Below are 276,189 nucleotides of genomic sequence, written 5' to 3' on the forward strand. Positions count from 1 at the left end.
ATGCGAAATATAGGTCACGAAGCTGAAATAATGCAATATGACCAAATTGAAAATATTTTTGTAAGAAAGGTTGGAACACCCAAGAAAAAGGATAATTCACTAAAAAATGAAAATATTAGGCTAAAAAAAGAAAATTCAGTTTTAAAGAAACAGATTCAGTTCTGGAAAAATAGGTCAAGACGTCTCGGCCTAGAGAATGCTTCATTAAAAGAGTATTTTCCAAGAACATTGCCTGTGGAAGAAGAACGAAAGATGAAATCGAAGAAATGCTTAAATGTAAAGCATTTCAAGAAGCCCTAAATCATAAAATAGCCTTACTAAAATTTAAAATTACTGAATTTAACGAGAAAAATGCTCTGAAAATGAAACAAAAAATGATCTAACTCCAATGATCTGACTCCGAATGATCTAACTCCAGGCTTTAAGGGCACTAATTTTATTCGGCTGAAAAATTTAGCAAGCAGTATAAATAAATCAGATAGGAACTGCGTATCGATATTTGACGAATCCCTTTTAAAGACTGAAGTTTCTTATCAGTCTGGGGCCGATAGAGCTGTTGGTTTTAGAGACCTCGGAGATGGTATGTCAGACCAAGATCTGTATTCCTCTCCAGCTACTGGCTATTTAGCATTTATGGCTCGTGGTTTGTGTTCCGACTTCAAGGCGCTGGTAGGCGTAGCATTTGTCGCAAGACACATCCATTGGAGAATAATTGCCGGTGTGATAGAAAGAGCACTCGAAGCCTGCCAAAAAGCTGAACTAAAAGTGCGTGCTATTGTCTGTGATCAAAATCACAGCAATTTAAGAGCACTTTGATTGGTTAAGGATAACCATGTTCAATATCGGTTGACATCTCGAATAAATATTATTCATGATTATGTACATCTGTTTATAAATATAGTTAAAAATTTTAAGCTTCACGACTTCCAAATTGGCACAGACATTGTGTCCTGGGATATTATTGAACAGTTTAATAAGGACGATGAGATGCATACTATTCGGTTGGCCCCGAATCTTAATTGTTCGTTGTATTTCACAGAAGAACCCATTTACTCGGCGAGTATTGAACCGCATGTATTTACTGAGGCGCTTAGTAGTGGCATACAAATTACTGCTGATAGTAATTTTAATAATGTTTTGATGGCAAAAAATACTGCCATATTTATACAAAAAATGAGTGAGGGCTTTAAATTATTAGAGCAGGGATGAGGAAGTTAGTGTAGGGTTAACTAATTTTTAAACCTGTAAAACAAATAAAGAAAACGGGAAGCTCTTCAAAGAACATTTATATCAAAGGTCTCATTAATACCTGTCAAAAAATAAATTTTATTTGTGATGATATAATCAAAAAAGGGGTCTCACAACTAATACCTACAAATAGATTTAGTTAACAACCCCTTGAAAACTATTTTATTTTCCAGAGAAACAGAGCGGGATATATAAAGCCAACTGTTTCTCAGTTAATAAAGGAAAACTACCGAAGCCAAAATAGTTCTGTCGCGAGAATGTAGCATCTAACTCCACGAAATTTTTAGAAATAGACAAAAAAGAAGGCGATATTAAATTAATGAACCCTTCGAATGCACTGTTTGAAGTAGCAATGCTTCATGCAGAGATATTTAAAAAAGAATTTAACAGATGCCCCAATCAAATAAATATTCTTAAAAATATTATTAATATATGTGTTGAAGAAAATAATAAAAGTCCCTACTGGTTTGACTCAAAAAGCCCGTGCGCAATTCATAGGAGAAAAATCCTTAAACTGTTTCTGGAATCTTTGCTGAAAGATTTTTTTAAAAGATATACAATCGCCAATAAACTAGGAAAATTGACATACAAATTGAAATAAATAAGCGTAATAAATCTAAAAAATTAGGTTAGATACTTAAAAAAAATATTAATTAATATAGTCCATAAAATAGAAACAAGGCCAAGCCGAAACAAAAACTGTCCGGTCTACCGTACTTTCCTATGGGATTGTCGAAACAAGAATGGGAGTTGCCTACAATATACACGGACCTTCCACACTCCATGACTTTCAACGAGTGCGCCATATTCGGGCTTTCTAGTGTGCCCAATTGCTCCATCAGGGCACAATACCTATTCCTATCGATTAAATACTAACTTAACTATCGGGCTTAAATTCGACCCGCGACAGGGATGTAAAAAATATCGCTGATGAGGGAGTTGGTGTCTCCCGAAACAGTTGTTGCTTAGTTACTTTCTTAGAGAGAGTAGAGAGAGAAAATTCTCATTCGGCGCTTGTCTCGTAAAAGTACCAGAATTTCGCTCACTCTCGCGCTCTGAGCACAAAGCACGCCTATTCATCGGTGTATTCAAGCGGGTCACACTAAAATTGAACTGGTATATATTGGTGAACTGGTATTTTAGGAGCAACAAGAAGCGGTCACGCTTCTGCAGCAACAATTTTTTTGTTTGGCGTTTGAGAAAAATTTTTAAAACACGACGACTTGCGGTGACAGCACGATTTCCCCTGCTGCTGACGAGATCGAGCCAGTCCCAACATGTCGCAACAACGCGCCACGGAGCAAAATGCAGCCAGCAGCAACAACAACGGCGATGTGATTATGCTGGACGACGACGACGAGGACGAGGATGTGCAGTTCGTGGGAATTGTGCGACCCAGCACCACCATCATCGATCTCTGCCTGTCGCCCTCCACTTCCGCGGCGGCGGCTGCCGCCCGTTCCGGAAACGGAAGTGCAGATGATGCGGGAACAGGATCCGGATCAGGAGCTGCTGCAGCGACTTCCGCTCCCAACTCCCCTGTTTCATCAGCGGGAGATGCGGCGAAATCAATCGACGTAGATGCAGGTGAGAAAAACGGGGCTGGCCAGGATCAGAAACTAACACTGTCACGCCTTAAGAAAGTCCATCGTTGTAAAGAATCGGTTTAGTATGGCCTTCCAAAAATAAAATTGTTATAGAAACAACATATACTTTTACAATTGTTGGTAAAACCAAAGCTAAATTTAGGAAAATCATTGATTTATTGGCAAATGTTACTAAACTACAAAGTTTTTATGAACGCGGTTTCCACTTCATTTTTGCATTCTGTACTTTACTCTTGCTATAGAATTGGCAGAAATGTATATTTGTTGAAATGTTATCAACAATTAAGAAGTTGTAGAAAGGTTCATAATTGTAAAAACCTTTAACTTGCTTTAGGAGTTTAATTTTAAAGTCAAACTTGGGCAGTCAAAAAACATATCCAAGTACTTTCCAAACGCTTTTCATTAAAAAAATAATTTATTGAAGAACAAAAATGTATTTATTATTGAAAACTATTAATAACATACCTATCAAGATAAAAAAAAAAACTATGTTGAGAACCTTCAAAACTGTAAACACTTTTTTTCATTTATTTTCAGCTATAGCAATAAGTAGCGGGGATTCCCCTTCCACAGCGGCTGCTGCCTTGGAGTGTCCAATCTGCCTGCAAACCTGCATCCATCCAGCTCGTCTCCCCTGCGGCCACATCTTTTGCTTCTTGTGCGTTAAGGTGCGTAGTTTATAAAACCAATAGCGGAAGCTTTTCGCAGTCAATTAGCAATGCAATTCACATCGTCAAATTTTCGAATATCTTTTTCGACCGGCGCCAAAACCTGCGAGCACGTAGTGAAGTTCAAGGCTGCTTTTAACCCTTTGGTGCTGGTCTGATTGACTGATTAGCATGCCGGCTGAACCCGGGACACTCGCCATTATGGCATTAGGTTGGCTTCCGGTTGGCGACTTGTCAATTGGTTTCCGTCCCCTGTAAACTTCAACCAGTTTAAGCCTAGGACAAGTATTCCAATTAGCACTCGAGTGCACTTACCAGTTCTGAAACTTGTTTGGGCGTGAATTAATGTCAACTTGGTGGCAACATTTACAGTTTAACTTCTTAAACCTAACTTCCTAAGTCAAATGATCTGATAATTATACATTTTGTTCTCAGCTTAAACTGTTGAACAGGAAATTTTTACTTTTCTTCAATGTTATGAAAAATATGAATATTTTTAAAATGTAATACTCAAATATGTATGTTTACTAATTTTATTCTATTTTTTTTTTTTTACAACTTTGGTATACCAAACTTCTTTATAACTTATTAAAATAATTTTCCGATCTTCAGGGCGTTGCTTACAAAAACCGACGATGTGCTATGTGCCGCCGCGAAATTCCCGCCGAGTTCCTGGACCATCCCCAGCTTGTGAATGGCATTGAGGACATCTGCACTACTCGTGCGACCGAAGATGGCTACCAGTGGTATTACGAAGGCAGAAATGGTGAGTACGATTATGGTTTTGGTGTCGGCCGCCCCTTATTTCCCATAAACCCCACCGAAAACATCGTGCACCATGCACATCTAGGGGGCTGGTGGGCCTACGATTCTCGGACCAATGAAGACATCGAGATCGCGTATGCGGACTATGAAAAATCCAAGAGGGAAACTGAAACAGAGGCTGCCACCAACCCCATCGTCAATGCAGACCCTCCAACCGTGTCCGAAAACGATACCACTGATCAAGATGACGATATGTTACATCCATTCCGTGATCGGGAACGGGACTCACAAGTTCCTGAGACTCGTCCAGCTCCAGAGGTTGTCACTAATCCAATAGTCAATTCAGACCATCCAACCTCTTTCGAAAACGATACTGTTGATGAAGATCATAATACATTGCATCCCCCCGTTTATCGACTTTTAAGTCTGGATGTTCTAAGACCAGTTAATTACGATGACAATTCAGCCTATTTCGAAAACCATACAATTGATGAAGATGATAACATGTTGCATGTCTTAAGTGCGAACACTTATAGATCACATGATTTCGAAGTCGATAGTGCGCATTCTTCCTTTTACGGAAGTGAAGATTATGAGATGAATTCAGTGGGTTGGCTAAGCTCCAACTCCGGGGATCTGAACGACACTCAACCGCATCCGGGCAGGCTGTTAATACAGATCTGCGGGGTTATGTACACTATCGACTTTATGCAGATGAAGCAATATCCCCGCTCGAGTCCCGAAAAGCGTCGCAATATCCTGCGATGCAAGACCACAGAAGCCCTTCCAGACCGAACTAAAGGAGTCGCCGGGCTCAGCAAGCACCAAAAACATAATTAAACTTAGAATTAACCATATAACTCACCCTCATCCCAATCTGTCCGCACTCCCATACCCATTACTAAAACCGATTCAGAAAACGATACTGTGATTCGAAATCATCAAAAAAAAAGACTAGATCCAATCCCATTCCGAGTATTTTTCTTGAAAAATGTGTAACTTCAGGTTGGTGGCAATACGATGACCGCACAAGTCAGGATATCGAAGACGCCTTTAAGAAGGGCGACAAATCCTGCACCATTCTGGTAGCGGGCTACGTCTACATTGTGGACTTGGAGCAGCTGGTCCAACAGCGTCAAAACGAGCCCACTCGCTGCCGGCGGGTTAAAAGAGACCTGGCCACCATACCCAAAAAAGGCGTGGCCGGTCTTCGGATCGAAGGCAACCAGGTGACCAGTGACACCATTTTTAGCAGACCAGCCACCACAGCCAATTCAGCCACCGTGGCGGCAGCTGCCTCCAGTTTTATATCCACCATTGCGGCGACGGATGCTGCAATCAGGATTGCTAGCGACATAATTGGCTCCACGCTGGCCCATGCGGACGAGCTCACACGGGGATTTGCAGCTAGTAACATCAGCGACGATCCGAGCAGCAGCAGCAGCGGTGAGCAAACCAACTCCACAAACCCACAGGAAACAGGGCGCTCGCCTGCCTCCTCACCTGCCTCGAGTTCCATGCAAGACCTGATCACGCGGGACCTGAGGAACACCCAACAGGTGATCGCCCACAATCAACACACCATTGATCTCTTCGAGCAGGCCTTGAACGACTTCCAGGCGCTTGCTATGCGCAACTATGTGGACTCCAGCGATGAGGAGGAGAACGACCAGGATCAGGAGCAGGACCTGCGAGAACGGGAGCAGCTGGGGGCGGGCGAGCAGCCACAGTCCGGCGATAATCCACAGGGATTCTAGAAGTTACCCACTTTACAGAAAGCTTACACTATTGCTAGCTCAGCCCATAAACTTAAAAGCAGATCAATGTTCCTTTTAGCAGAATTCACTAAACGGAAAGGGGAATGTTAACTAGAGAAATGCAGCGCGTACCTGAGAATATATCAACTAATATATATATCTATAGGCTCCGAGCGTTGGACGTTAAACAGAAATAATCAAGAACAGAAGGTCTACAGGGTAAACCAACACATATTCCTTAAAACTTTAAATCAGATATTGGACCATAGCGGTTACAACGGACATAGAAAGAACTAATCTATGTAACATGATATTCAACTTTTCTCAAGAAACTTAATCCAATTATAGCAAAAGAAATGTGTTCTTAGTCGGAGATGGAACGGACAATTCTTGATTAAAGGCAACATATAAGAAATAAAGCTTAACATTATTGCCTTTTTTATATGGTCTGCCAAACTACAAATTTCTGTAACACCTCCGAGTATTATCTTGCAGTATCCCACTGTACATAAAGTCTTAACCAATAATTAATATTATAATGACAAAGAGCTGCATATGCAGTTCTAGAGATCATAACATAAAAGTATCTTCTCGCAGGCTGGTAAAGGCATAAGTAAATTTAATCACCAAGAAAGAGTAGTGTGAAAACGACAATATTTGTGAATTGGGAAATACTTGACATAAGTGCGATTCTTGGGAGGTCAATTAGGACGATATCTCCATTTACATAATTGATATTCAGTGCGTTTCTTAAATTGGAATGCCTTACATCTTTAAAATCTTAGTTCTCACATCACAAAGTTTTTTGATTAAGCGTCTCAAAATGTATTTCTTACATCTCCATGTTTTCGAAACGCACTGTGGTCAGGGGAATCAGGTCCAGTATTAATTATTAAGTCGCCCCTAAGTGCGTTAAGCGAAAACAGTTCTGTGACAGTTAAATATATTGATATTTTTATTGTATAAGTTACTATAACAAAAATATTAGGAAGAAAATTATTAGTCAGAATACAAATGACTACTTGAAGACCTAATGTTAATTTGTGCTACAAAGGATATACGCCTGATTTAATAATCTCAATTTTGTGACTACTATTTATAGATTCGTTTTCGATATGTACTCCACCATTACTTCTAACAGCGAAATGCGTATTCGTTGCTTCCCTAATATCTACGATATACCTAAAGCTCTACTGAACCCGACTCCCGACCTCGAAAAACCCCTCCCGGTAATATCAACAATTTTTAAATTACACATAATGCTCTCACGTAGAGACCCAACCATCCGCTGTTCTCATTTGGAAAATCATCCTTACTTGCATTTTTTATTTCTTTGATCTTTGATAACACTTCGCTGTCGCATAACTGACAAAGAATGAAATGTCATTAATTAGTATAATTTGCATTGCATATCTGGAATACAGAATCTTATCTATATCATTTCCTTATCTAACGGTGGCAGCTCTAAACAACCAATTCGTACTTATTAACCAATAAGCTTTTCAACAATTAAATCAAAACCAAATGTGCCAAGCAACATTTTTTGAACAGCACTCGCTCCGGTATTTTTGACAGCACTGATAAGGGTAAATCTAATTAACAGCACGAAGCATTGTCTGTCATTTAATATAATTACATTTAATTATTGAATTAAGCATTTACAACTTAGTTGATACAAAATGTTAAGAAATAGATCTTTGCTGAAACCGATATATGTATGTCATTTAAAGATCTAGTTCCTGTGCAAAATCACATTTGTCATAGATTAGATCCTAAAATATGTAATTAAGTTTGGCAATAAAGAAAATTTAAAAAAGTTATTACTTAATTTTTTTATATGATTATTATTCTTTGTTGAAAGAAGTAATAAACTTCAGCATGTTCTATAAAAAATATTTTGTATTAGTTTATACCGAATTTTGCTATGGATGGCAGAAACAGTTTGGTGGCCTGAAACTGAGTGGAGGCCCACTACTACTAGCCGCTAAAATAAAAACTGCTTTGCCGTATTAAGTGATACCCCGATCAAACGGCTTTGTTATTGTGATTAGAAAACTGAAGCTAGAGTGGTGGTGAATGTTCCCTTTTTTTAAGAATTCATATTATTTTTTTGACCAAATTCATCACACTCTATTCCTAAGAAATGTGTAGTAGTTTTTAAAAAGGGTTTCATGTCATATTTAAGCTAACGTCTAAATTTTACTATTGATCTGATTAAAGGTTCTTGTATAATTTTTTTTAAATCATATTTGGTGACATTATTATACCCGTTACTCGTAGAGTTAAATGGTATACTAGATTCGTTCGGAAGTATGTAACAGGCAGAAGAAAGGGTTTCCGACCCCATAAAGTATATATATTCTTGATCAGGATCACTAGCCGAGTCGATCTAGCCATGTCCGTCTGTCTGTCCGTCTGGATGAACGCTGAGAACTCGGAAACTATAGGAGCTAGGCTATTGAGATTTGGCATGCAGATTCCTGAGCTTCCTTACTCAACGCAAGATTGTGTCAGCTATGTGCCACGCCCACAAACCGCCCAAAACTGTGGCTCTTACAGTTTTGATGCTAGAATAAAAATTGTAACTGAAATGCATTGTTCTCATCAATACCTATCGATTGACCCAAAAGTTTGCCACGCCCACTTTAACGCCCACAAACTTCAAAAAATCGTAAATATGAACTTGAATATCTCGGAAGCTATCAAAGATAGAGAATTGGGATCTCAGATTTCAATTCCGTAGCCTTGTACGCAGCGCAAGTTTGTTATCTGTCTACCACCGGAAGGTGGCGCATTTCAATCTCGCTTTGCTGCTTGCATATCTCCATTTTCCTTTGGTCCCTTTAGCTGAGTTACGGGTATCTGACAGTCGAGGTACTCTACTATAGCATTCTTCCTTGTTTTTTATCGAATATTTAGGAAGTTAAAGGTGGATCCATTATCAAACATTTGAACAAAAAAAAGTAATAAAAAGAATCATGATAGCTACACCAACAATTATTCAATTAATGTTGAAAGATATAGTTCTGAAAGACATCGCAGGAAAAACTATTTTATCTAAAGATCCCCGCAAAGATAAATAAATGGTAAGTATAATAAATTCCAAATCATCCCTAACTTCGATTGCTAGACTATAAAGGTGAGAACAGCCACTACAAAAGGCAATCTCAATGATCCTCATCCACCCTTAACTTGGACTTGTTAAGGGCAACTAGTATGCCGAAATTTTTATCCACTCCCTTCTTTGTGTGGCACTGATTGGCGGGAATGGAACCTGTAACCTGGACTCTGGGACTGGGACACTGTCCGTCTACAAAGACCTGAAATCCTATGACTCATGCGCAATGGACCAAAAGAAAACGCCTGAGAAGCACGCATGCAGCATAACAATTTATTGGACAAAACAAACAAGAAAAGGTATTGGAAAAAGAGTGTGAGGAAAAAGGTTGCTCTAACGAGGGAAAAGTATATTGTGTTATTGGTAAGAAGTCCACTGAGAGAAATCAGAAAAATTGCAACGTGCAAAATGTAGCCTAATTTATTCAAACTCTATTTGGGGTTTCTCTGGCCTAGCACGCGTTTAAATATTTATACCCTTGCAGAGGGTATTATGATTTCAGTCAGAAGTTTTCAACGCAGTATGGGAGATGTTTATATAAAGTATATATATTCTTGATCAGCATCACTAGACGAGTCGATCTAGCCATGTCCGTCTGTCCGTCCGCTTCTACGCAAACTAGTCTCTCAGTTTTAAAGCTATCGAGCTGAAACTTTCCGAAAAGTCTTCTTCCTTTTGCAGGTAGTATATAAGTCGGAACCAGCCGGATCGGACAACTATATCTTACAGCTCCCATAGGAATAATCGGAAAAACAATTTAAAAAAAATTATATCTTTGATGTTGTTTAACATATAACCTCCTACGCTTGGAAATAACATTTTTAAATTAGTTTTGAATTTCGTATTTAATTTTATCATTAGCTGCCATAGGAACGATCGAAAAATTGGTATGAAAATAATATGAAACAAGTCATAGCTTCGGTGTTTTTTGGAAATAACATTTTTTGTATTTTTAAGAATTTCGACTCTAACATATAGCTGTCAAAGAAACGGTCAGAGAATTAATAAAATAATTATTTTTCAGAAAATTGTGCTATGTTGATTTTGATCGTATTTTCTTTTACTCTGGGATATAGAATATTTTAACTTTTCAGCAATACGAATTTAATTTTACACAAATATCACGGAAGCTAGCAACAATCCTTAAAAATCTAACATGGTGTTACTAACATTGATTATTTCTTATAACTACAAGGGAATATAAACATCGGCTTGCCGAAGCTAACTTTCTTTCTTGTTTTTAATTTATTTATCTTTTTTATTTACAATAGGTCAACTTTTTGATATTTTTTATGTTTTTCTTTTCATACCTACTTTTATGTTAAAGAGATAAATATAAAATTTCAACTGACTCTTAAGATATAGGCAAATCTGTGTAATCTGTTGCTATACCATCTCTTCGCGAATTTTACCAGACATACCCATATGGGTTTTAACTAGTCCCATTGCGTACCTCTATATTTCGAAGTCAAAGTTGTGGCGGTATCAGAAATATTATCATTTTAAAATAAAATGGAAAAAAATATCACCAAGTTTTTAAACTTTTATTAATTTCTTCGGGTGCACATTTTTGTTCCAGTAAGTATTATTGTAAGTAATTTAAAAATGTCACCTTTTGGAGAACCATATTTAATCACAAATCTCTTTTTACTATTATTTTAAAAGTAAAAGTAAGATCATTGTAGTATCGATTTTTTTCCAGTATTTAGGGGGCACTAATACCAATCATGTCCCACAAAACATGGTCTCCAAAGAATTCCCTCCTCCACTGTAGGTATGAGTCATCTTTGTTTACGTAGAAATTATGCTACCTGCTGCACTTATTTTTTCAGTTTTCTGGTTCTACCTGTTGCTCAAACATGAAGGAGAAGGGCAAGGGAATTGACATAATTCAGAGTCGCCGTTTTCACAGCTCTACGCTTGTATATCAATTCTTCAATGACGTGCCGAGTTCTATGACATACTGATTCTATGACGTACCGACTTTTATCAAACGGGTTTGTTTACGCTTTAATTTAAGTATAATTGCTTAAACCAAAATAATCTTAAAATGTGAGTTCAAACCGAAAATTCATCTCGGGATATGCACGAAATGCTTAGTAACTAGCTGCGATAATATAGTTTTAGAAAAATTTGAAGACTGAAATACATACATTGCTATAATGCTCAGAAAATTAACGTCCTATGAGAAATTTGTACCAAAGCTTTGAAGTTTCAGAACTCTAAGCGATCGACCTCTTTCGTGAACCCTTTTTATTTTTGTAAAAAATCTAAAATAGTGGGTAAAATGAGCATTAACATAATCCTCGAGCCAAATTGCAAAAAATCGGAGTAAAAATTGTGTATTTCTGACATATTTTTCAAACAATTTTTGCACTTTATCTAGTAACTTGTCAACTGTCGCTGTTCATAATTTTCTAGGATATATGTATGTAAGTATGTATCGTTACTCCTACTATAACCTATAGTTAAAAAACACACTAGGCACTCATCCCAAACATGAACATTAACTTTATGTATAGTTTTTGTAAAAACACTTTTTGTCAGTCTTATAAAAAGTGGTTTTTGATGTAAGTATTTTTACTAAATAGGTTTTGCCACTTTTTGTATATGTTATAAACAAACCAAATTTAAAAAAAAGCATGGAGTAATTTTTGCATCAAAAGTGCAAATTGCACTGAATGTACTTTAATGGGAAATAGCAATCTAATTAGACACTTCAAAAGCCGAAATTGATGTATTACTATCATACGCATTCTCTCCACAAAAGCTCAGCGGCCAGATGCCAAAAGTTTTTTAGGAAACCGGACACGATCGTGCACGTTGCGGACCAGAGCTTTTAAACTTGTAAGCCAGTTTCGTTGGCAATAATAAGAGGGGGAGGGGAGGGCAAGAGAAGGAGAAAAGCAGGGGGCGATGCGAACGAAGCAACAACAACAAGAGCGGAGTGCCTTGCAAGTGCTGCTTTTTTTTGTGGTTGGCCATGGCTCTCTCGCGCTCCTCTCCTCTCCCGCACACATGCGCAATGCAACCTGCGCTCCAAACTGGTTTCGAGGGAGGAAATCCGCGAGAGAGCGGATTGGGTTTCGGCCCAAAGCCAGCAGCCAGTTTTTTTCTGCTTTTTGATTTGTATCTACCTTTGGTGCGGACGGTTGGTCGGAATAAACGCGTTTCGCTGCGGAACCCAAAGACAACCAGAAAACCAGTCTTTAATTGTTCCATTTCAATCTGAAATCAATTAAAAGTTCTTCGCCAATAACCGAATCAAAGTAGGAATTAGAGCAATCGATGCAATTTCCCCTGGAAAATTGCTGGAAAAGTGTGCAAAGTGTGTGAAAAATGTGCAAATACAAGAATTTTTATATTGATTTTCTTGGCCAAAAGAGCGAAAGAGCGAGCAAAAGGCAGCAGCAGATGAAGAAGAAGCAGCAGCAACAGCACAAAGCTGCGCTGTAAGGCTTCCGCCGTTGGTGCGAGCGAGAGGACAGACTTGGCGGGAGCGAACAGGACAGCGATAGCGAATAAGTGCGCTAGTGTGCTTCTGGCAGCATTTCAGCGTGTTGTTTTTGTTATGTTCTAGCTTTGGCCAAGTTAAATACGAAAAAGAACAACGAAGAAGTCGAGCTGTGCACAGAAAGAAAAGTTGATTTCGTGTGATTTATTTACAAGTTTGTTTATATACACAATTTTTGAAATTAAATTTTTAATAGTGTTTTTAACACCAATATTATGTTTATTTAAAATATAAAAATTCATCAGAGAGCAGTGTGAAATGAACACCGGCTTTTTGAACAAAAACACTTAATCTTATAAAGAGTTGAATCCCCCTCGATTTGACTTTTTTTAACAATAGAAATTGAAATTGAATTTTAAAACCTATTTGATCTCAATCTTTTTTTTTGTGTACAGACATGAAAGAACACCTGTGTTAGTTTGTATCTGTGAGCTTATTCTTTGTGCAATTCGCCTTTTAAAGGCATCATAAAAATAGCTCGGCCTGCAGTTTGAAAGTGAAAGAAAAACAACATTTACGTGGAATGCAAAGTGAATAATTGTCAAGTGCAATCGACCCTTCTTCATTCGTTTGTGTGTGTGTGTTGTTTTGCGTGGGCGCTACTGCTATCTCGCTTGCGCATATCCTGCGCCCTTTGACGTCGTTCGCCTCTTATTGATTTTCGCCATTCATTGATAAAAGATTACAAGTATATGTGCGTGTGTGTGTGAACTGAAAAGGGAATCCCCTGACCAACAAAATTGATTAATTTCCGCGATGTCTACATGTAGCACCCCGTTTTGACCAGGATGTCGTAAGGACCGAATAGAGAACCCACCATACGAATCCCAATCCTGGACAATGCAACCGTTCAGCGACAGTCTGAGCAAAAGTCGCGATGATCTGGTCAATGTCGCCGCTGCCGCATCCCGGCAACAACAACAACTCTACGGCCGGAGGAGACACCACGGCAGCAGTCCCAATCTCTCCCTGGATCAAACGGACAACCTGCGAAGGAGGTGAGCACTTATTTTCTATTACTCGATACATTTATGTATTAGTTTCTCGAAAAAAGACATCTAAACTATTTGTCAATAAAACTTTTAAGAACCGTATCCAGTATAGTACTATACTAATATCATTTTTACGATCCCACTTCTTTGAGTCGTGTTACTACAGCTTCTTCCTCTGTTGGCCAAGTAGCAATCTTCCTTGCGTTGACATTTAAGCCGCTTCCCTGAAAAAGGCGATTCCATTATATGTAGGTAGCTGAGTTCTGAACACTAAAGACCTTAAAAACGATACGTGATTGAGTACGGTAAATTCTACTTTACTTTTCAATTAATATTTCAAGAATACGCCGAAAAATCGTGCTTAATTAAGAGGGGTAATCGACCTTCAAGGCCCACTGTAAACAACTTTTTATGTAATTCTCAAGTTACCAGAACGCTCGAAAGTATTTAACAGGTTGAACGATCAGCAACCTTAAAAATGCTTAATTGAGTAACCTCTACAAATCGAACGCCTTATCTGATAGATAAAGGACTCTAGTTTCCCTATTCGGGAGCGTCAACTTCAAACAGTTTCCTACTTGTGACTAGGTGTTTAATTAGAAGTCGGTGCAAAAAACCCCCAAAGCGCTAAAAACGTTAACAAACACGTGCAAAGCAAAAAGCTGGTGGTGAAATGATAAAAAGTAATCACAGTAGTTATTAAACTAGGTGCCGAGTACATATTTAATTAATGTATGTATGTCTTAGATGATATAAAAAAATTCTCCAGATACTTTTGTTTTAAACTTAAAGACAAATTCAAGTTTGGGACGCAGCTGCAGATCTGCGCTTTATAAGAAAAAAAACCTTAAAATTGTGTTTTATAATTTACAGCTATGTATGTTTAGTTCAGCTTAAACTACATATTTATAAAATTTATTTTTAAAATGTCTTATCGAAAGCTATACATTTATATGGTCTTGTTCTAGCCGATAAGCAAGGGAAAACCCCTCGAATTATTGAAGGTTTCGTAAGAACATACGCGCTGCTTGGGGCCTTTCCCATAGGCAGTATCCACTGTACGTGGAGTGGGGAAATAAATTGCGGGGGGTGCAGCTGAGAAACTTCCTAGTCGCTCGCTCACCTGTCAGAGTGTGTGTGTGTGCGCTTTGATCATGTGGCCCCCGCCATGGAGACTGGTTTTGAGTGTGACCAGACGACAGCCTGGCTTGGGGAGCCCGCGCGTGGCTGGTCATTAGATACAGGCGCTGGAGAATGCGGTCAGTCTGACAACAACAATGCCCAGTGATAACGGCAGATGGAGAGCAGAGTGGGAGCGCGGGCGAGAGGAGAGAGCACCATCCGCAAACGAAAGCTGCGCTGATAGTGATAATGGGGAGCTTTACCGCTATGCTGCCGCTCGCGAGTCGCGATTTAGTTGGCGAAAATCAATCGTATCTGACGGATCGCTCTTCGCGCGTGGAATTCGCGAGCCTGCCTTAAATAACGCTTGTGTATTTGTGCCACAAGAACAACAAAAACACGGCTTATCGCCAAATCAGTTTGTAGTCGCCTGTCTGTGTGTTGGAGTGACGCAGTTGTGCGAAATACGTGAAATTATTACACTTTTTTCCCAGCCAATAACCAACACTCTTGAAAAAACGCCAACGAAAGTGTTACGCGCTCCGCTCGTCTCTTCTTTCTTGTAATAAACAACAAAAAACCATACCAACTTACCTTGACGTCATTTTCTTTTTTTATTATACGTACATCGGACGACAAAAAGCGCTTGATATTGTTGTTTTTTTATTGGTGGCTGCTGGTGCTTGGCACGAACTTAAAATCAAAAGTTAGCCAACTTTTGTTGTTGGCTCGGTGCGTAAACAAAAATAAAAAAAGTGTTTACCGAAAAGCGAGCGTAAAAATTTGCATTAATGCAGTCGCGCCGCATGAATGAATGAAATTCTTAGTGCGCGACAACTAATTACGAAAGCAAACAAAAGAAAGAAAATAAACCATGGTCTACACCATACCGTTTTTTAGCCACAATGATCCGCCCGACATGATCATCACCAAAGAAAAAAGGTAAATTGCATACATACCTCAAAGCACCGAAAGTATCTCAAGATGCACTGAGTCACAGAATCTCACAGATTCACCGCTGACCTATGCAGAATGAGAAATGCGAAATGGGAAGACGCCGCCAAATATCCGCGTTCTATGAACCGCATGCCGAAGGTCAAAACGTGCTTGGCCGGCAGCTCACAAATTAATATTTAGCGACGGAAATTAATGCTTTTTCACAAATTCATAAATAAACGAAAGGTTTTTGACATTTGCGCGACTGTCGCTAACAGGGTGTGAGCGGTACGACTATATGGTTGTCAAAAAATAATCAGCAAAGAACGGTACTTGGCGCGAATGTGTGTTTGTGTGAATGATGCTCAACAGGTAGAGGTGGTGATCTCGACTTCGTGACACGAAATGGCAGGATCAGTGCAACGTGGTTAAATAAGAATGATTTTTTAAAATTATCTATATTTCAAGATTATTGACATAAATAAATAGGTACTTTTTTAGGAACTTACATGTCTGCTTCTCTACGAAGTTTTAATACTATGACCAAAATTAACAAGAGAAAACGCTATAGTCGACGGTCTCGACTTTCGGATCGGGTGTTTACGAGATTTCACTAACCTAAACTAAACCTAGGAGGCGCTAGTAAAATTTCAAATCGTCCGATTTTCTGCATGAATATATCTTCATCCCTTTCGCACTCTATTGAGTTCGCTAATTATATATAATTGTTTGACAATAACTATTTAATGAATGGACCTATTTGAATAATTTTTGGCATGCAGATAGGTATTGAGAATAAGAACAAAATCTAATTTTTACAAAATCTTAAAAAATGTGGTCGCTATACGGGTTTTAGCGTTATGGGCGTTTGTTTGGGCGTGGCAACCTGCTGAAAAAACTTGCATTTGCCCAATAATCTACATGCCAAGTCCCAACATTCTAGCTCTTATAGTTTCCGAGATCTCCGCGTTAATACGAACAGACGGACATGGCTAGATCGACTCGGATCAAGAATGTATATACTTTATGGGGTCGGAAACGCTTCGTTCTACCTGTTACATACTATAAAAATATCCTTCGACAAAATAAATATTTATTTTTAATGTTAGATTTGATATTAAAAAAAAACAGTTATTTGGTCAGACTGCGGCTAATGTCTCATCAGTGTTTTTATTAATTTCGATAGAAATGAATTCTAAAGCTTGTAACAATAATTTTTGCACGTCTTGACTTGGAACAAGCTAAATTTAAAATATATTATAATATAAATATATTATTATGTGAATAATTTTTTAAATTATAAAGTGTTATTTTTGACGTTTAATATCAAAAATCGCTGTTGTCCTTTTAAAACAAAAATCACAAATAACTCTTATTTACGGTCCCTGGTTTTACGTATTTACAATTGCGAGGACAATAATGATATTTTTGTCGTATTCAAAAGTACATTTTTATATTATGCATTTTGAATCGTAAAGATATGTTTATAAGAATTAAACAGAGAATGGAATACCCAAAATTAGTCAAAACGAAAAAAAAAATTATTTTAGAGGCTGAATTGGTTCGTTTTAACTGGGGAAGAATTCGACCAAAGGTATCATCTCCAATTTCAATACTAATCCAACCAAACCTATAAATAACGGTGGATGGCTCTATATGTAAGCGCAGGCGCATCAGTGTAAGTGAGCAGCAGGTGATTTCGCCTATTGGACTTTCTACTCGGAGTTGTTGAGGTTTCTATGGCCATTCTGGCAGTGATAAATGATAAATGTTTTTTCACCTGCTGCCACATTTGCACTCCACCCCCTCCAAACGCCCATTGTCCTGTGTTTGTTTATCTTATCGGACGAAAAGCAAACACGAATTCCAACAGGAAGGCTTTTTTCGTCCGTATGTGTACGTGAAGAACTGAAATTCGAGCGATCGCTTCTAATATTTATTTGCACGGGCTTGTTTTTTTTATCAAAGTTCGGTTTTTGTGCCCGTTCACTGTGTCAGCACAAAAAATGATTATTATGGCGTGTGTAAACATTGAAATCGCGAAAAGCACTTTGATTATCATGAACGATTTACCAGCAATAAACTATGGCTTTTGCAACGTTCTCTTTCGATTGATGATGCTGGGTGTAGGTCGATTTTTTTATCACCTACGTAAGTATTTCGATAAGAAAATACTATTTAAAGTTATGCGATATCGCCATATTTATAGCAACATTTTTTCTAATGATAGAGAAAACCTGAGCAAATCAGTTTAGTTGATTATAATGGCGCCAACCAATATTTATAATTGATTGATAAGGTTTGGAGACTTGGAAGTTTGAAATTGACTGTTTTTGGAAATGAGGAAAGGCAAACCTCTTCCAAGCAATTTGTGATAGACTAACCCTGTTGTGTTAATGAAATGCGTAATTTCCCATACAAGATACACAGAAAAAATTGATAGGACAATTATGTTACAATATGTTTTATTATTTAACATTATTTAGGATTAAAATATTGTCATGATATGAAAAAAACGAATTAACAACAAAATAACATTTCTGAAGTATTAAAATTATATTTTAAGAGTAATATTCTATGCAGATAGTACCACCAGGTTACGCAACTCATATCACCATCTGCCACAAATTAAATTTCAGTTATGGATAATATGAACCAAGCACTCCGAAACGAAATTTTTATTAGAGGACACAACAATTTTTCTGCTAGAAAATTACAGGAGGCAGCCAACTTCCCCCATAAACAAAAAAATGTAAACCATTATGATTTAATTTTAGAAGACCATTTTATGAAGCCTATTGATTTAGTTACAGAGTCCAGTAACACTTGTATAATCCCGAACACACCTAATAAATGTTCCTTAACTCAGTTGTTTTAAAGATACTTTACTTTTGCCCGTCCTATCCGATTGAACAAATACAATTTAATTTTTTCAACATTCTAAATACCATAAATTGTTTTAATCTGCAAAGGTGGATACAGTTTTGTTTAATAGAAGTTAAGTTCCTGTGCTGTTGTACTCTATGGTTTGACGACATTTTACCGATTACTGGAAAACTATATATATGTAGCTTTAAAAAACAATTTACAAAACTTTTTTTGCTGTTACAAGGAAGATAAGGAAGTTGTAAATGAAATTTGGTTGCTAAGTTTCTTGGTTACTTTGGTTACTTAAAAAACATTTAATTTCTTGTGATCGCGAACTACTACCCAGACTATCAAAAATTTCTATTAATCAACAACGTATTTTCATTTCTTCATAGCATGGCTTGCCTGCAAGATGAGTTCGGTCACCTAGGCCTCTCCGCCACAGACCTGCCCTTCAAGTCCCCCGATCTGGACTCCTCGCCCCGGCTGCAGCACCACAACAACTATGCGGAGATCACTGACAGCAGTGCGGAGAACACGTGCCAACAGCGGTGGCCACCTCACGTGGGAGGAGCGGGGGCGGCCTTTGGGCATCCGGACAAGCCGATAGGCTGGATGTACGGACTCCTAGGGTGCATGAAGCCCGTGCTCTCGTTTATCGGGAAGTCGGGTGTGATCGAGGTGAAGAGTCAGCGGAGCGAGGACTGGCAGATCCCCTTTGAGTCCATCACGGACCTGGAGTGGCTCGGGAGCGGAGCCCAGGGAGCCGTCTTTAGTGGCAAGCTTAAAAACGAGATTGTGGCTGTCAAGAAGGTGAAGGAACTCAAGGAAACAGACATCAAGCATCTAAGGAAGCTCGATCATGAGAACATTATTAAGTTTAAGTGAGTATGAGAGTTAAACATGTACATTCTTTTATTGAGAGTCAAAATTAAACGTCGTTAAAATGTATTTATATAACCAAAAATGCTTTTATAAAACCAAACAGAAGGTACCTTTTTAAAATGTACACATACCAAGTAATAATCATATTGTTGTTGGTACTCGCAAAAATGTAGTATAACAAACAATATTAAATGAAAAACAAATCTAATTATTAAGAACCAGCATTTTGTTGACGAGATTAATTCTGAGAACGGTCTTATCAAATAATTATTTTTTTAAGGAGGGGTCTAAAAATATCTCAAGCTTCTGTTTAGATATTTTGCAGAAAGCCTTATAGAATATTTAATAAAACAGATATTTCCATACGAAATTCTATCTAAATAATGTTTACCTTTGCAGAGGAGTTTGCACGCAATCGCCCGTGTTCTGCATCATCATGGAGTTCTGTCCATATGGACCACTGCAGAACATATTGAAGGAGGAGCAAGTCATGTTACCGTCCCGCTTGGTCTCTTGGTCCAAGCAAATCGCCCTAGGCATGCAGTATCTGCACTCCCACAAGATCATACACAGAGATCTGAAAAGTCCCAAGTAAGTCATATAAATATCGGCAAAGAAACATAATATTAATAATATATTATTATTTAACAACCAGCATACTGATTAGTACAAATGAGGTGGTCAAGATCAGCGACTTTGGCACGAGTCGCGAGTTCAACGAGATCAGCACCAAGATGAGTTTCGCCGGCACAGTGGCATGGATGGCACCGGAGGTGATTCGGAATGAACCGTGCTCCGAGAAGGTGGACATCTGGTCGTATGGCGTAGTGCTCTGGGAGATGCTTACCTGCGAAATACCCTACAAGGATGTCGACTCATCCGCCATTATCTGGGGTGTGGGCAACAACTCGCTCAAGCTGTTGGTTCCGAGCACCTGCCCGGAGGGATTCAAGCTACTCGTCAAGCTCTGTTGGAAGAGCAAGCCCCGCAACCGCCCTTCGTTCCGGCAGATTCTCTCGCACTTGGACATCGCCGGCCCGGAACTCCTACGAAAAACAGAAAAGCAATATTTCGAGACCCAAAAGTCTTGGAAGGAGGAGGTCAGATCGCATCTGAAGGAGATTACCCAAAACGGCACTAGCATACACAAGTACGAGCAAGATCTGATTAAGCGGCGCACGGCAGAGTGGCGACATGCCCAGGACATCCGAATGGTGTACGAGGAGAAGCTGCAGAAGACTAACCAGCTGTTCTTCGAGCTTAGCGAGTGCATGTCCCAGTTGCAGGAGAAGGAGAAGGAAATCGCAGAGTAAGTGCGGCGATGTGCCCCTCAAAGAAGTTTAATTTAACAACCCCCCGAATTTTTGACCAGGCGTGAACGGAAGCTACCTGGCAGTGGCTACAAACCGACGAGACGTTTGGGGAATACACTCAGAAAAATGCAGCACTACCGCCGACGACTGAACGCCGCACCGGCGGCCATTCAACAACAATCCACGACGCCCGATCCAGAGACCACTCCGGAGGTATAAATCACAAGCTATATAACCCATTTTGTTGCCTTTAACTGCTACAATTCCCGAGAAAAACACGTAAAGCTTATCTATAGCACATTATACTGTAGTCAAAATCAACATAAGTTGATTTTAATGGATGCACTATAGCTTTCATTCATTCGTTTTTATTCCGATAAAAATATAAAACATAGTGTAACGGGTCAGTGTACTTTCTTCGGGTGGGATTGTTAAAATTTTTTGGCATCTACACTTCTCAAGTACACTTCTTCTTTTCAGTAGAGTTAACTTTTGGTTGTTTTTGATTACGATCTTAAAATGTAGCTTAGCATATATCATTTAAGGTCAGTGTACTTGATTGTAGCTTTTTTTCGTATTTTGTTTTAAATTAACACCCATGCTAAATAATAATCGTTACTTATTAGTCATAGTTTCTTCGTTTGAAAGATATGGAATATTGTTTAAACAATTATCGTCTTTTTTATCAGTCTCCTGTAAAGTGCATGCTATATGCACAACTGGACAGCAATTGCCAGCCCAAATCGTATCTGGCCAACATCATCCCGGGCAGCGGGATGGGTGGCACAATGCCGAACAAAAACAAGAAGAACTTCCGGCATCGACGCAATGGCTCCGGATCCTTTGGCGCCCCACCCAAATACAGTCCGACGCGAGATCGCCGCTACCAGAGCGAGCCGGAGAACCGAAAGGTGCAGCTGGTGGAGCGGCAAACACAAACGGATGCCATGGATGTCAGTGAAACGGACATCAGTCCCAGCGCAGAAGCTCCCCGATCTCAGCCCATCGACGTGCCAGCTCTGAACCATCGCCAACTGCCGCTGCAACTGCAGAGGGTGCAGAAAATTGCTCAAGCCCAGGCGAGGGCTCGAAGCGGAAGCACATCCTCCGCCGCTGGCGCCCTGAACCCCGCCTGTCCGTCGAACGGCAACTCGCTGAGCACCAGCGAGCTGACCTACCAGGATGCCTGCTCTAGTCCTGACCAGCTCATCGACGATGTCATGAATAGCAACGAGCGACTGGATATAACCGAGTGCTGCAGCGACAACGAAAACCTGGAGCGCCTGGGCCGCAAAGTCATCGAATTCATCAATGAGAACCGCCTATCCATTCAGTCAAACACGAACTCCAACTGCAACACCGAGAACGGAAATGGAGGAGGAGGAGCCTCGCCTGTGGAGCTGCGGGAGAGCGGCAATAGTCCGTGTTTGAGTCGGTGCAGCAGCACGCACAGCAAGCGGCGGAAACAACCACTGGGGGATAATCCCAACGGCAGTTCTATAGGCAATGCCAACGGAGAGTCCCACGAGCAGGACAGCTGGTCGGATGAGGAGGGTGAAACCACGGACTGCAAGTACGCCCTGAGGAGAAAGAGGTGAGTTCAGGAGATTTGTACATTAAGTTCGAATCGTAGTGCTTATGTAAATTATCCCTCATTCCAGCTTTGGCCGCCTGCCCATTGCTCGTGGTATGCGACCCCGCCGCAGCTACAAAGCTCCACTCTCCCAGAAGATTGCAATTCACAAGCGCAATGTTGTCATAGTCTCCGACGAGGAGGAGAACACCTCGGAGTACAGCCACTCGCCCTCCAGTCAGCACTCGACGTTGGAGAGCAACACGGACATTGCGGACATGAAGAAAACTCAGGCCACATCCACCTCAACCAACAGCTACAGCGAGCCCGAAGACGATTCGAGTGATTCCAGCGATGACGAGCAGGGGAATCGGGCCGCGAAAACCACGGTTGAGGGCCAAGCATTGCCGATGGGCGCCGTGCGAAGCAGCGATATTATATCCATACCTACTTTCGAGGCTGATGGCGCCGTCAATATGGTCTAACCTAGTACGATATCTAGCCTAAGTGAGAACTCCTAAACAAACCCCGATGCTAGAGTTGTACACGTTAGGCAGCAAAAACTATCTCTTATATACTCAACGAGAAATCGCCCCAAATTGTATGGTATTATCTATGTTCATGTCCAGATCTATAACTCCTCCAATTTATATGTACCCGTGTAAGTGAAAGACCGTCTCCAAGCGTTGACCGTTTCGGAGGATTTGATTTCAGATAGACAAAGCCTTTTGGGTTAGGGGCAATCTTTATTCGTGTCGTACTCGTATCACATGCATTTCCTATTTTGCTGAATATAATTTTGCATTAGACTTAGTTAATATTACCATTATTCTTGTCCTTAGAGAGCTGCCTTTGTAATATACTTAAAGAATGTCCTAATTGTATATGTAGTTAAGCCATTAAGTATAATTTTTGTTTCGATAATAAGAGCTTGAACCACAACACAAAAAAATCAAACGCCCCCACAAAAATCGAACTACAAAGCAACAAAATAATAGAATTGGCCTCAGGCATTAAATAGTAACGAAAGGGAGGAGAAAAAATAGTCAGGGATATTTTTTATAAAACAAAATTTGCTAAGAACTTGATAGAGAAGTGTTTTTTAAGATGCGCATTGTACGTATTATTTCGTAGACGCATTCGAATACAAGTTCCCAATTATTCTGGGAGCTAGGCATTCGATAAACCAAAATCTTACTTTCTATATGCACAAAATTCCAAGCTTCAGTGCCTTAACGCAAACACAAAAAGAGAAATGAAAATATGTTTTGGAGAATCTAAATAATATAAACTGGTAGATCTAACCGCGGCTATGACGTGGCCATGAGCGCTTTCTAGACGTTATAGACAACTTATGGAGCAAATAACTATATATTTGGTCAAATACGTTTCGCCCTTCTGGAAATCGTTCATCTGCTGCAAAACGAATTACAAATAAAATAATTCTATATACACTCAATATATATACATATATATTCTATATATTTACACACTAGTTGGATGTTTAGCTTCGTAAGATGTGTCGTTTCTGCGAGTGCGACTTTTCTCTATATTATGTAAAAGTACTCCATATTAAGTTTAATTTTAACGACTCATACGAATTAGACATAATAATAAAATACAAATATTTAAGAACGCTGAAAACCTTGGTATAGTCTTTTTATTTCGGACAACATACATACACTTGTGGGCATAAGTATTTTGACAAAACAAAAGATAAATATATTCATATTTAGAAACTTGAATTAGAAAACAAGAAAAGAGCAGTCCCATGCATCGATGATTCTGTCTATAAAGCAACTATTTTGGAAACTAGGTTCTCTGTAACCATGACTAGTAACTTCAAATAATTAACTAGTAATTTCAAATATTTCATTTAAAAGCCTATTGAACGAGTTAAATGTAAGTTTGCACCTGACTTATAATATCATTTTAATGTAATATGCCTGCTTAAATTTACTTTGTCTAAAACAGTTTATGTATGTCGTTTTTATGGAAAGTTTAGCTCACTTAAAATTTTATTTATATGGCCAATTTAATTTTGAAAAATATCTTTCCGAGTGTCAACGAACCAACAGCTTTTTCATCCTTTTATGGGGAGGATCCTCCAGCTGGTTGCGCAGCGTATTAAGGGCCTTCTCCTCCCGCGAATCGATGATGTGACACACCACCTCCGACTGCTTGCGGAATGCGATCAAACCGGCCGTGCCCGTGGAGAGGTCCAAGTGCCGAAATCGATCAATGTCGCAGGTACAGCCATCGAACAAGTAGAACCACGAGGCCGCCGACTCCGACTCCGACCTGTGGGTGGGGTGATGCCTGAAGACCACGTAGTTGCCCCACGGTGTCATCGTAAGCACCCGATTGGCCACCTTGAAAGCGGAGCCCAGCACCCGGTTAAGGCTCTCTATGGTTCCACTCTCGGATCCAGCGACGGCCAGGAGCTGCGGCACCCGATTAAAACCGGGGTATTTGGGCAGCGAAGCTTGGCATTCGCTTCTCTCCGTGGTATTCTCTGCACCACCACGGCAACAGCACCCTTCAGGATGTTCGTTGGATTCCCCAGCTGTTTGAAAACCTGGCGCCGGAAGCGAAATTGTCTCCATTTGGTCTAGTTGGCGGACAAAATCCGAGACAGCGGGTGTATTAAGGTGGGCGTTGGCCACAGGAGCCACGCCAAGACCATTGGACTTATCCACGGACTGCTTCAGTATGTGACCCTGAGCTAAGACCATCTTCGCTGATTCGTTAAGGGTTGCCCGTTCTCTGGGTTCCTCTCTATGATGCATTTCGCCTTTGTGGGGTGTTCGGTCATTTGTGGCTGCTTCTGTAATATTTGATCTATGCGGAGGCACAGGTTTGGTATAGGGACTTTTAGTGATTGCAGGGTGGGGCAGTAATAGTTTGGGGGCACCATCTGAAATATTTGGTTCTTTGGCATTAGGAACTTTGGCACCTGGCCCATTTGAAGTGTTTCCCCTTGAAGAGCGTTTGAGAGCAGTCTTGCCAGGAGGTGGCCTGTGTCTAGACTTGGAACGTACAGGAGAATTGGAGGGAGTATGGTTGTATGACCTGCCGCCACTTTCCCTGGCGGTCTTTACATTTTTTTTCATAATCCTTCCAGGAGAAGACCCTTCTCTAGATCTAGACCACTCTGCGGTAGGACTGGAAGTCGTTGCGCCAGTTTTTCTAGAGGTTTTTGTAATGGGTGAATCTCTAAAAGACATGCCGCCAGTTTGCCTGGAGATCTTTTTCATAATCCTTACAGGAGATGACCCATCTCTAGACCTGGAACGTACAGGAGACCTGCCACCCATTTTCCTGGCGGTTTTTATACTTTTTTTTAGAATTTTACCAGGGGATGACACTTCTGGAGATGTGGAAACTACGGGGAACCTTTCGGAAGAAGGTTTCAAACCCCTATTGCCAGTTTGCCTAGGCGCTATCACATTATCTTTCATAATCCTGCCAGGAGATAAACCGTCTTTAGGTCTGACACGTTCAGGGGACTTGGCAGAAAGATAGCTACAACCCGTGCCGCCAGTTTGTCTGGAGGTTTTCATATTTCGTTTTATACACCTTCCAGGAGATGTCACTGCTTTAGATGTGAAACGTACAGGGGACTTTTCGGGTGATTGAATAGAAGACCTTCCGCCAGTCTGCCTATAGGAATTTACAAATTGTCCGTTAATTGGTGAAGGCCTGGCCAGTTCCACGCTTCTCTTAGAGGTTTTCTTTTCGAAATTTCCCTGGATTCCCCTTTTCTCCAGATTGGGCATCCTGGTTCTTGTACAGGCGCTGGGACTATTATTTTTGCAGGGCGTAATGCGACATTCGGTCTGAAACTCACACTCCTCCTCGCACATTTCACACTCTGCCCCTGCATCCTGGGGCTCATCCAAAAATCGAAATTTCTCGATGTCGAATTTATCCCCTATGCGACTGATAACATCCTCCTCGTAGTCGCTGATATCGGCGAGGGACTTATCACAGACACTTACCCCTTGCTGCTCATTAAACAGGATGGGTTCGTTCAGGGACTTCACGTCGTGATTGTCCACGTCCTCGGACAACGGAGCCAAGGCGTATCCTTCGGGACACTCGGCGAGATTACGGATACGCACCACATGCAGATAGTAGGCCGACTGCCGGTTGGACTCCTTCAGCAGCTGGTGGAACACGCTGAGCATGGTCAGCTGGTCGCGGAACATGCGCACCGTGGCCCACTTGGCGCCCTCTCCCTTGTCCTCCGCCACATGGGTGCCCACGATCGTGTGGCGATAGGGATCGAGCAGGTAGTAGAACTCATCCTTGACCCAAATGGCGTACATCTGATTGTTGATCTGGAACACCACGTTGCCGAACTCCTTGAGAGCCTCCGAGACGTGCGCTTCGAAGTCGGTGCCAATGATACGGACGCCGCACTTCCAGTGGCCTGTCCTCACATTCGGGATCAGCTTCAGCTCGAGTACATACTGGCCCATCCTGAGCTGCGTGGGAAAGGTGTCCAGGTCAATGGGTCGCCGATCCCTCAAGCAATCCGACCAGCAGTTCCGACAAAGCTCCACTCCGTAGCAGATTAAACGATCCAGCATGTTGGTGTCCCAGTTGGCTGGGTGATCGATTTTGCTGGCCAGGATTGAGCCCACGGCCACCATCAGGCTGCTCCGGTTTCTGACCGGTTCATCTTCGTTTAGCGAGAGGTGCAGAGTGCCCTTCAGGTAGGCATAGCTTTTGTTTACCACCTTAAATTCGATGGATCGGTGGCTAGTGTCGCGCATATAGATGCGTCCATCTGGGGTCTCCAAACGCACAACCACCAGTTCCCGAATGGTGAACTCGTCTTGGGGCGAAATGCCACTCAAGTTGCTGGCCAGATGGACTACATTGTCTATGGTTTTTAGACACACCAGCATGGCCACCCCGTTATCCTGGACGGTCTCAAGGTCTTCCTTCCTTCTGCCCTTCACATCCAGGACAAAGAACACCTTTCTGCGCCGCCAGACAAGCAGGTGACCAACTCGGGTGAGCAGGAGACAGTAGCGACTAGATTTGAAGAAATTGAGTAGAACGGGCCTTAAATTATCAATGGTATGCGGGGGCTGCTGCTCCAGGGGCTTCGATCCCGCCCCCAGATATCGAGGTTCCAATGCCAAAGTAAAGGTGTGCCCTTCAAGGTTAAAGTTCCTCTTAATCCGCTTTTCCTCGTTGGTGTAGATCTCCGGCTCGAGCAGCTTGTGTTCCTCCTGGACGTCCTTCCCCTGATCCACTTCGGAGCTGGCTCGGAATAAATCAGTGCCCTCCTCCAGCAGCATGTCGATCTTCTCTGCCGTCCAATCCACTTCCGGCAGGACATAAATCAAGGCAAAAGCCTTCAGGTAGGTGGCGAAATTAAGGACATTCGCCTCCTGCTGCATCGGAGAACTTCCGCAGGGATTGTTCAAGGTGGCGTTCGAGCAGACCAGACCAACGGGACTGCCCAAGGAGTCGGCCTCCACTTCCGAGCGATTAGGCACCTTCTCGCAGAACTGCCAGTGATCGCAGCTGGGTTCCCCCCTGGAAGATCCTCCGCCGTATAACTTGCTGCCCAGACCCATGTCAGTATAGCTGATATACCTAAGATTAAGAAGGAAGACGGATTAGATTTTGACGATCGCCCAGTTTAGGAGCACTCCTCACGTGTTGCTCGTCTGGCTTTTGGTGAACCGAGGACCGCAGCTGGGAGTGCTGGCCAAACGGCGCAGATCCTGTCGGCTGATCGCCATTTTCGAATGTCTGGAATTCTAATTTAACACAACGAAATTTTCCTTTTTTAATTTTTGTTCAACTTGAAATTTAGCTGAGTATTTCAGATAGGAAGTATTGATACCTAGGCTAATCACAAAACAATAATTATAATATGTACTTTGAATTTTTATAAAATTGGGCTAAACTAAATAATGCATTAAAAGGTTTATTTACACGTATTGTTTTTACCATTGAAGAATGTAAAATACAATTTAGAAATTGTATATATATAGGGATAGAAATCCCTCCTCCAAATTAATATCATGAAGGAAAAGAAAAATAACTAAGAAAACTAGTGCCTCGACTACAGTAAACATCAAATTAACAAATTAAAATATAAATAAGCCTGCAGATGGCCACCACAGACCGCGATTTTGTAAGTTATCTTCTTAAAAAATTATGTGTTGGTCATCATATACGTATGTATATATGAATATGCGAATTCTTAAAAAATCGCTTTTCATTGATGAAATTTGCATACCAAAATTTAAAATTCGATTAGAGACAAACGCGCTAAGTTGTTAAAAATAATACGTCAAGATAAAAAGCATAAATTGTGCATATGTTCATTCGAAATTGAACTGTCCTTTTACCTAAAAACCTTATAGTGCCTTAAAACAAAGTCAAAAACTGCTCTAGAGTCCATTCAGCCGGTAAAGTAATCAAAGATAAAGAATGTTTATGGTTTAGGAATTAATTTAATGTATACATATATATTTAACTTGTCGCTTTAATAATTAGTTACTTAAATAGAGGGACGAGGAGTACTACGAGTGTCCGAGTCGGGTATTCCCTCAAGTCGTCGACCATAGCAGCGTGTGTTTGTGTGAGTGAGAGGCTGTGTGTGTTGATGTGGTCATAGTTTGGACTGCCGGCAGCTCTCAACATTCCATGGCCAGTGAGTTGGAGTTCTCGTTCAGGGCCTTGATTCCGTTTTCAATGGGCATGGCCAGGCTGTTGTCGTCCTCCGGCTGGACAACAACTGACGCCACCTCCGATGTGGACGGACCATCGGTGACCATCTCCTCGTCGTGGCCGTTCTCCACGCCGTTTCCGTTCCCGTTGATATGCCCGTAGTCCCAGTTGATCTTGAAGCGGGTGACACGCGGCTTGCTGGCCAGGATGTTGCGCGTCAGCTTGTCGAAGAGGGGCTTCGGCGGCGGGTTCTCGCGCATCTCTGGATCCGCATAGTCGTTGTTCACATAGTAGCCCACGCGGACAAACTCCTGGCCGCGATAGGAGCAGGTGAGCAGGACAATGGTGACGCCCACTGCATCAGGTTCGGGGATCTTGCTGACATCCGGCGGGTCCGCCTGGAAAACGAAGATGTGACGTCCCTCGGGCACCGGACCCACGTATATGGTGTCCAGGACCTGGTCGTGCTCCTCAGACTCCGCGGAGCCCACGTAGATCATCTTCCACTCGAGGTCCTCCTTCAGCTCCTCGATGCACTCGAAGGTCAGCTCGAACTGGAAGGGGTTGAAGAAGCTGCTGGGGTTGTCCAGCACCACCACATTGGTGATGTGCACCTTGGCCATGGCTGTAACTGTACCTCGCGGATTGAAAAACGTAGGCGGAGTTTTTCCAGACGCCTTCAACGGCGCGCTTTTTTCAGCAGGTTCTGCTTTTGTTCCGTGCCGAAATTGCGCTCCCTGTCGAAATTAACCTGCAGAACACTCGACAAACACTTGTTTTTTGTGATGCAATGCTAGCTGATTGTTGGTTTACTATTTTTTCTAAGGTTTGTGCACTTTTTATGGGGTAATGTCCGCTTATATCGCAATTTGTCCGCTTTCTTTGCTCGCAAAATTTGTGATGACAGCTGATGGCTTTCCCGCGCTTCAGTGTGCCCGTTTTGCGAGGCAAGTGGTGGAGAAAAACTCACCACGCTAAGTGATGGAATGTCAAAATGCAACGATAGTCTACGGCGATAGTTTATTGACGGTGGTGGAACCACAAATAATTCGCTTTTACATTTTGGCGGCTATAGTAAACTGTCATTTATGATTTGTTTTTTAGAGCCAACTTTATGATACACTGTAAATCTTGTGCTAATAACAGAGATCCATCCACCACCTACCATCCATTGAACGGATGGTCCATAAGGTTTTGGCGTTCCGAAAATTTTCCAGTTCCGCATCCAAATTTGACGGACTCTTTTATGCGATAGTTAGGCGATGTCTTTTCGGTGCAACTCGGAGTTCTTCTTCTTGACATTCACTACGAGAAACTGAACAATGATGACAGGGAACAATCGAAAATGGAAGGCGCAGAAGCAACAGGTTTGGTTAGATTAGCCAGACCAGCTGTTATCGGATGGCGTATGGTGGATGTGCTCTGTGGGAATCGGAGATTCACATTTGTCAAAAATCCCAATCGTTTCGAACGGATGGACTCTTTGGGAAGTGGGTATAAGTTTCTCTTTTTGACAATGGAAATTGGAACATTCATTACGAAAACGTACACAATAATAACAGGGAAAAATCGAAAATGGAAGGCGCAGAAGCAACAGGTTTGGTTAGATTAGCCAGATCGGCTGTTATACGATGGCAATGAAACAATCGATAGAATTTTCATTAGGGTTGTTGGATTTTGAAAAAATATCGTATCGATGATATTTGCTGTTTGAAAAATATCACACGATGATATTTGCTGTTTGAAAAATATCACACGATGATATTAAGAAATATCATAGAAAAATATCGATATATCGATTTTTTTTGATATTTTTAATGTTCAGCAAAATTTGAAAAATGGTGTCCTGTTGCTGTACATTTGGGTCTTTTATAAAAAATAATAAGAAAATAATAGCCAATCCCTGAAACTCAAGCTCCCGCAACATCGTTAAGTTCCTAAAAAGTTCAAAAACAATGCACAAAATATAAATAAACATCAATGTAAATACAATTAGAATCTTAGGATTCCATAAATAGTATAATCTTGTAAATATGTATATAATCTCACAGTAAACCCACAACCAAAAAAAAACCACTGTTAGCGCTTAGTTTAATACTATTTGTTAGCACTAGATAAATAAATAAATAAAATAACAAAATTTTTAAGGGTTTGGCACAGCCCATTGTTTTCAATTTTATTTATAAAGATACTGATTACATACATTTGAACTTATTGTTTTTAATTATAATTCATGAAATTACATACATTTGAACTTATTGTTTTTAATTATAATTCATGAAATTACATACATTTGTACTTGTTTTTAATTATAAATTTATGAAATTGCATACGTTTGTACTTGTTTTTAATTAATTCGCAAACAAATCTGTTTTTAATGATTTAAGAAAAACTCGTTCGGTTCGCTGGTCTGTCATACGACTACGGGAGTCACAAACAACACACTTTATGGCAGACGCCAACCGTAGCATGGGCATAGTTGATTTTTGTGATATCCAGAAATCCAAAGGATTTGTCTCCCAACTACAAAATGGCATACTAAAGAAAAGCTGCATTTCCTTTCTTTCGGAACTCTGGACTACAGAGTCTCCGAGCTCTCTGGTCCTGTTGTGCAGATCTAGAAAAGATTCCTGTATGCTTAAAGCGACCATGTCCTGTTCTCCGCAATCCATTTCTTCTACAGACGAAGGCAATATTTCTGATTGCTTTTTTTCAACCATCTGCTTTATGATTTCATCAGTGACATTTTTTACGTGAAGAGGCATATCGAAATACATTTTTTAAAATCGAGGATCAAGCATTGTGGCTTTCATGAGTATGTTATTCTGCAGCAAACCACTCAATCGCTTATGTGATATTTGTAGAAGGGTATCTTTTGTTAGAATGCCCTCAGCGGTAACCATATTAGCTTCTCTTAATTTTGTATTAATCATAGAAATCATAGGAATCACTAAGCTGACGGTCACGTAAGAATCGCCGCTCACATTATCAGTGGCTTCTTTAAAAGGTTGGATAACATGGCAAAAATCGCGACAAATATTAAGCTCCTCCACTGAGAGCATTTCTGGTGAGTTGCCTGAGGTTCGTCTACTCAAAATAACGAATGCCACTTCGGCAGCTAGTGCAACGAACGCGTTTAGCATATCCAAGCACGAGTTCCACCGAGTGTCCACGCTTTGAACAATGTGCATTTCGCAGAAGTAACATTTGATTCTGTATAAAAATCTTTAGACGCACTCATTTTCACATACACTTCTCACTTTGCTTTCTGGCTTAAGAGTGACCATACATAAAAAATCGGAAATATCATAAAAAAATATCGTCAAAATCGTCTTTTTTTGCCCAAAAAATATCGCGATGATAATATTTTTTTAAGAGAAAATATCGATATATCGATATTTTGATATTTTTCCGGCATCCCTAATTTTCATGCTGTCTGATATCTGGAACTATCGATTGCATCGATATTAATTCGTTATAGTTCCACCTCTAGTTGCTCCCCCCAGTTTGAGGTGTAAATTTCTTTGTAAATAGTTAAAGTAATGCTGCACCTGACGGGCCAGAACTACAATGCGCGCGACATAATCCGGAACATCTTCTCGCCGCTGATCGGCGTGCTGTCCAGTCCGCAGGCGGATGAGATCTGCCACCGGAACAACCTGTCTTTCGTGGAGCTCCTGCAGCCGTTCGCAAAGTTGCCAAATGACGGTGGGTGAAGTGGGGTGGGGAATGGGTGGATGTGAGGTGAGGTAAACAAGGCACAGCTGGGGCCAAAGAAATAGCTCATATGCCCCACGGATTCGTCTCGGTTATCCAACAATTTGCATGGCTTAGAAAACAAAGAAAAGCCCCTTGTTTAAATGGTTGATACGATCTTGTATTCTATAACAGAGGCTGTAATTAAGCGGCTGAGAATATCATTATCACAAAATTTGATCCTATCCTATGGTGTAGTTCATGTACATATTTAATCATCATGACAAAATCAATTAAAAAGGAACTCCACCGCAGCTGTGTTAAAAATGTTATAATGTATTTATACCACCCACTTCCAGCACACTTTCGGGACGTTTCCGGGACGAGCGTATCTGTTCGTGGACTACGCCTCAACTTCTGTGATGTGGACTGGCGGCCGCCGCAGACCATTTTGGCCAGGAAGATGCTTAATGAGTCGGTGACCAACGCCCACAATGACAAAACCAGGCTGGCCACTATAGGTAAGCCATATATTAACACAAAACTGCTTGGTGCTTATCTAGTCCTGCCTTCTCTAGCTGACATAGACCTCGACTTGCCCACCTCGGAACCTTGGTTTGAACAATGGCGGGAGACCTTCTTGACTGTGCAATTCCCGGCGGATCATGAGTTCACCCGTCATCTTCTGAGCTGCTTGCTGGTGCTTTCCAGCGCGGATCCGCAGATCGTGGAGACAGCCCATAAACTGGGACAACGTGTGCAGCAGATGCAGAGCATCACGCCTCAGAAGCTGCCCAAGTGGTTCCATCCCACCGAGGTCCTAAATAGCTATGTGGTGTTGCACGAGGCCAACCAGGGGGATTTATCCAAGGCGCAGCAGGGATTCGAGCTGCTCAAATCCACCTTTGGAGACAGCAAGTGCTTCCTGGTGTCCATCAACTCGCTAGATGGCCAGAGTGCAGCAGAGGTTCCAGATCACTGGGCAACATTTATCAAAAGGCAGCCTAAAAGCGATGCAAACCTTCCCTCTACCGATCTAAGTGCACCAAAATCGCCGCAGGAAGCTGTTTCTGTCATCAGTATGCCTGCCATGCAGATGTCGCAGCTACTGGACGGAGCCAATGCTCAGGATAGCGATTTGGCCATGCTGCATCCGCTGAGTCCGATGCAGGAGAGCGCAACAGAGGCGATCAATTCGAAATTCAGCATTAGCAGCGAGAGCATCGCCTCTCAAACCATCAATCCCAATGTGTGGGCGAATGAATTGGAGGCGGATGCTCCGCACGGCGGATGTCTCACCAATCGGGACATCGACAACCTCCGACACTTTGTTCAGGACTATGCTGTACGTGCGTTGATACCCTATATTGAGCATCTGGTGGCCATTCTGGCCGAGGGAGTGACCAACAAAAAGGGCGTCAGCAAGTCCCTATTGAGCGCCACAAAACGGTGGTTCGTCACCAGCAAGCCGGGAGCGGGAGCAAACAATCAAAATGCAGTCATGTAAGATGTCTCTTAGCAAAATTTTAAATTGCCCATTATTTTTAAAACTCTATTTTACAGCTACACAAACGAATCTGCGGAGCTGCAAACTCGAAAGTTGGGCGATCTTTATTTCATGTTTGGCCATTACAATTTGGCTTTCCAAGCCTACCATCAAGCCAAGCGAGACTTTAATGCGGACTCGGCCTGGCAATACTACGCGGGGGCCTTGGAAATGGCGGCTCTGTCCGCATTCATGTTGGGTACTGCTCAACGGAAAACCTATGACTATATGGAGGATGCAATTGTGTGTTATCTCACAGTGTGCAAGTATGTTATTTAAGAGATTTGTTGAAGCTCCCAAGTAGTTCCTGATAATTTCCTTCTTTCAGATTGCAGCAATTTGCCACCAGAGCAACGCTCTTAAGCATGGAATGTCTAAAAACAGCGCGGCTGTACAGCGAGGTTGCCAAGCAATTGATTCGCATGACCAATGAGGAGTCAGATCTTCGCTCAGCTCTGTTGCTGGAACAGGCAGCATACTGTTTCCTGGTGACCCAGCCCCCCATGCACAGAAAGTATGCCTTTCATATTGTCCTGGCCGGGAATCGTTATTCCCGCGCAGGCCAAAGAAAGCATGCATATCGTTGCTATCGCCAGGCCTACCAGGTCTTCCAGAAGCGCGAGTGGAGCTTGGCTGAAGATCACATTCAGTATACGGTGGCTAAGCAGGCCTATATGCTAAAACAACTTGAGGAGGCCAGTCGCTCCTTTGCCCATTTACTGAGACCTGGAAGCCTTCAAAGTGCGCAGCAGCAGACCAGCTTCCTAAAAGAGTATATTCAGACGCAAAACGTAAGAAAATCTGGCATAATTTGTTGAAATCCTAATATTTTTGTAAATATCTATATTTACTTATTGTTATTGAACTCAAGAACTTGAAAAATTTTATTTGTATTTAAGCTGATTTTTTTAAGCCATCTTTGACCTTAATTTAATTATATTACATTTTCAGGAACTCGTGAAGCGAAGTCCTGAGCTGGGCTTGTTACCACATGCCTTACCCCAAGTAGTGCAATCTTCCGTTCGTGTTCTTACCCTAGTGCAATCACCATCGGCTGTGACACCTCAGGTGCCAGCCACCAACATAGACATCAACTCTAATTTGACAGCAGATGAGTCCATTTGGAACAAGATTGAGGAGATGCTCGTCATCACGGCTGCCAATAATAAGCCGTTCGTGTTTAAGCCCTCAAGATATTTGTACACCAAGCAGCAACCTGCACTGGAAACTCCTGTTGCAGTGCAGGGTGAACCCATCGAGCTGGCTGTGACCCTCTCAAATAGCGTTCGATGTGGCATAGCCCTTTCCGAGATAGACCTTCTTTGGAAACTCACTCTGGACAATGAGGAGGTGCTGTCCAACGCTTGCATTTATGAGGAATCATCGGATAGTGCCAGCAAAATAGCGGTTGGTGCAGCAATTAAAACGAGTTGCGTGGCTTCCATTAAACTGGCCGAACAAGCTGAAGAAACTTTGCACTTCAAGCTGACTCCAAAGTTGACTGGACGCCTGAACGTTCTGGGAGTAGTGTGCCGAGTAGCAGCCAGTGCGGATCCTGCAGCCAGTCTCCTGGGAACGCTGCAGTTCGAAACGCAAAAGATCAGACCTCACAACGCCAAGCAATCCTCGCAGACTGTTTTGGACAATAGACTAACAATCAAATTGGTCCCCCAACTGCCTGCCATGAGTGTAAGCTTCACTCCTGTCCCCAGTCGGCTATTGGCTGGTGAAATTATACCAGTTCATGTCACGCTTCGGAATCTGGGAATTGCTCCGATTGAGGAGATCTACTTGGGATGCGATAATCCGCGCTGTGTTTCCCTCTTGGATCAGCACAGCCAAATGCCACTAGCTATGATGACTTGTGAGTAAATAAAAAATCATAATTATGCATGTTGTTTTAACTGTTACATTGCTTCGTAGCCCTTCGCAATCTGTCCAATGACAAGCTCGTAAAAGACAAGGAAATACGTGGACAACGAGTTTTCCGCTTGCTTCAGCGCCCCGGCCTAGCTGCCTTAGATGCCCAGCAGGCGCAAACCATCTCCATGTGGCTGCAAGCTCCACACCAAGCTGGACCCTTTACCCTACGCCTGCTCTTTTATTACTCCTTGCCAGCAGGAGCTAATTCACACATAAAATATCGTTTGGTTCGGCATATTTGGCAGCTGCAGGTTGAGAGTTGCCTGCAGGTCGACGCCACTTGTGTGGTTAGCAACGCGGTGACGAATGAACTGGGTCTAGATATGAACGTTAAGAATCAGCATGCGTCAGAAGGAACGGAGGTGTATGTCAACTCGATTTCCTTGTACTCCAAGGAATTTAATTTAAATCCAGATAAGCTATACAGTAAGTACGGAATGCTTAATTAAATAATATGGTTTTTAACTTCGATATCCTTTCTTTATAGTTATGAACAGTATGGGAGTCAGTCAGGGACAGGCGGGAGCGCAGTGCCTCAAGTCTTCCATTTGCTGCAATTTCCAGTGTCGCCTGCAGGAAAGGGACAAAAAAGAAGAATTCCAAGACATTCCATCTATCAAATCTTTATTGCAAACGCGTCTTTCCCATTTGAAGATCCTGCCTGCCCAGCACGCTCAGCAAGTTGATCAGTACATGCCGACGATACATGAACCGCAAAGTTTCCTTTCTAACGAGGAGACGGTCTATTTCAATACAAATATCTCTACAGAGGAGTTCAACGCAAGCATCGCTGGCTATGTGCCACATGCCACTCTGGCCCTAAGTTGGAGTGCACTGGTGGCCAGGGAGGAGGGTCAGCGAGTGGCCTGTGGCCAGCACTTCATTAAGCTTTATAAACTCTATGAGACGGGTCACTGTCCGGCGGCTCCAACAGGAGCTTTTCAACGAAGAAGACAATCGCCTGACGACTCTATAGACAACGGACGGGAATTCCCACTTCCAGAAGGAGCAGTTAACAATGAGGAGGCATGGCAACCCCTGGCTAACGCTGAAGAAGAGGACTATTGGGAGCCTAACGATAATTATGTGGGCCAACGGTGTCTTCTAGAGGATGAGAGCTTTGTGATGGCAGTTAAAGCTTAAAATATTTGTCACCTTGTGTTTGTAAATCTTTATATGTTGTCTGTCGATCAGTTATGAGATGCTAAAATGTTTTTAAATCTTTTCGTTAATTTGAAGTTGCTGAAATCGATCAAATAATCTTTTCTTGAAAGATGATGATTTGTATATTTTCTTGATCAGAAACCAGCCTGGACAAAATTTAGATCTCACCAACTAAAAACTAATGGCACGATATTTATGAATGTTTTTCGGTCAGTTCTATGCCTTATATTGTTGATAGTAGCGAATGACAGATATTAAACCATTTAAAACTGCTGATAATATTAGGGCTAAAACTTCAAAGAAATAAAATGGCATACTTATATTTATATTCAAAAAGTGTAATATGTTATATTTACCCACTTAAAAGTGGCTTCATCCGAGCATATGTAGTAGTGCAAAAGGTGTCTTGGATTCTCGGAAGTGTCTTTAGCGCTTTGTGGTTAAATTCATAATTTGTTAGTTAATTATTTGATTGATTTAAAAAGAATTTATTAATAATACACTCTAGTAAAATGCTTAAACATGTAACATTAATGTGTTAATTGCTTTTTGGTAGTTCCTAAGCTGCTGACTAGACGAGATGACGTGGTTCTTAGTGGATGAGTGTGTGGATTTCAGAGGCAGCGCAACGTAATAATCTTGGTGGCAGGATTAATAGCATTTATTGTTAGATTTAAGTGCGTTTCTTGCTCATGTAAACACGGGCCGTGGCATATAGGACATGCGTACAGGCGTATATATTGCCAAGAGCGCTGCCCAAGAGTGCTCCAATCACGTTCGGAATGGGGTATGCCTGCCAATCTCGTCCCCAGTCTAGAGGCGCCACCACACTCCCGGCCCAGGCGCCCAGAATCCCGCCCAGCGCATTGTACTTGAACAGGTTCAGCGCCGTATCCTCGCACTTGGTCACAAAGTCCGGCTTCTCACAGAAGCAAACCTGGAGAGCTCCGCCGCCCCCGAGCAGGAAAACAGTGGGCGACACCGTCAGCAGGGTCATAAGTAAGGCCAGGACGAAAGTCTGCTCGTAGTTGCCCAGCACCGGGGCTCCCAAAATGATGCAGATGAAGGCGTACAACAGCGTGCACAGGAACTGCAGGGTGAATCCCCCGAGGAGCTCGCGCGGCGTAAAGTACGAGGCCTTTTTCTGGCGCTGTTTGACGGTCAGGACGCCGTCCTCAACTTTCCCGTAGAACCGGGCCAGTATAACTTTTAGCAGCTCGCCGAGAAATACAATCGGGACCACCAAAGAATCCCAGAAGCTGCCGAGATGCGCCCAGTTCCGGCGATACTGCATGTACGCCATGCAGATCAGGATGGTGGCCAGGCTGAGGGACACGTGGAAGAGCTGGTGCTTGGTCTTCTGTTGGTCAAATCGGGAAACCATGGTTAAATGCAGTTAAATAGCCTTTTCTAAAATAGTCAATGCCGTCTTCCTGTCCTCCGTTTGTTTTTCGCCGTTATCAACACTGGTTATACAGTGGAGTTAAAAGTCCAGACATCGGCAAAAATGTTACAAATTATATTAGACTTGACAAGAATATAATAAGATTAGAAAATTAGGTAATTTTTTGACTCATCAAATGAAAATATAGAGTAGAGGGGCAAAAATTACTTTGTTAAAATTTATTCTTAAGAATAAAAGTAAAATGTTCAGGGTACTGAGCTTTATTATGAAAAAATATATATATCAATTTATTTCCATTTTAGGTATGGGGTATATTTGCCTATTTGTGCCGTTTTAAACTCTCTTAAGCTTCAGAGGTAATATTAATAAAAAGCAGCCAAAAGACTCCTGAAACCCATATACTGGAATGTATTCTTCTGTAGTTTAACTTAAATGTTGACCTAATGGTGAGCTTATCCTGCCCTGTGACGTTTTTTTTAACATTAAGAGAATCAAATATGAATTTAACTAGTTCCACTGTGCAACAACGCCGGAATAGTTTTGCAGCACTGATAGCATCGAAAATCAAGACATCGATAATATCGATGGTTTTTAGGTATATATTCTGTACTATTAAATTGTTTTCTCAATTTTTGTAAAAAAATCTTTAAAAAATTATAAAGAATCTGAATAAAAAAGGATTCTTTGAAATAGCTCTATCATATACTTTCGAACATAAAAAACGATAGTTACTCGCAAAACACCAATATTCGATAGTATCGTGACCAGTTCCCCAGCTCTATTTCACCAGCCGTTCCGTCACATAATCACTCCACACATTTGGACTGCAAATTGTTTTTATACTATTTCTAGTTATTTCTAAGTAAATTGCGAGTTGGAATTGCCATCGAGATGCTAGCCCGCGCTATCCGAGTGCGTCCCATGATGCGGGGCATCGCCTCGTCGTCGGTGTGGACCCGGAACCGTCCCGCCCAGAGTTCCCTGGTGCAATGCTGCCGGGATCGGGCGACGCACCTCCAGCGATTTCATGGAGCTAACATGATGGTCCAACGTTTCTACAGCCGCAAGCGGGACGACTCCGACGAGGATGTCATGTCGGAGGGTCATGGTCCCGAGCTCATGTCCGATCGGGATCCCCAGTTGCCGGCCACTGTAGCGGTGCCCGATGTATGGCCACATGTCCCGCTGCTGGCCATGCGCAAGAATCCCCTCTTTCCGCGCTTCATGAAGATTGTAGAGGTAACGTTATCACGTCTCAAGTTACAGTTTCTTGTTCAAGTATCTATTAATGCAAACAACTAAAGAACTATCAGCTTATAGGCAGGGTATGTAGGGTTAACCAAACAAAAATTAATGCTGTCAAATAAGGAAACATTTAAGAAACATGTTTTAATTTTGATAATATGGTATACATATGAATGCCAAGAGTAGTTTAAACTTTATCCACAATGAGAGAATAGGCCAAAACGTCTCGGATATCAATGTTCTGAAAAGGTACTGCAAATAGTAATCCATAAAGCTAGCCTTCCTAGCATAAAGTAACTTTTTAAAGAAAACTTTTGCTAATCTACTTCTAATGTTACTAGGTTTCCAATCCCATCATCATGGATCTGCTGCGTCGCAAAGTCAAGCTAAATCAACCTTATGTAGGCGTCTTTCTTAAGAAATCAGACGGCGAAGAGGAACTCATCCACAATTTGGATGATGTCTACAGTATGGGTACATTTGCGCAAATTCAAGAGCTGCAGGATCTGGGTGACAAGCTGCGTATGGTTGTGGTGGCCCACCGACGTATTCGGATCACCGGTCAGGTCGTCGAGGATGTCCCACCTCCCAAGCCCGGTAAGCATATTGACTAGACCACACACTAAGCGCCCAAATATGTGACATATGTTTCTGCTCTTAGTGAAAATGACAACTTTGCATTATCCACTATTTAATATAAAATTACAAATCCCAGCTGAAGATCAAACGACTGATCAAGCGGAGACGGCACCAATAAAATCAAGAGCCGACCCATCTCGTAAGTCCCGTGGCCGACTACCCAGAAGTCGGCCTGGAAAATCGCGCGAATCGGCGGCCGCTGAGGAAATGGTACAAAACCAGACGCTGGAGCCGCCACTCAAATCAGGTCAAGTTGAGTCTGAGAGTTCGCCTAAGCCTCCTACAGAAGGAAAGAAAGTGGAATCCCAGGCAGGCGCCCAAGGGGATGCCACACAATCCGCGCCCAGCGCACCACCTGTACTCATTGTGGAAGTGGAAAATATTAAGCAACCGGCTTACAAACAAACTGAAGAGGTCAAAGCGTTGACTCAGGAAATAATCAAGACCCTCCGAGATATTATCACAATGAACCCCTTGTATAGGTAGGTCTAGTAATAGAATATATTTCATGTTTATTCAAGTCAATGCTATCTTCTAGGGAGAGTCTTCAGCAGATGCTGCATCAAAACCAACGAGTTGTCGACAATCCCATTTACCTGTGTGATTTGGGTGCATCCCTTTCCGCTGGAGAACCGGCTGAACTGCAGAAAATCCTTGAGGAAACAGATGTAGTTTGAACTATACATTTACTCTAGTGAATATTTTAATAAGTACACATTTTCCAGATCCCAGAACGTCTGCAGCTGGCCCTGACTCTACTCAAAAAGGAACTGGAGCTCTCGAGACTACAACAAAAAATTGGACGCGAAGTAGAGGAAAAAGTTAAGCAGCAGCATCGTAAATATATACTCCAAGAACAACTGAAGGTTATTAAAAAAGAACTTGGAATCGAAAAAGATGACAAAGATGCCATAGGCGAAAAGTATCGAGAAAAACTTAAGGATAAAATCGTTCCTGAAAGCATAATGACGGTTATCGACGAAGAGCTGACCAAACTGAACTTCCTTGAAAGCCACAGCTCTGAGTTTAAGTAAGCTCTGCTATTCCACATGAATTTTACATCACTAACATCCCCTTTAATTTCAAGTGTAACCCGCAACTACCTCGACTGGCTCACTTCCTTACCTTGGGGAGTTATAAGCACCGAAAACCTCTGCCTAGATAAGGCCACCGAGATACTAAACAACGATCACTATGGCATGGAAGACATCAAGAAGCGTATTTTGGAGTTTATTGCCGTCAGTTCTCTGAAGGGCTCTACGCAGGGAAAGATCTTGTGCTTCCATGGACCACCTGGTGTGGGCAAGACAAGCATAGCCAAGTCTATTGCTCGCGCCTTGAATCGCGAGTACTTCCGTTTCAGTGTGGGCGGAATGACAGACGTGGCCGAAATCAAGGGACATCGTCGCACCTATGTGGGCGCCATGCCGGGCAAGTTAATTCAGTGTCTAAAGAAGACCAAGATTGAGAATCCTCTGGTGCTTATCGATGAGGTAGACAAGATTGGCAAGTAAGTGGCAGGTTACATTTTCAACTAGAACGTAGTTAAATAAAGTATTTATTGTGATTTTCAGAGGCTATCAGGGAGATCCCAGCTCGGCCTTGCTTGAGCTCCTTGATCCCGAGCAGAATGCCAATTTCCTGGATCACTATCTGGACGTGCCAGTAGATCTCTCTCGAGTGCTCTTTATTTGCACAGCAAATGTGATTGACACCATCCCTGAGCCCTTGAGGGATCGCATGGAGTTGATTGAGATGTCTGGTTATGTGGCTGAGGAAAAGATCGCCATCGCTCGTCAGTACCTCATGCCTCAGGCTATGAAGGACTGCGGATTGACGGATAAGCAGATTAATATTACCGAGGATGCCTTAAATATGCTGATCCGCAGCTATTGCCGGGAATCCGGTGTGCGAAACCTGCAAAAACACATCGAGAAGGTTATACGAAAGGTGGCCTTCCGTCTGGTCAAGAAAGAGGGCGAGCACTTCCCGGTGAACGCTGATAACCTGACCACATTCCTGGGCAAGCAGATCTTCAGTTCAGATCGCATGTACGCCACCACACCGGTGGGCGTGGTCATGGGTCTGGCCTGGACGGCCATGGGCGGATCATCGCTTTACATCGAGACCTCCAGGCGCCACATACGCCATGCGGAAAAAACCGATTCGACTGCTGCTGGAGGAACTCTCCACATCACTGGAAATTTGGGGGATGTCATGAAGGAATCGGCCCAAATAGCCTTGACAGTGGCGCGCAACTTTTTGCACTCGCTGGAACCTAAGAATTTGTTCCTGGAGCAGGAGTAAGTAAACATTTGTACATTACATTTTCAAATTTTAGATAGAAGTTTTAAAATCATTATATAATTAAAAAGCATGCATTTTGTATTTAAGTTTACAACTCGAATAATTCGTAATTCATTACATTTTTAAGTTATTTTTCCTTATTGTTTGGGGTGCCTTTTATGACCTACTAAATTAAATTGAATATTTATTTCTTGTGGTTCAAATGACAAATGACATTTGACAAGATTTTAAAAATTAGTTTTTCCACTTTTGGGGCATGTAATTTAGTTATATATTTTAAAAGTCAGTCTCTTAACAACGGTTTGACTTATTTAAACATTCATTTTTAGACACATCCACCTCCATGTTCCTGAAGGAGCCACACCGAAAGATGGTCCCAGTGCTGGAATCACTATCATCACAGCCCTGGTTTCGTTGGCCACTGGAAAGAAGGTGCGTCAAGATGTTGCTATGACTGGCGAAGTGTCCCTGAAGGGAAAGGTGCTGACTGTGGGTGGAATCAAGGAGAAGACCATTGCAGTATGTTAAAGGGAAAACTATCAAACGACTCTTCTTAAAATGTTAAATCTCTTTTATGCAGGCACGTCGTAGTGGCGTCAATTGTCTAATCCTACCGGTGGATAACAAGAAAGACTTCGAAGAGTTACCTACGTACATTACCGAAGGCCTGGAGGTACACTTTGCCGAGACCTACGAGGATGTCTACAAGATAGCCTTTTCCGATGCCGAAACGACGAACAACAACGTAGTGGAGCAGGAGCCGCTGCAGAAGGTTTCCAGCGCGGCCGCCGCCAAGTCGGCGACATGGCCTTAATTGTAGCTTAAGCTTGGGGGTGTACCGGGTGTTCATAGTTTTTATTGATATCGATCGTTATCAGGCTAATTAGTGTATTTAGACCATAGCATTTGTTAAACCTAATGCCAAGTAAATTGAATGTACTGACGAACTAAAGACAGTACTGCGTATATTTTAGACATCTGCGTTGGCCAGAATCCAGTCCAGGTAGCGATCCACGCGTGTGTAAATTCCCGGACGACCACGCTGTCCGCAGCCCACGCCCCAGGACACTATGCCGATGGTCACCCATCGTTGATTGGGTAGTTGGACCAGCAGTGGACCGCCGCTATCGCCCTGACAGGAGTCCATACCTCCTTCTGGAAATCCCGCGCACATGGCGCTGTCCGGAACGTGTTGTACAAAGGAGGCCCGGCAGTCAGACTGCTTCCACACCGGCAGGTTGACCTGAAGTCGTTAAGTTATTTTTGTAATAAAATGAATCAATGTTTGCTGGCAAAATGTCTTATTTCTGCCTCATGATAACATTAAAATTTTGAATTACTATTTAACGAACAATATGTCTATAAGCTTCGTTATATAAAAGTTGAGTTAGAGCGCTGCTTAAAAATGTATTTTATGTTAAGAGTCGGAAGTCAGATATTCAGGAATCCAATATATGTACAACATATTAATAAACAGTGTATATAACATGAATAATGAAATGTAGATTAACTCACCTCCATTAGGATGTTGGAATGGGGTCCCCCAAATTTCTGGGTGCCCCAACCGGTGACAATGGCGTTCCTTTCCGACCAATCCTCGTTGACGGGCGGCATGCAAACTGGCCAGATATAGGTGTTGAACAGAGTGGCTCTGTCGATCCTGACAATGGCGATGTCGTTGTCGTAGTTCTGTGGGTTGTAATCGATGTGAAGCACCATGTTGGCGATACGGAAATCCCTCGCCCTAGTCTCGTTCAGCATGTGAGTGTTGTACTCGCCCAGACGCACGAAGATATCCTCCTTACTTTTCTTGTGGATGCAGTGGGCGGCAGTGAGGACATGGCGATCGGTGATCAGGACCCCACCGCACCAGACGAAGGGCAAGCCCTCCTGCAGCAGGGCCGCCATCCAAGGCCACTCGTCCGGCTCGGCTGGTCGTCCGCCGGTGAGCCGTGGGAACTGCCTGGTGGTAATCCCGCACCCTCGCTGCTCCGGCTTATTGACGATGCGCGATTCATCCTGGTCCGGATTGGTTACGATCTGCGGACTAAATCGGTTGCTCGTCGACTGGTCAGTGCAGCAAATGCCTATGGAACTGAGGTAAAGAACTTATTTTAACTGCAACTTTGAAGATTTAGAAAAAGTGTGTGCTTCTTTTGCATTCCGCATTGGTAAAATTTTTTACAAATCAACGATAAATCCACGAAAGCTTATAAAAATGCCATAATTTTGAGTTATTTTTGCCAATTCAGTAGGATTTTCGTTGACAGTTCTGCTTTGTGCAAACCTCGGACAAGCTACTTCTTCGATATGGAAAGCTGAACATTTTACACTAATTTAGTTATAGTTATTTTTTAAAGTAAAACTAAGCAAAAAAAATATTATATTAATATACCTACTATAAAAAAATAAATGTTATATAATTAAAATAACATTTTCTCAAAATTAACTTATGTACTGATAAAAACTTGGAAAATCCAAGGATTTCATATTCAATTAAACTGTTTGATGTTTTCATCCATTGCAGTTATAATTAATTTTAGATATAGAATTTAAAATTTAACGAGTATCGAAGATTGCCTTCTTGAAATTTGATATTTCTTCGTTTTTAAAATCTGTTAAATAAATATATATGCGTTTAATGTCATATAGGGTTCTATTTTTGAAAGAGTTATTTACATACGTGGTTAGGAAGAGTTTGTATTAAATCGTATAAATGACTTTCTGACGGTTTCTGAGACACCGAGATATTCATTTAGTTGGAAATTAATTACAATGAGAAACGGCAATAAAATTAAGATACCATAACTTGGAATAGTTTACCACCTTGCACTTCGACGAATATGTTTACCGAGCTTTACGAAAAACTTTACAAAACCCTCATACCTTTTCTCAATGATGCAAAGCTGAGATACCAGGCGCCAAACATCGTTCTTAAGTTCCGGCATGCGACAGTATATAATATGACGACATCGACCAGATTCACCCAAAGGAGTGCTGCATGGGCCGTAATCCTTGTTCTCCTGCGATTGTATATTTAAATAATTTTAAAGTCATGATAAATAAGTACATATAGTAAATGACTCACCAGCAGTTGTGAGGTAGGAGCCTGCCGCTTGTTTAGACGATGTCGTGACAAAAAGTTCCCGGCATTGTTTTCCCCAGTGCGATTTTCATATACCCGGTTTTCGGACTCCCCCCATTGAAACTCGTCATTATCGCTGAAGTCGAGGAGGTCTAAGTAGTGAATGGATTTATTTTCATTTGCTGTTTTAAGGTATAAGGTATCTGAACTTTTCTTTCGAGCTTGGAAAACATGCAGAGCAAACGGCTTTGATTGAAATAGATATAATCGATACTTAGAAAAATCTAAATCAATTATGTTAAATAATTGGAATTAATTTAAAACTTTTTTAAGAGCCCACTAAACATAGATTTATTTTTTTTAAAACAAGAAAAGATATAAACATTCGGTAACATTTTTCTACGAAAGCTGAAAGATTATGTTTCTGTTTTAGGTGCAAAAACAGGACTTCAACGTTTTAAAAATTAAAAATTAAAAAAGCCTTTTGACCCTATATATGCACTCAATACCTCGAATTTTAAGAATAATTTTGTCAGACGAAAAACTGTATTCAGAGTATCAAAACTACCAATACAACTACTTTTTTAGTTTCCGAAATTATATATTTCTCGGAGGTGCCACAAAAATAGCTTAGCTCTGAATTGGGCTTGGTTTCTTATGTGCATTCAAGAGATACACACGCTTTTACGATAGTTTTGTTTTAGATCGAAACCTTTTTTTGATGTGAAATTCCTTTTCATTGATTGATATTCATCAAGATAACTCACCTATATAATCACTGGCTAATGTTTTGGCGAGTGTATGCTGCGAGCTAAAGCCCAATAAAAGCCCGATAGCCCAAAAAAAGGCCTTCATCTTGAGATATTTTTGCAAATGCACTGGGTATTTATCGCGAGCCGCTTCCGTCGCCAGCTAAATCGGTTCTGCCTTGTGCAAGTCTCCGTCAATCACTGCTCCGATATGGAAGCCGATCTCAGATCGGCTTGACTTACGATTTACCTTGGACACTGCTTTTGAACTTGTTCGATGCGTTGACACTTTTGGGTTTTCCTGGCTAATGAAGCGGCTCTCAGGCAAGTCGCGTATTTCTAAGCTCAGTTCACAGACAAAAGCTTTCTAGGATGGGAACCGCACTTAAATAGTAAATATGATGAACGCCTGAATAATCCGAGTAGTTTCTGCTCTTGGCTTATCGCTAGGGTGAAAAGCGAGGCACTGAAATGCCGGTCCCCTTTAATGCTTATGAGCTTGGACCTAATTTTGTGTATTATCTCAATGTTGCTAACAACAGTTTGGCAACATGTTCTCGATGATCCACTCGGATTCTCCGAGGAAAACGTGATGTGCATCGCAAATGATCCGGTTCGGTGGGTTTTGATTCCATAGAAGTAACATCTCCGAAATACTAAGGAAGGTTTTATAAGTATACATCTTTATTCTCTATTTAATTGCCTTTTGACGCTTGCACATCAAAACAATAATAAATCAACTGCATGAAAAAAACCGGAATTAGAATAAAAAAGTTGTGTGATGTAAGATTGATTCTTTCTGCAGAGACTTCAAATACGAATAATCAGAAGTTGTTTGAGCTCCTTACAAGCCCAAATCAATAAAACCACCCTGGCTTATGGACACAAGCTTAATAGATATCCAATTAAGCAGTGCCAAAAAATCAACTACCAACAAAGATATTTACCTGAAAAAGTTCCTGTTATAAAGAAGAAATTTTCCTTCTTATATACCGATGGGTCCAAAAACAAAGAAATAATAGGGCTAGCAGTTACTACAGAAGAGGAAATTATCAAGCAAGCTGTCCTACCAACTTACTCCTCAGTATACACAGCAGAGGCAATCGCGATTCTGGAAGCTGTTAAAATAGCCGAGAAGAAAAGAGGTAAAACCTGCATTTGTTCCGATTCACTGTCAACCTTGGAAGCTGTCCTTAATTGTAACAACGTGTCATTTTACACTACATCGATCCGGTACTTAATCATAAAACTCGCCCCAAAAATCATGTTGCTATGGGTCCCTAGCCACATTGGGATCAAAGGTAACGAATGCGCCGACACAGCAGCGAAAGATGCAACAAGATCACCCCTAATTTCCATCCCAAATCTAAACCGCACGGACATTAACAATCTCAAAAACGAATATACTTCAAAAAAATACAAACTTACAATAGAAAGCATCCCCTTGGTACCAAGCCATTAACCCAGAGATGATAAGCATCAACAACTACGCCAAAAACACACAACTTTGCAGCTTGCCAAGGAAAGAAATTACCAAGATCATCAGGCTTCGACTAGGACACACAAAACTGACACACGAATACCGATTCTCCCAGCCAATAAACAGCCAATGTCGATTCTGCACCACAGACGCCATATAGATCTCACATACCCTCAACGACTGCACCGCATTTCAAACACATAGACCTAGTAACTCAAATATAAAACTATCTGATCTCTTAATTAACCCTTCATATGAAAATCTCCAGCAAATCCTTAACTTTCTCAAATCAGCTAACCTACTTCAACTCATTTAAATTGTTAATCTCCTTCTCTTCCCACTCAAATGTAAAATTCTTGTTATTAAGTAAACCTGTTAAAACAATTTAGTCCGGCCGAAAGTCTTAGCAACTATGGCCGATTCCTCCCTGTACCTTAAGTTTTAAACTTTTGGCAACAGAGTACAATAAATAAATAAGTAGTTTGAGTTTTATTGAAATTTTATATCTAAAGGAATTTTTTAGTCTAATATGTAAAACATATGGGGGATATTATAATTTCATATTTTGCTCCAGTAGAAGGAAATAACAATATTATTTTCTAATAAAAATTCAGCAAAATACTACAAATGTTAGAGGGAATTTTGACTAAAATGTTTGTATGTTTTCTAACATAATTAAGAGAAGCTCTGGTTTTCCTTATGCACTCAAAGGTGTTTTGAGAGCGGTTTAGCTTCTAAAAATAAGTTGAATGTATTACATATTATGTTCATTACTCCGGCATTTAATTAATCTGAAAGTTAAGATTGCTCTCAAAATTATTTACTATCATTACACTAAGAAATATTACTTCCTTAAAAATTAATGCATAGTTTCGGTTATCGGTTAGTTATTAGGTGAAAATGGCGTGCAAGTGCATTGTTTAATTACTGGACCTCCGAACGTAATTGCCACCTGTCGTCCAGCCCACTATGGCAGCCTATAAAGGCCTCCGCCTCGTTGGCTAGTCGACGTATTTTATTCCCGCCACCATGATGCACTGGAGACAACGCTCATCCTCCGTTTTGGCCATCGTCCTGGAAGTTTTGGCACTCCTATTGCCCGATCCTGGAACAGCCATGACGATGGACCAGTTCTTATCCTCGCTAGACATGATTCGGAGTGGCTGTGCGCCAAAGTTTAAACTCAATATAGAAGACCTCGATAGGCTTCGAGTGGGGGATTTTAGTTTTCCGCCATCGCAGGATCTCATGGTGAGTATGAAAGAAATGTGTATGTCCATCGTGGTCGAATCTTAGACAGCCTAGAATATGTATTAGTTTTTTGATCTGAGACGACGTTATTAAATTTAACTACTTCTCCCTGTAGTGCTATACAAAGTGTGTGTCCTTAATGGCGGGCACCGTTAATAAAAAGGGAGAGTTCAACGCTGCAAAGGCCCTGGCGCAGCTTCCACATCTGGTACCAACCGAATTTATGGAGGCCTCCAAGAGATCCGTTGAGGCTTGCAGGGATGCGCGTAAGTACAGTCAACTATTTAAGGCTCTAAGTAGGGTTCTTTATATAGTTCAATGGTTGCAGATAAAGCTTTCAAGGAATCGTGCGAGAGGGTCTTCCAAACAGCCAAGTGCTTGGCTGAAAACGGCGAAGGGAAGTTCATGTGGCCTTAGAACAATTGAACACAAGTACCTTTCAGGAAATCTTAAAAAAAAATCAGTTGTTTGTATATTTATGTTTAAAAAATTAAATAAAAAGAAGAAAGAAACGTATAATTTGAATATGAATTATATTAGTTTTGAGCAATCGAAAAGTTTTAATTAAAATAAATGCTTTGTATTCATATCCATAGACTTTTAAGATCCTTTACAACATGATAAGGTAATTAGACCCCATTTTGATTTCAAACATTGTTACACTTTATTGCTGATATTGTTAACTAAATACAACAGTTTTATATTCGCATTATGCACACTTATACATTTTGTAATTTATAAATACTCAATTGGCTTAGCAACGCATTCAAACTTAGGGAGATCTTTGAGTTCTAAAGGTTACAAAATAAATGCAAAACCTTATACAAAATGGTTGCCTTGCAAATGTGTGTACAAAGTTCTCTCGTTAGCAATGTATTCATCGTATTCGATTTCATAAAATTGGGACTTGGTATAGAATAGTGTCTTTATAGATCTCTCAAAAAGGGCCTCACAAAAATATATCCGATTAGAGCGTGTGTTGTGGATTTAGTTGGTGACATTGATGAGGATGTTTGAGGAAACCTGTGCTGCGTTTAGAAAGTGTTTGTGTAAACAACTAAGATTCTAGGACTGTCCACACGTATATAGTAGTTAGTACATTGTATATAAAATCAGTACACATTGATGCTTGTATATTGAACCTTTTGTTAGCTGGTTTGGAAATATTTTGTAACTACTACACACACATCTAAATAGGTTGGTGGTACACACCTAGGTATACACGAATAGGTATATAATTTGATATATCGTAGTTATAATTAGGTGGAGATTGACAGGCCAGTTGTTAAGCTTGGCATTGGTTCCGCTTGGGATTGTGTAATGCCGTTGATTGTGTTGTGCGTGGGATGGCATCGAATGTATGAGAGTGTATATCCTATACGATTTTCCTTCCGTTCTCCTTCTCTAACTAGTCTATAAGTTCTTTGTGCTTAGAGTTCTTTTGCTTACATTTCCGTCTGGGATCACATTTAGGTTTATGAAATCATAGAGTACAGAGCTAAGTCTTTCCTATCCGCCCTATTTTCGCTTGCCGGAGAAAGAATTTTAAAAACTTTTTACAAGTCTTTATCAAAAGTTAAATATTTTTCCAAAAAAAAATGTGTCATACTTATACCTCGGATCTTAGTGTATTATCGAGTTCAACACATTCGTTTATAAGCGGGGAACACGATTTTATGCCTGTTATAATAACATATCCTAAAATTTTCAGAACTTTTCAACATTTTATGACTCCGCAAAACGAATACAAAAGGTCAGACACAGCTCGTTATCTTAAACGATTATTTTTGGTCTTCAGAGGAAGACTTGGAGTTTGGTTTAGTGCTTTAGACGTTTGAGCAAAGAAAATGCTTTTAGGATGACAGAAAACGATTGCTGATGTAAGTTCTGTGTTTGGGGATGGATTGGTAAAGATTTTGATTATGTTTTCCCATTGCAGGATCAACCATCATGTTGTATTGCTTCCTTAGTCCATCAGTCGAACGCCGGCTTGCACATCGTCGGCCATGCTAACGCCTTTCTTTTTTTTTCCCTCGCCGGCTGGCTTCTTCTTGGTCAAAACCAGGGTTTCCGGCTCGTCCTGGGACTGCTGTCGTTTTCCGTTTCCGCTGGCTCCTCCTCCGCCGCTGTTGCTCCTCAGTTTAAATCGCGTCGTGGCCGCCGCCGCATTGTTGTTGGCACAATTGCATATGGCATCGAAGATCCGCACCACAAATCCTCTGGCCCGGTTCACCACCTTGCCGTTCTTAAAATCTGGTATGGCGAAACCTGAGTGATTAGTGCATGCGAAGCGCAGAAAGTACAAAAATACGAAAATAAAGATCAGTGAGAGGCAAAATACAAGTTAAGTGCAACAAAAGATGGACATGCAATCGAGCTGGAATATCTACAATGGGTGAAAATGGCGTGCGAGTGCGTTTAATTATAGCTTATCCAACTTCTTGTTAATTAATTGCCACCTGCCAACAACCACTGGGGCTGCCTATAAAGGTCTCCATGCCATCGGTTAGTCAGGCCATTTTGTTTCCGCCATCGTAAACGTTATACAGCCATATTGGCCTTTAGGCTAGGCGAGGATGGACCATGGATCATCTCTTGTTATATCTGACGTTCTAAGTTTAAAAAGTCCGGATCCTTGTGTGTGGATGGAAAATATGAACAAAAACCATGTAGCTTTTGAACAATTTTAAAAATTGAATTTGAATTGCTTACTACTTAAAAACTGAAGCAACATTTTCAAGCTGAAAACTATGGATCCTTAAAATAGAAGCATTAATGTAAACACATCATTTTAAAATTCTAATTTGCTAAATCCTATGGCAATAAAATATGTAAGTATCTTAGGTATCCGATCTTAAGGGAAAAGTTAAAAATAAAATATTTTGAATTTTAGTAGTAGTAGTTATTTAATTCGCATCCACACACTTCAGGAACCGCCAACTTTGATCCTTTGTTCCCGATAGGAAGGGCAATTTCAATGGCGGAAAAGCCCTAGGCACTGACACATACTTATCATCATCCTTGATTGCTGGTATTCATCCATCGCACACAAAACCCTTATCTCAGCTGCGATTTTCACAGACAAAGGAATTGTGCACAAGGATCTATAAAGCCACCAAGTGCCTGACGAAGGGTTGATGAAGTGGCCATAAGTAAAAGCTATAAACTATCCAAAGTAGCCAAAAAGCGATAAGTACTGGACCACACTGCGTGTACTTACTCTGGCGCTTTTCCTTGCCCTGGAAAGTAGTTACAAGTGTTTCAGTTATATAGAAAAGGAAGTTAAATTTGTGTAGTCAACCTGTTGCGATTTCTGGTTCTCAACTGCTCGCCTATTGGCCTCCGTCTCAGCCCGCAGGACCACATCGTCAAGCACCTCCCGCAGAGCAGCCATGTTCTGGGGACTCTGCTTAAACGCCTCGATTCTGGCCTCCAGCGACTCCGTTGCGATTCCATCTTCACTGTCCGAAGACGCGGGCTCGGGATCTGCAAATCTGGCGTGCATTTTTCCTGTGATTTTGAGAGAATTCCAATTTATCCTTTAAAAATTCCGACAGAGCTGCTCCGAGCTTTGCCTTCGTCCTGCGATGGGTATCTACAAGGAGTGTTGAGCTCTTTGTGCGTTTACCAAGGAACTGATGGAAAAATCAATAGCCAGCCACTTGGGGGCCCATACCCGCACATGCGTGCTGACTGCGTGGCCAAGCTTTCGATTTTGGGTGGGGGGATTGGTTTCCACAGAAACAAATTAATCTTTACATTCTCGACTTTTCAAAAATTTATAAGACATTTTTAAAATACTGTTCAACAAAACTCTATTGTTTGCCATAGAATAAAATTGATTAAAAAATGGAATTGATTTGTAACGTTATTAAAAACTTTAACATTTTTAACACATTTTTTTGAAAAACAGTACTGCTTTTTGGCGACAAACACAAATCGCTTAAGACAAAAACAAATCTTTCTGAAAATTAATTTATGAATATATTTTTTTTCTCTGTGTGGTGAAATATTTTTGGGGTAGGTTCCTACTTCCTTTGTTTTATTGCATACAAAATGATTATGTAGACTACGAACTAAGCTGGCTACTCCAGATGCGAGAGATCGTCCAGCTCGGGTGGTGCGCGTACGATCTCCGTCTCAATGATCAGTGAGTTGGCATCTAGGGTGCTCTGAAAGATTCAACTGTTATACCATCAACTGCTGGCGCTTCGCTACCGGCACTAACACACACATTCTCGCTGCTCCGCTGTGCGGCCGAAAGCAGGCTGCCGCCGTTCCCGCTTCCGCTGGCGCTCGAATTTGAGTTCGAGTTGGAGGCATTGGCCCCGTTGGAGGCTGCGGAGAGGACTACGCTGTGCGGGGAGCTGCCCCGCCGCACCACCTTTGTCTGGCCCGGCTGCGGCGAGTTCTGGGTGACTATCACAAACTTTTGCGGCGGCTGATTGGCCTGGATGGCTCTTATCTGAGGCAGGGCCGACACCCCCACCCCAGGGCTTCTGCAAATAAAAGAAGTCACCAGGTTAAAAGGTTGTTATACTAAATAAATATATAACAAAATATATGCTTAAGAATTAAAACGAAATAAAAACTTTCAGCAAGGGTATTAACACTGAATAAATATAAAAAAAGGTTATTTACCCCTGTCTTTGTGTGCTGGGCATGGACACGCGCCCGATGGTGGTTGCCGTTTGGGCTGCACTCGTGATGGGTGCCGTGTTGATGGTGCTCGACGACAGGGTCACAATGCTGCTGGCGGGCGCATTTCTTACTTTGACCACCGCCTGACACAGCGATGGTCCCAGAAAGCCAAAGTCGTTCTTGTAGTCCTCCGCCGTGTCTGGTGCAGAGCGCATTTGCTTGAGAATCGGGGGACAGCACTTCTGCAGCATGGCGCGAATGTGACCGGCGGCCGTCTTGTCTGTGTTGCTCATAGAGGTACCGAGCAGGTGAGGTTCAATTCGCTCCGATATGAACTTTAAGCGGGGTATAATAAAAACTTTGATGACTTCGCCTCCCAGCTCTGAGAGTCCTGCTATAGAGCCGTACAGCGAGGATAGGTGGGTCTTATCGTTCTGCAAGGCCTTACTGAAGATTCTGGAGGGTAAGGAAATGTAAGTAAAGGAGTTCAGCTTGAAGTGGTCGAGATTTACCGGGTGACACGGGTTTGCAGATTGTTGGTCAGGGTGTTGAAGTTCTTGCAGATCTGCGCCATCAGGCGAGAGGCAAAATCTCGGAGGGCCCAGTGATTGTCCAGTTCAGGGCGCATGCACAGCTGCTTTGACACAATACATGTCATCACCGAGGGTATCAGTTCGTGTAGCTGTGTAAGGTAATTTGTTAGAAAAAGCCCGAAACATTAAAATGAAAAGAATTTCTTACGTATTTCTCGAGAAACAGCGATGGGTTATCCAGCAACGCTCGCACCATTCGCATGAGGTAAATGAGCAGCGCCAAATTGTTTTGCACTACATTGACCTTAACACCCTCGGCGATGAAGGTACACATGCGGGGCAGCATTTCGTGCAGGCCTGGATCGGAGCCCAGTGACTGCAGCGCCTCACCGCGGCGCGGTTCGTCCGATCCCACGCAGGCCTCCGTGATTTCTTTGTAGTACAACTGCTGCTCCACGGACAACTCGTGCGTGGCCAGCTGCTTGACATGAATGGTCTCCACGTTCTTAAGCTTGTGGATCTTGCCGGTGGTTGGTTTGCCGGCCGCATCTTTGTTGAGACCTTGATCGAGTTTAATAACTGGATTGACGGAGTCCAGGAACTGAGAATCCTTCGAGAGCGGCGGTGGGTTTTCTGGTACAGTGGGTTGGACTCCCTCCACCACAAACCAGTGGGAACGCAGGGTGAGGTCCAGGGGAATCTTAACAGAGTTGCTGGAGGTGATCTCACTCAGGTCAATCTCCTTGTCCTCGGTGAAATGCAGCTCCCGACCTCCACCGGACGCGAAGCGGAAGGGTATGAAGTCCTTGGAAACGAAGCCATACTGCGGCTCCACATTGCGTACCTTAAGGGCCATGTCGATGTCCCGCACTGAGAGCTTCTGCCTCTTCGCGTGGTGCATGAACTTGGCAGCGTCCTGGACAATCCTCTTCAGCTTGATGGACACATCCTCCGCCAGCTCTTTGGCGGCGTCATCCGAAAGGGAGCCCACACCGATGCTCTCCGCGATCACTTTCATGGACTCCGCCGAGATACTGGAGCCGTAGAGCATGCTGCTCGAGGCACTGTTCGATTTCGACGGTTTTCCACTCATTTTCCGAGTTTTCACAAATAAACAAAAAGTTATTGCCTTGCCGAGCAGATCGGCCAGTGTTCACACACCGTTAATTCGACAACAGAGTTGTCGGATTCAGTGGGAAATTTAGCTTTTTTTTTATACTGCCTTTTTAAGTCATATATCTTTTATTTAAGTTGATTTGAGTGTGTAGGTAAATGTTGACTTCCATTTCATAATAAGAATAATAGTTAAATAGTCTAGATAACGCTAGATATTAAAAGTCACAAAGTTTGTTGAATATATAGCTAGATTCAGATAAATATCTTCACTGGTAAACAATAGTTTCGATCGATAGTTGGCAGCGATATTTCAGCTGGCCACACAAAAATTAGTGATGAAATTTAAATTTTGACTTTATTTTCATCTTAAAAGGAACACATATCTAAGGATAAATATTAATTAAAGATAATTAAAAATACTTAATATTAAGTTTGATTACGCAGGAGCTTTTTTTTTATTTTTTGTCTAACAATAATTCCAATCTGTAATATATATTTCTATTTATTTTATAATAGACACCATTCATTTGAACAGTAGGTCCTCTCTTTCTAACGTCCTTAATTAATATGCCGATTTGTCAAAAAATCGATGCTTCGCCCAACATCGATATCATCGAAATATCGAGAAACATCGATACCCGATGCATCGATGTTTTTTGCATCACTAACTAAAACGCAGTGTCTTTTTCTTTATTTATGTTCGTACATTTTTGGTTGCCTGGCTTTTTGTTGTTGCGCCACATTAACAATAACAATAAAAGTGCGCCCCACCGCCGCCCGCGTTGAAAAAGTGAAAAATCGGGAGCGCGGATTAATGTGCCACACGCGAAAAGCGTTGCAACGTTGCGTCGTCGTCGGGCGTCGAACAAAGCAGTTTTTGGAAAAGTGAAAACGGCGCCATTTTAGAAGCAGGCAAGCCACGGCCAAAGGCGCAAGAAAGTGCAAATGCAATGTGTGGACCAATAGACAGTCCATGCGCTAAGAACTCAACTCCCCATTAAAGCCGCGAGTGTAGGTGCTAGCCAAGAAAACAATCAAGCGTAAGTGTGGAGGGGGAAAAGTTTTTTTTGGACGTCGTCGCCGCGGTTTGACCTACTTTAAATGAGATTAAAAGAGTCACCAAAACCCTCTTGGCTAACAAAAACGAATATCTTGCAGCTCCCCAGCGACTCCAAAATATGAGCAGTGGCCAAAATGAGACGGCAGCAGCAAAGGTTCTGGAAACGCAACGCGCACAAGAGTCCGGCAGTGAAAATGAGGCAAGTCTGTCAAATGGCACCTGGCGAATTATGTATGTAAATTGTGTTGTTCGCCCACAGGAAACCGACTGCATTACGGATCAATCGAGCCAGTCGAAGTCGACCAAGTCAGCCACCCAGTTCAGCGTGCAGCGTTCGGACACCGATGGCCTGCGAATGAGAATCTCGGCCATCCGCCCCCCGTTAGGAGTCCCAGCAACCAAGAAACCCCTGAAGCCCAGAAAAATGTCTACCCAGGACACCGAGTCCGGCTGCTCGGAGGCCAGGAACAGAGCGGCCAGCAAGAAAGTCAAGATCAAGCGCAAGAAGCTGGCCAGCACCAGTGGGACTAGCAAATCGGATAAGGTATCCAAGTCTAAGAAGCCACAGATCTCGGCCTTTTCCTCGGACTCAGAGGATGATCTGCCCCTAAAGGTTCACCAGCAGAGAGCTCCGCGACTGCTGCTCACTGCAATCTCCCAGGCGGCTCAGTCCGCCGGCAAACCCCCGCTGGACATCGGAATCTCCTCCAGCGACAACGAGTTGCCCAACCTCGTGCAGGCGGCCATCAAGCGAGTGGAGAGTGATACGGAGGACACCACTGTGGAGGGCAGCTTCCGCAAGGCGGCCAAGGACAAGAATCTACCCCAGTACCAGTCCACTTTGCTGCAGGACTTCATGGAGAAGACTCAGATGCTGGGACAGAGCGCCAACTCCAAGCTTCCGGAAGAGAAAGTTATAAAAGCTAAGGAGGAGACCCTGGTGCAAACCACTATTCCTCGAAAGCGCAGAGGTAGACCCAAAAAAGTGATCGCAGCTCCCGCCTCGGGAAACTCTGGACCTGCTATAAATGAATCCGCCGATTCGGGTGTTATTAGTACCACTAGCACTACGCAAAGTACGACTCCCTCACCGAAAATGCAAAGTGAAAACGTTGTGCCCACGGGAGCAGTCCCAATCGCCTCCAGCAGCAAGCCCAAGATCGATATGGCCTATCTGGACAAGCGTATGTATGCCACCGAGCGGGTGCTCTATCCCCCGCCAAGGAGCAAGCGGCGTCAGAACAATAAAAAGACCGCCTCCAGCTCATCTAATAAAGAGGAACTGCAATTGGATCCTGTGTGGCGAGAGATCGACGTAAATAAGAAGTTCAGGCTAAGGAGCATGAGTGTGGGCGCAGCTAGTGGAACTGGAGCTGGCACCACCATTTGCAGCAAGGTCCTGGCCGCCAAGAGCGGTTACGTCTCGGATTACGGAAGCGTAAGGCACCAAAGGAGCAGCCACAACCACAACTCCGGCTATAAGTCCGATGCCAGTTGCAAGAGTCGATACAGTACCAAGAGCTGTATGAGTCGCAGGAGCAGGGCCAAAAGTTGCGGCTACCGGAGTGATTGCAAGGAATCAGGAAAGTCTGGGCTTAGGATGAGGCGGAAGCGGAGGGCTTCCATGCTTTTAAAGAGCGCTGCAGACGATCCCGTCGAGGATCAGGACATCCTTCAGCTGGCGGGGCTATCCCTGGGCCAGAGCAGCGAGGAAAGCAACGAGTACATCAGCAAGCCAAGTCTCCAGAGTCTGCCCACTACAAGTGCCAGCAAGAAGTACGGCGAGATCAACCGCTATGTGACCACGGGGCAGTATTTCGGTCGTGGCGGCAGTTTGGCTGCCACTAACCCAGAGAACTTTATCAGTAAAATGATGAATCAGCGGAAAGAGACCCCGGCTCCCAGTAAATCCTCGTGCAAGATTAAGTCCCGTCGCTCCTCGGCAGCCAGTATGTGCAGTAGCTATGTATCTGGGGTGTCTAGAATGCGTCGTAGGCATCGCCGGAAGAGTTTTAGTCACAACAAGTCCTTGAACATTGATTCCAAGCTGCTCACCGAAATCGAGATTATCACAAGCACCTTTCACTCCAGGTGTCGCATTCAGGAGGATCGGCTGACCGGGAGCAGCGGCAAGGAGAAGCTACTGGCCGATGCTAACAAACTGCAAGCCACTTTAGCAGCCCCAAGTCCTGCCCAGCAGTTGGTTCTGAACGGTGGAGGAACAGCTTCAACGCTTCCCAAACCTTTGAAACGGGCCTTAAAAAAGCGAAAGCTCAGTGAGCCCCTGGTGGACTTCGCTATGCTATCAGCCAGCGCTAGTGGAACTCCCAATGGCAGTGGAAGCAGCAACGGCAATGCTAAGAGACGACACAAGAAATCCCAGAGCAATGACAGCTCCAGTCCCGACGACCACAAGTTGCCGCTGAAGAAGCGTCACTACCTGTTGACTCCAGGAGAGCGTCCGCCTGCGGAAGTGGCCTTCGCCAATGGAAAACTAAATGCGGAGGCGTGGGCCGCAGCAGCGGCGACTGCTAAGAGCACTGCGTCTACTAAATCGCAGGCTCAATTTAATGCCAGGAGCGGAAAATCCGCGCTTACGCCTAAAAAGAGGCACCTCCTAGAGCAACCGAACGCTGTCAGCGGAGCTGCCTCATCAGCCAGCAATTCTCCCTTAAGGATTGTTGTAGATAACAACTCCATAAGTGGTGGGAAATTGCTCGACATCAGTCCCAGCTCGCTGTGCTCCCTCAAGCAGCAAAGGAGAGGTGGAGCAGCTAAGCAGAAGGTGGCGGCTGCAAAGGACTTGGTTCAGGTTCAATCCCCAGCTGGTAGCTATCCTCCCCCCGGGGTGTTTGAGCCATCTGTAGAGTTAGAAATCCAAATACCTCTTGGTAAACTTAACGAATCAGTCATAACAAAAGCAGAGGTCGAATCTCCCCTGCTCTCGGCATTGGATATCAAGGAGGATACCAAAAAGGAGATTGGTCACCGAGTTGTGGAAACGTTGCTACACAAAACGGGAGGCAATCTCCTTCTAAAACGAAAGCGAAAAAAGATCAATCGAACTGGATTTCCCACTGTGCGCAGGAAGAAGCGTAAAATTAGTGTGGAACAGCAGCCAACAGCCGTGATGGAAGATCCCGAGCCGGAGATCGATCCCGATGATGAACCTCTGCAATCCTTAAGAGAAACCAGAAGCAGCAGCAGTGCCCAGGTCCAGGGACCTGCTAATCCTCCAATGGATTGTGAACGCGTGCCCCAGGCAGGCGAAGCCAGGGAAACCTTTGTGGCGAGGAGCAATCAGAGAGCTCCGCGCCTATCGGTTGTGGCCCTGGAGCGTCTACAGCGACCCCAAACCCCCGCTAGAGGAAGACCTCGAGGTAGAAAACCTAAGAATAAGGACCAACCTGAAGTAGCACCTTTGCCGCCGCCCAAAACTGAACCCGAGGTAAAGCCTGCCAAGAAACGTGGCCGGCAACCCAAACAACCGGTCTTAGAAGAGCCACCTCCCGCACCTATTCCTCAACAGAAAAAAACCAAACTGGAACCCAATATTAAACTCCCAGCTGGCATCGATCCTAACACGAATTTTAGCTGCAAGATTCGCTTGAAGCGGCGAAAGAACCTGGAAAATGCAACCCACCAAAGCAAAAAGGAAAATCCAGTTAAACCAGCGACAGTGGAACCTGTTGCTCCAGAAGTTCCCGTCAGCCAGGAGGAGATAGATGCCGAAGCGGCGGCTAAACGGCTAGACACTATCCCTGTTGAACACGATCCTTTGCCCGCCAGTGAGTCCCAGAACCCTGGTCCCCCAGACTACGCTAGCTGCAGTGAATCCAGCGAGGACAAAGCGTCCACCACCTCCTTGCGGAAACTATCCAAAGTAAAGAAGACCTATCTGGTAGCAGGACTCTTCTCCAATCACTACAAACAATCGCTGATGCCGCCACCAGCGAAGGTGAATAAGAAACCAGCTTTGGAAGAGCATCAAGTGAATTCTGGGAGCCTTCTCCCACCTCCTCCCTATTGCGAAAAGTACTTAAGAAGGAGTGAAATTGACTTTGAGCTTCCCTATGATATATGGTGGGCTTATACCAACTCCAAACTACCCACTCGACATATTGTGCCATCCTGGAATTATCGAAAGATTCGCACGAATGTATACGCCGAGTCAGTGCGTCCGAATCTGGCTGGATTCGATCATCCCACGTGTAACTGTAAGAACCAGGGGGAGAAAGCGTGTTTGGACAATTGTCTAAATCGCATGGTTTATACGGAGTGCTCGCCCAGCAATTGTCCAGCTGGAGAGAAGTGCCGGAATCAAATGATCCAGCGACATGCAGTTGCACCCGGAGTGGAGCGCTTTATGACGACGGATAAAGGGTGGGGAGTTAGAACTAAACTGCCCATTTCTAAGGGTACCTACATACTGGAGTACGTGGGGGAGGTGGTCACCGAAAGGGAGTTCAAGCAGCGGATGGCCAGTATATACCTGAATGACACTCACCACTACTGTTTGCACTTGGATGGAGGACTGGTCATCGATGGCCAGCGCATGGGCAGCGATTGTAGGTTTGTCAACCACTCCTGCGAGCCCAACTGCGAAATGCAGAAATGGAGCGTCAATGGCCTGTCAAGAATGGTCCTTTTTGCTAAAAGGGCCATTGAACAGGGAGAGGAGCTGACCTACGATTACAATTTTTCGCTGTTTAACCCGTCAGAGGGTCAACCCTGCAGATGCAACACGCCCCAGTGTCGAGGTGTCATCGGGGGTAAGTCGCAGAGGGTTAAACCCCTTCCCGTCGTGGAGGCAAAGCCTGCTTTAGAGGGTCCTCCGGGCCGAAACGGTCGCCAACGGAAGCACAAGGCCAAAAAGCACGCTCAACGGCAGACGGGCAAGGATACTGCATCAGCGGTGGCGGTGGCAAAGCTTCAACCTTTGTCCGAAAAGGAAAGGAAACTGGTCAAACAATTTAATACGTTCCTTATCAGGAACTTCGAAAAGGTTAGTTGGTGCTTTATAACACTTTTAATCATTATTTGTATCATTCTTTTTTTAATACTTTTATTTAATTTATAAGCATCTATAAGAATATTTCATCAAAATAGTTTCTAATCATACTTTTATCTATTAGATACGAAGATGCAAGGCAAAGCGAGCAGCTGTCCTGGCAGCTGCATCCGCTACTGCGTCTTCTCCAGCGCCTGGCGTCACCAATGGAGACATCCCCGGTCGACGACCCTCCACCCCATCTTCCACTTCCCTGGCTGCCCAAATCTCCGCACTCTGCTCACCCCGCAACATGAAAACTCGTGGATTGGCACAGACAGTACATGATCCCGAACTGGAGAAGATGGCGAAAATGGCTGTGATTCTGAGGGATATTTGTAGTGCCGTTGAGTCCCTTAAGATGTCTGATCTGTTAACCACGGTGTCCAGCAAGAAGAAGAAAGCTATAAAGAACTCTTTGAGTGGTAAATTGGGTGCGACAGCTGGAACTTCTCGAGTGGAGTTCAGATCGATTCAAGCCCAAGTTGAACAGGGACACTACAAAACGCCCCAGGAATACGATGACCACATGCAGCAACTGTTTATGGAGGCCAAGCAGCAGCACGGCGATGACGAGGGCAAGGCCAAAGCTCTACAGTCTCTTAAGGATTGCTATGAGCAACAGAAAGCCGCCAGCTATGTTCAGCTTGTCGAGATACTTGGCGATTCAGAGTCATTGCAGAGCTTCAAACCAAAGGAGGTTATTTTACCAGTGGAGGAAGCATCAAAAGTTGCGGTGAAAAAATCACCAGGAGCAAAGGATAGGGATTCACCACTGGTGCCATCGAAAACCACGCCTCTATTGCTTCCCGTTGGAGGCTCTCCTGAAGAGGATGTGATCCGTTGCATTTGCGGGTTGTATAAGGATGAGGGATTGATGATTCAGTGCGCCAAGTGCATGGTGTGGCAGCACACAGAGTGCACCAAAGCAGACATCGATGCGGATAACTATCAATGCGAACGATGCGAGCCAAGGGAAGTGGATCGGGAGATTCCCCTGGACGAATACACCGAGGAGGGCCACCGCTACTATCTTTCCTTGATGCGTGGCGATCTGCAAGTGCGTCAGGGAGATGCCGTCTATGTGCTACGGGATATTCCCATCAAGGACGAGGCGGGCAAGGTGTTGCCGACACAGAAGCACACCTACGAAACGATCGGAGCAATTGATTACCAAGAATGCGACATCTTTCGGGTAGAGCACTTGTGGAAAAACGAAATGGGGAAGCGTTTCATATTCGGGCACCATTTCCTTCGCCCCCATGAAACTTTCCATGAACCTTCGCGTCGTTTTTACCCCAATGAAGTGGTAAGAGTTTCCCTTTATGAGGTGGTACCCATCGAGTTGGTCATTGGGCGCTGCTGGGTTTTGGATCGCACCACTTTTTGTAAAGGGCGCCCTATGGAATGCAACGACGAGGATCATTGCTTTATCTGTGAGCTGCGTGTGGACAAGACGGCGAGGTTCTTCTCCAAGGCAAAGGCCAATCATCCGGCCTGCACGAAGAGCTATGCTTTCCGAAAGTTCCCCGAGAAGCTAAAAATCTCCAAGAGCTATGCTGTAAGTTCAAATAGCAAAAAATAAATAAGTAGAGTAATAACACACTGTTTATGTATAGCCCCATGATGTGGATCCTTCGTTGCTAAAAACGAGGAAGCAAAAGACTGAATTAGAAGTAGGAGCCGGGCCAGCAACGATGCGAAAGACACTCGGCTCGCAGGAACAGCAGCAGCCGAAGACGGTTGGGAGAAAGCCGCGTGGAATTAGTGCCGCCCCAGTGGAAACCACAGCTGTCCATGTCGTAGCACCAATGGTGCCCAACAAACAGGTCAGTGTGGAAATAGGCTTTATCAAATACATTAATAACAAACTTACACTTTTTTTCCTTCACCTAAAGATGGTTAAGAAGAGAAGATCGCGTTTAGAGAACGTTTTGATAACTATGAAGCTTAAGTGTCTGGATGCACAAACAGCCCAGGAGCAGCCCATTGATTTGTCATACCTGCTGTCTGGACGCGGAGCACGGCAGCGGAAGACGCAGCAGTCGAGTAGCAGCTCCACGGCCAGTTCGACCTAACAGATTTAGCCAGCGAATAGGTTAAGCCGTGTATATAAGCCTACAGTTAGAGGCATTGATTAATATTTATGGAACTTTAATTAACAATTAGCATGTAGCCATGTAAGATGTAACGGTGATAGTAGTAATTCTAGAATGTACATTGTTATGAACAAATTTCGCGAAAAGGCCTCCGGACCCGTATAAGATGGAACAGATTATGAATTATGGTTAATATAAGGATTTATTTAAATACTAGTATTTACGCCACCACATGAAGCCCCCATTTAGATGAATTTCTTTTGTTTTTAATTGTTTACCGCATTTCCATATTGATTTTGTTTTACGGAACTATCATCTTTTCGTCCTTGCGATCGAAGGCGTTTGAATTTTGCATTGTTATTTTAAATTATTGTATTATGTTATGGCTGCTTAACTACGTAACACCCAGTAGGACTACTTATTGCGCTATTAGTTTTTAATTAATTTCAAATTGTTATTAACTGCTAACACAAATTTTAAAAGTGAAATAAAAAATATATTTTCATTAAATTACACGGAAAGTTTGAATCTGCCGCTCACTTAGCAAAAGTGTTGTAGGTGCATTCATTGGATGCGTTATTCAACACTGCTTACATGGGCGTAGAGGGGTGCGAGTTGGGGTATAAGTCTTCAAAATTATGATCCAGTTGTTATTTGTTTACTTAAAATCACGGGATATATTAACGGAAGCAGTTTTAATTTGATTTTAAAAAATGGTGTTTTAACTTTGAAAACAGATTTTTCCTTAAAAAAGTTGTACCCCCGATAACGGCTTTTCACCACACCACTGACTATTTAAACATCTGTTCAACTTCACCGACCATGTTTTGTAATATTCTGAAACGCTCCTTTCAATCGAATATCAGGAATGTAAATAACCTGAATGTGCTGCGGTTGAGCAGCTCCAATGGACCCCAAAGCGACATCCAGGATGCACTGGACATAGAGGCCAATCTCTTCGGGAACTCAAGTTTGAAGCACGAACCGGTAAACACGCGGGAAGCTTTACGCAAGAACAGAACAAAATCGTTTGTGCCGAAGAAAAGCAAGGAACCCAGTGTTCCAGTTGCACCTCGCAAGTTCGCGGCTCCCGTACAACCCGCTCCTCGGACAGCTCCAAGTCCTGCTCCCGTGATCAAGGACAGTGACCTGAATCTGGAGTTTGTGCGTCTCACCTTGCAGGATCCCTTGACCAGCACTCTGTTGACTGCAGTGCGTTCCCGCAAGCGACGGGACAAGAATCGACAGATCATCGTCGAGGGCAGGCGGCTCATCCAGGAAGCCCTGCAATGTGGACTCAAAATGGAGGCTCTCCTCTTCAGCCAGAAGGATCAGTTGGCTTTGGTGAAGGAGGAAGTGGGCAGGGCGCAGATTGAGACCCATGCCAAGATCTACAAGGTTCCGCAGCACGACCTCAAAACATGGTCCTCACTGGTAACCCCTCCTGGTCTAATGGCCATTTTTGAGAGGCCTTCAGACAAAGGCTTGGAGAAGAACCTAGCCGAGCAACAGCGTCTGGGCACTCATGCCTTGCCAATTACAGTCGTGTGCGATAACATAAGGGAACCGAATAACTTGGGCAGCATCATAAGGACCTGTGCCGCTCTGCCCTGCAGCCAGGTTGTGGTCACCCATGGCTGCTGCGATCCCTGGGAGTCGAAGGCCCTAAGAGGAGGCTGTGGCGGTCAGTTTCGAGTGCCGATACGGGATGATGTCCCGTGGGAAGAGGTCCCATTGACCATTCCCCCAGAGGCAGCAGACAACTGCCACGTTTTCATTGCGGAGAGCAACCAACAGAAGCGGGAGAACAACCAGACCATCGATTATGCAGAGATCAAGGATATCGGAGCCCATAACATGCTCATCATTGGCGGCGAGAGTCATGGGGTCAGTGAGGAAGCTTACAGGTAAGGTGTGATACAAACATATGAATTAGAAAACGGCTAACTAATAATTTTCGGCAGTTTCTTGAACTTGGTCGGACGCAAGGGAAAGTGCGTATACATACCCCTGGCAGCTGGCATCGATAGCTTGAACGTTGTTGCTGCTCTGACATTGTTGCTCTTTGAGCTCCGACGAAATCTAAATATCCAGACGGCGGATAAGAAATAAGATTTGAACCCAGAGCCTAAGATAAAAGTATTTCATTAAAAAACAGATTGCTTAAAAAAACTTATTTTTTTTACTTTGCGCTATGGAAAAGGCTTAGGCAATTTTATGGAAACATTTATGATTGCATCCTTTCACAAAGATAATTTTCTTTCTGTTTGTGTCATAGACATAATATAAATTTATTGCTAGGCTGTTTCACAAATAGAGTAATTTTAAATACATTGAATTCAACTATTAGCTTCGATTTCCTTGTAAACCTCCCGCTTATACTCGTCGAGACCACCTTCGATTGCTCTGACTGTGCGATTGCCACACACCCAGAGTTCCTTGCAGACGACCTTGATGAGGCGTTCGTCGTGGGAAACCAAGATGACGCCGCCCTACAGAAGAAAGTTATGAATTCTTCATTGGGAATTATCAATAAAGGTTATTTACCTTGAAGGCGTTAATGGCCCGGCCTAAAGCATCAATAGTTTCAATATCCAAGTGATTTGTCGGCTCATCAAGTACCAGGAAATTGGGTTCCGCTATCAAATATAGTTCATAGTTGTTAATAAAAGTTTTATTAAAAGCATTGTCATGATCTTACCCATGCACATCTTCGCTAAGGCCACGCGGGACTTCTGTCCTCCAGATAAACTGGCAATGCTCTGCAGTGCCAGTGGTCCGGACAGGCCAAAACTACCCAACTGCCGTCGATACTCCTCATCCGGTCGACCGGGAAACAGTTCAGCCAGTACTCCCACACACGTCACATTCATGTTCAGGTGGTCCACATGGTGCTGGGCGAAATATCCAATACGAAGACCACGATGCAGGACAATATTTCCGTAAATAGTGCTCAGCTGACCGACAATGATCTTTAGCAACGTCGACTTTCCCGCTCCATTTTCTCCGACTATGCATATTCGCGAGTCCGATGTGGCTGAGAGATTTACACCCTTAAAGATGGGCAGCGGATCTTCGGGGTTGTAACGGAACGATACCTCCGAAATGGCCAGCACGGGAGGATTAAGGGGCTCAACTTCGGGGAACTTCAGCGTAACCACAGTTTCCTTTTCCACTGGCTTAAGTTCGGGCCTGTTTGATAATATAAGAAATCATATTTTTAGAAGGTACACAATATATACCTTTTGATAATTTATAACGCAACGGGCATTATCAAACTTACAGCTTTTCGAGCATTTTAATTTTGGACTGCACAGATGAGGCACGGTTTGCGTTGTATCGGAAGCGATCGATGAAATCCTGGACGTGCGATCTGTGTGCCATCTGAGCCTCGTACTCGCGCCGCTGGGACTTCAGTTTTTCCGTCTTGGTCTTCTCAAACTGCTCATAGTTTCCCCTTAAAAATAATTAAATAAATTTTATATCTCATTTGAGCTTGTTTCAAACGAAGTTACTTGTATGCCTCGAGTTCCTGGGAATGTAGATGTATAATGTCCGTCGGCACTGTGTCCAGGAAGTTGCGATCGTGGGATACGACGAGGATGGTGGTTGGCCACGTCTGCAGATAGTTCTCCAGCCAGATAATGGCTTTGATGTCCAACATGTTCGTCGGCTCATCGAGCAGCAGCAGATCAGGCTTTGAGAAGAGTGCCCTGGCCAAAGCTAGACGCATGCGCCAGCCGCCTGAGAAGGATTTGGTCGGACGCAGCTGCATGTCTGCATCGAAACCCAATCCCTTGAGTATCACAGATGCACGGGCCACGGCCTTGTCCGCCTCGATGTTCTGCAGAGCAGCATAGGTGTCGCTCAACTCGTTGGACAGCGCCGCATCCTGCACGCCGTTGTTCAGCGCAGCCAGGATCTCCTTCTCCCGGGTCAGTAGCCTCGTTCGCTCCGTATCGCACTCCAGCACGCTTTCCACAGCGGGTGTGTCGTCGCCCACCACCTCCTGCTCCACGTGCAGCACCGAGATGTGCGAGGGGATCTGCAGCTGGCGCTCGGCAATCATCCGGAGAAGAGTGGTCTTGCCCAGGCCATTGCGTCCGACCAGACCGTAACGGCGACCAAAAGAGAGCAACAGATTCGCATTCTGCAGGAGAACTCTGGTGGGGATTAACAACATTTTATGGTTGGTCAACTGCTCAGCTACATTGTCTTACTTTTCGCCAAAGGCCAGGTCAAAGTTTTCGATTTTGATGTCCATGGAGCGGTTGAGGCCCTTCTGGTCCAACTTGGTGTTCTTCTTGTTGGTCACCTGGGAGGCTGTGGCCGTCTGCAGTTTTACCGCCACGGGAATCATTCCATGTTTGTTCACCTCCTGCCGCTTCTCCTGTTTCTGCTGCAGCTTGGCCTCCGCCTTCCCTAGCTTCTTCGAGTCTACTTTCTGGAAGAATAAGAGGGTTTCAATCGGTTTGTTGGATTCTACCTGTGCTTATGTGTTAGTCTCTGGAATGAATGTTTCCCGAAATTCTATTTTAGCTGGTCTGCAGTATGCATTTTCTGCCTGATATGGTACAGTCCTATCCCCAACTGGGTCACACTCACATTTGCGCCGTCCTTGTTCACCACCCAGATGCTCTGCATGTCCTTGTCGAGTCGCTCCATGTTCTTGGCCATCTCCTCGATGTTGACCGGCGCATTCAGCACCTTGCGCTCCACGTTGACCCCACTGTTTTTCATGATGTTGAGGAACTGCTCGCACAGCTCCCGGACGCTCTCCTCCGACCTGTCGCAGTCGACGCTCTGCAGGATGTCGCCCACCGCATCGAAGATGTCATCGCCACTGTCGAAGTCCTCCTCGCCTGCGAAAGTGAGTGCGGGGTTAAGGATGAAATATAAGAGGTTGAGGGGCCAGAAGGCACTTACTTCCGGTGAGTACACCCACGACATAGGTAAGCAGCTCGTGGTCGATTTTGGGAAACTCGCGCTGGAGGATGCTCGTGTACTCGCTCATTCTGACCTTGATCGCAAAATTGGTTTATGAACGTGTGGCAGTCGGATTTAATTGACTTTTCCGACTTTTACACTTTTACTCCAAAAACTAAAGGGGTGCAGAGGGACCGTCGCTCAATCGGTCAAACATATTTTCCCCGCGGTCACACTGCCTCTGGAGCGTTTCACTTCCGTTTCGTTCTTAAAAACGATTTATAATGTTAATATTTTAATATTTAATTTATTTTAAAATAATTATAATTTAAAAATTAATTTTATGGTAGAACTTATTTAAATGTGAAAAGTTTACCAGAAGTAAAAAAGTTGAGCTCTAAAAGCATCGATGGCGCCAACGATACTATCAATATTGTTTAACATACAAGTTTTTTAAATATCGAAACCGGCAAAAAATATTTTCTCTATATTTTGGCCGAACTATTTACAGGCTATCAAAATTGCGTTGTCCTACTGTTAATCACCTGTGCTTGCTGACAATTAGGGTGAACCAAAAATTTTAAATGCATGATTGCAAATTGTGCATTTATCCTATCAACTTGCCACGATGTCCATCTAATTTTAGTCAGCACGAGCCCTTTCGCGTTCTTTCTATTAATTATAACAACCTATATCATTTAATATGTTCCTCAACTTCTATCCCTGTATTAAAAACTAAAATCCTAGCTCAATTGCTTTAGTCTTGTTGATCTATGTTTTGTCCTGTCTTTATTTGTTCTATGTACCTTCCTCGCGAACCTTAATTGCCCGAAATAAAAATGGCCCTGCGCGTAACAAGCACGTGCTTGGTGTCGTTTGGGCCACTTGTTTGTACTGCTCTTAGTGCATCAACGTTCAACAACATATAACAAAAGCTTTGCTTTTTAGGGGGAGCACTGTAGTTGTAATTATTCTTTCTCGGATTCAGCTGCTTTTGTAACAACGGTGGCCTATGGTAACAGCTGCTACAACTGTGCGCAGAGGATTTAAGGGTGACCATACAAATGTCGCTGCTATCGATATACTTTCGATGGTTTGCATCTCTGTAATGTTAGCACTCACTGTTAAACGAATTGCATAAAATTCCGGATTTCTTTCGACAGATTAGATGTTAAAAGCTTGATTCAAACCACATAATATGCTGAACAAGACTGCTTTAATTGGTGCCATGGTGCGGAGGACCTTTGGAACCAGCCAGATAATGCGGGAGACGATCAAAAACCACGAGCCCAACAACCTGGAGCGCAAAATGTTGGTCTGGACCGGTAAATACAAGACAGCTGCCGAAGTTCCCAATTTTGTTAGGTGAGTGGGGACTCAAAGGGGAATGGGGAAATGCAACAGGTTTCTGATTTGTATTATGCCATTTTGCAGTCAGGATGTCATGGAGCGCTGTCGCAACAAAATGCGCATCCGACTGGCCAACATTATGATCGCACTCACCGCTGTTGGCTGTGCCATAATGGTATACAGTGGCAAGCAGGCCGCCAAACGAGGAGAATCCGTTACCAAGATGAACCTCGAGTGGCACAAGCAATTCAAGGATCCCCAGGGGAGCGAAGGAACTGCCCCGGCCGCCAAGTAGATCCCACACCAAAGTCGCACCACTCGCCCAGAATCCCTACAATTGGCCGTGTTTTCATTTCTAATTTCTATAAAAATAGGTGACAGCAACCTTTTTAAATCATATAAATTATTTAGGTTACTAAGTAGACCCTGCCTTCTTTTTAGTTCCTCAAGAGATTTTTTTGAATTTCGGTTATAAGCCCTCTTAGCGGATTCGAAATTATTTTATGTATTCCTTGCTTTAAATTTATATTATTTTGTTTGTTTACTATTTGTTGAAAATGTGTTGCCTTAATACCCCTAATATGGCCAATATTATTTGAAATTGAAATCGCTTTGGACTGGAAAACTCTTTCCCCTAAGCATCCGCACATGGTAGATAGATATTCAGTGATATTTGCAAACTTAAAGTTAGTTGTATTACAAAAATAAATAAATATTTTACGAGAAAGTTATTTTGGCATAAAATTCAGTGATATTTGCAAACTTAAAGTTAGTTGTATTACAAAAATGAATAAATATTTTACGAGAAAGTTATTTTGGCATAAATGTTATGAAACCATATTATCCATAGTATTTCTTAGAAGCAACAATTTTTTAATAACTAACAAAACATGATATCACGATTTCTATGACTTAAACACATTCATCTTAATATGGGTTATTCCAAGCGGTTATTTTTAAATTTGTTGCCACGTTTGATATACATATAAAAAAAGTTGTTTTATTAAAACATATTTAAAAAGAACTGCATTACATAGAATTTGGTTAAAAATCTTAATATGTTTTTGAAAAGCAACATTAACATTTAAAAAAATATTTTATTCTTGTGATTATATATTTACTTCAAGTAGATATCAACTAAAAAGTGATTTAATTTAACAGTTTTCAAAGATTATTGAGGATCTTATCAACGATCATTACCAATTTTTAAGGACCGTTTAAGACACATCCGATAGATGATAGGACAAAAGGCTAATCAAAATATGTCAAATGCATTTTACCGATACTGAATTCGCTGAATTACCACATCCTTGATGGGAACTCGGTGATATGTGTATTACCCATTAATATTTTATCATAGTTCATTCGAAAGGCAACATCAACATCTGTTCCGATTCTGTTTCGCTTTTCAGTGCCCACCACTTGCTCTATGAAGTGCGCCGACTCCGTGAGTGTGTTTCTGCTGTCCCGGATTCTGGTTCGGAATCGGATTCGGATGGTACGGCCGTCGGTCGGAGGCGCTGGCGCTTTTTGCCTTTACTTTTCACTTTCAGTTTGTCGAGAACTGTTTGTCTGAACGCCCCCAAGAAAAAGCCGAGCGGAGCAAACAGCGGGACGCAGTTTGGGCCAAGTTTTTGTGGCCACCGTGCGTGCAGGAAGAGCTGAGAAAATTTTCAAAGAAAAATAGTTTTTCCAAAAGAAAAGGCCAGAAAAGAATTTAGCGCAGCGCAAGCGGGGAAAATGTACACGAAATAGTGCGGAAAAATGTGCGGCTAACGGAAAGAAACGGAGGAGGTGGGAAGAGTGTAAGAGGCGACAAGTGTAAATGTAACAAACCGAAAGGTGTGCGTATGTATGTAAAGACGTGTAAACAATTTCGCAGATTCCCCGGAGAAAGGCGGAGGAGATAATGGGAGAAAGTCAACAGAAGTATTAAAAAACCATAAAGCAATTGTTTAATCAAACATCAGCGAAAGCAGATTGCCTGCCCAGAAAATCCATAAAAAAAGAGAGATTTTCCTGTCTGTCTCTCTTGTCCGTGTGCGTGTGTGTGGGAGTGTGTCTCGGTGTGTGTGGGTGTCTGTGTGGCAATATTCGTTTGCTTTTTTGATTTGTGAAAATGTGTGTATCCGCGAATGTTGCTGTTGTTGCTGTTGTTGCTTTTGTTGTTGCGGTCGTTCTCTCCGCAACAACAACAGCCGTAAAAAATAACAGAGAAAAGCTAGAAAAAAATAGAAAATAGAAAAGTCCCATCCAGTTTTAACCGTCCATGTCCTTGCCAAGTGGTTAAGGCATTTATAAAAAACGGTTTTTAATTGCACCCCATGGCGTGCGTGCAACACAACAACAAGTAGTTGCTAGCATAGTTGGCCTATTTAAGAGCCCCCCACCCCCCCACACCCCGCGCCACTCCACCCACGGTATTAATTTATCCAGCAGCAGGCTAACAAAAATAAAAACAACAACCTAACATGTTAAAAAAGCGTCGAGCAAACAAAATATATAACGGTCGGCCGTATGAAAGTGAAGGTCGTCTGTAGGAGAGAAAGAGAGAATGAGGCAGCCAGGAGCAACAGGACACTGGGAAAAAAGCAGAGCATGATGTTTCAATTAAAAACACTACTTTTAATAACTTCCTTTAATCTGATAGGGTGCTAAAACATCTTTTCTGTACCTATATTTGTGCTAATTCGGGCTTTAAATATTATAACCATCTCTATACAATAGCTTTCCGGCCAAATAGAATTTCAAAAAATAAAAAGCTAACCAGATAGGACATTTCAATTATATCGAAACTCCGATATAGGTGGGCCGAAGTTGGTTTTATTTTTTGAATTAGGTTGTCACCCTCCCAAATTACTTTCAAAACGTTAACCAATTGAAAAACTTCATTGTACTTATATCTGATAATATAAAATTTAAAATATATTCCCAAAATCATGTTACTACTATTAATTTCTCTCTATTTAAAAAACGTGTTCTCTGATATGGTCATCTATGAAATTACCATTTAGAATTATTAAAAGTCGTATACCATTTTGATATCCAACTCAAATTCGTTACCAAGCATAAGTTGTCCTTGTCTCAATTTCTAAAACAAGTAAAGTTTCTTGTTCTGTCTTAAAAAATGTTGAGAATGTAACATAATCTCTTGTTTTATTTTATTAACTAAAATAAATAGTCTTAGGCAACATAGGCTTAGGCTTAAAGGATACGTGAAGGATCAGCTATATTAATTTTAACAGATCTTCTTAGCCAAATTAAAAACACGAATTTCATGAAAATTGATTAGTAATGGATATTAGACAAACATGGGAAGGCTTAAACATGTCCTTTTGCTCAGTGCAGCAGCTGCAGTCCATTTGCTGTCGTAAATGTGCGAAAAATCCTTGGCTTGGTTTTTGGCGCAACAACAAAGCCGCACTAATACCAGCATCACGGATGCACACACACAGGCTTTGTCTCCGTGCGTGAGTGGGTGTGCGTGTGTGTGTTCCTGTGATGACGCGTTTAATGCAGCAGAAGCAGTTGTTGTTTTGTTATCATTGGATAAGAATTACGGTTTTATTACAGCTTAATGCACCTGGGCACAGAGTGCGAATATTTTATCAATTCATCTTGATTTATAGTGGTTAAATGCATTAAAATTAATGTTCCCGATGGCTTGTGCTTTAAAACACCTGGGAATAAGGTATCAAATAATATAATACTATACCCATGGTTAGCAAATTATATAATATAACTCCTGGTTATCAAATAATATAATATAACCCCTTCATAACAAATAATATTACATACATATTACATACACAGAGAAAATTCTGACGTCCTCATCTGAGTTGAAAATGTTCTTAAAAATAGAACGACATTTTTAAATTGAAAATGTTTTTATTTTGCTCGAATCAAGTTAAATTGGCGGTATTTAAGTACATAGTATGTACAAATAAACTATTAGTTCAGTTCTTAGTGTATACTTATCATAAAGTTGTTAAATAAACTCAATTTAACTTTTCTCTTCTCACCATTTCGTTCTTATATTGATACCAAAATGTACTTACACGGTTTTTAAGAACAATGTTCTCAATTCAAGAACGAATGTTCTCAATTCAAGAACAATGTTCTTAATTCAAGAACAATGTTCTTAGATAGTTTTCTCTGTATACATATTAAGGAGCTCTGTAATATTGCTATATGTAATTTTCCTTGGTACTTTTTTAGTTAAGCTCTTATTTTAATTTACAAGTTTTTGGCAGCCCTAGTAATCTCCCACACCATATATACTTCACACACCCCAGTAGGCACATATAGTACACAATCCCGTACGTGGTCACAGTTGTATGCGTATTTATACGCAGATATAATCACATTTTACGCATGGAAAGGCTTAGCGCGCCTACATAAATTACGCCATTGGCCTTAACCACCATCCCACCGTGCGCCTAGGATTTGGCTCTCTGGGTCACTTGCACGTCCGTCCGGAGGACCCCACCCCGCATCCCACATCCCCTAAGCCGCTCCTGATTTTCCGCCTGTCAGGGCCACCGGGACAAAAGTTTTCGGGGTGGTGGATTCGGTGCATTGCAGCCGTTCCAGCTGACGATGCTGGCCAACTGATAAGGCCGACTCTATAAAGTTTTTATGAGTTTGGCAATTAATTTGAATAGCGGACTGAAATTCTCGAGCTAGATTTTCTCAACATCCAGCGGCCCAATGTCTCTTTATTATGTAAGCCGTGAAGTTGGACACTTAGAAAAAGTTATTCGAGAAGCGGTTCCAAAAGTTTGAGTTGATTTACAGAGAAACTTTGTTTACTTTTTATCTAGTAAATTATTGTAAAAATTCACTTAAAGTACCATTTCATTACCCAACATTCATCCAATTTTATTTTTCGAGCATTACTATGACATAAATGCTTAAAAACACTTCGGCACCAATAAATCTTAGTTTAAAAATATTAATATAACATATTAGCGTAAAAAACCTTTTAAAAGAAATCATTATTTTACAGTTTAAAATGTAATGACTTATATAACAAACTTCTCTACCTTTTTCGTTATGTGAATTCTTTAACTAGCACACTCCATTGAGATCCTCAGTTTCCAACAGACCTAGCTCTTCGACTTCGCAGCATTCCAGTGTCCCTGTTGCTGCCAATATTCGGTTCCATACACGGAATTTAAATAATAAATCAACTTGTAATCGAATTGTTCGGCCTTTTCTTGTTTTGTCCTCTGGGCAACATGACGTATGGGCAATGCTTTAAATTAATAATAAGCATACGCAGTGTGTTGCCGCTCCACAAAATGAATATGCGAATAATTCTGAAAATCTGCTCCATATTTTTTTTGCCAAAGCAAACAAATATTGGTGAATTAATTTTATTTCGATTCCAGATTGAGATGATTTTAATTGGCCATGCATCAGTTGACCGAATAATTATATGCATTTAATGAAAGCTTTTGTGCTTATTTACAACCAATAAAGCATGGTTTATGATTCAATTAACAATTCATTTATTCTTTAAGTTTATAATTTATTTGCTTAAATACGTTAAAGGCTTTACATCGGACTCTTATTGAAATGATTTTTCTAGCTTATCAGCCCCAAACTGAAACCTTTTCACAGTGTCTCAGTTTTGAAAAAGTCATTGTCAAAGTATAAAGTATTAGATTATTGAAACATTTTATGAAATGGTTATTTAATCTCTCTTGTATTTAAGTAACACACATTTTATGGCCGACAAATGAAGGACAGAGCTAAATGCTACTGATTCCAAAGGATGTGACGTGTAGAAAATAGAAACGTAACATCCAGTCACAGTTTTAATATATTCCCTTCATGGCTTAGAGAAGAATATAGCTTAAATGGCATTTTAAACATAGAACTTCACTCTTATGCATTTTTATTTTAACCACGATAGGGATAGATCCCCCACTCTGGTTAAAAAGAATATGTAATATGTATTTTATTCCAAATTTTTGATTTCTACTCAACAAATTTTTTTTTATATCCCCCCCACAACCAAATTATGGATCCGCCACAATTTCTATCTAACACAAAAACAATCAAATGTCATTAGCATAAATGCATTCCCCAACACATTGTGACTGTTCAATAACGGCGAAAATTATCATCATCATTGTATTTATGAAAATATAATTCCTGCTCGTTTCAAATGAATTAAACATAATTAGCCTGCCCGGAGGAAAACATAATTCAGTGGAATCGACTGCACTGCACCATATTCACGGATCAATATTGCAGCAGAGATATTTATAGAGCTCCGGTGATTGAAAATAAATCGTGTATGAAACTGAATTAGTTCTCACAAGGGAAAAGGCGGCACTAGCAAATTAGTTTCTTTGAAATGCTTGCCAAATAGACACCTTATCCAAGGAGACACCTTCAATTGGGTTCTTAGTGGGAGGATACATAAGCCCCTACTTAAGCGTAGCGACGGGCTCACGAGCAAAGTAAAAGGCACAAGGAAAATTATAAAATCTTCATAAGGCCCAGAGACAAATGGCGAAATGTTTTCTGATGTTGAGCCGACGGCGAGGGCAAGGGCGAGCCCGAACCAATCCCAATCCGGATCCCAAAGCCGAGCCCGAAACCCAGGCCCACATCCTCATCCTCATCCAAAACCCAGACCAGCCCCCCAAGGGGCCCATGAGCAGGCGCAGAGAAAGCGAGACTCTCTCCCACTCTCTCGCTTCTCGGTCCTCTCAACTCAATTGTACATATTTCTCATTTTTCATTAAACCGATGAAACTAAATTAAAAAGCACAAAAAACTACTTGTAAACAAAAGAAAAGCCACGCGGGGAAATGTAGGAAACTCGAAGCAGTGGGGAAAACTCTGGGTATTTTTGGTCTGGTTGGGAGGTTGCTGTGATTGTTTAAAAATAGCCAGCAACACACATCTAAAAGTAAACATTGTTAACTTATTGTCAATAAAAATACAAAATTGAAATGCCCCCAGGCCATAAAATCGCGTTTATGATCTGGAAACGCTTCCATTTCTTTTCGTTTCGCTTTCTGCCTCAAAGTTGCATTTGGTTTCAACCTGGCGATGGTTGCCTCTATTTTCGCAAAAATGGCTTCCGCTTTGAGAGGGCTAAAAAGAGAAAGTAAAAGTAGAGCCATCATAATAACACAGGCCCACGCAATGGCTGCGAAGGAAAATTCACAGGATTTCCGTAGATTTCTCGTGTGCTTCGTACATTAATGCCTAACTAGCATTATGGGGCTCCAAGTTGAATGGAACGGTCTCGAGGGCCGGGTGGTCCGCACTGCCTGTTTGTACTTTATAATAAACAAAAACAAAAACATAAAAAACGGGCCGTCAGGAAACACAAACAAGAGTGGAAAAACCGAATGAGATGGCGGCGAAGTTGATATGCCCTGAAAGCAACATTAATAGATAATGCTTATGTCGGCTCCGAGGTGTAAATTGATATGGTTATTCCACGGCTGAAGGTCAGAAAAGTATGCTATATTTATGCTGAATACTGTGTTTGCTTATGGTATTTTGTTTAGGCAGAGGGCGATTCTTTCCTATTTTAGATATAGACAAAATATAATTATATACTGTTTAGTAATTGCACACTTATTTCCCATTTTAAACCATTTTTGAAAATGGTGGTGATATTGTAATTCAAAAACCTTTTCAACATACTATAAATTTGTGTTCTTTAAATATCTAAATGGCTTCCCGTTGCTCGTTTTTAATATCAAAAAAATTTTTTTTTAATTTCAAAGTTCATTCACTCAAGTAAACGGATCTTGAATTAGATTTATTAAACAACAAACTTTTTAAAATCAATAAACAATCGTAAATATCCAAAATGATATTTCAAACAAAGAAGTTTACGCACAAAATGTATTGGTATGTTCAGTACGGTTTTCATTCCCTAATTATACCATAAATCTCAATTTTAGACCGAAACATATCTATGGAAATTGAATTGAAAAATATCATTAATTATTTAAGTTGACCTTTCCAACAAAGAAGTTCGTTCACCGAAATTGATTGATGGACGAAATTCTTATGGGATTTCATTCCGCTCACCTTCCCATTCATTGCAAATCCGAATGTTGATTGAAATGTTTATAATGCCTGTCACAGTCCCCAAGACCAAGTCCGAGAACTCCCACTCGAAAGGCAACTGAATAAAAATTCTAGACAATGTTGGTTGAAGGGAACACGGTGCGAATGGATGGACAGCTGGATGAATGGATGGATGGATCCACATCATTATGATGAGGGATGAGAGATGCACGTTCTTAGTTGTCGTAGTTGCTGTTGTGTTTTCGGGGCATTTCCCCCAACAAACCGTAACCTTGAGACCGAATGTAACTAAAAGCAGCCAGCTAACTGGCAAATAATTAGGCAGCCCTCGCCACGCTAATCTAAAAAATCTATGCAAATAATTAATGGAAGCCCAGAGCGGGACGAAAAAATATATAATGGGGACATGTGGCGCCTTTGTTTCGGAGTCCAGTTTGGCGCCAAGGTGTTTTTCATCACCCCTTCCCGCCCCCCGTACGACCTTGTTCCCTCGCTTGCTGTTTGACAATTTATTTTGATGGCACACACCACGCACCGAAAACGTTGATCCTGCCGCTGCGTTGCCTCCTGATGGCGATGTTGAAGTTATCCTTGGATTGCCTAACGACACCCAGACGTCAACATCAACGTCAGCACTGGGTGGTGGGTGGTGGGTGTGGGTGGTGCCTGGTGTTCGATGTGGGGGTGGGGCAGGAGAGCAAAGCAAACGGCATTGATTAATTTCCATTTCGTCCACAACGCCCAACAAAAGCAAGGTCAACGACTATAGGTACACAGGGGGAAAAATTAAAAATATTTGAAGTTCAAATAAATCTTTTAAAATTTAAGGATATACTATTTGACTTTAGAATTTTAAATAAAATTGATTTTGGGAATAAGAGAAGCCGAAGTCAAAATTGTCATTTTTAAATATTTTAACTATTTTATTTTATGCAATGAACATAACTCTTAAGAGAGGTATTTCCCTTTTAATAAGTTTAGTATTCATATAGAAGTGTTATTGAAGAATACTCCGCATAATTCCGTTTAATTGAATATATCTTTAATGAAATTAAACAATCCTGTTTTCAATCTTTTCCTTCTCCTGTACTTATGCTTTCTCTGTAGGTCTCTGAACACGAATAACGTCAATCTATAGAGGAAAATTGTTGATAGGATAATGTGGCATTAAAACATTAAGGCCTGACACTCTGCGAGTCCGCGGCCCATTGTCTGGGTTCGAATGGTGCCGAGGGTGTGGGTGATGGTGGGTGGTTATGGGTCATATACGGAGTGTCAAAGAAGGTCGAAACTGTCGGTTTGTTTGAATGTTCAAAGCTTAATGGATGCAAAATTTGTTTGCATAATGTGTGATATGATGTACTGGCCAAACAGAGCTTACTTGCTATGTAACTGGATCTTTTATAAAATATTTTATAACATTGGTGTTAGGGCATTTATAAAGGAGCAGAATTTTCATTTTTTCTTTGACCAAACTTAGTGAATTTTCTGTTTAGAAAAATATTGAGTATCACTAAATTAGCAAATTAATTATTTTAAAAAGTGAATTATAGGTACAATAACATATTTTTATAATAACAGTTTTCCAAAGTTGCGAATTTTCCAACTACTCAAATAAATCGTCGTAAGAAAACAGCGATAAAGTCATCAATCAAATTGGAGCCTTGATACCTGTTTTGCATGTATCACATGCAACTATCTATTCATTAAATAAGCCAAAGCCAGCCATCCAAACCCCATTCCCATCTATCACCTGAGCTAACCTTGTCTAACCTTAGCCTTCAACTATCGACAACCTTTTTGTGACCGTGTCGTGTCTTACTGCTTTCCATTCAGCAAACTAATAACTCCTAATGGCTATTGTTATGGAAACGCCAAATGACAAACGCATCATCAACCTCTTCGCCCCAAAACACCTCTTTTCACTTCCCAAGAGAGGCCTCTTTAAGGCATACTGCCACTTGGAGAAAAAGTTTTGATAATCATGATTCAATTAATCGATAATTTAATATATTTTTTTTAATTGTGAAACATGTTAGGATTTAAAATTGATATGCTATGGTACCTTTTTTTAATGTTGGTCTATGGCTAGTAAAAAAATCGGCATATTTTATTTAAAGTTTTGTGTTACATATGTATTACAAAAAAATTATGTATCAAGGTAGAAAATATTACTAACAATGTTAAAAATATTTAAAAATGTATAAAATTGTTGCATTTAATGCGTTTTGTTATTCAGTGAAACTATTCAGATGCTGTAACACCTCTATGTTTAGTGAAAATTGTTTATTAGAGTGGTGTACAAAACGGAATCTCCCTTGATTGATTTTCGAATGCAACAAATTTGTTCAAAAACTTTAAAATAATAGGAAACTTTCTTTTAAAATTAATCATTCGACTTTTTCCTGCGTGTACGACCCAATAGGCATTTGTCAGGTGTCCATTCGGAGCAATTGAAGTAGCCATTTGTGGCAGTGCAATCGATGTGCTCTTGGCCAGAATAACGGAGCAGTGCCAGTGGCACAACAAGAGACAGCGCCATAAATATTATATAAATCAAAGGCACACATTATATAGACTTCAAGAGGCATGCCAAGCCATGACATTTATGGAAACAAATGACTCTTTGTCACTGTGCCCAGCTGGGTGGGTGGTTGCCGGCCAAGGGGTGGGCGCAAGGCCGAAGGACAGACACAAAAACTTTTTGCGTTCTAATTGTTGTTTGGAAAATGACTTGTGGCCAAGGAAGATTTGCAGGGTGTTTACTGTCTATAGAATTGCACATAAATTTGTTGTGCGACTGGCAATACTGAGACCAAAGGCACGCAAAGACACCCACGCATTCCGCCCAATGGTTCCCATACACTCGGAAAAGAATGCATCGATTACTAATAGTCCAATGGAAAATTCTCAAACAGATAAAAATTCCAAAATGTCTTAAATAAATCACACTGGCAAAAAATATTGCTAATTTGTATATCACATTTTAGACTTTGGATGATAATAACTATCAGATTCCCTTATTAATAACAGCATTACATATTTTTGTATGGCTACGATTTCGTTAGAAGCATATGTTTCCTATAGACCCGCATTAATATGGCATTCCAACTCAGTATCGCTATGTATTTTAAAAGCTACGGAGGGGTTAGTCGTTAGAAAAATAAATTGTTATTTTCTAAAGATAGGCTTATTATTGTCTACATTCCACTTAGTAAGGATCAGTTTTTCCATCTCGAGGTCATAACAATTGATAAAAAAATGGAGTATAATTTGATCAGCTTGGAATGGAATTTTCTCTCACTGTATCCATCCTGAGCCAGAACTACGGAGCCAAACCAGATCCATCCAGACGTGGACAGATGGAAGACCGTCCGATGGTCGTTCACTACGATGGCTCGAAACATTGAAATGGTCTCAGCTGCTGGACCCGGACCCTCGGGGGCATACTCATACCCGGTCAGAACATATCCCTCTCTGCTCCAGTTGGCTCGGTTCTGTTTGCCTCGTTTAAATATTTAGACAGAGCGCTGCTCGAAAACGCATTGAATGGCGTTGTCTGTCGATTGCCGCTGCTGTGAATCATTTTATATGTGCAGAGGCGTCGGGAGGGGATAAATTGATAATATAAACAAGTGAAGCGAGAAATTGAAGAGTGGGTCGATGTGTGTGTGTGGTTTGGGCTAGCGGGCTGTTCCCACAGATTTATGATAATATTTATGCTTTGAGAAAGTCGGAAAATCCACCGGACGGGTGTGGGGAAACAATACTATTTGGGATTCCCCATAAACTTTAGAATTCGATTGAAGTGAATTTCAAACAATTGCTTGCATCTGTATTAAATGTGGGTGGTTTTAATTTGGATGAGCGTATCCCAAACGAATACTATTCACATGGTCTCTGGGAATTTGCGGGGGATTTAAGTGTAATCGTGGGATTGCTCTAAACTTTTAAGGAATTCGTTTAAAAAAATGTTTAAAATATATGGTTAAACAGTCGTAATTGAAGTTGAAAAATCATTTCGGAAATCTTTGTGAAAATGCTACCGATAAATACATTTTTATGCGTTTCTGAAATAATATTTCCTGTTTTTTTGAAACTATTCTGATGGATCTTGTTATAACTCAAATATTTTTAAGTTTAGAATTTATTATTTATTTTTTAGTTTAAGGTCAAACATTTGAGGGAATCTAAATTCGCGAATTCAGCTTAAAATGCGCTGCTCTCTGATTTGTGTGTGCTTGCTGCGCGCGTGTCTCAAAAACTTTTTGTGGAATTAAAACTCTCATACCAAGCGCCTTGCCCTCACAAAACTTGTACTTACGCCCCGCCAACTTTTCCACTTTCTTGCAGCGCTGCACATCAACACAACTGGAGTACACAGGAAACTTTTCATATCCCCGCAGTGAACAATAAAAGCAAACGTAGCAGCAGCCACAGCAAAATGACAGCAATAAGTTTAAGCAATAAAACACAGCTAGCGAGAAGTTGCAAACATGCACTCGCAGCACAATAAGGACGGGCAGCGGACGAAAGCTTTAACATAGGAGTTCATCACCGGACTCCCCATCCCGAAGAGATTTCGGGAATCCCCCACACAACTGCCAAATAATATAGGAACTAGCCAAGCCACAGAGGGCGGAACCCAGCGAGGAGCGGAGGAAAGGAGCGTCCCACAGTCAGCCGGACACTGAAACATTCCACCCCATAGCATGGCCTCGGTCGCCGCTTGGCTGCCCTTCGCCCGGGCGGCGGCCATCGGGTGGGTTCCGATAGCCACCCACCCACTGCCACCGCCCCCGATGCCCAAGGACCGCCGCAAAACGGACGACGAGAAGCTCCTGATCAACGTCTCCGGCCGGCGCTTCGAAACGTGGCGGAATACCTTGGAGAAGTATCCAGATACTCTTTTAGGTAGGTCTCTCGAAAGTACTTAAATGTTAGTAGTCCCACCTCCAGCACTCGATTTACCTACCTATTCAATCACAACACTCTGTAGAGTAACGTTAGACTGTAATCTACCAACTGTTATATTCAACATAAAATGGATAACTTGATTGGACCCAACACAAATTAGTTAAAGTAACCTAAACTATCTTCCTGCGCATCAATTAGAGCTAATCCAAATCGGTGGTACCTGGAGCAGTAGCTTCTATTTTTAAAATAAAATGAAATTACCTACAAGCAACTTTGACCTTTAAGAGTTCACCAAGTACAAAACTTCTGCACACCACAATGCTGCCTTCATTTAGTTAAAGAGGTATCCTAAAGCTGTTGTTTATTTATTTACTTAAAGACTGAGAATGCATACTTTGTAATAAAATCATTCCTGCGTATACGCCATTTCCTGGAACGTTTTAATATACCATGAATTCAGACAAGATTTCTTAGGAAACTCACTCGTTGGTCTAATCATAAAATTTATAAATTGACTGATAAACTTGTTCATGTATTCACTCCCAGTTAAAGGAAACCAACTCGTTCGATGCCTATAATATCAAATATCTAGGGAACGTTCTTTTACCCATCATCTCTATAGTTTAATATTACATTTTGTTAATATATTAAGTAAAATATTAAATATAATTGCATCACCCATTCAGGTTCGAATGAGAGGGAGTTTTTCTACGACGAGGACTGCAAAGAGTACTTCTTCGACCGGGACCCGGACATCTTCCGGCACATACTCAACTACTACCGGACAGGCAAACTGCATTATCCGAAGCACGAATGCCTCACCAGCTACGACGAGGAGCTGGCCTTCTTCGGCATAATGCCGGACGTTATAGGGGACTGTTGTTACGAGGACTACCGGGACCGGAAGCGGGAGAACGCGGAGCGGCTAATGGACGACAAGCTGTCGGAGAACGGGGATCAGAATCTGCAGCAGCTGACCAACATGCGGCAGAAGATGTGGCGGGCCTTCGAGAACCCGCACACGTCGACGAGTGCCCTGGTCTTCTACTACGTGACGGGCTTCTTCATCGCCGTGTCCGTCATGGCCAACGTGGTGGAGACGGTGCCGTGTGGCCACCGGCCGGGCAGAGCGGGAACCCTGCCCTGCGGAGAGCGCTACAAGATCGTGTTCTTCTGCCTGGACACCGCCTGCGTGATGATCTTTACGGCGGAGTACCTGCTCCGTCTCTTCGCCGCCCCCGACCGCTGCAAGTTCATGCGGTCGGTGATGAGCATCATCGACGTGGTGGCCATCATGCCGTACTACATCGGACTCGGGATCACCGACAACGACGACGTGAGCGGGGCCTTCGTCACGCTGCGCGTGTTCCGCGTCTTCCGCATCTTCAAGTTCTCGCGCCACTCGCAGGGACTGCGGATCCTCGGCTACACGCTCAAGTCCTGCGCCAGCGAGCTGGGCTTCCTCGTCTTCTCGCTGGCCATGGCCATCATCATCTTCGCCACCGTCATGTTCTACGCCGAGAAGAACGTCAACGGCACCAACTTCACATCGATTCCGGCGGCCTTCTGGTACACCATCGTCACAATGACGACGCTGGGGTGAGTTTCGCTTGTGCAATTTTTACTGACTAGAAATAGCGAAAACAATTAGAATAAAATATATATTAGTTTTAATCACACATGGTCACATTTCTTTAAAGTACTTTCTACGTTTGGTATATGAATATGACATTCTGGGTTATATTTTTCTATCCTGGTAATTAATAAATACTTTAATTTTCATGTTCTCCAGAAGATATTTTTCATCTTACGTTTTACTTAATCTTTCTGTTACCATTTCTTGCCGTAATGGGTTTATCCATTCTTATATTTCAATCCTTTCTTCCGTTGCAGATATGGCGACATGGTGCCAGAGACAATAGCTGGCAAAATTGTGGGCGGCGTATGCTCGCTCAGCGGTGTGTTGGTCATCGCCTTACCTGTACCTGTTATCGTATCGAACTTTAGTAGAATCTATCACCAGAACCAGCGAGCGGACAAGCGCAAGGCGCAGCGGGTAAGCCACGTCTACACAGAACAAAAAATGTAGAATCTCATTTAAAATTCAAAACATTAAAATGATTTCTAAATGGTTAGGTTAATTTTACTAGCGCATATCAAATTTTTTAAAAATCAAACAAATATTGAAAGCATTAACTCAAATCCAAGTCTTGAAAGTAGAGGTGTTTCAAACCATATAACATATTTGTTTAAAATTTATCAGGTTGTAAAGATATTTGCGGAATATGATCCATAGAGATTGATCAAAATTATAAATATTTAAAATTGGCTTAACCCAGGGGATAAATCCCGCATTTTAAGTTGTTAGCATAGCAATGTTCTATAGTATTCCAAATTTTTCTGAGTGCACCCGCTGGGGTGCCCCTCCCTCAATTACTCATCATGTGTTATGGCCTTGCAGAAAGCTCGCCTGGCGCGCATCCGCATTGCCAAGGCCTCGTCCGGAGCCGCCTTTGTCAGCAAGAAGAAGGCCGCCGAGGCCCGGTGGGCTGCCCAGGAGTCTGGCATCGAGCTGGATGACAACTACCGGGACGAGGACATCTTCGAGCTGCAGCACCACCACTTGCTGCGATGTCTGGAGAAGACAACGGTGCGTATACGCGATGTGCGAGGCAGCTCTGTCCTTCGCCTTGCAGCTATCTCTTTCTCTATCTCTTTATACATGTGATATACGTATTACTGTCACTCGACTGCGCGCTCAGTGTTTGAACTTATGATTTAACTTATGATTTACCTATCAAGTCACACTCTCTATACGTTTTTCGTTTTTACTCCGTGACAGATGTAGCAACATTTGAACATCTCAGTTGTAGTCAGAAATTGTAAGGTTCGCCACGAGCTCATTAGGCAGGCAATGACAGCGGAAACATCGAGAGCGACCACCCCAGCCAAAAAAACATCTGCAGCGGCGACAGCAAAATCAGCCGGTGGCAAAAGGAAGGAGTATTTGCTGTCGAGCGTTTTAGTACTTTCGCGTCTTCTCATTAATCTAAACCAAAATCGAAAATCGCAAAAAACCAAGAGAAAAATAAACTGAACTGAAATGCGAATATTAAGCATCTTTTGTATGTGCATTTTATGTTATCCAATTTTAGTTTCCTTCTGGTTATTGTTTTAATTTCGATCTGTTTTCTGTACATTATGGTCTTTCGTATATGTGTGTCGGATCTGTTGTATTTCGTCCTAAGTTGTATGTTCTAAGTTCACCATTTGTGTCATGTTTTTCACACGATCTGAAGCCAAACTGGCTTTGAAATCAAGCAAATATAAAACATAGAAATAAAAAGCAATGAATATCAATGTCTATGCTCTGAAAAACGAATATAAGTTCGCCAAAGTAAGTGCCTTCGGTTTGTATTTAAGTTCCGTTCTTTCTTCAATATTTCTCTTCCCTCTCTCTCTAACTCTCTATCTATCTATCTCGTTCATGTTTACGCGTTGCAATTAATTTTTATGATTTCCAATTTCGAATTAAAAATTTTTTCTTTGATTGTCGGTTGTTTTTTGTTGATTTTCAATACCCTCTGTTGAAAGAAATCGATTCGTGTTGAATGCTATGCGCTCTGTTCTGTTTTAAGTTCCTCGAATAGGTCATTACCGAACAGAATCGGTTCGAACGATATGCGAATGCTCCCCCACATGCTATCAAGAAATTTTTGAAACGTCCATTTAGCCATATGCAATCGATTGCTGTCAACATAAAACCCAAAACGAACATAAAAGTCCAACAATATCAAAATCTAAACAATTTAAATAGCCGAGGGTGCTCATCAAGTGAGGAGAAGTATCAGCAGAAACAATGCAAAATCTCTAAAGTGGATATATAAAGCCCATTAGGCCGCACAATTTGTAATTTTTAATTTATAGAGAGCAAATTCCCATTTCCATCTCATTTAATGGCATACCATTTACCATTTTTTTATAAGCCAATTCATTTTCGATTTTAAATACTTCTTGCTCAGCAGCAGTGCTATTTAAAGAGATCACTACTTGATTAAAATTTAGTAAGCACTTCACGATAATAAACTTGTAGTAAGTTGAGTTTAGTAATGCTTTGGATGAAAACGTAAAATATTATCGACAGAAATTTAAGCAAGTAATGAAAGTAAAGACTAATTTTTGTGGGTTAAATATATGTAAGTTGATTTTCCTTATTGATACGCCTTGAAGTAACTTAAATGAAACCAAAATAAAACAACAATGATTAAAAATCTTAATAACCGTTGAATAAAAGCCTTTTTAACAGGAAAGAAAGTGTCCAAATGCAGGATGCCTTAAACAAAAAGTGAGTTAGAAGGGGACTTTACACATAAAAACGATATTTATGTTTTCTAGCCGTAAACAATAAGCTGTTCCACTTGATGAGCCCTTAAAATCTTCATCGAAAACCACAAATCAATAAAATAACAATTCGTCATAAATCGAGAATCGAGCTATAAACGTGGCCGCGTATTAACCAAAAGTCGCACTCGAATGCCGCTCGCTGGCGCTTGCTTTCCACTCGAACCGCTCTGCCCCGCCCCCGCCCCCCGCCAGCCCACGCCCCCAACCCGCCCCGCATTTACCGCTCTCGTTCCGCTAAGTGATCGCCCGCCCGCTGCCCGCCCCTTAGACCGCCCCCTGGCTGTTTCAATGAAAAATTGTTCTCATAGTGATTTTGTACAATTGTCATTGCTTAGGAGCCGCAACTAATATTACGAAAAACTCACCTAATTTCCTAATCATAAATTGTAGCGTTCAAATGTTTATAACTTGTCCCACTTCCCACTAGACCAGCTTAATGTTTTAATTGTTGTTAAATCGAAAGAGCCAAAAACGCTCGCTCTTTCTCCTTCTCTCTCGCTCCAAGTATTTGTTTATGCGTATGTACCTAACCCTATATCCTCTGTTTTGTGTGTGTAAACCCCCTCCCTCCCGAATTTCTATAATGTAAAATTGTTGAAAAAGAAAAAAAACATTGTACTCTATGTATTCTTCGTTTCTCTTTGTAAAATTCTTCTCTGGCTGTACCTCTCAATGCTCAAAAACCGCAGGATCGAGAATTTGTCGAGTTAGATATTCCGTATAACGGCCAGCCCAAAAGGCCGGGCTCTCCGTCGCCGATGGCCAGTCCCGCCCACTCGACAAACAGCGCCGCCGGTCTGCTGCAGTCCTGCTGCGGCCGCTGCTGCTCGCAGCGCTACCAGGTAAGCTATACGCCCCAGATACACCCTGTACATAGAGTAGAGGACCCGCCCCCTCGCAGAGGCGGGGGACTGCGAATGAGCCCCATTGTCCGGCCCTCGAGGGGGTTGAGTGCGATTGCAGGTGGGTCCAAAACCGCTTTCCGTAACCCCTCTCTTGTTAAGTGTAAGCCGTTTGTGTGTGTTGACTTTGTTATCTCTGTTGGTCTTGTATTCTTGTATATTCCCCATCTCACCTTCAGAAGTACAAAAGCATCCTCGAGGTTAACACTTAAAAGCATCTCAAGCTGAATTAAAAGCTGTTCGGTGCTCTTAATGATGCCTTTTTGATCCAACTTTCGGTTAACATCATAATTATGTTCCATTAATACTTTTACATTTTTGCAAATGCAGAAATATAAACAATAAAATTCATTTCATCATTACTGCCTTATTAGGAATTTCACTATGTATTTTTAAACCTTTGTCCTAACATCTTATACAAAATTAAAACAAGCATCTAATTTGAGTTGTTGATAATATTTTAAAATATCGATACCAAAATTTTTTTAATATGATATATTTCCATCGTGATAAGGTTTTTAGACATATATAAAAAATACGATACTTTGTTGCGATTTTTTTGATGTTTTTAAGTTGGTCACATTTAATATATATATATATATACATATATAATATATATTTTATATTAATAAATTAGCATTATTATACCTGGTTACCCAAGGTAGCTCTGTACCTTCGAAGCTGCTGCCGTCCGCTATTAAATGCGTTTGTGTGCGTCCCGTAGTCGGATGACCGACAATCACATAACACAACGGGTATTTTTAAAATCAATGCAACAAAAATATTAAAAGCTTTACCAGAAAATCACTGTTTTTAATCTACTTAATGTAGATTTGTTTTGTAAAAAAAATAAAAGAGTTAAAAATGCTTTTACAGCACTAACTCAACTCTTTATTGAAATAAAAAATATTAAAAACATCGAGTATTGTATGTATATTTACTTGATATTCTAAATATCATTGATACGATATTTATAAAAATATTCGACAGCCCCACATCTAATACAATCTATAGTTTTACATCTACTAATCAACCACCCACCATAAAAGTATGCTTTAAATTTTGATTGTCAAATGTAGTGACGGTGTAGATAACATGTACACCGTGCGGTAAAATGATGACAAGACTGTAAGATATTTGATTCGAAGTTATTTATTTTTAGGCAATTAGTTTTAGATTAAAACATTTTACACAATTCGATATACAAATTAAGAACTAGTTTAAAAGGCATTAAAGAAAAGGAAATACAACAAATGAATATACCCTTATTAAATATATATTTCAAAACCTTATACAATATAGGGAGTACATTTCCATATACATGCTTTTACAATTTTTCAATCTTTTTAATGCAGTTTATGCATACTAAATTTAAAATATGATGTTTGCCTTATCAAATAGGAGTTCTTTAAAAATCATTGATGATTTAGAAGACCAACTTGCTACCCCGCATCCAAGCTTCTTCTTTTCGGTTTTAGGCATATCTACGCCGTCCGAAGCCATCATTAATCATGTGAAACATGACCTCCAACGGTAAAAGCCCTAATGCATTTTCTTCTCTGTTCTCGTTTCTGTTTAGGCCTGCGGCAAGTACATGCCAGCTGCTAGCAATGCTCAAAACAGCCAAAACAATCAGCCCATGGACGGCACCTACCTGGTGGAAGCCTCGTTCTGAGCCGGCAGCAGGTTTGCATCCACATCCTCAGCCACGGACGCAGCCTCATCCCAATCTAGATCGAGATGATTTATGTTTACGTTTAGTCTAACTTGAAAAGTTTTTAAACTAAATTGCATTCGTTTGTAGACCTTGTCGTGTGTGTGTAGTCGCCAAAAAAAATTGAAAATTGATAAACCGCAGGAAAAACTGATGACGAAATACAAGTGTAATCTCTAAAATCTGATTTTCGAGTTTAACGAACACGATATTTGATTAAATGTAAACAATTGCAGACTCAAATGAAAGCATCTCTGAATGTGTACATTGTAAAGAGCACATTTTAAATGAAACAAGTAACAAATGAAATAAAAGTGCCGAACCCAGATTCTGCGGCGGAAAAGTCGGATTTGATTAGCGAAGACCCGTTAATGAAAAAAACAAATATTAATTATAATAATATGCAACACTATTTACTTTATTTAGGTGACAAGACAACAACAGCAAACAACAGAAACCGAAGCATTTTAGAGGAATTTACTGTGTATGTTTTAATAAAGTGAACATAAAGTAGCATAGAAGGCAAAATAGTTTGAAGAAAGTACTACCCAGAAGAAAGATCCAGCAGATCTATAACCGAGGAAGGGCAGGGGTCCAAAAACCAAAAGAACAAAAACCGAACACAATAAGGAAATTTTAACAGCAAACGATTTGTGTAGCCAGGAAACGAAGAAAAGAGAGCACATCTATGAGAAAATTATGAAATTATTAATACGAATTCTTGTATTTTTTAAATGGTCCGTAGTTTAGTAGGTATGATCATCATCGTCTAGTCCCTCTATTGTTTCTCATCAGCAAGAATCTCTCGCTAGCATTTATGTGAAAACTTCATTTCCTCCAAAATAAATTATATAGCAAAGAGGTTTCAGTTTGTCATTCATTCACCCTCTCCGAAGTACTCCAAAATGAACTAATCAAAATCTATTGAAAAACAAAAATTACAACTTTCTTCCAAGAACTAAGTTAGCAAGGAAACCTATTTAAATGTATATGTGTGTGTAGGAAAGGCTTTAACGAATTGGAACATTAACTAACTAAATGAACTCTTAGCAAATTCTAACAGAAACTTAAAGTATATTAATTAATTCTAAATTAAAAATCAAACATTTAAAATTAGTTCGAGTAAACAACTTAAAAACAAAATAAATATGGAGCTTGTATGTATGTATGATAAATTTATTATGATTACTCTAATTATTATTATGTCGGCGATGAATTCGATGCTGACTGTTTGTTTCTAACTCTCTAAGTTGCCTACTAATTTCCCAAGAGAACAAGCGAAACTTACAAAAATCACTAACTTTTGTTTAGCAAAACGAAGTTGTGAATAAAACGCAACAAAAGCGGTTATGATTAGATCGAAAATTTATAAAAACCACATCAAGAAGACAAACAACAATTTGGTTACTTAGGCCAACTCTTGTAGCGATATTCTAAAAGAAAACCAATCTATCAAGTTATAGAAAGTCGGAGTCGAGATCCGATGGAGGAAGACGACATTTCTGTTTTGATTTTTAGTGATATGTAATTCGAATTGAGGAACAGCAAAAACAAATACTCTGCCACGGGTCTCTGAGAATGAAAAAGCTAAAGATTAATAATGAATAAAATAAAGAAATCTGTTTACTTCCACCAAACAAAACTACTATTCTTAAAGTAACACCTGGAGGGCGCACTAGGGTGGACCTGAATGGTAATGTATTCACTTGGCTTAGAATGTTACCTCACAAATATTACGCGTTCATAGGACAGTAACTACTATAAAGTAGGATCCAAATTATTTTTTTCAGGAATTTATTATTGGGTGTTTTTCAAAGTAAATCTTGAGTCACCCTAATGCCAACACATCCACACGGGTTTACTATACTAAAACGCTCTCTCCGAGACAACCTCTAGATTTTACTTGGTGGAGAGATCAGACAGCAACCAATCGAAAGGCAAAAGTAACGGAAATTCCCACCATACATCATCGACTATATATGAAACGCCAGCCCAGCGCCAGAGATCGCCCCTATATCTGTTCTAACTAGCGATACGTGAGTGTTCGTGGATGCTCAGCCGGTATAATGCCTTGCGATCCGATACTAAACGGTCGTCCAAGCCGCCGGGGCAATTTGCTTTTAGCCCCAGTCCGAACAGATGTTGAGTTTTGTTTTTGGTTTTTTTGTGCCTGCGATAACCGGGCATATGGCCCAAACTAATTTGCATAGTCGTCGTTAGTCATATGCCTATAAGTTGTCGAGATCTGTGAACTTCAACTTGACAGCGAAGCCAAGATCGCTGGAAGCTAAACCTTCACACGTTTAAGCCGAACAAGAATATGTAATCTAAGGCTTTCTAGTTGTCCGTATGATTTTTATTTTAATTTTGTATCATTATAAAATCTACAATATATTTTTTAATATACTACATATATGTATTTTGCTTTGTGAGATCCTAATTTGTACCGACTGAATATTAATTTGCATAAATGTTTATTAAATTATTAATAGGTATTTAATTAATAATGTAATTTAATTAGTAATTAGTAACAAAATTTGTTAATCCGGCTTTTTAAAATAAGGTGATTTATAGATGTTATGAATGTTTTCAGGATTGGTATTTCAGTTAACGCTCTACCAAAAAAGGTATAATTAATCATTACTTTTATTCTAAAACTCGAAAAATTCGTTCAGCGAACATTATCAATTTCCGACGGCTTTAGCATGGATTTCCTATTTTTAATTTCCTCACTCATTAGGTTGCTATATGTGTTTTTCCAGCCGGCAAACGATCTTCCATATCGATTTCAATGAATCAGTGTTCATTAGCAACGTCATTGAGTGCGTTTTGTGGGGTCAGTTCCTCCTCCTCTGTATTTCCACCTCTCAATTACGGTTGGAGGGGAAAAATAACTCCACGCAAAGGTCGTTGCTATAATTCAAGGCAAAACAAAAGAAGAGTGTGGAGATACAATACAAAACTTAAGTACTATAACTTACTCGTTTGTACGCGATTGTTTTTTGCTTGGCAAAGCAGTTGGTCATAAAACCAAACTGCCAAATCATAAACGTGCATGTGTAACGACATATGGGCTTATATTAATAGTACGTTTATTTTGGTTTTAAACGTTCAGTATACGCAATGTTGGTTTCTTTTTCGGTTGTTTCGCTGGACAGACGCTAATATTAACTTCGGTAAGCTAGCTTTATGACGTTATTTATCACTCATACAGCTAGATAACCAAAGACAACATAGCACCCTGTATAGAGTCGGTTATATAACACTGGGATTCGTTGAAAGGGAAAGGAAAGTGGCCTCCTCTTTTGTTAAATTTGATGAACGCTTGTTTCTTGTCGAATTTTTCGCCTTACTTTTTTGGCCATTCAATTAGTCGCGGGCCTGGTTTTTTTGTATTATTTCTTTTAAATGTTCATAAGCCCCATGGACATTCACTCGATTTCTCGAATTCGTTTCTCCGACTTGTCGCCCACTCACGCACACAGGCATTTTCACACAGTCATGTCTGTCGTCATCGTCGACTTTGGTTTCATTTCTTATACGAACGGCTTTTGCGCAGGCGTAGCCGCCTTGAATGCATTGAGAAATGCTACGTGGAATTTTTATGCATTTTGCATAGACAGGGCAACGAGATAATGGTCGGAAAAAGGTCAAAGTTGGACGAGCGCGCGTTCGTCCAGAACCAGAACCTCGATGCCATGGGAAGAAGTGAGGAGCTGCAATGATTTTCCTTCGCTTGGAGAAATATTCCCATAAATATGCACGCTACGACGATCAACAATTATGCCCACCAAAACGAGACCCGTCTTATTCTTATTTTTACTCTTACTCCCATTCGCTCGTGTATTCGCTTTCGTATTCCCAATGTTTCGGTTGGTCAAGTGACTGTAACTGGAACGACGGAACACCAAGTCGAAGACGAGGGCCAAGACGTTGGGTGGTGGTGGGTATGGTTTGGGCCTGGGTTTGGCCTGGGCTCGGGTTCGGGTTCGGACCTGCATTGGCATTATAGCGCCGGGCCGAGTCAGTAAGTGAGTAAGCCAAGTGAACGGCTGACTGGCCTTAGCCAGGTCCACAAGTCTACAAGTCCACCAGTCTACGGCCTGCTAGACGAGCGTTCCGTAACGTAAGTTCCCACAATTATGCGCCTCGCTCGACTCCACAACTCCTCGAGTCACACACACACCACACTCCGCTGGTAATAATCGCTGAAACATAAAGCGGCGGAAAATGTTGAAAAGCAGCCAGCCAGCCAGGCGAATTTTCTGAATGTCTTACTTCACTTTACTTCACTTCACTTCACCATTTTGTTCGCCTGCCTCAAATTGTGCAATGGATATTGTGTGACGACAGTAGCCAGCCAGCCACTTACGATCTGCGATCCATTCCGGGGGCCATAGGCCCAAGTACCCGTACTCGGTGGGTAGGCGAAAAACTTTTGAAAGCATTCAAAGTCTGTGGGCCGCAGGTCTAGATCCAGATGAAAGGCTAACTGGCTAATGGAGGGTTCTTGAGGAGGCTTACACAAGGCCCTAGCTAAGCCTATATTAGTTAGCTAAGCTCCACGGTTCTTGGGAAAGATACCTGTTTGCAAATAATCAATAATACATTACAGTTATCTGAAATGTTGGGTGACTATTAGTGCAGTTATACTATATTTGTTTGAATATCTTGGAACATTACGAACCCAATACCCTATAGATATCTGTGATTAATGCAAACTACCCTGCTATTTTCCGCTGTCTAAGCAAGTCTTGAATTAATCTAATCATCTACTTGGCTGCTGTTTCTATGTGGATTCAAGCAGCAGGGGACTTTTATTGAAATTTCTTTAAATACGCTTTTAAGGTTAATTTGCACTTGCAGTCAACACACCTTTGAGATAGGCCCCCCTATATTATACACCCAACCCAGACCCGAACGAACCCCTCGACTTAGGCCGATGACGTGAATTACAGAATCAACATAAACCCATACCAAATATAGAGACATACTCGGTTCGAGTTGACGCCTAGTCGCTGACCGCAAGTCATACTCAAATAGTTCCAAGAACAAATCACACATCACGCGAAATGGAGGGGATACATCAGCATATTCAAATGGGCTGGGGCTGCGGCTGGGGCTGAATGAGATGCCGCCGCTGATTGGGCCCATAAAAGAGCCGAAAGAGGGGACTTCGCCTAGGCCTAGATCGCAGATCTGCGCATATATAGGAAACTGATTACCAAATCGATTTCGAGTAGCCCCGAAACACGTTTTCTTCGGCCGAAGCCAGAAAATCAAGAGTTGTCTGTGCATATGAGATGAGGTAGATGACGATAACGCTATTGAAAATTCTGGAAGCGTGTGTCGCTCTTATAGAGCCGGATGTCTAAAGAATTTGCTCACGATCTACAATACGTACCTTCTATATACGATCGGTGGTGTGTGTGCGAGTGAGTGTGCCTGTGGGGTTATATCAAACAGCTGCGAATGCAAATGACATACCCAGATATATTGAAGTTGGAAAATACGGCGAACTAAAACTTGAACATTGAGTTGTGTTGGATGGTGGCGCGATCTCCGAGGATTTCACACTGAATCGGGCACTAAAACTGCACTAGTTTTTGATATTATTTCGGCCAAGTGTGACTCTGGTCTCCAAAGATTTTTGATTTTTCAAGATTTTGGCTCTGGCCCCGGATTGCTTTAGCACACACCTTCAACGCCGCCAAACGCTTCTAAACTAAATTCAGTTTTGGTAAAAATGCGACAAACGAGCTCCAGATCAGCTTCTTGAGACGTCCGACGTCGACGTCGGCGCAGGTATATTGTATATAAGACCTCGACCAGGTATCTCGTCGGTGTGAGCCGCCCCTGCGTTGGTGTGCCGATGATCCGATCGCTTACCTGTAGCGCCGACTGCGACGCCGGCAGCGTAGTTACCTGATTTTCGGGTTTTTGTTTTTGCCCTGCGAGTGGCGAGCGACCCATGATTTCCCGCCAAATGAGAGGCATACAGGTAACACAGGTAAGAGACAAGTACAAAGCCTGCCCAGGTGCCGCTGTGTGCGTGAGTGGGCCTCTCTTCGCGCGGCTGTGTGCGTGTGGCAAGGTGTATGTACCGCACACACATGGACTACGGTCTATAAGCTAGAGATGGCTGAAAGACGTTGCCTAACGATTGTCTAGGTGGCTGAGGCTATTGATTTTAGATTTCAACAATGCGGGTGAAAAATGCTCAAAATTATATTGCACGAAAGTTGAAATTATAAAGGCTGGCATTACGATGGGTCCGTACAGGGTGAGCTATTTGGAATGCCTATTGTTTTCAACGAATGTGTGTTTTAAATGGGCTCAAAGTTATATGAAGAAGAACGTAAAGATGAGATCAAAATTTTGAAAATGTTTCAACTATGCGCGGATCCACGGGGGGAATATAGGGGATCTTATCTCCCCCACTCGGGCTTAAAAGTATATTTAATACGCATTTTAATACAAATTTTTGATTTCTCCTTGTACTTCTACCTTATATTTCAACATCTTATTGGCCTTTTCAATCGGAGTTGTCTTTATAAGAAGAGGGTATGAGGAACCCTATTAAAAATGCATCCCAAAACCTACACTGATCTTTGAATTTCAAATGTCTGCATCTATTCACTTGTTTTATTATACACTAACTTAATTACCCACCCTGTATTCCACGATATCCCATCAAAAAACCCAAACTGAAACCCTGTTGAACACATAAAAGTGGACGATTTCTGGTTGTGTTTTTTGTTGGTCCTCGGCAAATTTGTTGTCTGGTAAGTTAACTTTTGCCAAAAATATACAAAAAGACTAAATAATGCGCGAAAAAGCCACAAAAAATAAAACACGACAAAAACCCAAAAATAAAATGAAAGAAGCCCGCAAATATCAAGAGAAACTTGATCAAGAGTTAAGAGGTCGGCCGAAAGTTGCCCATCTGACTTAGCCGGGCATCATACTCCTCTATAAAGAGGAGTGTGAAAATTAACAGCTGATCTTAGATGTGGATAACGCCAAGGGATCCATTTATGGAATGATATGATCTGGTGGGAATAAAGTTAAAAAATGAAAATTATTATGGGCGAGAAATGAATGTAAAACTTAACTATAACAATATAATGAATTTCATACGTAAGTTAATGTACGACCTTATAATACAATAATTACTAACAAATAACTAATAATAAATAAGCAATCATAAAATCAGTAAAAACAATAAATACACATTTTGGCCAGTCCTCTTCAATCAACCGCATAAAATTCCATTTAAAATTTTTATATAAATAAGAAAACATAAGATCAATAGGTGAAATGATTAAATAATAAATATGTACATGTTCCAAGGTTGTTACTAGATTTCCACAATGTTCTTTAAAACACTCAACGAATTTTTAAATCCTTATACTTTAATTCTAAGAATTGTGTGACAGCTGTTCATAAGCATTTCAAATCCCCATAAGATCAAAGCCGAGCAAGATTATTTTTATTCATTGCATGAACTATCCCAATGGAAAAATCCCGGAACGGATCATCCCTCGTTCCTGGCAAATCCTTCTTGTTTCAAAGACCCAACCTGAACCTACCCATTTCAAACAACTGCTGCTGGGAACCCACGTACCGCACGCAATCAACTGTAGCGCAATGGCCACGCAACAACCAGCAAAGAATAAAAAAATCACTTTTATGGCAAAGATCAAACTGGCAGAAAAACAACAGCGACGACGAAAAATACGTTACCAAGGTAGGCCGACGACGATCACTTCAACTGACGATGTTGCTTTTGCACGGAGAAAAATGTAGTCTTTGTAATCTCAATCTTTATCATTTCGCCTGGTATTTGCTTTAATCACGACGCCTTCTTATTAAAACCATTTCAACAAAAACCAAATATTAGAGACCGATTAGAACCCTAAATCTAAAAACAATAATAAATATTGAATCTCCTAACATCATATCTAAAACAAATTAAAAACCCAAGGGTTCCTTATAAAGTATCTAATATCCTAATAATGGTTTTAATAATTGTAACTTACTAATTAAATAAGTTAATATATATGGTTGATTTTAATTTGACTGTTATATGTATAGTAAATATGCTCTATTCGAAATACCTTGTGGACAACAGTTTCGTGGTACCTTTTCGCTCAGTGCACTGCTGCTGCGTGGCAGCGACAACAACAGCAACGTCAACATCAACAGCAGCGGCAACAACAACAGCAGCGACAGCGAACAGCAAAGAAATGGCCGTTAAAGTTGCCAGGCAAATGGCAAAAGTCAGGGGCGTAGCTCGATCCAGGGTTTGCCCCACTGTTCCAGAAGAAAAGACGGAGCTTTAGCTCCCCTTTCGAGTGCGACGTGAGCAGTTCCCTGGGCACGTTTTTCGGTTTTTTCTCCTTGTTTAATTTTATTTTTTCTTGATTTCTTCTTGTATTTTTTTGGCGTGGCCGACGACGCCCGTTTGCCATCATAAAAGAAGTCAATTGAATTTAAATTTAAAGTACATAATGGCCAAGTGAAGGAGGTGAGTTGCCCGAACCAAGAGGGGGGAGGGGGTGGAGAGTGGCGAAGGCAACGCTGCCGCCTTTCGAATTTCACAAAGTCATCCGTGTGGTTTTTGTTGCTGGAGCTGGCTTTTTGCTGTTGGGGCCTCAAACTCTTGTTGTTGTTGTTGTTGGCTGTGTGGGATTGAAGACTATGTATAGGCATATATATATAGGTATACGTATTTCATGTACAAGGCCCGGGCACGCAAGGCTTTTGGCTTTCGAGCGAGAGATATATCCATGTGTAGTTGTGTCCGTTGCTCTTTTGATTTAAACGTGCTTAAATTTAAAGATCAAATTGCCTGAGTTGCGTTTACTTTTTCGTTATCGGGGACTTTTTCGGGGGAGGGCTATTTGTCGGTAGGCCCAGGAATTTTGAATCGTAGACGGGCAAAACCGCAGTAATCGGGCAGAAATTGTATAGAAATAAGCAAACGCTGCCATGACTCACAGATTGAAATGTCGCTTTTTGTTGGCGGATATGGTTAGCAATTTATTTAGAAAGCCAGAGACTCGAGTGCCCCCACAGATTCGGAGGCTGACACACATATTTCAGCTTTATTCACATTTCGCCCACCGCTCGGACAATTTCGCTGGAAGAGATGATTAAGTGATTAGGGGCTTTTGCGGCTGACTAACGTTCAGAAACGAAAGACTTAGGCAACGAACTTGCCCATAACCTATTGACATTATGACGCGGCGAGCAGAAGGTTGTCCCCCTCGCACCCGTCTCCCCTCTCTTTCTCGCCCCCTCTGTCTTTCACTTGCATCTCGCTGGTTTCGGCTTGGAAATTTGCATTGTTTGCCAACGTTGCGACCTCCCGATTTGTCTGCCTGCCAAGCAAACGTGAGATGAGTTGGGGTTTGCTCATTTACCGCCTTTCTGCCTCCGCCGCTGGGAACGTGCAGAGAAAATATTTGACTTTTTGCGCACACAGTTATGGATATATAAATATGTCAAAAGTTTTGTTTGCCTTTCTGTAGCGGGCATTGTGGGAAAGTGTGAGGTTCTGGGCCCGAAGCTCTCTGACGACAGTTTGCCAGAGATCTTATCGGGTCTACAGTTCTGGCAGATATCGAATTTGGAAATTAACAATATTAGTTGATGTCTTAAGGGTAGTTGCTTACTTTTGAATATAAAATTTTAGTATCAAATATGATTTAATTAGTATTATATTTAATGTTTTAGTTTTATTTATTACCCAATACAAGTAACAGCGTTACTTTTCGACTTCGTAACACCCAGTTATGTTCCTTGAGAGCCCAAACTAGTTCCCCTGCATAACCATAGAATCCATTCACTTCGGGCTCTATCGGTTTCCAGATCATTTCACAATTCAAAGACCCGGCCTGGCCATTGTCCGCGATCTCCAAATGACCAGGTTAATAAGCATATTCCAATGGAAACCAGTTGGCCCCACTAGCGGAGCCAAGCCCCTGGGGTGGGAGCCGTTTACCCTCCTCTAACACTATACGCGTAGCCGATGACCGGCCATATTTACCCTCTCCGTGCGGAAACCCTAGTGAGCCGGAGCCAGAACTAATAAAACTCATTAAACCCAACATGTTTGGGCCCAGACAAAGGCCTCTGTCTATGCCCAATTTGAATAATCTCCTACACAGAGAGCTATACTATGCCCAGAACGAATGGGGAAGACGTAGACCCGAAAAGAGTCAATAATCTGATTGGGGGGCGAACGAGAACGACGTTCAATTAAAGGCAAAACTCAAATTAATGAAACGAAAATAAAAATAAATTAACCAAAGCCTCAGCTTGAATCCAAATCTGAGCCGAACCCGAAAGAAAGCGACCGCGCGGCAAAACCCACCAAACCAGCAGCCTCTGAAAAAAGAGAGAATCAAAATGATAACTTTTCAGTTCGGAGCGAAACTGTACCCCCCTGTTCGGCATCGGCATCGGCATTATAATGATCACCGAGATCATGATGATGCTGTGCGGAGGGGGAGGGGCAGAGCAGGCGAGCGGGCCAGAAACAGAACACAAAAGGTGGCTCTGGCTGGAACCCGAACCCGAACTTCCACCGGCAAATGGCCAAGATCGATACAATTTTCGAGCACCAGTCTGGTTTTCGGGCATTAAAGAGTCAGAGAACAGTAACAATGCGGAGTCACAGATACAAAGATACCCAGATACCCGGCTACATGGCCACATAGCTGTGTGGCGGGGACCGAGACAAAGTCACCTTTTCGGCTATGCGGGGGGAGACAAAAGACGTGGAATGGGAACAAGATCATTGCATTTTTGCTGGCTGCTGTCGCTGCTGTTTTTGTTTTTGTTGCAGCCTCGAAGCCAGTTTCGCCCCAGCTTGGTAACAAGTTTGGCTGAAAAATTCTAAAAATAATGCCGGCCGGTTTGTCGTTTCGAAAAAATCAAAAACAAAAAGGGGACTACGAAAAGAAAGAGTGGGCCCAACTCCAGGGATGTTGCATCCGTGTGTGAGTGTGAGTGAGTGGAGGGAGGGCATGGAAAAATAACCAAAAAGAGTAACATTTCAAGGGAAGGCACAAAGGATGCCAGCAAGGGCCAAGTGCCAAGTCACTCGGTTCGCCTTACAGGCAGCTGCAATTGGTCCAGGGATGGGCACAAATCACAAAAGATTCTTGGAAAATTCGAGATCTATCATTATATATATATTGTTTCAAAGTATATTGAGAGAGATTACTTTAAAGACCGACGATCATAATAAATAACTCTCTTAAAATTTTTATTTAAAACTGTTACAATTATTTTATTCTTATATAACGCTTGAGATCAATGTTTTATTTATTATATTTTTTAAACAGCTTTTTACAATTATATACATCAATGATATGTTTCTTATATGTTCGGAGTTAAAATACATAAATAAATAGTTCAAATTGCAAGAATTAAAAACTAATTGGATTACAAAATTCTCAAAACATTTTCCACTCTACCGCTTGAAAAGCAGAAACCCTTATAAGCGAGGCACCGAAAATAATCACTGTTGGTTAGTTTTATTTTTAAAAGAAGTCTATACTAGAGCCTTGCATAAGTAAACTGACTTGTATTTCAAATTTGGTTTAGGTACCCAAATGACCCAATTTGCAGGGCTTAAGTCTATGTAATATCAAAATAACACAGTTATTATTCCTGTCCGTTAGACTTGTCTAAGAATCAAACAGAAGTAGGGCATTAACAATTAAAATCACAAGTAAAGTTTATTTTCGATCTTTGCTAGAACTGAATTTAAAAGACGTTCTTATATGACTTTTCCCATTAATTGCCTAAATGTTTTAATTAGATAAGTATAAATATATTTTTTATTGTGTCGGCATTTTGTTATAGATAATGTTTCAGAAAGTCTTAAAACAAATATTAAAATAAGCCCAAACTCAAGGTTTTAAAAAGGTATGCTGTCCTAAAAATCTGCAGTCACCGTGATTGAGCCTGGGAGTGCATCCCTGATGTTGCACCTTAGACCTTCAGAGCATCACCAATCTCGGGCCCAATCCCTGGCCGGTCCGGTCCGGTCCGGTTGGCTCTGGTCCCGAATCCCAGTCCCTAGTGCCTGGCCCTGATGATCATGACGCTGCTAAATGTGGCCGGTGGTGCCCAGCATGGGGCAGGGGCAGCCAGTTTGTGGTGCTGTTCCCTCATCTCTTAGCGTTTGTTTGCAACAAGTAACGCGCATCTGCATCTGTATCTGTGGAGGTATCTGCGGCAGTATTTGCCGGGCCAAAGAGTTGGTTACCTGTGCTGGCCGTGCTACCTGCGCACAGGTAGGCGTATGCATGTACCCCGGGCATGTGTGTCTGAGCCCATGTCCTTCGTCTTTGCCACGGATGCAGCAGCCAGCGGTCAGCAGAGGCAGCGCAGCATCGGCTGCAAACCATCATTATGTTCAGGTATACATGTCTATATACTTATACCCACTCTCTACACGCTTTATATAAGGGCCGGCAGATTGTGATTGTGTCTCCTGGTATGACTTGGCAACTTGCTTTTGGTTATGGGGTAGCTAGGCGTTGGGCTCTTCTGCCTTTGCTTAATGGTTTTAGGAAATCGAAAATTAAATAATTTATCTCGATTTTATGACGTTACAAGCAGGTTTTTATACCTCTCTTCTCCCATCCAGCACGCGATAAATCTTCGGCTTACAATCAGGAGAAATGCTGCAAGAACAAAAAGCACACATGCCTTCGAGTCGACCGTAATTTGAATAGCCGCAGTTCTAATGCCATAAAAAAACGATGCTGCCAGTGGCCCCTGACCCTCGTCGTAATCAAAATCCCCGAGTGAATCAACCGTGGAGGGGAGCTATTTTTAAAAGCCCCATCTTGACTTGCTCATTATTTTCCTCGTTTTTTGGCTGGTCATCGCTCTCAAGTGGTTCGTTCGCGTCGAGATTGATTCGAAAGAAAGGTGCAGAGAAAGTGCTAAGGGGGCAGTGGACTTGGTCCAAGTGGTTGTCACTGGGCCTTCGCCTTTACACAGAAATAAATCACGACTGGGTCGATAAAAACATAATTTTATTCAATATCAAAACTACGGAAATTATGTAATGCTCATAATAAGTTTAATCAATATGCCATTGCACCATTTTGTTAATAACAAATTCAAACGATTACAAAAAAATTATCATATATTTTCTGATTTCTATATTTATCCAAACCTAAATTTTGTAAAATAATTTTAGGAACAGAATTGATTCAAAGCAAAATTATCATCTGCAAGAATGAAGAAGGCCAATATAACCATTTTGTTTTCCAGGACACTCCTTTGCGTTCCTTTTGAACTTTTATTCAAAAATCGGCACAGCTTTCCTGTGCCCAAGTGTTTTTCAAAATGAGTTTTATTTTGATCAAAAAAATAAAAATCAGAAATAATCATTATTTTTACTTTTATTTTTTTGCTCAGAAATAATGGGTATTTTTATTTTTTTCTATAAAACTCAAAAATAATGATTATTTCTGACTTTTATTTTTTTTATCGAAAGTAATGAATTTTTTTGGAGTTTTAAAATAAATCTTTTAATGATTGCGGTCTCTGGTATTGAACAATTCCTATACTGCATCTTTATGATGATTCTTACCATACTTTTTTAAAAAAAAAATCAGATCCCATTTCAAATTTATAATTTTTTTAGTTAGTCATTTCATAATCGAACTATTTTTTTTTGATTATAATCAATAAATAAATTTTTATAATTTTAAAAGGAGATACGATTCTCACTCTATAAGGTTAAAATATTCTCCAGCAAAGTCGATACACACATATTATATTAGTATATTATAACTGCGATAGGAACGAACAGCTGAAATAAGTTGAGTATATTCCATTTTAAATTTGTATTTTTATGTATGTAATACTTTGTACATATTCAACGAGTTTTAGGAGTTGTAACGAACAAATTGAGAGATGCCAATATGTTTTCACGTGTGTAATGATTTGCTGACTGCGGACAGGAGCGACTTGTCGCTCTGGTCGCATGTGCTCGTATCGTTAGCGATTGATGGCAGCTGGTACAGTTTTGATAATGGCCAAGAAACTTACTTTGTGGTCACTTTGATGTGGTTTTCACGAGCTTAAAGCGGACATTGCATATGTATAATCTGCAAGTCTTAAAAATGATATTATCCAACTTAGCTTGACATTAAATCTTTTATACCGCCGATTTAAATTTCAGTTCACTGTTTCTTTAGAAAAGTGTAAGGTCACTTCATCGCAATAGCAATGTAACAATTGCATCACGATTTATGGACAGATTTCTTTTGAACAAATTTGTAAAATAATAACGATAAATAATATGCATGTTGTTTAAGGTTGTTTACTTCTTAAACTTCTGAGTATAAATTAGAAATCTTAAAAAAAATCCGATTTTAATTATTGAACTATCTAGATATTTAAAGACAACAATATTAATATTTTTATGAAAATATGAGAACAAAGAGAGATCGCTTTAGTCGATGCCATCGACTATCAGATACCCGTTACTCAGCTACGGGGAATGCAAGGGAGATAGAGATATACAACTATTTGCTTGTCTTTTTAATGAATGGTCCGAATTGAACAATTTTTGCCATGTAGATGGACATATATAATCAAAACAAGATCTCTCTCTTAAGGGCGTAAGAGTGAGCGTGGCGCCCTACTGAAAGAAACTGAACAAGAAGCTCAAGAATCTACACGCCAAGTCCCAACTTTGTAGCTTTTATAGTTTCCGAGATCTTAGCGTTCATACGGACAGACTGACGGACATGGCTAGATGGACTCGACTAGTAATCCTGATCAAGAATATATTATATAAACTTTATAGGGTCGGAAACGCTTCCTTCTCATTGTTACAAACTTTCCGACGAATCCCTTTAACTCAACGAGTACCGGGTATAACAAGGGGTTTCTTGAGCCCAAAATAAAACATTCTTTTTCTTAAAGTCAGAATCGTAAAACTAACATACACGCGAACCAACATGGCTAGATGTTATTCAAAAAAATTCGTCTGCCTGCTAAGTTTTGTATCAAACTGAAAAATGAATTTATTGCTAGTCTCGATGCAATGTTTTAACAATCTTTTTCATACAGCCAATTTCTCGAAATAGCATTAGATACATTTTGTGCTGGTATTTTATATCCCCAATAGGCTTCAAATATTGTCCATGAACGCTATCTTTTGGGATTAAATATAGCTGGTCGTGGTGTACTATAGAAAACTGCTCCTGTTGACAATTGCTAAAACACACATATTTAAAGCTTACTTTCTGAAATTTTCAATTTTAGGAATACTGAAATCTAGTGCCTGAAGCAGTGGCGTAAGGCGTCTTCAAAACAAATTTGTATAGCATACTTTATACCACCGACCATGTCAGTCAATATTTGTTATTTACAATCCTGATAAAAAGTGTAGAAAAAAAAACAAGTTTAAGTAAATTCTAGCTTTATTTGGCTTAAAATGTAAGAAAAGAACTCAAGGGAAACTCTTTTTAATAGAGCACCACCTCCTCGATGCCATACCACGTAGTAGAGTACTTGGGTTTCATCTCACGCTTCTCCACAATATTTGAGAGCAGCGGCACCAAATTAGCTAGATCGAGTAGACTGTCCTCGTAGAAGGAGAGGATATTGGCCCACTTTGTGAGTGTCTCGAGCAGCGCCTCGTCCTTGGAGATGCTAAGCAGGGTGAAGTGGGAGGTCAAGAGGCAGCCGAACCATTGCAGGGCTTGAACTTCCGTCTGAACGAGCGAGGAATCCCGGTTGGGTCGCTCCTCTAGCTGGACACTGGGTTCATTGACTAGTTCGTACAGGTGGTTCATCAGATGCTGGACATGGGAAAGCTCCAGCCTCTGACGAAGATGCTCCTCGATGCCGCTTGCGTCAAAACTGCAGGCTAGCACTGCATTTACCAACTCGTCGTTGGACCGAATTTTCTTCAATGGTTTATCTTTTGCATCGCCATTAACGAGAAAGCGACTTGTGCTTTGATCTAAAGCAAAACGCAGCGACCAGGCTAGCATTCTCTCAGAAATATTACTGTAGCGACGCAGGCACATTAGCACATGCTCTGTGTTCTCGGTCTTGATAAAAAGTGTGAGAATTTTCTCTATGATCTCCTCTTCGCCGGCTCCACTTCTTTCCAGTTGCCGGACCAAGGCCTGCACAGCAATATTCTTTGGACCCGTATCAAAGAAGTTCGTCATAAGAGTGACACTCAAGTCCTCCAACCCGTTCTCGCAGCTGGCGATCTCTCCATGGACGTGCTGCTTGATAATTTCATCCATCTCCTGGTACACTAGCTCGGGAGGATCGTAGGCCAACTCCCTGCCATCTGCCTTTTGGATATCCAGTGTAGGCAGCTGATTATTTATCTTAGATTTTAAAGATGCGTAGTTGAATGGCTTTTTACAGCCATCAAACTTGATTACGGACTCCAGGTACTCCTCCTCGTTTATGTGATCCAGTTCAATGGGGGTAAGGTGGGTGTCACTAAACTGGGATCCCAGCATATCCACCAAAACCTCTCGATTCATTCGGTACCGCACGGCGGCTATATTCTGTCCCATAGCCAGCAGGATGTGCTCATCGCCAGCCCAAAGGCGAGAGAAGTCCAGGTACACCTTAAAGTACTGCTTGGCATTCACGACTTTAAACTGGGTGTTGTAGACCAACAGCGAGGCGCCCTCCTGACCGTAGTTTGCGCCGTAGATGGCAGCAAAGTTCCGCGAGACTCCATGCACAGATAACTTGCTCTCCACGTTCAGCTCTGCCAGCATGGACACGAATTGTCCGGGCGACCGATCCGATTTACTCTCCGCCAGATTCAGCATAAAGATACGCTTGTCGGACCCTAGAAATAAAGTATTTTATGAACCAGGGCTTTTATGGTAGTTATCATTGAAGAGACTGTGGGCTCCCCATTTATCTAAGTAAAATGGTTCGGTGGATGATATGCTTAATTTTTGATTGGGCCTAAAAAGTGTTTTTATAGACATGCCATTCCGGTTTTCTCATTTTTTTCAATACAGATTTTATAAATGCACTGTACAATATATATAACTTGTATGGTAATAAACAAATATCTATGATGATGTAATCGCTTAAGCGAAAGACTTCTTTTTTATAACATGTTTGTGATAAACGTGTAAACTATTTTATGGAAGCTTAGGGAGATCTTTGAAATTTTAAAAGACTAGTCAGTAACATTCATTTGTTTGATGGATACTGCACTGATACGAATTGAAAAAGTTGATAGCTAGCTAATGAACAATCTCCCAACCCAGCATGTACAAGGGGGTTTATAGTGCACACTACTCACAGATAGTTAGTAGTTGGGGAGCCTCGTCGCCTTCCACGACGGCATAGCCTGTGGGGCGGACCTCCTCCCGTTTGATGAGATACTGCCGCCGACTGGCGGTGGTCAAGGAGAGCCGGATGAGCTGCAGTTCGCCAGTTGCCTTCGTTTCCTCAAAATAGGTTAGCACCTGCTGACCCTGGGCCAAGGTGAAAACCGAGGGCTGGCTGATGACCTTGCTGTTGGCAAGAGTAAGTTGCTCAGCCGTGTCCTCCTTTTGATCCTTGCGAGAGGCTATCGCCTTTGAGAGCGTTTGGCAACGCCCATCGCTGTAGAGGATCAAGGCCTCCTGCTTGGTTTCCACCAGATGGGCAATGCTTTTTTGGAACTGCAAGGTAGGGTAAGGTAGTGAGTACCATAGTTAGGCAATTATTGTGTATCCATACCTTCAGCTTCTTGCATTTGGTCACATCACTGGTGTCCACATCCCACAGACGCAGCGAGTGGTTTCCGAAGACGCCCACATATTTCTGGCTGCTGCGGTCGAAAATAACCTTGGAGGATAGCTTCTCCGGCAGGGACCAACTGAGCAACTGTTTTTGTGTGCTGATCTGCGGGGGACGGCATTTATTGTTTGGGAACCATGTATTTCTTTGAGCCCAGAACTTACATTCAAAACTACCACAACATTGCGCGCGAGTGTTGTAACTACATTACCCTTCTTCCTGTCCGCGGCTAGACCCAAGAACTCCTTGGGGTCCGGTATGGGAAAAAGGTTGTAATATGACAGGAACTTGGACATTATTTAAGCTAAGTAAAATAAAAACAATTGCAACACGTGCAAACTAGTGACGATATTTATCGAAGCGATATCGAAGTTATCGATGGTTTAGCGAGCACACCAGCGGATACACCAACCTGGCATATCGTATACACACACCAAATCAAGCAAATAAATCCAGCCTGGGCCCAAACCATATCATAAAAAAATTTCAGAATTTAAATTAAGTTTATAAGTATCCTTTTAGCAGAACCACCAGTAATACAATCTACGACGAGCTCTCCATTGGAGAAACGCAGGACTCCACCTCCACCAGCTACTTTGCAGCTAATGCGAACTGGAGGACGTTTGTCAACAACTTTGAAAACTTCCTCACACCTACAGAGAATACGATTTTTCGACTAGTGAACTTCTTAGCCGATCTGAGTACTAGGCTTACGGAGGAAGAAGTAGGGTATATAGCGTTTTTGATTGTTATACCCGTTACTCGTAGATAAAAGGGTGTACAAGATTCGTCGGAAAGTATGTAACGGGTAGAAGGAAGCGTCTCCGATCCAATAAAGTTCAAATAGTCATGATCAGGATCACTAGCCGAGTCGATCTAGCCATGTCCGTCTGTCCGTATAAACGCTGAGATCTCGAAAACTATAAAAGCTAGAAATTTGGGATTGGGCATGCAGATTCTTGAGCTTATTGCGCAGCGCAATCAGCAGGGTGCCATGACCGCTCTAACGCCCATAACGCCAAAACCCGTCTAGCACCCACATTAACAAATTTATTTTTTTTAATTTTTATTGGGATCTTGCTTTGATTATAAATGTTCAGCTACATTCCAAATACTGTTCAATTCGGGCTTTTCATTAAACAGTTATAAGCAGATACTACTTGTATATCTCTAGCTCCCTCGCACTCTCCTAAGTTGCGTAACGGGTATATCTTATTCTTGTTTTTTATTAAATTTATTTGAAGACATTTGCTTTTTTTTCGCAATCCTCTTCAATATCAAGATCATTACTAATTTTTCTTACTGAAATTTAATTTTAAGATCCAACTTATCTCATTAAATGAAATCGTGATGGGGTGGTAAAGCCCCCAAACCTCATGTCTACGCCCCTGTCGTGACGTATTATGATTGTGTCCCTCCGCAGTGCCAGAACAGCTGTTTTTATTTATGTCCCTGTTGATAAACCGTTAACAATTGCCAAAACTGTTGAAAAATACCTACAAATACCAAACACCCGAAAAATACCGAACATTAACCCCATAACTCCACCCTAGTGTAAACAGGCTCTAAAATACCAACAGAAAAGAGGCTGCCAGACAGCTAACAAAAATACGAGCAACAAGGGTTGCCGGACCTGCCACGTGCTATCGACAAGAAGAAGAGCCAGAAATGGGTGGAAAGACAAAACAAGCGCCGCGCACCAAAAATAATGCAAAGGTAAGACGTAATTAATCATAATTATAGTACTTACACATGGAATGATCACCCCACCACCTAGCCCTCAAGCAGCAGCCGCACTGCCGAGCTGTTGGGCAGTTCCACGCCCATTTTTGTGGGCTTCTCAGCGCAGACGGATGGCGGTGGCCTAGTGCCATTTGCCCCGGGATTCGCCAGTGCCGAACAAATGCCAGATAGCTTCGATGCAGCGATCAGTCCACAGACGCAGATTATCCTGCGCAAGCTGTCCAAGAAGGACCCAATGACCAAGAAGAAGGCGCTGCAGGAGCTTCACGAACTGATCGAACAGTCGGACTTGGAGGGCCTTAAGAACATCCTCCCGCTGTGGCCCAAGTACTACCTGAATCTGGCGAGCGATCCGGAGCACAATGTCCGGGAGTTGACGCAGACGGTGCTGCAGTTGCTCATGGCCAAGTGCAAGAAGGCGATGGCCCCGTATTTAAAATTGCTCGTTCCCGTTTGGCTCGGCAGCCGTTTCGATACCTACGCTCCTGCCGCCAGCATCGCGGGGCAATCCTTTCGAGACACTTTCGCGGGAAACGCCAACCGCACCAGGGAGGTGTGCCTGCATTGTCAGGTGGAGATCCTGGAGTACGCCACCCGCAACCTGACCTTCCACACAGCCGCCACTCTGTCGATCGGAAAAAGTCTTACTGCGGAGGATGCGGAACAAAAGTACCAGCGCGTGGTCATCAGCAGTCTCAAGTTGTTGTCCTTCTTCATGGAGCAAACGTCGCAGACGGAGGAGCTCAGCCAGGTCAAGGAGGGGTTCGTCAATCTGGTGACGCACCATAAGTTTTGGAGCTTTGCCAAGCACAAAGTGCCGCCCATAAAGTAAGTATACTTAGAAGTGGACAATCCAATCCTTACATATTTACTAAAAACTCATTTTAACCTTAAGGGCCGCCTGGTTTGAGTGCATCTATCACGTCCTGCAATCGGTTGCCCTGTTGGAGGTAATCTCGCCTCAAAGGGCGCAGTTGACCACCCTATGTTTCCAGTTTATAGACGATGCTGATCCCGTGGTGGCTCCTCACATATGGGGATGCGTTTTGCTCCTACAAAGCAACTACGAAGATTGGTAAGTTATCAGCCCTTCAATATTATTCTTCAGCTTTTACTACTTTAATTTTGCAGGTTTGTTCCGCTCAACATTCGAAAGGCTCTCCTGCCTAAACTTTCCTCTCTTCTCCGCAACGGTTTCAATCGGAACGCTCAGGCCATCTGTCCGAATCTACTACCATTCCTGTCTAAGATTACCCCAGCCTCCCTCCAAGATCTGGATATCTATGATTTCTATCAGCGTTTCTTTGACGACATGAAGATGGCAGTCACGGAAAAATTCGATCCCCCGCTACCCAAATCCGATTGTACTGTAATTCACAATGCCTATTTCGAGTGTCTACGTTTTCTGCTGCAGCAGATTAACAACAACAAAGAGCGAGAGCAGAAGGATGAGGAATTCGCAACAAGCTTACTGCAAAACAACGTACTGGAACCCATTGGCTGGTTGCTGAAGAGCGACAGTGCGCATGTGAAGATCTTTTTCCAGCATAGTTCTGCACTGGTGGCCTTTTGGGATCGGCAGATTAACAATAGATTGGATAATGGTGGCCTCTATGCCAAGTTGCTGAACCAGTTCTGGACACGTATTTTCGAGCTGGTCACCCAAGATCTGGCTGCCGAGGAGGTGAACGAGCAGCTGCTATCACATGTTCTGCTCTTAGTTCAGGATCTGCATGTGGCGAACCCTAGCCTGGACACCCCGAGTGTAAAGTTTGCGGAGGTGCAAGATGAAAAGGTGGAGAAAAGCGAACCCACCACGCCAGTCAAAAAGGCTCAAGAAGCTGCGGCTTTTATACAGAAGGAGCTGAAGCAGTTGGTGGTGAAGTTGGTGAGAATCTGTCTTGATAAGGCTAAGAATAGTGGAAGTGGTACTTCATCCTCGCGTTACATAGAGCAAATTCGCACCCTTACCAAAATGTTTACCGATGCCGCCTTTTACAAGAGTTTAACTGACGTCGGAGATCTAGAAGGAGCACTCAATAAATTTGTTTCATTGCTGGAACAGCTGGATAATGACGCTTGCGAATCTGTGGTTGAAATCGTATTTGAGATTTTGCCGTTGGTAGGGTCGGATAAACGCTTTGAATATATTGAAAACACGCTCATGAAGGTAAGTATTGATTAGAAAAACGTGATTGTATTCTAAGTTTTATTTTCCCTACAGCTACCACAACATCGCGTGCAAAACCTTTTGCTCCACCGTCTACTATCTTATCCGCTGTGTATTGAGCCGGCCGTGAGGCAGATGCTCAGTGGTTCGGAAGTTTGTGAGGTGATTGCGCGGATTGCAGGGGAAGTTGTGGTGGACAATGATCGAGAAAAGCTGAACTTGCTTCACAAATGTTTCTTCCAAACGGACACGGGAGACATACTCATCAATGCTGAAACTGTGGATAAAATACTGCTGGCCATGTGCGGGCCCCTCGAGCAGCCCCTTGTCGACGACATGGTGGAAGTGTGTGGCAGCTTTATTGCCCAGATAATGCCTGTGATTTGCAGCAACGACAACTCTTCGTTGCGCGTGCGCCAACAGATCTTTCTTAGCCTGTTTAAATTTAGTTTAGAGCATCGGTCGGAGGATTATTTGTCGGAGGATACTCTGTGGGAAATTACCACCTGCTGGCAAGATGCACTTTCAAGTAAAGACATAGAGATCAGTGATGACATGTTGAAGTCTTGTGCGGAAATTGTTGAGAATTTGGCAAATTCAGTTGAACTGAAGGCGGATAATCTGGACGGAATGGCAGAGGCAATGGCCAAGTTTGTCATTTGCTCCACGGAAAATATTGACGACGAAAAGAAACGCTTGGAACGAATTGACACAACAATAGCGGCTCTTCTGGAATCCCCCCTGAAAACATTTGAAAAGATTCACATGTTTGAGAACCATTGCGTGCTTCTGGAAGCCCTCCAAGGATCTGTTAGTGCGGGAGTTCCCTTTGAAAGCGCTTCCTTTGCCAAGGATGAAATATTACCATTACTTCAACGTTCCACCCTTAACTTTTCAACCATCTACAAACTTGTGTATCAATACCCACCAACTCAAGACACAATCGATCCTGAAGACGAGTTGACCGAGGATTACTGTGATCCAAATGCCGATGTGCTTAAGAACTGGAACGAACCCTTGATTGCTGAACTTGTTCAGTGTATTCGAGTAGCAGGAACGGCAGAGAGCTGGCTGGAAGTTTCAGAGTTGCAACCGTCTGCGGAGGAACTAGTGCTGATCCTGTCGGAGAAGGTTCATAGCTTTATGGGCAACAGCAGCGATTTGGTTGGAATAGTCAAAGAGCGTCTTCAGCAGGATGCAGTGCAGCAGTCCAGTGTGATAGGATGTCGTCTGCTGAGTTACTTTACATTTTGTCCTCAGTATGCGGCTTTCGAAGAAAGTGCCTCCATTTTGCTGCACGAGGATCTCTCCGAATCCTTGGTGACGCAGGGAGCACTTAAGACCTATGTGATGGCACTACAGGTATAACTTTTAAAATGAATCCAAGAATGCTTTTCAATCCTCTTTGTTTTGCAGTTTCTTCTGCCTAAGCTTTCTCAAAAAGCAATTACTCTTAATTCGGCCATAATGAGAACGGAACCACCTGAGATTTGGGTAAAGGCAGCCGTTTTCCATGCCCTACTATTAAACAACTTTGAAGCCGAGGTCAACGAACAAACAGATCGTAATATTATTGTATCAGCCGTGCAGTTTATGACCAGCATAGGGGAGAAGCAAGCCACACAAAAGGATTTACTCCATTACAATGTGTAAGAGAATACATATTTTTATAAATGGATAGTTTCGCTTTAATTTTGAAGCTTACCAAATGTTTTTCAGGGAAATACACAAACAACCCTATGAGTCTGTTATAAATACCGTGGAGTTTATCAAACTTTTAACACAAGTTTTGAAACGGTTTCCGTACGAGCTGAGCATAAAAAACTGGGATGCTATTCGCATAGGTCTCAGTTCTTGGATTCTCTCCGTTTCTAAATCCATAGCTCATTTCAAAGATCCAAAGGTGGGTTTAAAAAATTATTTATTTTCCGAAATTCTAAGCAAGTGGTTTTCCATTTACAGACTTCTCTGTTCGTTGTGGCTGTTTATCAATTGTTTGCCTCTTTGATTGAATTTGTGCGTTCGGAAAAGCAGAAGAGTTCGACGGAATTACTCAAAAACATGATCGATGAATGGGACTCTCTGTTTGCCAAGGAAGTCAATGTAGTGCTCTTCAAGTCATTTTATCAGTTGACCCACGAAACGAGTGTAGAGCCAGGATTTCAGGCGTGCTATGAAGCCTTGCTGGAACGTCTTACGCCGACCCTAGAGCTTCTTGATTACAGTTTTGTTTATTCAGTAAGTAGAGGGGAAATTGTAATATTCACATTGCACATTTGGGCAGCACGACTTAAAGCATCTTAAACCCAATATACCTTTTAACTTTTCAGTTCTGCAAGTCGAATAGCAACATCAGTCTGGACCACCTGTGCAATTTCCTGTTCAAGCAGCTGTATAGTTACCAACACTCGGTTCGATTAAGTGCCGTACACTCCCTGCGCCAATTAACCCCACACTTTGTGGCCGACGACATCGAGTTAAACGAGAAGCAGAGCGAGAGTCTGGACGCCTCAAGCACGATCTCCAAATGGCACTTCCTCAATCGTTTTGAGGACTACCTGACCCGCTACGATATCCTGATACGAAAATACCTGGAAGAGTTTACATTCAAGCTGGCGGAGTTGGAAGATCTGGAACCCATAGACAGACATGATGCACTAAGCTACCTTTTCTTATGGGATTGCATCATTAATGCTTGCGCCAAATCTCCGGTTGCATTGCGAGCTGTCTACACCAATTGGCTGAATGATAACAAATACGAAGAGGTTGGAAAACAATACATAAAATTTACTTTTGATTTCGGGCTTGCACTTTAAATTTTCTTATACGCTTTACAGAATTTTCTACATTTCCTCTTCCGCGCGATGCCAGTGGACATACTTAAAAATCACGGGGCCAAGGTGCACAGCAACGGCGTTTACAAGGAGCTCAGTTGGTCTCAGCTGAAGGGTAAGCTGAACCTTAATTAATTATTGTTTCCTCCGACAAATCGGTATTAAGCACGTCGGGTAAATAGTCCTCCCCATATCCATAATCATATTCGGCGGCTCCATGCTCAACATCCTCCATCATTTCCTCTGCACCTGGTTCATCAGATACAGAAATGAAGTCCGACAAGGGCACAAATTGCTCGGGATCGTTCTCTGCCATCATTTGTCGTTGGACTGGTATCTGTTGAGGCGCCAAGTAAATGTTCAAGTTCGATATAAATTTGTTGATCCAAACAGTCAGGTTGTTGGCCAATATTCGCTGATACTCGCGTAGATTACTGGTCGTGTAGAACTCTTGATCTGTCGAAGGATTGTTGTTTAATTAACAACAAAATCTGCCAGCTAGCTTTGTTAGCACTCACCTGTAAACTCTCGAAGTCTCTCAAGAATTACACAACATAGGGGCGAGTTTTCGTCCACAATAAACTGGTCATTGAGAAGGAAGTCCTTCATTTCCTCGAACAGAACGCAAATGATCTTCTGCATCTGTTTGCGCTGGCGCAAAAGAATGCGCTTCTTCAGGCCCTTGCATCTGCGCTTGTGGACGCGCTTTGCCGCCCTTCGCTGACGCATCTCCTCCTCCATGTACTCCAGCGCCTTCTCCATTGACATGGCTTCCACCGGTGGCTTGGGTTTCATCTGATTCTCTAGAGCGGCTATATGGCGAGGCGAGAGGTACTCCTTGAAGAAATTGTAGGTGTCACTCACTCGCATTGGATGCGGATCGGCCAGGCGCTCCACACGGGCTGTGCATTGGTTCACAAAGATCTTCTTGGTGTAGTAGCGCGACTGCTTGGCCAACTGGGGAGAGGAGAAGTCCTTCTTGGGGGTAGCCAAAAAACATATGTGCTCCTCCCGGGACAACACGTCACGGTCGATGATGATCTGCCCCGTGTGCTGGCAGGGCACATAGCAAGGATGGTAGCGAGGACAGACGCAAATGAATCTGTAGGTCAATAGGTAGATATAGATTTATCTGCGAGTCCTGCAAAAAAGCAACTTGAAACCAAGCAGTCAACGCATTTGCATTAGTTGCTAGATCTTGGATGATCCGTGCTTATTGTAAATAAATTAGTCATGTACTTGCCTGTACAATGCCTGGGTCTCGTTGGTGGGATACTTGACTAGGCGACGAATGCGCTTGGCGCGAGCCTCGCGCACATGCACCATTGCTAGGCGGGCGTTGAGCTCGTCCGCCACGGTGGGTCCCTCTTGAAGGGCGTCCTCCGGCTTGTGCTCCTTGCGTGTGTCGCACTGGGTCTTCAGGAAGTTTATGGCCTCGGCCACCGTAACCTCGCCCTCGAGCTTGATCCGCTTGGCCGGAGGCATCTCGGAGGGCATTTCCTTGAAATTTATTGGCTTGGCCATATTTTCGAATAAATCGTTAATCCAAAAAAAAAGAAATGTTCAATACACTAAACGACTGGAGACAATGAAACTAAGCGAAGTGTTCTGTATATAAACATAATTTGACTTCTCACTGCCTGGCTTGCCTTGATCAATATACATTTATTTTATTTTACAGATCGCAAGCTGCCACTGGAGCGATATGTTTGCCACCTGTACACGGAGGTGCTCCGGAAGCTGCCGGCCGTGGTGCGCAGATGGTGGAACACCACCCAGTCCAGGCAGAAGAACTTCGTGGACAACCTCACCACCAACTACGTGAGCTCGCTGATTTGCAGCGAGGAGCTCAAGGCGATCGCCAATCGCAAAGAGAAGCACGAGAACATGCAGGTGAGCCGGTTGCTACCGATTGATTCCTATTCTTGCTCTTGAGAGCTAAGGCGCAGGGAAAAAACCACGATTATGCTAATCAGGAGTATTATAATGACGATAACACGGAAGATCTCGAGGGTCACCATGTCTCTTTTAAGAAGGATATATTCTACCGCTATGTAAATCCCTTTAGACAGAAAAGCCCTGGGCTAGCTCTGTATCCTATAGAAGCACAGACTACTGATATTGTAATTTAAACGATTTATTTGAGTACTCTATATCGCACTCTTCGAATTTTTAGGTCACTGTCCACTCCTCCACTCGCGAAGTGCTGGCGGTCTATGCCATCGATGAGGCCCGCATGGAGCTGGTCATAACACTGGCCCCCAACTATCCGCTGGGAGCTGTAAAGGTCGAGTGCGGCAAGCAGATTGGTGGACGGGCTTCCTCCCGGAATGTGGGCATGCAGTTGACCATCTTCCTAACCCATCAGGTATTTATATACAATTTTGCATAACCCAATTCCTGAGAATATGTAAATAGCTTGTAAATACACCAGTCAAATAAAATTCTAAGTTTATAAATAGAAGTGTTCATAACAATAATGTCATAACTTCATTACAGAACGGCACCATATACGATGGCCTGACCATGTGGAAAAACAACCTGGACAAAAAGTTTGAGGGCGTGGAAGAGTGCTATGTTTGCTATACCGTCATCCACCAGGACACTTGTCAGCTGCCAAAGCTCACGTGCAAAACCTGCAAGAAGAAATTCCACGGACCTTGTTTGGTAAAACTCCTTGAACTTGTTTTGATTTCCCCGGGACTAACACTGTCAATTCTTCCAGTACAAATGGTTCACCACAAGCAGCAAGTCCACCTGTCCCATATGCCGCAACGTTTTCTAGATATGTGTATATACATATAGATACCAGCTAAATAATTAGTTGACAACACGTATTAAGCAAAAGGCACAACCAAACCATTCAATGTAGGCAATAGTTTCTGGTCTCTCAAGTTGTAAATCGGCAATAATAATAAATCGTACATGTTTAAATGTTCTTTATGAGATGTTAAGTGCATGGATTAAATTTATTTAATTGTAAATAACATATTTGCGCATTAAAGATTTAAGAGAAATAATAAATCGAAAACTTGGTGAACGCTATGTGGTGAAAGGCAGTCTCAATAAAAATGATCAAGTGAGCTTGTATAAAAACTTCTTCAATCATGTCAGTACTTTCTTTAGAACTACACAGTTAACACTAGACTAGTAGACTAATACAATATTTTGTGAACTATGGGGACAAAGGTAGAAGTTATAGCCACATGTCCATTTTGCGATCGCCATGTTTCCCGAGACCTAAGACCAATTAACATGCTATCCGCCAGTGATGCCAAAAGGATATCTCAACTGATAAACAAGGAACCACCTTCGATTCAGTTGGACTGCCCGGAGAAAGTGGTTGACGGATTGAAAAAATGTGAAGATTCTAGATGCAGAAACGGGCGAGTCTTGAAGAGGAAGGTGGAAAGTCGAGAGAGTTCGGGATCTGAAGATAGCATTGAAGAAGGTCCAAGTTTACAGCAGAAATTGGGAGGAAATTCTTGTTCACAGGAGAAACTGGAAGAAGACTCTTGTTCACAGGAGAAATTGGATGGAAATAGTTCACAGTCGGAGACGGGTTCTGCAGAGGACGATACATCAGAAAATTCTGTAGACGCGATAACTGAAAACATTTTGGCTTTGGTCGAGAAGGAGTTCGAACGTGATCCGGCATGCGGGGGATCGTCTAAGATTTTGAGAGGAAATGCCGAAGTAATCATGACCATGTTGACAGAAGAGCAGGTTATTATTGACAAGATTGAGAAGCAGGCAGCGCGGGCTTGTCAGCGGGACACTGAAGAGCCCCCGGCTAAGCGGAGAAAGTGTTGATTGATAGAGAGATTTAACAACATTACATTATATTAGACATTGGTTAAATAAAACAGTAAAATTGTGAGGCCGCCCACGTGCTGACCTTTTCATTTAGACCACCACCCGCCCGAATTAAACCTCCCTTCTTGCGCCTGCGCCTTAGTGAACTGACTTCCTGGGGTGGGGCCCTCAGCACATGATGACTCGCTTTCGCATCGGTTTTGCTCAGTGCTGCAGTTTTGCAAGCTGCTAACTGGGATTACACACGCCATCGACTCATCCAACTGGACTACCAAGTCCACAAGATGACGTAAGCCCAACGCTTATATGATGAGCCCCCGGGAACTGAAACTTGGCCAGCGCGTTGAGGTAACGGGTAAAAATCTGCAGGGCACGGTTGCCTATGTGGGACGCACTAATTTCGCCGCCGGACTCTGGTACGGCGTGGTTCTGGACGCACCGCTGGGCAAAAACAATGGGAGTATCCACGGCAGCATCTACTTCAAGTGCCCCACCAATTGCGGACTCTTCGTGCGTGTCCAGCAGCTGGTGAGGATTGCCGAGTTGCCGAAGGGAGCGGATAATCGAAAAACCGATGAAATGCAGCGTGACGGGGCGAGAGCGAAACTTTCGAGGCGGAGCGGCGGGGGAAGGTCCGTGGAGGAGCAGGTGAGTAATGCATGTGGAGAGGTTCCGAGTGGATAAGTAAGCTTAGCTATTTCCTGCAGGATAACCCGAGGGAGCAGATGGCCAGCACATCTGGCAAGGCGAAGGCTACGGCTTCTACGCCATCACCGCAGCATAGGAACAGGAACACCCAGTCCTCTAAAGAGCCGCCATTAGCGAAGACTTCTGGAAAGTTTTTGGCGAGCCAACAGCAACCTTTACAGCTTCCAAAGGTGAGTTGTGGCAATTCGATTGAATACATATAATATAGGTCAAACCAAATGACCCTTTTAGGGTATACACTCTTTGAGAACTTAAAAAACAAGAATGAGAACAGAAACTAAGACCTCAAAATAAATTTCCCTTAAGATACATAAATCGTCGTACAAAATATGTTTAGGCGTTCCAGCTCTTAAAATCATTAAAAAACCAATTTGAACTCTATTTCAAACACTTAATTATCAACTTTCGACATTTATCATTTATTATTTTGTAGAAAATATTTAAATATGGTGCTTATATTAGTCAAACTTGTTCCAGAATCCAATGGTGACTGAGGGCAATTCGCAAGTGGAGGACGTCGTAGAAATGAACACCTCTCCCAAGAGGAGTGCAGCCAAAGAGCAATCTAAGGATATTAATAGGCAGGAGTCCAAGGACTTACCACAGCACGCAGGAAAGGAAGATGAGGCTGGGAAGAAGAAAGAAGAGCCCCAGAGCAAGGATGCATCGAACTCGAGACAGGAGCAGCCTGCCAATCCGCTCCAGACAAGCACAATCGGCGAGTTGCCCGCACAGAAGGCCAGTGCCCAACTGACGCCGCCGAACATGACCTGTAACCAGAGGCGATCCACATCCTACACCCAGTTGAGACCCACGCGGATTAGCCAACCCAAGCCGACCACAGCACAGGCCCAGAGCTCCACGGCGCAGCTCACTTTGGCCATGCCGGTGCCCCTGGCCCTGGCTCCCAAGCGCAGCAAGACCAGCATGAGTCCCACGAGCTCGGTGAAGCGGGCTGCACCAGCCGCCTTTGTGGAACCGCGCTTCCTGGAGATCCTAAGACCCCAGTTCACCCCAGGGCCAGCTCTCCGAACTCCCAGCTCGGTCGCTCCACCCTTAGATAGCCCCGAGCTCCGCCAACTAAAGGAGGAACTTCAACTGCTGAGGGTGCAGAAGAGCGAGGACAAACTTAAGCTTCTGGAGCTGGAGCGGATGCGGATTCACAACGAGCAGCTGATGGAGTTCAAGTCGCAGATAATGACGCAGCAGGTACTGCTCCAAAGGGAGCTGCAGAGATCACGACACGAACTAAGGGAGGCCCAGGATGTTTCCTCCAAATTCAAGAGGGAGCTGGACGAGATAGCTGAGAGCATAGAGCTGCTCACACTGGACAAGGAAATGGCGGAGGAGCGCATGGAGACCCTACAAATGGAGCTGGAAATGGCTCAGGAAAGAAATGATGAACTGAGCCTAGACGTGGAGATCCTCAAGGCGGAGCAGGAGGAGCAGCAGGGCCAACGCATCGAGAAAAGTGAGAAGCACTCGGGCGTAGGTGTTGTTACCCAATCAGCCGGCGAGTTCCTTCGGTTGGAGCAGTACAACCAACGCCTCCGCGAGACAGTGGTCCGACTGAGGGACACTCTCGCCCAGGAGAAGCAGATGGGCCAAAAAACGCACAAGGAACTTGAGACCAAGCACTCGGAGATCAACGAGCTGAAAAGCATTAAGGAATTGCTCAGCAGAAGGGTGGACAACATGGAGGTGCAGCTCATGGATCTGAAAGAGCAGGTAGATGCCTCCCTCGGAGCGGAGTCCATGGTTACGCAGCTGGCTTCCCTCAAGCTAGAGCTGGAAGATCGCGTCAAGCTTCTGGAAGACGAAGTTAACGAACTGGAGGCACTGGAACAAATCCAAGAACAACTTATTGAGAGTAACCAAGAGCTGGAAACCGATCTGCGCGAGGAAATCGACAAGCTGGGCGGTCAAGTGAAGATCCTTGAGCAGCAGAAGAACGCAGCCATGGAGAGTCTATATGATCGCGATGTGACCATCATGAAGTTCCGGGATTTGGTCAGGCAACTGCAGGAGCAACTCCAACTCCGGGCGGACGGCACCCTGTCCATTGAGGACTTTAGCAGTGCCAACGAGTCCCAGCAGGAGGAAGGTTCCAACCAGAGTCAGACGGACTACCAGCACATTTTCAGTGTGAGCAAGGCCTATGGAAGGGCGCTGGAGCAGCAGATCAAGACTGTGGAGCTGAGGTTGCAGCGACAGCATCTGGAGCACGTCCTGGCCTTTGTTCCCGAGCAGTTTCTTCTGCGCGGAGGAGAGCACGACGTGGTGCTGGTCATGCTCCTTCTGGAGCGGATGAATGAGAAACTGACCATCGTGTGCCAGGCCATCAACGAGAAGTTTCCCACGGCTTGCGAGTTTGGTGAGTGCGATTCTAAGCTTAGATTTTGATGTTACTTTTCTGTTTTGCTTATAAATACATTTTGTACACCCGTTACTCGTAGAGTAAGCAAGCAAATTTAGCGCCCACATTTTTTAATATTTTTTAAAAGTGTAAATGGGATTTTGTTTTTATTATCAATAGTATTGATAATGGTCCTCCTCAGACCGCGATTTTTTAAGGTTCACCTTGCAAAGTTATGGTTGGTCATCCATGGTCAGGTGATTTCTTTAGAAATCGAGAATATTTAAATTACGATTGTAGGGACTGGCTCGCCATAAAAACTACACATTTTGGTCGAATTGTTTTGACATTAAACAACAAGCCTAAATGCCTTTTTATTGCAAGTCGTAGAGAAGCCAACTGCATTTACATGATACTCGGCTGAAACAATGATTGTCTTAATAGGCACTAGTAGAATCATGTCCGCCAGTTCTCTGCCACAACATTTTGAACAATTGCTCATAACATTTGATTGAATGGTCAGATTTCAACAATTTGGATTTTGGATGGGTCTATTTGCTAAAATTGTTTTAAAAGGAAACGAAAGCTTCTTGATTTAATCTTCTTTATTTATTTGCTTCTATTTATTTACCTATAAATAAAGTTCGTAATTTGTTCGTTTCTATTTACAATAATTTAGTTAGTCCGAATCGTTGTACAGTCAGTTGGGCCAGCTCCTTCACCACCACTTGCTGCTCTTGTCCTCCCACTTGCTGCCGGTGTCCTGTTTCACCTCAGCGTAGCTGGTGGCATGGCCATGTCCGTGTCCGTATTCCTGTCCGTGTCCATGTCCGTGTCCGTGTCCGTGGCTGTGCTCGAAGTGGTCGGCGTGTCCAACATGCTTCACGGTGGCCTGGAATCCGTGGTGGGAATCGGCGGTGTACTCCACGATCCTGGTGCGTCCATCGGCCTCCTTCATGGTGTATCCCCCCTTGACCTTGTCCCCGTCCCGGGTCTCCCACTGCTGCTTGATGTCGCCGGTCTTGGTGTCCTTCACTCCGTAGTCAAATTCGTACTTGGGGTGGTGCTTGGGCTCCTCGTGGTGGCTCCACTGGGGGTGGCTGTCGTGGGAAGCCACTGGTGCCCACTGCTGGTGGTGATGGTCCTGAATCGGGGCCCAAGAGTGGGCTTCGTGGTGATCCTGCCACTTCTTGGGAGCCTCGTGTTGCGTCTGGATGCTGTATCCGTGTCCGTGATCGTATCCTCCGTGGGGGATATAACTGGCAGCAGCCACACCGAAAAGAGCACAGCAGAGGATGGTTAGTTTATGAGCCATTTTATTTTGTTACTGGTCGACTTGCTTGGCCTGAATTAGAATGAAAACTGTGATAATCAGTAGACTAAGCCCAATGCTTTTATACCTCAGCCCACTCTTCCGATCTCGAGGTTAATTGGCTCGAAAAATAAAAGAGACCGAAAAATAGGTAATAGGTAAGCCAAATGCTTCAAACTTTGGTCAACTTTTCTTTTTTACCATTCGTAATCTGGTTTTGTCGAAAGTCAAATTAAATGTGTCTACAAAAACATCAACAATAATAACAAATCATAATACGTTTGCATTAAGATGGATTATGGGCGTTAAAGTGGGCGTGGTAAAATTGCCTATCATCACAAGAATTTGCTAGTAAAATGTCAATAATTATGTAAAAAAGATATAGGGGAGAGTGGAACAAAGATATTAAGAAAAGCAGATATAAATAAAGTCATTCATAGTAATTCATGGAAAGTCTGTTCTTTTGGCTATAACTTCTAAAGTCAATTGCAAAGCCTTCGAGAAATGTTGCAAACCGTGTTGGGGTAAAAATTGATATAAATTTAATTTCACTGTAAATGAAAATGTATTACCATGAATAAAGAGCACAAAACAATGAAAAAGTAGTAACATTTAAAATCTCGGGATCGACCAATGTCCAATACAGTGTCTCGAACAGAATAAAAATATTTTATCAAATCTGACATTTACATGAATTACATCACAACTTCTTCAACTGATGGCGTTTATAGATCAAATTTGTATTGTCGCCCTCTAGTGCTCTAAGGTACCTTCATTATAAACGGCGCGCATTTCAAACGATCCGTTTAGATGCTAGGGCCACAAACTCCTTGCCCCTCAATTATCCTAACCCTAATCTGCCCTACTATTGGTTTCCGATCAACAAAATGATGTGGGAGAAATAGGACACAGTTGTCCGATTCGGCTCGATCAGACCTATGACTATACTACCTGCAATAGAAAAAAGAAGGAAGGAATAACTTTAAAGCTGAGAGACCAGTTCGGGTAGAAACAAACAGACGGGCGGTCAAACGGATATGGCTAATCGACTCGTTTAGTGTTGCTGATCAAGAATATATATACTTTATGGGGTTGAAACTTTTGAATGAAATCATTATACCCTCTACAAGGGTATGAAAACAAAGAAGCTTGAATTTTCGTTTTATTATTATACCCGTTGCTCGTAGACTAAAAGGGTATACTAGATTCGTTGGAAAGTATGTGACAGGCAGAAGGAAGCGTTTCCGACCCCATCAAGTACATATATATTCTTGATCAGGATCACTTACCGAGTCGATCTAGCCATGTCCGTCTGTCTGTCTGTCTGTCCGTCCGGATGAACGCTGAGATCTCGGAAACTATAAAAGCTAGGCTATTAAGATTTGGCATGCAGATTCCTGAGCTTCTAACGCCCACAAACCGTCCAAACCTGTGGCGCCCACAATTTTCATGCTAGAAATGTTAACTGAAATGTATTAGTCTTGTCAATACCCATCGATTGATCCAAAATAAAGTTTGCCACGCTCACTCTAACGCCCATAACGCTTAAATCTGTCAACCGCCCACATAACCATATATTAAAATCAGGGGTAGGTGGCGCATTTCAGTCTCGCTTTGCTGCTTGCATATCTCCATTTCCCTTTTGTCCCTTTAGCTGAGTAACGGGTATCTGATAGTCGAGGTACTCGACTATAGCGTTCTTCCTTGTTATCTTCTTACTTCTATAACTTTTTGGATAGTAAAGATTATAAATCTAAAATCGTTTCAAATGGAACAGCAAAATTCCAGAAAAGAGCTGATAGTATCAGAGCAGAGCACATAATAGAATACACTGATGGCACATCGATGTTTTTTAATCAACAGGTCGCGATGCCATTTTCGAGGGTTACTCCGTGCAGCGCTACATCTTCAGGTCGCAGTGCATCTACTTGCTAAAGAGCCTCCAGTTGGTGCTCCAGCAGTTCCGCCACGGGCTCAACCACTGCGCCTATGAGCTGTGCACCCATGCGGCCATTTATCGGAGTGATCTGGAGGCCCAGGAGCAGCAGCTTGACGAGTTTGTACGACTGCTCAAAACTGGTCAACTAGATGAGCATTCGAACTGCGAACCGATTCGCCGCGTTCTTCACTATGTCAGTGGATTGCATCAAAATCTTATGCCTCCACAAACGCTCGTAGAACTCCTGGACGAGCAGCAGCTCTATGAAGCCCTGATCGAGGTCTATGAAGCGGGCTTGGACGCCGTGAATGCGAATGCGGGGCTGATGCACACCATTATACAACTGGGTCACGAGCAGACCGCCTCCTTTAATTGCATGCAACTGCTGATGGAGCAGAGTTGTGCCCACAAACAGAAGCTCAAGAAGCTGCAGAGGAAGCTGGGTGGCAGCAAGACGGCCTCCTGGACGGGAATGCAGTGCGCCCGGTACCAGAGAATCCTCGAGGCCAATGAGGCACTTGGGGCTCTTATCCGGTTGCTGGGGTCCACTGCCCGAGAGGCCAGCAAGGACTCTAATGGGGGTATAGCCCACGAAAAGCTGTGGAGGATGCTGGTGCTCAACTACAATAAGTTTGCCCCAAGTCAGGAGGGCGAGGAGCCCAGGGAAGTGGATGCCTACAGCCAGCGGTGCATGCAACTCCTGGAGGAGCAGTTGGATGAGCTCTTCACCCTGCTGGAGTCCACTGACGTGAACACGGAGTATGTGCGTCATCCAACTAGCAACACGTTGCAAGAACGGGCTGCCCAGGTAAAACGGCACTACGAGGACGTGAAAAACCTTGAGCAGACTGTGGCCGAGAGGGACAAGGAAATCAAAAGCCTCAAGTACATGGCGAAGATGAAGCAGCAGGACTTCTCGGAGCTGCAGGTCCGCAAGGAAATGGCCGAGAAGCAGCTGAGCAAGCAGTGCCACGTGCTTGCCGGATTCGCAGAGGCGGTGGAGCAGCTGGAGCAATCGATCCTGGCCAAGGAGGCGGCCCTGGGACAGGCCTTGAACATACTAGCGGATAAGATATCCATCCTCGAGCAGGCGCAGCAGCACTGGCAGGAGCAGCAGCAGGCGGACAGTGCCTGTGCGACCAACACCACGATAAGTTCCAACCGGGAGATGAACATGCTCCACCAGGCTCTCCGCCAGGAGAGGTACCTAAGAGTCCAGTTGCAGGGCAGTGAGATGAGGAAGACCTTCGCCGCCTTGGAACCACTGCATGTTCCTCGAACCGAAAGCCAGGAGCTGACCAACCTGGAGAAGGACCTCCGCACGCTGAAGAACCAGTGGCTCCTGGCCCATCTGGAAATGGGTACTGCTGGCAGCCAGCGACGCTTGGAGATCGAGCTGCAGGGCAGCCGCATCCTGCGACATATCTTCCAGACATATTGCACTCAGCATCCGCACCGGGCCAAAAACACTGATTTCGGTCTCTTCATCAGCGAGGATCTGCGCAGAGCATTCGAGCAAAATTTCTAGTTATACGAATTAGTATTCCAACTGTATTTCAGTCGTAAAAAAGGTATATGTGATTCGCGGCTTATATAAAACATTAATATATTAATAATTATTTGTATGAAACTAGATATTATAAACATGCATATATGAAAACTGTACAATTATATAATTCATTTCGTGTTTATCGGGCAATAAACAAATTTACATTACTTAGACAAATTAAACAGGAATTGTATTATTAAAATGGAAGGGCTTTAATTATTTCCAGCAGTGAAAAAGCGCGCGTTTTAACCAAAAACATAGAAATGTTATGGGGATTTGAGATTGGCCACCTGTAAAAGATGTCTACTGATCTACTGGCTATAAACCTTAAATATTACCCCCTCGGACTCGCAACTGGCTACAATAAAAAGTATGTTTACTCAATCTCATTGTCGAGCACCCCCGACTGTGGCGTTCTTTAATGTCGTTTATTTGAAGTTCACATTTTACAAAATATCATATACAATCCTTTATGTACAAATAGTTGGGCATAATAAGAGGCGCGCACTTTGAGATGAGAGCAGCGCAAGCAGTTCAATAAAACGAAACGCTTATCACATGAGCACAAAACCGGGGATCCAGAGTATTCGGTGTGGAGGGCGGATATATAGTTGGATATTAGATATATCATGGCAAGATGGGCCGGATGACATCGTTGTCGTTGTGGGATTTACATAAATACGTTTAATGTTTAATGAGAAGAAGATTGGATTTGAGGCTATTTACAGTTGCTGAACGAACAAAACAATTTGCGACCTATGAAGACCTGTACATGAATATAATTTATCGAGAATCAACATTAAAGGATTAAATAAAAAAATCATTAACAGTAATTAATTTAATGATCTATCACGTTCGTAGACTATTATATAGAAAACACTAACGATTTTGTTAATTAATAACTTGAAACCTGCGATATATAGTTATTTTTAGGGAGAAGGTAATACTTTCGACCCCTGTCAATCTGACAGAATTAGTTTAAGACTCATACTTGTAATTTCTATGGCTGCCATAGACACATAATCAGTTGATACTTTAAATATTTCAAATATTTTACCATTTTATTTATTCTTTGGTGCTCTCTTGTTACATGTTTAACATTTTCTACAAGTCCAAAATTTTCTTGCAACAGGTTCCCTTTACTTATAAATTTATAAAATTATAAAGAAAGGCTAACAATGTATGTTTAATTATGCAAGTTAGGCTTCGAAAATATGGCTTCCATAACTAGTTTCACTATAAAAAGTCTGTCTTTTTGTTGTCCTATATAACATAAACGAAATATTATTTGATAGCACCTGTTTCTTTAAATTTACAAAATAATATGGGCTGATTTATATGGTAGGTAAATGTTATCGGACTTTGGTTTTGAAATAATGTATTACGTTTCAGTCCTTGACATTGATACGTAGATACTTGCTTGCATCCTTAAGATAGGCACCGTTCTAAAGTTACAACTCACCTCACGACTTAGCTTCCGTCTGACGCTTGGCCACAATTTTGCCCTGATCGCGACTGTTGATGACCTCGGCGTGGAAGCCAGTCTCCCAGTCGGCGTAGTACTTCACCGTGCGCACATTGCCATCAGGCTCCACCAGGGAGTACTCGCCCTTCACCACGTCTCCATCGCGCTCCTCCTTCTGGTGCTTGTTATCACCCGTGTGGGGATCATTCACAGCGTACTCAAAAGCATAGCGAGGGTGGGCGTCCTAGGAAGAACGGGGAATCTTTAGAGGAAGCATTCCTAAGGGGGCATAGGGCACTCACGAAGTGCTCGAGGTGCTGCTCAGGCACCACCTTCAGAGCGGCATGATGTGCCACGGGCGCCGACTTCAAGTAGGCGGTGGCTGCCACGGGGGCGTGGCTGCTGAGGGCTGGCACACTTGGAGCATACCGATAGAACCCGGCTCCCAGAGGTCCGATTCCGCCCACTCCGTGCGAGTATCCGCTCAAGGAGGAGTCCATATGGGCCAGCGAGGATGGGGCTGGGGCCAGACCAGACCCATGCGTCAGCAGACCGTGGTAGGACAGGGCTGGAGACACGGCTGCGTGACCCAAAGAGATGGCTCCGTAGTAGCCGCCAGTTGGACCTGCTCCATGTCCTAAATTACCTGGAAGGACGAGTTTGATACGATGTTGTATTGCTTGTGATATGGTGATATAACAAACGTACTCTTCTGTATATAAACACTTAAGAAGTTATGTTAGGTCTTATAAAATATAATACTTGAAAGGATCTTTAAATATGAAAAGGCTTTATGTTCTAGCATTTTCAGTGATCAAACCGTATGGCGTTTATGAAGGACATATGTCAACTATGAAGGCCATGAACATATCATGGACAATTAATTACAATCAATAAATGTTTTTAAAATGGTATAAGACACAATATTACCAAGCGATTGTTCTCATGGGAACTATACAAGAGTATAAGAAGCAATATAAAAAGCAGTGGCGGATCCAGAGACGATTCTTGGGGGGGGGGGAAATTGAACTTATTCTTCGATTTGGGGTTCAAACTTATTATTGCGAGAGAAATACAGTACAAATTATAAAACAAAAATTATCCATCCCAATTTTTAGGTAAACAAAGTGGTTATATTTGAAAAGTCAACCATATGCATGCATTACAGAGTGCATGCATTTTCAGGTTCTGTGGTTCCAAGGGGGGGGAAATTTCCCTATTACCCCCCCCGTGGATCCGCCACTGTAAAAAGAAATGTACGAATGTGATAGTTACGTTTCAATTAATTGAAAGACCTCGCAAAATATTGAGTAAACGATGATAATGTTTAAATGTATATTGTAATCTCTTACTTAAGCCATTTACAACAATTACAAATATAGACAGAAACGCTTCCGTTTCCCTGTTCAATTTTTTTTACTCGACCACTATTTAAATATTTAGTTGATTGAATCAAAATTAGCTTAAGTTTGTAATTAAATCTTACATTGTATCCAAGTTATATTACAAGAAAGAACGCTATAGTCGAGTGCCTCGACTATCAGATACCCGTTACTCAGCTAAAGGGACCAAAGGGAAATGGAAATAAGCAAGCAGCAAAGCAAGACTGAAATGCGCCACCTACCGGCGGTAGACAGATTTAAGCGTTATGGGCGTTAGGGTGGGCGTGGAAAATTTTTTTTTTGGTCAATCGATAGGTATTGACGAGACCGATACAGTTCAGTTAAAATTTTATATCTAGCATGAAAATTGTGGGCGCCACAGGCTTGGGCGGTTTGTGGGCGTTAGAGTGGGCGTGGCATACTCGCGTATCAAAATTGCGCTGCGTACAAAGGTTCGGAATCTAAATCTGAAATCCTGATTCTATATCTTTGATAGTTTCCGAGATATCCACGTTCATATTTACGATTTTTTGAAGTTTGGGGGCGGTTTGTGGGCGATAAAGTGGGCGTGGCAAACTTTTTTTTAAGTCAATCGATAGGTATTGATGAGAACAATACATTTCAGTTAAAATTTTTATTCTAGCATCAAAACTGTAGGAGCAACAGTTTTGGGCGGTTTGTGGGCGTAAAAGTGGGCGTGGCACTCTACTGAAACAAACTTGCGCTGCGTAAGAAGCTCAGGAATCTGCACGCCAAATCTCAATAGCCTAGCTCTCATAGTTTCCAAGATCTCAGCGTTCATCCGGACAGACAGACGGACAGACGGACAGACGGACAGACGGACAGACGGACATGGCTAGATCGACTCGGCTAGTGATCCTGATCAAGAATATATATACTTTATGGGGTCGGAAACGCTTCCTTCTGCCTGTTACATACTTTCCGACGAATCTAGTATACCCTTTTACTCTACGAGTAACGGGTATAATTATAAGAGGGTTGTGTAAAAGACTTACCCGCATGGATACCGTAGGCTGTGCTGCTAGCCAGCTTTCCTCCCAGGGAATATGCTGGAGCCGATGTCAGCTTGGTCAGAGGAGCACCAAGCAGTGCTCCGCCGTGTCCATGTCCACTGGACCCGTACCCGAGACCCAATCCCAGTGGGATCGATGGCCCTGTGCTGATGTGACTCACGGCTGGAGCGGCGGCATAAGTGGCCACCTTGGCGATGGCAGGAGCAGCTGAAATGGCCACTGCGGGCTTGGAGACATACTGGTGGGAAACTGCGCCCGAGCTATATCCCGCTCCACTTCCACCGTAACCAGTGGCCACTTTAGTGGACAACAAGGGACCAGACCCGATCACATGTCCCCCGGAAATGTGGCTCACAGCTGGAGCACCGTAGGTGGCCACTTTGGCTATTGCCGGAGCTGCTGAGATGGCCACCGCCGGCTTGGACACATACTGATGCGAGACGGCTCCCGAACTGTACCCAGACCCACTTCCTCCATATCCGTGGCCACTTGAAATCACGGGTGCCGCTGAGTATGTGGAAATGGCAGGAGCGGCGTAGGAGGCCACTTTCGAGATTGCGTGTCCAGTCGAGTAGCTGGAAATGGTAGGAGCAGCATAGCTGGCCACTTTGGCAACGCCTAGATGGGAGACGGCTCCTGAGCCACTGATTCCGTATCCTGTGGCCACCTTGGCAGGCAAGGCGATGGCCGGTGCAGCAGGCAAGTAAGCCTTGGAGAGAACAGGAGCCACTGGGGCCACTGCGATCGCCGGCTTCGAGATGTACTGATGGGAGACGGCACCACCATGGCCCGATCCTCCATAGCTCGTGGCGATCTTGGTGAGACTGGGTGCCGAAGAGTAGGTGGAAATGGCAGGAGCAGCATAAGTTGCCACCTTGGCAATGGCAGGAGCTGCTGAAATGGCCACCGCTGGCTTGGACACGTACTGATGGGAAACAGCTCCAGAGCTATATCCCGAACCACTTCCTCCATATCCAGTGGCCACTTTGGTCACCACAGGAGCTGCAGCGTAGGTGGATATGGCAGGAGCACCATAAGTGGCCACTTTGGAGATCGCAGGAGCGGTGGCATAGGTGGAGATGGCCGGAGCAGCGTATGTTGCCACTTTGGCGATTGCTGGTCCTGCGGAAATGGCCACTGCCGGCTTGGATACATACTGGTGGGAGACGGCTCCCGATCCAGAAGCTCCATAGCTTGTGGAGAGCTTGGTGATGGCAGGAGCGGATGAGTAGGTAGCCAGCGCGGGAGCAGCTGCCGGATAGGCGGCCACAATGGGCTTTGAGATGTACTGGTGGGACACATCCGCTGCCTGACTGTAGGAAACCTTGGTGAGAGCAGGAGCGGAGGAGTACGTGGCTATGGAAGGAGCCTCATAGGAGGCCACCTTCGAGATTGCAGGAGCAGTGGCATAGGTTGAGATGGCCGGAGCAGCGTATGTTGCCACTTTGGCGATTGATGGTCCTGCAGAAATGGCCACCGCCGGCTTGGAAACATATTGGTGGGAGACGGCCCCATGGCCCGATCCTCCGTAGCTCGCGATCTTTGTCACAGCGGGTGCTGATGAGTATGTGGAAAGGGCAGGAGCAGCATAAGTGGCCACCTTGGCAATGGCAGGAGCAGCTGAAATGGCCACCGCTGGCTTGGAGACATACTGATGCGAAACGGCACCCGAGCTGTATCCCGACCCACTTCCTCCGTAGCCAGTGGCCACCTTGGTCACCACTGGAGCAGAGGCGTAAGTGGAGATGGCAGGAGCAGCATAGGTTGCCACCTTGGCAATGGCAGGAGCAGCTGAAATGGCCACTGCCGGCTTGGAGACATACTGATGGGATACGGCCCCTGAGCCACTGGCTCCATAGCCAGAGCCAGAGGAATAGGTGGATAGAGTGGGAGCTGCGTAGCTGGCTACCTTTGAGATGGCAGGTCCAGTGGAGTAGCTGGAAATGGCAGGAGCAGCATAGGTGGCCACCTTGGAGATCGCCGGAGCAGTGGCATAGGTGGAGATTGCCGGAGCAGCGTATGTGGCCACTTTAGCGATTGCAGGAGCTGCGGAAATGGCCACCGCCGGCTTGGAAACATACTGATGGGAAACTGCTCCCGATCCAGAAGCTCCATAGCTCGTGGAGAGCTTGGTGATGGCGGGGCCGGATGAGTAGGTGGCCACCGTTGGAGCAGCATAAGTAGCCACCTTGGCGATGGCCGGAGCTGCGACCAAGGCGGGTTGGGAGACATACTGGTGAGACAGGGCTCCGGATGCAGTGCCTCCGTAGCTGGCAGCCACCTTGGTGATCGCCGGAGCAGCAGGATAGGTGGCCACTATGGGCTTGGAGAAGTACTGGTGGGACACATCTGCAGCCTGGCTGTACTTGGTTATTGATGGTGCATAGCTGGCGGAGTAGCCTGTTCCGTGGGAGGAGAGCAGTGAAGAAGTGGCTAATTTCAAAGCAGGGGCGGAGTAGGTAGACACCTTGGCGATCGCAGGCGCCGAATATGAAATCGATGGGGAATAGGTGGCAATCTTAGAGATGCCAGGCGAGACCTGTCCGTAGCTGTAGCCAGGGGAGCTGTAGGTCTCCACCTTGGAGTAAGCAGGAGTGGCCTTGGAGTACGTGTATCCCGGCGAGCTGTAGGACTCCACCTTGGACGTCACTGGTGGCGCATAGTAGGGAATGCTGGACGGGGCTGGGGAGGAGTACGTGGCCACCTTGGATATTCCCGGGGTGGCCGAACTGTAACTGTATCCTGGGGAAGTATACGTGGCCACTTTCGTGAGTCCCGGCGAAGGTGGCAAGTAGGAGTTGTCCAACTTGGTGATAGCTGGCGACACCAAGTTCTTGATCTCGATTCCCGAAGGCACTACGGTGGCGTACTTGGCGGCCGGCGACTTATCCGCATAGGTAATGCCCGCTCCGCCGTACTCGGCCGAAGGAGAGAACAGAGTCTTCTGCACCGGAGCTATGTACTTGTCGATCTGGGTGATGCCCCCATGAGACAACCCCTCGATTCCAGCGGAGGACTGGTACGAGCCTCCGGAACTTCCCACCGAAGTGTGCAGGAGGTGTCCGTTCTCCGAGTACGTGGAAATCGCAGGGCTCTGGCTGTACTTGGTCACTCCGGGCGAGATGGAGAACTTCACCTCCGCCGGCGGAGGATACGAGTAGCCAGCGGTGGCCGCGTGCACACAGGGCAGTAAGGGTGGAGCCAGAGTGGGCGAAGGATCCGCCAGAACCACGCTGAGCAGGCCCAGAAGGGCTACCAAAAGGAGCTGAAACCGAAATGGTGGAAAATATGTTAATCGGATATATTTAGAAACACATTTCATGAAAGGTCAAATGAGTCCTTCAATGTAGAAAATTACATTGCTTAGCTTATACCTTTATACTTATGAATTTTTAAATATAACGAAAGTATTGTTAAGCAAATCTAAAAATTATGGGTTCATTTTATAAAAAAAATCACATAAGGAAAATACCATATATATGTGTAGGGTAACCAACAGTGAACCGTTTTTTTAAGACTTAAACGGATAAAAAAAAACGTTGTATGATAGAGGTATAATGTTGTTAAAATAATATTTAGTTTTAAGATTTAAATTAATAAATGATTTGCAAAATTTATGAGAAATACCAATATTAAAGGACGATGAATTTGTTAAAGTCTCACTTGTTTGAAATTCATTTCAAATATAAATATTTGTGACAGTGCTTTTTAACAGGATTAAATTTATAAAATCGCATTTGGTTTTTATTTACGGATTATTAAAATCCATTAATCCAAAACAGATAATTATTTTTAATTTCTTCACTTTTAAGTTTTAGGGTACTTAAATTTAGATGTACATCTGAATTGTAAAAATTTTAATAAGTTTGCTCAAGTTATAATTTTACATCGCGCACTTCCTCCTGCACATATTGTAAAAGGTCCTTTTTCATTGTCCTTATAAAATGTCAAATTTCTTAATTCGTATTCCGAGGACCCACCTTCATGTTATCACTTTTAAAACTCTGCACAGTCTATGGTTGGTATTGGCTTGTAAGGATTCACGAACTCTATAGAATCTTTATTCAGTAACACACCATTTGCACTTTTCAAAAAGAATTCACAAGTTTGCGGTCCTTGGAGGTTCGATTGTAAGTCCAACGGGTTATCCTTGGGCACCTCTGAAAATCACAGTTAATTGCTCTAGTTTTGATCTCCGATTCGCTTTAGTTCTACTAAGTTCGGCTCGAAACGCAACGCAACGGATCGATTCAAATCGAATCGGAACGATTCGGGATGTAGAGCAGAGCCACGCGGCCGACTGGACTGGACTGTTGGCCAGCCCGGCCCTATAATCGCTTATATACGTTCGGTCAGTTGGCCAACACTCGCGAAAAGCTCGCACGCATGCGCAGCAGCCACGCACCAGTTTGGCGACAAAGCGACAAAAAAGTGTAACTATATGTGTAGCAAAAATCGAAGAAAAAATCGAGCAATCGAAAAATTGATCTGCTGCAAGGAAAGAGCCAAGTGAGGCACGAATGAGCTGCGACTTTGGCGCGTGCAGATGAAGAATTGATGGCTGTTCGACTCCAGCTCTCGTTTCGAGGCAGCTTTGTTCTCTCCAAGTCGGGCTGGTAACTGAAAACTGAAAACTGGCGAACTGCAACCTGCCTGGCCAATTGTTTGGCCCCACCTTCGCTCGGAGCCTCGGTTGGCAACGTTTTATTAGATCATAGTCGCGCACGCCTCGGCTCAAAAATAAACCGATCACAAAATGCGCGTGGTGCATTGTTGGCCAAGTCACTTTTTGCCACAGTTTTATTTCGCCTTTTTTAAAGATTTTTTTTTGCATACCCGTATGCTTTTAAAGCGACTTAATTTGATTTAGATTTTAATCGCGGCCATTGCGTGTAGCTTTGGAAAAAATAAATGCATACGCAATTTGCTAGGCCCCCGAGCCGAAAAAACCATAAAAAATCAAGAAAAAATAGAGAGCAATGTATGTGGAAAATAAAACAAGAATTGTGGTATTAATGTCGCTATCAATAAATTGTGTCTGCCTGTATGAGTGCGATCATGCGTGCTATGTGCCTTGGGCCTTGATTGTGCATTAGTTGGCTAAAAGGCGCATTGCCACATCATAATGCGATACAATGTGTAACTAATAGAATAGCCAGGAGATATGGCGAAGTGTTGACTTGTCGGCAATTAAGGTCACTAAGCATCGAGTGTCACCCTCTGTGCGAGGGTGGGTATACCGTCTATAGATGTCGAAAAGTGGCCAACCCAGTGCGTTAACATGGCTGATAAATCGGCTGGCTGACATGGCGGTTCGAAGAAACCTGGCCAAGAATTTGGGGTTGGGCTGGGATCGATTTTTCGTTCTTGGTGAGGATTTCAGCAACCAGTTTATAAGGTAAATCAAGCCAAAGATGCCATTTAATTTTTCACTTTCAACTAGTTGAGTAATGTTAAAATTTTAAAAAAGTAATAAAGAAATATAGAATTTTTATTTTCATTTAATTTAATCTAATCATAATAGCTTCTTCAGAGATCTTTTAAACAATTTCCCATACATTTTTTTCCATTCCCCCGCCACCTTATATAATAAAACTAACCATTACTGTGCTACCTAACAAGGCGATTACTAAACCATTTTCCTTTTGGCCAACTCCAGACATCGCCCACGAGTATTTGGCCAACAGTTTGGCAGCGATTTCACACGAGCTGCGGGAAATGCATTTTACTGGACTCATAAACACAGACCATTGGGCTACCTAAAGTCATAATTCGAGCAGTTCGATAATCCTGCCGCTCTGGCGACTTTTGCGACCGCCCCGCTGGCATCACGCATACGCCACGTTGTGCGCTCACACAGCCGAAGTGCCAAGCCCGTCGGCCTTTCTCGAAAACACACGCAATACTTGCACTCTGGCACTAACTTAACTGGTTCGCGATACTCGCACATATTTTCTGGGCTTGTAGAATTCTTGGGCGAGATCGGGCGATTATGGGGAACATAAAATCGGCGATTTTATAAATATGTTTGGCAAATTTTGAAATGTTTACGCAGCGACCTGGTCAACATGGCCGCGCTATTGAATGGGCGACAAACCATCGAGATATAGGATTCGCCGCTAAACAAAGTTGGATGTAAGTGATCCGGCTGGGGCGAAATCAAGATTTTTCAATTAAGGCCCCAGAGCGAAAGGGGGAGGGTTGGGATTTGATTTCGTCATGATGCTAAGTAGGCATGGTCGCGGGGCAGCCATGGCCAGCTGTACCCGAAGCTGTGGCTACATGGATGTATAGCTGGCTCTCTGAAGCCCGCAGATCGTTTCACCAAACTTACGCAACCGAGCGATCTGTGCGTGTGTGTGACAAATGCGTGGCGAGGCGAACTAAACTCGTCCAGCGATCAGCCTGAAGTAGGTTAAAATTCGCGCAGCTGACTTTTCGGCTCGCGTTTGCAAATGTTGAAAAATTAAAATTCAATCAAATTGCGAAAACCGTTCGCGAAAAGCCCAAATCGAATAAAAAAGCTGGCCGACAGCCCAAAACATGTTTCATGTTCAATTAACAGCATTGGTCCCGTCCCAGTCGCATTCGAAATGGTCAAATCTGCAGGAAAAGTTCCCGACTTTTTCGGACTAAGCTCTTCTCCTGGCTGTTCCGATTAAAATCGCATCATGCAACACCCAATCACCCAATCATCCGAAGCTTAATTGGTCCGCAAGGTTTATCTGCGGGCCCGGCTCTCGATCTGGATCGGCATTCTTTGGCGCGATTGCGTGTCTGGGTTTTCCGTTTTTTCTTCGATTTTTCTTTTGGCCCGGTCTGGGCTTCTAATTGAAATGTCAACGCGTGTGCTGCTCAATCAATTTTCCAGCCAGCCATTTATGGTTGCTTTTATTTCGGCAAACTCGCCTAGATTTCGCATCGGTAATCGTCTGGTCGAGAGTCTGTCTTGCCTTCTTTCCAGCTGGGTGTCTTTAATTGATTTGGCCGGCATGCGGTGTCATTCGCGAGTCAGGGACAATGTGGCGCGGTGGCAGCTTGATGGCTGCCAGAGCCACCAAGTGGCAGACTTCAGCCGCGGCGGACAGCTAATTAAATGCGGTCATAAGGTGCGTTTAGTCGATGGCAGTCGTCAGTCGTCATGGTTATTAATTGGTTCCAATGGGACATAATCCTATTTGAAAATGTGGTATACATAATCTTTAACCAATAGGATACCACTAGATACTTTTTTTGAATTAGTAAGTAAAATTATCCATTTAAAATTTGTATATTATATATTTTATATATTTTTGTATATGTCCCTTAGTTAATGTTTCTTAACGGGACAGACTTCAGACTCGGCGATCATATGGTGCTTTTAATAGATAATTTATTATTTATTTCCATTGGGACAGTTTTATTAGGCTGAACTTTAACTTATCTTAAAAAGTAAAATCATTTTAACTTGAATAAATTTAACTTAATATTTCAGTTAAATTAAAGTTTTTTTTTAAGCAATAACATTTGGATCAACATAATATAATCTTATTTTTGGCATGCTTATTCCAAAATAATGATAAAAATGAAAATACGTTTGCAAATTAGCATCTCTCATTTATTTATTTTCGCACTGTGATATCCATTCCAAGTTGTGACAAGAACCTCATTTCAAAACTTTTTTAATTTATTAAACCCTTATGAAAAAAACACATCAGTCGAGCTGAAGGCCACAGCAGCTAGTGCTCATCGGCATTTTGTTAGCTCATAGATTTTAATCTTAGGTTCGCTTTATAAATAATTTTTAATTTGTTGTTAATAAAGGTTATACAAAAATGAGTTATATAAAAGACAAGACAAGCATTAATTAAATGGAAATGTGATACATCTCAACACATTGCATTTCAAAATAAAAGCATAAAAGTTCTTAAGTGCAGTATATCCTCCACCAAAGCTATTATATGAAACAATGTTTTGCACAACACGGAATATTACACAAAGGACAATTCTGCATCCCTATCCTAAAAATAGTATTTTTTGACTTTTAAAATTCTAGTACCTAGTAAATGAGCAGTTCATTACAATGGAAAGATTTGTTGTTGAAAGTTTACTTACAATTTGGCTTTTAGATTTTGCTTTTATTATCGGGTCAGTAAAAAGAGACTAGGGAAAGTTGTGCTGAAAATTTCATTATCTAAGTTCGGCAAATCATTTCAACAACCATTCTATGCAGCTTTTCAATTGAAGGTGATAAGCCGGATGTAATTGTGAACGACTAGTTGTAAACAAATTAATTTATGAAGCATACCGTCAGGGGCGACTTGATTTAAAAGTGGATGGCCTATATAAGGTTGACATAATATTTATTTTAAAGTGCCCATACTCGGCTCTCTTACACAACTCATAATCCAATCCCCTTGCAGCCAGATAAACACCACTGGCCGACTCGAGTGTCATAAACATTTGTCATAATTAACACAAATTAGGCATTCGGCATTCTTATTGACCGCTCTGCTGCACTGGCATCCCACCAGCGAATGCCTAACCCCCTGGCTAATCCAATTTAGCTAATCTGATGCATAACTAGTTCGACCGCAGATCGAGTATTCTAATTACGGGTGCGATTTTGATTTTGATTTCGATTTCAGCTTCGATTGCGAATGCCAGTTTGAAAACTCGCACTTTTTGTCAACGCAAATCGCTGCGTATGGCATTGACTTGGATTTTCTGCGATTTCTGTGCATAAATTGAGGTATCGACCTGCGATCAGGGACCAAAGTGTCAACTGGCTGATCGAAGTGAAGAGGGCGATGCGAAAAATGACTGCTCGTATGCAAATTGCTCCCACATTGCGATTCTAGGCGAACCAGTTTCCCAGCATCGGATCCAAAGTGACGGCAATAAAAAGCGATGCTCATAAACGGAGATCGCCGCAGAATCACTTAGCGCGTTTTTAGACGCGTGAGAATGCCTGAAAAGCACTCGAGCGGTTTTCAACCGATTCTCAGATTTCAGTTTCGAGTGCAGAGGCGTTCGGCAGCGCTCCCAATTAAATAATTTACAATTTTCTAGATTAGGCGCCGCCTCCGTCCAACGACATTGAACGTAGTCAGGGGCTATGAGTCAGGTCTGCGCTCATATATCTCCTACCCGAGACTCTTGAGACTTAGATCCGGTTTGGGGCTCGCCGGAGTCGCCGGTGGAAAAGCTGGCCCGCTGACACGCACGCCTTTTAAGGAAAGGATCCCGAGCCCCCTCCGCGGCACAGAACGCTGGCCAAAAGCAATTAGCGGCCCAAACAAATGTGAGAGACAATTCTCAGAAGTGCCTATGCATTGCAATCGCATAATTTGCTGTCAAATCGCACGCGTTTTCAGCCATACTCTTGCGAGGGGTGGTCCCATTTTCATATAACTGGTGGATATTTCATTTAAAATAGTTTCTGCATGAGAAGTTCAATATATAAATTAATATTAAACTAAATTGCTCTAAAGTTCCTTATTTTTCCATACTAAACTCGTATTTAGCATCAGCGGAATCCTTGAGTATTTATTATCTACAAGAACTGCAGAGCATTCATATATTTTACTTCGCATATAGGCATTTTTGGGGCGTTTTCGAAGTTGCGTTGTCGGTTTGAAGTAATTAATGCGAACTGGTGTTAATTTATGGTTGTCGCTTTCGTTGTTGGATGGCGTTGCCGCTGCTATTGCCATTGCATGGCATAATCACTAAACTCAATTGGGGGTTGGGCACCGCGAGAGGGATCAGAAGTCGGCGATCTCTGGCTGCTTGTTAGCAATTTCCTGTCAACCCACGAATTTTCTGGCTTATTGTTTGTTTCGGCTCGAGTTCTATGATTTATGGTGGAAAATCCCAGCAAGTGCAGCTGGAAATTTGATTCCGCAAGAGTTCGGATTGAGCTGATCATTACTTACCATGTCAGGGAGTGTTGCGTTATTTTTCAAACGTAACCCAGTGTAAATTGCTTTATCTTACTTTGATGGGAAGAAACGATTGCTACACATAAATAAAGGTATGTACCAACCATTTAATAAAACTTAAGCTTTTGCATCAACTTTAATAAATATTAAATAATTCATTAAGATTCGGAATGCACAAAAAAGTTGTAATAATTTTTAAATGGCTTGCTTATGGTCAAACACAAAAAATTAAAGCATTACCATTTATTTTGACGATTTACTAATTATTAAAAGGTCATACTCATCCTTTTAAAGCAGCGGTCGGTACAGAATACAATGATAATTTTTTTTTAGTTGTCTGTGTAATTGCAGCCTTATCGATAGGTGTGTGTCGACTGCTGTTCTACGCTGTACGTGTGCCGGCAGAGGCTCAGCGGTGCTGCTTTAAGGCAAGGTACAAATTATATAAATGCGTTTCTTTGTAGAATAACAAACGGTTTCCTATAGCAATAGAAAATAAATTTAATTTTCCCTATAATTAATAAATTTTCTCAGTAATAAATCATTTAAATACTCATATTAAAAAATGTTGCTGATTCTTACTCACCATTGAAATGACTTATGCACTGTATATCGGTAAATTATTTTATTTGACAAACAATATCTAAAAATTACACAACTAACAAATAAATTACTCATACAGAGAACAAATAAATAAGTAAAAGGAAGCACTTAGAGGGATAGACCCTTAACTCTAGACACCCTCCAAGGTGCGGTAGCTGCCCGAATCGAAGTTATGTCCGCCCGCGTACATGGGAACCATGTGCTTCTTGTCCTTGCGCACCATGTTCTGGACCAGAGTGGCCGACGCCGCCCCCTGCTCGTCCTCATCATAGTCCTCGAACTCCTCCTCCAGGATCTTCGGAAAGAGGACGGGACCAGAACCTTCGGGTCTCTTGACACGAGGCTTCGGCTTGGGGTGCAGGGGGCGCAGCTTCTTGGGCTTGCGGTGGAAGTAACTGGAGTAATCGGGTCGCGAGTAGGACTTGGACACCCCCTTGTACTTATAGTGCTTCAAGCCTGGTGTGGTGTGGACCACCTTCTTCTGGTGGATGTGATTGGAGAGGCCTTCGGGGATACTAACTCTGGGCTTTGAGGGGGAGAAACTTGTGTGGAGGGACTGCTGCGGTACGGAGGGCTTGTGTATATAGTTGTGGGGAATCTCCTTGGGCTTATAGTGGTCGTAGTAGCCGTGGTGGAGGTGAGCAGGCGACCCTGTGGTGTAGTGGGGTCGATACTCCTTGGGCTCATTCACGATCACCGCCTTCCAGTCGCCCTCTTGCACCGCATAGGTGGGCTGCAGCTTCTGCGAATAGTCCTCCAACTTATGGGCAGCGGCTATCTGCTTATAGTAGGTGTCCCTGGCCTGCTGCAGACGTTCCCTGATCCCCGGATCCACGTCCATGGGCACCTGCTTGATCCTAGCATGCGGCTTGATCTCGATCAAGCTGGGGATCTTCGGGTGCGAGTGGGTCAGATCCTCGATGGGCTTCTTCAGCGGCTTGATGTCCGAGCTCAGGACAATGTGCTCCTGGTCCTTGCTGTAGTGGTTGATCTTCGACTGCGAGGTGTCATCGTTCACGTGGTTGCTGCCCTCCGGGGTCTCTGTGATCGGATGCGAATTGGCGCCCACTGTCTTGACAATCGCATTAAACCCCTTCTTGGCATCGGCCGTATAGTGAACCGTTCGTATGGAGCCATCTGGCTCCAATATGCTGTAGTGACCCTTGACCCCGTCCTCGTCGCGGGACTCCCACTGGGACTTCACATCCCCCGTGTGGAGGTCCTTGACCCCGTAGCTGAAGGCATAGCCCGGATGCTCCTGAAACGAACAATTTGGCATTTGTGATTTGGTGCGTTTTAAAACGCGCTGGAAACGCATGCGGCTTATATGGCCCAACCGCACCCAAAATTCGTACACACACTTTTCGAAACCCCAATGGCTATGTCAACGTCTGTAGAATTTTATATGTTTTCATGACGACCAACAAAAAAAATCCAAATAAAAAATGAAACAAATGCAGCTTTTTTGTGTCAAGGCGAAAACGCGCGCTGTGCACAGTTTGAAAGCCATTGGAATCGGAAGAGGCCTTTGGGTTGGGTTTTTTCAGTTCTTGGGGACTGGGTTTTCGTTTGATCTGCGGCCGACATCGAAGGTAAAGCTGAATCCACTGGTAATTAAAAGAGCACCTTAACCCTATAAAGGCAACGGCAATTCAAATGGTCCATTTCGACATGTGTTCTTTTAAGTTCGATTTTCCTTGTATGGCATGTGTTAAACTCTACCCCCAAAAGCTTTTGGTTTAATTGCTTTTATCATTTTCGATAATAACAGTGTTTAGTGCAAATGACTTAAATTTAAACTTAAATGACATTCTTGATTGTTATTTATAGCCTTACCGCCACGCATTAACCCCATAAAGCCAGCACTAAACAAACCGAAAATTTACATAAATTCAATTAATATAAAATGTAGAGCATTCGGTGTCACTTGGACACGTTTGTTTTATGAGTGTGTTCGTGCGTTTTCCCCTTCTTTTTTGGCACCTTCAGCATTTCAGTATTTCTAAGGCAAATTGCAAAAGTTTTCGCATGCTTGGCGCTGGCTTCAATTAAGCGCAGACGTCTATAAATGGCCACGCACACAAACGCTGGCTGTTTTAATCTTTCCATTTTTTGCCCGTCTTGCAGTAGTCGCTATGGGTAACTACTGGATACTTTTCTGGCGTTACTGCCGCTGCCGCTGCAGTTGTTCGCTGCCTATCAATTTTAACTCCCTGCTCCGCTGTCGCTGTCCGGACAAAACAAATGATTACAAGCGAGTGTAACTTGAGCGGCAGCCGTCGCACGCATGTCCCTCCATGTGTGCCACAGTCTGACCTCCCTATCGCGAAATGGACAAATGATGTTTTACAACATACTATCTTATCCATCCTATATCAGTTTAAATCAATAATATTAGTTTGAATATCATAAATGCTTCTACAACAATATTACTTACAATTTGAACTTTTCGAAGGATCAGCTAAAAAATATTGAATCAATAAGATCTTAAGGACTCTGAACTGATGACAGTCGCCAAAGCGGTACAAAAACAATTATAACGGAACAAAACCTTTAAATACATTTCGTTTTATATTAGTTTTTATTCAAACCACCCAATCTTAAGCAAACTGACTAATAAATAAAATATATAGAGAAAATCAAAGTTAAGATCCACTGTATTTGGGCATAAATGTTGTCTAAAACTTAAGCTGTTAATTAAATTTACAAATTTTAAAAACCAATATTGTAGATTTAATTATTATGATTGAATTGCATTATGACCCTTTTCATATAGGAAACATATATGTTCCCAAGATCTGTATTTGAGTTTACAGAAAATAAACATAAACGATCGGGAAATTAATGGGAAAACAAGAGGAAAATAACCATAGCTTCGTTATTTTTGATCATATTCCATTATATTCCGGAATACAACATTTTTGTAATATTTCAGAATTACAACCTCAATTTAATTAAAATCGGACTACTCGTCCATATAGCGGCCATAGGAAGGATCGCAAAATTAATGTCAAAACAATACGAAGACCGTTATATTTCGTTTTCAGTTAAACATATACGGTAGTACATTAAAATGGAACACTATCTTAATATTTCTGTAACTATTTTTTAGTGTTATAAAATCGAAAAGCTTTGTAAGTACAATGCTTCCATGGGGACGACCTGCATGGGTATAAAAACTTTCCGAAGTTAGGTTCCTTTTATGTTCTATTTAACAAGAATTGTTTGCTTGCTTTTATTATGGACTGCAAAAAATATACAAAATTGTATTGAAATTGTCTAAGTGCACATATGTATTTTAATAAAAATACTTGAAATCAGTCCAGGTCTCTACACAGTTTCTGGTCTTTTTTAAAACATTATTCGAGTTTTCTGAGTTTCCGTAACATCTATAAATTGGGTGGCTTCTGGGGCTAAGGACTATTAGTAACAGTGACCAAATTCCACTAACCGAAGCTGTACTGTGTCTTCCAAATATATTTGAGCGTCTGGATATATGGAGGTTTTAATAAGAGTTGCATAAGGCGGCGCACTGGCGCAGTGGTGGCCACCCAAAGAGATCATTGGGAGCAGCGGCCGCGGCTGGTGGCCACTTTTGCAGGCTGCTTTGTGGGTGCGTGTGAACTTTAACTCATAAATTTATGGGTGACCAATTTATGATTTGGCTAACTGGCTCGCTGGGCGTATGCGCAATCACTCCACTGCGCTCCGCAATTACATGCAAATTACGCATACGCGGCGTTGTCAACGTTTTGACAACAAATCGCCCGACAGATCGTGGGAGCACACAGCGCCGATTCGAATCAAAAAATTTGTGACAGACGGGACAGTTCCAAAGGCGTTTACCCGTCGCAGCGGCCGACAGACAGACAGCATGGAAAACATTTTAACATTTTTCGAAAACGCACCTTGTCGCCGGCCGAAAACAGTTACAAAAGGAAAGAATTCAATCTCGCCTCTGGGCCACCTTTCGCTTAATTTGGCTCGTAGGTGCAGCAGCCGCAAGCTGCGCTGTAGGCCATATATGGCGCCCCCGATCGTGTGTGCACGCAAAACGCATTTTCGCATTTTCGCATTTTCGTATTTTCGCATTTTAGCGATTTCTCGATTTCGGCTACCTGCCAGCTTCCACCACTTAGCCCCCGGCTCCCCGGCGAAAAGACAATGGAGTGGAAGTCAGGTCGGGCCAACAAGTTGATTTATGTGGGCGGCGGCGGAGGCGGCTTAGCCATCGAAAGATACAGTACTGAACATTCTGCAGTCGCCAACAGCCGACAACATTCACTTTCAATGGCGGAAAATGCGTTTTCCACGATCGCTGGATTAGCGCTGGTATTTATGCGTGCGCGAGGGGACCTGGACTTAAACGGCTTTGATGTATTAATCGCTGCTTGGTTCCGCTCTACTTTCTGATAGATCGATCAAATTCGTAATTAATTGTGAGCCGTCAGATGATTTATTTGATTTAAAAGTGGCCTAACGATCAGTTCTTCGGACAGCTGTCCGCTTTATTACGCTAAAATATTTTATTTATTTGTTAATATTTTGTCGAAAGCCTTCAACAAAAACTGTCGTGGGTTTAGCGAAATACTTGTAATTATTATTGACTAATGTGTCATATTTTTCACTGTGCGTATATATTAGTTGATAATAAGGTGAAAAAGCGTCTAAGGCTCCACTAATCTCTGCACAAATTGGCAAAGGTTTGATTGTTACTATTTCATAGTTAGGTGCAAAAACATCGATGTTTTTCGATATTACATCGATGTTTGCTTGTTAAAACATCGGTAAAGGGATGTTTTCTGCACCTCTAATACTTCTTACTTCATATAAGAACTCTTTATAAATTAATTTTAACAAGATAGAATGACGCAAGCATGTTGCTTATTACTCTTTAATAATTGATTCGATTTTATCAATTATTGGCAAGCAAAGTGGTATTGTTAAACAAAATATAGCCCCTTACCACTTTTATAAAATCTTTAAACATGACAGATTATGTTGTGACACATCAGAATAACAAACTTGAGCTTTTATAGTATCTGAGATCTTTGCCTTCATAAGGATGGACAGACAGACGGACATGGCTAGATTGACTTCCTGATACAGAATATATAGTTCTTATAGGGTCGAAAACGCTTTATTCTACCTGTTATACACCTCATACACACAGGTAAGAAGTATATTAACCAAAAAAGTTAAAATATTTTGTCAAAGAATCTTTGCCTACTATTTTGATTTTTCTTAATCAATAGATTCATTGTGGAACGTTTTCTGTGATACTGTAATTTGCTTTGAGGGGGATATTTGGTCAGAAGAGATTTTTGTGACAAATCGAATTTCATCTTTTACTGCTTAGCACTCGGACAAGCATGTAGAAGTTTTTAAAAAACAAAACAAACTTCAATAATAATTGTATTTTTGCAAGGAGTATTTGACATGATAAAACTGCTATCCCTTTCTGTACCACTTTTTTCCCACGGTATCTGTAAAAATAATACGTATTCCCAGCATGCACGCGAATTGCCTGCTCAATGGGATTACTTTTCCACTTTGCTTTTTTCGCTCCGGCTCACTTACATATTGCGGGGCGTACTCCATGGTTTCGTCATCGTCATCGGCGACCACGACGGGTGCCCCGCCCCGAACAGCCTCGGTGGGCGGGGGGCGTGTCCCCAGGCAGAGCAGAGCGAGCAGGATGGCCGGCAGAAGGGGCGGCGGCGGCGGCAAATGGGTCGTTATCTGCAAAAAGGCATTTAAGCGGAATATGAATGCGTTTTTATCAATCGGGCGCTTAATAAACGGAGCGATAAAACGAGTTAAGCAAACATACCGAACAGTTAATAAATTGCCTACAAAATTATTACGCGGCCCAAAAGGAAACGAGAGCAAAAAGCAGGGGCCACAAAATTAATTGGACAACGAACGGAGGAGCGTGTTCAGAGATTGGCCGGGTCCCGATCGCAGCTTCGATCCCAGACCATGTCATACAGCGTTGTGACAGTTGTCAAATGGTAATGGCAAAATACACCTTGCCGTCCGAGATCCGAGGCCCAAGATCCAAATCCAAAATCCAAAGCCAAAATTAGGCAGACAGATAGACACCGGGGCACATTTGTATCGAGCATATGACAGCAAGTGCCTGTCCGGCGAAAACTTTTGGAGATTGATGGCTTTGCTTAAGACCAGTAGCCCAGCCGAGCTGATTTCGCGATGGAAACGGGTCTGGCAGGATGGCGGCCACTCGGACTCGCACTCTGGCCGTACAATTCAATTTTCCCCATTGCAATCGCCTCGCATTTGTTTCTCTGCGAATTGCAAAACATTTTTTGGACATTTTCGATTTTCGGCTGGGAGCTACCAAATGCGAATTGCGAGATCGGCCCAGCCGCGATTGGCATGTGTCGCTGCTTTGGGGAGGTTTCGCTTTGGCTCCGACGAGTCGGCCTAATTAGCACAGCGACGATGGCCATTCGATATGTGGAATCGCTGCCGGCGAGATTTGTCAAGAATGGCCCGAATGGCCCGAATGGCCCGAATGGCCCGAATGGCATGCCAGCCGCAATGCGGCCGAACAAATGGGGCGAAATTTGTTTCGGCATAGCTGTCATTGCTGAGCAAATGTGTATTAACAAACCTGCAGGAATCTTGATCAGATCAGGTGTGAAGACAATAATTAAATGTATTGTCTATACTTTGACAAAATAAAATGGTTAATTATCCTTTAAGACTACATTTTATAAATTCTTAAAAGCTTTCTATACATGTTTATTTTTAAGGTTTGACTTTACTTATCATTTCTGTATTAAATACAGTGCTACATATCAACTCAAACTTAAATAACTTGGCTTTAAATATAGTCGCTCAATAAATAAACACCAGTGAATTATTTCTTCCAATTTTATGAGAGATAATACATGATACATACGAGAAGAAAATATACAAAAACGGAACAAAGATTTTACAACTACAGTTGACCTACACGAAAATAAAAAAATATTTAATCCATTAATCAAATATGTGAGCAGTAAAATTGAATTTGTTGACTTCAATTGAAAATAGATCGACAAACCATCCGTATTACATAAAGTTTATATGAACGACATCCACCGTTTACACTTTTAATAAAAAAAATTTAGAAGCACAACAAGGAAATCGTTTAAATATAATCCAATAAAATTAATACTAATAAAAAGTACACCAATTAGTATTGCTAAATACTTTTCCTAAGCTGCAGTGATGATATATTCAGCAATATTATTGATAGCATTTTTAAAATACAAATGTTCTGAACTGTGCTTATTAATAAAGTGTCAAAGTAATTGTGAATGAATCTATATTTTAAGTCGTTAAAAAAATTATTTAGTCCTACTATTGAACCGAATTAACTACACAGCTTACATTTAAATATGTTTAGTTTATTCTGATTTGCTTTAAATCCTCTTACTGATCTTTGTTGCAATATTGCTATGCGCAGGAGGTGGATTTGCATTCGAGTTCATTTGCTGGACTTTCACTTAAAGTGAAAGCTGGCTTTTCTTAACTTTCGCTCTCGATTTCCAATTGCCGAAAAATGTGGCTCAGTCAAGAGCAAATGAATTCCTGACTTAATCCATGGCCGTTTTGATAAACACTTACATAGAATCGCATGGCGCTTGTAAAATCTACTCGGGTTATTCTACGGAAACACGTCACTGAACACTGGGCGCTTAAAAACGCTGACAAAACGCGCTGCTGTCGCTCCTCCTCGATCCGCTGCCGTGGTCTCAATGTCAAGGACAAAAACGTAATTAAACCGTTGGCGCGGCATTGCCAAAGTATTTATAGATGAAGACGAGGACCGGCGCCAAGCTGGGCCTCGGTTTCGATTCGTTTCGTTTTCCCGGCGACAAGATTTTCCGGCTTCACCGGTTCCACTTCCAACGTCCAATAGCCAACTTCCAACTTCCAAGCCGCCAGACGCAACCAACTGCGATGAGCAGCACATTGCAGATCGCACAGTGCAGATTGCAGCTGCTTTGTCGCTTCCTAAGCTCGGTCTAATTGACAATTACTCGCCGCCGGGAGAGCTCCCCGCACCGAAACCCGTTTGGCCAACGATACGATACCAAACCATCCATATATATATACACATCCATGCAACCCATACTCCCCGATTTGGGCGGCCCAACTTTTGGTTTCAGGCGCCGCCGTGCGGCAAGTAAAAGTCGTTGTCGACGCTTCGCTGCAGCTGTCTAATGGCATTATAAAATTTATACCTGCCAGCATTACGTTTCGACTTTACATAAATTAATGGCGATTTGCTCTGCGAATGTGTCGTGTCCCCACTTTGCCAGTTAATCCTGGTAATCCGTATTAAAATCAAGTGCTGGAGACCCAGCAAGCAGCGGCGCTACAAATTGTGGGGCTTGGGAAAATTTCCCAGAGTCTTATGTCGTCCAACTCGGTCTATCTCTTCTTTTCGGCACAACATTTCAATCTACCTCTTTACACTAGTAATTTAGTGCTGATCCATTAATTTTATAAGTTATTTCAGTATGTTTTAATGGAAAATTGCCCAAACTTACTCCAATTCAGGTGTTACTGCTTATAGCGATTTTCCTAGATCTTGCTTGAGTTTCATATTTTCCAAGTATAATGATAGACCCCTTCGATTATAAACATTTATGCTTATGTATTTCTGTATAAATATATTAAGACAAATACTATATGTGTAAAAAGCTTGCTTTAGTCAGGTAAATTGGTTGCATTGATAAATATTATGTTCAGATCGTGTTCGTCGGGTAGTCCTCATCAAGGGTCCTGGAATCAGTGCAGCTGCTTCACGCTCACGTAGCTGTTGGCGTGACCTCCGTGTCCAAGTGCGTATCCGCCGTAGTGCGCCACATCGTAACCTCCGTGCCCGTAGTCGGATCCGTAGACATCGCCATGTCCGTAGCCCTTGTGGTAGACCTGGGGGTGGTGGGCGTGACCCAGTTTCTTCACCACGGCATTGAACCCGTTGTGGTCATCGGCGGTGTACTCCACCACCCGAGTGGTGCCATCGGACTCCTTCAGGGAGTAGCTGCCCTTGACCTTGTCGCCATCCCGGGTTTCCCACTGGCTCTTTTGGTCGCCGGTGTGGGCATCCTTGACCCCGTAGTCGAAGTGGTACTTGGGATAGTGGTGGGGCTCGTGCTTGTCGTATCCGTAGCCGTAGCCGGAGTGGCCGACACTCGGATAACCATGTCCGTAGTTTCCTCCGTAGGCACTGATCACAGCGTGGTCGTATCCGTAGCCATGGCTCTTGTGGATGGGCTCTTCGTGCTTGGTCACCGAACTGTAGCTCGTGGCATGTCCTCCATGAGGAGCTGCTAGGCTTCCGCCCACCAGAAAGGCAAGTAACAGACCTCCGCAAAAGGATTTCATATCGATAATCGCTGTTTTCCAATCGGATCTTTGATGATGTCTGATGTTTCTTAGGGGGCTCACTTGGAGTTTATATAGCTCTCGAAAACTCTGGGGCAATCGACCATCGGGTGGTCATTCTCTTGGCCACACCATTCACCGTTCGTGCTAGCTGACTTGTTAATTACCTCACTAATTCATAATTACTATTATTGTTTTGGCCATTGAGCTCTATAGAAAATCGAACTCATTTTATATCAAACCAAGTCCGTTACGATTTGGTTCTGCTGAAAATAATTAATTATAACAGAATCAAATCGTTTTTGCAAGTTCGTTAACGTGTTAATAAGTTTGGGGTGTAGTTAAAGAGAAGGGAAAAATAAAGGTAAGAATATATTTCCTAATTAGGCAACAAGAATTTTGATAGAGATTTTGAACAGATGAAGGCTTTGACTTGTACTTAAGGAAATGAGGAAATGTTTTGCATAAAGCAGTAAGCTAGAAGGCCATTTATTTCGTTGGGAAAACGTATTTTAATATTATTAATTGAATTATTACATATCAAGGTAAATATATATAAACATTTTTATATTTAAGAAATAAACGTTTTTGAAATGGTTTTATTTAATTTCCCTGTTAGAACCATTTAAAGACGGTAAATCTTTCTTGTGTTAAAAGAGGAAAAAAGACGTCAAATGTGTGAAATTATTTTTAAAAACATAAGTTTTTTGCGGTCCGTTTTCGGTTACAACCAAAATTTGAATAAGTGTTAGGTTTATTTCGAATTTATGCAAAAAAAATATATTTATCCTATGAAGAATCGTAAAAAATCAGATGATTTCAAATATAATGCGTGGTCTAACAAGTAAATATCATAGACATTAGTTAGATCATTAGTATTGCACTATACATTTTAAAATATATAGAACAAGAATCGAAGTTAAAAGATCAGTCATCTAAACCTTATTATTTATTTTTGTAAAACTAGTGTGGTTTAAATTTTTCCAAATACAAAGCCTTTAACCTCTTTAATTATACACATTCAGAAAACATTATCGGCTCGGTGAGTTAGCACCAATTCGGAAGCTTTGGGTGCCCCACTGCAGACCCCCTGGGCAGAAACACCGACTGATTATACTGGCCGCCCGGCCCTGCCCCGCCCCCTCTCCGCGCCCACCGTCTCAAGGTCATTCGCGGTGAAGTCGGCAAAGAAGAGGGGCGAACCTAAGAAACGCAGCGAGGCGAGGCGGTTTTGCTAAGTAATTTGAAAGCGGGCCACACTTGTTGATTGATTTTCAAGCAACAAAAACACCAAGCGTTGCGTTTTTCAGCTAGTTGAGCGGTGTTCACGCCCCGTTTATCGATGTTGTTGTTGCTGGCCAAGCTTGAATTTGCGAGCCATATTTAATTTGCCAATCCACCGGCCGAGATTATGAATACGAATGAGGAAAATGAAAATTTGCACAAAAATTCGAAGCATTTTTCATACCTATTTTTTGGGACTCTTACTTTTTTCTAGCCTATTTAGCCTCGAGGGTAAAATGTAATTAATCGATCCATAGAATGGGCAGAAGTATAAAAGCACTGTGCCTTGCCAAGTGATTATAACAGTTCCAATTGCGATTTAGGCCAAGCGAGTCGACTAGAAACCAACTAAAATGGCTCATAAACTAACCATCCTCTGCTGTGCGCTTTTCGGTGTGGCTGCTGCCAGTTATATCCCCCACGGAGGATACGATCACGGACACGCCGTGGGATACAGCATCCAGACGCACCACGAGGCTCCCAAGAAGTGGCAGGATCACCACGAAGCCCACTCTTGGGCCCCGATTCAGGACCATCACCACCAGCAGCGGGCCCCAGTGGCTTTCCACGACAGCCACCCCCAGTGGAGCCACCACGAGGAGCCCAAGCACCACCCCAAGTACGAATTTGACTACGGAGTGAAGGACACCAAGACCGGCGACATCAAGCAGCAGTGGGAGACCCGGGACGGGGACAAGGTCAAGGGGGGATACACCATGAAGGAGGCCGATGGACGCACCAGGATCGTGGAGTACACCGCCGATTCCCACCACGGATTCCAGGCTACCGTGAAGCATGTTGGACACGCCGACCACTTCGAGCACAGCCACGGACACGGACACGGACATGGACACGGACAGGAATACGGACACGGACATGGCCATGCCACCAGCTACGCTGAGGTGAAACAGGACACCGGCAGCAAGTGGGAGGACAAGAGCAGCAAGTGGTGGTGAAGGAGCTGGCCCAACTGACTGTACATCGATTCGACTAACTAAATTATTGTAAATAGAAACGAACAAATTACGAATTTTAGTTTTAGATAAATAAATAGAAGCAAAGTGCAGAAAATGCGTTAAAATATCAAATCAAGAAGCTTTTGTTTCCTTAAAAACAAATTTGACAAATAGACTAACGAGAAATTTAAAAATCAATATTCATCAACCCATCCAAAAATTGATGAAATCTGACCATTCATTCAAAAGGTTATGGCAGGTAACTGGATTCTACCAGTGTCTATTAAGAAAATCTTTGCTTCAGCCGAGTACCACGCCTAGAAGTTTGTGAGGCCTTAGACTTTTAGATTTAGATTCCTTATTTTCATTCGCAGCGCAAGTTCATTACGAGAACATGCCACGCCCACTCTGACACCCACAAATCGCCAAAATCTGTGGGTCCTACAGTTTTAGTGCTAGAAAAAAAAGTTTAACTGAAATGTATAGTTCTCGTCAATACCTATCGATCGACCTAAAAAAATGTTCCCACGCATACAAACCGCCCAATAACCTCTAAAAATCGTAAATTTTGAACGTTGATATCTCGGAAACTATCAAAGATAGAGAATTGGGATTTCAGATTAGATTCTTTAGCTTTGTACGCAGCGCAAGTTTTGTACGCGAACATGCCACGCCCACTCTAACGCGCACAAACCGCCCAAAACTTTCACGCCCACAATTTTTATGCCAGAAATTTGTTTTAATGAAATGTTTCGTCAAAGCACTCGACTATAGCGTTTTTCTTATTTTTATACCCATTACTCGTAGAGTAAAAGGGTATACTAGATTCGTCGGAAAGTATGTAACAGGTAGAAGGAAGCGTTTCCGAACCCATAAAGTATATATATGGATGAGGATCACTAGCCGAGTAGATCTAGAAATGTCCGTCTGTCCATCTGTCCGTATGAACGCTGTGATCTCGGAAGCTATAAGAGCTGCAGTACTGGGATTAGGCATGCAGATTCTAGAGATTCCTACGCAGCGCAAGTTTGTTTCGATAGTGTGCCACGCTCACTCTAACGCCCACAAGTCGCCCAAAACTGTGGCTTCTACTAAAATGTATTGCTCTCATCAATACCTATCGATTGATCTTAAAAAGTTTACTACGCCCACTTTAACGCCCACAAACTTCAAAAAGTCGTAGGTATGTATAAACGCGGTTATCTCGCAAACTATCCAATATAGAGAATTAGGATTTCCGATTTAGATTCCGTAGCCTTGTACGCAGCGCAAGTTTGTCACGCGAATATGCCACGCCTACTCTAACTCCCACAAGCCACCAAAACCTGTGGCGCCCACAATTTTCATGCTAGAAACTTTTAACTGAAATTTATTAGTCTCGTCATTACCAATCGATTGACCCAAAAAAAGTTTGCATCGCCCACTCTAACGCTTAAATCTGTCTGCCGCCCACATAACCGTATATCCATCTCCCTTTGAGTTCTTTGAGTAACGGGTATTTGATAGCCGAAGTACTCGACTACAGCGTTCTTCCTTGTTTTTAAATGTGATTATAAGTAAAATCCTAAGTAAAGTAATAAATGGTTTACATTTTATTAAAATTGACTAGTGAATGAAGACTCCCGTATGAATAAACGGACGAAAAGTTTTTAAAGTATTGTTAACAGACTAGTCATGAGATATGCAGATATTGAAACACCGAGAAGGATTGTCACCTATAGCTTAGCTTTTTCAGCAAATTTATCGAAAAGTAGGCCCTGACAAAAGTTTCGTGGCGACCACTTGCAAACGAATTTTCATTAGCTGACTGTAGCAAATTTTCATTAGCTGACTGATAGTAGCAAAAATGCCTCATAAGCCCAACAGAGTTCAAAAAAACCTAATGATGGTTTTTGTTCCGGTGTCCACGACCCTGGGTATCGACATCGAGTGGAAGAAGCCGAAGAAATTCAAGAGCGCCGCCGAGGAGAAATCTTGGATGCACCAGTCGCGCAAGGAGGCCAGGGAGATCAGGCTGGATCTGGAGAGTGGGCGCTTGAAGCCGAAAGACATGCCCGGCAGAATACTCGTGGAGCCGAATCCAAATCTGGTTCCATCGGTCGAGGCCAAGAGGTTCCAGAAGGAATTGTTCAATCGCAAAGGTGCCCTCACTACAGAGCGAAATTTCGTCAATCTCTTCACAAAGCTGGCTAACAGTTTACAATCCTGGGATCCCGACAAGGCCCTTAGGGTCCTGATCCAGATGAAGAAAATGAAACTGACCAAACTAATGCTACTCCGCAATCCGGACTGCGTTACCAAGACTCGCGATCTTCGAGAGTTTGGTGGAGAAGAGGAGGAGTTTCAGGAGCACGACATGGTCATCCGCCAGAAATCAACCGAGCTTTACGCAAAATTCAAGAAAATGTTTAGTTTAGGTCCGGACCCCGAGGACTCGTTTTGGGAGCACTTTTGCGAGCAGGTTGATGTCTTCAATGCCCTTACGAAAGATATGAAGACGATATTTCGCACCACATTGAGTGACCAGGGGTACAAGAGACTGCTAGACGCCGAGAAGGCCTCCGTTTCCTCCATATCGGTTAGTGCTCAGAATGGCGAATAAATCAAATAATATGGTATCTCCTTAGTTAACAATTTGTTGGTATTGTCCCCATTACTAAACACAGTTTTTCATTATTGTGGGGAACGAAATGGAAACAAGTTGGTTTTGTTATCCTTCTGAAAAGATCATTAAAGGTGAACCAACTTCGGAATTTTACTTGCACTTGGCAACAGTTTATTTTCCTATAACTAAATTTCGTTTCTATTTACAATAATTTAGTTTGTCCGAATCGTTGTACAGTTAGTTGGGCCAGCTCCTTCACCACCACTTGCTGCTCTTGTCCTCCCACTTGCTGCCGGTGTCCTGTTTCACCTCAGCGTAGCTGGTGGCATGGCCATGTCCGTGTCCGTATTCCTGTCCGTGTCCATGTCCGTGTCCGTGTCCGTGGCTGTGCTCGAAGTGGTCGGTGTGTCCAACATGCTTCACGGTAGCCTGGAATCCGTGGTGGGAATCGGCGGTGTACTCCACGATCCTGGTGCGTCCATCGGCCTCCTTCATGGTGTATCCCCCCTTGACCTTGTCCCCGTCCCGGGTCTCCCACTGCTGCTTGATGTCGCCGGTCTTGGTGTCCTTCACTCCGTAGTCAAATTCGTACTTGGGGTGGTGCTTGGGCTCCTCGTGGTGGCTCCACTGGGGGTGGGTGTCGTGGGAAGCCACTGGTGCCCACTGCTGGTGGTGATGGTCCTGAATTGGCGCCCAAGAGTGAGCTTGGTGGTCCTGGTGGTGATCCTGCCACTTCTTGGGAGCCTCGTGTTGCGTCTGGATGCTGTATCCCACTGCGTGTCCGTGATCGTGTCCTCCGTGGGGGATATAACTGGCAGCAGCCACACCGAAAAGCGCACAGCAGAGGATGGTCAGTTTATGAGCCATTTTATTTTGTTACTGGTCGACTTGCTTGGCCTGAATTAGAATGAAAACTGTGATACTCAGTAGACTAAGCCCAATGCTTTTATACCTCAGCCCACTCTTCCGATCTCGAGGTTAATTAGCTCAAAAAAAGAAAGAGACCGAAAAATAGGTAATAGGTAAGCCAAATGATTCAAACTTTTGTAAACTTTTCATTTTTACCATTCGCAAAGTCAAATTAAATGTGCCTACAAAAACATAGGCATTAACAATAATAAAAAATTATAATACATTTGCGTTCAGGATGATTATGGGCTTTGAAAAATTGCCTATCATCACAAGAATTTGTTAATAAAATGTCAATCCTTACCCGGGCTAGATTTTAAGTGCTTTCTGGGGATATTAAAATGTAACAGAATTGCCATTGCTTTTTATGAAATACGGTGACAACTCCGGTTTTCGGAATTTTTATACGACAATTGCTAACGCAGCCACACTGACAAAGTTGTTGACAAATATTCATTAGAATATTTTGTTCCTCAATGAAGACAGGTAGGAACGGTACATATTCATTCAATCAAAGCTGAATTTATGCAAATAACATAACATTTCTTTCATTTAGGGCCTTAATGCCAACGGAAGATCCAGAAACAAAAAAGCCCTCACAAACAGTCGCCACTACATAACCTCTTTTGTGCTGGTAAGCCATCTGTAGTAAATTAGATCATTTAATTTTTCAAAACATCGTCCGACAAGTTTTTTTTTAAGGTGGAGTTCCAGGTGAACTCTGAGCCCAAGCACGTGATCGCCGACGAGAAAACAATGCCACCACCAAATTCATCTGGGGTAGTCAAGACCCGCCGATTACCCACTGAATACAAGGTGACAGACCAGCCGATGGTACGCAGGTCGGTGTCAAAAGCTGCTGTCGACATAGAGGAACCACCGATAGTGGCACTAGATTCGCTAGATGATCCGAACCATGATGATGACCTCCCAACCTCGGAGGATATTTGGCAGACCTTTAAGGACCTAAAGAAGGCCTTGGTGCCGCAATCGGAAGCAGATTGGCCTCTATGTTGTATGGTAGGTATGGAGAATTCGAAATCTCCACCTCCAACAGCTTTGGAATGCCTAAATTCCCAGGAAGCCTCCTTGAAAATAGTTTCTCAAGAAAATAACGCTGCTGACGGACTCATCGACTGGGAAATAGACAGCAAGTCTGTCAATAATTCCCAGCAGCGGCGTATTTTTTACGATGGAGAAATCGTCTTTGATAAAATAACTATTGGGGAGGAAGAAGATCAGGCCCTGGACGATTGGATAAAAGCGGAGGGACTCAACGAACCTTACAGCGATATTGATGAATTTGATATGCTGTTGAGCTTAGCTAGAGAGCAGGAGAAAAATCGGAAAGTTCTGTTTGACCTGTTAAAGCCCAAAAATCTTCAAAGCACACAGGCAAAGGATGTTAAAAAAAGGTCTTCAATGGTATTTGAAGAATTACCTTCTAAAATCGATGCTGTGGAGCCGCAGTTCAGAAAAACTGTTCCTGATGAAATGATGCTGGAAACTATTCCCGAAGACGACATTTCAGAGATATATATTGAAGAGTCATTTAAGGAAATGCAACTGATTGAGCTTAGACCAGAGCGTCCCATTATTCTTGATGTTAAAAATATTGGATCAGTCCCGCCGAAGGCCCAAGATGAGGCAGCGATTCAAGATTGGCTACAGCAATGTAGTAGCACCATCTCCCAGCATCTGCAATTTCTAATCAATGAGGAGAGTGTCAAGCCAACATCTACGGAACCTGGAGCCATTGATTTCGAAAGCGAGATAGACAATGAGCAGATGAAGCCCCGAAGTTCAGGAAAGTGCATCATAATGTCTCCCCCGAAGAATGAATGGCAGAATAGCTTCACAGGTCACCTTGAGGACTTCGAGGATATCATTGACCACAGTATGACGGAATACAGGGACCCGCAAGCCAAAAGACTCCGCTCCAAGTGGAAACAGCAATATGGTTTTAAGTCCGCGGAGCAATTGGGCAGGACTTTGGTGCTTCCACCCTTACCAGTTCATCCGGAGCAGTGCCTTCAGAAGATCAAGATCCTAAGACGTCCCACAAAACGTCAAAGCGAGTTTCTGAGCTTGCCCGTTAAAATGCATTTCTGCAAACTGTTTTGCACCCTGCAGTTGAACAGAAATTTGGATCTGGATATGGCTGTGAGGACCTTGGATAACGCCGTTTACAATAGAGACATAGGTGTGATCGAAGTAAGATATGAGGCCACGCAGATAGGCTGGATATGGGGCAATGGCACTGTGATGATTATCAACGGAAGAAGTAACGCAATGTTGGCCGAAACCCAAAGCGATATCGTGGCGAAGACCATGGGGAAGGTTAATTTCAAGCCCGACCCTTCCCACAAGCTTTTAAACTTACGTCTGTTTTCCAGTGCCAACTATCCCTGGACCGTTGATTTGCAGGAGTTTAGTGCGGTCCACTCCCTTTCTTCAGAACCATTCCTTCGTGAAAAGAAGTTCGTCTACTATGTAAATGAGGATATGCCCGGAGTGTCAGCTAGACTTTATGAGTCGGGAATGATCCAAGTGTTTGCCATGACCACGGCTGAGGCGGATGAAATGCTGAAGAAACTGTACCTGCTCTTGTCCAGTTATCGAAACGCCGAAATTAAAAATAATCAAAAACATTAACCAGCCTAAGAATTAAATCGAAAAAACTCAAAGAAAAAAAGAACCAAATACTTAAATTAAAACACAAAGACATCCGAAAATAAATGTTCAATGTTTACGCAATTAAATATTGAATTCATTTTCATATTTCTGAGTAAAGCCCTTGGGGATATCAAAATATCACAGTGGACGGCAGTCCACGTAGTGACGAATCGCACCGGGAGTTTGCGGGAGGAAACTACAATACACGAGAGATTTGCCAGATTTCCTTTGGTACTAAGACCATTAATAAGTCAATTGGTTCCTGAGAAAATGCAGTAAAAGTAAAAAGTTATATTTAGGAGATTTAAGCTGGGGAAACCGGAGGAGTAAAATTTACCGATCTTTATTAAAATCTTTACCAAAATTCCCGTTTAATGGTACCCAAATGTGCAGTACCATACTCCACTTCAAAGTAATTTAAATGAATTCAAGGCCGTTATTAAATTTAGACCGAAAAGTGTGTTTGTCGGTTTTCATTATTTGTATTCCCTTGCAGAAGGTAGTATGACTTAAGTCAGAAGACTGCAACGCAGTGAAGAAGAACGATCAAAAAATGAATGAGAAAATAATAGAACGGAAATTCAAGCTTCTTTGTTTTTTTACCTTTGCAGAGGGTATAATAACTACATTCAGAAGTTTTTAACCCCATAAAGAATATATATTCTTGATCAGCATCACTAGACGAGTCGATTAGCCACATGCGTTTGTCTGTTTCTACACGAACTAGTCTCTCAGTTTTGAGGATATCCCTTGCCAAAAGTCTTTTCTATTGCAGGTAGTAAAGTTATAAGTCAGATCGATGCGAATCGGACAACTGTGTCCTATTTCTCCCAAATCATTTTGTTGATCGGAAACCAATAGTGGGGGAGGTTGGGGTTAGGATAGTTGAGGGGCTCTAGCGGCTAAACGATAATAAGGATTTGGTTGAAGTATATATATATAGTTTTAATGGCAGCATTACTGCCAGCGATGGTTGGAGCTGTCAACGAGAACTTGATGACCCATCATAGTAATACTAAAACCGATCGGTGACTTTCAAAAAGTGAAGTTGACACCGCCGAATTTTCAGGAGATAATTATGTTCTGAAGATCAATAAAGAAAAATTAAACTGTCATAAATGCGGTCCTCTGCGTCAGAAAGCTTTTTATCACAATTTTATATCATAAGGAAAGGTTAAATTTATAACTATTTTTACCCCAGCACTGGGGAAGGGATAGTTTAAAAAGTATTTTAACATTTTGCAACATTTCTCGAAGGCTTTGCAACTTTAAAAGTTATAGCCCAAAGAACAGGATTTCCAAAGATACCATTCATTACCATTAATGACTTTATTTATAGCTGCTTTTCTTAATAACCTAACTTCACTCTCTCCTATATCTTTTTTACGTTATTATTGACATTTTACCAACAAATTCTTGTGATGATAGGCAATTTTTCCACGCCCATAATCCACCTTAACGCAAATGTATTATGATTTGTTATTATTGTTAATGCCTATGTTTTTGTAGACACATTTAATTTGACTTTGCGAATGGTAAAAATGAAAAGTTTACCAAAGTTTGAAGCATTTGGCTTACCTATTACCTATTTTTCGGTCTCTTTTATTTTTTGAGCCAATTAACCTCGAGATCGGAAGAATGGGCTGAGGTATAAAAGCATTGGGCTTAGTCTACTGAGTATCACAGTTTTCATTCTAATTCAGGCCAAGCAAGTCGGCCAGTAACAAAATAAAATGGCTCATAAACTAACCATCCTCTGCTGTTCGCTTTTCGGCGTGGCTGCTGCCAGTTATATCCCCCACGGAGGATACGATCACGGACACGCAGTGGGATACAGCATCCAGACGCAACACGAGGCTCCCAAGAAGTGGCAGGATCACCACGAAGCCCACTCTTGGGCCCCGATTCAGGACCATCACCACCAGCAGTGGGCACCAGTGGCTTCCCACGACACCCACCCCCAGTGGAGCCACCACGAGGAGCCCAAGCACCACCCCAAGTACGAATTTGACTACGGAGTGAAGGACACCAAGACCGGCGACATCAAGCAGCAGTGGGAGACCCGGGACGGGGACAAGGTCAAGGGGGGATACACCATGAAGGAGGCCGATGGACGCACCAGGATCGTGGAGTACACCGCCGATTCCCACCACGGATTCCAGGCTACCGTGAAGCATGTTGGACACACCGACCACTTCGAGCACAGCCACGGACACGGACACGGACATGGACACGGACAGGAATACGGACACGGACATGGCCATGCCACCAGCTACGCTGAGGTGAAACAGGACACCGGCAGCAAGTGGGAGGACAAGAGCAGCAAGTGGTGGTGAAGGAGCTGGCCCAACTAACTGTACAACGATTCGGACAAACTAAATTATTGTAAATAGAAACGAAATTTAGTTATAGGAAAATAAACTGTTGCCAAGTGCAAGTAAAATTCCGAAGTTGGTTCACCTTTAATGATCTTTTCAGAAGGATAACAAAACCAACTTGTTTCCATTTCGTTCCCCACAATAATGAAAAACTGTGTTTAGTAATGGGGACAATACCAACAAATTGTTAACTAAGGAGATACCATATTATTTGATTTATTCGCCATTCTGAGCACTAACCGATATGGAGGAAACGGAGGCCTTCTCGGCGTCTAGCAGTCTCTTGTACCCCTGGTCACTCAATGTGGTGCGAAATATCGTCTTCATATCTTTCGTAAGGGCATTGAAGACATCAACCTGCTCGCAAAAGTGCTCCCAAAACGAGTCCTCGGGGTCCGGACCTAAACTAAACATTTTCTTGAATTTTGCGTAAAGCTCAGTTGATTTCTGGCGGATGACCATGTCGTGCTCCTGAAACTCCTCCTCTTCTCCACCAAACTCTCGAAGATCGCGAGTCTTGGTAACGCAGTCCGGATTGCGGAGTAGCATTAGTTTGGTCAGTTTCATTTTCTTCATCTGGATCAGGACCCTAAGGGCCTTGTCGGGATCCCAGGATTGTAAACTGTTAGCCAGCTTTGTGAAGAGATTGACGAAATTTCGCTCTGTAGTGAGGGCACCTTTGCGATTGAACAATTCCTTCTGGAACCTCTTGGCCTCGACCGATGGAACCAGATTTGGATTCGGCTCCACGAGTATTCTGCCGGGCATGTCTTTCGGCTTCAAGCGCCCACTCTCCAGATCCAGCCTGATCTCCCTGGCCTCCTTGCGCGACTGCTGCATCCAAGATTTCTCCTCGGCGGCGCTCTTGAAATTCTTCGGCTTCTTCCACTCGATGTCGATACCCAGGGTCGTGGACACCGGAACAAAAACCATCATTAGGTTTTTTTGAACTCTGTTGGGCTTATGAGGCATTTTTGCTACTATCAGTCAGCTAATGAAAATTTGCTACAGTCAGCTAATGAAAATTCTTTTGCTAGTGGTCGCCACGAAACTTTTGTCAGGGCCTACTTTTCGATAAATTTGCTGAAAAAGCTAAGCAATAGGTGACAATCCTTCTCGGTGTTTCAATATCTGAATATGTCATGACTAGTCTGTTAACAATACTTTAAAAACTTTTCGTCCTTTTTTCATACGGGAGTCTTTGTTCACTAGTCAACTCTAGTTGAATGTAAATAACTTGTTACTATGCTTCGGGTTTTGCATATCATCACATTAAATAAAATCATAAATTCATTAAGAGGAATGCTTATAACATCATTATAGCCTCAATCGGAGGTCTACTTTTTAATTTTTTGTTCCATAGGTACATTCTCATTATAATCATTTAAATCTAACCAACCTCTCATCGTACCTTCAAGCTCTTCTTTGCCGTTGCCAATATTACAGAGGTCTCAATTCTAGCTCAAAAATAGTCCAAAACAAACCATTTGAAAATTACTGATATCAAAATTTTAAAATGTAAGCATAACATGAAATATATCGATACTCATGATAAGAAATCATGTAGGCGCTATCTACATTTGTTTGTATTATACACGAACAATACACCAAAAGTGCCCACCTAGCGGTGACTTTCTGAACTGCAAGGGGCACTGCTTTCTCAAACGGTAAAGCAGTTTATTCAAAATGTTGTAACGTCTTAAGTGTTTTTGAGACAAAAAAATTAATGTTTCCGGTTTCTGCTTTAAGGTTTACTTCTGAAAATATTTAATTTAAGCTCTGTTCCAACTTTTTATGTTTTAGTAAAGAGCTCCATTACAGGTCATATAGTTTTAAACACATTTCATGAACATTTTCTTTAAAGCAACCGCAACAGGCTTAAATGAGACAATCCCGCTTCACTGGTCAGCTGGTCAGCACATTGATGGAATGCCGTCCAATGCGAGTCAGAGCATCTTGCCCTCGTCATATAAATTCATCAATTAAACATTAATTTATGCCGTGAAGCAAAGTTTTGCGGTCACATAAATCTGCGAGTGTTGTTTGCCCGGAACGCAATCGACGGAGTTGGTCGAAAACCAAACTGAGTGCCTGAGGTCGGGCTTCCCAGGACCGAAATGATTGAAGCCCCCACCCGGGAAATTCCATTTCCAATGCTCCGAGGATAAGACTGCCACCGAAATGTAAATGATGTTGAAACATTTATTGGTTACAGAGAGAAAATTTCGACGCCGCGATAAGCGACAAACTGTTGACAGTTTGGATTGGGATATGCCAGGGATCTGCCGGATTTATTTGCCAAGCTAGTAATGCATGTGTGGCCGGGTGCGGGAAATAAAGTGGCGGGAAAGGGAAAACCTTCGCCTTTGGCTCATAATTTGCAGCTTCTCCACACACTGTCGTCCAGTCTTGGCCCCCACCTCCAATTTTCGCCTTTATATGGTTTCATTAAAAATGCAAATGAGCAGTGGAGATTGCAATCGTGGCAGCCGAACAGGTGGGGTCAAAAGGAAAAAAAAACAGAAAACAGAAAGGAAAGCTCGCACAAAGACCGAAACGCAGACGTTAAATTTATGCCAAGGGTTCAGGGACTCAAATTTATTGTTTCCATCGAGGTACATCGAGTACAAAGGTGCTTTTGTCATTAAAATAATTCAGATTTTAACTGCTCAAAATAGTAAATAGTAGTGTTAGCAAAAAAAATTAATGAAGAAATACTTTCTTGTAGCTAATTTTTTCATTTTATTCATGATTTTTATTTTTATCATAATATCATCTATCATAAATCTGTATCTTAACATTATTACAAAAAATATTCTTTGAGGAGCATATCTTTCTTGGCCAAAACTTTTATAACTTGAGTGCTTGAAAAGTGAATTCGTATTCTAAAGTCATACTCTTAAAGGATTAACAAAGTAAAAGAAATGTAAAATATATTTAAACCATATTATGTTTTGGTCACTCAAACTTTATCTAGTTCTTAAAATATCATAAGGAATATATAAAATGCTAACAATCATTATTATTAATGGATTAGCTTAGTTCTTAATTAAAAAAACACAATTTAAAGATTGATTCAAAGTCTTCTGTTTATTCTACCCAAGGTATGTTCACTGTACTCCAATGGCTTTGGAACTCTAGCAGTTAGGGGCAGCGGGTTTTGGCAAGTGTATCTCAATTGCATTCTTTCCGTAATATAGTACTTTTCCCCTTCAACCTTTTTGCTGTCGCTTGGCCAAAGGCGTTCGCCAGTCGCAGAATGGGGAAAAGTGAAACAGAGTCGGAAAAGAAGGAAAGCAGCTCGAAAGCCGAATTAAATCGTCGAAAGTTCAAAATGAATGAAAAGCAGCTAGCGACGAATAAATGAATGAAACGAAATGAATCCCAAAGGGAGGTGCTCGGGGTGTCGGCGAGGAGTGGAAAAGAGCAGCGCCTGGAATGACTGTTGCCCTCCTTTGGCTCCCGCTTTCAGTTTTCAGTTTTCAGTTTTCCGCCGACCATCCTGCCCTGTTGCTGTTGTTGTGACAGGCGGGGTTTAAGGAGTGCGGGAAAGTTTTGCCTGATTTCGGCGCCGCTCAAAGTATAATAATGTGACCCGGCGACCCCAGCCTCCAGCTTCCTCAGCTTCTGAAGTTCCATAGTGTTGTCGTAGGCCTCATATTTTATTGCTAGATCCGGCAGTTCCTTAAGTTAAAATAGTAAAAAAGGGAAGTTATACCACTTGATGTTTCTTGTATTGAGATAATGATTCAATAATTTTCTTTATTGGACAAACACTATTATCCGAAATTAAGTATACCCCATTTCCAACTAAGGTTAATAGTAACATTTTATGATCATAAGTGCTATAACTTTAGAAAATCTTTCTTTTAGTATAACAACCAATCTTAAAAATTTGTTATAAAAACGGATCTTTAAGTAATATAAGTAACACATTTTTGTTTATTTTTTATTAAAGGATACTTAAACATGTGCTTTCTAATATTAAGTACATTTAGTTATCAATTTAAGAACGCTTGTGCTTACCATTTAACATTTTTTAACATATTATTCTTATGTTAAGTAGCAATCGTACTTTTTTTCCCCGGTAATTGAATAATGTTCTTGAATCTAGCACATTTTCGGATTATTTGGGGCTTAAGAATGATTTATTCTTGTTTCAAGAACGGGCAGCATATAAAGTAAGCCCAAGAAATATCACCCGAAATCAAGTATAAGCGGATGCGTTTTTTTCTGAGTGTTGCTGTAATGGAATTGATATGTGTAAGACGGGGGTATTTTTGAAACCCTCGTAGTATAGGCATATTTATTATATTTTCCATCCGTATTTCGGCACCTCTGCCGCCTTGCCGCCAAGTGGGCGTGGTCAGGGCCCAGTGGAAAAGTGCACCACGGTGGCTTGCGCTGCCTCAAGTGCACACTTTCTCATGGCTTAGCACTTTGCTGCATGCCTCGTTGGCTTTTCCAGGGCGTCGGCGGGAAAGCGGGCAAGCGGAAAAGGGCGGGGAAAGTGGGGGCGAGTGGGGGAATGCGGGGGAGGCTTATGCAACAAATAATTTAATTTTATGCTGCATACAAAAAGGCGCAACTGGCAAACGGGGAGGCGAAACGACAACGGAAATGCCACTTTACGGCCTGTTTGACGGAAAAGTGGACGTTAAGTTGTGAATATGATGATGGAGCTGAAGAAGTTGATGATGATGAGCACGATTATGGCCACGGATGGACCCCGACCCCGATCCGACCCGCCGTTTGGCCGAGAGCAACAAGCAGCGGGCGAAAATATGGCGCATACGCCCAGTGGGACGAGGGCTCAGAAAACGGCAATGAGGTCAGCCCATAAACTGGCCTAAATGTCATATCAACTGAAGATGTCCCATGACCGAACGGGAAGTGGCATCAAAACGAAGGATTAGGACATAAAAATGACCCAGGGGATTGCCTGAATTTTTGTGGTTCATCTTCACATGAATAAGGTAATTGGATTGTTATTTGACGTTCTTACTTGAGGTTTTTTATTGGTTATGAGCCTTGGGAAAAAGTTTATAAAATACTTATCACAAGTTGGGATCCTGACTTATAATAGGTAATGGATTGGCAAACTACACCTTTGAGGTAAAGATTAATGTACACTTCACCGCTAATTGGCAAACTCCATTAGATGGCCTTTGTGAATGCCCTGACCTACGCACAAAGGCAACCACTAAACTGAAAGCGTCTAGGAACACCTACCTTTCCACCAGACTACCCCGGATTTCACGCCCTTTTGGGCCGCAGACAAATATCTTAATAAAGGCGAGGTCGGCAATCAAATAGTTGAAGCGCAAAATATAAAACATAAAATATGATTAACATATCAAATCCAACGGCAGCATTTTGCCCACGCAGACACAAAAAACAGCTTTACATGATTGGGTTCGGACCGAACAAAAATAAAGGCCGGGATAACGAAGCGTGGAATTTGGGTCTGCAAAGGCGAAACTGACCGCCTCATAAATTGCAAAAACAGCAGCAACAACCGAAGCAATATTAATACGAAATTCCACGAACAAACCGGATCAACAAATGAGCAAATATCAAAACCTATAAAACCATTTAGTCAGATGAGCGTGAAATTCCGTATATTTTTCCTTTTTGGGGTTTCTGATCCACTTTAAACGTGGGGGTAGAAGTGGGTGGGCTGTATTCTGCAACGAAGGATGGCCACAAATTTTGCAACAACTGTGCGGCATTTTATGAGTTTGCCACGCCCACACAAACACTCATGCACCAGCACACACACACAGATACACACCCACGCACACACTCACACAACAATGGCAGTCATGACACTTCTGGGCCAGCGTTAAATAACATTTAAACAGAGGCCCAGGACACGTACAAAGAACAGGGGCGGCGGAGGGGAGGGGAGGGGCGGTGTCGCAAATGGAAGGATGTGGCCATGGACATGGCGTAGAAGGATGCGGGTGCACAGGGAGAAAATACTGTTCTCTTGGGTAAATTAAGTGATTAAAATAGAGCTCTAAGGTCAAGATTTCACCATTTAGATGGTAATAAATTGTTGATATTACTAATTATTAATGAAAAATTAAGTGTTTCTTTTGATAAATGAGAAAACTCACTCATATTTCCTATACGTACTATTTTAATCGATTAAGTTCCAGCTATTTAGATCAAAAACGTTCTAGTTTTTCACTTAAAATAAATATAAATGGTGGCATTTACTTATGATTTTAACTACATTTTGTGTAAAGTACAATGTACATACATATGTTTAAAACATTTTCCGACGCCTAAGCTTTAAGGTTTCTGGTTTAAGAAAATTATATAAAGGCAATAACATATATATAACACCATGTATCTTAATACATATTATACCAAAACAGATTAAAATATTTTTCTGATAAAGGTTTATTTTCCTGTATTATATTTGGGTTAGTTATACTAAGTGTTGTCATATTTTTTATTACTTCCGACAGATTTCTCTCTGATAAAGGTTTATTTTCCTCGTAGCTATTTTGGCTATGTTCCATCACGTTTTTTTTTCGGATCTTATACTGTTCCAGTACCTTCGATGGATTTCTCTCCGTGCTTGGGCAAACATGACACAAGAAGGCTTTGCCAAAGCAGCACAGAAACATTGGCTACAGTTTTTGGCGGTTACCCTGGACCGGTGACCCCTCCCTGCCCCGGAGCGTGGTACTTTGGCCTGTCCAGCTGCTGGCCTGTCTTGGCCTGGCTGCTTATGACGGCAGGAATTAAATTTCATTTAATGTGCCGAAACTTTCCGCATAGATATACACACACATGTGGCGGTGGCGTCTGTGGCATTTTATGATAACCAAACCAGGTCAAAGTGGACCTGCTGGTGAGCTGCCATCCCGTGGACACTCCGGCATTCCCCGACAGCCGAAAAATATGATTATTCAGCGTAATTAACCCAGAATTATATGTATTTATGTACTGTGTCAGGCGGAGATTTGGCTAGAAGGTCATCCTTGATGGCCATTAAAAATGGTTTAATTATCGGCCAAACAGATGTTGGTCGAAGACAAAGGAAAACTTTTGCTAATGCGAAAATGTTGAGAAAATGGAAGGAGAGAATCGTTTCAGTTCTTAGAGGTGATTTGGGTACTCACGGATAAATCATTTGATAATTTTCTAGGAATTTTAACAGGTATAGGATAGTGTAAGTACGCTTCAGTGTAAATGCGTATATTATATAAGTTTATTTTAAAAAAGAAAAATATATTAAATTGGTAGGTAAACAGTTATTGTTCTAATTCTGAAATGATTAGATTTCCTTATATTAAAATGATTCCCTTGTACAACAATCACTTGTGAATTACACCCCCGATAATGCTTAAATGGTAGTCCTCTTAGCAACCTGGTTTGATCCTCTCAATTTTTATAAGTATATAAGCACCATTAAGTGTTTCAGCTTAGCCAGCCCCAAAGAACTGACCCATTTCACTTGGGCTCTTTGCATGAATACCTCCCTCATCCCCCGGTGGGGGGAAATATATTTTTTTGGCCGGGAAACTGCAGCGACGGGATTAAAAAGAAGTGCCCACCGTGGGCCAGAAAGGCAGTCCACCACAAAGTGCCCCACTTAACGCTTGACTAGGCGCAAGGTCGGCTGGCAGAATCAACAAAAGCTGCGGCGCTGCGGGGGCGTACTTTCGATAATTGGTGGGGATGGTCTGGCAGGACTCTCAGGGGATTTTAGGACCAAGAAATTGGCAAGAAGCAAGCTGCGGCCGGCAGAGTTTCGGCACTCCATCAGCGGGGCAATTGAAGCGTGTGCTCTGGCCACTAAATTACGTTTAGTGGGTTAATAAAATGCCGAGCACTTTTATGCAAATTGAATTAAATAGGTCTGAGGTTTTTGGAGGCGGCAGAGATATCCCATTCACCAGGATATTCCAGCATCCAGGTCGCTGCTAAGCAAGCATTTAATGTATTATTTATAAAGGATTATCAAATGTGAGGCGAAGCTCAACTGCCGTCATGCATGGCAGCCCGGCAGGATAAAAGGAAAACAGGAAGTCAACCTCTGCCTAACGAGGACATCTAATTGCCCCGACAGGATCTGCCCCCAGCCCCCTTTGATCCCACAGAACGCCTTTTGTTGCCGCCTTTAATTGTATGCATTATGAGACGCTCATTAACAAAGCAAATGAAGAAAAGTCGAAGGACTCCGGAGCCATGACAGCCTTGAAAGCCAAAAATGAAACGAATAGCGAGCCCCGGAAGCTGGGAATAATTCTATAAAACACCTGGGCATGTGCGGGTGTCGGTGTGTTTCTGTGGGTAAACATAATTTAAATTTATGAAGCCGCAAGAATTTTACAGCACAAATGTGAAATGGTATAATTTCACATTACAAGCCTTTCAAACACTCTTTGCTTTTGTTTACTTCGGTGGTTATAGTAACCGTGTGGATAAATAAATCTTCATATCATCATATATTGGAGACAAACATAATACAATATACAATATAGAAAGGGCTATTATAGGACGCAGGAGTATATGGTATGCTCAAGAGGTAGTATCGACTGACTTATAAATTAGTGATAGATTTAAATTTACTGATTTGTGGTCATCTAGATTTTAAAAGATATGCATTATATGCGTTTCAGGTAAAATAGGGTTGGTATTCAAAGTAAATATTTTGCAAACCACCCTGTAATCCTTTATATAATAATATGGTGTATCCTGCGTTATCTGAGCCATGATGAAGTTGGACTATGCCAAATGCCCTTAAGAAACCGTTATACCCCTAGGAAGGCCTCCTTACAATTAGGCTTCCGGTCGCAACGCACACAGACGTATGCAAATATGCATAGATGTGTAGTGTAATCGTGGGTGTTCGTGTGATGCGTGTTTGTGTTTTTGAAGTGAAAGCAAAGTCCTTTTATGCCAACATTTTTCCTTTTGGACCGCACAATATGAATACATATACGGACGAGTATGTATGACATTTTACATAATTAACTGACAATGGGTTTATGTGCACAAACAAACAAACAAACGAAACACACACAGACATGCATTCATATGTATGAGGCCATAACCTTTCCCCTGAAACTCCCGCAAATTCTCAAAGGACTTAAGTTAATTATCACATTTTTTACACACAATTTTACTTTGCATTGATGCGTTGCAGGACAAGAACGAGGGCTGTGGGCGGTGGGCGGGTGCGTGGCAGGGGCGTGGTCCCGTTAGCAAAAAGCTGGGGGCGTGGGCAGGCCAAGCATTAAAGCGTAATTATGTGTATAATTTGTTGTAATTTGCTGTGAAAAGCTTCACAAACAGCCGCCGTACATGAGATGAGCGCATTTAACCGGGCCTTAACCCCCTTTTGGACCAGCCACGCCCACCCGCCGGCACACGCCCCTCTAGGCCATCAATCGAAAAAGTTAAATAAACTCATTAATATGCGATAATCAGGGTAGACATTAAACGCGGGTCTGTCACATATATTAAACGGTCAAAACTTGAATTCAACATTCATTCATTAAAGCAAATGGTGATTCTGATTTCTGAGTTTAAGCCAAAATGTGTATATAACCAAATGAAATGCAAATGATTTTATGACCACCAACAAAAGGAACCTTATGATTTCTGGGACTTTTTATTAAAAAGTTTTTAGTACCCAATGCAAGTCTATTAGCTTGTGCTACAAAGGCTATAAGTGCGTAGCAAATGTTAGTTTGGCAATTAAAAGTATCTTATTGTGTGCAGTCCCCTATTCATTCTTTGTGTCAAGTGGCCTGCAACAATTTGTCTTGTTTACTCAACAGATTTCTGCCATATCTGGACAGCAATCCTTTATTCGCGCCCTTTTCATTGCCTCCACTTTTCATTTCGCTCCCGTTCGCTTTTCCCAACATTTTGCCAACTTGGCTGCCATTTGAAATCTTTTCCTTTATGCCAATTGGCAGGTCACACCAATTGAACTTTAATCGCTGCTGACTTTTGTCATTGCTTTATCGTTTAGGCGACAACACAGAGGGCCCGTTCCCCCCTAGAATGGCCACCCCCTTTTAGGGTGGCCCACCCCGGTTCTCCCTTCAAAATTGTTGCCAAAAAACGCGGCCCAGACGTAATCCCCAAGCGCAGACTGCCCGGGTCCGGCGCTCTTTGTCTCATTGAATAGACCCGCCACGCCCCTTTTGGGGTCCGGTCTGGGCGTGTGTGCGCGCTTAACTACGCGTGTTCGAATTTTTATGCCCGTCAGTTAGAAATTTTCAGCCATTTCAGCGAAAATGTAAAAAAGAACCGCCAGAAACAGTCGAGTGAGGAGTCGTGGAGAGTCGAGAAAAATTTGTCGTACAAATCTTTGAAATTGCTCCACCGAGAACTATTTTCAATGCGTCGGAATCAATAAATTTGGCCAGGCATTCGCGGCAACGTTTTGTCGGACAATTTGGCGGAATTCCCTAGATTTCCCCCGGTCCTCGGTTCTCCGCCCCAGCCCATCGGTTTCATTACCCCTCGGTTCTGGATAGTTTGTCTGGGAAGTCGGTAATCGTAATTGCGGGTCTGATAAATATTAATGTCGCTGCTGTATGTATGTACGGATGGATTCCTGAGCCCGAAGACGCTTTTGCGCCAAAAGCACTTCCCATTTTTGCTGTTTGTCTAATGCACGTTTTATGGCCAACTTAGCACGTGCTCCTCCCAACTCCCACCGCCCAGTCTTCCGCATGCCGCCCACCCAACCTTTGACCAGCCAGAAATGTATTATTTGAAAATATTTTCCGTTTTCGGGTTTTCTTTGTTTTTGCTCTGCAGTGGCGCAGTGACCATAAATTCCAGTGAAAGTCATTAGCAAATAGGCTTCTGAGAGCTATTCAACAATCTGAATATAAAGTTCAAACGTAGCACACACGTGCCACTTAAGTGGAAAGAAGCTGGAGGATGCTTAAGAGTATAATAAAACGCTCGAAAATAAAAAGTAATCTGTTAAGGCTATCAGTGGAATTAAACATAGGTATATACAACTATTTACTTAATAGAAAATATTGATTCATGATAACCTCACCAAAAATTTCTAAGCTCTTCTTATTAATCATTTCTTAAAAAATATAAAAACAAAATCGTACGCGTGCAATTTTATTGTTATTGTTGAAATGAAAACAAGAACAATTCTAAATAAACCAAATTAACAACAATTTGTCGTAAATATTACGATCTGATTCTTTTGCCTTTCTACACAATCTAGCGTTTCTTCGAATTCCCAATATGTCTAAGGGACGTACATCTTTAAATCAGTTTTTTTTATAATGTAATCAAATATCTAAATGGGTCTTGGTATAAAACTCCATTTGATAAATACATTTATTTTATTTTTTGCATTCTTATTATGTACGTATTGTCCCATTATAACCTTCACACACTCTACGCAAACAGGATGAATCATCTTTCTGAGGATCTCTCTCCCCGGGGGAATATACTGTGGTCGGCATAAGTATTTTGACAAAACAAAAGTTAAATATACTCATAATTTGAACTAACTTCTTGTAAACTTTGGCATCAATGGCAAGGTAATTTAAATGCCGTTTGAATGATACAATACAATTCTCAACCCATTCAGTACTTATTGAAAAGGACGAATTTGTGTAAAGATGTACTTTTTAACCTTTTTTCCTCGACTTGAAAACATAAATTTTTTGATGCAAAAAGTTTCTTCAAACAAAAATAATAGTAACTGCAAAAAGAATTTTTCAAAAATCATTTTGCTTATATTTTTTATGATTTTTTGAATGTGACAAAGTCCGAAAAAATTTTTATGAAAAAAAGAAAAATATGGCTCAATTCATGTTTTTAAACATTTTCAAAAAATCATAAAAAATATAAACAAAATGTTTTTTGAAAAATTCTTGTTGCAGTTACTATTATTTTTGCTTGAAGAAACATTTTGCATCAAAAAATTTAAGTTTCAAGTCGAGGAAAAAAGTTAAAAAAAAAAAAATTAAAAAGTAGATTTACCCAAGTTCGTCCTTTTCAATAAATACTGAATGGGTTATGAAATGTATAGTATCATTCAAACGGCATTTTAATTACATTTCCATTGATGCCAAAAGTTTACAAGAAGTAAATTCAAATTATGAGTATATTTTACTTTTGTTTTGTCAATATACATATGCCGACCAGTGTATGATAAGAAACAGAATAAGAACTAATTAAAATGTTAAATTACTTATTTCAATAACGTAAATAACGTAATGGGCTTACATTTAAAATGTTATCAATGCTATTAAGGGAACCTTATCAACAAGTACTTTAAGTTATACTGAATTAAATAAAAGCAAAGATAAGAAAATTGCAAGCTCATGAAAATAAAAATTACGCCTAATATTGTTAAGAGGCATAACATAAAATCCTAGATCGTAATAATTTACACTATTTATTACTATGATTTGGATCTTTTAGTTTATTTTTTGTATCAAACTAATATAGTTCCGTATACTGATAATCGGACAATGCTGGACTCTGCTTTTTGGTACATAAGTAGTGATAGAGCTATTAAAAATATCTAACGATTGATTCAACCAATCTAAATTCACTTTAAATTTACTTTCCCAGAACGCTCGCAAGGCCATTTGTTTTCACTATTCGACTGAACAAAATGTTAATCGCTTTTTTGCTGATGCAATTGAAATGCCGATTGCGTTGCTCGGACATAGTTGCCATTATTTTATGTCGTGTGTCCGTCCGACTATAAATTATATTGATTTTGATTTGATTTTAGCTCAAAAACAAAAAACCTAAACAGCTCAAAAACTAGACGAGAGTTCAAGACACACAGTCAAAAGTCATAAACAATTACGAAAATGTAGCGCAATCAGCACGCAGCGCACTCGTTGTTTGTTTTTATACATTTGTTTTACCTGTAATTGCATAGTTCGGAAGCTGGCAAAGACACAGTTAACGGTTAATCGCCGATGCTGTCATTAACTAGCCATAAAATACATTTTAGACTACAATTAGCCACATGGCAAAGCGGCGATCGACAAACACGGGGTTCTGACAGCGGACTTATACTGTCTGGCCCGGCTAATTAGCTCTCGGGCAAACAAAATAAAAGCAAATGTGACACCAAACGAACATAAAACAAACAGAGATATATTCTCAGCAAAATAGAGACCTCACTAACATTTATTTGCCAATTTCTGACAGCCGTGCCAAAAGTAAAAACCAAGCCAACAACTTGTTCAAACAGACGAATTGCGAATACGCAGCTTAAAATTATTATCTCCCAACAGACCAAGTGTCAACAAAGTGAAACAAGGCAAATAATTAGTGCAGCCAAAGCACACACATATATCACTCTTTTATTATTTGTTGTCTTTTTCAGGCACTTTTAGTTAAGATATAGATATTACGGTATATTTTGGGGAGGGGGATGCTTGCGGTGAAATTTATAATTGTTAGAATTTCAAGGCTCACGACCTTTACAACATTATTCAACGTATCATGGTTATGCAAACACAGCCACGCTTTAAGATCATTTAAAATGTCACACTACACACCCCTTTGATTACTAACCTACCCCAGTTTTAATCGTTTTATATTAGACCTTTGAAGCACTCGCTTTTCTATAAAATTAAGCTAGGCAATCTGAACTCAATGATTAGATTAAATTTAATGGTAAGCGGAATAAAGTACTAGCATTATGATAATCAGTCTAGAAATTACTTGTTTAATTCATAGGTTTAACATTATGAAAGCATAAGTTTATATATTCTTAAAACTGAAAAAAATATGTATCTGATAATGCTTTTTCAATTTATATATATTAAATTTTATATCATAAAAAAACCCACAGAATATATATCTCAAAAACATTTAATTTAACAGTTAAAACACATGAGTGTAACACATAAAGTCGTGAAACCCCAGTAGAGAAATTTACCCAGGCATGAGTCAAACGACAACGAACTACTTTTAATAATGCCAGGAACTGAATCACCCCAACATAGGCTAAATACCATGCGAACTGTAAAGAAATTTTCAACTGGACGTGAGAGGGCGTTACGGTGCTATAAATAGACCCAAAATGGGGTGGCGGGACGGTTTTTTGCGAATTGTGGCCGCGTTCCGCAAATACTCGTACTCTAACATCGTATACGTAATTGCCTGGTTCAATGAGAAACGCCCAATTAGCTGGGATTTTTTGTCTCAGCTTGGCAGGCCTGGCTTGTAAACTCGGCTCGAAGCCGCGTTCGGTGGAAAGTGGTCAACGCTGTGGCAGATATAACAACAACACTTGACGCAACAATAGCCGAATAGACGAGCGTTGATTTATCTCTCTTTTAAGTTCTCCGTATCAAGCTGTCAACGCTTTATTTCAGCTCCAGACGCGCTGGGAGTTGCACGCCTGCAGCTCACCCCAAAGTCAGAAAACCGCAGCGGAAAAATCGTTTAAAAATCAACCTGCAATTAATCGAAACAAATAAATAAAGCGAGCAACAAATCATCAGCACCGAAATCTCGTTTTTGGGAACTCGGAATATCGGTTCTTCCGCATTTGTTTCGATCGGTATAAAAGGAACACAGCCCCGAAATGATATTCGGTCGCTGGACGCGTAAGCAAATGCTCACAATGTTCGGCCTGGGAGCCGCCCTTCTGGGCCTTGTTATTGTGATCGGTATCCTCAACAGCAGCGTGTCCTCGAAGGAGCTCGACTGGAAGAATGCGGCCAGGTCCAAGTGCTTCAAGACCAGTCCCAATACCACACACTCCACGCTGGAGTTGGTGCACATAGTGTTCAGACACGGTATTCGCACCCCCGTGGACACTTATCCCAACGATCCCTACCTGAAAGACAGCTTCAAGCCAACGGGCTGGGGACATGTGACCAATGTGAGTGAAAGAAATTAAATAAAAAAATATTTGTTCATGAAAGTTAATAAATGTATCCCACACTAAAAAATCTTAAAAACGGATTAAAGTACAAAATCCGTTTCAAATAACTTTATAAAGTTAGACGTGTTATAAAAGTGATTTTACATAATTTTAAGTTGTTTGGTTTTACATTTTAAAATGCTTTTGCAACAAAATTAGTATATATAATATATTTTAATTGTCTCAAAACGGATTACAAATAAATAATTTTAAAATAATTATACATTTCGTAACGACACAATTTGATTCCTATTGGTAGAATTTAACTAGTTTATCTAACTTTTAATACTTCTTCACAAAGCAATTTAATTAAGTTAAGTAGTGACTTTTTTAGAACTTTAGCTTATTAGCTTCGCCGTTTGGAATAGAGTATTCTAAATTATCAACAAAATAAAGAATATCTATGTTGTGCTTAAATAACTTCAAAATCTTTTTGAAATTTAAAAAATGGTGTATAATAACATTTTTACCTTATTTCCAGTCTGGAAAACGAGAGCTCTTCGAGATGGGCCGCTGGCTGCATCGACGCTACGGAGACTTCATGGGTCCCTATTACAGACCGGAAGTATGTTAATGTTATATTGAAAACAAGCCCCTATTTAAGCAATTTAATTTACGCAGCGCCTGCATGCCCAAGCCACCGCCTCGCCGAGGGCAATGATGTCCTTGCAAACAACACTGGCCAGCATGTTTGAGCCACGCGGAACCCCCATGGAGTGGAATAAGCACCTCAACTGGCAGCCCATCCCAATCGTATCGGAGCCCTTGGACGAGGACTCGGTGGGTTTTAACATCTCAGTCCTTAATAGCTTAATTTAAATGTGTGCTTTAGCTCCTGCTGGTTCGCACACCCTGTCCTCGTTATTTCGAGGCCCTCGAGGAGGTTTTCAAGAGACCCGAAGTCATCGCCGAAACCAAACCTTATGAGAAAATGTTTCGCGAGCTGACAAATCTCACGGGAAAATCGATCCAGAGTGCCGAGGATATAAACTCCCTGTACATAACACTCCTGGCTGAACAGGAATTCGGCTACAAGCTGCCCGATTGGACCAAGGACTACTTCCCCGATCGCATGCAGTTTCTGGCCGAGCAGAGTTACGTCTATAATGCGTACACTCCCGAGATGCAGAAGATCAAGGGTGGCCCTTTCCTCAAGAGAATGTACAAGGAGATGGTGGCCAAGAGTACGGGCAGTCTGAAGCCCAAGGACCGCGGAATGTTCATATATGCTGGCCACGACTGGACCGTGGGCAACATCCTAATGGCCTTGGGTGTGTGGAAGCGCCAGATGCCCCGGTTCGCAGTGATGGCCATATTCGAGACGCATAGGGATAAGGAAACCGGTGAATACTATGTGGAGGTAAGAAACTCAACAGAGCATGCGGAATGTGATAGATGGCACAGTTCTCATCATTATTTAAGGTTTCGAATGAAAGTGAAGCTTAGGAAAATGGTTTTTAGTACAAGTGTTGTCATTACTATAATTTTTAATGCGAAATCTAAAAGTTGGACTACAACTTGAGGTCCATCAAAGAATGTATTACGATTGCCGAGTGAAGAATTTGTTTCGTTTTATATTTTAAAGCATTTTAGGTGAGAAAACAAAGCCAACCTACTAATATCTTAAAATTAACTTGATCGTCTGACCGTAGCTTAACTTAACACTTTAACTAACTATTGTTAGAGAGAACTTAAGGAGTAAAGAGGCGGTTCTCTGGATATTTCAGAACGTTTTGAGCGGATTAGTCTTCATTTCAATACATTTTGTATAAGGATTTATGTACAATGTGCATTGTACACATATAGAAGAGCTCTGTAGATCATAAAAACTAATATTTTGACTCCTAATTGCAGATCTTCCTCCGCAACGACGAACACGGCTGTCTGGAGCAGCTTCAGCTGAAAGACTGCGATCTTCGGTGCCCCCTGAGTCGCCTCATCGAACTGAGTGAGGACGTCTTGCCCAACGAGCCGGCGGAGCGGAGATGTCGACCTCATGACGACAGTTTCGTGGAGCCACCACCGCGTATAATCGATCAGAATGGCCGTTAGCGAAAAGAAATTGCCAAAGCGGAATTTCTGCACTCAGTATTACAATAATGGTCGAATGAGAGAAGTGCAAAAAATAATATAAGCATATACAGTACAATAAAAATCCCCAAAAGTAAAGGTCATTGAGTTCATTTTTGGGGAAATCATTTTCGTGCGAAACTAATTGTAGTTGCTATTGTAGCCGAGTGAGCAGCTCGGTCTTATCTATGAGTGTGCGAGTGCCGGCATGGGTATGGGTGACCACATAATCGAGACTTAAAAGCAGTCCGCAGTTCTATTGATGCATTCACTCAACGCACAAGCCCCGGCGAAGCCGGTCCACTTGATTTCTAACGATCCGCTAAATTTAACTCGCGAAAATGATGAAGTACCTCGGTCTGCTGCTCATTGCGAGCTGTGTGTTAATTGCGCGGGGAGGTGTTATCGATATAGAAGTTCCCCAGGAGATCATTGAGAGTCCCGGGGATGGCTCTAAAAACTCTGTGGAAGCAGAGCCACCAAACAACAGTGAAAACAACTCAACTCTGAAGCTGGTTCATGTGGTAAATAAGTGACAAATGGAAAGAAACCATATATATTCCCCAAAAAAGTGTGATTGAAAAAAAATTGGCCAACGCCGAATTAGGGCTCGTTAACTAAGCAAGTCAACAGACCATAAAATTGTCCAAAATATGTCAAACATATTTAATTTGAACTATTAACTCGGGGTGACAAATGTTTTAATAGTGCCAAAAATAAGTGCTCTCTTAGGTAAACCACAATTTAGCTGGACTTCCAACGAGAACTCGTTTAAGTTCTCTTTAAAATTAAATCAGTCGCAACTGTTCTTAAGCAAGTTTGCAGTATTCGTTACGTATACTTAATATTGCACAAAAGTTTCTTGACTGGAAACCGGTTTAATCGAACTTAAACTTAACTTTTATGTATATAATTTTATATTCCCCGTTTGATTTGCATAATTAAAGCTCAATTTGAATTAAATAAGTACAAGAAAGTGTTAATCGAGGTGTATAAATATTTATATATTGAAATCAATGTTTGCACAAGCTTGATTAAAACCAAAGTATTAATTACTTGTTTTAATGGTCGGTTGAGACCAACAGAAATATGATAATTTTATGTATATATTTATATAAATGCCTGAGAAACTAATTGTAATTGCTTGCAAACTAAGTATATAGGTTCTATTTTTGCCTTTATTGTATGAGAAGTAGGTTTATAAAATTAAAGCCAACTGAGCTCTAAAATTATACATTTACTTGATTCATTTAATCAAATACAACATTTAAAACAACAATGTTCGGAGTTACCAAATAGTTTTTTTGTTTTAATTTTCGACAGCTATTCCGCCATGGGCCCCGAACACCCGTCACCACCTATCCCACAGATCCGTACATCAACGAAACCTTCAAGCCCTACGGATGGGGCGCGCTCACAAATGTTAGTACTTATCAAATATAAACACGATTATCCAAATTAAAGTGCAATTTTAATTTGACAGGGTGCTAAAGTGGAGCTCTATAAAATAGGCAAACAACTACGTCAGCGCTATAAAGATTTCCTGCCTGCCTACTATCAGCCCGAAGTACGATAAGTAGAGCAAGCTCAAGGGGCTGTAAAATAATCAGAGGGTTACCATTTCAGGTTATCCGTGCCCAATCTTCGGAGTCGCCGCGTACAATGATGTCCCTCCAAATGGTCTTGGCCGGACTCTTTCCTCCGGAGAACACTCCCATGGAGTGGAACCTGATGCTCAACTGGCAGCCCATTCCCATTATGATGGAACCAGAGGAAACCGATGTGGTAAGAATTTCAAAGTGTGTTAGTTACAATGAGTCAAAATCTGTCATGTATAGAACTTCCCTCAGTGTTCAAAATTTTGCATTCATTTATTTATATCATAAAAAACGTTTTCTTACATTTCGAAATTGTATAATAACCAATGTACCTATATACTTGAAAAGTACATTTAAAAAACTTACAAAAATTACTCATTAAAGGGGAATGTGAAGTTCTTGGAAGATTTTAACCCAATTTAATACTTAAATCCATATAAAAACACCTTTTCAAACGATATTCCATTTATAGCGCATAAGAATGAAGGCCCCCTGTCCTCGATACGATGAGGCGGTTTTGGAGGTGATAAACCTTCCCGAGGTTAAACAGCTGCACGCCGAGAACTCTGGACTGTTTCAGGAACTGACCAATCTCACTGGGCTCAATGTTACCCACACCCATGATGTTACCAATATATTTATCACACTGCAGTCGGAGCAAGCTTACGGCCTGGAGTTGCCCACATGGACTAAGGACTATTATCCGGAGAAGATGTTACCCCTAGCCGGAAAGTCTTACGTCTACGATGCATATACGACCGAGTTGCGCAAAATGAAAGGCGGCTTCTTCGTAGAGCTCCTTATAAAGCAGTTGCAGGACAAGATCTCTGGAAAGACACGACCCAAGGATCGCAAGATGTTCCTTTCTTGCGGACACGACTGGACCATCACAAATGTGCTTTCTGCCTTGAATGTTTGGGAGGCTCTGATGCCACGATTCTCAGCTCTAATAGCCTTTGAGTTGCATCAGAAGTCAGAATCAGGAGAGTATTTTCTGGAGATCTTCTTCCAGAACGATCCCGAAAAAGAGCCTCAGCAGTTACAGATTCCTGGCTGTGAAAAACAGTGTCCCATTTCAAAGTTATTGGAACTAACCAAGGATATAATTCCTGATGCTCCTTATGAAGAGCTGTGCAAAGCAAAGGGATCTCTAGAGGGAGCTAAGATCAGCTATAATTACTAAAGGAATCCCATGATTAATAATTCAGTGTGCAGTATTAATGTTACATAACGAATAAAGATATACTTATATGTGAAACTATTTGGTATACTTTTAATTTCATTATTTGAATGATTGGCATATATGTATCATTTACTAATAACCTTTTAAGGTGTGTGGGCGGTAGGTCATGTGTATTGAAAATTATTCGAAATTTCTTAGATAACGACTAAATAAATAAATAAAACATTTTAGGTATCTGCCGTATGTTCATGGCTTAATAGTTTAAGCAAAGCATATTTTTAGGCGACGTTTATTCTAAGAAAGTTTCTTGGTTATATGGTTAGAAATACTATTTTGAATGTTTGAAATGTTTCCTATTGGAAGTTAAATTTAATTTTATCGCCATTTTTAATTTACATATTCGCAACCTTCAAATTATTGTTACATAGTTTCATATATGCCATGGAAAAAAGGTATCTTGAGTTCCAATAGGTAACTTCAGACCACAAGCAATTCAGCAAGCTTTTCAAAAACTTTACATTTCTGATTAAATTCATCGGACTTCCTATTAGTCTATTTCTATGTTTTAATATCCATATTAACATTTAATTCGGGATAAGAAAAAACTTAAACGTCAATAAATTATCGTGAACTTCTTGACCGACCCTCTCCTTTTCACTCCTCACATTCATCAGATAAAAAGTGTTCGGTATTATTTACATTCAAACAGTTGGCATTCGAAGCTCCACTCACTCGAATCGGAAGTAACTCACAAAAAGCATAACGAGCCCAAACAAAAGGGCAGTATGTAACTTTCCACATGGACATCGTTTTACAAAAACTTCCGGACTATGACGAAACCGTAATCCAAATCCAGCCCAGCCCCAAATGCAGTATTTAAATTCGGCAATTAAGCAACGATATGGATAATGTGAAATTAACATATTGCTCGATCCAGAAGCTAAACGATTTATTACCAATGTGCTTACACACGCAGTTTCGATGACAAATTCGTTGGTATTTCGAGTTGGCGGCGGCGCTAACAGGAAAAAAATAAGCAAGCGGAGCCAATCCGAGAGTTCATATAAATTAAAAGTCGCGGGCGCGATTAAAAACGCCTCAAACGGTGCGGCATTGTGTCGGTGTCTGGGGCTTCTGCTCGGTCAAACATATATATATTCGTACAATAGACCTCCGGCCCCAATAACAAATGGAATAATAGAAGTGAAAAGAGCTACGGTGACGAAAGCATTTGGCGATAATGGAACGATAAAAGCGCTTGCTTTTCGACTTTTGCAATGATATTTCCCCCGCAGTCTGTCCGAAGATAGTGCACAAAGACAGTCGCGTGCGACCCTCGGAAGAGTCGAAAATTTAAATATTACATAGCGCCTGTCAGCATAGTATTTAGTCCACGGCAAACAGAAGATAGTTGTGGCACTGCACTGGGAGAAACCAGTGCAACTAACAAAGGTCGCGTGGAGCAAAAACCCGTTCACCGCGTCTGTAAATTAGCTAGTTTCGTGGTTAATTAAAAGCACACAAAAGTAAATCAAGACAAAGCGAAGAGCGAGCACAAAAAGTTAGTCTTCGATCTGTCAGAGGCTGTTGACTCCCAAAAACCGGAGCGAGACCGTAGAAACAAGCCCAAAGCGGAGTCGGAGAATCCGATCCCCCGACAGATTCTACGGCTATAAAGCCGGGCCGCCAAAATGCCGCGTTCGCATTTCACTCGAAGGCATTGTATAGCGATGACGGGCGGATTGATTGCATCGGCGGTTCTAATCTGGTGCGTCGCCCACTCGGCGGTCGAATCGGCGGCCAAGCTCTACGATCCCGGCGCTGATAAGTCCACGCTCGAGCTGCTGCATGTGGTAAGTCAGTGTGCGAATCGCAGGTCGGATCGGAAAACAGTTTAGTACTTGAATCGCGGACCAAGAAACAGCTGTGCGGCCCAGCTGGATGTGATAACTACACTCCCCAGAAAAAAACTGTAGTGCGAATCGGTAATTAGGGGGCAATTATCTTTTTGACAGGCCTGTTCAAGAATAAAGTTAAGTCGGGAAAATGGTATTGCAGTTAAGATTAGATCCTCGGATCATAAACAAAGATATACCCATGACAATCCCACCAATGAAAAAGAAACTTAATCGTGGTATTATATTTTTAAGCCATTTATTACGTATCTAAATTAACACTGCCAAATCCAGAGTCAGCAATCACCTGTACTATACAAATTTAGCTGATAACAGCAGTTATTGCAATAATTTTTGAACTTGTTTACCGCATTGAGAAACCCCTGGCATTGACATTTACGTAGGCAGTGAAACAAACATTCTGTTGATAAAGCATTTGTTTATAAACGTTAAACGTATCAAGCGAAAGTGCAAACGCAGGTAAATTTTTTTGTTGTGGTGTGTAAACTCATAATTATGTATGATTGTACTACAATTTAGTAGACTGTCAGCTCCGGTGGCAGATAAGATTCAGTCTGGTCACTAAATCGGAACCATCAGTACGCAAAGCGAACTCGTTCGATAAAGGCATGCCAGTACAGTTGGTGGAATTTCCAGCAGCCTAGTCTCAGGTTTGCATTTCCCTCCTTTTATTATATCAGCTGTTCGAGCCATTTGACTGGCTCAATTCAATCAGATAATATGTACATATAATTGCCGTGAATTACACTTCACAAAAAACACTCCAGTGCAGCCAGGCGGCAAGTTCAACGGAAAATGTTTCTCAAGCACTCAATAATTTATTTTATAACTTCTGTTAAAAACGAGTCGGTTATAAGAAGTTTGGGCTGCCCTTGGAAAATAAGTAAGGTGGTGATGGAAGCCTGAGCGAAATCCAAGCACAGAACGTCATAAATAATTATTTTGTTTAGTGTTATTTCTTTCTGTGTGATGCGCAATTACATTAGCCAATTATTTCAAATGTTATCTCAATTAACCTTGTAATAGATTAATCCAAGGGGCTTTACAATTTTATCTAGGAAAAAATCAGTAAAAATAATTATATATATAATAAAAATATATATATATATAATATAAAAATTGCCGTGTTGTTATTGAAGGTCATGTTCAAAGTAGCTAAAGCGTCAACAATTTTATTGAAAACAACCTGTACAGATGCCACAAAAACTTGCACAATTAATACATTCTCCTAAAAAAACTCTTACTTTAATTAACGCAATTATATACTTCGCTAACTCATACGTCTTCCAAAGACACACAGAAAAAATTAATTACAAATCAGAAATGAAAACAAAACCAAACAGAAACCGGCTCTCCAAATTACACTCTGCCCAAAAACCAGTCTGCAAACGTATAATAAAAATTCAAAATAAATCTGCGACTGCTTTTTGTTTGAGCTCTGATCATACACGATTAAATAAACCCAATTACCGAAGTAATGTTACACACAGTTATGGAACTGTTACGATCCAGATCCCAGGTCTGACCTTGGGCCGTCTTATCAGCACGGGAGAATACTTCCGCCAGAATCTGGGGTCGCACGAGCGATAGGGTCTTACTAGCCAGTCGCGTGCTGGGTTTCCTTGGGCCGCCAGCTAATTAAAGTGTTTCTGCCCATCGATCGCCTGACACATATACCTGTGCATTTGCATACGCTGCGGTGGGCAGGTGGTGAATCCGTTTGACTAATAAAAATTGTAATTGCCAAACTTCAGGTATTCCGACATGGACCACGGACGCCGGCGGATACGTATCCCAGGGATCCCTATGTAAATGAGACCTACTATCCCTTTGGCTGGGGACAAATAACAAATGTGAGTGGAGAAAAGTTGTGCAGCGCAAACTTTTGCCTCGTCATCCCCGGATCCCGTCCCCCGGCAAAGCATTTAAATAAATTGAAATGCAAATGTTTTGCTGGCGGAGCTGGGGGATCGGGCCGGCTGCATTAACATATACACATGCATATGTTTATGCAATTGCAAAAATGCAAGGCATTTATTATTTTATAACACTTCTCTCCATCTCTGTCTCGGACCACCACTCCTGCTGCTCCCCGGATCCGCACTTTCCCACTTCCCGGACCTCTGGTGTTGTCTCACGTGCCATCCGCTCATGCCATGCAATAAATCAACGCTCCAGAATGGCAAACGCGAGCTGTTCAACATTGGTACTTGGCTGCGTAAGCGTTATGGCAAATTTCTGGCGCCCAACTACAGTCCTGATGTGAGTAAGCAGTCACTAACGAACCGACAAGGCACAACCCCTTGCAACCCTACACAGAGAGAAATTGCACAAAACTGTCGTCAATTTAGAATTTGGTGTTTCTGAAAAGTGGTCTTTCGGGAGCTAAAATAATTCGTTCTTGACTTTATAGTATAGATATTAGAGAAATTAATTCACAGAATAGAGAAAGTTGCTTTTATAAGTTCCTACCTTACATCCCTTTGATCAAATAACAGGTATTTTTGCTATTACGTTTTTTTTATCAAAGCATAGAATACTTACTAATTAAAATCAAACAAAAATTTAGAAAGCTTATCGAAATCTTCTTCATCCTAAAAACTTCTTAGCTGCATTAAATATCCAATAGTTAGCAGGTTTATCAATATTTAATTATCAATCCGTTAGGTACTCGATTATTTTTGAGATTTCTTTATAAGAACAAGTAATGAGTATTACTACAACCACTTTATTATCTGAAGGTATTTATATTTAGCTTATTTAAATATTGAAATTTAAGTTACAAACGCAACTCCCAATCAATTTCTCCCTGTGTACCCTTACCATACTCCCATACCATCACGTCCACGGGGTGGTTGCCTGATAGTGCGGACGTTTACAAATTGCAAAGCTCAAGCGCGCTTGGCTCATCACTCAATTCCTTATTTTCTCTTTCTGGTTCTGCTTCTGTTGCCGGCTCTGCGCTTTCTCCTGCTCCGCTTTCTCCGTCTCCGCTTTCTTCCCTACGCTTCGACAGTCGGTCCACGCTCAGGCGACGGGTGTTCCGCGGACTCACATGACCATGCAGACCGTTTTGGCCGCCTTCTTCCCGCCAAAAGGCACCGACATGGAGTGGAATGGCCGGTTTAATTGGCAACCAATACCTGTCTTCTCCCAAGAACTCAATGAGGATACGGTGCGTATACTTGATAGCCGAAATGATTAATCGAAACAATCGCCTCCACAGAGGGTTGAGCTCGATTAGCGATTTGACAGAGATTAAATATGCAATAGATTGTCTTTAATAACGCAATACGGGTATACGTGTGTATACATTTATTGTGTCAAAATAATTTTTTTTTTGTACCTTTGTACCTTTCTAATTTAACGTAGATTTAGACTTGGAATATACTGTAAATGTAAATTATTTAAATATTTGTTGTTGTTGCTTAAAGTTAAATCTAAATAGTCAATGTGAATGCCTATATATTCCTACCTATTAATATTAAAAGATAATGCTTCAGTATTTTTGTAATGTTTCAATTTTTGCGACGTGAATGTCAAAAATTAAAAATAATCAAAACTCCATTTAACCATTGCCATTTAAACATAAAAATATATTTTTTACAGCTGTTGCTGGTGCGAAAACCCTGCCCGCGGTATTTCGAGGCACTGAACGAAGTCTACGAGCTACCGGATGTAAAAGCAGAAATCGCACCCTTTCTTGAGATGTTCAAGGAGCTGGAAGAGCACACCGGACTGAGCTTCAAGGAGCCCGAGGATGTGCAGTCCCTGTACTTGACTCTGCTGGCAGAACAGGAGTGGGGTCTAGAACTGCCTGAATGGACGCGTTCATATTTCCCGGAGAAACTCCAGTTCTTGGCCGAGCAGAGTTACGTCTACAACGTCTACACGCCCGAGATGCAGAAGATCAAGGGCGGTCCGTTCCTGAAGAAAATGCTCGACGAAATGCAGCAGAAGAAGAACGGAACCCTGAAGCCCAGTGGCAGAAAGCTCTTCATTTACGCGGGACATGACTCGACGGTGGTGAACGTTCTTTCTGCCCTGAAGGTGTGGGAACGCCAGATGCCTCGCTACTCGTCGATGGTCATGTTTGAACTGCATAAAAGCAAGGAAACTGGCGACTACTGGGTCGAAATCTACTTCCGCAACGACCCCACAGGTCAGGCTCAAAAGCTCACACTTCCTGGCTGCGAGTTCCAATGTCCTCTGGACAAGCTACTGGACTTCGCCAAGGACGTTCTTCCCACGGAAGAGGATGAAAAGCGATGCGAGTCCCGAAATCAAGGCTTCACAGAACCACCACTCCGTGGGCCATAAGATACAGAATTTAGTGGATATAGGAGAATCGTTAAGGTGCTACACATCTCAGGGAGTGGGACTGTCAACAGTCCTCGATTAAGGTGTAATTTTCTAGTAAAGTCAGTCGTTTAGCTTAGACCGAATAAAAATAAGTTTACCCTTTGTATGTCAATCGATATTATTGATTTGATAACATATTGATAGATTGGCTTTCTTTTTAGGCTCCAATTGTGATTGTGCTGATGAGTTATGTATTAAAAAGTGAACGTTTACAATTACAAATTAAAGATTAGAAGTTATATAGAATTTTACTGACAATGGTTTTTGTCTGGGAAACCAACTAGTAGATGATCTTATAAAACCCCATTCATAAAATTAAAGTTGCGTCCTGGGCAATAAATGTTTGTCGATATAAGACAACTTTTATAAAGCATCGATCAAATGTACCCGTTACCCTTAGATTAATAGGGTATATTTGGTTGGAAAGTATGTAACAGGTAGTTGGAAGCGTTTCCGTAATCAGGATCAGCTGAGAAAAGGGTATGTGATAGTCGAGGGCCTCGACTATATCGCTCTCTCTTACATTTTACAACATTCATCAAACTAATTACCCAATTTGGAAGAGGGCTGCGCAAATCACTGGAGTTTTGAAATCACTTATACCGTGTTTTTAGGTGATTACTCAGTACTCAGCGAATGAAGGGTAGACGTCTTTCTGAATGAATTCATTGTACTACAGAGTTTAAGATAAAGTGTTGCATACTTTTAGACTCTAAATGATAAGAAGTGATTTTAAAACCCTCGTGATTTGTGGGACACCCCCGAATATCTACTTAACAATAACTTTACAGGTGTTGAAATTTTTTCAACGTTCCCCAGTTCACTACTCGACCAAAGTGCGTTTCGTTCTGACCGGAGCTCCGTTCTTCGTTCGACGTTCGGTGTCGGATATTGTCAGCCGGCGTCTTTTGCGCCCCATGTGGCAGCCAAGTTGGCTCATTTCCGCTCTGTGGCGACAGTCGACTGCCGTCATTGCCATTGCCCAATAGGCCGCTTCCGCCTGGCCTTTGCCAGCGGCAAACGCAAACAACTTCCGCACTTGTTTAGCCAGTTGGATGCGCCACTCCATCTTGGGTTCCACTCCTGTCCCTGCCGCTCCTGCCACATCCACTTTTCCCCGTTGCCCCGCTCATTTTTGCCGGGAGGTGACATTTTTCGCATTGCGGTTTACCATAAACTATTTCATTGGGGAGTTGTTTTCCACCTCGCCCATTTCTTTCTGCCCTCACCATCTGCTCGTTCGCCTGTTCGCCATTGTTTACTCGTGTGCGTTGCCATCTCTCTCCAGTTTTCCCGCTTTCCTCCGCGTCTGTGTGTCAGTTTTTCCTGCTCCGTGTGTGCTGGTGTGTGCATATCTGTAAACTTTATTTGTCAACGGGACGCATATGTTGTGTGTTTGCCAAAAAATAAACGAATCCCCTTGTAGCAAGTCGGGCATTCCCCAATTGCATTCAGCTCGTGTGTTTGTTGCTGCTTTTAATTTTATCTTAATTTGATTTTCCGGCGGTGGGGGAAGTTGTGTGTGTGTGCGCGGGCGTCTGACAAATCTGTGAGTGCATGTGCTCAGCTAGTTCTACTCCGATGATTAATAGTGAGCAGGGAGAAAGGCTGCTGCCGGAAGTAAGTATACGCCACGTGGGCACCGATTTTGACTGGGTGTCCACGATAAGGAAGATGGCAGCCAGGAAGTCCGGCCACTTGATGTGATACTGGTTGCAGAAGTTTAATAAACAAAATATTATATAAAACACCTTGTAATAGGCATTTTTAAATTCAAAGGTGAAGAAACAAGATTTATTAACAAATTGTTTTATAAATTCGATTATAAACCCGAAAGTTGACTACCAATCTAGCGTCAATGCATCACTGAAAAAACGACGGAAAAATGAAATAAATATATTTATTTAGATATATCTGCTTTATAATTTCAAAGAATCGAATTACATATTTCAACTAAATACAACAAGAAAAGAAGTTAGCTTTGGCAAGCCGAAGTTTGTATACCCTTGCAGTTATAAGAAATAATCAATGTTAGTAACACCATGTTAAATTTTTAAGGATTGTTGCTAGCTTCATTGATATTTGTGTAAAACTAAATTCGTAATGCTGAAAAGTTAAAATATTCTATATCCCAGAGTAAAAGAAAATAAGATCAAAATCAACAAAGCAAAATTTTTTAAAAAATATTTATTTCATTATTTCTTCAACCGTTTCTTTGACAGCAGTCGTCCGATTTTTATTAAATTTAATTCGAAATTCCGAAATTTTGAAAAAACACCGAAGCTTTAATTTGTTTCATATTATTTTCCCACCAATTTTCCGATTGTTCCTATGGCAGCTATATGATATAGTCGTCCGATTTTGATAAAATAGGTATACTGATTTCAGTCAGAAGTTTGCAACGCAGTGAAGGAGACGTTTCCAACCCCATAAAGTATATATATTCTTAATCCGTATCACTATACGAGTCGATCTAGCCATGTCCGTCTGTCCGTCCGTTTCTACGCTGTCTCTTAGTTTTAAAGCTATCGGGCTGAAACTTTCCCAAAAGTCTTATATCTTTTGCAGGTAGTATATAAGTCGGAACCAGCCGGATCGGACAACTATATCTTATAGCTCCCATAGGAATAATCGGAAAAACAAATTTTAAAAAATTATATCACCTTCTAGGCTTGGAAATTTCATTTTTTATTTAGTGTTGAATTTCGAATTAAATTTTATCAAAATTTTGAAAATTTTAAAAATTATATCTTTGGGGTTTTTAACATATAACCTCCTAAGCTTGGAAATAACATTTTTTAATTAGTTTTGAACTTCGACTTAAATTTAATCAAAATCGGACGACTATATCATATAGCTGCCATAGGAACGATCGGAAAATTGGTGGGAAAATAATATGAAAAAAAGTAAAGCTTCGGTGTTTTTCGACATATTATCTTATCCCTTTGGTCCCTTAAGCTGAGTTACGGGTATCTGATAGTCGAGGTACTCGACTATAGCGTTCTCCCTTGTTTTTTAATATAATTTATAATCATTACGCCCCGTTAGTTACTAAATTTATTATTATGATACCCAAATCCTTTAATAAATAGTAAGACAATCAAATTCCTTGAGTACAATGTTTTTAAGAGTCTGGTATATATATATTTTCCATTAGTCTTTTTGAGTTGACGGAACATTCTCCTCAGCTAGGTCCAAATTTGGCAGCTTTCCATCATCATCCCCGAACATTAGCCTCTCAATAAGCTCCATTTGCGTTTGCAGAATCGCGCCCATGGTTATGGTTCGCTCGATACGCTCCCTATATTTTAATTGAAGCAGTTCCTCGTCTCTCCGCTTTTCGGGGATCATTCTAGGGTAATGCTCACTTCTATTCAGTATTTCAGCCATTCGCTCTTGATGCTGCATTTTTCGATCTATATTTTCTGCCACTGTTCGATTTTTCCGATAATACCTCTTCTTTAAGTGGGCCAACTTTAGAGTACGATTAATAAAATCGGCATATTCCACGCGAAGAAATTCCCAAAACGATATGCGGTGCAATACTACCCTGTCCCTGTTCGCTTTGGCGATTGCCATTTGATCCCTCATCATGGATATAATCAAATTGATCAGCAAATACTTGACTACGAATCCCATTATGGCATATAATATAATGCCCAACAGCTCTCCACCGAAAAACAGATCTGGTGGATTCAAAACTTGAGTAAAGCCGAAGGCAAAACAACTGACAGTTACAATGCCCTTGGTCAAGTCCATGAAGGTGGTGATATGATTTCCGTTAATTGTGACGGTGGTAAGGGCAATGGCGACAATAAATATGATGGTTACTACCATTGTCCAAATAAGCGATTGCCATGCCATAGAAAAGCTTTTAGTGAATAACTGAAAGGTGCCGGAAAACTGCAACACCTTCCAAAGTCGCATGGTGACCAGAGCTATGGAGAAACCCTTTAGAATATCAGCGTAGTACGTGAGTCGCTCAGGTTTTCGAAAATCTATAAACTCAACCATCACGCAGATTTCAATATTTTGTATCATTGATTGAACCAAGTTATCCCGGATGGCTAAAATTACAGAAACCAGGAGGGTGAGTACTATAATCAGGGCATCCACCTGGATCCACAGGGTTTTTAAGGCACGGGGCTCGAACCAGACCTTGACAAAAAACACCTTGGCGAACTGCAGCCATACAATAACGAAGATAAACAACACAAGCATTGCAAAACCAGACAAACTTCGCATTTGCTCCACGAAAATCTCACTATCGATATCCAAATGCGAGTGGATGTTGCCGAAGGGAAACTGCTCTATCCACAATCTGCATACGCTAAAGATGTTCGCATCCGCATTGTACAGAGTGAAGTCTATAAATAGAGCACTCGTATTATAATCTAGCCATTTTTTCTCCTTCAAGTATTTAAGAATCATCTGACTTTTAGTTCGGGTGTCCGAGAGAAGTGTTTGGTATCCCTCCGTTTCCGGATAAGTAATAAAATGTCCATGGTAAGCGTCGCCCAAGACTTTCTCTTCAAAGCTGTAGACCACCGACAGCCAGGGCTCGTAGATCGGCCAGTATTTATCCGTATAGGGGACCCTTTTATATGGCAACCAACCTTCCGAAAAGTCCTTCTTAGTGAAAACCGGTTTGCTTAGACCTACGCGGCTGTTTTCCGTTCTGAACTGCTTTAATCTCACCACACCCAACATTCGGACTGGCTCCGCATGAATCCAAGGCGCCCCGTGTCCCTTGTTGCTATTATCCGTAAAGGCCATGATCAGGCAGAGCTCGATGAAGGTGTAGACTTCCGGTAGAACTACCATTTGTGATAGTCCGACCTCATGCTTGCGGTCAAACGCGAAGAGATTCTCAACGGATTCCGTATTATAGTAAAGCAACTGATCGACTAACACAACGGCCATGCCGAAGATCATTATAAATAGCATGCCTGTCAGAACGAGTTCTCCTTCTATCAAGCGGTACTGCTGGTTGAGCTTCTCATTTCGATGGCTTTCCGTAATCATCAGCTCACTTTTCAACGACCGAAGTCTTAGTCTTACCTTGTCCATAAAGGTCTCCACCTTGGCTTTTTTATCGGGCGTCACAGGGGGTTGATGGTCTGGCCAGCAGGCTGCATCGACGGACATTATCGTATACTTGATGGGGGTATAAACCACGATCTGTATTACCGTTACTGCTATGAACGCCACCAGGATCATGTTGAACTTGGCGCCTTCATGGTTGAAGCCGGAGAAATTCCAGATACAGTAGCCACATACGGCTATTATTACCAGGGTCACATAGAATATGGCGTTACTATCTTTCTTCGCCATTGCTTGAGTATTACCCCAGCTTCAGCTTAACCTTTGGATTTCCCTTGTATACTTTGAAAGTACTGATTTGACAATGTACAACGGGCTTCCTTATGCTACCTAAGTTTTGTAACAGTTTTTTCTTTTTAAACAAACATGTATTTTGAATATAACTCTTATTTATTTTTGAAGACCTTAAAATAATTGTATTCCATTTAAAAAACGTAGCCTTAAGCATTTGTACTTACCCAACCAGCACACAATTGTTGTCTATTCGTATTCAAGGTCAACGTACTTCATTAAAAGTAGTAACTATTTGTTTAAAGTTTTAGATTTATAGATCTTTACTTCTTGCCTATACTACTTTCTTTTATATTTTCACTTCTTTTCTTTTTATTATATGCAATTTAAGGACTCTCTCTATGTCCTCATTTTGCACTTTGTTTTCTAACCCCAAATTCCATGAAATATTCACCTCTCTAATCCCGCATCTGGTATTCCCAGGCAGCCCTAACTCGCTTTAATTTCACTTGCTGCTGGTAGTTAGTTAACCTTGCATTTCTTTGTCCTTGTCGGGTGCAAGCCGGGTACAAATTATTGTGCTATCAGTGGCACTTCAATGGGCTCCCAGCAGTTGCCACTTAGGGCGGCCGACAAGTGCAGCAGGTTCACCACCCCGTCCTCAGAGATACGACCCCGCCCTCTTGGCATTCCAGCACTGGGCTCTGAGATCTGGGGCTGGCAATAAAATTCGTAAACCTTTTTTGACAAATGAAACGTGCAACAAACAAGACGCCCAAGCGGCTGCAGGCGGCCAAGTAAGTAAGGGGGATGCGTCCTCATCACCCAGCAGGCAGGATACAGGACCTAGGACCTAGGACCCGGGATCCAGGGCCCAGCACCGAGAACATGGGTATGAGACGAGCTCCAGTGCCAACAAAGATTTATGCATTTTACAGGGCAGACTACGCTTTATGCGAAACTAAACGGCAAACAGTTTGAGTGAGGAAAGCTTTCACTCTCTTCCCAGAGAAAGAAAATGTGGGAACCTGTCTGCCTTCCAAAACTTCTAAGTTTGCAAGCAGCGGGAAAAACGGTTTTAATGAATTTTTAATGGTACATTAATTACATCGATACTCAGTTAATATTATTAAAAAATCGTTTAGTAATAAGCATCTACTTATAGAACGAATATTTACAGAAAGCAACTTATACTAAAAAATAAATAGTAACCAAATAAAAAGAAATGGTGCAATCAGATTTTAAAAATGCAATACATCGATAGATGTTTGTCTTATATTAAGTTTGAATAAAATAACCACAAATCAAATTTCTTCCTGTGTAACGTCTCTTTAGTCCTTGGGGAAGCGGAAATGAAGCATCACATGCCCATGCTCTTCTTGGATCCGGGGTTTCAGGGGAGGAAGTCCATTGTGCCTTTTAATAGACTGAACTACACGGCATCCGACTCTGAGCGCCGGCATCCTGGCACTTTGTTTGCCGGCAAACATTTGTGCAGCTTATTAATATGCATTCCACCCCTCCTCGTAGGGATTAGCCGGAGGAGCAGGTGTGTCGGTCCACCCACCGGGTGGCCACCTGTATTCCGCAGCCCCTCGCCAATCGGAACATTTTATCTCCTAGGCCAAGCGCAAAAGTTTTAGCTGTTCTCGGTCCGTATCGAAAAGTCGTTAGTAAGCTGACCGCAGAAAGATGTGAGGCAAAAGTGCAGCGGCTCAGAGGAAACTTCGGGCCCAACTGGCCGCTCCTATTTCTTGGGTCTCAGCAGCAATCGGAGCAAAAAATGGCCAACTTCCCCTAAGACTTGCACTTAGCCCGCACAAAAGTTTGGTCGCCATTCCAAACTTTTCTGACTGAGCCGGAGATGAAACTGAAGCCAAGGCTGAAACTGAAGCTTCAGTGTGCTGTAAGTGGATTTGTGGACCCGGGCATCCATATGTCTCATTTCGGGAATGAGAGAAATGGGGAAATGCAGATCTTCTGCCCTGCATATTAGGGTTAATAAATGTGCTAAGCACTCCTTATTTAAATTCATAGCGTTCACCTTAATTAAGTGAGTGAAATATAACCCGCTTGAAGGTCCCACCCCCACCCGCCAGATGCATACAGAAAATGAAAATCCATCTACATTTTACCGCAATTAAAATAAAATAAAGTTCAATGTAAGCTCAGCGTAAATGTTCAATTTACGTTTAAGTCTCCGCCGTGCTCTAAGAAATATACCAAAAACACTTTTTTATTCCACAAAAATATCAAAAATCACATAAAATATTTTGATGAGCGATACTATCAATATTGGGACCAAGCCATCGATGTTTTCTCAATTTGAAAACCATCGGTAGTGCTATCGCTTGTTTAATTTGATCAAATATATTAAATAGGTGCAATCAAAAAGTTCCTGCTACTATTTTATCTTTTTTATTACCCTTATTATCAAGCAAAATCAACTCTTAACGAGGTAAAGATAAGATGGAAGCAGTAACGAGTGCCATGACTATCACATACCCGTTACTTAACTAACCATTTTACCTTATTAAGTAATGGTCCGACTTAAAACATTTTTGACAATTGCTAACGCAGCAACACTGATAGAGTTGTTGAAAAATTTGACGTCTGAAAATTCAGTGCAATATTTTTTCTGGCTCGGTGTCACGTCCGTCGAAAATCAAAGTGGATGTCTTTGAACAGGTAGGAAATTTTCAGATCATTTTATTGAAAGCTAAATGTTTTCCGAACTTATAACAAATGAATTTTCTTCAGTTAAGCGCTTTAATGACTATTGAAGATGCATAAATAAATAAACCGGTTAATGCAGACACCTCCTCTGAACTTCTTTTTTCCTGGTAAGCCACCTATAGTAAATTAGGTAAATAATTTAATGTTTTAAAACCATTTTAGTGCCCCCACTATAGAATCGTCGACCAACAAGTAATGTCTTTAAGGTGTCGTTTTGAGTTTTGACATCCAGGGGAACTCTGAGCCCAGGCACGTGAACATCGACGAGACCTCAATGCCATCACCAAATTCTTCTAGGGTAGTCAATGAGCCAATGGCACCACCGATAATGGCACTGGAGTCGTTATATGACCGCATCTTCCGACCCAAAAAGCACAGTCATATGAACCATGTGGATGTGTATGATTCTAATCTGCCAACTTCCGTGGTGCCGTCGTCGGAAGCAGAGCAGAGCAGAGGAGCAGAGGTCAGAAGAAATCCAAACGTCCACCTCAAGAAGAGTCCTTGAAGAGGTTGATATGCTGTTGGGCCTAGCTAGAGACCATGAAAGAAACGGGACGTCCTGTTTAACCTGTTAAAGCCCAAAAATCTTACCACGCAGGCAAAGGATGTTACAAAAAAGCCTCATATGATATTTTAAGAATTACCTGGCAAAGTCGATGATGCGGAGCCGCAGTTGAGAAAACGTGTGCACGATGAATTGATTCGCTTTGGCGTTTGGTGGGACGTTGAGGACATCGAGGACTTCGAGGAAGTTTTTGACCAATATATGACGGAGAATACAATCCAAACGACCCCTTGCCAAGTGGAACCAGCAATAAGGCGAGCGTTTGGGCAGAACGTTGGTGCTTCCGCCCTTACCAGTTCATCTGGAGTAGTGCCTCCAGATGACCATGTAAGGGCGGATGCACCAACGTTATCCCCAAATGCTTCGCCGACTTGGCGTCATATTGCTCATTCCACTTGGCCAAGAGTCGTTTGGCTTGCGGAACCTTTTTTCCGTCATATAGTGGTCAAAACTCTCCTCCAAGTCCTCGACGGTCTAAGACGTCCCACTAAACGTCAAAGCGAGTCCTATCGGTTGCACATTCAAATGAAGTTTTGCAAACTGTTCTGCATCTTGCAAATAAACAGAAATTTGGATATTGATATGGTTTCAAGAGCCTGGATAACACCGTTTACAATAGCTACATATATGTGATCATGGTTTGTAAGCACATGTTGGGAACGTTCCAAGTGTTTGCCATGACCACGGTCTCAGCCGGTATCGAAACCTCGAAGTCAAAAACAAACCGATATATAATCCAGCCTTAGAATTACAATGAAAGAAATCGAAGAGAAAAGAAGAAGTAACACTATAGTCGAGTGCTTTGGCTTTCAGATACCCATTACTTTGTTTCAAATTTTAAATAAAATCAAATTTGAGGCTTATCATTAGCCTGATTAACAAAGTTAGTCAAAACTTTTAAAATAACAATCGATTGGTACGATTCTCAGCACTTAAATAGGTACTGATCAATCAAATCAATTTCAATTTTTCAATTTGGAAACACATTTAAAAGATCTGACATGTTTTGCGTTATCGGTGTTTGTGGGCGTTTGATGGGGGGTGGCACCCTGCTGAAAGAAACTTGCGCTGCGCAATACTGCATGCCTAATCGCGATAAATCTGTGGTGAGGCGGTAGAGCTCTCGACTCCGATTAGAGCGGTAGTGAGTTCGATTCTCGCAGCGACCAAGAATATTTTCTCAAAAATTAAGTTGTGTTTGAATTTTTATATTTATTTCCCCGACACAGTATAATGAGTATTTTCAGTTGTTATGATTCTAATTAGCAATTCACCGAGACGCGTTGAGCGGGCGAATATAAGCTTACTCTTCTCACCCTCTTAAAAATTGTTACCCAACCGCCATTGACCGTCGTTTTAGGGCGATTTCCATGTTCTTAGGGCGATATTACCGTAAAATTTCCATGAGTGTAATAACAGTAAAATCAGTATATGTATACATATCGTTACTATCGTAGTCCGTATCCTGTACTTAAATATAAAAACATTTTTCTAGGATTTTAAATAAGAAAAATTAAAAATAAAACATTTTTTTAGTTTTCGGGCTTCAAATAATTAATTTATTTGAACAAATTTGTAGTCTTTTGTTTTCCTTTACTTAAAAAAATCTAAAAAGAATTTTTTCTCATCAAAATAATGTTGCATGGCAAGCATGAAACGTGTTTCATACTGAACTGAATCGGTTAGCACTTTTATCGCTCAAAACCTTTCAAACGGTAATTTTATGACAAAAAGTGTTATAAATCAAAACTTGAGAAATCTGAAGGGCTATAAAGTTTGAAATTTGAAATCAATTTATAATATAACTTTAAATCTCTTGTATTTGGACAATTTAAGCAAAGGCAGCTGGATTAGCATTTTGAATTACCTTTTCAGAGAAACAGCACGTACCTGCAGCGTAAGTTGTTTAGACACTATAAGCCTTTAAAATCTGTCTTTTTTTAAATTTCCCGCTAAACAAAAAAAATTCGTTGTTTTTATAGTTATAGTTGTTTTATATAGCTATAAAGGTGTTAATAAAAAAAATCCCATTCACACTTTTACACAAATATTACAAATGTTGGCGTCAGACTGATATTAATGTATGGCCCATAACTTGTGGGCGGAGCAAAATTTTTGTTGTCAGTCCAATCGTCGAATCCAATACTTTTATGTTAATATATTTATTCTAGCATACAAATTATGGGCGCCACGGTTTTGGGAGGTCTGTGGGCTTTAGATTGGGCGTGGCATAGTTTTTTTTAAGTCAGGCCATAGGTATTGACGAAAACAATTGACGAAATTAAAAAATAGATCTATAACTAAAGCAGCAAAAGGAACCCTGTTGTACGTTGTCAAAGAGGTACTTTCCGAAATCTGTAAAGGGAAAACCGACCTTAAGTTTATCCGGTAAATAGAAGCAAGCAATGACAAAAAAGAATAGTAACATCATTTTCTATATGGCCCTGGTAATAATAGCCTTATGCGGCTTTTGCATTTGGAATTTCTCTGGCTTTAATCATGAGGATGCCAAGTTCAATATGATCCTGGTGGCGTTTTTGACGGTGACGTTAATACAGGTCCTGGTTTTTACGCCCATTAAGTACGCGATATTGGCCATGGATACCGCTTGCTGGCCAGCTCATCAATCCCCTGTGACGCCCGATGAAAATGCCAGGGTGGAGACCTTTCTGGACAAGGCAAGAATTAGACTTCGGTCACTGCGGAGTGAGCTGATGATTACGGAAAGCCATCGAAATGAGAAACTTAACTTGAAGTATCGGCTGATAAAGGAAGAACTTTTCTTGACAGGCAAGCTCTTCATATTGTATTTCATTATGTCTTTAGTGTTATTCGATGAGTTGGATTTTTATAATAACAACTCCACGCGGAATCTTTTCAAGAGAGACCATAAGTATACGGTCGGCCTATCAGATTTGGTAACGCTGTCGGACGTATATACTTTCCTTGAGTTTTCCCTGATCGTGGGCTTTACGGATGGAGACAGCACAGGCCTCGGATCGCATTGGATTCATGCTGAGCCCGTCCGAATGCTCGGCGTGGTAAGATTAAGGCAGCTGAGGACAGAGGACAGCCACGTAGGTCTAAAGAGTCCCGTTTTCACCAACGAGGACTTTTCGGAAGGCTGGAAATTGCCATATGAATGGGTTCCATATACCAACAAATATTGGCCGATCTACTCGCCTTGGCTGGGGACGGTTTCCGATTTTCGGGATAACTTAGTTATGGGCATCAATCATCATGGGCATTTTATTAAATATCCGGAAATGGCGGGTTACAAAATCCTGCTCTCAGATACCCGCAATAAAAGTCTGATAATACTGTACTACTTGATAGATAACGTATGGCTGGATTATAATACGAGTGCTCTTTTTATGGACTTTACTATGTACAATGCGGATGCAAACATTTTCAGCGTATGCACACTGTGGGTAGAGCAATTTCCCTTCGGGGACATCCACTCCCATGTAGAAATCGAAAGTCACATGTTCGTGGACCAAATACGAGAAATGTCGAAATTTGGAATGCTTGTATTATTTTTCACCGTTATTGTGTGGCTGCAGTTCGCTAAGGCGTTCTTTGTGAAGGTCTGGTTCGAGCCCCGTCTTATAAAGACCCTATGGATCCAGGTGGATGCCCTAATTGTGGGACTCAGTCTTACGGCTGTGATAATTCTAGCGATTCGTGATAACCTGGTCCAATCCATGATCCATGAAATCGAAATCTCCGTGATGGTTGAGTTTATAGATTTTCGAGAACCAGCGCGACTCACGTACTTTTGTGATGTGATAGAGGGTTTCTCCATAGCTCTGGTCACCATGCGACTTTGGAAGGTGATGCAGTTTTCCGGTACCTTTCAGCTATTTACCAAAACAATTTCAATGGCTTGGCAAGCGCTTATTTGGACGATGGTAGTAACCGTCATATTTATTGTCGCCATTGCCCTCGCCACTGTCACAATTAATGGTAATAACAGAAAGATCTTCAGGGACTTACCCAAGGGCATTGTAACTGTCACTTCTTTTGCCTTCGGCTATTCTAATGTAATGACTCCGCTAGATCTATCTTTCGGTGGAGAGTTTTTGGGTATTATATTATATGTCATTATGGGATTTGTGGTCAAGTATTTGCTGATCAATTTGATTATATCCATGATGAGGGCTCTGATGGCAAATGCCAAGGCGAACAGGGATAGAAAAGTATTGCATCGCATATCGTTTTGGGAATTTCTTCGGGTGGAATATGCCGATTGTATTAATTTTATTCTGGAAGTGACCCAACTTAAAAAGGGCTATAAGAGCCATAATCGGACAGTTTCCGAAAATGTCGAACGAAAACTGAAGAATCAAGAGCGAATGGATGAAATGATGAAAGGAAGGCAGGCTTACCCTGGAATGATCCCCAAAAAGCAGAGAGACGAGGGACTGATCCAATTGAGACATAGGGAGCGTATTGAGCGCACCATTACCTTGGGCGCGATTCTGCAAACGCAAATGGAGCTTATTGAGAAGCTAATGTTCGGGGATGATGATGGAAACCTGCCAAGTTTGGACGTAGCTGAGGAGAACATTTCTTCGACTTAAAACACATAACGGGGAACAATAAATCAGAAAAACATTTGCAATAAATTTTGACCTATTATCATACAACAGTTTTATTAATCGTCTTATTACTCCGGGCTGACTTATCAATGTCATTTAGTTTAACTGCTTGTTAGTTTGTATCAGCTAAAAAGATTTAACTAAAGTCAATGCTCTAGTTTTTCGGTCGACAAACGATAGGTACTCTTTTTTTCGGCCTTGTCAGATTAAAGAAAGAAATTGTAGAGAATTGTCTTACGCGAATTAACATCACACTCAGAAATATATCATCGCAAACATGAAACAAACTATAACCTTAACATAATTTAATAACATTAAAGAAACTATTTATACCAGTTACTCGTAAAAGAAAAGGGTATATTGTACGAGTATCTAACAGGTAGAAGGAAGAGATCCCGATCCCGTTAAGTATATATATTCTTGATCAGGATAACTACCCGAGAAGAAATAGCCATGTCCATCCGTCCGTGTGAACGCTGTGATCTCGAAAACGATAAGAGCTAGAAAGTTGAAATTTGAGATATATTAAAGATAGAGAGTTGGGATTTCACACTTATATTCTATAAGATCGTAGTGCCAATAAAAATTGGTAACTGAAATATATAGATTTCGGCCATACCATCGACTGACCTAAACAAAAGATTGACACGCCCACTCTAACACGCCTATAGTTAGTTTATAGTTATAGTTAATTGTGGTATTCAAAGCATTTTTAATTTAACAATTCAAGATACTAATTGAAAAATATTTTTGGTTGTATAATATTTTATTTTGATTTATCATATTAAACGCGTTTTTTTTGTGGCTGGCAACAAGCGGTTAGTCCAACCAAATAAACACTGTTTGCATAAATAAAAGAAAACTAAAATATTAGTATTTTTAATGTTATTTTTCATAGTTTAGATACTTTTTTCCAACAGTAAAGGTTTTTGAGATTTTTTGTTTATGTCATGGCTAAATAATTATGCGCAAACAGGCAAAACTTTTGACTTGAAAAGGCTTTTAAGGCAATTTGGCGCTCGCTTTGTTCGACTTGTTTGCTATCCCAGCATTCTGGCTGTGCTCCAAGTCCCCAAAGTCCTAAATGACTTATATAAAAAGGGGATAGCATACTATTGTTATGAAGTAAGCAAATAAAAATTTAATACTGCAAGCTTTTAGGCCGAACCGTGACTGCAAAACTATTCGCAGTGAAATCTGAGCTAAATGCTAACGCTGAAGAGGACTGAACGCACACTACCGAGCATATCCGTAAACTAAACAATTGTCAAAACTTTTCTGTCCTTTTTCTATCAGCCCACAGACAGATAGTCTGGCAAGTGTTTTTCTATATATTTTTTGTGGTACTTATGTCACTCGAGGGGATTGAGGAAAACTTTTATAATTATTAGCAACAAATGAGCAGTGACAGAGCGCCTCTGCCGTGACTGTAACTTTTTAGGTTCCCCAGATCCCAGCCTCCCCCCCCAATCCTGGCTTTTTATTTGCAGTGCCCAGACGGCAGAAATCACAAATGATCCCCGCCCTCAATTTAAAACTTTTAACTACCTGACTGTTTCTACATTTTACTGTGTGCGGGGGTGAGCGTGTGTTAGCTGAAGACAAACGGGAAAAGAAAGAGTGGCCAAATCAAAAGCCATGCGGAGTTTTCCCTGGGTTCTGGGGAGCGGTGGAAGAGTTGCCCGAAAAGTTTTTAATTTTTGATCGCTTTTTGTATGGCGCCACAATCAGCAACTAAAAGTATGCATTACGCTTGCTCCACACCAACTGCGGCTGGCGCTCGAAGGCTGGCTGTTATGGCAAAAACCGTGGGGATAAATATTCTTAAAAGTAGGCAACGAACTTTGCTTTCTAATTTTTGTGACTAACAGCTGATAGCATAACGGCTGTTAAACATTTCTGTTAGTTACACTGGGGATATATATTATCCTGTTATATTGCAATTGATAGCAAGAGAGGACGCTATTGCCAATGCCATCGACTACCCCGTTACTCATCTAAATGTACTGGGAGCATTAAGGGAGTGCTACGGAAATAGAAATATACAAGTAGAAAAGCGCCTGTTCCCAAGAATGCACAATTTATTTGCTTTTAACTTTTTAATGAATGGTCCGAAATGAACAACTGTTGGCATGTAGGTGGACAATGAAAACAAAATCTCATTTAAATTTTACAAAAATATTTGAAAATTGGCGGGTCTTAGCGTTATGGGCGTTTGTGGGAGTTCGAGTGGTCGTGTCACCCTGCTGAAAGAACTTAGCACTGCGCAAAAGTCTCAAGAATCTACTTGCCAAGTTCCAACTTTCTAGCTTTTATAGTTTCCGAGATCTCAGCGTTCATGCGGACGGACATACAGACGGACATGGCTTTATAGGGTCTTAAACGCTTCCATCTACCTGTTACATACTTTCCGACGATTCTAGTATACCCTTTTACTCTACGAGTAACGGGTATAATTACATTTAAATTTTTTAGCTTATATAACCAATTTGGTATTTTTTGACATTAATTTGGCGATTTCTGCTATGGGATATTTGATATCGTAGTGCGATATTTATTAAATTTAATTCGTAATTCTGAAATATTATAAAAAAAATAATAAATACCCATTGTTTAACCGGTCGCTCCTATGGTAGATATATGGTATAGTCGGACGATTAAAACAATATTCTTTTCTAAATTCTAAAATGTTACAAAAAATTATATTCTTAGGAATAGAATTATATGTCAAAAAACACCAAAGCTATAACAAAAAAAATATTTTTTTAAAAATATTTTTCCTGTTATTCGTAAGAGAGCTATAAGAGAATGTTGTCCGATCCAGCTCGTTCCGACTTACATATATACTACTTGCAATAGAAGTAAGACTTTTGGGAAGGTTTCATCGCGATAGCTTTAAAACTATGAGACTAGTTAGGGTTTGTAGACACACGGACATGGCTAGATCAACTCGTCTAGTGATGCTGATCAAGAATATATCATAATATAAAATCAAAAGACCCTATGCAAGGGTATAAACATTGCGATTCTAATCTGTTACGTTGGTGAACCGCCCTAAATTCCATAGTTCTGAAACGTTCAGTTTTACCTGTTACATACTTTAACCCTTACTTAAGAAACTTTAGTTCTGCCACTTTTGGATCTTCCCGCTAGTCTAGGCAGTGACGTCTGAAAAGGTATATTTAAATACTATAAACGCCTTTTTAACATAATTTGCCTTTATATCATAGTTTGAAAACTATTTTTAAACGTTTGCCTTAATCTTGTAAGGTTTTTTTTTTTGATTGCTTAAAAATAGTTCTTAGGATTTATAAGATTAAGATTCCTTAACTTTTGACATATAACATATTGTTGTAAAAAGATAGTGTACTTGTTTTGTCGCATGTAAATCATATTTCGTCACAAAAGTTGATATCAGTACTTTTGTGCGTTGAAGGGTGGATCGTCATTATTATGTACCTCGTTGAATGGTTTTTGTTTGATAAATAAAGAACAATTTTTTCACGTAATCTTATCGCCCATATTGAATTATATACAAATATTTTTAAATTAATAATGTGTATTTATTTATTTCTGACGTGTTATATTTTAGTTATAAGTTATATAACTAATTAATTAAATTAATACTGTGTATTTATTTTTCTTCCTTGTTTTATTTTAGTTCATAGTTAGATAACTAATTAATTAAAGTAATTATGCTATATTCGGAAATATCAAAATTTTCCACTCGTCGTTTCTAGATATCCCAACAAACATTTTTGTGACCTAATCCTTTATTTACTCTTTATAATTCTTCTGTCGAGCTCTCTTCGCTTGAAAGTCTCTTTTCGGCCTTAAAGCTCCTGCCAAAGAGAAATGCTGAATGGAAGCCAAAGGACAAAGCTTTATCTCCCGCGAAAGAGAGCCAACTTCGTCCTGCCAGGCTTTTGGGTTAAAGTTTCCACAGAGATACGAAGTTCCGTATGTGTGTTAGCTATCTCCGCGGACCGGATTCGTGGCAGGATTTAATTCATAACTCGAGTGCCGTGTCCTCGGTGTACAGCCAAGGTTAAGTGCTGCTGCAGCGCCAAACACGTCACTTCTCAGGTCCTGAAGTCCTGAATCCTTTGGAGCAGGGTGTGTAGGAGTTTTCCCCCGCCGCTGGGGATTCGCTTTTTCCTTTTCTTTTATTTTTGTGCTTCCCGCTACTTAAGCACGAGTCTCCCCACCAAAAAATGAGGTTCTACCACTTCTCAGAGGAAGAGACCTCATAAACAATTGCCTGGAAATATAATACATCGTTGGCTTGGGTCGCTAGAACTTTTGCGTAGCCTCACACCCCCCTTGAAAAAAGGAGTCCCTTTTATTGAAATATTTTCATCACTGGCGTGAACGAACCACAGACAAATTAAGTAAATGGTGTTGACTCTAAAAAAAACAGATGAGCAGCCCACAATCCAGCATAATTAGACCTTGTCACGCCCAGCAAAAAAAGTATATATACAAATGATTTGCATTAAGCTTGGCCGGGGAAATTTTAAAGCCTCGCTGACCTTTGGCGTATCATTTTTTGAACCAAAAACTCCCCACTGAAACCGAAACCTTTTTAATTTACACGACACGTTTCTTGGGCTTAAACTTTTGTTGCCTGATTTTTTGAGGGGTGGAACACCTTCAACGGTGCGATGGCCATAAGCAAAAAACGAAAGCAGTGCAAGAAATATTGGGGCAATCAAAAATGCAAATGTCACTACGTGAATTGTTAAATCGCAGGACAAATCCGTCCTTCAAAACAGACCCTAGGGGTTCCGAATGCGGGCGCGGCCAATAAATCTGCCTGAAATTCCAGCAAACACGAATTTATACTTACGTATATATTTTGGATTATTTATCGCAAAAAGTTAATTGCCTGGCCGTGCTCTCTATTAATCATATCCCATAATTTGTTTAGCCTAATTAGCCTTATAGATAGGAGGTTCAGGGAGGAATTAGCGCCCCTTTCGAGAGCATAGGATCCAAGATACGTAGGCTGGGGTCATTAGCCAAGTTTTGGAAGAGTTTGTAAGTATTTTTTTTAGAAGCGTGCGAGTGGCCAGCACAGATTGGATTTCAGTACGGACACAAATATTTTTCTTATATTGTAAACGAAGATATTACAGAAAATATTCTATTATCCAATCTCTGATATCAATTTTTACTTGAAACTAGGTTCTGGGAATTCCTTTTTAAGTTTACCTATAGTTCATTTCTAAACACTTATACAATTTTTCTGGAGTTTGGTAGTGTTCTAAAATAAGTTATAGAATTTAAAAGCAGCGCAAAATATTATTAATGAAAAACCTCTGCCGCAATATTTGTACTAACATGACACTCACCTTACATCGTTAAGCCAAGTAATCCTTTTGCATAATCAAATAAAGGAGAAACAAGAAAATAATCTTAGCAAACATTGGCCAGCTCTTGTACTCGTTTTTCGCCGCATCCTGCATCAGATTTCGTGTTGCAGCCAACTCAAACATTAAGCAAAATGTCGCCTGGCCATTATTCAACCATTTTGCGCCTTGTCGACAAACAAAATTAACAGCCAGCTGAAAACATATACCGACAAACAAACAGCAGAAGGGAGCAGGAACGAGCATAAACAAGTCATAAAGTTTGGTAACTAGGCTCTGGGCCTCCTGGATGCAGGGCAACAAATTTTTGAGTCTGGGTGCTGTTCTGACGTAGTAACTTCATGTCGGCTGCAGCGGGTTACTTTTTAAATACCCTCTTAAAGGATATGTGTTGTCTTACGAAAACTGAAATTTATATTTTGAGATACGGTAAAGTAAGTTAGAATGCACAAATCATAATTTATCATTTGTCAATTACAAAGTACAGATTTAACCATTTATTTTTAGACGAGGGAGGTTGTTTTTGAAATAACCAATAACGAGTGTAATAATTTGTATAATTAGAAATGTTTTGCAAAAGCTTTGGTGTATATTTCAGACAACACCATTTAAAATGCGGCTCATCAACTTATAAACAGCATTAAAGCTATGAGGTGCAAACATATTTGTGGTTTATTTTTTGAAATAGAAGTTTAAGTAGAAATATTAGTTTTTAGAAATTATTAGTAACGAATACAGTTGCCCGTTAACTATTTTGAAAGGCATTAAAGTGTACTAATTGCTCAACTGATTTTAGAGGGTACAGTTTATTCGACTCTATGAACCACACGTATTTTTTAACGTCACATTTTTACATGCGCGGGCTTTTTTAATGCAAAATTCGTGTAAAGCTGGGCGATTCTTCGCTTTGCCCACTCCCGGATTTCCACAGGCGAGGTTGTGTACCACTTTGCTTGTTTTTGCCATTAACAGCAATTACAAAATGGCAAACAAAATCCCAACCGACAAAAAAGGGGCGTGGACTTTGGGCAAGGGCGAACTTTTAATTATTTAGACGAGAGAACGCAAAAGTCGCGTTTACACTTTTTCTACACTTTTTGCAAATATTTTTTGTTGGTTGCAGTTGCAGATTTTTTGGTTAGGGCGTGACTTTCACCTGGTAGGTAAACTTAATTATGCAGCGGGCTGCTTCCCTTCGGAATTTTCGGTTTTTGTAATCGCAAGTTGTAACTAATCAAATTAAAGGCATCCCATGCAAAGGAAACGCGCCCAGGAAAAAGGAAAGAAAGCGCCAACGCGAAAATCCTTGAGGATGTGGGGAATTTTCAGCCCTGTGCCAGGCGATAACATGTGCCGGGGATTTTTTAGACGCTTCCTTTGGCTTTTGGCAGCTGGCAAGGAACTGCCATCTTCTATCTAAACGCGCGAACGCAAAATGGCTATTTAAATTGTGCATCAATGCATGAAATGCGCCATGAAAGCGTTTTAGATAAGCGGAAAGCCGAAACTAACAAAAAGCCTTGCGCCCAAGAACTTGATGGTAGACACAATCAGAAAAATGTTACTACTCCAATTTGTCACCGCCAATCAAAACATTTCGTGCTATTAAAGCTAACTCGGCTTAAAAATAAAATCTAAAAAATACCAAAGTTACCTTATAATCCTCACTTATTGGAATTTTATTGAACATTTTGAGAAATCATTAAATAAATTTCCTAATAGACGATTAAAATGGTGCCTCTTTTCGTATTTGTCAGTAATATCGGTATGCAATCGTCATGCTTATAAGATCATAAGCAAATATAGCCCAATAAATCTAGGTCTAAGAATCAGTTTTTATACGAATGTAGCAATACACTGTAATTGAGTTAATTTTAGCAAATAAAGAACTCAATAAAAATACAATCACTTACTAACAAAAAGGGATACTTAAATTAAGAGTTTAATAGTTGAGCATCATAATATTTTCGTCAATTATAATACTGTATCACATTTTATTTGATTAGATCAGGAGTGGTGCGGGAGCAGCGGCGTAGCTAAGGGGAGCGGTGTAAGCCAAGGGGGGAGAGTAAGCCAAAGGGGAGGAATAGGCCAAAGGAGCAGCCAGAGGAGCAGCTGCGTACTTGGCGACCACTGGAGCAGCCACGGGAGCAATCACTGGAGCAGCGGCGATTCCATTGTAGTTCCTGGCGATCACCTGGCTGCTGGTGGCGGTCACGACTGGAGCAGGAGCAGCGACCACTGCAGCGGGAGCAGAGTAGGCTAGAGGAGCACCCAGGAGTCCGGGCTTGGCAGCAACGCAGGCGACGACGGCCAGGATGACAACAGCCTGTGGATAAACCAATTAAGTTAATATAATCCTCCGAAGATGCTTCTTTGAATAACTTACGTATTTGAACATGGCGGATATATTTCTTTGATTTGCTTCTTCGAAAGGCTAGAAACTGTTTAATATCTAACTGCTCTTGGTGGAGCATATTTATACCCAAAACCGTACTCCGCTTTGACTCATGTGCGCATTCAGTTCATTTAAATGCTGCGACAGTCTCCCGTTACCATTTTCACTTTACCATACTTTATGTGATTTCCCACTGCCGAATGTGGAATATCTGTTGGTGGCCAATGGATTCGATGGCCTGAGGTCACAGACGCAGTCTTTGGTGTATAAATAGCGACATAAAGTGTTGAACGACATCACACAAGTTCAAGTTTTCGAATCGAAAGCACCAAAAATCAACCATCACAATGTTCAAATCCGTGAGTTTGAGGATTTCATATTGAGTCTAGTTTTCTAACTGTTTTATCCTTAGGCTGTTGTCATCCTTGCCATCGTCGCCTGCGTTGCTGCCAAGCCGGGACTCCTGGGTGCTCCTCTGGCCTACACTGCTCCCCTGGCCTTTGCTGCTCCTGCTCCAGTCGTGACCGCCACCAGCAGCCAGGTGATCGCCAGGAACTACAATGGAATCGCCGCTGCTCAAGTGATTGCTCCCGTGGCTGCTCCAGTGGTCGCCAAGTACGCAGCTGCTCCTCTGGCTGCTCCTTTGGCCTATTCCTCCCCCTTGGCTTACTCCTCTCCCTTAGCTTATTCCACCCCCCTTAGCTACGCCGCTGCTCCCGCACCACTGTTTATCTAAATAAAACTGTGATCACCTAGGAGAATTCATATAAATTTAATATAAACGAATGTTGCTACAAAGAGTTTAGCTTTTTATAAGGGTTGGTAATGAAAAAGTGACTGGTTTTAATATCCCTAACTGAAACATAATTTTAGTAAATTTAGTTTGTTACGCGAATGTGCCACTCCCACTCTAACGCCCACAAATCGTCCATATGAACGCTGATATCTCGAAAAAGGTGGAGAGTTGGGATCTCAGACTTACATTCCTTAGCTTCATACGCAGCGCAAGAGATTGTGAGATGGTAAAGTACCACCTACCCGCGAATTCAATATATTGTTAGACAGATTTAAGCGTTATAGGCGTTCAAATGGGCGTGGCAAACTTTTAATTTCAATTCAATTCAATTGACAGGTATCGAGATCACAGCGTTTACAGGGACATGGCTAGATCGATTCGGCTGGTGATATTGATCAAGAATATATGTTGCATATGTACTTCATGGAATCAGAAACGCTTTCTTCTACCTGTTCCATGCTATACCCAAACTATATACTTTTTACTCTAGCCATGTCCCTTTGTCCGTCTGTCCGTGTGAACGCTCTGGCCTCGGAAACTACAAGAGCTAGAGGGTTGAGATTTCAGATATAGGTTCACTATTTTCGTACGCAGCGCAAGTTTGTTACATGCCACGCCTACTCTGGCACCTTCGAACCGCCCAGAACAGTGGGTGCTACAGTTTCAGTGCTAGAAAAAATGTTTGCGCCCACAAATCGCCCACCAAATTCAAAAAATCGTTTATTTGAGCGACGATAATTTCGAAACTATTAAGATAGAGAAATTTGAAGTCAGATTTAGATCCCTTAGCTTTGTTTGCAAACATGCCACGCCCACTCTGACGCCCACAAGCCGCCCAAAAATGTGGCCATCACAATTATCATGCTAGAAATAAAATTTTAATTGAAATGTATTTGTCAAGTTAATACTTATCGTCAATACCTACCCAAAACAATATATTGAAATCGAGGGTGGTGGCGCTCCATAATATCGCTTTGCTGCTTGCATTTCCTATAGTAGAGGCACTAGACAATAACGTACTTCCTTGCTTTATAAGGAACTGTTTCAGCTTGGGATTATTAATCGACAATTGCTAAGGCAGCCACGCTGATAGAGTTGTTGTTGTTGAAAAATTTGACGTTTGACAATTCAGTACAATATTTTTTCTTGCACGATGGTACGTCCGCAGAAAATTAAAGTGGATAATCCTTAGAATTTGGAAGGATATACCCTTGACTGCAAGAGGAGTTTATAAAAGTCTTTTTCAGCGATGCTATGCTGAAGAAGATTACTTCATATGACAGTGGAACAAAAGTAGATTAGTAGATTAGGAAGCCAACGAAGGGCAAGGACAAGCAGATGAATTCTGAGTCAAACAAGTCTTTGGACAGGTAGGCACTGTACTGATTATTTCTTTGAAAGCTGAGCTAGAATGTTTTCCGTACTTATAACATGGATTTTCTTTCATTTAGCGCCTTTATGCCAATAGAACCAGAAATAAACATACCCTTACAAACAGACACCTCTTCTGAACTTATTTTGTCCTGGTAAGCCATCTGTAGTAAAGTAAGTAAATAACTTAGTTTAAAAATCATTTTAGCACACCGCTTTTAAAACCAGGAGAACTTTAACCAACGCAAGTGATCGTCGTCAAGAATCCAATGCCACCACCAAATTCATCTAGGATAGTCAGGACCCACCGATTACCCAATAATTACAACGTGAAACAGGAGCCGGTGGAACGCAGGTCGGTGGCACAACCTGCTGCCATCGATAATGGCACTAAAGTAGTTAATTATCGCAACTTCCGACACCATCCCCATCAAATGCCATTTCTAGTCAATGAGAAGAGTGACAAGCTAACGTCCACGAATCCAAGAGTCATTGATCTCAGACGCGAGATAGCCAAGAAGCAGATAATGCCCTGATGTCCAGAAAGGTGCATCAATTTGTGTCCCCCGGAGAATGTTTGGCAGAATAGATCCACAGTTCACCTTCAGGATGTCATTGACTAAAGCATGTCAAAATACCCTTTAATAGTTAGCCGAAAGAAGGAACAGTTTCTTCACCACATCATCCCCCTCAGCCGTGGTCATGGCAAGCACTTGTATCATTCCCGACTTATAGAGTCTAGCTGACACTCCGGGCATATTCTTATTCACATAGTAGACGAAGTTAATTTCAGGAAAGAGTGGTTCTGAGGAAAGGGCGCAGACCTCACTAAATTTCTGCAAATTTACGGTCCAAGGATAATTGGCACCGGAAAAGAATCGTAAGTGTAAGAGTGTAAGAGCCTTGAAATTCACCTTTTCCATAGTCTTCTCCACGATATCGCTTTGTGTTTCGGCCAACATTGCGCTGATTGCGTTGATAGTCATCACAATGCCATTGGCTCATATCCAGCCTATTTGCGTGGCGTCATATCGCATTTCTATCACATCCGACTTAGATGTTGGACATATATGTCGGGTGTGATCGAAGTGCGACAGGAATAAGGAAATGCCCGGACTGACGACAGCTGGACTTTTAGAGTCGGGAATGATGCAAGTGTTTCCCATGACCACGGCTGAGGCGGATGATGTGTTGAAGAAACTTTTCCTGCTATCGGCTAGTTTTTAAAGGCTCGAAAAATGTACCGAAACAAACACAACAATTTTCCATGTTTATAATCAATCATTTATAAAATTCACTTTCATAGTTCAGTGTAAGGCGGCAAGTACGCAGCTGCTCCTTTGGCCTATTCCTTCCCTTTGGCTTACTACCCCCCTTGGCCATTTAATCAAATAAAATGAGATATAATATTATAATTGACGAAATTACAAAACTGTTTGACTTGAATGCTAGTTTATATAATGTTTGTCTTAGGTAATCTGGCGGTCTTGACTATCCTGGATGAATATTTGCGTGGCACTGCATATTCGTTAGCGATCACTTGCATATGTAAAGAGTTTTCATTGAGGCCCAAATTCAAGACGACACTCTCAAAATTGATATTGTTGGTCTACGATTTTAAAATCAAGGCACTAAAATGGTTTAAGAAAAATTAAATTACTTTCATATTTTACTACATATTACTTCCCAGGGCAACCGGTTTAATTATTTCTGGATCTTCTATGGGCTCTACGGCGCTAAAATGAAGAAAATCCCAATGTTATAAATGCGGAAACGGTTCTAGCTTCTCAGTCTTAAATAAAAATATCTTTACCGTTTCTACCTGTCCAAAAATTTTTTTGACTCAGAATTTATTGTACCCGTTACTCGTAGAGTAAAAGGATATACTAGATTCGTCGGAAGGTATGTAACAGGCAGAAGGAAGCGTTTCCGACCCCATAAAGTATATATATTCTTGATCCGTCTGTCTGTCCGTCTGTCCGTATGAACGCTGAGATCTCGGAAACTATAAGAGCTAGGCTATTGGGATTAGGCATGCAGATTCCTTAGCTTCTTCTGCCGCGCAAGTTTGTTTCAGCAAGGTGCCACGCCCACTCTAACGCCCACAAACCGCCCAAAGGTGTGGCTCCTACAGTTTTAATGCTAGAATACAAATTTTAACTGAAATGTATTGTTCTCATAAATACCTATCGATTGATCCAAAAAATGTTGCCACGCCCACTTTAACGCCCACAAACTTCAAGAAATCGTACATATGAATGCGGATATCTCGGAAACTATCAAAGATAGAGAATTTGGATTTCAGATTTAGATTCCGTAGCCATGTATGCAGCGCAAGTTTATTACGCAAATATGCCACGCCCACTCTAACGCCCAATACCTATTGATGGCGCATTTCAATCTCGCTTTGCTGCTTGCATATCTCCATTTCCTTTTGGTCCCATTAGCTGAGTAACGGGTGTCTGATAGTCGAGGTGCTCGACTTCGGCGTTCTTCCTTGTTTAAATCTTAGTTTGTTGTAGCTTTGACGATACGGGGTGTATGCGGTGTTATAATAAAATGAGCTTTATTAGGCTTGGCAATAAATTTCACAGCTTTTTAAAATATCTAACCAAGAAAAATCTTTTTATCTTTAAAACATTTTTTGGCATGTTGTTTTTAAAATTACATGCGATTAATTTTGCTTCTTCTTGCCGATGAGCATCCCTGAATAGCTAAAGAGGCGCTCTTTTTGTGTATATCACTTATTGTGAATAAGGCAAGATGAGGTAACAAGATTTCCCAGCAACTTCAATATATAATTAATGACGAGTGCTAGGCCACCGATCACTGAACCAGTAGCCATTGTTTTCGAAAGCCAGATAGCCAAGGAGAAGATGAAGCCCCGATGTCAACGATGGTGCATCAGCATGTTTCCCCGGGAGAATGGGTGGCAGAATAGCTTTACAGATCGCCACGAGGACTTCGAGGACATCGCTGACCAAAGCATGTGGTAATTCAGGGACTCCCCTCCATGTGGAATCAGCAATATAATTTCAAGGCCGCGGAGCGTTTGGGGCGAACGTTGGTGTTTCCGCCCTTACCTGATCTTCGGGAGAACCTGATCCAGATGAACTGGTAAGAGCGAAGCCACCAACGTTCTCCCAAAATGCTCCGCCGACTTGAAGCTGGCTCCACTTGTAGCGGAGTCTTTTGGCTTGCGGGTTCCTGTACTCCGACATATTTTGGTCAATGATGTCCTCGAAGTCCTCGAGGAAAGCTGTGAATCCATTCCGCCATCCGTTCTCAGGGGAAGACATTCTGGTGCACCTTCCTGGACTTTGGGCTTTATCTGCTCCTTGGCTAACTCGCTTTCCAAAATAATGGCTTCTGGTTCTGAGAACGCTAGCTTAGCACTCTCGTCATTGATTATGAATTCCTGTTCCTGGGAAACCGGGTCACTACACTGCTGTAGCCAATCCTGAATTGCTGCCTCATCTTGGGGCTTCGGCGGGACTGCTCCAATATCTTTAACATCAAGAAAAACGGGACGCTCTGGTCTAAGCTCATTCAGTTGCACTTCTTTAACGGCTCAACAATTATTTCTGTAATGTCGTCTAAAGAAGAGAATTCCGTGATGATTTCATCGTGTACACGATGACAAGATTCTACGGCTCTTCAATTACCATAACATCCGTTGCCTGCGTGGAAAGAAGATATTTGAGCTCTAACAGGCCAAACAGGACGTCCCGATTTTTCTCATGGTCTTTTGCTAATAGCATATCAAACTCTTCAATATCGCTGTGATCTTCACGACGATTTCTCCACCGTGACCGCGACGATACTGGGTATCATTGATAGACTTCCTGCCTACTTCCCAGTTGGAAAGTGCCGTCGCAGCATAAGGCCATAAGGCTCGGACATAAGGCACTCCAGTTCTTTTTGAGGTAGAAATTTTGATTTCTTCTTCCGACGGCGACACCAATCCCTCTTTAGGTCCCTTAAGTGCTTCCAAGTATCCCCAGAAGTTGGCAGATCAGCATCATACACATCCACATCGTTTATATGAATGGGCTTTTTGGGTCGTAAGACGATGTCTAGTGCTGCCTCCATATCGACAGCAGACACCGAGCTGCGTACCATCGGTGTGTTACCTTATATTTGGTGGGTAATCGGCTGGTCTCGCCTATCCTTGATGAATTCTGTGATGGCATTGGATTCTCTCCGATGATCACGTGCTTGGGTTCAGAACTCCCTTGGATGGCAAAATCGAAAACGACTTCCTGAAGACAAAATTTGTCGGGCGATGGTTCTAAAATCGGGGTATTAAAATGATTTTAAAACAATAAATTATTTACCTAACATACTACAGATGGCTTACCAGGACAAGGAGGTATCTGTTTGTCAGGGTTGATTTGTTTCTGGATCTTCTATTGGCATTAAGGCGCTAAATGGAAGAAAGCCCGTACATTATAAATCGGGAAAAATTAAGCTGTTCAACTTTCAATTAAATAATATGTATAGTGCCTACCTGTCCAAAAACATATTTGACTCAGATCTCATGCGCTTGTCCTTGTCCTTCGTGGACTTAATGTCTTTATGGCTTGATGAGGTTTTTTTCATTGCTGTTTCTTAATATAATTTTGTCCTTACTGTCAACCGAAATAACCTTCTTCAGCATATCATCGTTGATTAAGTTTTTTATAAACTCCTCTTCCACATCTGGTCCTGAGTCATGAGTAAGTCCTTCCCAATGCGGCGGAGAATCTACTTTAATTTTGAACAGACGTGACTTCGTGCGAGAAAGAATAATGTACTGAATTTGCAAGCGTCAAATTTTTCGACAACTCTATTAGTGTGGCTGTTTTAGCAATTGTCATTTAATAATCCCCATCGGAAAGGGTTTTTAATTGAAAACAGGTTTGGGGTATTCCCTAAGCTGTTGGAAAACTTGGTCAGCTGGTTATTAGGTGCTCCATGCAAACTCTATTTTCAAACATTCTAAAAATTCAATTGACCAGAGTTATTACCTTATTTCAATCAAAGTCATTTTTAAACTATTTTGCAAAAAAGTATATCTCAAACCTAGAGATTCTTCTCCCGGTAACTAAGCAAATGGCAGCCATAAACACACTACTCAGCACTGGGTTGAAAATTCAAAATCGCCACAATAATAAAATAAATTGGTAATTCCCTGGGTGAAGAAAATATCTCTTGGTATATTGAAAGATATACAATTTTTTTAAAAGATTTTTACACCCCTTTAAAAAGCTTTAAACAATTGGTCATTTTTTGAAATTTCAAAGCGGAATAACCATTTAATTCAACTGCCACTAATTATGTGCTATCAACTGCTACTTATTATTGACCATGTAACCTTTCTTCCTCCATTTTGTTTAATGATGCTTAAACTAGTGACGGCATATTAAGTAAAACTAACTGTTCTTTACTAATCCATCTAAAAAGCCAATATCTTTGTGGCAACACTTGATTTTATTAAATTTATATGTAATCTACTAATTTTTCACAGTTTAATTTAAATTAACAGTGGTGCGTGAGCAGCGGCGTAGCTAAGGGGGGCGGAGTAAGCCAAGGGGGAGGAATAGGCCAAAGGAGGAGCCAGAGGAGCAGCTGCGTATTTGGCGACCACTGGAGCAGCCACGGGAGCAATCACTGGAGCAGCGGCGATTCCATTGTAGTTCCTGGCGATCACCTGGCTGCTGGTGGCGGTCACGACTGGAGCAGGGGCAGCGTAGGCCAGGGGAGCAGAGTAGGCCAGGGGAGCAGTGTAGGCCAGAGGAGCACCCAGGAGTCCGGGCTTGGCAGCAACGCAGGCAACGATGGCCAGGATGACAACAGCCTGTGGATAAACCAATTGAGTTAATATAAGCCTCCGAAGATGCTTCTTTGAAGAACTTACGTATTTGAACATGGTGGCTTTATTTCTTTGGTTTACTTCTTCGGAAGGCTAGAAACTGTTTGATGTCCAACTGCTCTTGGTGGAGCATATTTATACCCAAAACCGTACTCCGCTTTGACTCATGTGCGCATTCAGTTCATTTAAATGCTGCGACAGTCTCCCGTTACCGTTTGCACTTTACCATACTTTATGTGATTTCCCTCCGCCGAATGTGGAATATCTGTTGGTGGCCAATGGATTCGATGGCCTGAGGTCACAGACGCAGTCTTTGGTGTATAAATAGCGACATAAAGTGTTGAACGACATCACACAAGTTCAAGTTTTCGAATCGAAAGCACCAAAAACCAACCATCACAATGTTCAAATCCGTGAGTTTGAGGATTTCATATTGAGTCTAGTTTTCTAACTGTTTTATCCTTAGGCTGTTGTCATCCTTGCCATCGTCGCCTGCGTTGCTGCCAAGCCGGGACTCCTGGGTGCTCCTCTGGCCTACACTGCTCCCCTGGCCTACACTGCTCCCCTGGCCTACACTGCTCCCCTGGCCTACGCTGCCCCTGCTCCAGTCGTGACCGCCACCAGCAGCCAGGTGATCGCCAGGAACTACAATGGAATCGCCGCCGCTCCAGTGATTGCTCCCGTGGCTGCTCCAGTGGTCGCCAAGTACGCAGCTGCTCCTCTGGCTGCTCCTTTGGCCTATTCCTCCCCTTTGGCTTACTCTTCCCCCTTGGCTTACACCGCCCCCCTTAGCTACGCTGCTGCTCCCGCACCACTCCTCATCTGAACAAATAAAATGTGATATAATATTATAATTGAAGAAATTACATAACTGATCAACTGGAATGGGAGTTTCTTAAAAGTGTTATTCTGAATGCGTGTAGTAATTGAGTAAAATGACAGAATTATTTATATTTTTTATATCAACGGCGAAACATCCTAAGGTGAAACCGGAATGCACCGATCCAAAGGTATTATTATGTTACTTTAAGGTAAGCTTAAGGTAAAAGTAGAAAAGAAAATTTGGGAAATTAAAGCTAAGAACGATTTTATGCTTACCATTTTAAAACAGTTCGTAGAAAAAAAATTCCCAATCATGATACGTTTTTAAATCAAGACTTTTTGTACTTTATTTTAGCACGGTGTTTTTCTCTGAGTGTACATTTTATCGAAATGGTGGTACATAGGCTTTTTTGTGTGGGATGCAATTTTCTTTAATTTGGATGGTGCCCAGTTGTGCCTGTTGTCAAGGGGGCTGCTTCGCGAAGCCTCAGTGCTGTCGCTCTTGCCAGCAGGTCCAGGATCATGGTTTAGGATCGCATTTAGGGAATCAAGCACAGTTGTGCGAAGCGCTCAACTGATGCATAGTTGTGCACTTCCTGGGATCCTGCTTTTTTTGTTTTTTAGAGCTGATATCAAAGCATCGAAAGCCAACTCGAAGCTGAGATAGCTTGTCCAAGTCCGGGGTTCTAGCCCAGTAAAAACTTCACCCCCTTCCCGCTTTTCCGGAAAAACTTACTTTAAGTACTTTTTCGCCAGACGAAAAAGGTCATGTTGCATACAGCAGATTAATTCTCTTGCTAGTTAAGATCCCCTCTGTTTTGGGAGGGGATCTCCCTTGCTAACACGTCGGCATAATTTCAGACGTCAGCTACGCGTCCTGTAATACCGTGCTAAACGCACAAAATTCCAATAGAGAACATAGTCTTTGTACGGACTCGCATTCTGAACCAAAACTTGAAATTACACACAGTTTACTGGTGGCATCGATGGTAGATAGTCCCTTCCGAAAGTCGTACTACATTTCTTAGAGGCCGTTGGTTTCTGCATATTGACGTGCTCGGTCATCTCCACCCTAACTACCTTCCAACCATTCTCTCGATCCGTTGGTCGTTTTGGCCTTTTTGCTGGCTGGTTCCGTCACTTCTATCGACATCTGTCGCTTATTGCCGTCGTTGCAATCCTAGCAATGTGGAAGTCTTTTATGACCTTCTTGAAATCCTCCATTGATGACTGGTTCCCTCTGATGGTGTTGCTGGCCAGTCGTTACAGGATGCGGTAAGTTTTTTTGAGCTCCACAGGTTCCGCTTGGCTTGGTGGTATCAACTTATACTTCTTAGCCCTTGTGCTTACCACAAGATCGGCCTTAGGAAGCCACCCAAGTTGGTTTGCTTGGTTGGCTGGCCCTTTGCTGGCGGGCACAAAATGCTTGCAAATTTCTGCTTTTTAAATTATTATTTTCAATGGCACAAAAATTAAAACAATAATGTTAAGACTACTTCTTCTTTGTGAGTATTTAATATTAGGTTAGATACATTTTTACCAGATAAAGACGACATCTACGGCAAGCCAAGCCTTAACATCCATGGCTAGACCGATTCTATGAAAGCCAAGAAATAATTTATTTAAATGCCATGTAGTTTTACTATCATTATGCACTGGAGATATTTTTACGAAATATTTAATATTGATTCAAAGGTACCTCCACAGTTATGTCTAACTATTTTGAATGCGATCCTATCTAACCTTTGTACAATAAATTTTACCTTCGCCTCAAATACAAAAAACCAACAATTTCATTTTAAGAACCCGATTTACGGAAGTGCTCCTTTGAAATTGCTGCAACTTGGCAGTTTGCCTATAAAGTCAACATCAAGATGATTGGAACTTCTTATTACTGGAAAATCAAGGGTCACTCTTTGACCTTGACATAATTGCCGTGCCCTGTACAAAAAGCTGAACCAAATAGTAGACCCCGAATACAAATCAATTTCGCACAATTTAATGTAACAAACATTGGACGGCAGCTGCTGCCGCTGAGCTGACAATAATTTTTATTGCCATTACGTGACGGGCATCTGAAAACTTTTAAATGTCCCATCAGCAGGCAGTGGGTATCGGAGGTCTTGGTATACCAGCGGTAAATCCAATTAGCAGAAGCCGAGAAAGGAGGAGAAATTGGAGTTCGGTTTGAATTTTTTATTTATTTTAAGGCTTAGACAAGGACCGGAGCAGCTGGCAGGGCACTGTAGGTCAAAGGCGAGGAGTAAGCTAGGGGAGAGGAGTACGCCAGAGGAGCAGCTGCATACTTGGCGACCACTGGAGCAGCCACGGGAGCAATCACTGGAGCGGCGGCGATTCCATTGTAGTTCCTGGCGATCACCTGGCTGCTGGTGGCGGTCACGACTGGAGCAGGGGCAGCGTAGGCCAGGGTAGCAGAGTAGGCCAGAGGAGCACCCAGGAGTCCGGGCTTGGCAGCAACGCAGGCAACGACGGCCAAGATGACAACAGCCTAAGGATAAAACAGTTAGAAAACTAGACTCAATATGAAATCCTCAAACTCACGGATTTGAACATTGTGATGGTCGATTTTTTGTGCTTTCGATTCGAAAAATTGAACTTGTGTGATGTCGTTCAACACTTTATGTCGCTATTTATACACCAAAGACTGCGTCTGTGACCTCAGGCCATCGAATCCATTGGCCACCAACAGATATTCCACATTCGGCAGTGGGAAATCACATAAAGTATGGTAAAGTGCAAACGGTAACGGGAGACTGTCGCAGCATTTAAATGAACTGAATGCGCATATGAGTCAGAGCGGAGTAAGGTTTTGGGTATAAATATGCTCCAACAAGAGCAGTTGGACATCAAACAGTTTCTAGCCTTCCGAAGAAGCAAATCAAAGAAATAAAGCCACCATGTTCAAATACGTAAGTTCTTCAAAGAAGCATCTTCGGAGGGTTATATTAACTCAATTGGTTTATCTACAGGCTGTTGTCATCCTTGCCATCGTCGCCTGCGTTGCTGCCAAGCCCGGACTCCTGGGTGCTCCTCTGGCCTACACTGCTCCCCTGGCCTACTCTGCTCCCCTGGCCTACTCTGCTCCCGCTGCAGTGGTCGCGGCTCCTGCTCCAGTCGTGACCGCCACCAGTAGCCAGGTGATCGCCAGGAACTACAATGGAATCGCCGCTGCTCCAGTGATTGCTCCCGTGGCTGCTCCAGTGGTCGCCAAGTACGCAGCTGCTCCTCTGGCTGCTCCTTTGGCCTATTCCTCCCCTTTGGCTTACTCCTCCCCCTTGGCTTACTCCGCCCCCCTTAGCTACGCCGCTGCTCACGCACCTCTGTATATCTAAATCAAACTGTGATCACCTAGGAGAATTCATATAAATTTAATATAAACGAACATTGCCACAAAGAGTTTAGCTTTTTATATGGGTTGGTAAAGAAGAAATGACTTGTTTTAATATCCCGCCCTTAACTTAAACATAGTTTTAGTAAGTTTAGTTTGTTACGCGAATGTTCTACGCCCACTATAACGCCCACAAACTGTCCATACAAACGCTGATATCTCGAAAAAGATGGATCTCAGACTTACATTACTTAGCTTCATACGCAGCGCAAGAGATTGCGAGATGGTAAAGTACCACCTACCCGCGAATTCAATATATTGTTAGACAGATTTAAGCGTTATGGGCGTTAAAATGGGCGTGGCAAACTTTTAATTTCAATTCAATTCAATTGACAGGTATCGAGATCACAGCGTTCACAGGGACATGGCTAGATCGATTCGGCTGGTGATATTGATCAAGGTTATGTATTGTATATGTACTTCATGGGATCGAAAACGCTTTCTTCTACCTGTTCCACACTATACCCAAGTAACAATATCCTTTTCACTCTACGAGTAATGGGTATAAAAATGCTTACTTATGACACTAAAATGTTACACAGTTGTCATAACTTCTTCATGAAGTACGGTTATAACTCTGGTTTTCACCAATTTAACAGGTTCGATGTTGTTGAATTGCTAAAATGTTTAAAAATTGAGTTTGTTGAAGCACATCATCACCAGCTGGCCAAGATTTCAAAAAGTTAAGGGAATATCCTAAACGTTATCATACCCGTTACTCGTAGAGTAAAAGGATATATTAAACTTGGGGAAAAGTATGTATTAGGTAAAAGGAAGTGTCTCGACTCCGTAAAGAATATGTATTCTTGATCAGCATTACCAGCCGGGTCGATTTAGCCATTTTCATCTGTCCGAGTGAACGCTGTGATCGCGGAAACTAGAGCTAGAGGGTTGATTAGATTCTTTATTTTCATACGCGGTGCAAGATTGGTACGCGAAAAACTGTTGCTCCTACAGTTTGGGTGTTAGAAAAAATGTTACCGCCAACAAATCGCCCACAAAATTAAAAAAATCGTCAATTTAAACGCCGATATCTTCGAAACTTTTCAGATAGAGAACTGGGAGATCAGATTTAGATCCCTTAGCTTTGTTTGCAAACATGCCACGCCCACTCTGATGCCCACAAGCCGCCCTAAAATGTGGCCATCACAATTTTTATGGTTTTATGGTTTTTATACCCGTTACTCGTAGAGTAAAAGGGTATACTAGATTCGTCGGAAAGTATGTAACAGGCAAAAGGAAGCGTTTCCGACCCCATAAAGTATATATATTCTTGATCAGGATCACTAGCCGAGTCGATCTAGCCATGTCCGTCTGTCCGTCTGTCCGTCTGTCCGTCTGTCCGTCTGTCCGTCTGTCTGTCCGTCCGGATGAACGCTGAGATCTCGGAAACTATGAGAGCTAGGCTATTGAGATTTGGCGTGCAGATTCCTGAGCTTCTTACGCAGCGCAAGTTTGTTTCAGTAGAGTGCCACGCCCACTCTAACGCCCACAAACCGCCCAAAACTGTGGCTCCTACAGTTTTGATGCTAGAATAAAAATTTTAACTGAAATGTATTGTTCTCATCAATACCTATCGATTGACTTAAAAAAAAGTTTGCCACGCCCACTTTTACGCCCACAAACCGCCCACAAACTTCAAAAAATCGTAAATATGAACGTGGATATCTCGGAAACTATCAAGGATAGAGAATTGGGATCTCAGATTTAGATTCCGTAGCCTTGTGCGCAGCGCAAGTTTGTTATGAAAATATGCCACGCCCACTCTAACGCCCACAAACCGCTCAAGCCTGTGGCGCCCACAATTTTTATGCTAGATACAAAATTTTAACTGAACTGTATTGGTCTCGTCAATACCTATCGATTGACCCAAAAAAAAAATTTGCCACGCCCACTGTAACGCCCATAACGCTTAAATCTATCTACCGCCGATATCAATCTCGCTTTGCTGCTTGCATATCTCCATTTCCCTTTGGTCCCTTTAGCTGAGTAACGGGTATCTAATAGTCGAGGTACTCGACTATAGCGTTCTTCCTTGTTTTAGCTGAAATGTATTTGTCAAGTCAGTACTTATCGTCAATACCTACCCAAAACAATATATTGAAATCGAGGATGGGTGGCGCTCCACAATATCGCTTTGCTGCTTGCATTTCCTAAAGTAGAGGCACTAGACCATAACGTACTTCCTTGCTTTATAAGGAACTTTTTCAGCTTGGGATTATTAATCAACAATTGCTAAGGCAGCCACACTGATAGAGTTGTTGCTGTCGAAAAATTTGACGTCTGACAATTCAGTACAATATTTTTTCTTGCACGATGTCACGTCCGCAGAAAATTAAAGTGGATAATCCTTAGAATTTGGAAGGACATACCATTGACTGCAAGAGGTGTTTATAAAAGTCTTTTTCAGCGATGATATGCTGAAGAAGATTTCTTCATATGACAGTGGAACAAAAGTAGATTAGTAGATTAGGAAGCCAACGAAGGGCAAGGACAAGCAGATGAATTCTGGTCAAACAAGTCTTTGGACAGGTAGGCACTGTACTGATTATTTCTTTGAAAGCTGAGCTAGAATGTTTTCCGTAATTATAACATGGATTTTCTTCCATTTAGCGCCTTTATGCCGATAGAACCAGAAATAAACATACCCTTACAAACAGACACCTCCTCTGAACTTCTTATGTCCTGGTAAGCCATCTGTAGTAAAGTAAGTAACTTAGTTAAAAACAAGGAAGAACGCTATAGTCGAGTACCTCGACTATTAGATACCCGTTACTCAGCTAAAGGGACCAAAGGGAAATGGAGATATGCAAGCAGCAAAGCGAGATTGAAATGCGCCACCTATCGGCGGTAGATAGATTTAAGCGTTATGGGCGTTACAGTGGGCGTGGCAAATTTTTTTTTTGGGTCAATCGATAGGTATTGACGAGACCAATACAGTTCAGTTAAAATTTTGTATCTAGCATAAAAATTGTGGGCGCCACAGGCTTGAGCGGTTTGTGGGCGTTAGAGTGGGCGTGGCATATTTTCATAACAAACTTGCGCTGCGCACAAGGCTACGGAATCTAAATCTGAGATCCCAATTCTCTATCCTTGATAGTTTCCGAGATATCCACGTTCATATTTACGATTTTTTGAAGTTTGTGGGCGGTTTGTGGGCGTAAAAGTGGGCGTGGCAAACTTTTTTTTAAGTCAATCGATAGGTATTGATGAGAACAATACATTTCAGTTAAAATTTTTATTCTAGCATCAAAACTGTAGGAGCCACAGTTTTGTGCGGTTTGTGGGCGTTAGAGTGGGCGTGGCACTCTACTGAAACAAACTTGCGCTGCGTAAGAAGCTCAGGAATCTGCACGCCAAATCTCAATAGCCTAGCTCTCATAGTTTCCGAGATCTCAGCGTTCATCCGGACGGACAGACAGACGGACAGACGGACAGACGGACAGACGGACAGACGGACATGGCTAGATCGACTCGGCTAGTGATCCTGATCAAGAATATATATACTTTATGGGGTCGGAAACGCTTCCTTTTGCCTGTTACATACTTTCCGACGAATCTAGTATACCCTTTTACTCTACGAGTAACGGGTATAAAAACATTTTAGCACACCGATTTTAAAACTTTAGAACTTTTAACCCACGCAAGTGATCGTCGTCAAGAATCCAATGCCACCACCAAATTCATCTAGGATAGTCAAGACCCACCGATTACCCAATAATTACAAGGCGAAACAGGAGCCGGTGGAACGCAGGTCGGTGGCAAAACCTGCTGCCATCGATAATGGCACTAAAGTCGTTAATTACCGCAACTTCCGACACCATCCTTATCAAATGCCATTTCTAGTCAATGAGAAGAGTAACAAGCTAACGTTCACGAAACAAAGAGCCAATGATCTTAAACGAAAGGTAGCCAAGAAGCAGATAAGGCCCTGATGTCCAGGAAGGTGCTTCTGAATGTGTCCCCCTTGGAATGGGTGGCAGATTAGCTCCACACTTCACCTAGAGGATGTCATTGACTAAAGCATGTCAAAATACCCTTTAATAATTAGCCGAAAGAAGGAACAGTTTCTTCAACACTTCATCCCCCTCAGCCGTGGTCATGGCAAGCACTTGGATCATTCCCGACTTATAGAGTCTAGCTGACACTCCGGGCATATTCTTATTCACATAGTAGACGAAGTTAATTTCACGAAAGAGTGGTTCTGAGGAAAGGTCGCAGACCTCACTAAATTTCTGCAAATTTACGGTCCAAGGATAGCTGGCACCGGAAAAGAGTCGTAAGTGTAAGAGTGTAAGAGCCTTGAAATTAACCTTTTCCATAGTCTTCTCCACGATATCGCTTTGGGTTTCAGCCAACATTGCGCTATTCCTTCCGCTGATAATCATCACAATGCCATTGGCTCATATCCAGCCTATCTGCGTGGCCTCATATCGCATTTCTATCACATCCGACTTAGATGTTGGACATATATGAAGGGTGTGATTAAAGTGCGACTGGAAAAGGGAAATGCCCGGACAGCTGGACTTTTTGAGTCGGGAGTGATGCAAGTGTTTTCCATGACCACGGCTGAGGCGGAAGAAGTGTTGAAGAAACTGTTCTTGCTTTCGGCTAGTTTTTAAAGGCTCCAAAAAAGGACCCAAATAAACAAAAAAAAGTTCACGCAATCATTTATAGAATCCATTTTCATAATTCCGTGTAAGGCGCTTGGGGATATAAAAATGTTACTGTGGACGGCAGTTCACAGGAGTCTACAATATATAGCCTCAAATTGATAAAGCACAAATCGCCGCTGCTCCAGTGGTCACCAAGTACGCAGCTGCTCCTTTGGCCTATTTTTATACCCGTTACTGGTAGAGTAAAAGGGTATACTAGATTCGTCGGAAAGTATGTAACAGGCAGAAGGAAACATTTCCGACCCCATAAAGTGTATATATTCATGATCAGGATCACTAGCCGAGTCGATCTAGCCATGTCCGTCTGTCCGTATGAACGCTGAGATCTATATAAACTATAAGAGCTACAACACTGGGATTAGGCGTGCAGATTCCTGAGATTCCTGCGCAGCGCAAGTTTGTTTCAGCAGAGTGCCACGCCCACTCTAACGCCCACAAACCGCCCAAGCCTGTGGCGCCAACAATTTTCATGCTAGATAAAAATTTTAACTGAAATGTATTGGTCTCGTCAATACCTATCGATTGTTCCAAAAAAAAAACTTTGCCATGCCCACTCTAACACCCACAACGCTTAAATCTGTCTACCGCCGGCAGGTGGCGCATCTCAATCTGACTTTGCTGCTTGCATATCTCCATTTTCCTTTGGTCCCTTTAGCTGAGTAACGGGTATCTGATAGTCGAGGTACTCGACTATAGCGTTCTCCCTTGTTTAAATATCTAATCCGGAGAAAAATCTTTTTATTTTTAAAACATTTTTGGCTTTCAAATTAACAAGCTTTTCAAAATGACATCCTATAAATTTTGCTTCTTCTTGCCGATGAGGGTCGCTGAACAGCTAAAGAGGCGCTCTACTGGTGCATAAGAAGGCAAGGTGAAGTAACAAGATTTCCCAGCAACTGAAATATATAATTAATGACGAGTGCTAGGCTATCGTTCACTGAACCAGTAGCCATTGTTTTCGAAAGCGAGATAGCCAAGGAGCAGATGAAGCCCCGATGTCAACGAAGGTGCATCAGCATGTTTCCCCGGAAGAATGGGTGGCAGAATAGCTTTACAGTTCGCCACGAGGACTATGACGAAATCGCTGACCAAAGCATGTGGAAATACAGGGATCCGGAAGCCAAACGACTTCTCTCCATGTGGAATCAGCAATAAAATTTCAAGGCCGCGGAGCGTTTGGGGCGAACGTTGGTGTTTCCGCCCTTACCTGATCTTCGGGAGAACCTGATCCAGATGAACTGGTAAGGGCGAAACCATTAACGTTCTCCCAAAATGCTCCGCCGACTTGAAGCTGGCTCCACTTGTAGCGGAGTCTTTTGGCTTGCGGGTTCCTGTACTCCGACATATTTTGGTCAATGATATCCTCGAAGTCCTCGAGGAAAGCTGTGAATCCATTCTGTCATCCATTCTCAGGGGGAGACATTCTGGTGCACCTTCCTGGACTTAGGGCTTTACCTGCTCCTCGGCTAACTCGCTTTCCAAAATAATGGCTTCTGTTTCCGAGAACGCTAGCTTAGCACTCTCGTCATTGATTATGAATTGCTGTTCCTGGGAAATCGGGTCACTACACTGCTGTAGCCAATCCTGAATTGCTGCCTCATCTTGGGGCTTCGGCAGGACTGATCCAATATCTTTATCATCAAGAAAAACGGGACGCTCTGGTCTAAGCTCATTCAGTTGCACTTCCTTAACGGCTTAACAATTATGTCTGGGATGTCGTCTTTAGAAGAGGTTTCCGTGATCACTTCATCTTAGACACGTTTTCTGAACTGCGGCTCCACAGCAGCAATTTGTCGAGGTAATTCTTCAATTACCATAACATCCGTTGCCTGCGTCGGAAGAAGAATTTTGGACTGTAACAGGTCAAAAAGGACGTCTCGATTTTTCTCATGGTCTTTCGCTAAGCTTAATATCCCTGTGATCACCAGGGCTCACTCTTCCTCACAATAGATTAAAGACGATTTCTCCACCGTGAATGCGACGATACTGGTTATTATTGATAGACTTCCTGCAATTTTTTCTTGAGGAACTCATTTCGAGGAAGACCCCTTGGACATAAGGTACTCCAGTTATTTTTGAGGTAACAATTTTGATTTCTTCTGACCTTTGATACAACATGCTTCCGACGGCGGCACCAAGCCCTCCTTTAGATTTTTGAAGTGCTTTCAAATATCGAGATCCCCTGGACGTCAACATTCAAAACGGCACTATAGAATGGGGCTACTAAAATGGTTTAAAAACTAAGTTATTTACCTTATTTATAACAGATTGCTTACCAGGACAAAATAAGTTTAGAGGAGTTGTCCGTTTGTAAGGGTTTCTCTATTTCTGCTTCTTCTATCGGCATAAATGCGCTAAATGGAAGAAAAGCCATATTTTTATAATTCCGGAAAACAATCTAGCTGATCATCTTTTAAAAGAAATAATTTGTTAGGTGCCTACCTGCCCAAAGACTTCTTTGACTCTTTATGGCTTGTACAGGGTTTTTCATTGCTGCTTCTTAATTTACTTTTGTCCTCACTGTCACCTGAAGTAACCTTTTTCAGCATATCATTGCTGAACAAGTGTTTTATAAACTCCTCGTCAACATCTGATTCTGAGTCAGATGAATTCGTGCAGTCAGGCGTATTTCCTTAACAATTCGACGGAGTTTCCTATTATTTTTGACAGACGTGACATCGTGCGAGAAAAAATATTATACCGATTTGTCAGCCGTCAAGTTTTCAACAACTCTATTAGTGTGGCTGAGTTAGCAATTGTCGTTTGACCCCTATCGAAAAGAGTTGTTAACTAAAAATATGTTTAGGATATTCCCTAAACTGTTGGAAAACTTGGTCATCTGGTTATCAGGGGCTCCATACAAACTGAATTTTCAAACATTTTAGCAATTCAACAACATTGAGACTGTTGAATTACTAAATTCTAGAGTTATTACCTTATTTTTAAAATGTCATGGCAACTCAGTAACGTACTACTAGGGTATATTGCATTTGGGGAAAAGTACATACTTGATCCATATCACTGACATCACTGAGCTGTTTCGTGTCCTTGTGAACACTGTGTTCTCAGCGCAAGTTTGTTATCAAAAGTGCCACGCTAGCTCTAACGCCGACAAAACGTTCAAACAATATTGCTAGAATAAAGTTTTAAGCAGAAATGTATTGACTAGGCGTTAGAGTCAATTCCTATCGATGGTCTAAAAAAAAATATCCATTCCCACTCTAACACCCATTTTGCTAAAATCTGTCTGTTGCCCACATTTTGTAACTATTTTGTAAAAGTATAATAAATGATAAATAATAAAAATAAATAAAATAAATTAATCATTTCCGGTGAGAAGCAAAACTCTTGCAACCCCTGAAAATATCAAATTATTTCATGGTAGTTTTTCACGCATTTAAAAGTCTTTAACCCCTTAATTCAACTGCCACTTATTATTGACCATGTAACCTTTTTTCCTCGATTTAGTTTAATGATGCCTAAACTAGGGACGGCATATTAAATAAAACCAATTGTTCTTTACTAATCCATCTAAAAAGCGAAGATCTTTTTGGCGACATTCGCTTAAATTAAATTTATATGAATTCTCCTAAGTGATCACAGTTTGATTTAGATAAACAGAGGTGCGTGGGCAGCGGCGTAGCTAAGGGGGGTGGAGTAAGCTAATGGGGAGGAGTAAGCCAAGGGGGAGGAATAGGCCAAAGGAGCAGCCAGAGGAGCAGCTGCGTACTTGGCGACCACTGGAGCAGCCACGGGAGCAATCACTGGAGCGGCGGCGATTCCATTGTAGTTCCTGGCGATCACCTGGCTGCTGGTGGCGGTCACGACTGGAGCAGGGGCAGCGTAGGCCAGGGGAGCAGAGTAGGCCAGGGGAGCAGTGTAGGCCAGAGGAGCACCCAGGAGTCCGGGCTTGGCAGCAACGCAGGCGACGATGGCAAGGATGACAACAGCCTAAGGTTAAAAAACAGTTAGAAAACTAGACTCAATATGAAATCCTCAAACTCACGGATTTGAACATTGTGATGGTCGATTTTTGGTGCTTTCGGTTCGAAAACTTGAACTTGTTTGATGTCGTTCAACACTTGATGTCGCTATTTATACACCAAAGACAGCGTCTGTGACCTCAGACCATCGAATCCATTGGCCACCCACAGATATTCCACATTCAGCAGTGGGAAATCACATAAAGTATGGTAAAGTGAAAACGGTAACGGGAGACTGTCGCAGCATTTAAATGAACTGAATGCGCACATGAGTCAAAGCGGAGTACGGTTTTGGGTATAAATATGCTCCACCAAGAGCAGTTGGACATCAAACAGTTTCTAGCCTTCCAAAGAAGCAAATCAAAGAAATATAGCCACCATGTTCAAATACGTAAGTTCTTCAAAGAAGCATCTTCGGAGGATTATATTAACTCAATTGGTTTATCCACAGGCCGTTGTCATCCTGGCCATCGTTGCCTGCGTTGCTGCCAAGCCGGGACTCCTGGGTGCTCCTCTGGCCTACACTGCTCCCCTGGCCTACTCTGCTCCCCTGGCCTACTCTGCTCCCCTGGCCTACTCTGCTCCCGCTGCAGTGGTCGCTGCTCCTGCTCCAGTCGTGACCGCCACCAGCAGCCAGGTGATCGCCAGGAACTACAATGGAATCGCCGCTGCTCCAGTGATTGCTCCCGTGGCTGCTCCAGTGGTCGCCAAGTACGCAGCTGCTCCTCTGGCTTATTCCTCCCCTTTGGCCTACACTTCTTCGCTGGCCTATAGTGCGTTTCCGGCTGCCGCTCCAGTTCTGCTGTAAGAACGTTGACTGATCGATAATTATATACAAATTAAACGAAATCGAATGAACTACAAGGGTTTTATTGGGCAACGGAGATACTGTGATGCTACCGGGCAATTTTAATTGAATTAGCTACTGTCAGCCGTTCGTGGCCATAAACAACTGTTGTGACTGCCCACTCGCACTCCAATGTTTCCGGATGCACATCACGTAACCAGTGGAAAAGTTATCGGCCACCGGCCGGCGTCGCTGGATGCGTGATATTTAAGAATGGCCAAAATGGTGTGTTTTGATGTTGTTGTGGACAAAAATTTTGTAAATATGTCAAGGTCGCTAAGCAGTCGAGGTCGGGGTAATGAACTTTTGAGTGGTAAGTGAATAATGTAACGATATTTAAATTATACTGGTTTATGTGTAGATAAGAATATGATTTTTAAACAGAGACTTGGAGCTTAAATTATGCTTTTAGCTTTGCGTAAACATAAAGAAAGTACACTTAAAAATGTGTTCTTATTGGCCCTTACTTTTTTTCACTGTACAGTGTACACACAGATATTTTTTATGATCATATTTCATTTATTTATATTGTTAGTATGCGGATATCACTGTGCACGGCAGTACACGTAGTGGCGAAGCGCACCAGAGAGTGTGCGAAGACAACTACTATATATAGCCGCAGAATTAAAAATCTGCTATGATGGTCTGATCGTAGCCAACGCATACCAAGACTTTGAAAATTTAAATTCCTTTGGGAGAAAAAGCGGTTAATTTGTAAAAGTGAAAAATTAAAAAATTGGAGCTGCTGGAGTCGGTGGTGATAAGTGCTCCTGCTTTTAACCTAGTTGTATTCTTACTGAGAATACGCGTCGAATAAGATTCATTCGTTGAAATCCGATGTGCCAATCAAAAGTTAATTCAAAAACAAGTATTTTTTCTTCTTCCCAAAATGAAAATGGTTTGTCCCTTTGTTAGTTGGTTTGGTAAGTGGTATCACGCCCACTCTAACGTCCACAAACGACTATAGCGCTAAAGACTGTCTATATTTGAAGATTATGTGAAAGTGACTACGTCGTTATCTCTTGTTTTGATTTATAATATTCCCTTGATTTTAAAAATGTGCTTTGGCACCGCTCTTTCGTTTCGATTTATTTTTATGGCAGATTAAAAAAAACGTGACTTCCCGCTAAATAATTAGCATTCAAAGTGCGCACCTCACCGGTTAACTGTAATAAGCGTGCAACTGTAGTACAGTACTTATATACATACACGTAAGGTTTTTCTTGCACCTTAAATTAGGTTGAAAGTAAAGCCACATCAAGGTTCTACAATAATATTATTCAAGAGCGAATAACGCCAGCTTATAGCACCCAAGACAAATGTTTTTCATTGAAGAAGGACAATGTAGTACAGACACTCGAAGATAACTTGTCGGTACAAGAGTAATATTTTTCAAACCCTGATATCCCACATACCACCCCCTTGGAACGAAAGCGAAGTATACGAGTTTAGATACGTTTTTATTAACATACATGAATGCCCATACGCCTGTACCAAAAACACTGTTCCTGAAGTGTTATTTTGTAATTACTGTTTAAAAAAGAACTGTTTTAAGACAACAAGCACTTTCAAACGACTGTCAGATCTTCAACTAATCTTCTTATTCGTTTGATGTTTAAACCCGTTACTTGTAGAGTAAATATGTAGCAGGCAGAAGGAAGCTTATCCGACCCTATAAAGAATCAAGCAAAAACACCTCTTAACGAGGAAAGGGGTCGTGACGATCGCACCTATAACATACAAATTAATCAAATTTACTCAATTCACATCCTTTTCGTCACTGCGATCATCATTATCTTTTACCTCTTTAAGAGGTTTTTTTGTTTGATATCAGATGTTTTTAACGAGACACTTAATGTCCTAGTGCTAGTTTTCATATTAGTATATAAGAAAACAAAAGAGCTAAAAACAAGGAAGAACGCTATAGTCGAGTACCTCGACTATCAGATACCCGTTACTCAGCTAAAGGGACCAAAGGGAAAGGGAGATATGCAAGCAGCAAAGCGTCATTGAAATGCGCCACCTACCGGCGGTAGACAGATTTAAGCGTTATGGGCGTTAGAGTGGGCGTGGCAAATTTTTTTTGGGTCAATCGATAGGTATTGATGAGAACAATACATTTCAGTTAAAATCTTTATGGGCGGTTTGTGGGCGTTAGAGTGGGCGTGGCACTCTGCTGAAACAAACTTGCGCTGCGTAAGAAGCTCTTATAGTTTCCGAGATCTCAGCGTTCATCCGGACGGACGGACAGACGGACAGACGGACATGGCTAGATCGACTCGGCTAGTGATCCTGATCAAGAATGTATATACTTTATGGGGTCGGAAACGCTTCCTTCTGCCTGTTACATACTTCCCGACGAATCTAGTACACCCTTTTACTCTACGAGTAACGGGTATAATAATTGATAAGAGTTGGTCACGAAATAAAGCATCATAAAATACACATTTAAACAAAAATCGCGACCGATCACAATGCGATAAAGTACATATAATGAAAATCGTTTATTAAATATAATATAACCTTGTGGCGCCTAAGACTCAAACTTACAGTGTCGCCCATTGGTGCTCACAGGGCCCTATATTGATCTCAGGGCGCATATAAAACCACTAACTATCCTTATCCTAAACTGTCCCTACCGCAATCTCCCCAATATTGTAAAGAAATATTGTTTCTGTGTAAAGATACAAGCCGGTAAATAGGAACCTCTTGCTAAAAAGTGAACGGCTAGTACTTTCTCGGCAATTGTTTACTTTCACTTTCACTGAGCCAACGTTATTTAGTTCCCTAAACAAATGACAAAGGTCAGTCAACCAACCACAGCCCACAGCCGCATTCCAACCTTGACCCGGATGCCCAAAACAATAAATGTTGTAATGTCGCAGTCCAGCAGAGGAGTTCCCAAAACCATTCGAGTGTGTTCATGTGTGCTTTCTACTGCTGACCAAAGTCGGGACGTGTTCAAAATGCTTAATTGGCCGGGAAGCCTGGACTAGTCTATATATATTTTGTGGCTGACAACAGGTTTTCAATGAAAATGCCTGGGGCCAAAAACAATGGCTTGGGTTCATATGTGAGAAATGTTGACTTGAATTATTGTTATCACTATTTTTGCCTAATTTTTGACCCGGAAAACTCATAAATTTTTACCAATGGCTTGCGGTCAGAGGTTTTGCCCAGTACCTACACTTATAGAACCATTTTTGTGTCACTTTCCATTAACCCACTTGTTGTTTCGCATTGTCCACATCAAGCAAATACGGAAAATTCCCCATGAAATCGAATTGCATTTAAAACGAATTTCTGTACAATTAGCCAGCGGTTGCAATTGGCTGCCCTTCGGGTTTTATGCCGTCCCTGGAAGACCTAAAACCTAAAAACTGCCAACTAATATTTTTCAGACACTTATAATGGGCCAACGGTCGCGTTGCTTTCGGAATATTAAGTAGCCGCCTAGTGGGCCGTTCGGCGGTATAAATACGCCACGCACTGCCTTCGTTTGTCATCAGTTAGCTTTCTGCCTTAAAGACAAACCAAGCTCAGCCCTAAATCAAAAACCACAGTCCATCATGTTCAAATACGTTAGTTTCGGATTGCCTGGCAGCATAAGCAATATTTTTAATTAATTTAATTTATTTCGCTTCTTGCAGGCCGTTGTCATCTGCGCCCTGATTGCCTGTGTGGCTGGCAAGCCGGGACTGCTCCACGCTCCGCTGGCGGCCCTTCCCGCTCCCGTGATCGCTGCTCCTGCTCCAGTGGTCACTGCCGCCAGTAGCCAGGTGGTGGCCAGGACCTTCAATGGCATCGCCGCTGCCCCGGTGATCGCCCAAGTTCCGGTGGCCCCCGCTCCAGTTCTGAGGACTCTGGCTGCTCCCTTGGCCGCTCCAGCCCCCGTTGCCTTCGCTGCCCCGCTTCCCGCTCCAGTTGCCGCTCCCCTGGCCGCTCCAATCCTCAACAGAGTGGCTCCTTTCGCCGCCCCCATTGCCGCTCCCTTCGCTGCCCCCTACGCCCATCCCTATGCGGCGCCTGTTTTGGCCAAATACGCGGCTCCACTGGCTTATGCCCCAGCACCTTTCAACTACGCCGCACCCGCTTTGTGGTAAAGGAAAAAATCACATACCACAGGGATTAAGCAACCGTTTGTGTGTTCAATGACTGATAGTCCTTAATAAAATTCGTTAAAATTGGTAAAAAAAAAAGCATACATTGTTGGTTCTCGCTGGTTTGACTGGGCTGTTTTTTCAGGTATTTTGTAGAGGGTATTTGGTTAAAGTCCTCTGACAAAAAAATTTATGGCGCAGAAAAAGATCTGGTCATTAAATTTTTTCGCTAAATGAATGCTCAGTACTTTCGTTAAAAAAACATGTTTGAGCACGGCTTTATGGAGTTTGAATTTGATTGAAAATATGAAACAACACACTTTTTTGTGCTTAAACAAGAAGAGTGCTTTTAAAGATATGGTTTAATTACATTTACCTTTGCGAAAAGAGCTGTAATATTTTTTAAAAAATTATTTTATCCTGAAGAGTATTTAATAATAGCCTAGCAGATATCCCGAGCTCAGATTCTCCGTCATTCTTCCGTCCACTTTAAGCTCTATTCTCTGCATCCGATACCCTTCAATTCCCTTCAAAAGTTTTAGGAAAACATGTAGAGTCGTAGAGTCAATCGTTTGAGTCGCGTCGTCGCTTTTATTCAGGTCATTTGTGTTTCATTGTCCCACATTGGCTTCGTCTACGGTTCTAAGGACGAATTATGGCTGGATGTAGTGTGTGTATGTGGTATGTGGTTTTTCCGGGGATAAATGGGGCTGGGTGGGTGGTTGAGTGGGTTGATCGGTGGCCCAGGTCGTGGAGAAGGCCATTCTCCGGTCGAATCGTTTTTCATTTCCTTTTCGTCGATATTTGCCATTCATTTGGCAGTTGACAAACAATGCAAGAAGCGAAGCGCAATGAATGACCAATAAATGTTCAAATTATTTTCATGTTTCCTCTCTCCCCTTAAAGCCGTGAACCACTTCGGATATGGTTAACTTAAAGCTAAAGTTTCGCCGCAAACAGCGCAGCGTGGGAAAAAAGGAAATTAAGAAAGTAACGCCGAGTAGAAAGCGAAAACTTAAACAGCAAAAGAGATAAGAGGCAAACATACACGCAATTCCTACACTACTAAAGCCTCCTTTCACTACCCCTCCCCTCGAAGTTTGCTAGGATTTTCCCTGGGCTGGGGAAATTTTCCATGTCGACGCTGGTTGATTTTCAACAGCAGCGCAAACGCAGCAAAGTTTATCCTCAATTAAACTTTTTGTTGTTGCGTAAAATTGCGCTTGAAGTTGGCCCCGGCATCTGTCCCTGTGTTTGTGCGCTATGTGTGCGAGTGAGGGTGCGGGCTCACATGTACACAGAAAGAAATTATTTGGAGTACTAGTCAAATAAAATACTATTCGGAATTTATTTCAATAGAAACTTAAACCATGTTTTATACACGGAATTTAAAAGGATTAGTGCTCTTTCCATTTTTATTGAAAATGGCTTTGAGTTTTTCATTCCTATCAAAATACAATTTAGAGAATATTAAATATCAACTTTATTAAAAATCTTTACAACAAAAATAAGTAAAAATGAGAAAATATGTTGGGTTCAATCCCATAGATAAATTCGTATCGCCGAAAAATAAGTAAAGTCAACAGGAGAATTCTGCAAATTCGTATAAACCGGTCACGCAAATCACATACTTCAACAGAAAAATTACACTTCCATATTATCTTGAATTTCTTTCAGTGCATATGTATGTGCGATAGGCCGTACGTCAAGCTCAGGGCCCCTGCACTTCCCATTTATCCGAATCTTCCTCCTCCCACCTTATCCCACTTCCACTACCATCCACCATCTTCATTTGTTGGCTTAACTTTTAACTCCACTTGCCTTAATTTTTTGGGCCAAGTTTATTGTTGTTGTTCATCTGCTCGGCACAATTTTTCGGTAATTTCCGCCCTTGTCTACAGGAAGAGAGTGGGGAAGGGGCCAAACTTCCCCATTTAGCAGCCCCTTTCCTTTGTGGTAGGTGGGCTCCCTAACCATCTGAGCCTTAGAATTTCATTAGCTCGCTTCGTATGCGTTTTAATTTGTTGCATCATTGCCTTGTCGAGTTTTTCTTTTAATTGATTCAATATCAAGTTCGGCGCCTTGCTTCCTTTCAGACCCTGCTTTATTATCATCTTCTTGCGCTGCGGTCCAAAAGTTTTTAATGCATATTTTTAAGTAATTACCAAGACTTTTTCATTAGGGTCTGCAAAGTGATTAGCGAGTTTGGTGGTTTGGTGCATTGTCTTCATTACGGCATACATAAGGAACAACATTCTTCTTTTTAATCCCAGATTTTTAAAATAGCACCCTGTCAAAAAGTATTTAAAATAGCTTCCACTAATAAGCACATGTGCTTTCTTAACTTATATATATAAATAAAATATGCTACATTGCCTGCAATTACTAATATTTTAACGATAACCTTTCAAAACTTGAAAGCTTTTATAGTACAATACCAGTTGATGTCTTAAAGAAAGTATAACTCTTAAAATATATGAACATAAAATTATTTTTTACGACAATCCCAGATATTTAAAATAGCACCCTGTCAAAAAGTATTTAAAATAGCTTCCACTAACCTTATAACTTTTCAAAACTTGAAAGTTTTTATAGTACAATACCAGTTGATGTTTTAAAGAAAGTATAACTCTTAAAATACATGAACATAAAATTTTTTTTACGATAATATCCGGTGACTATGATTGCATAACTCTTACAATCAATAGTGTCGTAAAAAAAAACTATTTTATTCGAAATCTGTTTAACATTTCAATATTATTCGCTGCTCATTTCAATATTTACTTTAGATCCGAAGACTCCACATGCACATGCCAACGGTGCAGTAAATTCTTTAAGGACTCGAATATCGAATCCGCACAGGAAGTGTGTGTATGTGCATTTGGAAGTACATCGCAGAAATCCAAGCAGACAAAGCGAGCTAGACGTTTGGTCGGACCCGTTTCCGGTTGTGGTTGCTTGGGCGCTGGATCCTGATTCCAGGATACCGGCATTCGAAAGCGAAGAGGGCTCGGAACGGGGCCTTGGCCAAATAACGGCACTCAGTCACTCAATGCGGTTGCTTAGCCTTTCAGCTACAGACCGCAAAAATCCAGCAGCCTTTTCTGGCTTTTGATATGACGACATCGGATCGAGAGCGAAGCGCATCGCATGGCGTATACGTAATGCACTGGAAAAAAATAAAGGCAAGCGAAAAACAAATTGATACATGGTTAAGTATAAGGAATGTTGTGAAATGGAATGTTTAAAGCAATTAAAGAAGGGGTTCATTTAAATCTTTTTGTTATCGAGAACTGCTATTAAATGACGCATCTTCGCTTTTCTTGGTGGGAAATAGCCCGTAAGCTGTTTGCCATCCCGATTATAGCGTTATTTCTCCTTTTAATTGATTAACCATGGGGTAATGCCAAAGAGTTTTGCAATAAGGTATACAACAAATTATTTATTATAAATGATTTTATGATTTATAGGAATCGAACTAATCGAGGTTACTAAGACCCTGTACCTTTAAAAATAACTCCTCCTTTCTAAATGGGATCCTTTCGCCCAGTGTGCGTATACGTGATTTGTTTGCCAGAGCAATTTACATGCCCCGGCGATGGATGAGATGCGAGATGTGCGACAGAGATGGCGGTGCGGATGCCAATGGAGATGGTGATTCGGATGGAGATGTCGAACGCCGGATTCTTTTGCGTGTGATTGTGGGCAATGTGGGCGGTGTCTGTGGGCGGGGCGTGTGGGTGTGGCTGCTGGCACTTTGACATTTGGCACCATCGCGAATTTTCAATTTCCGTGCGCCAGGTGGCGCCCGGCGCAACTTTAATCGCCCAAATGCAAATCCAAAACGACGCGTGGTTAAGCGTCTAAGTAATGAGCAGCTGTCGGATCCCAATTTGCATCCACGCCAAAGCCAAAACCAAATGCAATTGACAATGGAACGAATCGACAAAAGCTTAATCAGAACTAATAGAAAAAAGACGGGGTGGCTGGCGAAACAAAAAAAGCTTTGCCATGTCTGTTTCTGGATGCCGGCAACGCTTCACTTCCTGTCAATTGCCATGAGCTGGGGGATTTAGCTGAGCTAAGCCTTTTCCATTGAATGCGGATTATTGCATTGATTTTTTGCCAATATTACGCATACGCGGGGCGGGCACCAGGTGAGCTAGCGAACACGTAATAGAAGGTAATGAAAATTCCCTTAGATAACACCGCATTCGTAAAACATGGGCCAAGCTTAAAGCCGCTTAGAGAATCCGTTACTGAATGTTTATTTAAACTGTTAAATAAAGATGTGTTAGTATTAGGGAAAATAATATTTTAAAGGCTCGCTTTATTTTCATTGAACAAATATTTAATATCGTTATATGAGTAATGCAATTTGTATTCAAGTGTAATAAAGTGGTTGAGCATTTTTTGAGAAATAGGCATAAAACAACCATTGAACTACCTTGTCTTTAAAGTTGAAGGATTTTTTAATTATGGCCAGAAAAAGTGGTCGATTTCCCCATAGTGCAATGGTACAAAATTTGTTTTGCTATGTCAAAGTTAATATTTTAAGTTAAAAGCAAAGTCCAACTTTCTAAAGTGGTAATTTCTTATTGTGATCTAGCAATATCCAGTGAATTTTACTTGATTGGTGGTAATGGTAAAGGAACCCCAATGCTGAAAAGTGTACGCAACTGGAATGGGGTCGAAAAACAAATGAGAATTTTCACTTATATGCATTCAGGCAAAGGACATCGAGATACGAGCGATTCCAGCGAATTTCCTTGTTCTCAGTGCCTAACCAAAGGAAAGAATTTCTCGTACTCCGTCTTCCGGTTAATAACCCCTTTTCTGTACTTGCGCCTTTAAGGAGAAAGTTTTGCCGAAGTTTGTTTTCTGGCGCGTGTGTGTGTGTGTGCGGGGAAAGGGTTTTCCCATCCGGGGCACCCACACATGTTTACATGCTGACGCAGCTCCTTCAAATCCGCTTTGGGTGCCGAAAACGAAAATAATTAATTAAGAAGTGCAAATCATAGCAAAATTATGCGGGCTGCCAAATTAAAACGAAAGTAAACGCCACCAACAGACACATCACAAGGAAGGAACGGGAAATTGTGGCATGTAAGCAAAATTAAATGCTTGGCGACATGAGATGAAAGATACGGAAAGTGGAATCGTGAGTGTTTTGGGGACTCACATCACAAGTAAATGAGGGATTGCTCGGCCTTGCTGATTGAAAGGCCGGGTTATTTCCTAATAAGATTAAACATACCGCAATTAACGTCATTGGAAGTCGGCCCTAAGGTTTATCATTATAATCAAAACAATCACACGCTAGAAAATCTCTATTGGGCAATCATTCTTTCTTTTTCATTCTTATTTCAGAGTTAAAATCAGGGGGCCCATATCAATTTTGCTTCGGTTAAGGATTGATACGAATCTAAACGATTGATAACCAGTTCGTCGATATCCTGGAACAGAGCTTAGGTTTATAGCAGGGTTGTTATTAACAAAAATGTATAATAATTTCAATTTTATTTGCATTGATTTTAATAACATACAGATCCTAGTACTATATTTTTATTTCCCTTATTAAGTACATTATGTTAATACAAACACACGATTCCCCAGATCAGAACAAAATAAGTAGCCGCTCTGGTTAATGGTTCGGTTTGTTTACTATAAATATCTGAGTGTGGTTCGGAATGCTTCAGCACCGGAGTGGTTCACAGCCCTGCTTAAATATTAAATTACCACCCAATATTTTTTTGTTTTGCTTCACAATCGTTTCCCAATATTGAAATTTAAGTCGATTGCACTTCCATAAAATGGCAAATGTGAAAATTTAAATTCTGGAAACTATTTCTGTTACTTGATGCCTTATCACAACAAATACAAAAGACGTTTTCAATCCCGTAACGAAAACTTCCCCGCAGCACGTTTCAAGTTTATAAATTCGCAATCTGAAGAACAATCTGTCTGGCTCTAATAAACTGCTGGCCAAACAATTTGCGGTCTGATGACATACGTTTTCCTTCGCTTTCCCACCTGCCACCAGCCACTTTCTCCCCTCCTTCCCATTTCCCCCAATTCTGGGAGAGAAAAAGGGAAACTGCTTGGGAAACTGTGGAAACAACTGCAACTGCCAAGGCTATTTAAAAGCTTCAACTCGAACTCAATTCAACTCCTTGAGTGTCAGTTCGGATTCCGTCTAGTTGGCCACCATTGCAGCCCACTTTCACCACCGTCCCACCCGGAAACCTGTGGGTAGACAGGCAAAACTCAGTCACAACACCTGAGGGCAACGAGCGAGAGCTCCGGCACTATAATCACAAGAGGTTCCCAGGGTCGACTCTATCTGTCTGTGTATTTAAACTTTTGTAATAATCTACGGCAAATGCGCAACGTCAGCGTCTTTAGCTGGGCGAAATTACGCCATCCCATCTCGGTTTTCCAGCAAAGTTGAGGGGCGCCGATTTGCTTTTGCTATTTGTGTTGCGACTTTTGTTGACGCTGTCTCCAGCCCCAGAAATCCAACGCCAACTGCAACTGCCGCTCCCGGCGCCCAAACTTTACCTTTCCCAAATTTCATTTGCAAACATTCCGGGAGAGACTGCAAATTGAGTGTTTAATTGCAACGGGGTTGCATTCCAGATGGCACCTGCAACATATGCGCCGGGCAGTCGGGGCCTTTGGGCCTCTTTATTGGCCGGTGATACACTCTGAGTTCCCAAGTTTGGTAAGTGAAAAATTGCCGGCTATTCGAGTACGGTAGGTGTAACATTTGGTGGAGTAGAATGCTCTCTGCAATATATGCTGATGGGCCAGGTGAGTTTGAGGTATTGTTAAACTTGTAGTTGGAAGGAAGAATTTGACGATGTATATGTAGTACATATTATGTATTTGGTTTTTTTTACAGTAAATTAAAACCCATTTAAATGTTACAGGCTAAGCTCTGTTGAGAAACGACACAGCCTGAAAACATTCACTTTTAAATAAGTCGATAAAATAAGTTATACTCGTTAGTCCATTCCAATTGAACTTTTCTGTCATTATCATTGCAACATTTATTTATTACACTTCCTCTATATCTTAGAAAATATTGTAAGAAGTTTTGTGGTAACAAATGACAGTCAATGTAAACTTTTTTGATTTCCATTAAATAATACTAGTTGGTATGAATTTATATAGTCAATAAGGCTTACAATTATTTATTCTACTCTTTTTGGAAAAGTTTTATCTACACCAGCGGTCGGCATTAGGCTGGCACAGGGAATAGGTCTGCTCGTCTCCGCCGCCACACAAACAGTGTGAATCAGAGGTCGGCACAAACACATCGGTAAACTGCCCCGTGGAAATTACTCACAGAAATGAAAGACAAAATTTCATTGTATTGCTTGCCAACCGCTGATCTATGCATATTGAGATATTTTTGATAAAATATTACAGAGAAAAATTTGTTTAATGCACATAATATATTTTTGTTTGATAATGGGTTGTCAAATTCATTAGAAATTAAATGCGTAAGAAAGCTACTATCACCATATAATATTACCACCATATAATATTAATTAGTTTTCAACCAAATTGACCCTTGAAGCCGTCAATCATTTTGGCAAATTGTGTGATCTTCGCCACCCTCGTTTTCCTTCGGACTCCCAACTCCTGCTTATTCGCGGTGGTGAGCCAATCACTTCACTTACGTTTTCGTTTTGCCAAGCGTCAAAAGTAATTTGCATTTAGCAAATATTTGCTGGCACCCCAATCCCCTGGATTCACCACTCCGCCGGCCTCTTTCCACCCACAGCATCCTTCTCGGAGGACGAACATCAAAGTGGAGTCCCGCCATGCGTGTCAAAGGCGGCGGCATGGCTTTAAGTGTAACTCGCTTACCGTTCCGACTGTCAGTCTTTCGGAAGTGGAGTGGAATGGCGGTGGAGTCCCCTTCATTTTTTCACCCTCGGCGCTTTTGCGGTACCGAGGCGTCAAAAGTGAAGCCGTCAGCGGCTGCGACGTGGCTAAAATGAGTTTTCAGCTCAAGTGTTGCCAGGACATGGCCTTCGGCTAAGCAGAGGGGCTAATTTCTGTGATGGATTTCTGGCTTGTCTCTTTTTGGGATGGGAAGGTGACGGTTCTGCAGTCTGAGCCCTCTCTGCTGTTTGTTCAATTGATAAAACCATAAAATGGCTATTAGTGCAAGAGACAGCTCAAAATTTAGATAGGTACTAGTATTTTACGTATTTAAAATCAACTAAAATATTGAAATAAAAACAACAATTGTAATGTAGGATTGGCAGACCCATTTATAACAGATTAGTTGTTCTGTTCCATAACATTTTTCTGTAGTGTTGAAAAGCGTGAAGAAGGCGCAAATAAGAGTAGAGGTTGAGCACCAGCAGAGGAAAGTCGCGTGTGTCTTAGTAATATTAATGAGTCAACTTAAGTATCAAAGAAGTGTATTAATCGAAGAATAAATCATGAATAAATAATTAATAAATTTATGGAAGCCAACGGAAGCTTTTCTTTACAGTAATATTGGAAATCAGTCATCAGTAATTCGATGTCAGTCGACTTTAAATCGAAATGTCATCGACAAAAACTGGGTTTTGTCATCAACATTCTATCGACTTGTTAACGATCTTTATTAAACTTGTTAGCCTTGAGCTATCAACTTTAGTAATATTCTGCTAGACACCTTAAAAATAAATTTATATTTAAAACACAGAGGAAAGCAGGCAAACAGTTTTTATTTCGCATTTTGTTCACATGAAAAAGTACAATGCTTATACATTTTGTTAATTACCAAATATAATCCCCAAAATAGAGGTTTAGAATTGTGTCCCCTGTGCAAAGTTGATTTTCCACTCGTTTCACCTTCGAAATGGAGGCGTTATTGTTTCGCTGCGTGCATGTGTATGGAAGCCATAACTTTGTGTGATTTTTAAGGAGGATCGTGGAAAGAGGGAAAACTCAGCGAGCGGCAAGTGCAAAAGCTTCGCCGATGGTCGTTGTTGTTTGCTTTGAATTTTTCAAATCGCCCAACCCAACAACCATTTGGCAAAGCTGTTTCCCAGCCACCGAGGCAGCAATGCTCCCGTGCATTTTGTTGCACTTCGACGTGGCTGCCCTCGCGGGTGGTTCGATAAATTGCAAAATTGATGGGCGGGGAGTAATTCCATTAAGAGCAGTTCGGAGCGAAGCTGGTCGAGCAGTGGCAGTACGTAAAATACTGGTTAACAGTTTCTTTTAGTCGAATAAAGCTGAGAACTAATTATGCAACGGTCCGTTGAAAATAGTTAAAGTATAGACGTAAAGGTTTTTAGGGTAATTCGCACAAAATTGAGTTCACTTACTTTGCAAATGTACCAATTGCCCATATACAATTTAAAATATTAAAATTCGATTTTCAAGTGTATGTTTCCTCGTTAGTGTAAAAGAATATGATGATAAAAAACTAAAAAAAAATAGTTTACTAAGGCTATAGGCGTATACACTTTTAAAGGCGGGAAAATCAGTAAGTTTTTAAAAGGAGAAACATAAATACTGCATAATTATACAAAAAACCTTGTTGTAAATATTTAACATATTTTTTGTGCTGTATTTTGACTTTTCACAAACTATCCGATCAACCCTCCCACTCCCATTTTCTATCCCATTTTTTGTTGCAAACTTTTTAGCATTTTTAAGCATCGGAGTTGTGCTGGGGAAAACCTCTTTGTTTTGCTTTTGACGATGGCTGTGTCTCCCCACCCCCACCCCGGATCTTCCGCCCCCTTTCCACCTGACATGGATGCACAATGCGCACGTGTTCAATAACAATTGTGTTGCATACTTTAGTGCGCCGGGACAAAAGGATGGCATTAAATTTTAAAGTCGAGCTTGCAGGCATCGCCGAGCAAAGCGTCAAACGGTTTACAGCAAATCAATTAGAGCTAAGAACTTTCCAGCGCTAATTGCAAGAGATTTCCTCCTCTTCTGCTGCCGGTTTTCCTCGCCTGCGCGCTTTCCTTGTTGACTTTGCTGTTGGGGGGAAAAGCGCGGCGAGGCAGCCGAAAACTGAGCAGGAAAATAAAATAAGTTCCAGATGGACAAAGGAACAGCCCCGTCCTCCAGCCCGCGACCACTCGGGTCCACAGAATTTTCGGGGATTTATCATGGAGCGCTTTGTAAGGCTTTTCGGGTCTTTGCCGGCCATGTCTGCATTGCGTATTTCCTATTCGTGCAGTTGAAATTAATGTGCAAGCCTTTTAATTACACGACAAATAAGCAAACAGCCCAAAAAGTTTTGCCCACTTTGTAAGAACTTCAAGATTGAGTGGAAGGGCGGCGAGTGAGCTATGGTAAAAATCACTTTGAATTCGAGGGCTGCAAGCTGTTCATTGCCGTGGAAGAAAGTCTCTGGGTTCCAGAAATCAAGGAGTAATATTAAGATGACACTTTTGTAATACAGTAACAAGTACAAATATTTATCAGCTATCCCAAAATTTAGAAATCGATTTATGTTTTGGGAGTCTTAAATACACAATTAAATATTTAAATAATGTTTCTTCATAGCACTCGTTTGATAAAATGGATTATTAGCTCAAACTGATTTGCCAGCCCTGATTAGCCAGCGCAGCCAACATTAGTTGAGTTTACATATCTCAGTGTGTGTGTTAGCCACTAATTAATTTGGCTTTACTTTGGATAGTTGAGAAATCGCCGGCAGCTTTTAGGGACACATTTTTCTTCAGGCCAACGGCAATGCGGTTGATTCACGACTTCCATTGCAAGCTTCCCCTTTCCCAATCCGCAATTTAAGTGTAAAGCCGAGGAAAAGTTTATCAAAATGCTGCTTAATCAGCTTTATTTACATTGATAGCATTTGCATTGCATTTTTGCAGGGAGCAAAAACAAAGGAGCCGAAGGACAGAAGAAGAGAGAACGCAGCATGGCGTAAAATGCATTAAAAGCGAGGCAAACAAGTCCGAGGGGAATCCTCGCAGGACCTTTTCCACCGCACCTCATTCAGAAGTTATGCATTTTCAAGTGCCTGGCTGAAGGTCCTGGCACACGGAGAACAATCAACGTAATTACATTTTAAAAGTACTATTGACATCAATACGAATTGATGCTTATATGACATAGGTTATATCGCAGTTTTTTTAAGATTTATGAAAATAAATGTGTTTTGATTAAAATATAGGGAATAATATAATAGGTATAAGAAATATAAAAGAAAATCAAAAGTAGTATTTGCTAGTGAAAGTCTCTTTCGGTTGGAACTCGCTAAGAAGAGATTTCTGAAGAATCACAGATTATCTTTGTTTGAGGAGATGGAAGAAATACATTTGTAAGGACTTGATATATTTACATTTTAAAAGTATTTTTATCATCAATGCGAAGAGGATGCTTCTTTCGCATGTGTATATATAGTGTAAATTTCGCATATAAATGTGATTAAATAAAATATAGGTAATCCAAAATACATTTTAAGGAAATAAGAAAAGAATTCAAAGGTAGTAAATCCTAAAAAAATGTCTTTCGGTTGGAACTCGGTAGGAAGGCATTTCTGAAGGTCCCTGGATTAATGTAATATGTTTTCTATATTTAAGGAGTTCGTAGATATACATTTTTAAGGACTTTGATATATTTAATTTGATTACAGCTACTCGCGTTTTTGCCTGTGCAGGGCTGCTGTGGTCCGATGTCGGGATCTGAATCGGGTCCTGTTCCTGTTCCAGGCTGCTCCTGTGGCAGCTCCTGCTGTTTACAAAGCTACTTAATCGAAGTGCTGCCGATGCCGCCGCCGCCGGCACATCCTGAATATCCCTGCCCCTCCCCCACTTACTGTGTACATTAAATGCAAAACTTTTTTCCTTTTGGGTTTGCAGCTTTCCGCTTTTTCCTGTTGGTCTGGATCCATTTGCTTTCTGTTTGCTTCCGGTTTTCATTAATGGTCTTAACATAAAAATACAATTTGCTGACGTTTAACTGGTTTGGCGGACGTTAATAAATTTTTAAGCGTTGTTTGATTTAATTTTTTTCCCACCACTCTTGCGACTACCCCGAAATGTGTTGAGAGTTGATTGATTGCCCTGCCCCATGGGGAGATATTCCAGCCGGGGGCTCTCCAGCTGGGCCAAGGTGTTGGAGTTGGTTAAGTGTGTGGCCTGGAGGCTTTTCCGCCTGATCACCCTTCCAATCAATCTGTTTACGCTTATGGAAACGCCAGCCGGAGTGTTTGCACTGGTGATTTTCGAATACACAGTGAGTTTGTTCAGCGGATGCTTTGGCTAATGCATTACATTGATTGCGGGGATCCTTAGATATAGACAATGAAAAGCCAATCAAAAATAATATATACACAGAGAAAGTTCTGACGTTCTCATCTGAGTTGCAAATTATCTTAAAAATAGAGCAACATTTTTAAGTTGAAAATGTTTTTATTTTTGCTCGAATCAAGTTGAATTGGAGGTATTTATGTACATTGTATATCTCAACAACTATTAGTTCAGTTCGTAGTGTATACTTCAAAGTTGTTAAATAAACTCAATTTAACTTTGCTCTTCTTACCATTTCGTTCTTATATTGAGAACATTGATACCAAAATGTACTACCGCAGTATTTAAGAACGAATGTTCTCAATTCAAGAACAATGTTCTTGGATATATCTCTCTGAGTAGCTCAATCAATATACATATCTTACCTTTTATAAAAACAACCCGAGCAAATGTTGCTGTAAGTTTAATTTATATTCCTAGAAAATATATTACACATTAAATGTATATAGTTTAAAAGCAAGGCTACCTTTTTATTACCAAATGAGCCAAACATTTCCAATTTAATTTATTCCACATGTGCGCCCCATCATCCATGTCCATCAAAACTCTTGAATTTTTTAATTAGCACAATAAACCGTCAAATGTTACTCTTAATTCGATTAAATGATGGAAACAATGTCCGGATTCCATCCACTGACAGCTGAATTGCAGCGGCAGGGAAAAGCTGGAAAATGGGAAATTACCCGAACGATCTGCACCTGTTACTGCAGCACAATAAACCAAAGCAGCAGCTCAAATTTCCCCCCTCCACACAAATTTGGGTGGTAGTTTTCCCACCCTTCGCCATCCTGTCAGCCTTTTCATTTAATTGCGGTCGACTTTTTGGGGTTTTGACTTACACAAGGCGAGAAAATCGAGGAGGGGTGGCAGTCCCCTCCACTCGGCAGCAAAATGCCAATCATCAATCAAGGTGATTTGTTTCAATGCCCCCCAGCCACACATTTCACGCTGTTGTGCATTTCGGAATGGACAGACACTGATAGCGGTCGAGGGGTCGAGGGGTTGTGGGGGCTTTTGGTGGGGATAGGGTATGCAGGGGTTCATTCGGCTTGGCACATGTGGCCAATCACTTGCATACACTTCAATTGCTGTGGTTTACTGGTCTCAGTCGCTCTTAACACGTTTATGTGCCACGCGATTCGTGAACTCGTAAGTGTTGAAATAAAATCGTTTAAATATCAATCTCATTAACTACAAGTGGTTATGTAAAATAAAGTAAAATTTAAATATTCAAAAAGAGGTAATAGATAATATTTCCCTTACAAATGTTTATTACTGGATTATATTGGGAATTTCATAATATTAATTTAATTCTTGATTATAATTCGTGCAACGCATCTCTCGACATGGTCCACGCATAAACTTAGTAGCTCTCGTCCGGCAGTTGTTGTTCATCAATGAATTCAATCACGAAAATGCTGCCCATTTTGGTTCGGCAGAGTCTCTTTCTCGGTGTCTACTCACACTGGCACTCACTCAAACACTCACAACACTCATAGCACTCATGGCACACCCGCACAGACAATACTCCTTGCCACACTCATTCATTCGTTGCATATTCATGAGGCAAACGCTGGCCTCCTTGTTTGAGTTACTGACGTGGCTTTGATTTAATTGCCTTGATTTTGTCTATAATTTATTTTAAGCCTTATCCTCACCCAAGGATCGAGCCATTTTTTCATTCGCCAGCAATTTTCCCTTCGGCCTTTGGGTTTGGGTAAATATTTCGTTTAGTTTACACATGGCTGAATTCTCCTGTTGGAGTTGTCGGTTCTGCTTAATTTGTTTTTTACAGAATGCTATGTGGAGGCTTCATTTAGCTGTTTCTGTAGCTTTGCTGTGTTATACAAATACTAATAAATGTATTTTTAAATAAATATTTTTAAAGGATGTATAATTAAATGGCATGTAGAGTTCGACGGCGAATAAAATTATTTTCAAGGTTAAACTCTATTATATAAATAAAAATAAATAAATTCTTAAATAATTACTAAATGGATATAAAATGCAATTTTTTGGAGAGTTTACCCTGCGAATTATTTTATTTTCAAGGTTGGAACCTTAAACTTTTCCAGAGAACTCAATAGCTTAACATTCCCTGGCTCCGCCTTGCCAGCATAAAGTTGTAGAAATAAATCACTTTATCCTGGTTCCGCCATAAGATCCTGCTCTGCACCCTGGAAAACCGCAGCAGGACATTTTGACGCTTTAAAAGTTGTGAGGCTACCGCTATTTTTATGCGCCTTTCACTTTTGTCGCCATTCCGTGCGCGCCAAGAAAAATAAGAAGAAAAGCTGCTGTCTCGGGCTTTCTCCACCCCTTTCACCCTTCCTCGTCCTCTCCCTTTCTCGTGTTTGCAGTCATGCTTCATACTTTTTACAGATATTTTTAGCACTTTTTTTAAATTCCGAAAGAGGTGTGCGCATAAATTTTTTGGTGCCCTGCAGGCGAATTCTTTATGCAGAATATTCCGCAGTAGCAAGAATAAAACGCAGAAGCCCGTGGAAGAAAGGAAGAACATGGGAACTAAACTCAGTTTAAGGCCAGACTGATTGTAATTTGATTTGGCCTTCCCCCAGCAGTTCCACCCACCCATTACCGATTTTGGTTATTTCATTTTCCGAGCGACAACAAATGTCATTTCCTGTCGCCGTGTGATTTGTGACCCGAGAAATCGTAATCGCACTTTATCTATTAGTTACATTTTCTTGCCGTTTTCTTGCCACGCCCGCTCAGCTCCCAGTCGACCTTTAATGAAATTTACTCGGGTCGCCCAGTTTTCTATTTACTTTTGCGGCACGAAATTAATAAAGGACCTCGTTGTCCCTTTCCTTTCGGCTTCGATCCGTGTAGGGCCAAGTGGAAACTTAATCCCCAAGGAAATTATGTGAAAAATGTGCGTTGGGCTTGGCTTTTGTCCGGCATTTCCTTTTTCTCGCAGGTTGGTTGGGGACTTTGTATTATTTTTTTGATGCTCTAAGTTGTTAAGCGGCGAATAGCTGTAAATATTTTTGTTGGCCGGCTTAAAACATTCAGCGTATGGCCGGAAATATAAATCGAGGAGGGAGTGGGGGTCAAGCCAAGGGTATATCAACAAAAGCAACCTGACCCCTTTTTCATTTCGTGTTTGGGGCTGTCCTTTTCCTCCGCTCCAAAATTGCAGGTTCATTTTTAAGCTGCGCAATTATCATTAAGTGGTGGCCGTTCTGGAGCTCAGAGGCGTTTCATTTGAAGGGGATAAAGCGGTTCCCGCAAAAGAACTTTCTTAGATTTTTGAAGTATTGTAATTTTTGGAAATATCATTAGAGGAGTAAATATAAGATCTAAGTCGACATGGTGATAACTAATCTTAATGCATCAAGCTCGAAATTGAAAATGTATATAACAACATTTAATCGCTCAGCAACCACATTAAATTAAATAATATTAAATTGAAATATCACAAAAGTTTATTTAAACTTATAATGAAGTCTGCTACCATAAACAAACAGTTCAATTATTTATTTTAAATTGCACTTCGACGTCCATAAAACTCTATCATAAATGTATTTACTTATATTTTATTTTTTTCTTTTCTTAAAATTCCTAAAAAATTGAAAATTTTAAAACACTTAACTCAATCAAAGATTTTTAAGAATTTATATTGTATTATTTTAGCACATAAGATAGACTTAACATTTTATAATTTAAATTTACGCTATATATCTGCGTTCTTTTTCGGAGCCCTCTGGTGGCTTGTTTTCTCCCCTTACTTTGTCCTGGGTAGGTTTTTGGTTTTTCAGGAAATTGTATAAAGGTTGCCGGCATTTTCGTTCAATTTGTATGAGTCCCTTTTTCCTGGCTCTTCGTGCGGATGTTTTACGTAAAGGATAATTTGTGCGCCACACTGCGTATAAGTTATGCGATGACTGCATAATATGGCTTCCACATAAGCTTTGCGAGGAGGGAGTAGCGTCCGATTGATGGATAGATTTGCTTCGTTGCGAGGGACCCTGTCTAATCAGGACAATTGTCTTTGGTCCTTTGTGAAGCTCCTCAGACGGCCCAAAGTGTCAATTACAGTCGTCCACGTGTACGGAATCGTGGAATGAAGGTGGAAACTAGGGCAATATGAATGGATGGGGTAGTTTACCTAATGCTTATGTAATTGTCAGGTCATTGTTTAGGTGCAGACATAACGCTCTAATTAGGCCACAACACAAGCACTTAATTAGGTGGGTTTAATTCAAGACAAGAGCCAGCAGAACATTTAAAAATTTATTTTAATTGTTGTATTGTCTTTGTATAACTTTAGGTAACGCAAAAAATTATGTATACTTATCGCCCTCTTCTTGCTCGTCCTTTAGGTATTTTCTCATACAATTTGGGATATATTTAAAAATTTTATTTTCGAAATTCATTTTATTAAGAAAAGCATTCGTTCAAGCTAGCATTTTATTATTTTACCTTTTATTCCAGTACTCGTAGAGTAAAAAGGTATATTAGATTTGTTGGAAAATATGTAACAGGTAGAAGGCAGCGTTGGCGTCCCTATAGAGCTAGAGTGTTGAGACCGGGATTCTTGGGCTTCCTGCGCAGCTACAGTTTATTTCCACTCTAACGCCCACAAGCCACAAAATATCTCTAAAACTAAATATAAACTAAAATATCTCTAAAACTAATATAATATAATAATAAATATTTTGTAAAAGTTTAAATGGGATTTGTTCTGGTTATCAATGCCCATCTTTGTACACTGCACATGCCATTGTTGAAATCGGACAAATCTTAAAAAGTTATAAGCAAATAGAGTGTGCAATATCGCAAACAACCGATTTGCTGCATGCATATCTCCATCTCACATTGCTGAGAAATGTTCAACAAAATGTTTTTCTTTTCACTTCAAATAGGTTGTAAATTTATGCCAATAAATTAAAAAATCTGTTTTAATGACTCTTGGCATAAAATGTTCGTAAAACCATTAAAAAACGGATATATGGCTGAACCAGCTTAACTTTTAACTTTTACTCCAATTTTTCCGAAAGAACAATCGACTTATTAAAGGTCTTAGTACCAAAGAAAATCACAACACTTTTGTTTGGCATACTCTCGTTTTGGTCAGACTGTCCTAGCAGAATTTCCATTTTGCGGTTGTATGTTGCAGTCTCCTTTGAACTGCAGTCCACAGGGACATTTTTATATCCCCAAGGGCCTTACTCGGAAATTTGAAAATGAATTTTACAAATGATTGCGTAAACATTGAATATCTTTTTGTTTATTTCGGTACATTTTTCGAGCCTTTAATAACTAGCCGAAAGCAGGAACAGTTTCTTCAGGATTTCATCCGCCTCAGCCGTGGTCATGGGAAATACTTTAATCATTCCCGACTCAAGAAGTCTAGCTGTCAGTCCGGGCAATTCCTTATTTCCTAGCAGACGAAGTTAGTTTCACGAAGGAGTGGTTCTGAGGAAAGGGCACAGACCTCACCAAATTCCTGCAAATTAATGGCACAAGGATAGTTGGCACCGGAAAGGAGACGTAAGTGTAAGATCCTTAAAATTCACCTTTTCCATAGTCTGCGCCACGTATCGCATTGGTTTTCGGCCAAGGCTGCCTTTATTTTCTCCGTCTATGATCATGACAGTACCGTTAGCCCATATACATCCTATCTGCGTGGCGTCATATCGCACTTCGATCGAATCCGACTTAGATGTCGGACATACATAGATGTCGGTTAAGATCGAAGTGCGGTACTGTCATGATTGTAGACGGGGAAAGTAAGGCAATGTTGGCCGAAAGCCAATGCGGTATCGTGGCCAAGACTATGGGAAGGTAAATATTGAAAACGGCGTTATGCAGACTCTTTACAGCCATGTCAAGGTGCAAATTTCTGTCCAGGGTGCAAAACAATTTGCAGAACTTCATTTGAATATGTAAGTGGAAGGACTCGCTTTAAGGTTTACTGGGACGTCTTTGGGTCCTGATCTTTTGGAGGCACTGCTCCTTATGAGCTGGTAGGGGCAGAAGCACCAACGTTCTCCCCAATTGCTCCGCGAACTTAAAGCCACATTGCTGGTTCCACTTGAAGCGGAGTCTTTTGGCTTGCGGATTCCTGTATTCCGACATGTTTTGATCAGCGATGTCATCCATTCTCCGGGGGCATTCTGATGCACCTTTCTGAACTTCGGCTCAGAAATCATCGGCTCCTGGTTATGTGGACGTTGGCTTGGCACTCTTCTCATTGATAAGAAATGGCATTTGATAGGAATAATGAATGATGAATTTGGTGGTAGCATTGGATTCTTGTCGACAATCACTTGCGTCGTTTAAAAGTTCTCCTGAATGTCAAAACTCAAGGTTTTTATACCCGTTACTCGTAGCGTAAAAGGGTATACTAGATTCGTCGGAAAGTATGTAACAGGCAGAAGGAAGCGTTCCGACCCCATAAAGTATATATATTCTTGATCAGGATCACTAGCCGAGTCGATCTAGCCATGTCCGTCTGTCCGTCTGTCCGGGTGAACGCTGAGATCTCGGAAACTATAAAAGCTAGGCTATTGAGATTTGGCGAGCAGATTCCTGAGCTTCTTACGCAGCGCAAGTTTGTTTCAGTAGAGTGCCACGCCCACTTCAACGCCCACAAACCGCCCAAAAACTGTGGCTCCTACAGTTATGATGCTAGAATAAAACTTTTAACTGAAATGTATTGTTCTCATCAATACCTATCGATTTATAAAATAAAAGTTGGCCACGCCCACTTTTACGCCCACAAACTTCAAAAAATCGTAAATATGAACGTGGATATCTCGGAAACTATCAAAAATAGAGAATTGGGATCTCAGATTTAGATTCCGTAGCCTTGTGCGCAGCGCAAGTTTGTTACGCAAATATGCCACGCCCACTCTAACGCCCACAAGCCGCCCAAGCCTGTGGCGCCCACAAGTTTTATGCTAAATACAAAATTTTACCTGAACTGTATTGGTCTCGTCAATACCTATCGATTGACCCAAAAAAAATTTGCTACGCCCCCCCTAACGCCCATAACGCCCCCAACTACCGCCGGTAGGTGGCGCATTTCAATCTCTCTTTGCTGCTTGCTTATCTCCATTTCCCTTTGGTCCCTTTAGCTGAGTAACGGGTATCTGATAGTCGAGGCACTCGACTTTAGCGTTCTTCCTTGTTTTTAATTAAGGTTTTTACCTACTTTACTACAAATGGCTTACCAGGACAAAATAAGGTCAGAGGAGGTGTCTGTTTGTAAGGGTCTATTTCATTCTGGATCTTGTATTGGCATTAAGGCGCTAAATGGAAAAATATCCATATGTTATAAGTACGGAAAACATTCTAGCTGCTCAGCTTTCATTGAAATTTTCTGAATAGAGCTTACCTGTTCAAAGACATATTTGACTCAGAACTCATCCGCTTGTCCTTGGCTTTCGTGGGCTTCATGTCCTTATGGCTTGTTAAGGATTTTTCATTGCTGCTTCTTAATTTACAGTGACGGCATATGTATTTTGACAAAATAAAAGTTAAGTATACTCATAACTTGAATTTACTTCTTGTAAACTATAGGCATCAATGGAAAGGTAATTTCAATGCCGTTTGAATGATACAATACATTTCTTTACCCATTCAGTACTTATTGAAAAGGACAAATTTGTGTAAATCAACTTTTAAATTTTTTTTAAAAACTTTTTTCTTCGTCTTGAAAACTTAAATTTTTTGATGCAAAAAGTTTCTTCAAACAAAAACAATAGTAACTGCAAAAAGAATTTTTCAAAAATCATTTTTCTTATATTTTTTATGAATTTTTGAAAATGCTTAAAAACAGGCATTTGAGCCATATTTTTCTCTTTTTCATACAAATTTTTTCCGACATTGTCACCTTCAAAAAATCATAAAAAATATAAGGAAAATGATTTTTGAAAAATTCTTTTTGCAGTTACTATTATTTTTGTTTGAAGAAACTTTTTGCATCAAAAAGTTTAAGTTTTCAAGTCGAGGAAAAAAGTTTGAAAAAAAAATTTAAAAGTTGATTTACACAAATTTGTCCTTTTCAATAAGTACTGAATGGGTAAAGAAATGTATTGTATCATTCAAACGGCATTGAAATTACCTTTCCATTGATGCCTATAGTTTACAAGAAGTAAATTCAAGTTATGAGTATACTTAACTTTTATTTTGTCAAAATACATATGCCGACCAGTGTACTTTTGTCCTCACTGACACCTGAAGTAACCTTCTTCAGCATATCATCGCTGAACAAGTGCTTTATAAACTCATAATCAGATGTTGGATTCTGAGTCAGAAGAATTCTTGCAGGCGTATGTCAGACATCGTTTGAGAAAGAATATTGTACTACATTTTCAGGTGTCAAGTTTTTTGACAACTCTATTGGTGTGGCTGTGTTAGCATTTATGGTTTTATAATCCCTATCGAAAAGGGGTTATAATTGAAATTATGTTTAGGGTGTTCCCCAAACTGCTGGAAAACTTGATCAGCTGGGTATCAGGTGCTGCATACAAACTAAAATTTTAGAAAGTCAAGCAATTGAACAACATCGATGCTGTTAAATTGCTGAAAACCGAAGATTTTACCGTACTTCATTATAAAGTCATGACAACTCCGCTAAGTTTTAGTATCATTAGCAACATTTTTATACCCATTACTTGTAGTGGTATATTGTATTTAAGGAAAAGGGTGTTACAGCTAGAAGAAAGCGCTTCCGACCTCATAAAGTATATCTACAATATATATTCTTGATTAATATCACTAACCGAGTCGATCTAGTCTCGTCTCAATGTTACTGTTACTTATAATTGACCAAGTCATTTTCCTCCTCGATTTACTTTAATGATGTTTAAACAAGCGAGGGGATATTAAAGCAAGCCATTTCTTCTTTTCCAATCCTTATAAAGATCTAAACTCTTTGTCGCAACATTCGTTTATATTAAATTTATATGAATTCTCCTAGGTGATCACAGTTTGATTTATATAAACAGAGGTGCGTGAGCAGCGGCGTAGCTAAGGGGGGTGGAATAAGCTAAGGGAGAGGAGTAAGCCAAGGGGGAGGAATAGGCCAAAGGAGCAGCCAGAGGAGCAGCTGCGTACTTGGCGACCACTGGAGCAGCCACGGGAGCAATCACTGGAGCAGCGGCGATTCCATTGTAGTTTCTGGCGATCACCTGGCTGCTGGTGGCGGTCACGACTGGAGCAGGGGCAGCAAAGGCCAGGGGAGCAGAGTAGGCCAGGGGAGCAGAGTAGGCCAGGGGAGCAGTGTAGGCCAGAGGAGCACCCAGGAGTCCGGGCTTGGCAGCAACGCAGGCAACGATGGCAAGGATGACAACGGCCTGTGGATAAACCAATTGAGTTAATATAATCCTCCGAAGATGCTTCTTTGAAGAACTTACGTATTTGAACATGGTGGCTATATTTCTTTGATTTGCTTCTTCGGAGGCTAGAAACTGTTTAATATCCAACTGCTCTTGGTGGAGCATATTTATACCCAAAACCGTACTCCGCTTTGACTCATGTGCGCATTCAGTTCATTTAAATGCTGCGACAGTATCCCGTTACCGTTTGCACTTTACCATACTTTATGTGATATCTGTTGGTGGCCAATGGATTCGATGGCCTGAGGTCATAGACGCAGTCTTAGGTGTATAATTAGGGACATAAAGTGTTGAACGACATCACACAATTTCAAGTTTTCGAATCGAAAGCACAAAAAATCCATCACAATGTTCAAATCCGTGAGTTTGAAGATTTGATATTGAGTCTAGTTTTCTAACTGTTTTATCCTTAGGCTGTTGTCATCCTAGCCAGGATCTCCTCTGGCTGCTCCCTTGGCCTATTCCTCCCCTTTCGCTTACTACTCCCCCCTTAGCTCCGCCTCTGCTCACGCACCTTTGTTTATCTAAATCGAACTGTGATCACCTACGAGAACACATATAAATTTAATTTAAACGAATGTCGCCACAAAGATGTTTGCTTTTTAGATGGATAAGTAAAGAACAATTGGTTTTATTTAATATGCCGTCCCATGGTCAATAATAAGTGGCAGTTGAATTAAGGTGTTAAAGCCTTTTAAATGCGTGAAAAACCTCCATGAAATAATTTGATATTTTCAGGGGTTGCAAGCGATTTTTGCTTCACCCCGGAAATGATTAAGTTATTATACCCGTTACTCGTAGAGTAAAAGGGTATACTAGATTCGTCGGAAAGTACGTAACAGGCAGAAGGAAGCGTTTCCGACCCCATAAAGTATATATATTCTTGATCAGGATCACTAGCCGAGTCGATCTAGCCATGTCCGTCTGCCTGTCTGTCCGGATGAACGCTGAGATCTCGGAAACTATGAGAGCTAGGCTATTGAGAGCGCAAGTTTGTTTCAGTAGACTGCCACGCCCACTCTAAGGCCTACAAACCGCCCAAAACTGTGGCTCCTACAGTTTTGATGCTAGAGTAAAAATTTAAACTGAAATGAATTGTTCTCATTAATACCTATCGATTGACACAAAAAAAGTTTGCCACGCCCACTTTAACGCCCACAAACCGCCCACAAACTTCAAAAAATCGTAAGTATGAAAGCGGATATCTCGGAAACTATCAAAGATAGAGAATTGGGATTTCAGATTTAGATTTTGTAGCCTTGTACGCAGCGCAAGTTTGCTATGCGAATATGCCACGCCCACTCTAACGCCCACAAACCGCCCAAACCTGTGGCGCCCACAATTTTCATGCTAGATACAAAATCTTAACTGAAATGTGTTGGTCTCATCAATACCTATCGATTGATCCAAAAAATTGTTGCCACGCACATTTCCCTTTTGTCCCTTTAGCTGAGTAACGGGTATCTGATAGTCGAGGTACTCGACTATAGGGTTCTTCCTTGTTTTATTTATTATTATAGTTTATTATACTTTTACAAAATAGTTACAAAATGTGGGCAACAGACAATTTTTGGCAAAATGGGTGTTAGAGTGGGAATGGATAGTTATACCCGTTACTCGTAGAGTAAAAGGGTATACTAGATTCGTCGGAAAGTATGTAACAGGCAGAAGGAAGCGTTTCCGACCCCATAAAGTATATATATTCTTGATCAGGATCACTAGCCGAGTCGATCTAGCCATGTCCGTCTGTCCGTCTGTCCGTCTGTCCGTCTTTCCGTCTGTCCGTCTGTCCGTCTGTCCGTCTGTCCGTCTGTCCGTCTGTCCGTATGAACGCTGAGATCTTGGAAACTATAAGAGCTACAATACTGGGATTAGGCATGCAGATTCCTGAGATTCCTGCGCAGCGCAAGTTTGTTTCAAAAGAGTGCCACGCCCACTCTAACGCCCACAAGCCGCCCAAAACTGTGGCTCCTACAGTTTTGATGCTAGAACAAAAAATTTAACTGAAATGTATTGTTCTCATCAATACCTACCGACTGACCTAAAAAAAGTTTGCCACGCCCACTTTAACGCCCACAAACCGCCCACAAACTTCAAAAAATCGTAAATATGAACGCGGATATCTCGGAAAATATCAAAGATAGAGAAACGAGATTTCAGATTTAGATTCCGTAGGCTTGAGCGCAGCGCAAATTTATTACGCGAATATGCCACGCCCACTCCAACGCCCACAAACCGCCCAAGTCTGTGGCGCCCACAATTTTCATGGTAGATAAAAAATTTAAACTGAAATGTATTGGTCTCGTCAATACCTATCGATTGATTTAAAAAAAACTTTGCCACGCCCACTCTAACGCCCACAACGCTTAAATCTGTCTACCGCCGGTAGGTGGCGCATTTGCTGCTTGCATATCTCCATTTTCCTTTGGTCCCTTTAGCTGAGTAACGGGTATCTGATAGTCGAGGTACTCGACTATAGCGTTCTTCCTTGTTTTTTTTAGATCATCGATAGATTGACTCTAACGCCTAGTCAATACATTTCTGCTTAAGTCTTTATTCTACCAATGTTGTTTGGGCGGTTTGTCGGCGTTAGAGTTAGCGTGGCACATTTGATAACAAACTTGCGCTGAGAACACAGTGTTCACACGGACACGAAACAGCTCAGTGATGTCAGTGATATGGATCAAGTATGTACGTTTCCCCTAAATGCAATATACCCTAGTAGTACGTTACTGAGTTGCCATGACCTTTTAAAAATAAGGTAATAACTCAAGAATTTAGTATTTCAACAGCCTCAATGTTTTTGAATTGCTAAAGTGTTTGAAAATTTAGTTTGTATGGAGCACCTGATAACCAGATGACCAAGTTTTCCAACAGTTTAGGGAATATCCTAAACATATTTTCAGTTAACAACTCTTTTCGATAGGGGTCAAACGACAATTGCTAACTCAGCCACACTAATAGAGTTGTTGAAAACTTGACGGCTGACAAATCAGTATTATATTTTTTCTCGCACGATGTCACTTCTGTCGAAAATAAAAGTGGATACTCAGTCGAATTGGTAAGGAAATTCGCCTGACTGCAAGAATTCATCTGACTCAGAATCAGATGTTGACGAGGAGTTTATACAACACTTGTTCAGCGATGATATGCTGAAAAAGGTTACTTCAGGTGACAGTGAGGACAAAAGTGAATTAAGAAGCAGCAATGAAAAACCCTCTACAAGCCATAAAGAGTCAAAGAAGTCTTTGGACAGGTAGGCACCTAACAAATTATTTCTTTTAAAAGATGATCAGCTAGATTGTTTTCCGGAACTATAAAAATATGGTTTTTTTTCCATTTAGCGCCTTTATGCCGATAGAAGAAGCAGAAATAAAGAAACCCTTACAAACAGACAACTCCTCTGAACATATTTTGTCCTGGTAAGCAATCTGTACTAAATAAGGTAAATAACTTACTTTTTAAAACCATTTTAGTAGCCCCATTCTATAGTGCCGTTTTGAATGTTGACGTCCAGGGGATCTCGATATTTGAAAGCACTTCAAAAATCTAAAGGAGGGCTTGGTGCCGCCGTCGGAAGCATGTTGTATCAAAGGTCAGAAGAAATCAAAATTGTTACCTCAAAAATAACTGGAGTACCTTATGTCCAAGGGGTCTTCCTCTAAATGAGTTCCTCAAGAAAAAATTGCAGGAAGTCTATCAATGATACCCAGTATCGTCGCGTTCACGGTGTAGAAATCGTCTTTAATCACATAACTATTGGTGAGGAAGAGTGAGCCCTGGAGATCACAGCGATATTAAGCTTAGCGAAAGACCATGAGAAAAATCGAGACGTCCTTTTTGACCTGTTACAGTCCAAAATTCTTCTTCCGACGCAGGCAACGGATGTTATGGTAATTGAAGAATTACCTCGATAAATTGCTGCTGTGGAACCGCAGTTCAGAAAACGTGTCTAAGATGAAGTGATCACGGAAACCTCTTCTAAAGACGACATCCCAGACATAATTGTTAAGCCGTTAAGGAAGTGCAACTGAATGAGCTTAGACCAGAGCGTCCCGTTTTTCTTGATGATAAAGATATTGGATCAGTCCCGCCGTAGACCCAAGATGAGGCAGCAACTCAGGATTGACTACAGCAGTGTAGTGACCCGATTTCCCAGGAACAGCAATTCATAATCAATGACGAGAGTGCTAAGCTAGCGTTCTCGGAAACAGAAGCCATTATTTTGGAAAGCGAGTTAGCCGAGGAGCAGGTAAAGCCCTAAGTCAGGGAAGGTGCACCAGAATGTCTCCCCCTGAGAATGGATGACAGAATGGATTCACAGCTTTCCTCGAGGACTTCGAGGATATCATTGACCAAAATATGTCGGAGTACAGGAACCCGCAAGCCAAAAGACTCCGCTACAAGTGGAGCCAGCTTCAAGTCGGCGGAGCATTTTGGGAGAACGTTGGGGGTTTCGCCCTTACCAGTTCATCTGGATCAGGTTCTCCCGAAGATCAGGTAAGGGCGGAAACACCAACGTTCGCCCCAAACGCTCCGCGGCCTTGAAATTTTATTGCTGATTCAACATGGAGAGAAGTCGTTTGGCTTCCGGATCCCTGTATTTCCACATGCTTTGGTCAGCGATGTCCTCATAGTCCTCGTGGCGAACTGTATAGCTATTCTGCCACCCATTCTCCCGGGGAAACATGCTGATGCACCTTCGTTGACATCGGGGCTTCATCTGCTCCTTGGCTATCTCGCTTTCGAAAACAATGGCTACTGGTTCAGTGAACGATAGCCTAGCACTCGTCATTAATTATATATTGAAGTTGCTGGGAAATCTTGTCCTCATCTTGCCTTCTTATGCACCAGTAGAGCGCCTCTTTAGCTGTTCAGGGACCCTCATCGGCAAGAAGAAGCAAAATTTATAGGATGTCCTAAACTTAAATTTGACTCCCACATAACCTCTACTGTAAATAAAGCTATGAGTGTTCTTGGGTTTATAAAGCGTTGGTCTAAGGAATTTGATGATCCATACACTACCAAATTATTATTTACCTCCCTTGTCCGTCCTAATTTGGAATACTGTTCTTCCGTTTGGAGTCCTCAGTATCAAGTGCACATTGACCGTATAGAGTCCGTACAGAAACAATTTCTTCTTTTTGCCTTACGTGGTTTGAACTGGGATCAATACGTCAGGTTGCCTTCTTTCTCGAGTAGATTGCTTTTAATTAATTTGCCTAGTCTAGTAAGCCGTAGAACTATGCTTGGTACTATTTTTATGAATAATCTTATCAGAGGCGATATTGATTCTGTAGATTTGGTAAGCCGCCTTACTTTCAATGTTCCTGTTAGACTAATGCGAAACTACTATCCTATAAACTTGCCACGATGTTCATCTAATTTTAGTCAGCATTTTAGTCAGCCTTTTCGCGTTCTTTGTAATAATTATAACAACCTATATTATTTAATTTGTTCCTCAACCTCTATCCCTGTATTAAAAACTAAAATCTTAGCTCATTTGCTTTAGTCTTGTTGATCTATGTTTTGTCCTGTCCTTGTTTGTTCTATGTACCTTCCTCGCCGTATTTGCCCGAAATAAAAATGGGCCCGCGCGTAACAAGCACGTGCTTGGTGTCGTTTGGGCCACTTGTTTGTACTGCTCTTAGTGCATCAACGTTCAACAAATAAAAAAAGCTTGTTAATTTGAAAGCCAAAAATGTTTTAAAAATAAAAAGATTTTTCTTCGGATTAGATATCTAAACAAGGGAGAACGCTATAGTCGAGTACCTCGACTATCAGATACCTGTTACTCAGCTAAAGGGACCAAAGGAAAATGGAGATATGCAAGCAGCAAAGCGAGATTGAGATGCGCCACCTACCGGCGGTAGACAGATTTAAGCGTTGTGGGCGTTAGAGTGGGCGTGGCAAAGTTTTTTTTTGGAACAATCGATAGGTATTGACGATACCAATACATTTCAGTTAAAATTTTTATCTAGCATGAAAACTGTTGGCGCCACAGGCTTGGGCGGTTTGTGGGCGTTAGAGTGGGCGTGGCACTCTGCTGAAACAAACTTGCGCTGCGCAGGAATCTCAGGAATCAGCACGCCTAATCCCAGTGTTATAGCTCTTATAGTTTATATAGATCTCAGCGTTCATACGGACAGACGGACATGGCTAGATCGACTCGGCTAGTGATCCTGATCATGAATATATACACTTTATGGGGTCGGAAATGTTTCCTTCTGCCTGTTACATACTTTCCGACGAATCTAGTATAATCTTTTCCTCTACGAGTAACGGGTATAAAAATAGGCCAAAGGAGCAGCTGCGTACTTGGCGGCCACTGGAGCAGCGGCGATTTCATTGTGCTTTATCAATTTGAGGCTATACATTTATTGTAGACTCCTGTGAACTGCCGTCCACAGTTACATTTTTATATCCCCAAGCGCCTTACACGGAATTATGAAAATGGATTCTATAAATGATTGCGTGAACATTTTTTTGTTTATTTCGGTACATTTTTCGAGCCTTTAAAAACTCGCCGAAAGCAGGAACAGTTTCTTCAACACATCATCCGCCTCAGCCGTGGTCATGGAAAACACTTGCATCACTCCCGACTCAAACAGTCCAGCTGTCAGTCCAGGCATTTCCTTATTCCTGTCGCACTTCGATCACACAAGACATATATGTCCAACATCTAAGTCGGATGTGATAGAAATGCGATATGACGCCACGCAGATAGGCTGGATATGAGCCAATGGCATTATGATGACTATCAACGGAAGAAGTAGCGCAATGTTGGCCGAAACACGAAGCGATATCGTGGAGAAGACTATGGAAGTGGTGAATCTCAAGGCTCTTACACTATCCTTCGACCGTAAATTTGCAGAAATTTAGTGAGGTCTGCTCCCTTTCCTCAGAACCACTCCTTCGTGATATTAACTTCGTCTACTATGTGAATAAGAATATGCCCGGAGTGTCAGCTAGACTCTATAAGTCGGGAATGATCCAAGTGCTTGCCATGACCACGGCTGAGGGGGATGAAGTGTTGAAGAAAGGGTTAAAGGGTATTTTGACATGTTTTTGTCAATGATATCCTCAAGGCGAACTGTGGATCTATTCTGCCAAACATTCTCCGGGGGACACAATTTGATGCACCTTTCAGGACATCAGGGCCTTATCTGCTTCTTGGCTATCTCGCGTCTGAGATCAATGACTCTTGGATTCGTGGACGTTAGCTTGGCACTCTTCTCATTGACTAGAAATGGCATTTGATGGGGATGGTGTCGGAAGTTGCGGTAATTAACGACTTTAGTGCCATTATCGATGGCAGCAGGTTTTGGCACCGACCTGCGATCTATCGGCTCCTGTTTCACGTTGTAATTATTGGGTAATCGGTGGGTCTTGACTATCCTAGATGAATTAGGTGGTGGCATTGGATTCTTGACGATGATCACTTGCGTTGGTTAAAAGTTCTCCTGGTTTTAAAACCGGTGTGCTAAAATTTTTGTTTAAACTAAGTTATTTACTTACTTTACCACAGATGGCTTACCAGGACATAAGAAGTTCAGAGGAGGTGTCTGTTTGTAAGGGTTTGTTTATTTCTGGTTCTATCGGCATCCAAAGGCGCTAAATGGAAGAAAATCCATGTTATAAGTAAGGCAAACATTCAAGCTCAGCCTTCAAAGAAATAATCAGTACAGTGCCTACCTGTCCAAAGACTTGTTTGAATCGGAATTCATCCGCTTGTCCTTGCCTTTTTTTAGGGATCTTCATTGGCTAATTTACTTTAGTTCCATTGTCATATGAAGTAATCTTCTTCAGCATATCGAAAAAGCATATGAAAAAGACTTTTATAAACTCCTCTTGCAGTCAGGTGTATGTCCTTCCCAATTCTAAGGATTATCCACATTAATTTTCTGCGGACGTGACATCGTGCAAGAAAAAATATTGTACTGAATTGTCAAACGTCAAATTTTTCAACAACAACAACTGTTTCAGTGTGGCTGCCTTAGCAATTGTCGTTTAATAATCCCCAGCTGAAACAGTTCTTAATAAAACAAGAAAGAACGCTAGACTCTAGTGCCTCGACTATCAGATATGCCAGCAGCAATGCGATATTGTAAAGCGCCACCTACCCTCGATTTCAATATATTGTTTAGGATAGGTATTGACGATAAGTATTGACTTTCAAATACATTTCAGTTAGAATTTTTTCTAGCATGAAAATTGTGATGGCCACATTTTTGGGCGGCTTGTGGGCGTCAGAGTGGTCTTGGCATGTTTGCGAACAAAGCTAAGGGATCTAAATCTGAATTCCCAGTTCTCTATATTAATAGTTTCGAAATTATCGCCGCTCAAATTAACGATTTTTTGAATTTGGTGGGCGATTTGTGGGCGCAAACATTTTTTCTAGCACTCAAACTGTAGCAGCCACTGTTTTGGGCGGTTCGAAGGTGCCAGAGTAGGCGTGGCATGTTCGCGTAACAAACTTGCGCTGCGTACGAAAATAAGGAACCTATATCTGAAATCTCAACCCTCTACCTCTTGTAGTTTCCGAAGCCAAAGCGTTCACACGGACAGACGGACAAAGGGACATGGCTAGAGTAAAAAGTATACAGTTTGGGTATAGCGTGGAACAGGTAGAAGAAAGCGTTTCTGATTCCATGAAGTACATATGCAATATATATTCTTGATCAATATCACCAGCCGAATCGATCCAGCCATGTCCCTGTGATCTCGATACCTGTCAATTGAATTGAATTGAAATTAAAAGCTTGCCACCCCCATTTCAACGCCCATAGCGCTTAAATCTGTCTAACAATATATTGAATTCGCGGGTAGGTGGTACTTTACGTATGCGTATGAAGCTAAGGAATCTAAGTCTGAGATCCCAACTCTCCACCTTTTTCGAGATATCAGCGTTCATATGGACGATTTGTGGGCGTTAGAGTGGGCGTGGCACATTCGCGTAACAAACTAAATTTTCTAAAATTATGTTTAAGTTAAGGGCGGGATATTAAAAGGAGTCATTTCTTCTTTACCAACCCATATAAAAAGCTAAACTCTTTGTGGCAACATTCGTTTATATTAAATTTATATGATTTCTCCTAGGTGATCACAGTTTGATTTAGATAAACAGAGGTGCGTGAGCAGCGGCGTAGCTAAGGGGGGTGGAATACGCTAAGGGAGAGGAGTAAGCCAAGGGGGAGGAATAGGCCAAAGGAGCAGCCAGAGGAGCAGCTGCGTACTTGGCGACCACTGGAGCAGCCACGGGAGCAATCACTGGAGCAGCGGCGATTCCATTGTAGTTCCTGGCGATCACCTGGCTGCTGGTGGCGGTCACGACTGGAGCAGGAGCAGCAAAGGCCAGGGGAGCAGTGTAGGCCAGAGGAGCACCCAGGAGTCCGGGCTTGGCAGCAACGCAGGCAACGATGGCAAGGAAGACAACAGCCTGTGGATAAAACAGTTAGAAAACTAGACTCAATATGAAATCCTCAAACTCACGGATTTGAACATTGTGATGGTCGATTTTTGGTGCTTTCGGATCGAAAACTTGAACTTGTGTGATGTCGTTCAACACTTTATGTCGCTATTTATACACCAAAGACTGCGTCTGTGACCTCAGGCCATCGAATCCATTGGCCACCAACAGATATTCCACATTCGGCAGTGGGAAATCACATAAAGTATGGTAAAGTGCAAACGGTAACGGGATACTGTCGCAGCATTTAAATGAACTGAATGCGCACATGAGTCAGAGCGGAGTAAGGTTTTGGGTATAAATATGCTCCACCAAGAGCAGTTGGACATCAAACAGTTTCTAGCCTTCCGAAGAAGCAAATCAAAGAAATAAAGCCACCATGTTAAAATACGTAAGTTCTTCAAAGAAGCATCTTCGTAGGCTTATATTAACTCAATTGGTTTATCCACAGGCTGTTGTCATCCTGGCCATCGTCGCCTGCGTTGCTGCCAAGCCCGGACTCCTGGGTGCTCCTCTGGCCTACACTGCTCCCCTGGCCTACTCTGCTCCCCTGGCCTTTGCTGCTCCTGCTCCAGTCGTGACCGCCACCAGCAGCCAGGTGATCACCAGGAACTACAATGGAATCGCCGATGCTCCAGTGATTGCTCCCGTGGCTGCTCCAGTGGTCGCCAAGTACGCAGCTGCTCCTCTGGCTTATTCCTCCCCTTTGGCCTACACTTCTTCGCTGGCCTATAGTGCGTTTCCGGCTGCCGCTCCAGTTCTGCTGTAAGAACTTTGACTGATCGATAATTATATACAAATTAAATGAAATCGAAAGAACTACAAGGGTTTTATTGGGCAACGGAGATACTGTGATGCTACCGGGCAATTTTAATTGAATTAGCTACTGTCAGCCGTTCGTGGCCATAAACAACTGTTGTGACTGCCCACTCGCACTCCAATGTTTCCGGATGCACATCACGTAGCCAGTGGACAAGTTATTGGCCACCGGCCGCCGTCGCTGGATGCGTTATATTTAAGAGTGGCCAAAATGGTGTGTTTTGATGTTGTTGTCGACAAAAATTTGTAATTATGTCAAGGTCGCTGAGCAGTCGAGACCGGGGTAATGAACTTTTGAGTGCTAAGTGAATAATGGAACGATATTTAAATTATACTGGTTTATGTGTACAGAAGAATATGAATTTTAAACAGAGACTTGGAGCTTACATTATACTTTTAGCTTTTCGTAAACATAAAGAAAGTACACTTAAAAATGTGTTCTTATTGTCCGTCTGTCCGTCCATCCGTCTGTCCGTCCGTCCGGATGAACGCTCAGATCTCGGAAACTATAAGAGCTAGGCTATTGAGATTTGCAGAGCAGATTCCTGAGCTTACGCAGCGCAAGTTTGATTCAGCAGCGTGCCACGCCCACTTTAACGCCCACAAACCGCCCAAAACTATGGCTCATACAGTTTTGATGTTAGAATAAAAATTTGAACTGAAATGTATTGCTCTTATCAATACTTATCGATTCACCCAAAAAAAAGTTTGCCACGCCCACTTTAACGCCCACAATCTTTAAAAAAACGTAAGTATGATCGTGGATATCTCGGAAACTATCAAAGATAGAGAATTGGGATCTAAGATTTAGATATATTAGCCTCAAACGCAGCGCAAGTTTGTTACGCGAAACAAACAGCCCAAACCTGTGGCGCCCACAATTTTCATGCTAGATACAAAATTTTAACTGAATTGTATTGGTCTCGTCAATAGCTATCGATTGATACAAAAAATTTGCCACGCCCACTCTAACGCCCATAACGCTTAAATCTGTCTACCGCCGGTAGGTGGTGCATTTCAATCTCACTTTGCTGTTTGCATATCTCCATTTCCCTTTCGTCCCTTTAGCTGAGTAACGGGTATCTGATAGTCGAGGTACTCGACTCTAGCGTTCTTCCTTGTTTTTAATTAAAATCCTAGAAAAATGTTTCTATATTTAAGTACAGGATACGGACTACAATAGTAACGATATGAAAGTATCTATAGATATTTATACATATACATACAAATAAATATTCATGTATACATATACTGATTCTACTGTTATTACACTCTTGGAAACTTTACGGTAATATCGCCCTAAAAACATGGAAATCGCCCTAAAACGAGGGTCAATGGCGGTTGGGTAACAATTTTTGAGAGGGCGCTCAACGCGTCTCGGTGAATTGCTAATTAGAATCATAATAATCAAACACAACTTACTTTTTGAGAAAATATTCTTGGTCGCTGCGAGAATCGAACTCACTACCGCTCTAATCGGAGTCGAGAGCTCTACCGCCTCATTACAGATTTATCGCGATTAGGCATGCGAGAGCAGATTAACATGCACTCAAGCCGTTACAACGACCGTCTACTAGCCCACACCAACCATCTAGCAGCATCCCTGGCAAACCCAACTTCAACGAGAAGAAGACTGAAGCGTCGGCACCCTGGCGATCTCTGGGCACGAGGACGTCATCGTACCCGTGTCCTAAAACAATAATGTCGAACTGACACTGTTATAAATTTGTTAACTTCCTTATTTCTGTTATGTTTCACGTTATTATACCCGTTACTCGTAGAGTAAAAGGGTATACTAGATTCGTCGGAAAGTATGTAACAGGCAGAAGGAAGCGTTTCCGACCCCATAAAGTATATATATTCTTGGTCAGGATCACTAGCCGAGTCGATCTAGCCATGTCCGTCTGTCCGTCTGTCCGTCTGTCCGTCTGTCCGTCTGTCTGTCCGGATGAACGCTGAGATCTTGGAAACTATGAGAGCTAGGCTATTGAGATTTGGCGAGCAGATTCCTGAGCTTCTTACGCAGCGCAAGTTTGTTTCAGTAGAGTGCCACGCCCACTCTAACGCCCACAAACCGCCCAAAACTGTGGCTTCTACAGTTTTGATGCTAGAGTAAAAATTTAAACTGAAATGAATTGTTCTCATCAATACCTATCGATTGACCCAAAAAAAAGTTTGCCACGCCCACTCTAACGCCCACAAACCGCCCACAAACTTCAAAAAATCGTAAGTATGAACGCGGATATCTCGGAAACTATCAAAGATAGAGTATTGGGATTTCAGATTTAGATTCCGTAGCCTTGTGCGCAGCGCAAGTTTGTTACGCAAATATGCCACGCCCACTCTAACGCTCACAAACCGCCCAAGCCTTTGGCGCCCACAATTTGTATGCTAGATTAAAAATTTTATCTGAAATGTATTGGTCTCGTCAATGCCTATCGATTGATCCAAAAAAAAATTTGCCACGCCTACCCTAACGCCCACAATGCTTAAATCTGTCTTCCGCCGGTAGGTGGCGCATTTAAATCTCGCTTTGCAGCTTGCATATCTCCATTTCCCTTTGGTCCCTTTAGCTGAGTAACGGGTATCTGATAGTCGAGGTACTCGACTATAGCGTTCTTCCTTGTTTTTCCTTTGTTATTTCCATGCGTTTTATAGCCATTAGGTTGGCTGATCAACGCTTAAATAAATATTAGCACAAAAAAAAAAATCTAATCGGAGTCGAGAGCCCTACCGCCTCACCACAGGTTTATCGCGACTAGGCATGCAGTATTGCGCAGCGCAAGTTTCTTTCAGCAGGGTGCCACCCCCCATCTAACGCCCACAAACACCGATAAATGTGGAAACTGAAACTGATTTGATTGATCAGTACCTATTTAAGTGCTGAGAATCGTACCAATCGATTGATATTTTAAAAGTTATGACTAACTTTTTTAAACAGGCTAATGATAAGCCTCTAAATTTTATTTTATTTGAAATTTGAAACAAAGTAATGGGTATCTGAAAGCAAAAGCACTCGACTACAGTGTTACTTCTTCATTTCTCTTCGATTTCTTTCATTGTAATTCTAAGGCTGGATTAGATATCGGTTTGTTTTTGACTTCGAGGTTTCGATACCGGCTGAGACCGTGGTCATGGCAAACGTTCCCGACATGTGCTTACTAACCATGATCACATATATGTAGCTATTGTAAACGGTGTTATCCAGGCTCTTGAAACCATATCAATATCCAAATTTCTGTTTATTTGCAAGATGCAGAACAGTTTGCAAAACTTCATTTGAATGTGCAACCGATAGGGCTCGCTTTGACGTTTAGTGGGACGTCTTAGACCGTCGAGGACTTGGAGGAGAGTTTTGACCACTATATGACGGAAAAAAGGTTCCGCAAGCCAAACGACTCTTGGCCAAGTGGAATGAGCAATATGACGTCAAGTCGGCGAAGCATTTGGGGATAACGTTGGTGCATCCGCCCTTACATGGTCATCTGGAGGCACTACTCCAGATGAACTGGTAAGGGCGGAAGCACCAACGTTCTGCCCAAACGCTCGCCTTATTGCTGGTTCCACTTGGCAAGGGGTCGTTTGGATTGTATTCTCCGTCATATATTGGTCAAAAACTTCCTCGAAGTCCTCGATGTCCTCAACGTCCCACCAAACGCCAAAGCGAATCAATTCATCGTGCACACGTTTTCTCAACTGCGGCTCCGCATCATCGACTTTGCCATACGAGGCTTTTTTATAACATCCTTCGCCTGCGTGGTAAGATTTTTGGGCTTTAACAGGTTAAACATGACGTGCCGTTTTTTTCATGGTCTCTAGCTAGGCCCAACAGCATATCAACCTCTTCAAGGACTCTTCTTGAGGTGGACGTTTGGATTTCTTCTGACCTTCCATACAACATAGGGGCCACTCTGCTTCCAACGGCGGGACCAAGGACTCCTTTAGCTCCTCTGAAGTTGGCAGATCAGAACCATACACATCCACATGGTTCATATGAATGGGCTTTTTGGGTCGGAAAATGCGGTCATATAACGACTCCAGTGCCATTATCGGTGGTGCCATTGGCTCATTGACTACCCTAGAAGAATTTGGTTATGGCATTGAGGTCTCGTCCCCTGGATGTAAAAACTCAAAACGTCACCTTGAAGACATTACTTGTTGGGTTCTAGAGTCGGCTCTAGAGTCGGGGCACTAAAATGGTTTTAAAACCGATAATTATTTACCTAATTTACTATAGAAGGCTTACCAGGACAAAAGAAGTTCACAGGAGGTGTCTGCTTGAACCGGTTTATTTATTTCTGCATCTTCAATAGTCATTAAAGCGCTACACTAAAGAAAATTCATTTGTTATAAGTTCGGAAAACTTTCAGCTATCAATAAAATGATCTGAAAATTTCCTACCTGTTAAAAGACATCAACTTTGATTTACGACGGACGTGACACCGAGCCAGAAAAAATATTGCACTGAATTTTCAGACGTCAAATTTTTCATCAACTCTATCAGTGTTGCTGCGTTAGAAATTGTCAAAAATGTTTTAAGTCGGACCATTACTTAATAAGGTAAAATGGTTAGTTATGTAACGGGTATGTGATAGTCATGGCACTCGTTACTGCTTCCATCTTATCTTTACCTCGTTAAGAGTTGATTTTGCTTGATAATAAGGGTAATCAAAAAGAAAAAATAGTAGCAGGAACTTTTTGATTGCACCTATTTAATATATTTGATCAAATTAATCAAGCGATAGCACTACCGATGGTTTTCAAATTGAGAAAACATCGATGGCTTGGACCCAATATTGATAGTATCGCTCATCAAAATATCTGATGTGATTTTTGATATTTTTGTGGAATAAAAAAGTGTTTTTGGTATATTTCTTAGTGCACGGCGGAGACTTAAACGTAAATTGAACATTTACGCTGAGCTTACATTGAACTTTATTTTATTTTAATTGCGTTAAAATGTAGATGGATTTTCTTTTTCTGTATGCATCTGGCGGGTGGGGGTAGGACCTTCAAACGGCTTATATTTCACTCACTTAATTAAGGTGAACGCTATGAATTTAAATAAGGAGTGCTTAGCACATTTATTAACCCTATTATGCAGGGCAGAAGATCTGCATTTCCCCATTTCCCTCATTCCCGAAATGAGACACATGGATGCCCGGGTCCACAAATCCACTTACAGCACACTGAAGCTTCAGTTTCAGCCTTGGCTTCAGTTTCATCTCCGGCTCAGTCAGAGGATTTTGGGATGGCGACCAAACATTTGTGCGGGCTAAGTGCAAGTCTTAGGGGAAGTTGGCCATTTTTTGCTCCGATTGCGGCTGAGACCCAAGAAATAGGAGCGGCCAGTTGGACCCGAAGTTTCCTCTGAGCCGCTGCAATTTTGCCTCACATCTTTCTGCGGTCAGCTTACTAACGACTATCAGATAAACGTTACTTACCTAAAGGGACAAAAAAAATGGAGATATGCAAGCAGCAAAGCGAGATTGAAATGCGCCACCTACCCGCGATCTCAATATATGGTTATGTGGGCGGTAGACAGATTTAAGAGTTATGGGCGTTAGAGTGGGGGTGGCAAACATTTTTTGGGTCAATCGATAGGCATTGACGAGATACATTTCAGTTAAAATTTTTTATCTAGAACGAAAATTGTGGGCGCCACAGGCTTGGACGGGTTGTGGGCGTTAGAGTGGGCGTAACATATTCGCGTAACAAACTTGCGCTGCGCTCAAAGCTACGGAATCTAAATCTGATATCCCAATTCTCTATCTTTGATAGTTTCCGAGATATCCGCGTTCATATTTACGATTTTTTGAAGTTTGTGGGCGTTAAAGAGGGCGTGGCAAACTTTTTTTAGTCAATCGATAGGTATTGATGAGAACAATACATTTCAGTTAAAAGTTTTATTCTAGCATCAAAACTGCAGCAGCCACAGTTTTGGGCGGTTTGTGGGCGTCAGAGTGGGCGTGGCACATTGCTAAAACAAACTTGCGCTGCGTAAGAAGCTCAGGAATCTGCATGCCAAATCTCAATAGCCTAGCTCTCATAGTTTTCGAGATCTCAGCGTTCATCCGGACAGACAGACAGACGGACATGGCTAGATCGACTCGGCTAATGATCCTGATCAAGAATATATATATTTTATGGGGTCGGAAACGCTTCCTTCTGCCTGTTACATACTTTCCGACGAATCTAGTATACCCTTTTACTCTACGAGTAACGGGTATATCTAGTAGTATCAAATTAGATCTTTTCAAATTACTGTTGCATAGTTTTGAGCATTCAAGTAAGCAGTGAAATGCTTCTCATAATGAACTAAAACGGGTTGCAATTTTTATCGCCGCTGCTCCAGTGATTGCTCCCGTGGCTGCTCCAGTGTTCGCCAAGTACGTAGCTGCATCTCTGACTGCTCCTTTGGCCTATTCCTCCCACTTGGCTTACTCCGCCCCCCTTAGCTACGCCTCTGCTCACGCATCTCTGTTTATCTAAATCGAACTGTGATCACCTACGAGAATACATATAAATTTAATTTAATGTCGAATGTCGGCAAAAAGATGTTTGCTTTTTAGATGGATAAGTAAAAACAATTGGTTTTATTTAATATGCCGTCCCATGGTCAATAAAAAGAGGCAATTGAATTAAGGTGTTAAAGCCTTTTAAATGCGTGAAAAACTACCATGAAATAATTTGATATTTTCAGGGGTTGCAAGAGATTTTTTCTTCACCCCGGAAATGATTAATTTATTTTATTTATTATTATTATTTATTATTTATTATACTTTTACAAAATAGTTACAAAATGTGGGCAACAGACAGATTTTAACAAAATGGGTGTTAGAGTGGGAATGGATAGTTTTTTTAGATCATCGATAGATTGACTCTAACGCCTAGTCAATACATTTATTCCTAAATGTTAATTCTAGCAATATTGTTTGGGCGGTTTGTCGGCGTTAGAGTTAGCGTGGCACATTTGAGAACACAGCGTTCACACGGACACGAAACAGATCAGTGATGTCAGTGATATGAATCAAGTATGTACTTTTCCCCAAATGCAAAATACCCTAGTAGAACGTTACTGAGTTTCCATGACCTTTTAAAAATAAGGTACTAACTCTAGAATTAAGTAATTCAACAGACACAATGTTGTTGAATTGCTAAAATGTTTGAAAATTCAGTTTGTACGGAGCACCTGATAACCAGATGACCAAGTTTTCCAACGGTTTAGGGAATATCCTAAACATATTTTCAGTTAACCACTCTTTTCGATAGGGGTCAAACGACAATTGCTAACTCAGCCACACTAATAGAGTTGTTGAAAACTTGACGGCTGACAAATCGGTATAATATTTTTTCTCGCACGATGTCACGTCTGTCGAAAATTATAGGATACTCCGTCGAATTGTTAAGGAAATACGCCTGACTGCACGAATTCATCTGACTCAGAATCAGATGTTGACGAGGAGTTTATAAAACACTTGTTCAGCGATGATATGCTGAAAAAGGTTATTTCAGGTGACAGTGAGGATAAAAGTAAATTAAGAAGCAGCAATGAAAAACCCTCTACAAGCCATAAAGAGTCAAAGAAGTCTTTGGGCAGGTAGGCACCTAACAAATTATTTCCTTTAAAAGATGATCAGCTAGATTGTTTTCCGGAATTATAAAAATATGGCTTTTCTTCCATTTAGCGCCTTTATGCCGATAGAAGAAGCAGAAATAAAGAAACCCTTACAAACAGACAACTCCTCTGAACTTATTTTGTTCTGGTAAGCAATCTGTACTAAATAAGATAAATAACTTAGTTTTTAAAACCATTTTAGTAGCCCCATTCTATAGTGCCGTTTTGAATGTTGACGTCCAGGGGATCTCGATATTTGAAAGCACTTCAAAAATCTGAAGGAGGGCTTGGTGCCGCCGTTGGAAGCATGTTGTATCAATGGTCAGAAGAAATCAAAATTGTTACCTCAAAAATACCTGGAATGCCTTATGTCCGAAGGGTCTTCCTCAAAATGAGTTCCTCAAGAAAAAAAAAATTTCTGCAACGGCACTTTCCAACTGGGAAATAGGCAGGAAGTCTATCAATAATATCCAGTATCGTCGCGTTCACGGTGCAGAAATCGTCTTTAATAACATAACTATTGGTGAGGAAAAGTAAGCCATAGAGATCACAGCGATATTGAAGAGTTTGATAAGCTATTAAGCTTAGCAAAAGACCATGGAAAAAAGGAACCTGTTAGAGCTCAAATATCTTTTTCCCACCATGAGAAAAATCGAGACGTCCTTTTTGACCTGTTACAGTCCAAAATTCTTCTTCCGACGCGGGCAACGGATGTTATGGTAATTGAAGAATTACCTCGATAAATTAATGCTGTGGAGCCGCATAATCGTGTCATCGTGTATACGATGAAATCATCACGAAAGAAGTGCAACTGAATGAGCTTAAACCAGAGCGTCCCGATTTTCTTAATGTTAAAGATATTGGATCAGTCCTGCCGAAGCCCCAAGATGAGGCAGCAATTCAGGATTGGCTGCAGCAGTGTAGTGACCCGATTTCCCAGGAACAGCAATTCATAATCAATGACGATCAACGATAGCCTAGCACTCGTCATTAATTATATATTTAAGTTGCTGGGAAATCTTGTTACTTCACCTTGCCTTCTTATGCACCAGTAGAGCGCCTCCTTAGCTGTTCAGGGACCCTCATCGGCAAGAAGAAGCAAAATTTATAGGATGTCATTTTGAAAAGCTTGTTATTTTGAATGCCAAAAAATGTTTTAATAAAAAAAAGATTTCTCTGGATTAGATATTTTAAAATGCTTTGAAATGTATTGTTCCGTGACACTACAAATTAAATTTCAGTTGCAATCCTAGTAAAGCTAATTATACCCGTTACTCGTAGAGTAAAAGGGTATACTAGATTCGTCGGAAAGTATGTAACAGGCAGAAGGAAGCGTTTCCGACCCCATAAAGTATATATATTCTTGGTCAGGATCACTAGCCGAGTCGATCTAGCCATGTCCGTCTGTCCGTCTGTCCGTCTGTCCGTCTGTCCGTCTGTCCGTCTGTCCGTCTGTCCGTCTGTCCGTCTGTCCGTCTGTCTGTCTGGATGAACGCTGAGTTCTTGGAAACTATAAAAGCTAGGCTATTGAGATTTGGCGAGCAGATTCCTGAGCTTCTTACGCAGCGCAAGTTTGTTTCAGTAGAGTGCCACGCCCACTCTAACGCCCACAAACCGCCCAAAACTGTGGCTTCTACAGTTTTGATGCTAGAGTAAAAATTTAAACTGAAATGAATTGAAAAAAAAGTTTGCCACGCCCACTCTAACGCCCACAAACCGCCCACAAACTTCAAAAAATCGTAAATATGAACGCGGATATCTCGGAAACTATCAAAGATAGAGTATTGGGATTTCAGATTTAGATTCCGTAGCCTTGTGCGCAGCGCAAGTTTGTTACGCAAATATGCCACGCCCACTCTAACGCTCACAAACCGCCCAAGCCTTTGGCGCCCACAATTTGTATGCTAGATTAAAAATTTTATCTGAAATGTATTGGTCTCGTCAATGCCTATCGATTGATCCAAAAAAAAATTTGCCACGCCTACCCTAACGCCCACAATGCTTAAATCTGTCTTCCGCCGGTAGGTGGCGCATTTAAATCTCGCTTTGCAGCTTGCATATCTCCATTTCCCTTTGGTCCCTTTAGCTGAGTAACGGGTATCTGATAGTCGAGGTACTCGACTATAGCGTTCTTCCTTGTTTTATTATAACACCGCATATTCTTCGAATCGTCAAAGCCAAAAAAAACTAAGACTCCAATTAATACTAGACTAGACTAGACTAATGATTCTAAATTTTATAGTACTTCTTCTTCTACTCAATTCGCAGTTTATTTATCCGTCATCCTTGGCTTAAAAATTCCAGTTTTTAGTCAAAAAGAAAATTTCATTTTAAAACAAGGAAGAACGCTATAGTCGATTACCTCGACTATCAGATACCCGTTACTCAGCTAAAGGGACCAAAGGAAAATGGAGATATGCAAGCAGCAAAGCGAGATTAAGATGCGCCACCTACCGGCGGTAGACAGATTTAAGC

General features: G+C 41.8%; 48 protein-coding genes and 3 long non-coding RNA genes across 67 annotated transcripts in view; 29 read left to right on the top strand and 22 right to left on the bottom strand.

Annotated features, from left to right (window-relative positions):
• The first annotated feature begins 2,391 nt into the window (after positions 1–2,391).
• Positions 2,392–7,368, top strand: LOC119553743 (E3 ubiquitin-protein ligase rnf146). 4 transcript variants are annotated; one of them, XM_037864343.1, is made up of 5 exons: positions 2,392–2,835; positions 3,393–3,523; positions 4,136–4,289; positions 5,294–5,734; positions 7,148–7,368. In XM_037864343.1, the coding sequence occupies exons 1-5, from the start codon at positions 2,526–2,528 to the stop codon at positions 7,240–7,242; spliced, it is 1,131 nt and encodes a 376-aa protein (XP_037720271.1). In that variant the 5' UTR covers positions 2,392–2,525; the 3' UTR covers positions 7,243–7,368. The 4 variants fall into 4 exon arrangements, with proteins under 4 accessions (XP_037720271.1, XP_037720270.1, XP_037720269.1 ...); XM_037864342.1 differs by lacking the exon at positions 7,148–7,368 and having other exon boundaries at positions 5,294–7,144; XM_037864341.1 differs by lacking the exon at positions 7,148–7,368 and having other exon boundaries at positions 4,374–5,329.
• A 4,930-nt stretch (positions 7,369–12,298) lies between these two features.
• LOC119553145 (mitogen-activated protein kinase kinase kinase 12) lies at positions 12,299–23,329 on the top strand. 4 transcript variants are annotated; one of them, XM_037863358.1, is made up of 8 exons: positions 12,299–12,432; positions 13,448–13,675; positions 18,991–19,479; positions 19,880–20,071; positions 20,136–20,789; positions 20,853–21,006; positions 21,483–22,387; positions 22,455–23,329. In XM_037863358.1, the coding sequence occupies exons 2-8, from the start codon at positions 13,518–13,520 to the stop codon at positions 22,849–22,851; spliced, it is 2,949 nt and encodes a 982-aa protein (XP_037719286.1). In that variant the 5' UTR covers positions 12,299–12,432; positions 13,448–13,517; the 3' UTR covers positions 22,852–23,329. The 4 variants fall into 4 exon arrangements, with proteins under 4 accessions (XP_037719286.1, XP_037719287.1, XP_037719285.1 ...); XM_037863359.1 differs by having other exon boundaries at positions 12,307–12,491; XM_037863357.1 differs by having other exon boundaries at positions 12,343–12,432; positions 13,073–13,675.
• A 1,032-nt stretch (positions 23,330–24,361) lies between these two features.
• On the bottom strand, positions 24,362–28,244 carry LOC119553150. The gene is made up of 2 exons (XM_037863370.1): positions 28,046–28,244; positions 24,362–27,982 (listed from the first exon to the last, which is right to left on the bottom strand). Exons 1-2 carry the CDS (start codon positions 28,129–28,131, stop codon positions 24,430–24,432), a joined length of 3,639 nt encoding a protein of 1,212 aa, XP_037719298.1. The 5' UTR covers positions 28,132–28,244; the 3' UTR covers positions 24,362–24,429.
• A 587-nt stretch (positions 28,245–28,831) lies between these two features.
• Positions 28,832–30,019, bottom strand: LOC119555080 (histone chaperone asf1). The gene has a single exon (XM_037866293.1). The coding sequence runs from the start codon at positions 29,689–29,691 to the stop codon at positions 29,035–29,037; it is 657 nt and encodes a 218-aa protein (XP_037722221.1). The 5' UTR covers positions 29,692–30,019; the 3' UTR covers positions 28,832–29,034.
• Positions 30,020–32,554: 2,535 nt separating this feature from the next.
• Positions 32,555–37,725, top strand: LOC119553215 (trafficking protein particle complex subunit 8). Its single transcript, XM_037863472.1, has 8 exons — positions 32,555–32,776; positions 33,124–33,285; positions 33,343–34,267; positions 34,328–34,576; positions 34,639–35,101; positions 35,262–36,174; positions 36,234–36,659; positions 36,721–37,725. The coding sequence occupies exons 1-8, from the start codon at positions 32,611–32,613 to the stop codon at positions 37,374–37,376; spliced, it is 3,960 nt and encodes a 1,319-aa protein (XP_037719400.1). The 5' UTR covers positions 32,555–32,610; the 3' UTR covers positions 37,377–37,725.
• Positions 37,726–37,837: 112 nt separating this feature from the next.
• On the bottom strand, positions 37,838–38,908 carry LOC119553216 (uncharacterized protein C1450.15). Its single transcript, XM_037863474.1, has one exon. The coding sequence runs from the start codon at positions 38,779–38,781 to the stop codon at positions 38,071–38,073; it is 711 nt and encodes a 236-aa protein (XP_037719402.1). The 5' UTR covers positions 38,782–38,908; the 3' UTR covers positions 37,838–38,070.
• Positions 38,909–39,584: 676 nt separating this feature from the next.
• On the top strand, positions 39,585–43,945 carry LOC119553073 (lon protease homolog, mitochondrial). Of its 2 annotated transcripts, none has more exons than XM_037863202.1 (9): positions 39,585–40,041; positions 40,389–40,644; positions 40,709–41,168; positions 41,225–41,354; positions 41,412–41,716; positions 41,774–42,196; positions 42,261–42,989; positions 43,323–43,512; positions 43,574–43,945. In XM_037863202.1, the coding sequence occupies exons 1-9, from the start codon at positions 39,694–39,696 to the stop codon at positions 43,805–43,807; spliced, it is 3,075 nt and encodes a 1,024-aa protein (XP_037719130.1). In that variant the 5' UTR covers positions 39,585–39,693; the 3' UTR covers positions 43,808–43,945. The 2 variants fall into 2 exon arrangements, with proteins under 2 accessions (XP_037719130.1, XP_037719131.1); XM_037863203.1 differs by having other exon boundaries at positions 39,586–40,041; positions 40,763–41,168.
• On the bottom strand, positions 43,830–47,278 carry LOC119553074 (trypsin-1). The gene is made up of 5 exons (XM_037863204.1): positions 46,846–47,278; positions 46,082–46,230; positions 45,880–46,016; positions 44,509–45,088; positions 43,830–44,236 (listed from the first exon to the last, which is right to left on the bottom strand). Exons 1-5 carry the CDS (start codon positions 46,931–46,933, stop codon positions 43,964–43,966), a joined length of 1,227 nt encoding a protein of 408 aa, XP_037719132.1. The 5' UTR covers positions 46,934–47,278; the 3' UTR covers positions 43,830–43,963.
• Positions 47,279–49,252: 1,974 nt separating this feature from the next.
• LOC119553436 (general odorant-binding protein lush) lies at positions 49,253–50,074 on the top strand. The gene is made up of 3 exons (XM_037863826.1): positions 49,253–49,558; positions 49,674–49,824; positions 49,887–50,074. Exons 1-3 carry the CDS (start codon positions 49,337–49,339, stop codon positions 49,973–49,975), a joined length of 462 nt encoding a protein of 153 aa, XP_037719754.1. The 5' UTR covers positions 49,253–49,336; the 3' UTR covers positions 49,976–50,074.
• A 123-nt stretch (positions 50,075–50,197) lies between these two features.
• On the bottom strand, positions 50,198–53,186 carry LOC119553435. 2 transcript variants are annotated; one of them, XM_037863825.1, is made up of 3 exons: positions 52,860–53,186; positions 52,779–52,797; positions 50,198–51,811 (listed from the first exon to the last, which is right to left on the bottom strand). In XM_037863825.1, the coding sequence occupies exons 1-3, from the start codon at positions 53,061–53,063 to the stop codon at positions 51,525–51,527; spliced, it is 510 nt and encodes a 169-aa protein (XP_037719753.1). In that variant the 5' UTR covers positions 53,064–53,186; the 3' UTR covers positions 50,198–51,524. The 2 variants fall into 2 exon arrangements, with proteins under 2 accessions (XP_037719753.1, XP_037719752.1); XM_037863824.1 differs by having other exon boundaries at positions 50,198–51,826; positions 52,860–53,182.
• On the top strand, positions 52,093–52,799 carry LOC119553437. Its single transcript, XR_005219767.1, has 2 exons — positions 52,093–52,389; positions 52,489–52,799. It is a non-coding gene; the product is annotated as an uncharacterized LOC119553437 (long non-coding RNA).
• Positions 53,187–53,579: 393 nt separating the features above from the next.
• On the bottom strand, positions 53,580–55,892 carry LOC119553433 (transcription initiation factor TFIID subunit 6). 2 transcript variants are annotated; one of them, XM_037863822.1, is made up of 5 exons: positions 54,941–55,892; positions 54,712–54,881; positions 54,200–54,655; positions 53,787–54,057; positions 53,580–53,730 (listed from the first exon to the last, which is right to left on the bottom strand). In XM_037863822.1, exons 1-5 carry the CDS (start codon positions 55,823–55,825, stop codon positions 53,644–53,646), a joined length of 1,869 nt encoding a protein of 622 aa, XP_037719750.1. In that variant the 5' UTR covers positions 55,826–55,892; the 3' UTR covers positions 53,580–53,643. The 2 variants fall into 2 exon arrangements, with proteins under 2 accessions (XP_037719750.1, XP_037719751.1); XM_037863823.1 differs by having other exon boundaries at positions 53,793–54,057; positions 54,941–55,825.
• A 634-nt stretch (positions 55,893–56,526) lies between these two features.
• Positions 56,527–64,540, top strand: LOC119552936 (histone-lysine N-methyltransferase ash1). Its single transcript, XM_037862888.1, has 6 exons — positions 56,527–56,888; positions 57,007–57,107; positions 57,168–61,913; positions 62,044–63,519; positions 63,578–63,787; positions 63,857–64,540. Exons 2-6 carry the CDS (start codon positions 57,027–57,029, stop codon positions 64,034–64,036), a joined length of 6,693 nt encoding a protein of 2,230 aa, XP_037718816.1. The 5' UTR covers positions 56,527–56,888; positions 57,007–57,026; the 3' UTR covers positions 64,037–64,540.
• Positions 64,541–64,828: 288 nt separating this feature from the next.
• Positions 64,829–66,229, top strand: LOC119554087 (rRNA methyltransferase 3, mitochondrial). The gene is made up of 2 exons (XM_037864830.1): positions 64,829–65,964; positions 66,022–66,229. The coding sequence occupies exons 1-2, from the start codon at positions 64,880–64,882 to the stop codon at positions 66,167–66,169; spliced, it is 1,233 nt and encodes a 410-aa protein (XP_037720758.1). The 5' UTR covers positions 64,829–64,879; the 3' UTR covers positions 66,170–66,229.
• Positions 66,230–66,317: 88 nt separating this feature from the next.
• Positions 66,318–69,184, bottom strand: LOC119554086 (ATP-binding cassette sub-family F member 3). Its single transcript, XM_037864829.1, has 8 exons — positions 68,984–69,184; positions 68,663–68,919; positions 68,278–68,501; positions 67,573–68,220; positions 67,341–67,514; positions 66,759–67,249; positions 66,605–66,696; positions 66,318–66,549 (listed from the first exon to the last, which is right to left on the bottom strand). The coding sequence occupies exons 1-8, from the start codon at positions 69,069–69,071 to the stop codon at positions 66,397–66,399; spliced, it is 2,127 nt and encodes a 708-aa protein (XP_037720757.1). The 5' UTR covers positions 69,072–69,184; the 3' UTR covers positions 66,318–66,396.
• A 924-nt stretch (positions 69,185–70,108) lies between these two features.
• Positions 70,109–71,064, top strand: LOC119553374 (UPF0389 protein CG9231). Its single transcript, XM_037863724.1, has 2 exons — positions 70,109–70,348; positions 70,418–71,064. Exons 1-2 carry the CDS (start codon positions 70,182–70,184, stop codon positions 70,626–70,628), a joined length of 378 nt encoding a protein of 125 aa, XP_037719652.1. The 5' UTR covers positions 70,109–70,181; the 3' UTR covers positions 70,629–71,064.
• Positions 71,065–71,878: 814 nt separating this feature from the next.
• On the top strand, positions 71,879–91,977 carry LOC119553058 (potassium voltage-gated channel protein Shal). Of its 5 annotated transcripts, none has more exons than XM_037863174.1 (7): positions 71,880–72,138; positions 82,757–83,317; positions 84,007–84,919; positions 85,214–85,376; positions 85,782–85,970; positions 88,414–88,566; positions 90,206–91,977. In XM_037863174.1, exons 2-7 carry the CDS (start codon positions 83,116–83,118, stop codon positions 90,299–90,301), a joined length of 1,716 nt encoding a protein of 571 aa, XP_037719102.1. In that variant the 5' UTR covers positions 71,880–72,138; positions 82,757–83,115; the 3' UTR covers positions 90,302–91,977. The 5 variants fall into 5 exon arrangements, with proteins under 5 accessions (XP_037719105.1, XP_037719106.1, XP_037719102.1 ...); XM_037863175.1 differs by having other exon boundaries at positions 71,880–72,127; XM_037863176.1 differs by lacking the exon at positions 71,880–72,138 and adding an exon at positions 72,157–72,175.
• Positions 91,978–105,792: 13,815 nt separating this feature from the next.
• On the bottom strand, positions 105,793–108,518 carry LOC119554896. The gene is made up of 4 exons (XM_037865998.1): positions 108,331–108,518; positions 108,107–108,271; positions 107,685–108,048; positions 105,793–107,216 (listed from the first exon to the last, which is right to left on the bottom strand). The coding sequence occupies exons 1-4, from the start codon at positions 108,460–108,462 to the stop codon at positions 105,856–105,858; spliced, it is 2,022 nt and encodes a 673-aa protein (XP_037721926.1). The 5' UTR covers positions 108,463–108,518; the 3' UTR covers positions 105,793–105,855.
• A 1,268-nt stretch (positions 108,519–109,786) lies between these two features.
• LOC119555122 (E3 ubiquitin-protein ligase listerin) lies at positions 109,787–117,933 on the top strand. Its single transcript, XM_037866346.1, has 14 exons — positions 109,787–109,882; positions 109,944–110,737; positions 110,805–110,984; positions 111,041–112,079; positions 112,134–113,441; positions 113,496–113,728; positions 113,799–113,982; positions 114,042–114,317; positions 114,410–114,844; positions 114,917–115,028; positions 116,595–116,806; positions 117,090–117,281; positions 117,413–117,580; positions 117,639–117,933. The coding sequence occupies exons 1-14, from the start codon at positions 109,835–109,837 to the stop codon at positions 117,696–117,698; spliced, it is 5,241 nt and encodes a 1,746-aa protein (XP_037722274.1). The 5' UTR covers positions 109,787–109,834; the 3' UTR covers positions 117,699–117,933.
• LOC119555130 lies at positions 114,846–116,573 on the bottom strand. The gene is made up of 3 exons (XM_037866357.1): positions 116,157–116,573; positions 115,432–116,015; positions 114,846–115,369 (listed from the first exon to the last, which is right to left on the bottom strand). Exons 1-3 carry the CDS (start codon positions 116,435–116,437, stop codon positions 115,041–115,043), a joined length of 1,194 nt encoding a protein of 397 aa, XP_037722285.1. The 5' UTR covers positions 116,438–116,573; the 3' UTR covers positions 114,846–115,040.
• Positions 117,934–118,014: 81 nt separating the features above from the next.
• On the top strand, positions 118,015–118,802 carry LOC119555132. Its single transcript, XM_037866358.1, has one exon. The coding sequence runs from the start codon at positions 118,091–118,093 to the stop codon at positions 118,724–118,726; it is 636 nt and encodes a 211-aa protein (XP_037722286.1). The 5' UTR covers positions 118,015–118,090; the 3' UTR covers positions 118,727–118,802.
• Positions 118,803–118,896: 94 nt separating this feature from the next.
• LOC119555123 (dynactin subunit 1) lies at positions 118,897–126,775 on the top strand. The gene is made up of 4 exons (XM_037866347.1): positions 118,897–119,377; positions 119,437–119,607; positions 119,915–121,811; positions 124,969–126,775. Exons 1-4 carry the CDS (start codon positions 119,036–119,038, stop codon positions 126,570–126,572), a joined length of 4,014 nt encoding a protein of 1,337 aa, XP_037722275.1. The 5' UTR covers positions 118,897–119,035; the 3' UTR covers positions 126,573–126,775.
• Positions 122,510–123,143, bottom strand: LOC119555137 (kininogen-1-like). The gene has a single exon (XM_037866364.1). The coding sequence runs from the start codon at positions 123,106–123,108 to the stop codon at positions 122,512–122,514; it is 597 nt and encodes a 198-aa protein (XP_037722292.1). The 5' UTR covers positions 123,109–123,143; the 3' UTR covers positions 122,510–122,511.
• A 202-nt stretch (positions 126,776–126,977) lies between the features above and the next one.
• On the bottom strand, positions 126,978–135,054 carry LOC119555124 (mucin-19). The gene is made up of 5 exons (XM_037866348.1): positions 134,455–135,054; positions 130,457–133,739; positions 128,361–128,704; positions 128,056–128,302; positions 126,978–127,359 (listed from the first exon to the last, which is right to left on the bottom strand). Exons 1-4 carry the CDS (start codon positions 134,458–134,460, stop codon positions 128,057–128,059), a joined length of 3,879 nt encoding a protein of 1,292 aa, XP_037722276.1. The 5' UTR covers positions 134,461–135,054; the 3' UTR covers positions 126,978–127,359; position 128,056.
• Positions 135,055–141,130: 6,076 nt separating this feature from the next.
• Positions 141,131–148,650, bottom strand: LOC119555083. The gene is made up of 3 exons (XM_037866299.1): positions 148,639–148,650; positions 146,581–146,742; positions 141,131–142,258 (listed from the first exon to the last, which is right to left on the bottom strand). The coding sequence occupies exons 1-3, from the start codon at positions 148,648–148,650 to the stop codon at positions 141,131–141,133; spliced, it is 1,302 nt and encodes a 433-aa protein (XP_037722227.1).
• Positions 148,651–149,749: 1,099 nt separating this feature from the next.
• On the bottom strand, positions 149,750–150,416 carry LOC119555136 (cuticle protein 8). Its single transcript, XM_037866363.1, has one exon. The coding sequence runs from the start codon at positions 150,406–150,408 to the stop codon at positions 149,809–149,811; it is 600 nt and encodes a 199-aa protein (XP_037722291.1). The 5' UTR covers positions 150,409–150,416; the 3' UTR covers positions 149,750–149,808.
• A 1,629-nt stretch (positions 150,417–152,045) lies between these two features.
• LOC119555135 (probable zinc transporter protein DDB_G0282067) lies at positions 152,046–152,648 on the top strand. Its single transcript, XM_037866362.1, has one exon. It carries the CDS (start codon positions 152,046–152,048, stop codon positions 152,646–152,648), a length of 603 nt encoding a protein of 200 aa, XP_037722290.1.
• A 1,885-nt stretch (positions 152,649–154,533) lies between these two features.
• Positions 154,534–155,250, top strand: LOC119555085. The gene has a single exon (XM_037866301.1). The coding sequence runs from the start codon at positions 154,534–154,536 to the stop codon at positions 155,248–155,250; it is 717 nt and encodes a 238-aa protein (XP_037722229.1).
• A 231-nt stretch (positions 155,251–155,481) lies between these two features.
• Positions 155,482–156,140, bottom strand: LOC119555133 (kininogen-1-like). The gene has a single exon (XM_037866359.1). It carries the CDS (start codon positions 156,118–156,120, stop codon positions 155,509–155,511), a length of 612 nt encoding a protein of 203 aa, XP_037722287.1. The 5' UTR covers positions 156,121–156,140; the 3' UTR covers positions 155,482–155,508.
• Positions 156,141–156,765: 625 nt separating this feature from the next.
• On the top strand, positions 156,766–158,836 carry LOC119555091. The gene is made up of 2 exons (XM_037866309.1): positions 156,766–156,796; positions 156,853–158,836. The coding sequence occupies exon 2, from the start codon at positions 156,919–156,921 to the stop codon at positions 158,815–158,817; it is 1,899 nt and encodes a 632-aa protein (XP_037722237.1). The 5' UTR covers positions 156,766–156,796; positions 156,853–156,918; the 3' UTR covers positions 158,818–158,836.
• A 1,735-nt stretch (positions 158,837–160,571) lies between these two features.
• Positions 160,572–161,201, top strand: LOC119555134 (kininogen-1-like). The gene has a single exon (XM_037866360.1). It carries the CDS (start codon positions 160,572–160,574, stop codon positions 161,172–161,174), a length of 603 nt encoding a protein of 200 aa, XP_037722288.1. The 3' UTR covers positions 161,175–161,201.
• A 231-nt stretch (positions 161,202–161,432) lies between these two features.
• On the bottom strand, positions 161,433–162,149 carry LOC119555094. Its single transcript, XM_037866311.1, has one exon. It carries the CDS (start codon positions 162,147–162,149, stop codon positions 161,433–161,435), a length of 717 nt encoding a protein of 238 aa, XP_037722239.1.
• A 13,642-nt stretch (positions 162,150–175,791) lies between these two features.
• LOC119555127 (venom acid phosphatase Acph-1) lies at positions 175,792–178,286 on the top strand. The gene is made up of 5 exons (XM_037866353.1): positions 175,792–176,091; positions 176,615–176,698; positions 176,755–176,913; positions 176,966–177,493; positions 177,988–178,286. The coding sequence occupies exons 1-5, from the start codon at positions 175,792–175,794 to the stop codon at positions 178,183–178,185; spliced, it is 1,269 nt and encodes a 422-aa protein (XP_037722281.1). The 3' UTR covers positions 178,186–178,286.
• A 174-nt stretch (positions 178,287–178,460) lies between these two features.
• Positions 178,461–181,062, top strand: LOC119555128 (venom acid phosphatase Acph-1). The gene is made up of 5 exons (XM_037866354.1): positions 178,461–178,727; positions 179,527–179,625; positions 179,687–179,770; positions 179,830–179,988; positions 180,274–181,062. Exons 1-5 carry the CDS (start codon positions 178,545–178,547, stop codon positions 180,982–180,984), a joined length of 1,236 nt encoding a protein of 411 aa, XP_037722282.1. The 5' UTR covers positions 178,461–178,544; the 3' UTR covers positions 180,985–181,062.
• A 701-nt stretch (positions 181,063–181,763) lies between these two features.
• LOC119555129 (venom acid phosphatase Acph-1) lies at positions 181,764–187,378 on the top strand. Of its 2 annotated transcripts, none has more exons than XM_037866355.1 (5): positions 181,764–182,837; positions 184,655–184,753; positions 185,079–185,162; positions 185,917–186,075; positions 186,510–187,378. In XM_037866355.1, the coding sequence occupies exons 1-5, from the start codon at positions 182,676–182,678 to the stop codon at positions 187,218–187,220; spliced, it is 1,215 nt and encodes a 404-aa protein (XP_037722283.1). In that variant the 5' UTR covers positions 181,764–182,675; the 3' UTR covers positions 187,221–187,378. The 2 variants fall into 2 exon arrangements, with proteins under 2 accessions (XP_037722283.1, XP_037722284.1); XM_037866356.1 differs by lacking the exon at positions 181,764–182,837 and adding an exon at positions 183,466–183,550.
• Positions 187,379–190,318: 2,940 nt separating this feature from the next.
• LOC119555125 (polycystin-2-like) lies at positions 190,319–192,633 on the bottom strand. The gene has a single exon (XM_037866349.1). The coding sequence runs from the start codon at positions 192,594–192,596 to the stop codon at positions 190,416–190,418; it is 2,181 nt and encodes a 726-aa protein (XP_037722277.1). The 5' UTR covers positions 192,597–192,633; the 3' UTR covers positions 190,319–190,415.
• Positions 192,634–195,162: 2,529 nt separating this feature from the next.
• LOC119555151 lies at positions 195,163–196,706 on the top strand. The gene is made up of 3 exons (XR_005219862.1): positions 195,163–195,284; positions 195,357–195,439; positions 195,495–196,706. It is a non-coding gene; the product is annotated as an uncharacterized LOC119555151 (long non-coding RNA).
• Positions 196,707–198,169: 1,463 nt separating this feature from the next.
• On the top strand, positions 198,170–200,489 carry LOC119555126 (polycystin-2). Of its 2 annotated transcripts, XM_037866352.1 has the most exons (2): positions 198,170–198,288; positions 198,358–200,489. In XM_037866352.1, the coding sequence occupies exon 2, from the start codon at positions 198,420–198,422 to the stop codon at positions 200,481–200,483; it is 2,064 nt and encodes a 687-aa protein (XP_037722280.1). In that variant the 5' UTR covers positions 198,170–198,288; positions 198,358–198,419; the 3' UTR covers positions 200,484–200,489. The 2 variants fall into 2 exon arrangements, with proteins under 2 accessions (XP_037722280.1, XP_037722279.1); XM_037866351.1 differs by having other exon boundaries at positions 198,264–200,489.
• Positions 200,490–207,802: 7,313 nt separating this feature from the next.
• LOC119555148 (cuticle protein 38-like) lies at positions 207,803–208,274 on the bottom strand. Its single transcript, XM_037866376.1, has 2 exons — positions 208,263–208,274; positions 207,803–208,202 (listed from the first exon to the last, which is right to left on the bottom strand). Exons 1-2 carry the CDS (start codon positions 208,272–208,274, stop codon positions 207,876–207,878), a joined length of 339 nt encoding a protein of 112 aa, XP_037722304.1. The 3' UTR covers positions 207,803–207,875.
• A 344-nt stretch (positions 208,275–208,618) lies between these two features.
• Positions 208,619–209,071, top strand: LOC119555146 (cuticle protein 38-like). Its single transcript, XM_037866374.1, has 2 exons — positions 208,619–208,630; positions 208,684–209,071. The coding sequence occupies exons 1-2, from the start codon at positions 208,619–208,621 to the stop codon at positions 209,005–209,007; spliced, it is 336 nt and encodes a 111-aa protein (XP_037722302.1). The 3' UTR covers positions 209,008–209,071.
• Positions 209,072–215,953: 6,882 nt separating this feature from the next.
• Positions 215,954–216,368, bottom strand: LOC119555145 (cuticle protein 16.5-like). The gene is made up of 2 exons (XM_037866372.1): positions 216,338–216,368; positions 215,954–216,277 (listed from the first exon to the last, which is right to left on the bottom strand). Exons 1-2 carry the CDS (start codon positions 216,347–216,349, stop codon positions 215,954–215,956), a joined length of 336 nt encoding a protein of 111 aa, XP_037722300.1. The 5' UTR covers positions 216,350–216,368.
• Positions 216,369–216,693: 325 nt separating this feature from the next.
• Positions 216,694–217,118, top strand: LOC119555141 (cuticle protein 38-like). The gene is made up of 2 exons (XM_037866368.1): positions 216,694–216,705; positions 216,759–217,118. The coding sequence occupies exons 1-2, from the start codon at positions 216,694–216,696 to the stop codon at positions 217,116–217,118; spliced, it is 372 nt and encodes a 123-aa protein (XP_037722296.1).
• Positions 217,119–219,326: 2,208 nt separating this feature from the next.
• Positions 219,327–219,688, bottom strand: LOC119555149. The gene is made up of 2 exons (XM_037866377.1): positions 219,677–219,688; positions 219,327–219,623 (listed from the first exon to the last, which is right to left on the bottom strand). The coding sequence occupies exons 1-2, from the start codon at positions 219,686–219,688 to the stop codon at positions 219,327–219,329; spliced, it is 309 nt and encodes a 102-aa protein (XP_037722305.1).
• Positions 219,689–219,979: 291 nt separating this feature from the next.
• On the top strand, positions 219,980–220,467 carry LOC119555139 (cuticle protein 38-like). The gene is made up of 2 exons (XM_037866366.1): positions 219,980–220,044; positions 220,105–220,467. The coding sequence occupies exons 1-2, from the start codon at positions 220,033–220,035 to the stop codon at positions 220,465–220,467; spliced, it is 375 nt and encodes a 124-aa protein (XP_037722294.1). The 5' UTR covers positions 219,980–220,032.
• Positions 220,468–222,913: 2,446 nt separating this feature from the next.
• On the top strand, positions 222,914–225,084 carry LOC119555153. The gene is made up of 3 exons (XR_005219863.1): positions 222,914–223,055; positions 223,137–223,211; positions 224,172–225,084. It is a non-coding gene; the product is annotated as an uncharacterized LOC119555153 (long non-coding RNA).
• Positions 225,085–228,783: 3,699 nt separating this feature from the next.
• On the bottom strand, positions 228,784–229,252 carry LOC119555150 (cuticle protein 21-like). Its single transcript, XM_037866378.1, has 2 exons — positions 229,206–229,252; positions 228,784–229,150 (listed from the first exon to the last, which is right to left on the bottom strand). The coding sequence occupies exons 1-2, from the start codon at positions 229,215–229,217 to the stop codon at positions 228,809–228,811; spliced, it is 354 nt and encodes a 117-aa protein (XP_037722306.1). The 5' UTR covers positions 229,218–229,252; the 3' UTR covers positions 228,784–228,808.
• A 126-nt stretch (positions 229,253–229,378) lies between these two features.
• Positions 229,379–229,994, top strand: LOC119555140 (cuticle protein 16.5-like). Its single transcript, XM_037866367.1, has 2 exons — positions 229,379–229,573; positions 229,634–229,994. Exons 1-2 carry the CDS (start codon positions 229,562–229,564, stop codon positions 229,988–229,990), a joined length of 369 nt encoding a protein of 122 aa, XP_037722295.1. The 5' UTR covers positions 229,379–229,561; the 3' UTR covers positions 229,991–229,994.
• Positions 229,995–233,539: 3,545 nt separating this feature from the next.
• LOC119555138 (cyclin-dependent kinase inhibitor 1C) lies at positions 233,540–234,176 on the top strand. The gene is made up of 2 exons (XM_037866365.1): positions 233,540–233,610; positions 233,680–234,176. The coding sequence occupies exons 1-2, from the start codon at positions 233,599–233,601 to the stop codon at positions 234,130–234,132; spliced, it is 465 nt and encodes a 154-aa protein (XP_037722293.1). The 5' UTR covers positions 233,540–233,598; the 3' UTR covers positions 234,133–234,176.
• A 21,230-nt stretch (positions 234,177–255,406) lies between these two features.
• On the bottom strand, positions 255,407–255,838 carry LOC119555143 (cuticle protein 38-like). Its single transcript, XM_037866369.1, has 2 exons — positions 255,827–255,838; positions 255,407–255,766 (listed from the first exon to the last, which is right to left on the bottom strand). The coding sequence occupies exons 1-2, from the start codon at positions 255,836–255,838 to the stop codon at positions 255,407–255,409; spliced, it is 372 nt and encodes a 123-aa protein (XP_037722297.1).
• Positions 255,839–264,923: 9,085 nt separating this feature from the next.
• LOC119555144 (cuticle protein 38-like) overlaps positions 264,924–276,189 on the bottom strand; it is a 15,914-nt gene continuing 4,648 nt past the window's right edge. The window contains exons 1-2 of one of the 2 annotated variants that reach the window (XM_037866370.1): positions 265,301–265,332; positions 264,924–265,247 (exon numbers count right to left, since the gene is read on the bottom strand). In XM_037866370.1, coding sequence (XP_037722298.1) covers positions 264,924–265,247; positions 265,301–265,312 — 336 coding nt within the window. In that variant the 5' untranslated portion in view covers positions 265,313–265,332. Of the gene's footprint in view, positions 265,248–265,300; positions 265,333–276,189 lie in introns of those variants that run through there. The other variant, XM_037866371.1, reaches the window with a different exon arrangement.
• Positions 265,632–266,046, top strand: LOC119555147 (cuticle protein 63-like). The gene is made up of 2 exons (XM_037866375.1): positions 265,632–265,668; positions 265,729–266,046. The coding sequence occupies exons 1-2, from the start codon at positions 265,657–265,659 to the stop codon at positions 266,044–266,046; spliced, it is 330 nt and encodes a 109-aa protein (XP_037722303.1). The 5' UTR covers positions 265,632–265,656.

This window comes from Drosophila subpulchrella, chromosome 3L (assembly GCF_014743375.2).
Source record: "Drosophila subpulchrella strain 33 F10 #4 breed RU33 chromosome 3L, RU_Dsub_v1.1 Primary Assembly, whole genome shotgun sequence".
In the NCBI taxonomy this organism is placed as follows: domain Eukaryota; kingdom Metazoa; phylum Arthropoda; class Insecta; order Diptera; family Drosophilidae; genus Drosophila; species Drosophila subpulchrella.

Coding starts and splice junctions, on each gene's coding strand:
- LOC119553743 (XM_037864340.1), top strand. CDS start 2,526: ATGTCGCAACAACGCGCCACGGAGCAAAATGCAGCCAGCAGCAACAAC. Junction 2,836..3,392: donor ATCAATCGACGTAGATGCAG/GTGAGAAAAACG, acceptor ATTTATTTTCAG/CTATAGCAATAAGTAGCGGG. Junction 3,524..4,135: donor TTTGCTTCTTGTGCGTTAAG/GTGCGTAGTTTA, acceptor TCCGATCTTCAG/GGCGTTGCTTACAAAAACCG.
- LOC119553145 (XM_037863358.1), top strand. CDS start 13,518: ATGCAACCGTTCAGCGACAGTCTGAGCAAAAGTCGCGATGATCTGGTC. Junction 13,676..18,990: donor ACGGACAACCTGCGAAGGAG/GTGAGCACTTAT, acceptor ATTTCTTCATAG/CATGGCTTGCCTGCAAGATG. Junction 20,072..20,135: donor AGAGATCTGAAAAGTCCCAA/GTAAGTCATATA, acceptor TTTAACAACCAG/CATACTGATTAGTACAAATG.
- LOC119553150 (XM_037863370.1), bottom strand. CDS start 28,131: ATGGCGATCAGCCGACAGGATCTGCGCCGTTTGGCCAGCACTCCCAGC. Junction 27,983..28,045: donor AAAAGCCAGACGAGCAACAC/GTGAGGAGTGCT, acceptor TCTTAATCTTAG/GTATATCAGCTATACTGACA.
- LOC119555080 (XM_037866293.1), bottom strand. CDS start 29,691: ATGGCCAAGGTGCACATCACCAATGTGGTGGTGCTGGACAACCCCAGC.
- LOC119553215 (XM_037863472.1), top strand. CDS start 32,611: ATGCTGCACCTGACGGGCCAGAACTACAATGCGCGCGACATAATCCGG. Junction 34,268..34,327: donor AACAATCAAAATGCAGTCAT/GTAAGATGTCTC, acceptor TCTATTTTACAG/CTACACAAACGAATCTGCGG. Junction 36,660..36,720: donor AAATCCAGATAAGCTATACA/GTAAGTACGGAA, acceptor CTTTCTTTATAG/TTATGAACAGTATGGGAGTC.
- LOC119553216 (XM_037863474.1), bottom strand. CDS start 38,781: ATGGTTTCCCGATTTGACCAACAGAAGACCAAGCACCAGCTCTTCCAC.
- LOC119553073 (XM_037863202.1), top strand. CDS start 39,694: ATGCTAGCCCGCGCTATCCGAGTGCGTCCCATGATGCGGGGCATCGCC. Junction 40,645..40,708: donor TGTCCCACCTCCCAAGCCCG/GTAAGCATATTG, acceptor TTCTGCTCTTAG/TGAAAATGACAACTTTGCAT. Junction 41,169..41,224: donor ACAATGAACCCCTTGTATAG/GTAGGTCTAGTA, acceptor GCTATCTTCTAG/GGAGAGTCTTCAGCAGATGC.
- LOC119553074 (XM_037863204.1), bottom strand. CDS start 46,933: ATGAAGGCCTTTTTTTGGGCTATCGGGCTTTTATTGGGCTTTAGCTCG. Junction 46,231..46,845: donor ATTAGCCAGTGATTATATAG/GTGAGTTATCTT, acceptor TTCACTACTTAG/ACCTCCTCGACTTCAGCGAT. Junction 46,017..46,081: donor CTCCTACCTCACAACTGCTG/GTGAGTCATTTA, acceptor ATACAATCGCAG/GAGAACAAGGATTACGGCCC.
- LOC119553436 (XM_037863826.1), top strand. CDS start 49,337: ATGATGCACTGGAGACAACGCTCATCCTCCGTTTTGGCCATCGTCCTG. Junction 49,559..49,673: donor CGCCATCGCAGGATCTCATG/GTGAGTATGAAA, acceptor TTCTCCCTGTAG/TGCTATACAAAGTGTGTGTC. Junction 49,825..49,886: donor TGAGGCTTGCAGGGATGCGC/GTAAGTACAGTC, acceptor CAATGGTTGCAG/ATAAAGCTTTCAAGGAATCG.
- LOC119553435 (XM_037863824.1), bottom strand. CDS start 53,063: ATGCACGCCAGATTTGCAGATCCCGAGCCCGCGTCTTCGGACAGTGAA.
- LOC119553433 (XM_037863822.1), bottom strand. CDS start 55,825: ATGAGTGGAAAACCGTCGAAATCGAACAGTGCCTCGAGCAGCATGCTC. Junction 54,882..54,940: donor CGCTGTTTCTCGAGAAATAC/GTAAGAAATTCT, acceptor TACCTTACACAG/CTACACGAACTGATACCCTC. Junction 54,058..54,199: donor CCCAGCACACAAAGACAGGG/GTAAATAACCTT, acceptor TTTTATTTGCAG/AAGCCCTGGGGTGGGGGTGT.
- LOC119552936 (XM_037862888.1), top strand. CDS start 57,027: ATGAGCAGTGGCCAAAATGAGACGGCAGCAGCAAAGGTTCTGGAAACG. Junction 63,520..63,577: donor AAATCTCCAAGAGCTATGCT/GTAAGTTCAAAT, acceptor GTTTATGTATAG/CCCCATGATGTGGATCCTTC. Junction 63,788..63,856: donor CAATGGTGCCCAACAAACAG/GTCAGTGTGGAA, acceptor CTTCACCTAAAG/ATGGTTAAGAAGAGAAGATC.
- LOC119554087 (XM_037864830.1), top strand. CDS start 64,880: ATGTTTTGTAATATTCTGAAACGCTCCTTTCAATCGAATATCAGGAAT. Junction 65,965..66,021: donor GTCAGTGAGGAAGCTTACAG/GTAAGGTGTGAT, acceptor AATTTTCGGCAG/TTTCTTGAACTTGGTCGGAC.
- LOC119554086 (XM_037864829.1), bottom strand. CDS start 69,071: ATGAGCGAGTACACGAGCATCCTCCAGCGCGAGTTTCCCAAAATCGAC. Junction 68,502..68,662: donor TGAACAAGGACGGCGCAAAT/GTGAGTGTGACC, acceptor TTATTCTTCCAG/AAAGTAGACTCGAAGAAGCT. Junction 67,515..67,572: donor CAGGAACTCGAGGCATACAA/GTAACTTCGTTT, acceptor ATTATTTTTAAG/GGGAAACTATGAGCAGTTTG.
- LOC119553374 (XM_037863724.1), top strand. CDS start 70,182: ATGCTGAACAAGACTGCTTTAATTGGTGCCATGGTGCGGAGGACCTTT. Junction 70,349..70,417: donor GAAGTTCCCAATTTTGTTAG/GTGAGTGGGGAC, acceptor GCCATTTTGCAG/TCAGGATGTCATGGAGCGCT.
- LOC119553058 (XM_037863174.1), top strand. CDS start 83,116: ATGGCCTCGGTCGCCGCTTGGCTGCCCTTCGCCCGGGCGGCGGCCATC. Junction 85,377..85,781: donor ACAAGCGCAAGGCGCAGCGG/GTAAGCCACGTC, acceptor ATGGCCTTGCAG/AAAGCTCGCCTGGCGCGCAT. Junction 85,971..88,413: donor GATGTCTGGAGAAGACAACG/GTGCGTATACGC, acceptor CAAAAACCGCAG/GATCGAGAATTTGTCGAGTT.
- LOC119554896 (XM_037865998.1), bottom strand. CDS start 108,462: ATGTCCAAGTTCCTGTCATATTACAACCTTTTTCCCATACCGGACCCC. Junction 108,272..108,330: donor ATGTTGTGGTAGTTTTGAAT/GTAAGTTCTGGG, acceptor CGTCCCCCGCAG/ATCAGCACACAAAAACAGTT. Junction 108,049..108,106: donor CCAAATGCAAGAAGCTGAAG/GTATGGATACAC, acceptor CCTACCTTGCAG/TTCCAAAAAAGCATTGCCCA.
- LOC119555122 (XM_037866346.1), top strand. CDS start 109,835: ATGGGTGGAAAGACAAAACAAGCGCCGCGCACCAAAAATAATGCAAAG. Junction 115,029..116,594: donor CAGTTGGTCTCAGCTGAAGG/GTAAGCTGAACC, acceptor TTTATTTTACAG/ATCGCAAGCTGCCACTGGAG. Junction 117,282..117,412: donor CCATCTTCCTAACCCATCAG/GTATTTATATAC, acceptor ACTTCATTACAG/AACGGCACCATATACGATGG.
- LOC119555130 (XM_037866357.1), bottom strand. CDS start 116,437: ATGGCCAAGCCAATAAATTTCAAGGAAATGCCCTCCGAGATGCCTCCG. Junction 116,016..116,156: donor GAGACCCAGGCATTGTACAG/GCAAGTACATGA, acceptor ATTGACCTACAG/ATTCATTTGCGTCTGTCCTC. Junction 115,370..115,431: donor GAGACTTCGAGAGTTTACAG/GTGAGTGCTAAC, acceptor ATCCTTCGACAG/ATCAAGAGTTCTACACGACC.
- LOC119555132 (XM_037866358.1), top strand. CDS start 118,091: ATGGGGACAAAGGTAGAAGTTATAGCCACATGTCCATTTTGCGATCGC.
- LOC119555123 (XM_037866347.1), top strand. CDS start 119,036: ATGATGAGCCCCCGGGAACTGAAACTTGGCCAGCGCGTTGAGGTAACG. Junction 119,378..119,436: donor GAAGGTCCGTGGAGGAGCAG/GTGAGTAATGCA, acceptor TATTTCCTGCAG/GATAACCCGAGGGAGCAGAT. Junction 119,608..119,914: donor AACCTTTACAGCTTCCAAAG/GTGAGTTGTGGC, acceptor AACTTGTTCCAG/AATCCAATGGTGACTGAGGG.
- LOC119555137 (XM_037866364.1), bottom strand. CDS start 123,108: ATGGCTCATAAACTAACCATCCTCTGCTGTGCTCTTTTCGGTGTGGCT.
- LOC119555124 (XM_037866348.1), bottom strand. Junction 128,705..130,456: donor AGCCTACGGTATCCATGCGG/GTAAGTCTTTTA, acceptor TCGTCCTTCCAG/GTAATTTAGGACATGGAGCA. Junction 128,303..128,360: donor AGCAGCACCTCGAGCACTTC/GTGAGTGCCCTA, acceptor CGTTCTTCCTAG/GACGCCCACCCTCGCTATGC.
- LOC119555083 (XM_037866299.1), bottom strand. Junction 142,259..146,580: donor TGGAGTACGCCCCGCAATAT/GTAAGTGAGCCG, acceptor TGTTCGTTTCAG/GAGCATCCGGGCTATGCCTT.
- LOC119555136 (XM_037866363.1), bottom strand. CDS start 150,408: ATGAAATCCTTTTGCGGAGGTCTGTTACTTGCCTTTCTGGTGGGCGGA.
- LOC119555135 (XM_037866362.1), top strand. CDS start 152,046: ATGGCTCATAAACTAACCATCCTCTGCTGTGCGCTTTTCGGTGTGGCT.
- LOC119555085 (XM_037866301.1), top strand. CDS start 154,534: ATGGTTTTTGTTCCGGTGTCCACGACCCTGGGTATCGACATCGAGTGG.
- LOC119555133 (XM_037866359.1), bottom strand. CDS start 156,120: ATGGCTCATAAACTGACCATCCTCTGCTGTGCGCTTTTCGGTGTGGCT.
- LOC119555091 (XM_037866309.1), top strand. CDS start 156,919: ATGCCACCACCAAATTCATCTGGGGTAGTCAAGACCCGCCGATTACCC.
- LOC119555134 (XM_037866360.1), top strand. CDS start 160,572: ATGGCTCATAAACTAACCATCCTCTGCTGTTCGCTTTTCGGCGTGGCT.
- LOC119555094 (XM_037866311.1), bottom strand. CDS start 162,149: ATGGTTTTTGTTCCGGTGTCCACGACCCTGGGTATCGACATCGAGTGG.
- LOC119555127 (XM_037866353.1), top strand. CDS start 175,792: ATGATATTCGGTCGCTGGACGCGTAAGCAAATGCTCACAATGTTCGGC. Junction 176,092..176,614: donor GCTGGGGACATGTGACCAAT/GTGAGTGAAAGA, acceptor CCTTATTTCCAG/TCTGGAAAACGAGAGCTCTT. Junction 176,699..176,754: donor GTCCCTATTACAGACCGGAA/GTATGTTAATGT, acceptor TAATTTACGCAG/CGCCTGCATGCCCAAGCCAC.
- LOC119555128 (XM_037866354.1), top strand. CDS start 178,545: ATGATGAAGTACCTCGGTCTGCTGCTCATTGCGAGCTGTGTGTTAATT. Junction 179,771..179,829: donor CTGCCTACTATCAGCCCGAA/GTACGATAAGTA, acceptor TTACCATTTCAG/GTTATCCGTGCCCAATCTTC. Junction 179,989..180,273: donor AACCAGAGGAAACCGATGTG/GTAAGAATTTCA, acceptor TTCCATTTATAG/CGCATAAGAATGAAGGCCCC.
- LOC119555129 (XM_037866355.1), top strand. CDS start 182,676: ATGCCGCGTTCGCATTTCACTCGAAGGCATTGTATAGCGATGACGGGC. Junction 184,754..185,078: donor GCTGGGGACAAATAACAAAT/GTGAGTGGAGAA, acceptor TCAACGCTCCAG/AATGGCAAACGCGAGCTGTT. Junction 185,163..185,916: donor CGCCCAACTACAGTCCTGAT/GTGAGTAAGCAG, acceptor ACGCTTCGACAG/TCGGTCCACGCTCAGGCGAC.
- LOC119555125 (XM_037866349.1), bottom strand. CDS start 192,596: ATGGCGAAGAAAGATAGTAACGCCATATTCTATGTGACCCTGGTAATA.
- LOC119555126 (XM_037866351.1), top strand. CDS start 198,306: ATGACAAAAAAGAATAGTAACATCATTTTCTATATGGCCCTGGTAATA.